This window comes from Pan paniscus, chromosome Y, assembly GCF_029289425.2.
Source record: "Pan paniscus chromosome Y, NHGRI_mPanPan1-v2.0_pri, whole genome shotgun sequence".
Classification (NCBI taxonomy): Eukaryota; Metazoa; Chordata; class Mammalia; order Primates; family Hominidae; genus Pan; species Pan paniscus.
The window spans coordinates 45,495,528-45,747,762 of NC_073273.2; the positions used below are offsets into that span (position 1 = coordinate 45,495,528).

Below are 252,235 nucleotides of genomic sequence, written 5' to 3' on the forward strand. Positions count from 1 at the left end.
GAGATAGATACACAGATAGATAGATAGATGATAAATGGATAAATGATAGATGGATACATACATACATAGATACATAGATAGATACATAGATAAGATAGATGATAGGTAGACAGATACATAGATTGATAGATGATAGATAGATGATAGATACATAGATATATACATAGATATATAGATACATAGATAGATAGATAGATAGATAGATAATAGATAGATGAATGAATGGATGCATGGATGGATGGATGGATGGATGGATAAATGGATGGATAAATGGATGGATGAATAGAAGATGGATGGACAAATGTGCAAGCCTGGGCATTGTGGCTCACACCTGTAATCCCAACACTTTGGGAGGCTGAGGTGGGAGGATTGCCTGAGCTCAGGAGTTGGAAGCCAGCCTGGGCAACATAACAAGACCCCATCTCTAGAAAGAAAAATTAGCTGGGCATGGTAGTGTGTGCCTGTAGTCCCAGCTACTCAGGAGGCTGAGGTGGGAGGATAGCTTTAGCCCAGGAGGTTGAGGCTGCAGTGAGCTAAGACTGCACCACTGCACTCCAGCCTGGGTGACAGAGCAAGGCCCTGTCTCAAAAAAAAAACAAAAAACAAAAAAACAGCTAAAATGGAAAAGATGTTTGATCTAAGGGCAAAAACGAACAAACAAACAAATAAAAAAAACCATGCTCATTCCGACAGAATGAGTAAGCTGAGGAGATCTATGGTACAACACAGTGACTATAATGAATAACATTGAATTGTGTAGTTAAAAATCTCGCAGACCGGGTGTGGTGTCTCACGCCTGTAATCCCAGCACTTTGGGAGGCTGAGGCGGGCAGATCACGAGGTCAGGAGATCGAGACCATCCTGGCTAACACAGTGAAACCCCGTCTCTACTAAAATAAAAATACAAAAAATTAGCCAGGTGTGGTGGCAGGCGCCTGTAGTCCCAGCTACTTGGGAGGCTGAGACAGGAGAATGGGATGAACCTGGGAGGCGGAGGTTGCAGTGAGCCAAGATCGCACCACTGCACTCCAGCCTGGGTGACAGAGCGAGATTCCATCTCAAAAAAAAAAAAAAATCTCGAAGACAGTGGATGTTAAGTGTTCTCACCACAGACACACAAACACATCATGTCTGGCCAGGTGAGGTGGCTCACGCCTGGAATCCTAACACTTTGGGAGGCCGAGGTGGGTGGATCACTTGAGGTCAGGAGTTCGAGACCAGACTGACCAACATGATAAAACCCCATCTCTATTAAAAATACAAAATTAGTTGGGCTTGGTGGTGCACACCTATAATCCCAGCTACTTGGGAGGCTGAGGCAGGAGAATCGCTTGAATCCAGGAGATGGAGGTTGCAGTGAGGTTGTAGCTGGGACTACAGGCATCCGCCACCACGCCCGGCTAATTTTTTGTATTTTTAGTAGAGACAAGGTTTCACCTTAGCCAGGATGGTCTCAATCTCCTGACCGCGTGATCCACCCGCCTTGGCATCCCAAAGTGCTGGGATTACAGGCGTGATGCCTGGCTTATTTTTTAAAAAAAAATCTTGTGGAGATGGGGTCTGGCTATATTGTGCAGGGTGGCCTCAAACTCCTGGGCTCAAACAGTTTTCCTACCTAAACCTTCTAAACTTCTGAGATTACAGATGTAAGCCACCATGCCCGACCATTTTTTTTTCTTTTGGTAAAATTCACAGAACATAAAATTAACCATTTTATTGATTTATTTTATTTTATTTTATTTATTTTATTTTATTTGAGACGGAATCTCGCACTGTTGCCCAGGCTGGAGTGCAGTGGCGCGATCTCGGCTCACTGCAAGCTCCGCCTCCCGGGTTCACGCCATTCTCCTGCCTCAGCCTCCCGAGTAGCTGGGACTACAGGTGTGCCCCACCACGCATGGCTAATTTTTTGTATTTTTAGTAGAGACGGGGTTTCACCATGTTAGTCAGGGTGGTCTTGATCTCCTGATCTCGTGATCTGCCCGCCTTGGCCTCCCTAAGTGCTGGGATGACAGGCGTGAGCCACCGCACCCGGCCAAAATTAACCATTTTGAAGAGTGTGATTCAGTGGCATTTACCACATTCAGAAGATTGCACAACCATCACTGCCAACATCCTCATCACCTAAAAGGACACTCTGTACCCATTAAGCATGAATTCCCAATCCTCACTCCCCAGCCCCTCACAACCACAAATCCACTTTCTATTTGTATGGATCTGCCTGTTCTGGACATTTCATAGAAATGGAATCCTACAAAGTGTGTCCTTCTGTGTCTGGCTTCTCTCACTGAGCATGATGTCCTAAGGTTCATCCATGCGGCAGCCTGCGTCAGAACCTCATTCCTTTTTCAAGGGTGCATAGTATCCCATTTTCATGGCTGCGTACTATTCCATTGCATGGCTGTGTAGTACTCCATTGCATGGATTTATCCTGCATATCCACTCCCGTGTGTGCATGGATATTTGAGTTGTTTCCACCTTTCGGCTATTGTGTGCTGCTATGCATATTCCTCAGTGGTTCTGCCTCTTGATGGATTTAATTTAAAAAGAATAAACAACCATAAAGTGTTTTCCTCCTGAGTTGAAGGTCACAGACATGCTTGCCTGTAATCCAACAAAGTGTGGCCTTCTGTGTCTGGCTTCTCTCACTGAGTGTGATGTCCACAAGGTTCATCCATGCGGCAGCCTGTGTCAGAACCTCATTCCTTTTTCAAGGCTGCATAGTATCCCATTTTCATGGCTGTGTAGTATTCCATTGCATGGATTTATCCTGCGTGCATGGAGTTGTTTCCACCTTTCGGCTATTGTGTGCTGCTATGCATATTCCTCAGTGGTTCTGCCTCTTGATAGATTTAATTTGAAAAGAATAAACAACCATAAAGTGTTTTCCTCCTGAGTTGAAGGTCACAGACATGCTTCCCTTTTTTGACCCCTTCCTGACACTGGAGCATCATGTTCAAATCAAGACCCCAGAACTGAGATTATAAGGAAATGAAATTGGTAGCCTGGGCTTCCTGTAGCCAGTACTTTGGTGTTTTGTTTTGTTTTGTTTTCTTCAAGATTGTAGTGCCAACTTCTGCAGAAAAACAGCACCCCAGATGAGGAGGGTCAGATAGGGTTCGCGATGCAGAAAGTTGGAGGGTGTGGTACTTCCTCTTCCCGTACCACCTTTGCAGTCAACAACAGACCTCCCCAGGGCTGCCAACAGCCAGAGAGACAACTGGGTTACTCAGGAAAGCCTCATGAGAAGTGAAAGGCGGTGGCTACACAGCCCCGGCAGAGTTTCACAGGGTTCCCGTGAAAGCCATCCTGAAGCATGTTTGCCAGGCACTGGGTCCCAGGACGGCCCGAGTGCCTGGGTCTTTACGGCACGGATGAGAAACGGTGGCCGTCTCCATTCCCCCGTACACATTCCCTACGCGTGGCATCTGGCCCTAAACGCCAACTCAAGAGGGCCCTGGTAGCATCAGCTTCAACCCTGACCCTCCCTGGACGTGGATGACTCTTTCCTTTCCCTCATTTGCTGGGGCTGGAACCTTCATACTTCAGGAGAGTGTCTTAGTTTGTATGTGTTGCTATCGTGAAATACCATAGCCTGGGGGCCTTCTCAACAGCAGGCATCTATGTTTCGTGGTTCTGGAGGCCGGAAGTCCAAGGTTAAGGTGTGGCAGATTCAGTGTCTGGTGGTCTGTGAACCAGTGGCTTCCTGATCTATAGACAGCGCCTTCTTGCTGTGTCTCACATGGTGTTGGAAGGGGTGAGGGAGCTCTCTGGGGTCCATTTTATTTTATTTTATTTTATTTTATTTTATTTTATTTTATTTTATTTTATTTTATTTTATTTTATTTTGTTGTTTTTTGTTTTTTGAGATGGAGTCTCACTCTGTCACCGAGGCTGGAGTGCATTGGTGTGATCTCACCTCACTGCAACCTCCGCCTCCCGGGTTCAAGCGATTCTCCTGCCTCAGCCTCCCGAGGAGCTGGGATTGCAGGCACCCACCACCACGCCTGGCCCTGGCTAATTTTTGTATTTTTTTGTAGAGATGGGGTTTCACCATGTTGGCCAGGCTGCTGTGGAACTCCTGACCTCGTGATCCGCCCGCCTCGGCCTCCCAAAGTGCTGGGATGACAGGCGTGAGCCACCGCACCCGGCCTGGGGTCCCTTTTATAAGGGCACAAATCCTACTCATAACACTCCACCTGCATGAGCTCATCACCTCCCAAAGTCCTCACCTCCAAATACCATTGCCTTGGGGACTGAGGATTTCATCATGGCAGTTGTGGGGTTACAAACCTTGAGGAAGTAAACATCTTTCACCCATTCCCTGGGGCTGGAAGTTTCATGTTTCAGGATGATGTCTTAGTCCGTTTGCATTGCTATAGCAGAATACCGTAGCCTGGGTCTGGTATTCTTAGAAACAACAGAAACAACAGACATTTGCCAGGCACGGTGGCTCACGCCTGTCATCCCAGCACTTTGGGAGGTCAAGGCTGGCAGATCACGAGGTCAGGAGATCGAGACCATCCTGGCTAACACGGTGAAACGCCGTCTCTACTAAAAATAAAAAAATAAAAAATAGCCGGGCGTGGTGGCGGGCGCCTGTAGTCCCAGCTACTCAGGAGGCTGAGGCAGGAGAATGGCGTAAACCTGGAAGGTGGAGCTTGCAGTAAGCTGAGATCGCACCACTGCACTGCAGCCTGGGCGACAGAGGAAGACTCTGTCTCAAAAAAAAAAAAAAAAGAAAAGAAAGAAAACAGAAAGAAACAACACAGATTTGTTGCTCACAGCTCTGGAGGCTGGAAGTCCAAGATCAAAGCGTGCCACATTCAGCATCTTACTGAGAACCCGCCTCCTGGTTCCTAGATGGTGCCTTCTCACCGTGTCCTCACGTGGTAGAAGGGGCGAGAGGGTCTCTGGGGTCTGTTGTATGAGATCGCTGATCCCATCCATGATGCTCCATCTCCATGACCTCATCACCTGCCAAAGGTCCCATCTCCTGACACCATCACTTTGGGAGTGAGGATTTCAACATGGAAATTTTAGGAGGACACCAACGTTCACACAGGAGCAGATAGGAAGCAGACCCTGTCTCCACTGGAAAGACCCCAAGTGGGTGAGTCTTAGGATTTCAGATGAGCAAGGCTGTGCTGGTGGCTCTCTGGCCACCCAGTCATGCTGAAGTTGTCTGTGGCAACCAGATCAGCCTACACCATGTGAATAGTGAAGAACCAAATTCTCTGTTCCTGAGACTGGATGTGAAAGGACGTCCCTGGACTCGTGTGAGTTGGGAAAATCAGAGACTCTTTTCTGTCCCAAATCCCTTTTCTCCCATGTCACCCTTTCTCCCACAAACTGTAGGAAGGTACTCATGGAATAAATAATTTTTTGGTTTTCCATTTATAGAATGTCTTCATTTCTCCCACAAACTGTAGGGGAAACCTGATGGAAGAAATGATTTCTTGTGTTCCATACTTTCTCGCGTACAAAACGTCTTCACCCGTCTGCACTCACTTTACCGTGAAAAGGTGTGATGCGTGCCCCGTTTCCAAGATGCACCAGGTTATTGTTCAGCCCGTCAGTCTGAGGAACAGTCCCCGGGGGGAGACTTCTACGCAGTCAGGGCCCTTCCTTCCTTCCTTCTTTTCTTTTCCTCTTGCTTTCTCTTTCTTTCTCTCTCCCTCCTTCCTTCTTGTATTCTTTTCTCTTTCTTTCTTTTCTTTTTCATTCTCTCTCCCCCTTCCTTCCTGCCTTCCTTTTCTTTCTTTTCTCTTTCTCTCTTTCTTTCTTTTCTTTTTCATTCTCTCTCCCCTTCTTTCCTTCCTTCCTGCCTTCCTTCTTTTCTTTCTTTCTCTCTTTCTTTCTCTCTCTTTCCTTCCTTTCTTGCTTCTTGTATTCTTTGCTCTTTCTTTCTCTTTTTCTTTCTTTCTCTCTCTCTTTCTTTCCTTCCTCCTTTCTTGTCTTTTTTTTTTTTTTGAGACAGTCTCACTCTGTCACCCAAGCTGAAGTGCAGTGGTGCAATCTCAATCTCAGCTCTCTACAACTTCCCCCTCCTAGGCTCAAGCGATTCTCCTGCCTCAGCCTCCCAAATAGCTGGGATTACAGGCGCCTGCCACCACACCCAGCCATTTTTTGTATTTTTAGTAGATACGGGATTTCACCATGTTGGCAGGGATAGTCTCAAACTCCTGACCTCAGGTGATCCACCCGCCTTGGCCTCCAAAAGTGCTGGGATGACAGGTGTAAGCCACTGCACCTAGCCGACATGCTCTGTTTCCTGCTTTATTCCCATGCAGTAATGAGTGATGGGGTGTCTCTGGTGTACCAGACACTGTGCTGGTGCATAGGGAGGAGTGGAGAATTATTTTGGCCTCCACCGGCCTGAAGGCTGTGTTTGGGGGTAGAAGAAAGCACATAAGTCACTTATATCAGCCAGGCCTTAGCAGAGGCTATGGTTTGTCTCGGTGTCTCCACCCAAACCTCGCCTCTAATTGTAACTCCCACGTGTTGAGGGAGGGACGTGATTGGATCATGAGGGAGGTTTTCCCCACTGTCTTCTCAGCATACTGAATGAGTTTTCAAGACACCTGCTGGTTTTATAAAAGATGGACAGTTCTGTCTCCACCTGCGCTCTCTTTGCTGCCACCTTCTGAAGCAGGTGCCTGCTGCCCATTCACCTTCCACCATGACTGTAAGTTTCCTGAAGCCTCAGCCATGTGGATATGTGAGTCAATGTAACCGCTTCGCTTTTTTTTTTTTCTTTCTTTTTGAGACGGAGTCCCACTGTGTCGCCGAGGCCGGAGTGCAGTGGTGCGATCTCGGCTCACTGCAGCCTCCACCTTCTGGGTTCCTGCCATTCTCCTGCCTCAGCCTCCCGAGTAGCTGGGACTACAGGCGCCCAACACCACACCCGGCTGATTTTTTGTGTTTTTAGTAGAGATGGGGTTTCACCCTGTTAGCCTCTCTTCTCCTGACCTTGTGATCCGCCCGCCTCGGCCTCCCAAAGTGCTGGGATTACAGGCGTAAGCCACTGTGCCCGGCCCTCTTTTGGGTTTGTTTTGAGACAGTCTCACTCTGTTGCCCAGGCTTAAGTGCAGTGGTGTGATCTCACCTCACTGCAACCTCTGCCTCCTGGGTTCAAGCGAGTCTCCTGCCTCTGCCTCCCGAGTAGCTGGGATCACAGGCACCCGCCACCAGGTCAGGCTAATTTTATGTATTTTTAGTAGAGACGAGGTTTCACAGTGTCAGCCAGGATGATCTTGATCTCCTGACCTCGTGATCCGCCCGCCTCGGCCTCCTAAAGTGCTGGGATTACAGGCGTGAGCCACCGCACCCGGCCTGCTTGTTTTATAACTGTTTGCCAGTTCTCCCTCCGCACGCTTCCTCTTTGCTGCCACCTTGTGAAGAAGGTGCCTGCTGCCCGTTCGCCTTCCAACAGGACTGTAAGTTTCCTGAGGCCTCCTCAGCCATGTGGATCTGTGAGTCAATACGACCTCTTTCCTTTATCAATTACCCAGTCTCAGGCCAATCTTTATAGCAGTGTGACAATGGACTAATACTGCAGGCACAGAACAGAGACCCCCATCCCAGGAAGGAGATACGGAATGCCAGGGTGGGGTTCTGTGGGACATTGCAGTGGGATTTGCCATGAGGAAGGAAATCATGCCATTAGAAACAGACTTTGGGATCCACCAGGGCTTTGGGCCAATGGTGTAACTATTCTGAGTGGTTTTTTTTTTTTTTTTTTTTTTTGAGACAGAGTCTTGCTCTGTCACACAGGCTGGAGTGCAGCAGTGGCGTGATCTCAGCTCACTGCAACCTCTGCCTCCCAGGTTCAAGTGATTATCCTGCCTCAGCCTCCCGAGTAGCTGGGACTACAGGTATGTGCCACCGCACCCGGCTAATTTTTGTATTTTTAGTAGAGACAGGGTTTCATCATGTTGGCCAGGTTGGTCTCGAACTCCTGACCTCAGGTGATCTACCTGCCTCGGCCTCCTAAATTGCTGGGATTACAAGCATGAGCCACTGCGCCCAGCCTTTTTTTTTTTTGAGATGGAGTTGTGCTCTTGTTGCCCAGGCTGGAGTACAGTGGCGCGATCTCGGCTCACTGCAACTTCTACCTCCCGGGTTCAAGACATTCTCTCACCTCAGCTTGTCAAGTAGCTGGGGTTACAGGCGCCCGCCCCAATGCCTGGCTAATTTTTTGTATTTTTAGTAGAGACGGGGTTTCACCATGTTGGTCAGGCTGGTCTCGAACTCCCGACCTTAAGTGATCCGCCTGCCTCGGCCTCCCAAAGTGCTGGGATTACAGGTGTGAGCCGCCGCACGTGGCCCCGAGCGTTCTTGTAACACATATGTTTGATGACAGAAAGTCTGTGCATCCACCTGGCACACAGAGCCCAGTAACTGTCGGTGACCAATACCGCCTCACTCACACCAGGAACGGCCCCAAGGCATCGTACCCCCAAAATACACTCGGCTTGTCACCCCACAAACAGCCACCAGCCTTTCGCTGCAATAGGCTTGGCAGTCAATCATGCAAGATTAAGAGGTTGATGGTGCACACAGATGGGTAAAAATTCATCTCATAAGACAAGGATCCCAGAGGCTCAGTGAGACCTGCGTCCTCCGAACACCCCCAAGGTGATCACAGTCACATCCATCTCCTCTGCTGCCCCAGGTTCAGAGGAAACCAGCTCAGCCCACAATGTCCATCCTTCACTTGTCTGAGAGAGACGGCTCTGAGGCGGGTCCCACAAGATCCCTCAAAGGTCCCAGGACGATGGAGCCTTGGGTGGTTCTTTGGACCCCACCCATGCTGTGTTTTCTTCTCTTTCTCTTTCTCTTTCTTTCCTGTTCCCCATCTCCATCCATGCCCAGAATCTTTTTTTCTTTGTGTGTGTGTGTGTGTGTGTGTGTGTGTGTGTGTGTGTGTGTGTGTGTGTGTGATAGAGTTTCACTCTTGCTGCCCAGGCTAGGGTACAATGGCGCGATCTGGGATCACTGCAACCTCCGCCTCCTGGGTTCAAGGGATTCTCCTGCCTCAGCCTCCCGAATAGCTGGGATGACAGGCACGTGCCACCATGTCTGGTTAATTTTTCTATTTTTAGTAGAGACGGGGTTTCACCATGTTGACCAGGCTGGATGGTCTTGAACTCCTGAGCTCGTGATCCACCTGCCTCGACCTCCCAAAGTGCTGGGATTACAGGCGTGAGCCACCGTACCCGGCCCTTTTTTTTTTCTTTTTGAGACTGAGTTTCGCTCTGTTGCCCAGGCTGGGGTGCAATGGCACGATCTTGGCTCACTGTAACCTCTGCCTCCCGGGTTCAAGCCATTCTCCTGCCTCAGCCTCCTGAGTAGCTGGGATTACAGGTGTGCGCCAGCACGCCCGACTAATTGTTGTATTTCTAGTTGAGACAGGGTTTCGCCATGTTGGTCAGGCTGGTCTCGAACTCCTGAGCTCGTGATCCACCTGCCTCGACCTCCGAAAGTACTGGGATTACAGTGTGAGCCACTGCACCCGGCCTTTTTTTTTTTTTCTTTTTGAGACTAAGTTTCGCTCTGTCACCCAGGCTGGGGTGCAATGGCACGATCTCGGCTCACTGCAACCTCTGCCTCCTGGGTTCAAGCCATTCTCCTGCCTCAGCCTCCTGAGTAGCTGGGATTACAGGTGTGTGCCAGCACGCCTGACTAATTGCTGTATTTTTAGTAGAGACAGGGTTTCACCATGTGGGTCAGGCTGTTCTCGAACTCCTGACCTCAGGTGATCTGCCCGCCTTGGCCTCCCAAAGTGCTGGGATTACAGGCGTGAGCCACCGCACCTGGCCTTTTTTTTTGTTTTCTTTTTGAGACTAAGTTTCACTCTGTTGCCCAGGCTGGAGTGCAATGGCACGATCTCAGCTCACTGCAGACCCCACCTCCTGGGTTCAAGTGATTCTCCTGCCTCCTAAGTAGCTGGGATTACAGGGGCCCACCACCATGCCCGACTAATTGTTGTATTTTTAGTAGAGACAGGGTTTCACCATGTTGGTCAGGCCAGTCTCGAACTCCTGACCTCAAGTGATCTGCCCGCCTTGGCCTCCCAAAGTGCTGGGTTTACAGGTGTGAGCCACCGTGCCTGGCCTATGCCCAGGATTTTGCTTAGGACGTGTTGCAGGAACAACTGAGCCTACAGCCCTCCAGATCCTAATCTTTCTCACATCTACAAAGACCCTACTTGCAAATGAGCTTCGTCTCCCACATTCAGGGGGTGAACCTACAATTATTTTGAAAAAGGGGTATGAGAAGCAGCATTAAACACACTCCCCATCCCTAAACCAATTGCTGCAAATAGACTAACATCTCCACACTTGGCCTGCACGGATATGCTTTGATTTTGGGTCTGGGATTCTATTCCTGGGGCTGTCTAGGCCACCCAGGCCTGGGTGAACACACCCCCCAAAAATTCAGGGCATACTCAGCCCTGAAACCTTGCGTACTCAGCAGAGAAGCTGGCACGATGGCTTGGCCCCCACCGCAGCCCCAGGCCGCCTTGTCTCTCTGTTCCTCGGGTGCGCACATTGGGAGGGCAGCTCCTAACAGCCAGGAACTTACGGGTCAACAGCAGGCTTTACAGGATCCCCTGGAAGCAGGCAGCCTCGTTTCCCAGGGCAGACGTGGGGGCCTGGCCGGGGCTGCTATTTCTGTCCCTCTCTTCCTCCAGGCCCCGTTGGTTTTCCGTTCCTCTCTCAACATCAGGCCCTCAGCTCTCCCGGGACATGAACACATCCTGTTCCTGGTTTCCTTCAGAGAAACAGCCCCAAACAACCTTACGGCGGTCACTAAACCCACTGGGGTTCAGCTGGCATCCTCGGATCAGCTCAGATCGGCTCAGACACCTTCAAACACCATGTCAGAGAGATGAACATATTTTTCCCTGCAACCTGCAACGCGGACTCACAAGATACAACGCATGGCCCCACGAGATGTGGAAATGAACGTGACTTAACCACATCAGTCTGTACCACCCGGCCTGAGGGTCTGCAGCTACCCCATAGAGAGATCAAGCAGGTGGACAGCTACGCACAGCCGTCTCCCCAGAAACTAAGAGGGAATTCCTTCTGCCTGATGGGTTTTCAGCTGTGACACTGGTCTCCCTAGGCCTTCAGACTGGAACTCACACCCTCAGTTATCCTGGGTCTCAGGCCTTCAGGCTCACACTAGAACTCACACCCTCAGCTCTCCTGGGTCTCAGGCCTTCAGATTCAGACAGGAACTCACACCCTCAGTTATCCTGGGTCTCAGGCCTTCAGACTCACACCAGAATTCACACCCTCTGCTCTCCTGGGTCTCAGGCCTTCAGACTCAGACAGGAACTCACCACCTCAGCTCTCCTGGGTCTCAGAAATTCAGACTCACACTAGAACTCACACCCTCAGCTCTCCTGGGTCTCAGGCCTTCAGACTGGAGCTCACACTCTTGGCTCTCCTGGGTCTCAGGCCTTCAGACTCACACTGGAGCTCACACCCTCAGCCCTCCTGGGTCTCAGAAATTCAGACTCACACTAGAACTCACACCCTCAGCTCTCCTGGGTCTCAGGCCTTCAGACTGGAACTCACACCCTCAGCTCTCCTGGGTCTCAGGCCTTCAAACTCAGACAGGAACTCACATCCTCAGTTATCCTGGGTCTCAGGCCTTCAGACTCACACCAGAATTCACACCCTCTGCTCTCCTGGGTCTCAGGCCTTCAGACTCAGACAGGAACTCACCACCTCAGCTCTCCTGGGTCTCAGAAATTCAGACTCACACTAGAACTCACACCCTCAGCTCTCCTGGGTCTCAGGCCTTCAGACTGGAACTCACACCCTCAGCTCTCCTGGGTCTCAGGCCTTCAGACTCACACTGGAGCTCACACCCTCCACCCTCCTGGGTCTCAGGTCTTCAGACTCAGATGGGAAGTCATACCCTCCACTCTCCTAGGTAGAAATTCAGACTCAGACTGGAACTCACACCCTTGGCTCTTTCAGGTCTCCAGCTTTTCACACAGCAGATTGTGGGACAGCTCAATCTCCATAATGCTATGAGTCAGTTTCTTCCAAGAAGTCGCTTATATTGTATAGTTGTTAAAATATATATATGTGTGTATTTATAAATAAGTAAATATGTATAGACTATATAAATATTTATAAATTCTATAAAAGAAATATATATGCATATGTCCTTATCTACCAAAAGATATATGTAATGAAGCACATATATTTACATGTATAAACCTTGCACACCCAGATAAAAATTTATCTCTTATGTACATATAAAAATATATTCTATTGATTCTTTTCCCTGGAGAACACCAATTCATGTAACGATATATCTTTTTTCAGGGTAGTAAACAATTTTATTTTTTAAAATTTTATGTTGTAAAATTATATTATGCACATTAAAAAATAATAAACTTGTCTTTAGGACATTAACCCTCAGAATTTTTCACCTGACTCACATACTTTTTTCTTTTAACTTGCTATTGGGTTAACTGATATTTAGCATTTACTCTGATAAAAGAAAAAACACATCAATCTATTACGAGAGAGTTTACACCTTTTGCTAAGTGTTCTCTTGGCTTGCACGTACTCTTGACCAAACAAAAAACAAACACCCTTGGCTCCATACTCTAAACCATTTTTGTAGCCTACGTTATGAGATAGTGAAAACCAACATGAATCTTTTTTTTTTTTTTTTTTTGAGATGGAGTCTCGCTCTGTCACCGAGGCTGGAGTGCAGTGATGCGATCTCAGCTCACTGCAACCTCCACCTCCCAGGTTCAAGTGATTCTCCTGCCTCAGCCTCCTGAGTAGCTGGGACTACAGGTGCCCACCACCATGCCCGGCTAATTTTTGTATTTTTAGTAGAGATGGGGTTTCACCAGCCAACATGAATTTTTTTTTTTTTTTTTTGAGAGGGAGTCTCGCTCTGTTACCCAGGCTGGAGTGCAGTGGCGTGATCTTGGCTCACTGCAAGCTCTGTCCCCTGGGTTCAAGCAATTCTCCTACCTCAGCCTCCCGAGTAGCTGGGACTACAGGTGCCTGCCCCCACACCCAGCTAATTTTTGTATTTTTAGTAGAGACAGGGTCTCACCAGCTAACATGAATCTTTAAGATTGGAAGGACCCTTCAAACACCATGACGGAGCATTTCATAGTTTATCTTTAGACTTAGAGAAGGAAAAATAATAATAATAATTAGTCCCGTACTGCATTTCACATCTCTGAAAAATACTGTTTTAGCAGCTTCAGGCTTTTTAGTCATATAACCTACTACAGTAATATCTACCTTGAAATATCGCTTATAACCAAATCAAGTATTACACACATACACTGGCGCTTTAGCACAAGGGCAAACTTTAGAAACAAATGATTTTGGACCTTTAAAATTAGACCACAGGGCCGGGTGCAGTGGCTCACACCTGTAATCCCAGCACTTTGGGAGGCCGAGGCAGGCGGATTACCTGAGTTCAGGAGTTCAAGACCAGCCTGGCCAACACGGTGAAACCTCGTCTATACTAAAAATACAAAAATTAGCCAGGCGTGGTGGCGGGCGCCTGTAGTCCCAGCTACTCAGGAGGCTGAGGCAGAGAATCACTCGAACCCAGGAGGCGGAGGTTGCAGTGAGCTAGGATCGTGCCACTGCACTCCAGCCTGGGCAACAGAGCAAGAAAGACTCCATCTCAAAAAAATAAAAATAAAAATGAAAAAAGACTGCCGGATTTTCACTACCTGTTCTCTTGTTTGCTGCCAAGCCCAGGATAATAGCTGTTGCTTTCTGGTGAGTCCTTTCCTTTGTTAATACAGGAGTTTTCACAGGCCAACCTGCTGAGTTCAGCCTAGGAGCTGAGCCCAACATCTGAGTTTCCTCAGCACAAAGTTTCAGAGGTGTCCTAGTGACTTCCAGCTTGGAACGATGGCAGCAGTGGTGTTCTCTGGACTTTGAAGTCTCCTTCCTTTTCTTTTTTTTATTTTTTTTGAGACGGAGTCTCACTCTGTCACCCAGACTGGAGTTCAGTGGTATGATCTCGGCTCACTGCAACCTCCGCCTCCCGGGTTCAAGTGATTCCCCTGCCTCAGCCTCCACAGTACCCGAGATTACATGTGTCTGCCACAACACCTGGCTAATTTTTGTATTTTTAGTAGAGACGGGGTTTCACCATATTGGCCAGGCTGGTCCCGAACTCCTGACCTTGTGATCTGCCCGCATGGCCTCCCAAAGTGCTGGGATTACAGGTGTGAGCCATTGTGCCCGGCTGCCTCCTGCCCTTTCTATGGGGAGAGAAGAGGCATGGATCCCACAAAACCCAGCAGCACCAATGAGCCAGCTGCTGACCACCCCGACATCTGCAACTGGATCTCCTCTTTCTGCCTCTCCCAACACAGTCCAGGGTTACGTATCTTAGAGACAGTGGATCTGGGCCTCGCAGCCCAAGCCCTCCTGGTCATATTCCCCCAGGTCTCACTGCAGCCTGGACCCCAAATGTCCGCCTGCAAGCTTGTAGCCAGAGAGCTCTGCTGGGACCGTCAGCTGCAACCATAACCCAGTCTTGTCTGCTTCTCAATGCACCTCGCTCTTCTGTCTGAATGTCCAGCCCGTGACCACTGCAAGCCATAAGCTTCGTGTCTTTCTGATGGGAGCTGTCCCATCTGTGCACAGCTTTGCAAGGTGAAACTACATAATTCCATTATGTAATTACATGATTTCAAGGTGAAAGGACATTACTTCGTTCTTTTTCACTGCTGCGTACTATTCCATGTATCTATGTACCCCATTTTCTTATTTATTTATTTATTTATTTATTTTTGGACAGAGTTTCACTCTTGTTGCCCAGGCTGGAGTGCGATGACACAATCTCAGCTCACTGCAACCTCCACCTCCCGGATCCAAGTGATTCTCCTGCCTCAGCCTCCCTAGTAGCTCGGATTACAGGCACCCGCCACCACGCCTGTAGTCCCAGCACTTTGGGGGACCAAGGTGGGTGGATAACCTGAGGTCAGGAGTTTGAGACCAGCCTGGCCAACATGGCAAAATCCCGTCTCTACTAAAAATACAAAAAAATTAGCCAGGTGTGGTGGCAGACACCTATCATCCCAGCTACTCAGGAGGCTGAGGCAGGAGAATTGCTTGAACCCAGGAGGCGGGGGTGGCAGTGAGCTGAGATCACACCACTGCACTCCACCCTGGGTGACAGTGTGAGACTCCATCTCAATAATAATAATAATAATAATAGTAATAATACTACTATTAATACATAATAGTATAATAGTACTAATAATAATACATAAGTGCTGGGGTTACAGGCCATCCCCCTACTCCATGGTTCATCCTCACAGCAAGCTGAAGAAGGTGTCCAAATATTCCTACAACCTCCACTTATTTGAGCAACACTTGGGCAGACAGAAGATCACCGCTTTCGCCGTGAAGAGCCCATTTTCAAAGGACTTGCTTCCAAATGCCACGTGACCCTGAGTCTGCCTTGGGACAGGTGTTTCACTTCTGTCTGATTAGCAAAGATAATCAATTCTCATGATTCCATGCATCCAGTGCAGTGGCTCATGTCTGTCATCCCAGAGCTTTGGGAGGCCAAGGCAGGAGGATGGCTTGAGCCCGGGAGGTCAAGACCAGCCAGGACAACACAGAGGATCCCATTTCTACAAAAAAAAAAAATTTTTTTTTTTTTTTTTGAGACAGAGTCTCGCTCTGTCAGCCAGGCTGGAGGTCAGTGGCGTGATCTCAGCTCACTGCAAGCTCCGCCTCCCAGGTTCACACCATTCTCCTGCCTCAGCCTCCCAAGTAGCTGGGACTACAGGTGCCCGCCATCACGCCTGGCTAATTTTTTGTATTTTTTAGTAGAGACAGGGTTTCACTGTGTTAGCCAGGATGGTCTCGATCTCCTGACCTCATGATCCACCCGCCTCGGCCTCCCAAAATGCTGAGATTACAGGCATAAGCCATTACACCCGGACTCTACAAAAAAATTTTTAAAAAAAATTAGCCAGGTGTGGCCGGGCAAGATGGCTCACACCTGTAATCCCAGCACTTTGGGAGGCCGAGGCAGGTGGATCACCTGAGGTCAGGAGTTCAAGACCAGCCTGATCAACATGGTGAAACCCCGTGTCTACTAAAAATTAAAAAAATTAGCTGGGCGTGGTAGCGCATGCCTGTAATCCCATCTACTCCAGAGGCTGAGACAGGAGAATGGCTAGAACCCTGGAGACAGAGGTTGCAGTGAGCCAAGATTGTGCCACTGTACTCCAGCCTGGGCAATAGAGTGAGACTCTGTCTCAAAAAAAAAAAAAAATTAGCCAGGTGTGGCAGAGTATGCTCCCATAGTCCCAGCTACTTAGGAGGCTGAGGAAGGAGGATCGCTTGAGGCCAGGAGTTGGAGGCTACAGTGAATTATGATCACACCACTGCACTCCAGCCTGAGTGAGACAGACTGAATAAAGAAAGAAATGCAAATTATTCTCGACTTCTATATCTGTGAATTCCTCCACACACTAACATTTATTTGGAACCCCAAAACCAAGACTCATGACGCTTTTGCAAACGTTCAAAAACAGATACACAATGGTGAAAAATGGGGGCCTTCCAGGATCATCCTTTTGGGGGTATACTGAGTGCCAGGTATTTTTACATTTTTGTGCATTTTGTTGGCGATTTCTGTTTCAAATGCCCCAGAAGCTGCAAAGCTGCCTAGCATCCCTACGCCCATGAAGACTGCAGTGCGTCTTATGGAGAAAATAGGTGTGTTAGAGACGCTTTGCCCAGGCATGAGTTATAACGCCGTTGCCTGTGAGTTCAACGTGGCTGCGTCCACAATATCGACTCCATACGGCTTTTTAAACAGAAACACACGTAAAATAAGGTTATGTATGGATCAGCTGTGAAAAATTTGGGGACCAGAGGTACAAAAGATACAGGCGTCTAAGTGTGGACTTTTTGCAGGACGGTTTGTATTTGTTAACTCAGCGTTTGCTCCGACTTTATGCAGCACGTCTACCATGAAGAAGGAGGGACCACTGCAATCCTGAAGACAAACACTTCACAAACTGATGAATAGACTCTGCCTTTGATTTTCTTTCCTTTTTCTTTTCTTTTTTTTTTTTTTGTGACAGAGTCTCACTCTGACGCCCAGGCTGGAGTGCAGTGGCATGATCTCGGCTCACTGCAATCTCTGCCTCCCGGGTTCAAGCAATTCTCCTGCCTCAGCGTTCCGAGTAGCTGAGACTACAGGCATATGCCACCACGCCTGGTTAATTTTTGTATTTTTAGTAGAGACTGCAACCTCCACTTCCCGGGTTCAAGCGATTCTCCTTAGCCTCTCGAGTAGCTGAGATTACAGGTGTCTGTGACCATACCCGGCTAATTTTTGTATTTTTAGTAGAGACACGATTTCACCATGTTGGCCAGGCTGGTCTTGAACTCCTGACCTCAGGTGATCCGCTCACCTCGGCCTCCCAAAGTCCTGGGATTATAGGCATGAGCCACCGTGCCCAGCCTTTACTTTATTTTAGATTCCGGGGGTACATGTGCAGGTTTGTTACAAGGGTATCTCGTGTGATGCTGAGATTTTGGGTATGAATGATCTCATGACCTAGCTACTGAGCTTAGCACCCAGTAGGTAGTTTTTCAGCCGTTCATCTGCCTCCCTCCCCACTCTAGGAGTCTGTAACGCCTCTTCTTCCCATCTTTTTTTTTTTTTTGAGACACAGTTTTCACTCTTGTTGCCCAGGCTGGAGTGCAGTGGTGCGATCTTGGCTCACTGCAACCTCCACCTCCAGGGTTCAAGCGATTCTCCTGCCTCAGCCTCCCGAGTAGCTGGGATTACAGGCATGCGTCACCATGCTCGAGTAATTTTTGTACCTTTAGTAGAGACTGCAACCTCCTCTTCCCGGGTTCAAGCGATTCTCCTGCCTCAGCCTCCCGAGTAGCTGAGATTACAGGTGTCTGTGACCATGCCCAGCTAATTTTTGTGTTTTTAGTACAGACAGGGTTTCATCATGTTGGCCAGGCTGGTCTCAAACTCCTCACCTCAGGTGATCCACCCACCTCGGCCTCCCACAGTGCTGGGATTACAGGCATGAGCCACCACGCCTGGCCTGTTGTTCCCATCTTTATGTCCATGAGTACCCTGTGTTTACCTCCTGCTTATAAGTGAGAACATGCGGTATTTGGCTTTCGGTCTCTGCATTAACTTACTTTGGGGAATGGCCTCCGGCTGGATCCAAGTTGCTGCAAAGGACATGATTTCATTCTTTTTCACAGCTTTGTACTATTCCATGGTGTCTATGTACCCCATTTTATTATTTATTTTTATTTGTTTATTTATTTATTTTTTGAGACAGAGTTTCGCTCTTGTTGCCCAGGCTGGAGTGCAGCGGCACGATCTCGGCTCACTGCAACCTCCGCCTCCCGGGTTCAAGAGATCCTCCTGACTCAGTCTCCCAAATAGCTGGGATTACAGGTGTCTGCCACCACGCCAAGATTATTTTTTCTATTTTTAGTAGAGAGGGGGTTTCTCCATGTTGACCAGTCTGGTCTCGAACTCCTGACCTCAGGTGATCCACCTGCCTCGGCCTCCCAGACTGCTGGGATTACAGGCGTGAGCCTCTGCACCCACTGGTCACGTACCCTATTTTCTTTATCCGATGCGTGGTGGATAAGCACCTGGGTTGACTCTGTGTCTTTGCTATCGTGAATAGTGCTGTGATGAACTGTGAGTGTGGGTGTCCTTTTACAGAACGATTTCCTTAATAAGGTGTTTTCAAACAGAAACACACATAATATAAAGCTACTTATTGATCTGTTGAAGAAAACACTGTGACCAGGGGCCTGAAGGATTTTTTTGATTTTTTTTTTTTTTTTTTTTTTGAGACAGGGTCTCTCTCTGTTGCCCAGGCTGGAGTGCAGTGGCATGATCTCGGCTCTCTGCAACCTCTGCCTCTCTGGTTCAAGTCATTCTCTTGCCTCAGCCTCCCCAGTAGCTGGAACTACAGGCCCCCACCATCACACCCAGCTAATTTTTGTATTTTTAGTAGAGACAGGGTTTCGCCATGTTGGCCAGGCTAGTCTCAAACTCCTGACCTCAAGTGATCCACCCGCCTTGGCCTCCCAAAGTGCTGGGATTATAGGCGTGAGCCACCAGGCCTGGCCTTTTTTTTTTTTTTTTTTTTTTTTGAGACAGTCTCACTCTGTCACCCAGGCTGGGGTACAATGGCCCAATCTGGGCTCACTGCCACCTCCACCTCCCAGGTTCACATGCTTCTCCTGCCTCAGCCTCCCCAGTAGCTGGGATTACAGGCGTCCACCACCACGCCTAGCTAATTTTTGTATTTTTAAGGGACAGGTTTCGCTACGTTGGCCAGGCTGGTCTCGAACTCCTGACCTCAAGCGATCTGGCCCACCTTGGCCCCTCAAAGTGCTGGGAATACAGGTGTGAGCCACCAGGCCTCGACTTTTTTTTTTTTTTTTTGAGACAGTCTCACTCTGTCACCCAGGCTGGAGTGCAGTGGCTCGATCTTGACTCACTGCAGCCTCCGCCTGCCGGGTTCAAGCGATTCTCCTGCCTCAGCCTCCCCAGTAGCTAGGATTACAGGCATCCACCACCACACCCAGCTAATTTTTGTATTTTTAGTAGGGACGGGATTTCGCTATGTTGGCCAGCCTGGTCTCGAACTCCTGACCTCAAGTGATCCACCCGCCTTGGCCTCCCAAAGTGCTGGGATTATAGGCGTGAGCCAGCAGGCCTGGCCTTTTTGTTTGTTTGTTTGCTTGTTTGTTTTTTGGGACAGTCTCACTGTCACCCAGACTGGAGTGCAATGGCCTGATCTTCGCTCACTGCAACCTCCACCTCCCAGGTTCAAGCGACTCTCCTGCCTCAGCCTCCCCAGTAGCTGGGATTACAGGTGTCCACCACCACGCCCAGCTAATTTTTGTGTTTTTAGTAGGGACGGGATTTCGCCATGTTGGCCAGGCTGGTCTCGAACTCCTGACCTGAAGTGATCCACCCGCCTCGGCCTCCCAAAGTGCTGGGACGACAGGCGTGAGCCACCACACCCAGCCTGGCTTGAGGGATTGATTCTACCATGTCTTTTCCCTGAGTAGTGGTTCAATATTCACTCATTCTTTCTCAGTGACAGATCCTTCCCTCTCAACCTCCTCCCACGAGTGACAAGAACCAACCGTTGCTCCTCACAAGCAAGGATACCAGAGCTCGGAAACCTGGTTCTCTTTCCTGAAACTGGCCGATCCCCCATGGGATGTTGAGGATATGAGCCTGCAGCGCCCGTGACCCACTGTGAGAGCCGGAATGATCAGTGCCCAAGGTCTGTTCGCTTGTCACAGTCTCTGGCTGTGTACCAAGAGATGTCGCAATGAGCACAGCTTTAGAGTCTAAAAGGAAACGTGTTCTGTTCTTTCTTTGTTTTGTTTTGTTGTTTTAATTTCAGAAGAAACAGGAATCGGTTCTGGAGCATGCCACGAACTGCTGCTTACAAAATTCAGAAAAATCATTGTCCCTCTTTTCCTCACTCTCAGGGTTGTCTTAAGAGTAGGGTCCCCTGCGAGCCAGTGATAGGGAGGTGGGCGGTTAACGGTGCTGCCCAGAGACACAGCGACGTTACTCCAGTGGGCTCAGCCCTGCACATGAGCGTTCAGACAGTTACAGAGGAAATTTCACAACACACTTCCTTTCCACCTAAGCCTGAGTCGCAACCGTGGTTGTGCGCTGGGAGGTGGAGTTTGCAGAATTTGCATTCGGAGACAGTCGTGCCAGCCGGTGGGCCACCCAGCGAAGCGGCCGCCTTTGCAAGGTTGCTGGACAGATGGAACTGGAAGGGCAGCCGTCTGCCACCCACGAACACTTTCTCAAGCACTTTGAGTGGCCACGGCTTGCAAGCTGGTGGCTGGCCCCCTGAGTCCCGGGCTCTGAGGCACGGCCGTCGACTTGAGCGTTGCATCCTGTTACCTGGAGACCCTCTGAGCTCTCACCTGCGACTTCTGCCGCTGCTTCTGCACAGGTGAGCCGCCGAGCTGGACTTTTATTCTTGTCCTGCACTGTCAAGGGAGAAGACAGGGTCGCTGGGAGGGTCCCTGTACGGTGAGAACATGGGGGAAGACGGTGCAAACTCCATGAGGCGTGTTCCCCTCACGCTAGAGCAGACCAGGAGTGCAAATTTCCTGGGAGGAAGACTTTGCACAGCCGCTTCGTCACTGAACTTTGGGAGGCTGAGGCGGGCGGATCACGAGGTCAGGAGTTCGAGACCATCCTGGCTAACGTGGTGAAACCCCGTCTCTACTAAAAATACAAAAAATTAGCTGGGCTTGGTGGTGGGCGCCTGCAGTCCCAGCTACTCGGGAGGCTGAGGCAGGAGAATGGCATGATCCCGGGAGGTGAAGCTTGCAGTGAGCGGAGATCACGCCACTGCACTCCAGCCTGGGCGACACAGCGAGACTCTGTTTAGAAAAAAAAACAAAAAAAAAAACTCATTCCATGAAATGCGCCTCTCTTGAGATTAACCTTAGAGAGGGTAAGCAGCTGCGGCTGCTGCACGTAACCCATTTACGCCTGAGGTTCAGTTTTTTGAATGTTTGCAATGAGACCTTGGGGATGACCTTGAGCCGTGGGATATAAATAACTCCCAAATGCTTAGCGTTCCAATAATGGAAGAGTAGGCATAAATTAAATGGGTTTTAAAGCCCTGTGGGTGCCTGGATGAGCACGGTGGCCCCTCGTCACCCCCTCGGTGCCAGGGAGACCCCAGACCCGGGTCTCACGGCCACCTCAGACCTCATTTGTACAGGTCCGCTTAGAAACCCCAATTCCTTGGGTCTTGTCAGGTCTGTCCCCTAAAAAGCTGAGAAGAGGCAGAGGGAGCTGCTCTGGGAATTTCAGGCCACACACACAAGGCCTGCTGTGGCGCTTTAGGTCCCATTTCTATAAAGGGGAACCATGGTCACGTGGCTCTGTTCCCAAAAAGAAAAGGGTGTGTGTGTGTGTGTGTGTGTGTGTGTGTGTGTGTGTGTGTGTGTGGTTGTTTCTTCCCATGTTGTTATCTTTACGTAACGTGGATGAGAAGTCTGAAGCGCGAGAGCCCTAAGTGAAAACCGCTGAGGAGCTGAAGCCCGTGGGGAAGCAGGTGCACCTGACTGCGCCGTTCAATCCCTCCTTCCCATTCCGTTCCTCCTTGCATAGCCCACTTGACTTTGGCAAGCAGCGCCAGATAGTAGCATATTTTGTGTTTACGGTGGTGACAGACGCCTGTAATCCCAGCACTTTGGGAGGCCGAGGTGGGTGGATCACTTGAGGTCAGGGGTTTGAGACCAGCCTGGCCAATATAGTGAAACCCAGTCTCTACTAAAAATACCAAAATTAGCCGAGTGTGGCGGCGGGCACCTGTCATCCCAGTTACTCGGCACGCTAAGGCAGCAGAATCACTTGAACACAGGAGGCGGAGGTTGCGGTGAGCCAAGATCGTGCCACTGCACTCCAGTTTGGGTGACAGAGTGAGACTCTGTCTCAAAAAAAAAAAAAAAAAAAAAAAGGAATTATCCCACATTGGAAAAACAGTACTTTCATTTAGGCACTGCCAGACAGGTGCCAGCGTCCTACGTGCACCAGGATGCTGCCCCCTTTCCCAAATATTGGCGTCCCCCACCCCCCAGGGGGACAATTAGGTCAGAGGCTGAGAGAGGCGTGCATGGGACGTACGGGACGGTGGGTAACCCTGTGTTTGTAAAAGCACATGCTTTTCAGATGCCTTCTGCCAGGTCCCCGCCTGGCTGCACCATGCAGACTGACCAACCTTGGGGTGGGTGGGAGAGGTGAGGTCCCCTTGGAGAACCACAGAGACGCTCCCTCCCTCCAACCCTACCCACACTGCAGTTCTGAGTTTGTCACTTAAAGCTCCAGGGAAGAAGCGATGGCTTAGGATTAACAACAGCAGAGTAGCTGTTGCCAGTGGTGCATACGCACAGCCCTGGGCTTGGAGAGGCCCTTTCCCGGGCAGATGGCCCCCTCTCGTCTGAGTCTCTCTCCTGCAGCCCTCTCCTTCAGCCCTGCCTCTCCATCAGCACCTCCTCCTTGGCTGTGTCTGGGCATGGTCCCCAACCTCCCTCCCCCAGCCCCTCTTCTGTCCCTAGAGGCAGTGGGGTGGGCGGGGCAGGGTCCAGGGATCCCAGTGTCCACCTGGAACCCTGCTCTTCCTCTCTCGGGTTAGGAGATTCTGCACGGCCCCTGGGAGACACACAACACCCTGCCTACACCTGTTAAAGTACGGAAAGGGCGTGGGCGGGATGGGTGCCTCCAGGATCACCCCCAAGGACCAGACTGAGCTCAGGGGACACCAGGGAGGGTTCTGCGGTTCACAACGTCGCTCCCTAGGGATGCAGTATCTGTGTTCATTTAGGATAAAGCAACAGATACACCTGTGTGTGTGTGTGTATATATATTACATATATAATTATATGAATAATTATATATAAATAATATATAATATATAAATAGTAAGTATATGAATATATAATATATGTAAATATATAATATATTATATATAAATATATAATATATATAATATATTATATATAAATATATAATATATATAATATATTATATATAAATATATAATATATATAATATATTATATATAAATATATAATATATATAATATATTATATATAAATATATAATATATGTAAATATATTATATATAAATATATAATATATGTAAATATATTATATAAATATATAATATATGTAAATATATTATCTATAAATATATATTATATGTAAATATATTATCTATAAATATATATTATATGTAAATATATAATATATGTAAATATATATAAATATATAATATATGTAAATATATTATATATAAATAATATACAAATATATATGTAAATAATAAATAGATAAGTATATAATATATGTAAATATGTAATATAAATAATATATAAATATATAATATATTTAAGTTATAAATATATAACTATGTAATATGTAAATAATAAATAATATATGAATACATAATATATTTAAATAATACATATATAAGTATATAATATATAAATAATAAATAATATATAAATACATAATATATTTAAATAATAAATATAAGTATATAATATATAAATAATATATGAATATATAATATATTTAAATAATGAATATATAACTATATAATATATAAATAATAAATAATACATAAATATATAATATATTTAAATAATAAATATGTAAATAATAATATATAAATATATAATATATTTAAATAATAAATATATAAGTATATAATATATAAATAATAAATAAAATATAAATATACAATACATTTAAATAATAAATATATAAGTATATAAGATATAAAGAATAATATATAAATATACAATATATTTAAATAATAAATATATAAATGTATAATATATAAATAATAAAAAATACATAAATATATGTTTAAATAATAAATATGTAAATATATAATATATGAATATATGTATTATTTTTGGCAATCTCTTTTATTTGCCTCAAGAAAGCACACTCCTCAGAAGATTTTTTCAGAAGCTGATGTGTGTTTTTGTTGGTTTGTTTTACACTTTTTACTTCCATAGGTTTTGGGGAAACAGGTGCCATTTGGTTACACGAGTAAGTTCTTTAGTGGTGATGTGTGAGATTTCAGGGTATCCATCACCCAAGCAGTATCCACTGAACCCAGTTTGTGGCCTTTTATCCCTCATCCTCTCCCCAGTCTTTGCCCTGGAGTTCCCAAAGTCCTTTGTGTCATTCCTTTTTTTTTCTTTTTTCTTTCTTTCTTTTTTTTTTTTTTTTTGAGACGGAGTTTCACTCTGTTGCCCAGGCTGGAGAGCAGTGGCGCGATCTCGGCTCACTGCAAGCTCCTCCTCCCGGATTCAAGCGATTCTCCTGCCTCAGCCTCCTCCTGAGTAACTGGGATTACAAGCATGTGCCACCACACCCGGTTAATTTTTGTATTTTTAGTAGAGACGGGGTTTCACCATATTGGCCAGGCTGGTCTCAAACTCCTGACCTTGTGATCTGCCCACCTCGACCTCCCAAAGTGCTGGGATGACAGGTGTGAGCCACCGCGTCCGGCCATTGTGGCATTCTTATGCCTTTGCATCCTCATAGCTTAGCTCTCACTTATGAGTGAGAACATACGATGTTTGGTTTTCCATTCCTGAGTTACTTCACTTAGAATAATAGTCTCCAATCTCATCCAGGTCACTGCAAATGCTATTCTTTTTCATGACTGAGTAGTATTCCATCATAAGTATATGTATATATGTATATACATCATATACATATATACATATATGTGTATATATACACATCATATACATATATACATATATGTGTATATATACACATCATATACATATGTGTATATATGTGTGTGTGTATATATGGCACACATACATATGACGTGTGTGTGTGTGTGTGTGTCAGTGCCGGCATTTATATATATAAATACACCACAGTTTCTTTATCCACCTGTTGATTGATGGGCATTTGGGTTGGTTCCACATTTTTGCAATTGCAAGTTGTGCTGCTATAAACATGCCTGTGCAAGTATCTTTTTCGTATAATGAGTTACTTTCCTCTAAGTATCTTTTTCATATAATGAGTTACTTTCCTCTACCTAGATACCCAGCAGTGGGATTGCTGGATCAAATGGTAGTTCTACATTTAGCTCTTTAAGGACTCTCCACACTGTCTTCTATAGTGGCTGTACTAGTTTACGTTCCCACCAACAGTGCAGACATGTTCCCTGTTCGCTACATCCACACTAGCATTTGCTATTTCTTGATGTTTTGATTATGGCCATTCTTGCAGGAGTGAGGTGGTGTCGCATTCTCCTTTTGATTTGCATTTCCCTGATCATTCGTGATGTTGAGCGTGTTTTCATGCCGCTGAGCCGGGCTGGGACCTTGAGGGCTGCGTTGATGCTTTTGTGCAGATTGCCCTGCTCCAGGGGAAAGGTGCTGGTGCCCTGAGCAGAGGGACGTTATGGAAGCAGGATGTGTGGTTTTCTAGCCAAGAAGGTCTTCATGGGAGGGAGGAGTCCCATGAGACTCTCCATGGCTGGGCAGGGAGTGGCACAGACAGAAGCAGGTAGCAGGTGCCAGGCTGTGTTCGTTTCGGATGATGAGTTGGTGGAATGGCAATGTGCTGTCCAGGCTCCTCAGGAGTTCATGAGCTGGGGGTGGGCTGAGCATGCTAACCCCTCGGGCTGGGCACAGTCAGGCTGGGAGGGGGCCTGGACATTGTTTACAGGGGGACTCTGTAAGCAGGGGGACCCCTGATGGAGAGGGCATGCAGGAAGTGGGGCAAGGACAGATCTTGGGATAGAACCAATCATGAGACACAAAAGGCACAGGCTGTCTGCTGGAGCACTAGTGACATTTGGGGCGGGGGAATTCCCTGTGGTGGGGCCATCCTGGGGATGGTCGGGTGTAGAGCAGCATCCCTGGGCTCCAGCCACAAGGTGCCAGGAGCACCCACAGTTGTGACAGTCAGAAATGTCTCCAGATATTACTCAATGTCTCCAGGTAGCAAAATCACTTGCTCATCTATCAGTGTCTTAAAGATAGATGGGTGACAAATTAGACAGACAGATAGATAGACAGACAGACAGACAGACAGACAGATAGATAGATAGACAGATAGATAGACAGACAGATAGATAGAATCGATAAATAGATACATAGAGTAGATAGATACATATATACATACATACATAAATTAGATAGGTAGATACATACATACATACATGGATAAATAGATTAGATAGATAGATACATAGATACATGCATAGATTAGATAGATGATAGATTAAAGAGATATATAGATAGATGAAAGATAGATAGAATAGACACATGCATACATAGATATAGATAGATAATGGTGATGATAGATAGATAGATAATAGAGATAGATAGAAAAGATACATACATAAATTAGATAAATAGATATATACAGACATAGATTAGATAGATACATACATACATGGATAAATAGATTAGATAGATAGATAGATGCATAGATTAAATAGATGATAGATTAGAGAGATACATAGATAGATGAGAGATAGATAGGATAGATAGATACACACATACATATAGATAGATAATGGTGATGATAGAGAGATAGATAGATCAATCAGATAGACACATTGATAGAATAGATACATACATACGTACGTACATAAATTAGATACATATATACATACATACATAGATTAGATAGGTAGATACATACATATATACATGGATAAATAGATTAGATAGATAGATACATAGATACATACATAGATGCATTAATAGATTAGAGAGATAGATGATAGATTAGAGAGATACCTAGATAGATGAGCAATAGATAAGATAGATAGATAGATATGTACATACATATAGATAGATGACAGATAGATAGATAGATAGATAGATAGATAGATAGATAGATAATGGTGATGATAGGTAATAGAGATAGACAGATACATACATAGATACATGGATACATAGATAGATAGATAGATAGATAGATAGATAGATAGATAGATAGATAGATAGATCCATACATACATACATACATACACACATAGATGCATAGATACATAGATACATGGATACATAGATGGATGACGGAGAGAGAGAGAGAGGAGAGATTCTCTATACTAAAAGCAGGATCTTTCCACGTCAACACTATAGACATTTGGGGCCGGGTGATTCTCTGTGGTGGGGCCATCCTGTGCAGTGTAAGGTATTGAGAAGCATCCCCAGGATCCACCCACCAGATGCCAGGAGCACCCCCACAGTTGCGACAACCAGAACTGTCCTCAGATATTACCCAGTGTCCCGTGATGAGAAAAATCACCCCTAGTTGAAACCACCGTCAAATGGTAGGCAGATAAATGATAGAGATGAGAGATAAATGCTAGAAAGGTATAGATAGATGACAGACAGAGAAGATTAATAAATAAATAGATACAGGTGCCAGATAGAGAGCTAGATATGATATATAGATAAATTGATAAATGATAAATATGATAGATAGATATATATGGATAGATAGTCACTAACAGAGACTCTCATTCTCAGGCAGGGTGTCAGCCTCAGCACTGCTGCCATGTAGGGCTGGAGGATTCTCTATGTTGAGCCTATCCTGTGCGCTGCAGGGCACTGAGCATCTTCCCAGGCTCCACCCACCACACCCCAGGAGTACCCCCTCCAGTTGTGACACCCCAAACTGCCCAAGATATAGACAAGCATCCCCACTGGAACAGAACCTCCTGCAATTCTGAACCACAGGGTGAGAGGTAGGCAAGATAAGACAAGATGATCCTTCCAGAGACCTGGAAGGAGAAGCAAGATCATGTCCCATCCCCCAGGTTTCAGGGAGAGAATGGGCTGGGTCAAGGGACTCTGGATCACTTCCTTCCATTTCTCCATCTCCCAATGTGCTGTATGCATGCTCTTGTTACTATAATAAAGTAAGTAGAATTGAAGAGACTCTGCCGTTACAAACCACACATGTGTAGATTAAGCAGATATTCCCTGCACAGGTCAGGTCTCAGGGGAAATGGAGGATTTATTCTCCACCTTTCCAAGACCAAGGGCCCCGCTGTGTGTACATGTTATTCTCATCAAACATGCTTACCTGCCCGAGGACTAAATGCTGGCTTCCACATGTGACATTTTTACTTGCAAAACTGGATCAATGGGGAGCGTCATTTATACTGTCCCATGCAACAAAGGGAACTGAAAAAGTGCAGGAATGAGGAGACTCAAATCCACACGCATTCAGAGACTCAAATCCACACTCAAAGAGACTCAAATCCAACTCATTCAAACAGACTCAAGTCCACACTCATTCAAACAGACTCAAATCCACACTCATTCAAAGAGACTCAAACCCACACGCATTCAAAGAGACTCAAATCCATACTCAAACAGACTCAAGTCCACTCATTCAGAGACTCAAACCTACACGAATTCAAAGAGACTCAAATCCACACTCATTCAAAGAGACTCGAGTCCACAATCATTCAAAGAGGCTCAAACCCATACGCATTCAAAGAGACTCAAATCCACACTCATTCAAAGAAACTCAAATCCACACTCATTCAAAGAGACTCAAATCCACACTCAATCCAAAGACCAGAGCCAGCCTCTTGGAAGCACTTGCTCCTCCGGGCTTCCCTGGGACGTTTAAAGTGGTTTTGAAGATGTCGTGTGAGGATGAATGCAAGACTTTGAGTTCACACGGTGCTGACTGGCAGCGCCTGCTGCTCAGAGCTGTGATGGCCTCCTCAAGGGGCAGTTGTGCAGCAGTAGCTCTGATGGAATCTCCAGGAACGCACTCTCCAGCAAGGAGCCCTGTTATATGCATACCTGCATGAGCCTGTCAGCCAGTGGTTGAAATGGGCATGTTGCAGACAGCCTCTCTGTGAGATACAAGAGATGAAACCTGAGGCTCAGTGAAGCTGGAGGCTTCCCAGGCACTAGCTGCTCAGTGAAGGCGCTGTTGTCCATCTACAGTGTCCATATGTCCATCACAAGCTCTTGGCATGAACACAGGAAACTTCTAGGATACTCAGGCTCTTACCCTGGGGTTGGAGGCATTCTGTCTCCAGGTATTTATTTATCACTCATCTGTTCTGGGGGTGGAGGAGAATGAGACTACTCCTGCACTCAGGACAGGGACAGACCAGCAGGTGGCCACACGTGGAATAGAAACAGGAGATACCCCTTCAATCTCAGCCACAGGGAATGAATGAGCAGGGTCCCTGTAGGGGCTGTGACTTTGTAGATGAGAGACCAGAATAGATTACCATGGCCTCAGTACTGTTTGTTGGATGGTTGAATGGATAGTTGCATAAATAGATGGGTGAATGAATAAATGAATGAATGAGTGAATGAGTGGATTAGTACATTAGTGAGTGGATGGATGGATATGTAGAGAGGTGAATGAAGAGTGGAAGAATGGATGAATGGATGGATGGATGAATGGATAGATGAGTAAATGGATAAGGAATGAATGAGTGGATGAATGAATGAATGAAGGGATGATTGGATGGATGAATGAATGAGTAGATGAATGAATAAATGGATGGATGGATGAACAGATGGATAGATAGGTGGATGAATAAGGAATAAATGATTGAATGAATAGATACATGAATGGGTGAATGATAGTGGGTGTATTGATAAATGGGTGGATGACTGAATGGATGGATTGAAGGATGAACGGATGGATGGATGAGTGGATGGATAAGGAATAAATGAATGAATGAATAGATAAATGAACGAATGAATGGATCATGAATAAATGAATGGGCAAATGAATAGTGGATGTATGGATAAGTGGATGGATAAATGGATGGATGGATTGATGGATGGATGGATGGACGGATGGATAGATGAGTGGATGGATAAGGAATGAATAAGTGGATGAATGAATGAATGAAGGGAAGAGTGAATGAATGAATGAATGAGTAGATGAATGAATAAATGGATGGATGGATGAACAGTTGGATAGGTAGGTGGATGGATAAGAAATGAAGGAATAGGCTGGGTGCGGTGGCTCACACCTGTAATCCCAGCACTTTGGGAGTCTGAGGTAGGCGGATCACCTGAGGTCAGGAATTTAAGACCAGCCTGGCCAGCGTGGTGAAACCCCGTCTCTACTAAAAAATACAAAAATTAGCCAGGCGTGGTAGTGGGCGCCTGTAATCCCAGCTACTTGGGAGGCTGAGGCAGGAGAATCCCTTGAACCCGGGAGGCAGATGTTGCAATGAGCCAAGATCAAGCTGTTGCAGTCCAGCCTGGGCAACAGGAGCGAAACTCGGTCTCAAAAAGAAAAGAAAAGAAAATAAATGAATGAATAGATGAATAAATGATTTAGTGAATAAATAGGTGCTGAATGAATGCGTGGGTAAATGAATGAGTGAATTCATCGATGCATGAATAAACACATGGATAAATGAATTAGTGGATGGATGAGTAAGTAAATGGATGAATGAATGAGTAGATGGCTGTATAGATGGATAGATGGATGAATTGGATGGATGGATGAGTGCTGGATAAGTGGATGGATAAGGAATGAATGAGTGGATAAATGAGTGGATGCATAAATGAATTACTGAATAAATGGGTGAATGATTAAATGCATAAATGAATGAATGGATGAATGAGTGAGTTTTGGATGGATGAGTGGTGGATGCACCCATCCATCCATGCATGGATGACTGGATGGATGGATGGATAAATGGATGGATGGATGAGTGGCTGGATAAGGAATAAATGAGTGAATGAATGAATGACTGAATGAATGGATGCATGAATAAATGAATGGGTGACTGAATAGTGGGTGTATTGATAAATGGATGGATGACTGAGTAGATGGATGGATGGATGAATGAATGGATGGGTGGATGAGTGGCTGGATAAGGAATGAATGAATGAGTGAATGAATGGATGCATGAAAGAATGGGTGAATGAATAGTGGATGTATGGATAAATGGATGGATGAATGAACAGATGGATGGATGAGTGGATGGATAAGGAATGAATGAGTGGATGAATGAATGAATAAATGAATGAGTGAACGAGTGGATTCATGAATAAATGAATGGGTGACTGAATAGTGGGTGTATTGATAAATGGATGGATGACTGAGTAGATGGATGGATGGATAAATAGATGGATGGATGAGCGGCTGGATAAGAAATGAATGAATAAATGAATGAGTGAGTGAATGGATGCATGAATAAATGAATGGGTGAGTGAATAGTGGGTGTATTGATAAGTGGATGGATGACTGAATGGATGGATGGATGGATGAATGGAAGGATGGATGAGTGGATGGATAAGGAATAAATGAATGAATGAATAGATGAATGAGTGAATGAATGGATGCATGAATAAATGAATGGGCGAATGAATAGTGGATGTATGGATAAATGGATGGATGGATGGATGGATGGATGGACAGATGGATGGATGAGTGGATGGATAAGGAATGAGTGAGTGGATGAATGAACCGATGGATAAATGAATGAGTGAATGAATGGATGCATGAATACATACATGGATAAATGAATTCATGGGTGGATGGATGGATGAATGGATGAGTGGATGGATGCATGATTGAGTCAATAGGTGAATAGAGGGATGAAACAAGAAAGGAGCTGATTTCCAGTCAATTGCCCCGAATTAATGCATACTGTTTCTGAGGCTTTGGGGAGAATCTTTCCTGCCTCTCTCCAGCTTCTGATCCTCTGCCATCCTTGACGTCCCTGGGCTTGGGAATGCCTCCCTCCAATCTCTGCCTCTGTCTTCACACAGCAATCTTCCCTCTGTGCATGTCTGCGTCCCAGTCTCTTCTTAGAAGGACCCCAGTTCTATAGGATTAAGTCCCCACCCAAATGCAGTATGATGTCATCCTAACTTACACCTTAATCCCATCTGCAAAGATCCTATTTCCAAATAAGGTCCTATATTCACAGGTACCTATGTTGAGGCTTTGAATGTGTCTTTCGAAGGGATGCAATCCAACTCAAAACACTCCCCAAACAAATTCTTCACAAAACACTGAGCTCCTTGGCCTAATCAGAGGAGGAGAGAGGATCTATTGCACCAATAGGGATTTTGGGGGGTCCCCACTCAAACCCTCTGCACTGCTATGGAGCACAACTCCCTGCAAGGTGACAGACCCTGGCTACAGGACTATGAGAGGGTGAAGAAACTGCCCCCACCCTGAGACCACCTTCTTGAGCAGCTGAATGGACACAGACCCTCACTGTAGACAGGTGAATGAATGAGTGGATGGATGGGTGGGTGGATGGACGGACGGATGGATGGATGGATGGATGGATGGATGGATGGATGGATAGATGGATGAATGGATGGATGGATGGATGGATGGATGGATGGATGAATGGATGGATGGATGCATGGATGGATGGATGGATGGATGGATGGATGGATGGATGCATGGATGGATGGATGGATGGATGGATGGATGGATGGATGGATGCATGGATGGATGGATGGATGGATGAATGGATGGATGGGTGGATAGATGGATGGATGGATGGATGGATGGATGGATGGATGGATGGATGGATGGATGCGTGGATGGATGGATGGATGGATGGATGGATGGATGGATGGATGGATGGATAGATGGATGGATGGATGGATGGATGGATGGATGGATGGATGGATGCATGGATGGATGGATGGATGAGTGGATGAATGGATGGATGGATGGATGGATGGATAGATGGATGAATGGATGGATGGATGGATGGATGGATGCATGGATGGATGAGGAATGAATGAGTGGATGAATGAATGAATAAACGGATGAGTGGATCCGCAGAAGAGAGGGGGGTAAGCAGCTGGCAAGTGTGACAAGCCTACTGTGTACAAAGGGACATTCTCAATGCTCCCCCTACACCATCAAACTCTTGAAAGAACCCTGAGTACAAGACCCAATTCTACCCCATCGCTACATTGCAGATGAGAAAATCAAACAGGAACGGGGTTACGGGGAGACATGTAGACACTCCAATGCCAAAAAACTCAGTCACCAAAATGAATACTGCTGTTTTATTTGTTTTAATTTATTGAGGTGAAATTCACATAACAAAATTCACCATCTTTGCCGGGCACAGTGGCTCACGCCTGTAATCCCAGCTCTTTGGGAGGCCAAGGCAGGTGGGTCACTTGAGGTCAGGAGTTCCAGACCAGCCTGGCCAACAGGGTTTTTTAGTGAAATCCTGTCTCTACTAAAAATACAAAATTAGCCGGGTGTGGTGGTGCGGCACCTGTAATCCCAGCTACTGGGGAGGCTGAGGCAGGAGAATCGCTTGAACCCGGGAGGCGGAAGTTGTGGTGAACAGAGATCGTGCCACCGCACTCCAGGCTGGGCGACAGAGGGAGGCTCCGTCTCAAGAAATAAATAATAATAATAATAAATTTACCATCTTCAATACAATGCAGTGGTATTTAGCTCGTTCAGAGTGTTGTACAATCATCACCTCTGTATACTTTCAATACATTTTTATGACGCTCAAAAGGAGACCTGTACCTATTTGCAATGGCTCCCACTTCTCCCTTCCCTCCTCCCTCTGGCAATCCCAAATCTGCAATATTTTTCAGCCTAAATGGGAAGAAAGTATTGATACCGCTACAATATGGATAAACCTCAAACATTCTATGCTAAATGCAAGAATTGTGAAAGTCAGAGAATATTGGGGACCAGGGAGATGATTAGGGACCAAGGAGACGATTAGGTACCAGGGAGAATATTGGGGAACAGGGAAGATTTTAGGGACTAAAGTGACACCCTTTGAGAAAGCTCTGCTGACATCCCCATTTTGCTTAGGGGAAACTGAGGGACACAGAAAGGAAGGCACACCCTCACCTGGCTGGGGCATTACCTCCAACTGCACCAGCCACAAAGGTCACACCCTTAACTGCTACTCCAAACTATTTGCTATATCTTTTTTTTTTATTTTTTTCAATTTTTGTTTTATTTATTTATTTATTTATTTATTTATTTATTTATTTATTTATTTATTTATTTTTGGCAGTGGGGGATGGAGTCTGTCTCTGTCGCCCAGGCTGGAGTGCAGTAGTGCAATCTCGGCTTTCTGCAACCTCTGCCTCCCGGGTTCAAGTGACTCTCCTGCCTCAGCCTCTTGAGTAGCTGGGATTATAGGCATGTGGCACCACGTCCAGCTAATGTTTGTATTTTTAGTAGAGATGGGGTTTCGCCATGTTGGACAGGCTGGTCTCGAACTCTTGACCTCGAGTGATCCGCCTGTCTTAGCCTCCCAAAGTGCTGGGATAACAGGTGTGAGCCACCACACCCGGCCTTAATTTTTATTTTTAGGGGCAGAGTCTTGCTCTGTTGCCCAGGCTGGAGTGCAGTGACATGACCATAGCTCACTGCAGTCTCTAACTCCTGGCCTCAAGCAATCCTTCCACCTCAGCCTCCCAAGTAGCTGGGATTACAGGCACTGACCACGCCCGGCTAATGAAAGGGTCTTGCTATGTTGCCTAGGCTCATCTTGAACTCCTGGCCTGAAGCCACTCTCCTGCCTTGGCCTCCCAAGGTGCTGGGACTAGAGGCATGAGACAACGTGCCTGGCCAGTGCACTATAATTACCGCATCTTGGTTGTTGAATCTCTGTGCGTGCACGACGATTCCGAGCCTTGTCATCTGAGGATTGCATTTAAAGTTACAATAGACACGTGTGTGGGAGGTGAGGAAAATATTCTGAAACTACATCGAGGTATTGGCTGCACAGAGGCATGAATGCAATAAACCCCCCTGAGGTATTCCGTTTACAATGATTGATTTCATTATGTAAACCTCACCTTTTTTTTTTTTAAGCGAGAAAAAGAGGGCGGGGCATGGTGGCTCACGCCTGTCATCCCAGCACTTTGGGAGGTTGAGGCGGTTGGATCACCTGAGGTCAGGGGTTCGAGACTAGCCTGGCTAACATGGTGAAACCCCGTCTCTACTAAAAATACAAAAAATTAGCTGGGCGTGGTGGCGGGCGCCTGTAATCCCAGCTACTCGGGAGGCTGAGGCAGGAGAATCACCTGAACCCGGGAGGCGGAGGTTGCGGTGAGCCGAGATCGCACCATTGCACTCCAGCCTGGGCAGCAAGAGCAAAACTCCATCTCAAAAAAAAAAAAAAAAAAAAAAAAAAAAATAGAGAGCGAGAGAGAAAGAGAAAGACATAAGAAAAAATAACCATGCAATACCCCTTGTCTCACTTCCTCATTCTGGGCTATAAACACTCTTCGCGGGACCCTTTTCGAGCTGCACGGGAATTAGGAGGTTGTCTGTCACGCTCACCGGAAGCAAAGGAAGGGGAGTTTCTGAAACCTCCACCACCAAATACCCAGCTGAGGTGTGGCTGACTGGCTTCCTTCACCCCATGCAACTCACTTCTAAGTAAACACACCTTCATTTGCCGTTTCTAAGCACTCATGCAAATGACTGACGGTCCACATTCCTGCAGGCAGGGTCCAAGTGCATTGACTTCCTGCAGACAAATGCAGAGTGTCCTCCGGCCTGTGACTTTGATGCCAAGGTTCCTGCTGATGCCAGGGTGACAGTGGTTGCAACCCGTGTTCCATGCTGGGTACTCAATGATCTTAGGGTTTGTCCATATTGGGACGGATAAAAGTGGAGCATAAGGATTACACTGTACCATAAGAGAGGGGTGATGGGGGATCAGAGAGAATATTGGGGACCAGAGATATTATTGGGGACAGAGAGAATATTAGAAATCAGAGAGGATAAAGGCCGGGCGTGGTGGCTCACGCCTGTCATCCTAGCACTTCGGGAGGCCAAGGCGGGCGGATGACGAGGTCAGGAGATGGAGACCATCCTGGCCAATATAGTGAAACTCCGTCTCTACTAAAATACAAAAATTAGCTGGACGTGGTGGCGCATGCCTGTAAACCCAGCTCGGTAATCCCAGCTACTCAGGAGGCTAAGGCAGGAGAATCCCTTGAACCAGAGAGTTGGAGGTTGCAGTGAGCTCAGATCGCACCGCTGCAGTCCAGCCTGGCGACAGTGTGAGACTCCGTCTCAAAAAAAAAAAAAAAAAAGAAAAATCAGAGAGGATATTGGGGACCAGGGTGATGATTGGGGGCCAAGGAGATGATTGGGGGCCAAAGAGGTGATTGGGAACCAGGGAGATAATCAGGTACCAAGGAGATGATTGGGGATCAAGGAGATTATTGGGGACAAGGGAAATTATTGGGAACCAGGGACATTTGGGGGTACTATGGAGATTATTGGGGACCAAAGACAATATTAGAAATCAGAGAAAATATTGGGGATGAGGGAGATTATTGCGGATCAGGGAGATTATTGGGAACCAAGAAGATGATTGAGGACCAGAGATAATATTAGAAATCAGACAGAATATTGGAGACCAGGGAGATTATTAGAGAACAAAGAGATGACTGAGGATCAGAGAGAATATTGGGATCAGAGAGATTATTGGGGATCAGGGAGAGGATTGGGGACCAGAGAAATTATTAGGGACCAAGGAGATAATTGAGGATCAGAGATAATATTGGGGATCAGAGAGATTATTGGGGATCAGAGAGATGATTGGGGACCAGAGAGAATATTGGGGATCAGGGAGATTATTAGAGGCTAAGAAGATGATTGGGGACCAGAGAGAATATTGGGGACCAGAGAGATTATTGGGGACCAGAGAGATTATTAGAGACCGAGGAGATGATTGGGGATCAGAGAGAATACTTGGGACCAGAGATAATGTTGGAAACCAGGGACATTATTGGGGTTAAGAAGATGATTGAGGACTAGAGACAATATTAGAGATCAGAGAGAATATTGGAGACCAAGCAGATGACTGGGGACCAGAGAGAATATTGGGATCAGAGAGATTATTGGGGATCAGAAAGATGATTGGGGACCAGAGAGATTATTAGGGACCAAGGACATAATTGAGGGTCACAGAGAATATTGGGGACCACAGAGATTATTGGGGGGTCAGAAAGATGATTAGGGACCAGAGAGATTATTAGGGACCAAGGTGATAATTGGAGATCAGAGAGAATATTGGGGACCAGAGAGATGATTGGGGACCAGAGAGATTATTAGGGACCAAGGTGATAATTGGAGATCAGAGAAAATATTGGGGACCAGAGAGATGATTGGGGACCAGAGAGACTATTGGGAACCAGGGAGATTTTTGGGGACCAGAGAGATTATTAGAGATCAAGAAGATGATGGGGATCAGGGAGATTATTAGGGACCAAGTATATGATTGGGGATCCGAGAAAATATTGGGAACTAGGGAGATTTGGGGGAGATCAGAGACAATATTAGAAATCAGAGAAAATCTTGGGGACCAGGGAGATGATTGGTAACCAGAGAGATGATTAGGGACCAAGGGGATGATTGTGGATCAGAGAGAATATTGGGGAACAGAGATAATATTAGAAACCAGGGAGGTGATTGGGAGCCAAGAAGATAATTGGGGATTAGAGACAATATTAGAAATCGGAGAGAATATTGGTGACCAAGGAGATGACTGGGGACCAGAGAGAATATTGGGACCAGAGAGATTACTGGGAATCAGAAAGATGATTGGGGACCAGAGAGATTATTGGGAACCAGAGAGAATATTGGGATCAGAGATATTATTGGAGATCAGAGAGAATATTGGGGAGCAGGGAGATTATTGGGGACCAGAGAGAATATTGGGGACCAGAGAGAATATTGGAATCTGAAAGATTATTGGAGACCAGAGAGATTATTAGGGACCAAGGAGATAATTGGAGATCGGAGAGAATACTGGGGAGCAGGGAGATTATTAGGGACCAGAGAGATTATTGGGGATGGGAGAACATTGAGACTCAGAGAGAATATTGAGGCTCAGAGAGAATATTGAGATCTCAGAGATTACTGGGGATCAGGGAGGTGATTGGGGACCAGAGAGATTATTAGGGACCAAGGAGATGATTGGGGATCAGAGAGAATATTGGGGAGCCGAAAGATTATTGGGGACCAGAGGAATATTGGGGATCAGAAATATTATTGGGGACCAGAGAGATTAGGGACCAAGGAGATGATTGGGGACCACAGAGAATATTGGGGATCTGAGAAAATACTGAGGACCAGGGAGATTACTGGGGGCAGGAAGATTATTGGGGGCCAAGGAGATGATTGGGGATCAGGAAGATTATTGCAGACCAGATAAAATATTGGGGCTTAATGGAAGTATTGGAAATTAGACAGGCTTTGGGAGTTAGGCAGGATTTGGGGGACTAGAGAGATTTTGGGGAACCAGAAAGAATACTGGAGACTGGAAAGATTATTGTGAACCACAGAGAATATTGAGGATTAGAGAGAATATTGGCGGCCAGGGAGAACCAAACAGATTTGAGGGGACTGGAGAGATTTTAGGGAACCAGAGAGAAGATTGGGGACAAACAAGATGATCAGGGCCCAGCAAGGATATTGAGGATCAGGGAGACCATTGGGCTCAGCAAGAATATTAAAGACCAGAAAGATTTTGGGGAACCAGACAGGTTTTGGGGGACTAGGGAGCTTTTGGGGAATCAGAGAATATTACAGACCAGAGAGATTATTATTATTTTTTATTATATATATTAAATATTTAATATTTTATTATATATATATATTTTTTTTTTTTTTGAGACGGAGTCTCGCTCTGTCACCCAGGCTGGAGTGCAGTGGCACGGTCTCAGCTCACTGCAAGCTCCACCTCCCAGGTTCACGCCATTCTCCTGCCTCAGCCTCCCGAGTAGCTGGGATTACAGGCACCTGCCACCATGCCTGGCTAATTTTTGTATTTTTAGTAGAGACAGGGTTTCACCGTGTTCGCCAGGATGGTCTCGAACTCCTGACCTCAGGTGATCCACCCATCTCAGCCTCCCAAAGTGCTGAGATGACGGGCGTGAGCCACCGCGCCCGGCCAAGATTATTTTTATTTATTTCTTATTTTTTTTGAGATGGAGTTTCGCTGTTGTTGCCCAGGCTGGAGTGCAGTGACGAAATCTCGGCTCACTGCAACCTCCGCCTCCCAGGTTCAAGCAATTCTCCCGCCTCAGCCTCCTAAGTAGCTGGGATTACAGGTGAGCACCACCACGCCCAGCTAATTTTTGTATTTTTAGTAGAGATGGGGTTTCACCATGTTGGCCAGGCTGGTCTCGAACTCCTGACCTCAGGTGGTCTGCCCACCTCAGCCTCTTAAAGTGCTGGAATGACAGGCGTGAGCCACCGCGTGTGGCTGAGAGATTACTAAGAACCAGAAAATATTGAGGACCAGGGAGAATATTGGGGGCCAGATATTACTGGAAACCAGAGACACGTGTGAAGATTGAACTTCCCTTAAATCTTCTGAGACCTCGCTTGGGTCTGAGTGTGCTTCCTGTTAACATTACCTGGCCCCACAGGCTCAGGCAGAAGGACCCTGACACCAGGCTTCTTCTCTGCCCGAGCTCAACAGACTCACTCACTGCAGATCCTCTTTTCCCACTGAAATTAGTTTCCATTTTGCTCAGAGCCCTCAGATGACTTCCTTAATACCTTCCAGTTCATCCTGAGACTCTGGAGGGTGGAACAGCAGTCTGAGGCCACGTACTGGGGGCTGCCCACAAGGCACACAGAGGCGGACAAGGTTGGGGGTGTTTGTGGGATGGGGTGGGGGCCCAAGCTGAAGGCGGCTACCACAAAGGACCATAGACGAGGTGGTTTAAAAGCCAGACCTTGATTCTCCTGGAGGCTGGACATCAGGTGTGGACAGGGCTGGTTCCTCCTGAGGCCTCTCTCCTGGGCTTGTAGATGCTGTCTCCTCCCTGTGTCCTCACAGGGCCATCCCTCTGTGTGTGTCTGTGCCCTCATCTCCTCCTCTTATGAGATGTCTTAGTCCATCTCAGGCTGCTATCACAGAATACCATAGACTGGGTGGCTTAGAAACAAGAGACATTGATTCTCCCACAGTCCTGGAGGCTGGAAATCCAAGATTAAGGTGTGGGCAGGGGTGGTTCCTCCTAAGGCTTGTCTCTTTGGCTTGTAGATGCTGTTTTCTCCCTGTGTCCTCACAGGGCCATCCCTCTGTGTGTGTCTGTGCCCTCATCTCCTCCTCTTATGAGGTGTCTTAGTCCATCTCAGGCTGCTATCACAGAATACCATAGACTGCGTGGCTTATACACAACAGACATTGATTGTCCCACAGCCCTGGAGGCTGGAGGTCTGAGATCAGTGAATGGGCAGGGCTGGTTCCTCCTGAGGACTCTCTCCTTGGCTTGTAGATGATGTCTTCCCCCGTGTCCTCACAGGGTCGCCCCTCTGTGTGTGTCTGTGTCCTCATCTCCTCTTCTTATGAGATGTTCTCATCCATTTCAGGCTGCTATCACAGAATACCATAGACTGGGTGACTTATACACAACAAACGTTGATTCCCCCACAGTCCTGGAGCTGGAGGTCTGAGATCCAGGTGTAGGCAGGGCTGATTCCTCCTGAGGCCTCTCTCCGGGACTTGGAGACGCCGTCTTCTCCCTGTGTCCTCACAGGGTCGCCCCTCTGTGTGTGTCTGTGTCCTCATCTCCTCTTCTTATGAGGTGTCTTAGTCCATTTCAGGCTGCTGTCACAGAATACCATAGACTGGGTGGCTTAGAAACGACAGACATTGATTCTCCCACAGTCCTGGAGGCTGGAAGTCTGAGATCCAGGTGTGGGCAGGGCTGGTTCCTCCTGAGGCCTCTCTCCTGGGCTTGGAGACGCCGTCTTCTCCCTGTGTCCCCACAGGGTTGTTCTCTGTGCTTATATTTGTGGGAGAGGGGTGAAGAAGGGAGGAATGGAGGGAGGGAGAGAAGGAGGGAGTACATGGATGCTCTGCGGTCTCTTCCTGTTTTTTTTGTTGTTGTTGTTTTGTTTTTCTGAGGTGGAGTTTCACTCTTTTTGTCCAGGTTGGAGTGCAGTGGTGCAATCTCCGCTCACTGCAACCTCCGCCTCCCAGGTTCAAGCGATTCTCCTTCCTCAGCCTCCCGAGTAGGTGGGATTACAGGTGCCTGCCACCGCGCCCGGCCAATTTTTAGTACTTTTTTTTTTTTTTAGTAGAGACAGGGTTTCGCCATATTGGCCAGGCTGGTCTCGAACTCCTGACCTCAGGTGATCCACCCCCCTCCCCCGCCACCCCTCGGCCTCCCAAAGTGCTGGGGTTACAGGCGTGAGCCACCATGCCTGGCCCTCTTCCTGTTCTTATAAGGAAATTTGTCTCATCATGGAGCATCTCTGCTGTAAACTCATCTCACCCTAATCTCCCCAAAAGCTCTCACCTCCTGACAGCATCCTGAGGTTTAGGGTTGAAACCTATATATTTTGGGGTGATATAAACCTTCAGACAATAGCAGGGAGTAAGAGCCAGAGGGTATAGGATTTCTTTTTGGGGTGACGAAAATATCCTAAATGGCTGGGTACAGTGGCTCATGCCTGCAATCCCAGCACTTTGGGAGGCCAAGGCGGGTGGATCACGTGAGGTCAGGAGTTCGAGACCAGCCTGGGCAACATGGAAAAATCCCATCTCTTCTAAAAATACAAAATTAGCCGGGTGTGATGGCGGGCACCTGTAGTCCCAGCTACTCGGGAAGCTGAGGCAGGGGAATCGCTTGAACCTGGGAGGCGGAGGTTGCGGTGAGCAGAGATTGTGCCATTGCACTCCAGCCTGGGCAACAAGAGCAAAACTGTCTCAAAAAAAAAAAAAAAGAAAGAAAAAGAAAATATCCTAAAATAGACTGTGGAGGTGTTTGCACAACTTAACGTTCTAAACCCAATGAACTGTAGATGGGTGAATTGCATGCTATAGGAATTCTATCTCTACAAAGTTGTTTTTATCTTTAAAAAATAATAATAATAAAAGAAAAGAAAAAGGCAGGTTGGGCGTGGTGGCTGATGCCTGTAATCCCAGCACTTTGGGAGGCCAAGGTGGGTGGATTGTTTGAGGTTAGGAGTTCGAGACCAGCCTGGGCAACATGGTGAAACCCCATCTCTACTAAAAATACAAAAATTAGCTGAGTGTGGTGGTGGGTGCCTGTCATCCCAGCTACTCTACTCAGGAGGCTGAGGCAGAAGAATTGCTTGAACCAGGGAAGCTGAGGTTACAGTGAGCTGAGGTAGCATCACCACGCTCCAGCCAGGACAACAGAGCAAGTCTCTGTCAAAGGGAAGGGAAGGGGAGGGGAGGGGAAGGGGAGGGGAGAGGAAGAAAGGGGAAGGGGAGGGGGAGGGGGAGGGAAAGGGAAAGGGAGGGAAGGGAAGGAAAGGAAAAGGGAAGGAAAGGGAAAGAGAAGGAAAGGAAAGGAAGGGAAGGAAAAGGAAGGGAGGGCAGGAAAGGAAAGGGAAGGGAAGGAAGGGAAGGAAGGGAAGGAAGGGAAGGGAAGGGAAAGGAGGGGAGGAAAGGGAAGGGAAGGGAAAGGAAAGGAAAAGGAAGGGAAGGGAGGGAAGGGAAGAGAAGGGAAAGGAAGGGAAGGGAAGGGAGGGGAGGAAAGGGAAGAGAAGGGAGGGAAGGGAAAGGAAAAGGAAAGGAAAAGGAGGGGAAGGGAGGGAAGGGAAGGGAAGAGAAGGGAAAGGAAGGGAAGGGAAGGGACGGGAGGAAAGGGAAGGGAAGGGAGGGAAAGGAAAGGAAAAGGAAAAGGAAAAGAAAAGGGAAGGGAAGGAAAGGAAAGAAATGGAAAGGAAAGGAAAAGGAAAAGGAAAGGAAAGGGGCGGGTGTCCATACCAAGCACAGAACCCAGCTATGGTAGGCAGAGAGAAGAGCCAGCCTGAGCAGACATCAGGATTAAACAGAATTGTACTTACCTGTGCAGGTGTTGGATGCGGGAAGATAATCCATCTTGGTTTGCCCTGGATTTATAAGGTATTTTCAGGACACAAGAACCTCAGGGCTAAAAGTGGGACAATTAAAGGAAAATGGGCACAAGTTATTAACGCTATGTGTAGTGGATTCAATGGTGCGTACCTGCAAAAGACAGGACTATGTCCTAACCCCCTGGAACCTGGAAACAGGCCTTTGTTTGCTGAAAAAGTCTTTGAAGATGTGATTTAAGGGTTTGGGATGAGATCATCCTGGATTAGGGTGGGCCCAAAATCCAATGACAGGTTCACTTCTGAGAGACAGAAGAGGAGACACAGACACAGAGGAGGAGGCCATGGGGAGACAGAGGCAGAGACTGGAGTGATGGGGCCACAAGCCCAGGGATGCCTGGAGCCCCCAGGAGCTGGGAGACGCACGAAGGATCCTCCCTTAGAGCCTCCCAGAAGGAACTGGATACAATTGTAGTGGATTGAATAGTGGCCACCAGAAACATTTGTCCATATCCTAATGCTCAGAGTCTGTAAGACCTTATTTGGAAATAGGGTCTTTGCAGATGTGATTAAGTTAAGGACCTTGAGATTGGATCATTCTGGATTAGAGTGGGCCCAAAATCCAATGACAGCTGTCCTTGTAAGAGACAGAAGAGGAGACACAGACACAGAGGAGAAGGCCACGTGGAGACAGAGGCAGACACTGGAGTGATGCGGCCACAAGCCCAGGGATGCCTGGAGCCCCCAGGAGCTTGCAGAGGCAGGAGGGATCCTCCCCTAGAGCCTCCACAGGGAGGATGGTTGATATGGTTTGACTATATCCCCACCCAAATCTCACCTGGAATTGTAATAATCTTCAGGGGTCTATGTTTATTGCAGCACTATTTACAATAGCAAAGACTTGGGACCAATCCAAATGCCCATCAATGATAGACTGGATAAAAAAAAAAAGTGGCACATAGACACCATGGAATACTATGCAGCTGTAAAAAAGGATGAGTTCATATCCTTTGCAGGGACGTGGATAAAGCCAGAAAGTCACTCTCAGCAAACTAACACAAGAACAGAAAATGAAATGCCACATGTTCTCACTCATAAGTGGGAGCTGAACAATGAGAACACACAGACACAGGGAGGGGAACATCACACACCGGGGCCTGTTGGGGGGTGGGGGGGCAAGGGGAGGGAGAGCATTAGGACAAATACCCAATGCATGTGGGGCTTAAAACCTAGACAATGGGTTGACAGGTGCAGCAAACCACCATGGCACACGGATACCTATGCAACAAACCTGCACGTTCTGCACATGTATTTCACAACTTAAAGTAAAATTAAATAATAATAATAATTTCCACATGTGAAGGGCAGGACCAGGCAGAGATAATTGAACCTTATGGGCAGTTTTCTCCCATACTGTTCCTGTGAGAGTAAATAAGTCTCAGGAGATCTGATGGTTTTATAAAAGGGACTTTCCCCTTTTCTCTTGCTTGCCACCATGTAAGACATGACTTTGCTCCTCCTTTGCCTTCCGCCATGATTGCGAGGTCTCCCCAGCCATGTGGAACTGTGAGTCCATTAAACCTCTTTCCTTTATAAATTACCCAGTCTTGGGTATGTCTCTCTTTTTTTTTTTTTTTTTGGAGACGGAGTCTCACTCTGTTGCCCAGGCTGGAGTGCAGTGGCATGATCTCAGCCCACTGCAACCTCCACCTCCCAGGTTCAAGTGATTCTCCTGCCTCAGCCTCCCGAGTAGCTGGGATGACAGGTACCCACCACCACACCTGGCTAATTTTTGTATTTTTAGTAGAGATGGGGTTTCACCATGTTAGCCAGGATGGTCTCAAACGCCTGACCTCAGGTGATCCACCCACCTCGGCCTCCCAGTGCGCTGGGATTACAGGCTTGAGCCACTGCGCCCAGCCAGGTATGTCTTTATTAGCAGCGTGAGAACAGACTAATGCCGTGGGCCAGCCTGCACCTTAATCTCAGACTCTTCACCTCCAGGACTGGGAGATGATGAATTTCTGTTGTTTAAGTACCCCCAGTGTGGGGTCATTGTTTGCTATACCCCCAGGACACTCTTACACAGGAGACCCTGGACAGGAGACCCCCCCCCAGCCTGGGAGCCTCTTCTTTTTGCTTACATATCTGGTGTGATGAGCCCTGGACCAAGGAGCTAGGAAAAAAGGCAGAGGAGCAGGTGGGCCCCCATATCACCGAAGGCAGAACACTTGCTCACCTGGAATTCCAGAAGGACACACCTGGCCATTGTGGGTGTTGTCAGCGAGTGATGTGGGACAGACGAGAGGACTCAGGTGGGGAAAGTTATAAGGCAGGAGGCCATGTGTCAATCAGGAAGAACTCTCAGACAACAGACAGCTAAGCGAATCGTGTCTGGAGCCCCGGAAGGGACCCAGCTGGCCATCCGTAGACATGCCGTTGAAGGCAAGTGCTCAGTGCCATCAAGAGAATGGAAGGTGTCAACTTAAAAGCATGAGATTGGTTGGGCAAGGTGTCTCCTGTCTTTCACCCCAGTGCTTTGGGAGGTTGAAGTAGGAGGACAGTTTGAGCCCAGGAGTTGGAGGCTGCAGTGGGCTGTGATCACACCACCGCATTCCAGCCTGGGTGACAGACCGAGATCTCGTCGCTAAAAGAAAAAAAAAATGACAAGATGTACACATTTGGAGAGGAGAGCTTGATTTGTATAGCCTAACAGGCTGGGAAATGTAGCCTCTGGCAGAGACTAAAAGTAGACATTTCGAAGGAGAAAAGACGGAGATGGGAATTTATGTTGAATGAGATGACCAAGCATACTTGTATTCAACGGGTTACAGGAGGAGCTATGAATTTTAATGAAGGGCATCCTGACACGTGGATACGGGACAAACATGCATGTGGCAGAAGTTCCACATTCACTTGGGGGTAGAGACTTTTAACCTTTCATGTGCCACAATGAGGCTGTCTATATCAAAAGGTGTTTTCTTTTTTTCTTTTCCTTTTCTTTTTGAGACAGAGTCTCACTCTGTCGCCCAGGCTGGAGTGCAGTGGTGCGATCTTGGCTCACTGCAACCTCTGCCTTCCAGCTTCATGCCATTCTCCTGCCTCAGCCTCCTGAGTAGCTGGGACTACAGGCACCTGCCACCACAGCTGGCTAATTTTTTTGTATTTTTTAGTAGAGACGGGGTTTCACTGTGTTAGCCAGGATGGTCTCAATCTCCTGACCCCGTGATCCACCCACCTTGGCCTTCCAAAGTGTTGGGATTACAGGCGGGAGCCACTGCGCCTGGCCTCTTTTCTTTTTCTTTTTGAGACGGAGTCACACTCTGTTGCCCAGGCTGGAGTGCAGTGACGCAATCACGGCTCACTGCAACCTCCGCCTCCCAGGTTCCAGCAATTCTCCTGCCTCAGCCTACTGAGTAGCTTGGATTACAGGTGCACGCCACTGTGCCTGGCTTAATTTTTGTGTTTTTAGTAGAGACAGGGTTTCACTGTGGTCGCCAGGCTGGTCTTGAACTCCTCACGTCAAGTGATCCACCCATCTCAGCCCCCCAAAGTGCTGGTACTACAGGCATGAGCCACTGCGCCCGGCTGTCAAAAGGGGCTTCCAGAACACCGAGGCACTGAGTGTGCAGCCTCTGTCAACCATCCAGAACCAGCCCATTGTCAGAGTCTCTTACCAGGAGAAAGTGGCTGAAATTAATCTCTTGTGCAATCAAAGTTGTAGTTATGGCTGGTGGAGCAGGGGATCTGTGAGTGAGCATCTGTGAGCTGGACGAGCTTCACCAGTTTTCATATTGTTCATCTCCAAGCCAGGGCTTGTTCAGCTGCTAGAGAAAAACAAAAAGCTTGTATTAGTGAGGACACTGGTGGTGTTCCTCACAGCTACTCTCCCAGAGTAGTGAGTCCATCATGATCTAAGCCAGGTGTAGACAGATAGATGAATAGATATAGCTATTCGATGATTGATAGATATTGAGATAGATGGATGAATAGATTAGATGACAGATGATTGATAGCTAGCTATTGAGATAGATAGGTAATACATAGATATAGATGACAGATTGACAGATATTGAGACAGATAGGTGGTAGATGATAGATGTATAAAGATGATAGATGAGATAGATAGATAGATGATAGATAGAGGATAGTTAGATACATGGTAGATACAATGAATGGATAGATACATAGATACATAGATGATAGAATAGATGGATGGATGAATGGATGGATGGATGGATGGATGCATAGATAATATTTACATAGATGGATGGATACATAGATACATAGATGATAGAGAAGATAGATACATACATAGATAGAATGGATAGATACATAGATACATAGATGATAGATAATAGAGATAGATAGATAGATAGATAGATAGATAGATAGATAGATAGATAGATAGAATGGATGGATACATAGATACATAGATGATAGATAGATAGATCGATAGATACATAGATACATAGATACATAGATAGATACATAGAATAAATGGATGGATGGATGGATGGATAGATAAATACATACAGGATGGATGGATGGATGGATAGATAAATACATACAGGATAGACAGATGGATGAATAGATGGATAGATACATACATGATAGATAGATAATAGATACATGATAGATACAATGAATGGATGGATACATAGATACATAGATGATAGAATAGATGGATGGATGGATGGATGGATGGATGAATGGATGGATGGAAGGATGGATGGATGGATACATAGATGATAGACACATACATGGATGGATAGATACATAGATACATAGATGATAGATAGATAATAGAGATAGATAGATAGATAGATAGATAGATAATAGAGATAGATAGATAGAATAGATGGATGGATGGATAGATAAATACATACAGGATAGATAGATGGATGAATAGATGGATAGATACATAGATGATAGATGGATAGATAGATGGCTAGACAGATAGATACATAGATGATAGATAGAGAGATAAATAGATGGATGGCTAGATAGGTAGATACATAGATGGATACATAGATAACCAATATACAGAGTCTCTCATGTGGGGATAACCGATATGTGGAGTTTCTCAGCCTCAGCACTGCTGACATTTTGGGGCTGGATGACACTCTGTGGCAGGGCCGTCCCATGCAGTGTAGTGTGTTGAACGGTGTCCCTGGGCTGCACCCACCAGATGCCAGGAGCTCCTCCACCCCGTCGTGACAGCCAGAGATGTCGCTGCTGCCCAGCGTCCCCTGGGGACCACAGTGGCCCCAGTTGAAAACCTTTGATCAACACTCAGCCTGGTTAATGGCAGCATGAACGCCACCTCCCCAGCTGACTGCCTGCAGCTCTGCCAGCCCCTGGGGCTTTCCATGGTTTTAGAGACACTCAGCAATACTGCCAGAACATCAGAGTCTTTTGTGAGGAATCTTATGTAACCTGCCCTAGGCCATTGCTGGATTTTTCCCCTAAACCCACATGTCGGGGGGACAGGGGCATCGTGATGAGAGGTCATCAGGCACACGCCATACGGGGTGAAAGAGGTGGGGGAGGCGGCAGGGAGGTCTCCTGAGGGATGGCGGTGTGGGTCCCGCCTGGTCCCGCCCGGCTGCAAAGACGTGGGGTGTGTGTTGAGTGCCAGACGGGGCTGGCTTGATTCAGGCATGCCTTTACATGTTATCAGCCGTGGGTCTGACCACGGCCATGCCATGACCTAATAGCTAACCTCAATTTCCTCTTCTGTCAAGTGAGAAAAACCTTTACTTTCCCTCCCGTCACCACAGGGGTGGTGTACCCAGAAGCAGGCTCAAACTCAACATGAAGCTACTCATGAATGTGGCATGGAGACACGGGAAGTCAGGCAGGGGGGCGGAAATCGCGCGTCGCCAACAGGAGGGGCCGGCACGTGGGGACTCCGCCGGGGGCTGTGACCGGGTGCCGTCACGGCCCCGAGCCTCAGTTTAGCAATCCACACAACAGGTATGTCGCCAGTACTGCAGGGACTCATGAGCTACCCCAGCTCCGAACCACCGTCGGCGGTCACCGGGGATATGAGTGACAGCTTTTCTGGCTCAGTGATGATTTTCAGCTAGGAAGGCTTGGGTGGGGTCCTGGCGTGTCTCCTGGGACAACTCATCCAACGAGAGACTCATCCAACGAGAGATGAGGTTGACTTTTTTCCAGGACTCAGGAAGTAGTGGGTGCTGACTGCCAGGTGTTCAAGGACAATGTGGAATGTCAGGTCTCATCTCGTCCGGTGAAATCTAGGGGACTTCATCTTCGACACACACAGAGAGAGCAAGTGAGGACGCCTGCCCTGATCATGCCTCTGAACTTACACCCTCCTTGCTTGGCTCAGAGGCAGCTGGGGGGGTTGCCTGTACGCAAGGGCTTCAGGAGGCTTTTGGAAACAGTAGACCACAGAACTTTTGGGCCCATGAGGACTCTGATTTGAACAAACAGGGACCTGATACCTTGAAACTTGACCAGGTCTGAGTTATTCTTGGTGGCAGGCTCCTAGGACCCCTGAATCCATGTCGCTTCCAACTAAATTGCATCTTAATTTTAGCCATGGGGACTCCTAGGACCCGTCCATTGCCTACAGAAATGAAAATGGCCAGAAAGTGGCCGGGCACGGTGGCTCATGCCTGTCATCCCAGCACTTTGGGAGGCCTAGGTGGGCGGATCACGAGGTCAGGAGATCGAGACCATCCTGGCTAACATGGTGAAACCCCGTCTCTACTAAAAATACAAAAATTAGCCAGGCGTGGTGGCGGGCGCCTGTAGTCCCAGGTACTCGGGAGGCTGAGGCAGAAGAATCACTTCAACTGGGGAGGCAGAGGTTGTAGTGAGCCAAGATTGCGCCACTGCACTTCAGCCTGTGGGCGACAGAGCAAGACTCCATCTCAAAAAAAGAAAGAAAGAAAGAAAGTGGCCAGCAAGTGACAAACGTCCAAAATGTCCAGGGTCCCTCTGAGTCACCGAGCTCATGGTGATGTCGTCAAGATTCTGGTCAACGTGGTAGACACATCTTTACATCCAAACACCTCTCTCTCTCCTCTGCCTTCTTTCTTTCCTGGACTCCTGATACCCCCAGCTCAGGGCTGAAAAGGAAGCGTTTTCTCAATGGAAAGGACCAAGAGGCAGTCTTCTCCCAGAAGAGACATCTCCATCTATAGCCTGGTGGGCCACACCAGTTCTGTCTAGAAGGACACAAACTTCTGTCTTCTTTTGTCTACCCAATTAGCCTCCTGGCTCATCTTAGAAGGGGAAGGGCACAGAGGAGCATGTTTTAAGAAGGAAATTAAGCATCAGGCATGGTGGCTCACACCTGTCATCCCAGCAGTTTGGAAGGCTCAGGCAGGCGGGTCGTCTAAGGTCAGGAGTTCGAGACCAACCTGGCCAACATGGCAAAACCCCGTCTCTACTAAAAATACAAAAATTAGCCAGGTGTGGTGGCGGGTGCCTGGAATCCCAGCTACTAAGGAGGGTGAGGCAGGAGAATCACTTGAACCTGGGAGGCAGAGCTTGCAGTGAGCCAAGACTGTGCCACTGCACTCCAGCCTGGGTGACGGAGTGAGACTCTGTGTCAAAAAAAAAAAAAAAAAAAAAAAAGAACAGGGAAATTAAGATGATTTGTTCAATGTAAAAAAGATATTCTTTTGTTACAAAGTTTAGAAATGGGAAATGATTTTTAAAAATGCAATACTCAAGGAATTTTACACAGGGGTAGAAATGGAAACTCTATTTGCAAGTCCTCGTCCTGGATTTTTTTGTTTTTTGTTTTTTGTGTTTTATTGTTTGTTTGTTTTTGAGACACAGTCTTGCTCTGTCGCCCAAGCTGGAGTGCAATGGCGCCATGTCGGCTCACTGCAACCTCCGCCTCCCTGGTTCAAGCAATTCTCCTGCCTCAGCCCCCCGAGTAGCTGGGATGACAGGCGCCTGCCACCACACCCAGCTAAGTTTTGTATTTTGAGTAGAGATGGAGTTTCACCATGTTGGCCAGGCTGGTCTCCAACTCCTGACCTCAGGTGATCGACCCGCCTCGCCCTCCCAGAAGGCTTTTTGTATCTTCCTAAGCTAGTGGATAATATTCTGAAATTGTTGATGAGACACCTAGCTTCATCTTCAGTTGTCTGCAGACACTCATCCAGTGCCTCCGTGTGGAGTGGTTCCATTTTTCAGCCCTGTCCTTGCTGGCCACGAGGAAACTCAGTCCATGGACACTATCTGTGGTCATTAAGACGCCAAGGCCAACGGAAAGGCCGGTGACGAGTCCCTCTGTTGCTTCCTTCTCAGAAAGATAAAGATCTGCTTTCCACAGTCTCATCCGTTTTTGTGATGGGCAAGTGGCCAGAGTACCACGTCAGTCACAGAAACCCAGCTCAGGCCCTCTGAGACGCCCTGATTCACGTTTCCAATTTGAGGTTGAGCATGAGATTTTCTTCCTTTTTTTTTTTTTTGAGACGGAGTCTCTCTCTGTCACCCAGGCTGGAGTGCAGTGGTGCGATCTCGGCTCACTGCAACCTCTGCCTCCCGGGTTCACGCCATTCTCCTGCCTCAGCCTCCCGAGTAGCTGGGACTACAGGCGCCCGCCACCACGCCCGGCTAATTTATTTTTGTATTTTTTTTAGTAGAGACAGGGTTTCACTGTGTTAGCCAGGATGGTCTTGATCTCCTGACCTCGTGATCCACCCGCCTCGGCTTCCCAAAGTGCTGGGATTACAGGCGTGAGCCACCACGCCTGGCCAATGCCCGGCTAATTTTTGTATTATTAGTAGAGACAGGGTTTCAGCATGTTGGCCAGGCTGGCCTCGAACTCCTGACCTCAGGTGATCCGCCCGCATCAGCCTCCCAAAGTGCTGGGATTACAGGCATGAGCCACAGCACCCGGCCTAATTTTGTATTTTTAGTAGAGATGGGATTTCACCATGTTGGCCAGGCTGGTCTCAAACTCCTGACCTCAAGTGATCCACCTGCCTCACTCAGACTCCCAAAATGCTGGGATGACAGGCCTGAGCCACTGCACCCAGCCTGATCAGTTTTGACCCCAGAGAACATTTCAACAGAGGAAAGTTTCCAGCATGTGGGATCCTTATGGTAGCAGGAAGTGAAACCTGTGTTTAAATTTCAACACATGAACTGTTTTGCTGTCATGAGGTGGACAGGGTCACCACTACAAGGCTTTCAAATCCAGGTCTACATCACATCAGGAGGCAATAAGATTGAAACAGAAGCTTCAAGGAGGGCAAAGAAGCATGTGGAATTCCCACATCTTTTTTTTTTTTGAGACAGAGTCTTGGTCTGTTGCCCAGGCTGGAGTGCAGTGGCGCCATCTTGGCTCACCGCAACCTCCGCCTCCCGGGTTCCAGCGACTCTCCTGCCTCAGCCTCCCAAGTAGCTGGGACTACAGGCGCCTGCCACCACACCCGGCTAATTTTTGTATTTTTAGTAGAGACGGGGTTTCATCATATTGGCCAGGCTGGTCTCGAACTCCTGACCTCATGATCCGCCCGCCTCGGCCTCCCAATAAGTACTGGGATTACAGGCGTGAGCCACCACGCCCAGCAGAATTCCCAAATCTTTAAAGACAGTTCCTTTACAGGTTATTTAAATGGATAATTGCCTGTAAAACACCAACATGATTAGAGTCTATTCGGTTCCTCCAGAACAGTAACAAAGCAGCTGTGTTTTGTTTTTCTTGTTTTTTGTTTTGTTTGAGACTAAGTCTCACCCAGGCTGGAGTACAGTGGCATGATCTCAGCTCACTGCAACCTCTGCCTCCAGGGTTCAAGTGATTCTCCTGCCTCAGCCTCCTGAGTAGCTGGGACTACAGGCGCCCGCCACCACGTCCAGCTAATTTTTGTATTTTTAGCAGAGACGGGGTTTCGCCACATTGGCCAGGCTGTTCTCGAACTCCTGACCTCAGATGATCCACCCGCCTCGGCCTCCCAAAGTGCTGGGATTACAGGTGTGAGCCACCACACCTGGCTAATTTTTGTATTTTTAGTAGAGACGGGGTTTACCATGTTGGCCAGGCTGGTCTTGAACCCCTGACCTCAGGTGATCTGCCCGCCCTGGCCTCCCGAAGTGCTGGGATGACAGGTGTGAACCACTACGCCCGGCTGGCAGTTGTATTTTAAGTAACAAAGCTCGTGGCATGTCAGAAAGTGCCTGCATCTTTCAAACTTGTTCGGTAGCAACGTTAAAATTATTTTAGGGGTGCAGAGACAAAGCCATTTCTGTGAGTCCCCTGAGGCTGACACAAAAAATGCCGCAAACTGGGGACTTCGACAACAGGAATTTACTTTCTTACAGTTCCGGGGGCCAGAAGTCTGAAATCAAAATGTCTCAGGTCCGTGCTCCCTCAAGGAGCTCTAGGGGAGGGTCCTTCCTGTCTCTCCCAGCTCCTGGGGGCTCCAGGCATCCCTGGGCTTGTGGCCGCGTCATTCCAGGCTCTGTCTCCGTCTCCACGTGGCCTTCTCCTCTGTGTCTGTGTCTCCTCTTCTGTCTCTTACAAGGGCACCTGTCATTGGATTTAGGGGACACCCTACTCCAGGATCATCTCACCTCAAGGTCCTTCACCTAATTACATCTGCAGAGAACCTATTTCCAAATCCGGTCTCATTCCAGGTCCTGGGCTTTAGGATGTGGACAGATGTTTCTGGGGGCCACTGTTCCATCCAGTATAATTATATTCAGTTCCTTCCAGGGTTCTAGGGGAGGGTCCTTCCCACCTCTCCCAGCTCCTGGGGGCTGCAGGCATCCCTGGGCTTGTGGCCGCATCACTCCAGTCTCTGCCTGCATCTCCATGTGGCCTTCTCCTTTGTGTCTCCTCCTCTGTCTCTTACAAGGGCACCTGTCATTAGATTTAGGGGACACCCTACTCCAGGATCATCTCACCTCAAGGTCCTTCACCTAATTACATCTGCAGAGAACCTATTTCCAAATCCGGTCTCATTCCAGGTCCTGGGCTTTAGGATGTGGACAGATCTTTCTGGGGGCCACTGTTCCATCCAGTATAATTATATTCAGTTCCTTCCAGGGTTCTAGGGGAGGGTCCTTCCTGTCTCTCCCAGCTCCTGGGGGCTCCAGGCATCCCTGGGCTTGTGGCCGCGTCATTCCAGGCTCTGTCTCCGTCTCCACGTGGCCTTCTCCTCTGTGTCTGTGTCTCCTCTTCTGTCTCTTAGAAGGACACCTGTCATTGCATTTAAGGCCCACCCAGACAATGCAGGATTATTTTCTCTCAAGATCCACAACGGAATGAATCTGCAAAGACCCTCTTTTCCAAATGAAACCCCTTCCCCAAATAGCAGGGCTCAGGACACGGACATATCTCTGGGGGCCACCATCCAACCCAGCATGGGAGGCCCCCGATGTGGGTTTGCAGGTGGGGAAGGCTGCTGAGAGTAGGGACAGGGGCGGCTCACGTGGCAGCCAGCACAGACGCTCTTCGGCAAAGCGTGTTGCAGGGAGGCAAACAGGGTCCCCAGAGAGTCAGTAGAAAGAGGAACCTGGCTCGCAGTGGGGTCCTGTCCCTGGCTGAGTGTCACCAACACTCACTCTGTGTTCGAAGTGGGGGAGGGAGGGGAGGAGGTTTCCCACCCCCACCCCTGCCCCCGGGGAGGACATGACCAAAACAGAGATAAGCAAATCCATGTTCTTGCTCGTGTATCTTCAGTGATGTGGTCCCACTCCTCAGAAACCTAGACAGGACTTTACTTCCAAATAGAAAGATGAGGCCAGGCGTGGTGGCTCACGTCTGTCATCCCAGCACTTTGAGAGGCCGAGGCGGGCGGATCACCTGAGGTCAGGAGTTCAAGACCAGCCTGGCCACCACGGTAAAACCCTGTGTCTACTAATAATACAAAAATGAGCTGGGTGTGGTGGCACATGCCTGTAGTTCCAGATATTCAAGAGGCCGAGGCAGGAGAATCATTTGAACCCGGGAGGCGGAGGTTGCAGTGAGGCAAGATCACAGCGCTGCACTCCAACCTGGGTGACAGAGCAAGATTTCATCTCAAAAAAAAAAGTAATAATCAAAATGAAAACTCGCCGGGTGTGGTGGCTCATGCCTGTAATCCCAGCACTTTGGGAGGCCGAGACAGGCAGATCACAAGGTCCAGATATCGAGACCATCCTGGCTAACACAGTGAAACCCCATCTCTACTAAAAATACAAAAAATTAGCTGGGCGTGGTGGCAAATGCCTGTAATCCCAGCTACTCGGGAGGCTGAGGCAGGAGAATCACTTGATCCCGGGAGATGGAGGTTGCAGTGAGCCAAGATCGCACCACTGCACTCCAGCCTGGGCAACAGAGTGAAACTTTGTCTCAAATAATAATAATAATAATAAATAAAAATGAAAACTAAGACGGGGCAATATAGTGAGACCCCTATGTCTACAAAAATAAATAATTAGCCAGCCATGGTGGTGTGCACCTGTGGTCCCAGCTGCTCAGGAGGCTGAGGTGGGAGGATCGGTTCAGGCCAGGAAGTTGAGGTTGCAGTGAGCTATATAATGTCACCATGGCACTCCAGCCTGGGGCAACAGAGCAAGACCTTATGTCTCCATAAATAAATACAGAAAAATGAAAGTGAAAATGAAAACGCATCAGAAAGTCAAACACAGGCCAAAAGTCTGCAAAGCACCATCACAGGGATGCACAGAGTGCTTCCAGGGGTCTGATATTTACGTCCCTTGAAGTCGGACCGAAAAGATTCAGATGTAAGCCTGGACATGGTATCTGAGAAGACACAGCCACCTCCTTCCAAGACGTAGTTCACAAGAGGGCCCTGGGACTCCCCGGCCAGCTCTGTGAGCTTTGGAAGATGGGCGTAGAGTCTGTCACAGGAAGGAAGGCTGGATAGCAGCCCTGTGGTAAAGTTAAAAGGTCAGGCTTAAAAATCCCCACCTCTCCCAGGACAGAACCGAGAGATTCAGGCCACCCTGGGCCAGACAGGCGGCCCCAGCTGCTTGGCCTGGAAAACCACCCAGGGGATTGTAATGGGTCATTTCCCTCTGGCGGGGAGGTTGTGTCTTTCACACCCTGTCTCCCAGAGCCTCGGAGCCTGGGTGCTGCGGGGGCTTTCCTGGTTTTAGCACCCAAAATCCTACGTCCACGGCAGCCCATTGGTCGTCACAAACAGGGCCGGGGGTGGCGGCGGCTCAGAGCAATGGGCCTCTGTTGACTTCTAAAGAATTAACGTGGCCGGGCGCAGGGCCTCCCGCCTGTAATCCCAAGACTTTGGGAGGGCAAGGTGGGAGGATCACCTGAGGTCAGGAGTTCGAGACCAGCCTGGCCAACATTTAGTAGAAACCCCGTCTCTATCAAAAATACAAAAATTAGCTGGGTGTGGTGGCGTGTACCTGGAATCCCAGCTACTCGGGAGGCTGAGGCAGGAGAATCACTTGAACTCGGGAGGCAGAGGTTGCAGTGAGCTGAGATCACACCACTGCACTCCAGCCTAGATGACAGAGTGAGGCTCCGTCTCAAAAAACAAAAAAAAAATTAGCTGGGCATGGTGGTGCACGCCTGTAGTCCCAGCTACTTGGGAAGCTGAGGTGGGAGGATCACTAGAACCCAGGAGTTCAAGGCTGCTGTGAGCCATGATTGTGCCAATGCACTCCAGCCTGGGCAAGAGAGTGAGACCCTACCTCAAAATAAGTACATAAATAAGAGAATAAGAAAACAATTACATTAACAATAACACCAAAAAGAATAAAACACTTAGAAATTAATCGTGAAAGTAGATTTGTACACCGAAAACTAAAAAAAAACATTAAAAAACAAAAACAGGCTGGGCGCGGTGGCTCACGCCTGTCATCCCAGCACTTTGGGAGGCCGAGGTGGGCGGATCATGAGGTCAGGAGATCGAGACCATCCTGGCTAACACGGTGAAACCCCGTCTCTACTAAAAATACAAAAACTTAGCCGGGCGTGGTGGCGGGCGCCTGTGGTCCCAGCTACTCGGGAGGCTGAGGCAGGAGAATGGCGTGAACCCGGGAGGCGGAGCTTGCAGTGAGCTGAGATCACACCACTGCACTCCACCCTGGGCCACAGAGCGAGACTCTGTCTCAAAAAGAAAAACAAAACAAAACAAAACAAAAAAACAGACTCAAAAAATTAGAGATATAAATAAATAGAAAGACATCCCAGGTTGCCTCTTGTCTTGTTCCCAAGTTACTTACGGCTCTGTTTTGGGGAAATCATTTAGAGAGTTTTGGTCAGGTTGTTTGAATGTAGTATTTTTAATTATAGGGTTTTTTTGTTTTGTTTTGTTTTTATTTCTTTTTTTTCTTATTAATACGTTTCACCTAATGACACATTTCCCATAAGTTATAGTTTTAATATACGCAGTAAATACATAGTACGAACTCGGCTCACTGCAAACTCTGCCTCCCAGGTTCACGCCATTCTCCGGCCTCAGCCTCCCGAGTAGCTGGGACTACAGGCGCCTGCCACCACACCCGGCTAATTTTTTGTGTTTTCAGTAGAGACGGGGTTTCACCATGTTAGCCAGGATGGTCTCGATCTCCTGACCTCGCGATCTGCCCGCCTCGGCCTCCCAAAGTGCTGGTATTACAGGCATGAGCCACCGCGCATGGCCTCGTGAACAGTTTTCTAACACTGTGGGTACTGTTTGAAGTTCAGGAGCAGCTTGAGTCTCCAGGGCAAACCAGGAATCAGCTCTCAGGGAGCAGCTGGTCTTTTATTTTTATCCTTCATGCTCTCCGTGTCTGCTGGCTGGCATCCGGCGGGAGTGGACTGCTCATCCCTCTCTGCTTCTTACCTCCTCAGTCCTGCTTCCTGGGTTCAGCTGCCCCAAACCAAATACTCACAGCTTCCTGGACGGCAAGAACCCGCTAGGCTGCAGGTCTGACACCCACAGGCCTCCAAGCCGGTCCCAACAAGCCCCTCGCCGCCCCACTGCCCCCCAAACCAACCATGTCTCACCAGCCTGGATGCTACTCCACACCTCAGCAAGTCCGGTACCTTCTTGGAGATGCCAGGCGTAATAACAAACAGAAAAGGCCATATTTGCTTGTCAGCATACTATTTATTTATTTATTTATTTTGAGACAGAGTTTACTCTTGTCACCCAGGCTGGAGTGCTGTGGCACGATCTCAGCTCACCGCAACCTCCGCCTCCCGGGTTCAAGCGATTCTCCTGCCTCAGCCTCCTGAGTAGCTGGGATTACAGGCACCCGCCACCATGCCCGGCTAATTTGTGTATTTTTAGTAGACACAGGGTTTCACCGTCTTGGCCAGGCTGGTCTCAAACTCCCAACCTCAGGCGATCTGCCCACCTCAGCCTCCCAAAATGCTGGGATTACAGGTGTGAGCCACCGTGCCCGGCCTACACTCCAGCTTGGGCCACAGAGTGAGACCTTGTCTTGAAAAAAAAAAAAGAGAAAACCCTAATTAACATGCTAGTTAAAAAAAAAAAAAAACATTGATCTCTCTCTGTGATGTTTGAGTTTCTTTTTTTTCTTTTTTTTTTTTTTTTGAGACGGAGTCCCACTCTGTCCCCCAGGCTGGAGTGCAGTGGTGCGATCTCAGCTCACTGCAACCTCCACCTCCCGGGATCAAGTGATTCTCCTGCCTCAGTCTCCTGAATAGCTGGGATTACAGGCACCCACCACCACGCCTGGCTAATTTTTGTATTTGAAGTAGAGACGGGGTTTCACCATGTTGATCAGACTGGTCTCGAACTCCTGACCTCAAGTGATCCACCCGCCTCGGCCTTCCAAAGTGCTGGGATTACAGGCGGGAGTCACCACGCCCGGCCTGATGTTTGCATTTCTATCCATACTGGTTTACTAGTGGAGTGACTGAGTTTCTAAAATACTAATATTAAAAATACTTGGCCAGTTGCGGTGGCTCACACCTGTAATCTCAGCACTTTGGGAGGCCGAGGCGGGTGGATCACGAGGTTAAGAGATCGACACCAGCCTGAGCAACATGGTGAAACCCCGTCTCTACTAAAAATACAAAAATTAGCCGGGCGTGGTGGTGGGTGCCTGTCATCCCAGCTACTCGGGAGACTGAGGCAGGAGAATTGCTTGAACCAGGGAGGCGGAGGTTGCAGGGAGCCGACATCGCACTACTGCACTCCAACGTGGGAGACAGAGTGAGACTCCGTCTCATAAAAAAGAAAGAAAGAAAAAATACTCATGGGAAGCAGTGTTGAATATGATCCCATGTCCTAGTTATCTACAAATGACTGCTCCATCTGAAGCCGCGGCTGACTGAATGTTTTAAGGGGACAGCACCCTCCTTCCCAGCCTGTTCCCTCCAGGAAAATAGTAGAGGACAGAGGCTCCAAGAAGTAGATTTGGGAACTGCAGACAAGTTGCTTCCTGCGAACTGAGCGGAGAGAGAGAGAAACCCTCTGAGAGGGCAGAGGGCGGGATCCCGGGGAGTCGCACCCGGGAGGGCTGTGGCTGTGAGCATTCTCATGTGGCTCCCCAACACCAAGGCAGGCAGCCACTGAACAACTGTGAATAACCATTTCCCACCCCGTAACGTGCTGTCTCTACTGAGAAGCCGGCTGGGGAGCATGACTCCAGATGGCCTCGAGATGGTCTTTGGGATTCAACAGCAGGGAGAAGCCAGTGGTACCCAAGTTCACGTCCATTCAGCCTAGGTCTCGGCAGCATCCCAAGTTCACGTCCATTCAGCCTAGGTTTCGGCAGCATCTCTGACGTCTGCCTTCTCCCGACTGCTTCAGAGTGAATGGGTAGTTAGCTCGGCCGCCGTAATAAAACACTGCAAACTGGGTGGACTGTAAACCACAGACATTGATTCTCCCACAGTCCTGGAGGCTGGAGGTCTGAGATCCAGGTGTGGGCAGGGCTGGTTCCTCCTGAGGCCTCTCTCCTGGGCTTGGAGACCCCGTCTTCTCCCTGTGTCCCACAGGGTTGTCCCTTGGTGTGTGTCTGTGTCCTCATGTCCTCTTCTTATGAGATGACTTAGTCCATCTCAGGCTGCTGTCACAGAATACCAGAGGCTGGGCAGCTTAGAAACAAAACACATTGATTCTCCCACAGCCCTGGAGGCTGGAGGTCTGAGATCCAGGTATGGGCAGGGCTGGTTCCCCCTGAGGCCCCTCTCCTGGGCTTGGAGACGCCGTCTTCTACCTGTGTCCTCACAGGGTTGTCCCTCTGTGTGTGTCTGTGTCCTCATCTCTTCTTATGAGATGTCTTAGTCCATCTCAGGCTGCTGTCACAGAATACCAGAGGCTGGGCGGCTTAGAAACAAAACACATTGATTCTCCCACGGTCGTGGAGGCTGGAAGTCTGAGATCCAGGTGTGGGCAGGGCTGGTTCCTCCTGAGGCCTCTCTCCTGGGCTTGGAGACGCCGTCTTCTCCCTGTGTGCTCACAGGGTCGTCCCTCTGTATCTGTGTCCTCATCTCCTCTTCTTATGAGATGCTTTAGTCCATCTCAGGCTGCTATCACAGAATACCGTAGACTGGGTGTCTTAGAAACAACAGACATTGATTCTCCCACAGTCCTGGAGGCTGGAGGTCTGAGATCCAGGTGTGGGCAGGGCTGGTTCCTCCTGAGGCCTCTCTTGTGGACTTGGAGACGCCGTCTTCTCCCTGTGTCCTCACAGGGTCATCCCTCTGTGTGTGTCTGTGTCCTCACCTCCTCTTCTTATGAGATGTCTTAGTCCATCTCAGGCTGCTATCACAGAATACCGTAGACTGGGTGTCTTAGAAACAACAGACATTGATTCTCCCACAGTCCTGGAGGCTGGAGGTCTGAGATCCAGGTGTGGGCAGGGCTGGTTCCTCCTGAGGCCCCTCTCCTGGGCTTGGAGACGCCGTCTTCTACCTGTGTCCTCACAGAGTCGTCCCTCTGTGTGTGTCTGTGTCCTCATCTCCTCTTCTTATGAGGACACCGGTCCTATTGGATCAGGGCCCACTCCTGGTGACCTCATTTTACTGTAGTTAACTCTTTAAAGAGGTAACCTCCAAATACAGCCACATTGTGTGGTCCCAGGGCTTAGGACTTTAACGTATGAATTTGGGAGGGTACAATTCAGCCTGTAACAGATACAAAACTCAGAAAATATATACTGAGCTCGCTGTTTGTAATAAAGGGCCCTCCCTTTAATTTTTAAGACAGGGTCCTGCTCTGTCACCCAGGCTGGAGTGCAGTGGTGTGAGTTCAATTCAGTTCCGAACAGTGAGTACAGTGCAGTACAGCTCACTGCAGCCTCAAGCTTCCAAATAAAAAACTGTCTTAGCATCACCCAATGAGTACTGACTGCTTTTAAATAGTGAATATGCAGCCGGGCACGGTGGCTCATGCCCGTAATCCCAGCACTTTGGGAGGCTGAGGCGGGTGGATCACCTAAGGTCAGGAGTTCAAGACCAGCCTGATCAACATGATGAAACCCTGTCTCTACTAAAAAAAATACAAAAAAAAAAAAAAAGTTAGCCAGGTGTGGTGATGTATGCCTGTCTTCCCAGCTACTTGGGAGGCTGAGGCAGAATCATTTGAACCTGGGAGGAGAAAGTTACAGTGAGCGGAGACGGTGCCATTGCACTCCAGGTTGGGAGGCAGAGCGAGACTCAGTCTCAAAAGAAAACAAATAGTGACTATGGACATACATATTTTTAAAAATTAGTATTTTCACATAAAGCATAAAGTAACATCCAATATATGCAAGAGAAGCTGTCCTTAAGTTTAACCCATTTTCTAATCCTAAACTAACCCTTCTGAGGCAATGGTCCCGCATACATGGAGGCCAAACTCATTTTTTTTTTTAAAGCCAAATTGAAAAATACCGCATTAGGAGAAAAACACATAAAATCCCCCTCTGATTACCTGACCTCGCTCCCTGGGGCCCAGGGCCAAAAAGAGGAAGCTTTTCCATCTATTGTTGGTCTGGCCAGTTTCATAACCACCATGCACCAAGCTCAGTCTGCAGATGACAGATCGCAGCTAAGAGCAGCTTGCTGGGTCTCCGGAGGCTGCTGGTGTCTGTCTCAGGGTGCGGTGCAGGCACAGCCAGTGGGATTTTTTTCCCAGCAGAGCAGAGACCTGGCCCTCCACTCCTGCTTCTGTGCGGAGCTCACTCCCATAGGGCAGCCGCCTCTGGACCAGGAGGAGGGTCCCCCAGGACCCCCTGCCTAGCTTGACGGCTGCTCAGACAAGCACCACCAGACCAGCATCACCCAGGACGTCTGCCCTCCCTGCAGCCACCGTTGTAAGTCACGGGGACCTGGGAGTGTTAGGGTAGGAGAGGCTGCTCTGCAGAAATACCCCAGCTAGCAGGGCATATCCGGGCCAGAGACGCTGCTGAATGGCAGAGAAAGCCCTCAGCTCAGCCTCCCTTTGGGGTGTGTGATTTTTAACCCGGACTCACCAGAGTCCTGCAAAAGGACACACAGCCTCCAGACAGGAGCTGTGCCATTTGCACAAGCTCTCGACGGTCGCAGAGAGGGCTGAGGTTGGCCTGAAACATACCCCCTTCTTGCACATCTTCAGACGTTGCCGCAAGAAAAGAGCAAAATCATCTTGTCCGTTTTAACGGAGATTCCCAGTTTGCAAGACAACTGTTCCTTTGACGAGGGGTACAGGCCGGCCCACGCCCAGATGCTGGCTTGGGTGGCTCTCGGGATGAAGAAAGTCCACCTTCTTTAAAATGCGCTCTCCCCGAAATCTTCTTAACACCTGTCTTTGGCTTTTATTTTGCTTTTGTTTTGTGGGGAGGAGAGGTTGTTCTTGGTTTTTCGCTAATAAAAATGGTTGACGTCGATTGAGTGAGGAGGAAGCAGCAGCCACTTTTACAAGGGCTTTATCTCTGCCATCTTTCCTTCCCTCCCTCCCTCCTTCCTCCTTCCTCCTTCCTCCTTCCCTCCCTCCCTCCTTCCTCCTTCCTCCTCCTCCTTCCTCCTTCCTCCTTCCCTCCCTCCCTCCTTCCTCCTTCCTCCTCCTCCTTCCTCCTTCCTCCTTCCTCTTTCCTCCCTCCTCCTTCCTCCTTCCTCCTCCTTCCTCCTCCTTCCTCCTCCCTCCCTCCTTCCTCCTTCCTCCTCCTTCCTTCTTCCTCCTCCTTCCTCCTCCTTCCTCCTTCCTCCTCCTTCCTCCTCCTTCCTCCTTCCTCCTCCTTCCTCCTCCTTCCTCCTTCCTCCTCCTTCCTCCTTCCTCCTCCTTCCTCCTCCTTCCTCCTTCCTCCTCCTTCCTCCTCCTTCCTCCTTCCTCCTCCTTCCTCCTTCCTCCTCCTTCCTCCTCCCTCCCTCCTTCCTCCTTCCTCCTTCCTCCTCCTTCCTCCTTCCTCTTTCCTCCTCCTTCCTCCTTCCTCCTCCTTCCTCCTTCCTCTTTCCTCTTTCCTCCTTCCTCCTTCCTCCTCCTTCCTCCTTCCTCCTTCCTCTTTCCTCCTTCCTCCTTCCTCCTCCTTCCTCCTTCCTCCTTCCTCTTTCCTCCTTCCTCCTTCCTCCTTCCTCCTCCTTCCTCCTTCCTCCTTCCCTCCCTCCCTCCTCCCTCCTTCCTCCCTCTTTCCTCCTTCCTCCTCCTTCCTCCTTCCTCCTCCTTCCTCCTCCTTCCTCCTTCCTCCTCCTTCCTCCTTCCTCCTCCTTCCTCCTCCTTCCTCCTTCCTCCTCCTTCCTCCTCCTTCCTCCTCCTTCCTCCTCCTTCCTCCTTCCTCCTCCTTCCTCCTTCCTCCTCCTTCTTCCTTCCTCCTCCTTCCTCCTCCTTCCTCCTTCCTCCTCCTTCCTCCTTCCTCCTCCTTCCTCCTTCCTCCTTCCTCCTTCCTCCCTCTTTCCTCCTCCCTCCTCCCTCCTTCCTCCCTCTTTCCTCCTTCCTCCTTCCTCCTCCTTCCTCCTTCCTCCCTCTTTCCTCCTTCCTTCTTCCTCCCTCCCCCTGCCCTCCCCTTCCCTCCCTTCATCTCCCCTCCCCTCCTCTCCTCTCCTCTCTTCTCCTCTCCTTTCTTTCCTTTCTTGTCTTGCACTGTTGCCCAGGCTGGAGTGCAATGGCGCGACCTCTGCTCACTGCAACCTCCGCCTCCCGGGTTCAAGTGATTCTCCTGCCTCAGCCTCCCAGGTAGCTGGGATTACAGGCTCCCACCCCCACGCCTGGCTAATTTTTTGTATTTTTTAGTAGAGATGGGGTCTCACTATGTTAGCCAGGCTGATCTCGAACTCCCGACCTCGTGATCCACCCGCCTCAGCCTCCCAAAGTGCACCTGGCCTGATCTCTGGGATTTTGGAAACTTCATGAGACAGGTGCTGTTACGATCATCCCTGTTTTACCAGTAACGGAAACTGAGGCAGACATGGAGGCAGGGGTGTGTTCAAGACCTACAACCAGAAAGAGGCAGATGTGGGCGCTGAGTGCGGCTCGTTAGCCTTGAACCACTACACTGCGGAATTAGTGATGAATGATATGTGACTGCCTTTGAAACAACCATGTCTCAGCCCAGGGCAGGTGGCCTGGGCTCCGTGGGCCCTCTCTCTGGAACTAGGACAATTCTGTCCCTCAACTGGGAGCCCAACCTGCCTACCCCTAGTGCTTGAGGCATAACTGTCTTCTATGGCCAGCAATAGAAACTTGAGTCGAGCTAGCTGAAGTCAAGGCGGAAATGGTCAAATTGGATAATTAGGATTTCTATGGGGGCTTCAGGCATGGCTGGATCCAGGAGCTTACATGGTTGTCAGTTTCTCCTCTTTCTCTTTCTCTCTTCCCACGTTTCAGCCCCACCTTTTTCTGCCTCCCTCAGCTGCAGGGTGTGGAATCACTGGAGGAAGACCACTTTCTCTATAGGGATGGAAAGAGGGTCTCTGGTAGCCTGGGGTCCCCATCTTTTCAGAGCAGAATCAAATGGGAAAAGAGACACCCTCTCTCTCCTGGCACCCACAAGTCACACCTCCTGAAGGGTTCTGACCAGCCATGTCAGAAACAAATGACCACTGCTTGAGATAATTTTTATGAACAGGGTGAGGGGGGCCCCCTAACTGGCCAGGCTTGGGCCACACCCCTCTCTTGGGTGATTGACAGGCTTGGGCCACCCACCCCCACCTTCAGTGATTGACAGGCTTGGACCACACCCCTCTCCTCATTGATTGGCAGTCCTGGAGAACCACACAGCCCAGACAGGGAGTGACCCCAGGGGCGAGGGGTGCTAGGTGCAGTTTCCATGGATGCAGCAGAGAGGTCAGGGCCAGTAGCAAGCTGGACCAAAGTGGACCAGAGGGAGGTGGTGGGGCTAACGGCCACACTGCCCCGCCGCCTTCTGTCCATTCCATCACTCATTCACTCTGCATTCTCAGAGTGGCATTCATTCATGCATTCATTCATTTACTCATTTGCTCCACACATTCCGTCACTCATTGGCTGTGCATTCTCAGAGTGGCATTCATTCATTCACTCATTTACTCATTTGCTCCACACATTCCGTCACTCATTGGCTGTGCATTCTCAGAGTGGCATTCATTCATTCATTCATTTACTCGTTTGCTCCACACATTCCATCACTCATTCGCTCTGTATTCTCAGAGTGGCATTCATTCATTCATTCATTCATTTACTCATTTGCTCCACACATTCCGTCACTCATTGGCTGTGCATTCTCAGAGTGGCATTCATTCATTCACTCATTTACTCATTTGCTCCACACTTGTCAGGAACTAGTGGGCATCATGCATTCACTCTTTCATTTATTCACTCCACTTTTAGGGAGAAAACCCTACACGTCATTGATTTATGTATTCACCCATTCGTTTATCAAGCAAGTCCTGTGTGCTACTCATTCCTTCATTCCCTCCACATTTGCAGGAATGAATCTCTGTGTGTCATTCATTAATTCCCTTCACATTTGTGGGGAATCCCTGGATGTCATTCATTCATTCCCCCCACATTTGCAGGGAATATCTGGGTATCATTCATTCATTCTCTCTACATTTGCAGAAGTGAATCTGGGGTATCATTCATTCATTCCCTCCACATTTGTGGGGAATCCCTGGATGTCATTCATTCATTCCCCCCACATTTGCAGGGAATATCTGGGTATCATTCATTCATTCTCTCTACATTTGCAGAAGTGAATCTGGGGTATCATTCATTCATTCCCTCCACATTTGCAGGGAATCCCTGGATGTCATTCATTCGTTCCCTCCACATTTGTGGGGAATATCTGGGTGTCATTAATTCATTCTCTCTACATTTATGGAAGTGAATCCTGGGTGTCAGTCATTCATTCCCTCCACATTTGTGAGGAATCCTTAGGTGTCATTCATTCATTCATTCTCTCCACTGTTGCAGGAGTAAATCTCTGAGTGATATTCATTCTCTCTACATTTGTAGGGAATCCTTAGGTGTCAGTCATTCATTCCCTCCACATTTGTGGGGAATCTCTGGGTATCATTTATTCATTCTCTCTACATTTGCCAAAGTGAATCCTGGGTGTCATTCATTCATTCCCTCCACTTTTGTGAGGAATCCCTGGATATCATTCATTCATTCCCTCCACATTTGTGGGGAAGCCCTGGGCATCATTCATTACTTTTCTCTACATTTGCAGAAGAGAATCTTGGGTGTCATTCATTCTTTCCCTGCACATTTGTGGGAATGAATCTCTGGGTGTCATTCATTCTTTCCCTCCACATTTGTGGGGAATTCCTGGGTATCATTCATTCATTCCCTCCACATTTATGGGAGTGAATCCTAGGTATCATCCATTCATTCCCTCCACATTTGCAGGAGTGTACCCTGGATGCCATTCATTCATTCATTCCCTCCACATTTGTGGGAGTGAACCCTGGGTATCATTCATTCATTCCCTCCACATTTGCGTGACTGAATCCTGGATGTCATTCATTCATTCTCTCCACATTTGTGTGGAGGCTGTGAGTGTTATTCATACATGCACCCATTCATTCCCTCCACAGTCATTGGGAATGTCCTGTATCACACACACACACACACACACACACACACACACACACACACACACACCCTGCATTTACCAAGACCATCCTGGGTGCACAGCTCTAAGCTAAGGACAGCAGACCCAAAGGAGTTTGCAGCAGGTACCTGGTGGGGAGGAGAGGGTCTTCATGGAGGCAGGAGCTGGCACCCATGGGCTGGAATGAAATGCAGATTTCCAAGAGGCTCTGGCAGGTCCATGGTGGGCTGATGCCCCAAGAAGGAGGGTTGAAGGTGTCAGTCAAGACTGTGCTGGGTGCAGACAGGCATAAGGAGCTGCATGGGCCAGAGGAATCACAGGAGCTAGGGCAAGGAGATATCTGTGAGTTGGTCCCACCGCTGTGGGGACACAGCCTTCTGCAGGGCCAGGTAGACCACTGTACCAAGGAAACTGGCATAAGCACATCATCTGTGCCTGACAGCAAGCAGGGGAAACACCACCCCAGCCCTTGAGTAGTAGTCACTTGGTAGGTTTGCATTCACCCCTTCCCAGGAGGGTGGTTTAGAGCAGAACCAGGCAGTGAGATTCCTCAGCTCGTTCTGCCTCTCCAGGAATAACTCAGGCAGGCTGAGGGGCTCCTGGAGGCTCAGCTGTTAGTGATACACTGGGGACCCTGTTGAGACCCACTTCTCTTCTTTTTTTTTTTTTTTTTTTAGACAGAGTTTTGCTCTTGTTGCCCAGGCTGGAGTGCAGTGGCGTGATCTTGGCTCACCGCAACCTCCACCTCCCAGGTTCAAGCGATTCTCCTGCCTCAGCCTCCCGAGTAGCTGGGATTACAGGCGCCCACCACCACGCCTGGCTAATTTTTTATATTTTTAGTAGAGACGGGGTTTCACCGTGTTAGCCAGGATGGTCTCGATCTCCTGACCTCGTGATCCACCCACCTCGGCCTCCCAAAGTGCTGGGATTACAGGCATGAGCCACCGCGCCTGGCCCAGCCTCCTCTTTTTTACCTGTATTCTGACTTGTCCCCAACCCCTGCAAAGAGCAGGTGCAAATGCACCTGCCCAGCAGGCCAGGACTATGCTCCAGCCTCAAGGAGCACCAGGATGATACACTTCAGGTCTCTTCTCCTTGGGGAGCTCTCAGTATGCAGTATGGTCCCTGAAATCCCCTTGGGAGGGCAGGGAGGATGAAACAGGCAGCCGGAGACAGGTGCAGAGTTCAGGCTCAGAGGCGCAGGTGTGTTTCCACTCAGATGCGTGTATTTGGAGATTATTGCAAAGCAGAGTGTGGCATCTTCTACATGCCCAGAAAACCTACAGTCTGGGTCCCAAGCACCATGCCCCTTGTCACTCATGGCCCAGGTTCCTTATGCCCTCTGCACCTCAGTGTCCCCATATGTAAAGCAAAGATGATAAGCGCATCTTCCTAGGATGGGTGCACAAAAAAAGTTTGCAAACATTCAATGTGACGTCTGCTCTAGGAACAGGCGATGTCACCTGAGGACTCAAGTACACTTGACCTTCTCCTTCCCTGTCATCTCCAGGTAGCTAGGAAGGAAGCTCTGTGTGGCCGGGAAAGACAAGGAGGAAATTGAAACAATGCTGGACTTGAGAACTTGGATGCCTTTCACTGTGGCTTCCTGAGGGACACCGTGAGGTCACTAGTTCACACAGTGGTGGCCACTGCTTCCCCTCCACTCACGCCCAGCCAAGGTCAAATCAGCCATAGTGACCACAGACAGGGAAGGCTTGCGCAGCCGGCCCCAGACACCCCGGTAGGGACCGGAGGGATGAGGAGGCCAGGCTGGCTACAGCCCCAGTGACCGCTGCATCCCCCAAAAGCGGAAGCTCGGCCCTGGGGCTGCCCTGTCCTGGGGACAAAGGGTCACCCTGGCCGCGGCCGGGGCTCTCTGAGGGACAGGAAGACCCAAGCAACAAGGAGGGGAGCACTGAGACTGCAGGAGCATTCAGGAGTCAGCGTGGGCAGGGAGTCAGCCAGGAGGGTGTAGGGGAAGGGCCAGCTCAGACGCAGGAAGTAAAACAGAAACCTGAGGAATGTCCTTCCTGCTTCAAGAGACAATTGTTTCTTGTTGAGATTATGCTTGACATGAACTCACCGTTTTAAAGCGAATAACTGGGGGACATTTAGGACCTTCACAGTGCTGGGCAACAGCCGCCTCTGTCTATTTCCACCACTTTGTCATTCCTGCAAAAGGAAACACCCCCTTTAGGGGGAAAGTCACTCCCCATTTCCCCATCCCCAGCCCCAGCCGTGGTCATCTGCTTTCTCTCTATATGGATCAGCATGTTCTGGGCATTTTATTGAAATGGCGTCCTACACCATGTGGCCTTCTGTGTCTGGCTTCTCTCCCTGAGCATGATGTCTTCAAGGTTCATCCACAGTGTAGCCTCGGTCACAGCCTTCTTCCTTTTCATGGCTGTATACTATTCCACTGTGTGCATGGCGGGGCCACGTTGTGTTTATCTGTCTGTCTGTTGACGGACACTTGGGCTGTTTCCACCTTGTGGCTGTTGTGAAGAGTGCTGCAGCGAACGTTCATATGCAAGTTTTTATGGGTGCAACCATTTTTTGTTGTTGTTGAGACAGAGTTTCACTCTTTTCACACAGCCTGGAGTGCAATGGCATGATCTCCGCTCACTGCAACCTCCGCCTCCCGGGTTCAAGCGATTCTCCTGCCTCAGCCTCCCAAGTAGCTGGGATGACAGGTGCCTGCCACCATGCCCAGATAATTTTGTATTTTTAGTAAAGACAGGGTTTCACCATGTTGGCCAGGCTGGTCTTGAACTCCTGGCCTCAGGTGATCCACCCGTCTTAGCCTCCCAAAGTGCTGTGATTATAGGTGTGAGCCACCACACCTAGCCCCTTTTTATATGAGATATTTTCTAATGCTACCTTCACTTACCAAAATGACATGCAGAAATAATGTATTATACATATAATATATACACATAAGGTGATCTATAAAATATGTTGTATATAATTTTATATATGCTATGTTCAATATGTTACATATAATACACAAATTATATATAACATATAAGTGATACTATACAATATATTGTATATAATTATTAAATATCCATACTATATAATATGTTTAATTTATTATAAAATAAGTTGTAAATAAATTATTATATAACAATAATATATAAATAATATATGTAATATTATATAATAATAATTTATACATTATTTCACTTTATATGATTATGTATATTATTTACATATTAAATTTACATATCCATATAGCCTTAATTACAATATAAAAGAGAAATAAAAGTAAATAAAATGTTAATAAGGTAATATTTAATTTAATGTGTATGCATTTAGCCATAATTTGCAGTAAGGCATCATTAAGGGGCTGGGCACAGTGGCTCACGCCTGTAATCCTAGCATTTTGGGTGGCCAAGGCAAGTGGATTGCCTGACCTCAGGAATTTGAGACCAGCCTGGACAACATGGTAAAACGCCCATCTTTGCTAAAATACAAAAATGTAGCTGGGCGTGGTGGCGCACAGCTGTAGTTCCAGCTACTCGGGAGGCTGAGGCACGAGAACTGCTTGAACCCCAGAGGTGAAGGTTGCAGTGAGCCGCCATGAAGCCACTGCACTCCAGCCTGGACGACCGAGTGAGAATCTGCCTTCAAAAGAAGAAAAAAGACATTACTAAGGGCTGGGTGCAGTGGCTCAGACCTGTAATCTCAACACTTTTGGAGGCTGAGGCAGGAGGATTTCTTGAGTCTAGGACTTGGAGACCAGCCTGAGCAACAAACTGCAATCCTGTCTCTAAAAAAAAAAAAAGACATTATTACATCATTAAGGAATCAGATGTTTGCTTAACAAATTCTCCACCTGTCTTTATTTGTCTCCAGCTTTTACCCAGGAGGAGAATTGGTGCATGACATGGTTAACTATTTGAGGACACACCAGGTGATTTTTGGAGTCAATTTGCAAACACGCAGGACTTGAATGGGACACAGAGGATTCTAGTTTTTGCTCAGGAAGGTTCCCCAGCTGCCGCTTCTTCTTTTTCTTCTTCTTCTTCTTCTTTTTTTTTTTTTTTTTTTTTTTTTACAGGGTTTTGCTCTGTCACGCAGGCTGGAGTGCAGTGGTGTGATCTCAGCTCACTGCAACCTCCGCCTCCCGGGTTCCAGCAATTCTCCCGTCTCAGCCTCCCGAGTAGCTGGAATGACAGGCACCTGCCACGACACCCGGCTAATGTTTTTTTGTATTTTTAGTACAGACGAGGTTTTGCCTTGTTGATCAGGCTGGTCTCGAACTTCCGACCTCGTGATCCGCCCGCCTCAGCCTCCCAAAGCGCTGGGATGACTGGCGTGAGCCACCGCGCCCGGCCTGTAATGTTAATTTCTTGTGCTGAGGGGTAGCCTAGGATGGGTACTGCTTTGAAATCTTTTAAAATATCCTTTTCTGTGGGCCTGAGAACCTCCCTTAGGTCACAAAGAGAACAAAGAAATGAGTCTCTGTCTATGATCACTGCTACCTTGGGACCCTTTCACCTTTCAGAGGAGAGAGATTGAAACTGGCTCACACGTGGGGAAATACGTATACTGGAGGCTTGTCACAGCTGAGGGTTCCCGTCATTGGGGGTTTGGGTCCAGGGAGCAAGAGAAAAACACACTCCTTTGTGTTCAAAGATGAAAATCTTTCCTGAGTTTAGGGGAGCCCAGCTTTCGGTGGAAGGGAGCCCAGCTTTGGGTTTAGGGGAACCCAGCTTTTTAGGTATATGAGGGCCCAGCTTTGGGTTTACGGGAGTCCAGCTTTGGGTTTAAAGGAGCTCAGCTTTCAGTTTTAGGAGCCCAGTTTTGGGTTTAATGGAGCTCAGCTTTGGGATTACTGGACCCCAGCTTTGAGTTTAAGAGGAGCCCAGCTTTGGGTTTAGGGGAACCCAGCTTTTTAGGTCTATGAGAGCCCAGCTTTGGGTTTAGGAGAGCCCAGCTTTGGGTCTAAGGGAGCCCAGCTTTGAGTTTTAGGGGAGCCCAGCTTTGGGTTTAAAGGAGCCCAGCTTTGAGTTTAAGGGGAGCCCAGCTTTGGGTTTAGGGGAACCCAGCTTTTTAGGTCTATGAGGGCCCAGCTTTGGGTCTAAGGGAGCCCAGCTTTGGGTTTAAGGGAGCTCAGCTTTGAGTTTTAGGGGAGTCCAGCTTTGGGTTTAGTGGAGCTCAGCTTTGGGTTTAAGGAACCCCAGCTTTGAGTTTAAGGGGAGCCCAGCTTTGGGTCGAAGGGAGCCCAGCTTTGGGTTTAGGGGAACCCAGCTTTTTAGGTCTATGAGGGCCCAGCTTTGGGTTTAGGGGAGTCCAGATTTGGGTCTAAGGGAGCCCAGCTTTGAGTTGAGGGGAGCCCAGCTTTGGGTTTAGGGGAACCCAGCTTTGGGTTTAGGGGATCCCAGCTTTGAGTTTTAGGGAAACCCAGCTTTGGGTTTAAGGGAGCTCAGGTTTGGGTTTAGGAGAGCCCAGCTTTTGGTCTAAGGCAGCCCAGCTTCAGGTTTAAAGCAGGTCAGCATTGGGTTTAGGAGACCCAGCTCTGTGGTTAAGGGAGCTCAGCTTTGGGTTTAGGGGAGTCCAACTTTGGGTTTTGGGGAGCTCAGCTCTGGGTCTAAGGGAGCCCCTCTTTGGGTTTTAAGGAAGCCTGTTTTTGAGTCTAAGGGAGGGTAGCTTTGGGTTTTAACGGAGCTCCTGTTTGGGTTGTTTCTTTTTTTTTTTTTTCTCTTTAGACAAAGTTTTGTTCTTGTTGCCCAGGCTGGAGTGCAGTGGCGCAATGTCGGCTCACCGCGACCTCTGCCTCCCGGGTTCAAGCAATTCTCCTGCCTCAGCCTCCTGAGTAGCTGGGATTACAGGCATGCGCCTCCACGCCCGGCTTATTTTGTATTTTTAGTAGAGATGGGGTTTCTCCATGTTGGTCAGGCTGGTCTCGAACTCCCAGCCTCAGGTGATCCACCCACCTCAGCCTCCCAAAGTGCTGGGATTACAGGCATGAGCCACCACGCCTGGCTCCTGTTTGGGTTTTAAGGAAACCCGGCTTTGGATCTAAGGGAGCCCAGCTTTGACTTCAGGCAGGAACAAGGTAGTTGAGACTGTCTCGGTTTCTTCTCCAGGGATCTTTCTCTTTGACGGCTTTGCTGAGCACAGGGCTGGAAACAGGATGAGCAGAATCCACCAGATCACAATTAAAGTATCCTAAGGCAAGTCCGCGTCAACTCACCCTGAGCAACGATCTTTATTTATTTATTTATTTAAATTAAAATAATTGATTTTATCTTTTTTTTATTATACTTTAAGTTTTAGGGTACCTGTGCACAACGTGCAGGTTTGTTACATATGTATACATGTGCCATGTTGGTGTGCTGCACCTATTAACTCATCATTTAGCATTACGTATATCTCCTAATGCTGTCCCTCCCCCGTCCCCCTACCCCACAACAGTCCCTGGTGTGTGATGTTCCCCACCCTGTGTCCATGTGTTCTCATGGTTCAATTCCCACCTATGAGTGAGAACATGCGGTGTTTGGTTTTTTGTCCTTGCGATAGTTTGCTGAGAATGATGGTTTCCAGCTTCATCCATGTCCCTACAAAGGACATGAACTCATCATTTTTGATGGCTGCATAGTATTCCATGGTGTATATGTACCACATTTTCATAAATGGTGCTGGGAAAACTGGTAAGCCATATGTAGAAAGCTGAAACTGGATCCCTTCCTTACACCTTATACTAAAATTAATTCAAGATGGATTAAAGACTTAAATTTAGACCTAAAACCATAAAATCCCTAGAAGAAAACCTAGGCACTACCATTCAGGACATAGGCATGTGCAAGGACTTCATGTCTAGAGCAATGATCTTTAAACAGAGAGCAGCTGTTAGGAAGTCAAGCCTGCAAACCTTCCTGCCACCTCTCTCTCGTCTGTTAAATGAATCTGTCTGCCATAACCTGCTAAAACCGTTGGCACTGTGGCTCAGTAACGGCAGAAGTGCTTAAATTTCAGCATACGTGCTATTTCCACACTCTTCTATTGCAGCAGGGCAGGACCCACACACTCAACCACTTTGGGTTTTATTATTTTTTCACCAAATGGCATTTCATGTTAATTAGCTTAATTCCACGTACAGTGGCTTCCTGCCTTCCAGAGTGAGGCCGATTTTGCAGCTGCTGTTGAGACATCCTCACCCATACACACACACACACACACACACACACAAATTAATTTTGTTTCAAAAAGGGGCTTCTTATGTTTCTCAGAATCTGCTCTCTGGCCAGCGATGAAGCCCCGTGCTATATACTCTGAGAATGAGATACAGAAATCAGAGAAACGCGGCCGCTGCCTTTGCAGAAGACGCAGATCAAAATCTCCACGGGGCGTCTGCGGAGGACAGCATGCAAATCTCGCTGGGCAAACGGTCTGCTTGGTTGGGTGATGCAATACAGGAAAATCAACTCACAGCGACAGAGCTCAGAGCATTTCCTACGCGTTTTTGTGCTTAGCTAGGAGGATTCTTGCCTTGTGATCTGAGGCCGACGCCAGCAGGTCCTCTATCCCCTGACGCCTGCCAGCTGCCAGTTCACTGGGGCTGGTGGGTCACTTTGAAGTCAGTAGAACACAGAGTTCGTTCAGAGGCAGGTGTTATCGCAGAAACAGGGGTCACTGGGTCTACAAAGATGGGGAACTTTGAGGGTGCGAGGGTTGGAAGCTGAGCTCCACTAAACCCAAAGCTGGACTCTCCTAATCCCAAAGCTGGACTCTCCTAAACCCAAAGCTGGGCTCCTTAAACCCAAAGCTGGGATCCCTTAAGCCCAAAGCTGGGATCCCTTAAACCCAAAGCTTGAAGAAAATGTGACTACCTGGCCGGGCACGGTGGCTCACGCCTGTAATCCCAGCACTTTGGGAGGTCGAGGCAGGTGGATCACCTGAGGTCGGGAGTTCGAGACCAGCCCGGCTAACATAGTGAAATCCCATCTCTGCTAAAAACACAAAACTTAGCCAGGCGTGGTGGCAGGTGCCTGTCAGCTACTCTGGAGGCTGAGGCAGGAGAATGGCTTGAACCCGGGAGGCGGAGGTTGCAGTGAGCCGACGTTGTGCCATTGCACTCCAGCCTGGACCACAGAGCAAGACTCAGTCTCAAGAAAAAAAAAAAATGTATTGCGTGCTGCAGAGTGACCTAAAGGTCAGAGGGTGCAGGGACCGTCTTCTTGTGACCAGCATTCAATGAGAGTTCCGGTACTTCATCTGTTGGTATCTCTAGATCTTAGTCACCCTGAGACCTGTCGGCTGGCATGTCTCGGCAGTATTAATTTGCAATTCCCTGATGAGCTACGACATGGAGTGATTTTTCGTAGGTGAATTTGCCACCTGCAAAGCATCTTTGGTGAGGTGGCCCATGTTTAAATGGGTTTTTTTTTTTCCAGTGGTTGAATCTTAAGAGTTTTTTTTGGCACATTTTGCATACTGGTTCTTTGTTTTAAAAAAAGTTCTTTTATTTTCTTTTTATTTTACTTTAAGTTCTGGGGTACATGTGCAGAACATGCAGGTTGGTTACATAGGTATACACGTGCCATGGTGGTTTGCTGCACCCATCAACCCGTCATCTACATTAGGTATTTGTCCTAATGCTCTCCCTCCCCTATCCCCCCACCCCCCGACAGGCCCTTGTGTGTGACATTCCCCTCCCTGTGTCCATGTGTTCTCATTGTTCAACTCCAACTTATGAGTGACAACATGCAGTGTTTGGTTTTCTGTTCCTCTGTTAGTTTCTCAGAATGATGGCTTCCAGCTTCATCCATGTCCCAGCTACACAGGAGGCTGAGACAGAAGGATCTCTTGAGGCCAGGAGTTCGAGGCTGCAGTGAGCGGTCATTGCACCACTGCCCCCAGCTTGGTTGACAGAGCAAGGCCCTGTCTCAAAAAAAAAAACCCGGGAAGCGCAAGCTGCAGTGAGCCAAGGTCGTGCCACTGCAGTCCAGCTCAGGAGACAGAGGGAAACTCTGACTCAGCCAATAAAAAAAAGAAAGAAAGAAAAGAAAGAAACATGTCAACCTCTGTTGCTGTGATGAAAATATGAGTTGAAACCTCTCACCCTTCAGGCTAGTTGCTGTCACCCTTGTTGATGAGGGTATGAGAATGAGTGTTGCCCTTGTCTATTAGCTGTAAGCACATATTGGTGAAATTTATTGGGTGGATATTTGGTGATATTCCCTGTGTTTCTATCTTCTGGAAGGAATGGTAGAGAATCAATATAATTTCTTCCTTAAATGTTGGGGAAAATTCATCAGTAAACCCATCTGGGCCTGGAGCCTTTTGTTTGGGAAGGTTATTAAATTATCGATTCAATTTCTTTAAGAGATATAGGCTCACTCAGATTGGCTGTTTCTTCTTGTGTGAGTTGTCAGATTTTATCCTTTTGTTCTTTTCATCTAGGTGATCAATTTTATGGGCACAGAATTGTTTATAATATTTCTTTATGATCTTTTTAATGTCCATGGGATCTGTAGTGATGTCCCTCTTTCATTTACAGTATTAGTAACTTGTGTCCTCATTCTTTGTTGTTGTTGTTAGCCTGGCTAGAAGCTTATTACTCTCATTGATTGTTATTTCAAAGAACAAGCCTATGGTTTTGATTTTTGTCTATTGACTTGCTGTTTTCAATTGCACTGATTTCTGTCCTCTATGGATTTCCTATTTTCAAATCCACTGATTTCTCCTCTAATCTAATATTTATGATTTATTTCTTTCTTCTTCCATTAGATTTAATTTGCTCTTCTTTTTCTAGTTTCTTGAGGTGGAAACTTAAATTATTGATTTTAGATCTTACTTCCTTTCTAATACATGCATTCCATTTAAAATATGCACACCCTTCAAATCAGCAGATCTTCTCCTAGAAATCGATCCTAGAAAATGTTCTCACAGGTATGCACAAAAATACTTACAGAGGAGTGTGTGTAAGCACACAGGCTGAAGCAGAGTTGATCCATCCAAATCCCCTCACTGTGGGGCATATGGTTAGAGACACCACAAGACATTCACAAAGGTGGTGATGGGTGTATGTCCTACTATGCAAAATAAAACTTACCTGTGTCTGAAAGGAGGCTCCAGAGGAAACGAACTCCCAGAGGTTACTTCTGAAGGGAAGTGGGACCTGGAGGGGAAAGATCCAAAGACAAACACGAATACAGAGCTCTCTATTTCTCTGTATTCTTTTACTCATAACAAGTGTGTGTGTGTGTTCTGTAATTGGAAGGTCTAAAAATTAAACCAAAGTTGAAAACTCAATGGTGTCTGGAAGTTCAGAAGAGGTTGCATCTGCTTCTGTGGCTGAGGGGACTTGGAATGTGGGAACCTGGAAGTGGTGGTATCAACCCTGGTTTTATTAGGATAAGTTGCAGTTCAGTGGGGAGGGACCACCAGAAAGGCAGACAGCAGGGGGCAGGAGGCTTCTGGTATGTTCCATGATAGTCTTTGCACCATGAGCCCACCACCTAGCCTCTCTGTTTTCCCAGCCCCTGCTATCTATGGTCACATAAAAAGATACCTGTGCCGGGCGCAGTGGCTCACACCTGCAATCCCAGCACTTTGGGAGGCTGAGGTGGGTGGATCATAAGGTCAGGAGTTCGAGACCAGCCTGGTCAACATGCTGAAACCCCCGTCTCTACTAAAAATACAAAAATTAGCCGGGCATGGTGGCAGGCACCTGTAGTCCCAGATACTCAGGAGGCTGAGGCAAGAGAATCGCTTGAACCCGGGAGGCGGAGGTTGCAGTGAGCCGAGATCGTGCCACTTCACTCCAGCCTGGACAACAGAGCGAGACTCTGTCTCAAAATAAATAAATAAATAAATAAAAGATACCTGTGCCACTTCAGCTTCCCATACTGAAAACCACCAACTCTCTTCCTACTTCTCCCTCCCAAAAGGACCTGTCTGTCACCCTACAACCTCTCTGCAATCTCTTACCTACAGTCTGCCTTCTGCAATCTCTCTAGTTTATTTGATCCCTGTTTGCAAAAGATATGTTGGTAATAATTTCTGCTTCCCTGCTGTACACACACACACACACACACACACACATACACACGCCTGCCAGCACCATTTTTCATTTTAAAAGCATTGGTGTCCATCATACAGAGAAATGCTTAGGATTGGAAACAGGAGATACCAATGGAAAGTTCCACATGAGTCAAGAACTTCTCCTTGTCATTGCTTCTGGCCACAGCTCTGATGTCTGACCCCACCCCAGCTCAGTGGCCCAAGAGATGCTTTAGCTCATGTTCCATCTGTGTTCCTGAAGACCAGGTCTCCTCCTCTGTGATGGGGTGGGAGGTCCGTGACGGCAAGGCAATGAGGGGCACGTGCAGGCATTTTAAGGAATCGCTCTTCATCCACAGCTGGTCACTAACCATGATGAGACCACTGTCCCTTTCCACGACACCAGCTTCTTGCTAGGAACATCTGCCTGGGGTCTTTTCTCTCCCCGAAAGCCTCTTGCAGACATTCTTTGGAAAGTACTCCTGAGCTCTGTGTGTTTGTTGAAGGCTGCTCTTGTCACACAGTTGCTTGAGGGCAGGTTTCTCAGCCTTAGCACTGCTGACATTTCAGCCCAGATGATCCTCTGTGGTGGGGCCATCCTGTGTACTGTAGGGTGTTGAGGAGTGTCCCTGGGATCTACCCACCAGATGCCAGACGCATCTTCCCCATTATGATACCTGAATCATTCACATTTGCAAACTATTGAATGGATAAATAATTGATGCATAGATAAATAATTGAGAGATGATTGATGAACACGTATATGTGATTGTTAGATAACTGATTCACAGATGGTAGACGTAATTAATAGATAACTGATTGGTAGGTAATTGATATGAATAGATGACAGATCCATAGAAAGATGATTGATTCATAATTGATAGATATGATTGCTAGATAGATAAGTAATTGATAGAGAGAAGATTGATAGGTAGATAGATGATCGATTGATAGATAATTGATATAGATAGATGATAGATCAAGGGTTGCAAGACGATTGTCTGATTGATAGATGATTGATATAGATAGATGATAGATGATGGATGGATGACAGGGGTTAGATCAACAAATGGATTCATGGATAGACAGATGGTGAATTTCTTCTTCTTCTTCTTCTTCTTCTTTTTTTTTTTTGAGATGCAGTCTTGCTCTGTTGCCCAGGCTGGGGTGCAATGGCACAATCTCAGCTCACTGCAACCTCTGCCTCCCAGGTTCAAGTGCTTCTTCTGCCTCAGCCTCCCAAGTAGCTGGGATTAGAGGCACCTGCCACCACACCTGGCTAGTTTTTGTATTTTGAGTAGAGACGGGGCTTCACCGTGTTGGCCAAGCTGGTCTCAAACTCCTGACCTCAGGTGATCCACCCACCTCGGCCTCCCAAAGTGCTGAGATTACAGGTGTGAGCCACTGCTCCAGGCTGACGGTGAAGTTCTTATGCTCATGCCAGGTTGTCAACCTCAGCACTGTAGATATTTGAGGCTGGATGCTTCTCTGTGGTGGGGACCCTCCTGTGCATGGTAGGGTGTTGAGCGCCATCCCTGGGCTCCACCCACCAGATCCCAGTAGCATCCTTCCTTAAGTTGTGACAACCAGGGATGTTTCCTACATTTCCAACTATTCTTGAGGGTAGGGGAAGCCTTCTAGGTGACCCTTGTTCTTCTAGACCTGGCATCAGCCACCCTTGGCTACCTCTCAAACTTCTACATGACCCATTATATTTCTTTTTTTTTTTTCTTTTTGAGACAGAGTCTCACTTTGTCACCCGGGCTGGAGTGCAGTGGTGCCATCTAGGCTTCCTGCAAGCTCTGCCTCCCGGGTTCATGCCATAATCCTGCCTCAGCCTCCCGAGTAGCTGGGACTACAGGCACCTGCCACCACGCCCGGCTAATTTTTTTTTTCTTTTTTGTATTTTTAGTAGAGAAGGGGTTTCACCGTGTTAGCCAGGATAGTCTCCATCTCCTGACCTCATGATCTGCCCACCTCAGCCTCCCAAAGTGCTGGGATTACAGACATGAGCCACCGTGCCCAGCCGACCCATTATATTTCTAAATCGATATCAAGGACTCTTGCTCAAACAGGTCTGGGTGCACTAACAGTGACCCTGAGACCACATTGTAAAATCGTGAACAACTTGGTCATAGGAGGTGTCCCAAAGCTGGATTCTTCCTGTGACCCTTGTGGCTCAGCACCAGGTGTGTACCTGTACCTCCTCCCTCCTGGAGCTGGAAGGGGTCTGATGCCTGGGTCATGGACAGCTCTGGACAGCCCCTGTGCCATAGATCCACATGTCAAAGGTCAAGAAGATGTCTTGGCCCCTGCAGGGAGATGCTTGAGCAGGGAGCTCTGAGCCTTGCTTCCTTCCCTACCCTAGTGGTTCAATGCAACCATGGCAGGTGAGGAGAGGGTCCTATGCAGCCATTCCTCCTGGGCTTTGGCAAATCACATCATAATCTATATGCTCCACTCTGCTAGTGTTGGACATTTCTCAACAGTAAGTCAACCAAAGAAAGGGGAACTGCATGAATACATGTTGTTGTTGTTATTGCTTTGCAGTGCCGTCTTTATATCTTCAAGTCTTGAGATCCTTGTCTTCCATTGAGTTTCTGAGGCCCATTGGCTTGTTCCTCATTTCTTTCTCTTATCCTATAATCTTGTGCTTTTCATGCTTTATCTTTCTTTTAAGGTTCTTCTTCTCTTTTATTTGGTATGATGACGCTTTCTCTAATTTCTCTGAAGTCTGTTGGTTAAAACTTTTCCTCTCTTTTCTCGGTGTATTGGTTTGCGACAGCTGCCATAACTAATTACCACTGATGTGGTGGCTTAAATAACAGCAATGCATTCTCTCCCCATCCTGGAGACCAGAAGTCTGAGATGAAGGTATTGGCAGGGTTGGTTCCTCATTAGAGCTCTGAGGGAAAATCTGTTCCAAGCTTTGCTGCAGCTTCTAGTGATTTTCTGGAAACAATTGGCATTTCATGGTGGCTAGAAGCATCCATCCATGCATCATCTATTCATCCATCCACCCATCTACCCACCCACCCATCTACCCACTCATCCATCCATCCACCCATCCATCCACCTACCCATCCACCCACTCATCCATCCATCCACCCATCCATACATCTGCCCATCCATCTACCCATCAACCCAGCCATTCATCCACCCACACATCCAGCCACCTAAACACTGATCCATCCATCCACCCACCCACTTATCCATCCATCCATCCATCCATCCACACATGCATACACCTATTCATCTATCCATCCACCTGTCTATCCATCTACCCATCCATCTACCCATCCTCATCCATTCCTCATACACCCATTCACCCATCCTCCCACCCATCTATCCATTCACTCATCCATCTACCCATCCTCATCCATTCCTCATACAACCATTCACCCATCCTCCCACTCATCCATCTGTCCACCCATCCATCCACCCACACGTCCAACCACCTAAACACTGATCCATCCATCCACCCACCCACTTATCCATCCATCCATCCATCCATCATCCATCCATCCATCCACACACCCATACACCTATTCATCTATCCAGCCACCCATTTACACACCCATACACCTATTCATCTATCCAGCCACCCATCTATCCATCCACCCATCCATCTACCCATCCTCATCCATTCATCATACACCCATTCACCCATCCTCCCACTCATCCATCTATCCACCCATCCATCTACCCACCCATCCACCTACTCATCTATTCATCCACCCATCCATACATCCACCCATCCATCTACCCATCAACCCATCCATTCATCCACCCACACATCCACCTATCTAAACACTGATCCATACGTCCACCCATTCACCCACCTACCCACCCATTCACAAACCCGCCTACCATTCATCCACCCATCCACCCTCCCATCCATCCACTCATACATGCATCCATCTATCCACCCACTCATCCATCTATCCACACATCCATCCACCCACCAATCCACCTACTCATCTATTCATCCACTCATCCATCTACCCATCAACCATCAATGCATCCACCCACATATCCACCTATCTAAACACTGATCCATCCATCCACACATCCACCCACCCACCCACTCACTCATTCACAAACCCACCCACCATTCATCCACCCACCCATCCAGCTACCCATCCCCATCCATTCATCATCCATCCACCCACACATCCACCCACTCATCCATCTACTCACCCATCCATCTACCCACCCATCTACCTACTCATCTATACATCCACCCACCCAGACATCCACCCATCCATCTACCCATCAACCCATCAATTCATCCACCCACATATCCACCTATCTAAACACTGATCCATACATCCACCCATTCACCCACCTACCCACCCATTCACAAACCCGCCTACCATTCATCCACCCATCCACCCTCCCATCCACCCACCCATCCATCCACTCATCCATGCATCCATCCATCCACCCACTCATCCACCTATCTAAACACTGATCCATCCATCCACCCATTCACCCACCTACCCACCCATTCACAAACCCGCCTACCATTCATCCACCCACCCCCCCATCCATCAACCCATCCATGCATCCATCCATTCACCCAGTCATCCACCTACTCATCCATACATCCACCCATCCATCTACCCATCAATCCATCCATTCGTCCACCCACACATCCACCTATCTAAACACTGATCCATCCACCCACCCACCCACTCACCCATTCACAAACCCATCCACCATTCATCCACCCACCCCTCCAGCTACCCATCCCCATCCATTCATCATCCATCCAACCCCCCATCCACCCACTCATCCATCTACTCACCCATCCATCCACGCACCCATCTACCTACTCATCTATCCATCTACCTACTCATCTATCCATCCACCCACCCATCCACCCACCCATCAACCCATCAATTCATCCACCCACAGTTCCACCTATCTAAACACTGATTCATCCATCCACCCATTCGCCCACCTACCCACCCATTCACAAACCCACCTACAGTTCATCCATCCATCCACCCTCCCATCCACCCACCCATCCATCCACCCATCCATGCATCCATCCATCCACCCACTCATCCATCTATCCACCCATCCATCCACCCACCCATCCACCTACTCATCTATACATCCACCCATCCATCTACCCATCAACCATCAATGCATCCGCCCACACATCCACCTATCTAAACACTGATCCATGCATCCACCCATCCACCCATCCACCCACTCACCCACTCACCCATTCACAAACCCACCCACCATTCACCCACCCACCCATCCATCTACCCATCAACCCATCCATTCGTCCACCCACACATCCATCTATCTAAACACCGATCCATCCACCCACCCATCCACCCACCCACCCACTCACCCATTCAGAAACCCATCCACCATTCATCCATCCACCCATCCATCTACCCATCCCCATCCATTCATCATCCATCCAACCCCCCATTCCACCCACTCATCCATCTACTCACCCATCCATCCACGCACCCATCTACCTACTCATCTATACATCCACCCACCCAGACATCCACCCATCCATCTACCCATCAACCCATCAATTCATCCACCCACACTTCCACTTATCTAAACACTAATCCATCCATCCACCCATCCACCCACCCACCCATTCACAAACCCACCTACCATTCATCCACCCACCCTCCCACCCATCCACCCATCCATCTACCCATCAACCCATCAATTCATCCACCCACACATCTATCCACCTAAACACTGATCTATCCATCCACACATCCACCCACCCACCCACCATTCGTCCACACATCCACCCTCCCACCCACCCACCCATCCACCCATCCATGCATTCATCCATACACCCACCCATCCATCTACCCATCAACCCATCCATTCATCCACCCACACATCCTATCTAAACACTGATCCAGCCATCCACCCACTCACCCACCTACCCACCCATTCACAAACCCACCTACCATTCATCCACACACCCACCCACCCACCCATCCACCCACCCATCTGCCCACCCATGCACTCATCCACTCACCCACCCATCCATCCATCCACCCACCCATGTACCCATCATCCACCCATCTATGCATCTACCCATCCATCCACCCACCCATCCATCCATTTATTCACCCATCTACCCATCCATCCACTCTCGTCTCTGTCTTCATCTTCCCATGCCTTCTCTCTGTTTCTGTGCCTAAATTTCTCTTTCTCCTAAGGACACCAGTGAATTTTATTAGGGCCTCTCCCTACTCTATTATGACCACATTTTGACTTCACTAATGACATAGACGCAGACCCTATTTCTAAGTAAGAAATGGCCATAATAAAGAGAGTATCAGCCACGGTGTGGCCCACGACAACTTCCTTCTACGTAATCAAAGTAGGTAATTGAAGCCAGCGTCTGTTTTGTCTTCCAAATCCACAGCTCCAACAGAGTGCCATTTGCTGTCTTTGGGGTTGAGGGCCTCCTGAGGCAGCCCTATCAAAAGAACCACAAACTGGGTGGTGCAAACACCCCCAGAAAACAGAAAGGAGAGCAGACGACAAGCACAGGGCTGGCTTGTGGTTCCTTAGGGCTGGTGCCTCTCACTCCCCTGTGTGTTCAACAGCTGGGACAGCCCCCAGCACTCAGGAAAGAGGGGTGGTTATAGCCAGAAGACAATAGCTGGCAAAAAAGGGTCTGTCACCGGCATGCAATCCCTGCTGCCCATGAGGAGATGCCTTTTGTCTATTTCTCATCCCAACCCTGTAAGGTCCACCTGGAACAAGACTGCAGTGATCACTGCACTCAGCATCTGAACCCTTTAGAAAGGGGTTCCCAGGGCTGGGAATGAGGGGAGAGCAGCTTTATGCACAATAGCCAAGAATCAGGAACACGCCAGGCGCGGTGGCTCACACCTGTCATCCCAGCACTTTGGGAGGCCGAGGCGGGCAGATCATGGGAGGTCAGGAGTTTGAAACCAGCCTGGCCAACATGATGAAATCTTGTCGCTACTAAAATTATTAAAAAAAAAAAAAATGGGCTGGGTGTGATGGCTCATGTCTGTAATCCCAGCACTTTGGGAGGCCGAGGAGGGTGGATCATTCATCGGAGGTCAGGAGTTTGAGACCAGCCTGGCCAACATGATGAAACCCCGTCGTTACTAAAATTACAAAAAAAAAAAAAAATGGGCTGGGCGCGGTGGCTCACGTCTGTAGTCCCAGCACTTTGGGAGGCTGAGGAGGGTGGATCACCTGAGGTCAGCAGTTCACAACCAGCCTGGCCAACATGGTGAAACCCCGTCTCTAGTAAAAATACAAAAATTAGCTGGGTGCGGTGGTGCATGCCTGTAGTCCCAGCTACTCCAGAGGCTGAGGCAGGAAAATTGCTTGAACCGGGGAAGCGCAGGTTGCCGAGAGCCGAGCTCACACCATTGCACTCCAGCCTGGGCAAAAAGAGCGAAACTCCCTCTCAAAAAAAAAAAAAATTACAAAAAAATTAGCCAGGTGCGGGGGCAGGTTCTTGTAGCCCCAGCTACTTGGGAGGCTGAGGCAGGAGAATTGCTTGAACCCAGGAGGCGGAGGTTGCACTGAGCCAAGATCGCACCACTACACTCCAGCCTGGGCAACAGAGCAAGACTCCATCTCAAAAAAAAAAAAAAAAAAATCAGAAAGAAAGAAAATGTCCATCCACAGGAGAATGAATAAACAGAATGTGGTCTGTCCACACAGCGGACTATTATGCACCCACTGAAAGGACTCAAGCTCTGACCCAGGCCGCAGCGTGGATGAAATTTGAAGACCCCTGGCTCAGTGACAGAAGCTAGACACAAAAGACCACATATTGTAGAATTTTATTCTTATAAAACATCTAGAATAGGCAAATCCACAGAGACAGGAAGCAGATTTGAGGTTCACAGGGGCTGGGGACAGGAACGAAGAGGATTAGCAGTTGTGGGGTTCTGAAGGGTTTTTGTTTTGTTTTGAGATGGAGTTTTGCTTTTGTTGCCCAGGCTGGAGTGCAATGGCGTGATCTCGGCTCACTGCAACCTCTGTCCCCGACCCAGGTTCAAGCGATTCTCCTGCCTTAGCCTCTGGAGTAGCTGGGATTACAGGCATGTGCCACAACACCTGGTTAATTTTTTTTGTATTTTTAGTAGAGACAGGGTTTCACCATGTTGGGCAGGCTGGTCTCGAACTCCTGACCTCAGGTGATCCACCTGCCTCGGCCTCCCAAAGTGATGGGATTACAGACGTGAGTCACCGCGCCTGGCCCATTTGTTTTTGTTTGTTTGTTTGTTTGTTTTAATTTTAGTAACGACAGGATTTCACCATGTTGGCCAGGCTGGTCTCGAACTCCTGACCTCAGGTGATCCACCCGCCTCGGCCTCCCAAAGTGCTGGAATTACAGGTGTGAGCCATGATGCCCGGCCAGGTCCTGAGTTTTGTTTAGGGAGAAAAATGGTTCTGGAATTGCATTATGGTGTTGTTTGCACATCTGTGAATATATTAAAAACCATTGAACTGTATGAATGAGTGAAAGCTTATGGTATGTAACTCACGTCTTGGTAAAGCTGTTTTTTTGTTTGTTGGTTTTGTTTTGTTTTGAGACAGAGTCTCGCTCTGTTGCCCAGGCTGGATGGAGTACAGTGGTGCGATCTCGGCTCACTGCAAGCTCCGCCTCCCGGGTTCACACCATTCTCCTGCCTCAGCCTCCCGAGTAGCTGGGACTTGCCACCATGCCACCACGCCCGGCTAATTTTTTTGTTTTTTTGTTTTTTTTAGTAGAGATGGGGTTTCGCCGTGTTAGCCAGGATGGTCTTGATCTCCTGACCTCGTGATCTGCCCACCTCGGCCTTCCAAAGTGCTGGGATTACAGGTGTGAGCCACCGTGCCCGGCTGGCAAAGCTGTTTTAAGAAGAAATAAGTGAGAGGGCTGGAGGAGATACACACAGACCCTCAAGAGGAGAGAAACATTGCTGGATGCATTGCTGCCAGACAGGTGTGCATTTTCCTGCAAAGCATAAGAAAAAGGGTCCAACCTGGCCAGGTGCAGTGGCTCACGCCTGTCATCCCAGCACTTTAGGAGGCCGGGGCTGGTGGCTCACCTGAGGTCAGGAATTCAAGACCAGCCTGGTTAACATGGTGAAACTCTTTTTGGGGCTACAAAAAATAAAAAATCAGCCGGGCATGGTGGTGCATGCCTGTAATCCCAGCTACTCGGGAGGCTGAGGCAGGAGAATCGCTTGAAGCAGGGAGGCAGAGGTTGCAGTGAGCCGAGATCACGCCATTGCATTCCAGCCTGTATGACAGACTTCGAAAAGAAAAGAGGGGAGAGGGGAGAGGGGAGAGGGAAGGAGAGGAGAGAGGGAAGGAGAGGAGAGAGGGAAGGAGAGGAGAGAGGGAAGGAGAGGAGAGAGGGAAGGAGAGGGGAGAGGGAAGGAGAGGAGAGAGGGGAGGAGAGAGGGAAGGAGAGCAGAGAGGGAAGGGGAGGGGAGAGGGAAGGAGAGGAGAGAGGGAAGGAGAGGAGAGAGGGAAGGAGAGCAGGGAGGGGAGAGGGAAGGGGGGAGAGGGGAGAGGGAAGGGGGGAGAGGGGAGAGGGAAGGGGAGGGGAGAGGAGAGAGGGAAGGAGAGGGGAGAGAGGAGAGAGGAGAGAGGGAAGGAGAGGAGAGAGGGAAGGGGAGGGGAGAGGAGAGGAGAGAGGGGAGGGGAGAGGAGAGGAGAGAGGGAAGGGGAGGGGAGAGGAGAGAGGGAAGGAGAGGGGAGAGAGGAGAGAGAGGAGAGAGGAGAGAGAGGAGAGAGAGGAGAGGAGGGTCCCACCTACAGCCCCTGAGCGCCCACCTGTGGTCTGTCCGTTGCTTCAGACAATTCAGTGCCCAGAAATTTCTGGACAGCCACCTCTGCAGGCCAGACACCGCCAAGAACAACCGTTGTGCTGATTTTCTAAACTTTCCATCCTGCCCCCTGAGCCCCGGTGGGGCCCAAACCGCAAGCCAGTGCCTCCTGTGTCAGGGCAGCTGGCGTCAGTTAGAGGTAATTTCTTGATTAGTCATGCGCGTTCCTCAGCAGTCCTGGCTGTCTGTCTTCCCCGGGGGCTGTCCGGTGGTGGCCACAGGGGACAGACTCGAAATGGCAACAGATCTGGCTGCCAAGAGGCTGCTTGCTGGATCCCCAGACCACACAGGTACAGACATGAGGGTGGCCGGGTGAGGCCGCCATCGTAGGACTTTCAACAGCACGTGGTGTTTAAATGTGTGCGAGGCACTGCTGCCTACGTGGAGAGTTAAAGCAACAAATTCCAGCCCAGGTGTGTTGCTCACACCTGTAATCCCAATGCTTTAGGAGGCCAAGGCAGGAGGATTGCTTGAGGCCAGGAGTTTGAGACCAGCCTGGGCAACATAGCCAAACCCCATGTCCACAAAAAATAAAAATATTAGCTGGGCAGGGTGGCATGCACCTGCAGTCCCAGCTACTCAGGAGGATTGCTTGAGGCCAGGAGTTTGAGACCAGCCTGGGAAACATAGCAAAACTCTGTATCTATAAAAAATAAAAATGTGAGCTGGGCATGGAGGTACTGTCACCTGTAGTCCCAGCTACTCAGGAGGCTGAGGCAGGAGGATTGCTTGAGGCCAGGAGTTTGAGACCAGCCTGGGAAACATAGCAAAACTCTGTATCTACAAAAAATAAGAATATTAGCTGGGCGTGGTTGTACTCTCACCTGTAGTCCCAACTCCTCAGGAGGCTGAGGCAGGAGGATTGCTTGAGGCCAGGCATTGGAGGCTGCAGTGAGTTACGTTTGCACTACTGTCCTCCAGCCTGGGCAACAAGGCAAGACCCCATCTCTATAAAACAAACAAAAGAACAATTCCAGGGCACCCCTGTTTCCAGCTCTGTCCACTTTACATTCTCAAAATAAAAATAGTGTCCCTTTGACAGACACTTTTTCATCAGCAGCTCATGGATAAAGCGTCTCTCCTTCCAGACGTCCCCCACGGCCACACCAAGCGGAACCCAAAGAAGGAAGGGTCTGCTTTTCCTCCTGAAGCCATAGGTGGCTGGAGGTGCCCAGCTGGCCGTGGGGGGCGGTGCTGACTCGTGCATAACTGTAGGTTTCACACCTGGGCACGGACCGGCGGGGCAGAAAACTTCTCCCTGAAACTGAAACGAAAACTCCGGGCCACTTTAAAACCAGCTTGAGGAAGCTGTTTGTAGAGCAGTTGGTAAGGAGTCGCAGGTCTCCTCTGGAGGAAGAAAGAGCAGGGAGGAGCCGTGGGTTGACGTGGGTGATAAAAGCTGGAAAGACTTTGGAGACTGCGGGTTGGTCTCCTGGCACTTGGATTGTGTGTTTTCTGCTGATAGACGCTTTCTGGGTGGATGTCCCTGAGATGAGAGGACTAATACCCAGAGTAATGTTCCTGGGCTGATGGGGTGTCAAGAATTCCCATTAAGACCACCCTGGGGGCTGACGGTGGCTTTGTGGTTTCCATCCACGGGGGACACTGAGTGAGTCTTGAGGTTTGTATGACAGTGCATTCAACCTGCCCAGGGGAGCCACAAGCCCCACTGTGGATCTTCCAAGAGTCTCAGCCTCTGACATGGGCCGAGGTCTCCAATGACCTCCCTGATGCAAGGAAGGAGGGGAGGGAGGGAGGGAAGGAAGGAAGGAAGGAAGGAAGGAAGGAAGGAAAGGAGGGAGGGAGGAAGGGAGGGAGGAAGGGAGGAAAGAGAGAAGGAGGGAAGGAAGGAATGAAGGAGGGAGGGAGGGAAGAGAAGGAAGGATGGCAGGAAGGAAGGAAGGAAAGGATGGAGGGAGGGAGGGAAGGAGGGAGGGACGGAGGAAAGAAGGAAGGAAGGGAGGAAGAGAGGAAAGAGAGAGGGAGGGAGGGAAGGAACGAAGGAGGGAGGGAGGGAAGAGAAGGAAGGATGGGAGGGAAGGAGGAAAGAAAGGAGGGAGGGAAGGAAGGAGAGAGGAGAAACAGGAAAGACAGAAGGAAGGTAGGAAGGAAGGGAGAAAGGGAGGAAGGGAGGGAAAGGAGGAAGGGAGGGAAGGAAGAAAGGGAAGGAAGGAGGAAAGGGAAGGAAGGAAGAAGGAAGAGAAGGAAGGGAGGGAGGGAAGGATGGGAAGAAGGGAGGGAGGAGAAAAGAAAGGAAGGGAAGGAGGGAGGGAAGGAAGGAGGGAAGAAGAGAAGGAAGGACAGAGGAGTAAGGAAGAAGAAGGGAGAAGACAGGAAAGAAGAAAAGAATGACAGAGGGTGAAGAAAGGAAGCAGAGAGGGAGGGAAGGAAGGAGGGAAGAAGAGAAGGAAGGACAGAGGAGTAAGGAAGAAGAAGGGAGAAGACAGGAAAGAAGAAAAGAATGACAGAGGGTGAAGAAAGGAAGCAGAGAGGGAGGGAAGGAAGGAGGAGAGGGAAGGAGGAACTCAGGGAGGGAGGGATGGAGGAGACAGGAGGTCCTGCTAAAGCATTTCCCCCGCCTTGGTCCCCGGGGAGCGGCGCTCAGGAGCCCTCCCGGCAGCCACCTCTTTACCTGCGCCCCTGACCGGTGCACCCCTTCTCTCCTTCCCTTGCAGAGCCCGGGCGAGGACCCCTCCAGGATGCAGGTCCCGAACAGCACCGGCCCGGACAACGCGACGCTGCAGATGCTGCGGAACCCGGCGATCGCGGTGGCCCTGCCCGTGGTGTACTCGCTGGTGGCGGCGGTCAGCATCCCGGGCAACCTCTTCTCTCTGTGGGTCCTGTGCCGGCGCATCGGGCCCAGATCCCCGTCGGTCATCTTCATGATCAACCTGAGCGTCACGGACCTGATGCTGGCCAGCGTGTTGCCTTTCCAAATCTACTACCATTGCAACCGCCACCACTGGGTATTCGGGGTGCTGCTTTGCAACGTGGTGACCGTGGCCTTTTACGCAAATATGTATTCCAGCATCCTCACCATGACCTGTATCAGCGTGGAGCGCTTCCTGGGGGTCCTGTACCCGCTCAGCTCCAAGCGCTGGCGCCGCCGTCGTTACGCGGTGGCCGCGTGTGCAGGGACCTGGCTGCTGCTCCTGACCGCCCTGTCCCCGCTGGCGCGCACCGATCTCACCTACCCGGTGCACGCCCTGGGTATCATCACCTGCTTCGACGTCCTCAAGTGGACGATGCTCCCCAGCGTGGCCATGTGGGCCGTGTTCCTCTTCACCATCTTCATCCTGCTGTTCCTCATCCCGTTCGTGATCACCGTGGCCTGTTACACGGCCACCATCCTCAAGCTGTTGCGCACGGAGGAGGCGCACGGCCGGGAGCAGCGGAGGCGCGCGGTGGGCCTGGCCGCGGTGGTCTTGCTGGCCTTTGTCACCTGCTTCGCCCCCAACAACTTCGTGCTCCTGGCGCACATCGTGAGCCGGCTGTTCTACGGCAAGAGCTACTACCACGTGTACAAGCTCACGCTGTGTCTCAGCTGCCTCAACAACTGTCTGGACCCGTTTGTTTATTACTTTGCGTCCCGGGAATTCCAGCTGCGCCTGCGGGAATATTTGGGCTGCCGCCGGGTGCCCAGAGACCCCCTGGACACGCGCCGCGAGAGCCTCTTCTCCGCCAGGACCACGTCCGTGCGCTCCGAGGCCGGTGCGCACCCTGAAGGGATGGAGGGAGCCCCCAGGCCCGGCCTCCAGAGGCAGGAGAGTTTGTTCTGAGTCCCGGGGGCGCAGCTTGGAGAGCCGGGGGCGCAGCTTGGAGATCCAGGGGCGCATGGAGAGGCCACGGTGCCAGAGGTTCAGGGAGAACAGCTGCGTTGCTCCCAGGCACTGCAGAGGGCCGGTGGGGAAGGGTCTCCAGGCTTTATTCCTCCCAGGCTCTGCAGAGGCACCGGTGAGGAAGGGTCTCCAGGCTTCACTCAGGGTAGAGAAACAAGCAAAGCCCAGCAGCGCACAGGGCGCTTTGTTATCCTGCAGAGGGTGCCTCTGCCTCTCTGTGTCAGGGGACAGCTTGTGCCACCATGCCCGGCTAATTTTTGTATTTTTTTTTAGTAGAGCCGGGCTGTCACCCCCGAGCTCCTCAGACACTCCTTCTCACACCTGTCCACACCCGAGGGTGGATATTCAACCAGCCCCACCGCCTCCCCAACTCGGTTTCTGGATATCCTCCCTGGGCGACCTGCGAGCCCCATTCCCAGCTCTTCTCCCTGCTGCCATCGTGCCTTAGTTGTGGTTCTGGCCTTCTCCATTCTCCTCCAGGGGTTCTGGTCTCCGTAGCCTGGTGCACGCCGAAATTTCTGTTTATTTCACTCAGGGGCACTGTGGTTGCTGTGGTTGGAATTCTTCTTTCAGAGGAGCGCCTGGGGCCCCTGCAAGTCAGCTACTCTCCGTCCCCACTTCCCCCCTCCACACACCCCACCCTGTTGCTGACCAAGGTGATTTTTGGCACATTTGTTCTGACCTGGCTTGGTGGGACCCCACCCCTATTCTGCTTCTGTGAGTCGCTGATAGAGAAGGAGTTCCCATCAGGCCCCTGGAACACACTCAGGCTTCCCTGACTCAGGACAAGGACCACGGGAGGCCCAGGTGCGGAAAGGAGGCTCCGTGAGATGGGGCCCAGCCCATCCCAACCCAAGGGTGCAGCTTGATTCAGGAGTTCCCCACCTCCTGCCCATTCTCTGCGTCCTTTTACCCCATGGAGAGCCTCAGCCATGGCAAGTCCATCTGGAGTCCAGGGAGCAGGCAACTGGCCTGACCCATGAGACCGTTTGGAGACCAAGCAGCAGACGCAGGCATGGACCCCAGGAACCTACAGGGGTGTCAGCCGCTGAGCCCCCTCCCTGCTGTGTGGGTGGTGAGCAGGCTGGGTCTTTGTCTGTCTTCTTCTACACGGGATGTGCCTGCACCAGCCCCAACACCTGGGCTGGTTTAGTGCAAAGAAGAGCTCTGGCTCTCCAGGGGTGCTGGGACATCATGTGGAGTTGGATCCCAGGCTCTCTTGGGCGAGAAAGACCATTCTGGAGGTGGGAGTGGGAGAGCTGCCTGTCTGCCCAGGGGCTCTGCATCTCCACAGTGGGTGGCCTTGGATGCCCGGCCCCTCCCTTTCTGTGCACTGGGGACGCTGATGGAGGCTGAAGCTGCTGTTCGGAGGCCCTCTATTGGTGCCTCTCTCCTGCCGTCATCACTATGGCAGGAAAACAGACATGGTTCAGTAATGAATTATCATTCCCAAAACCCATGTCCACCTGGAACATCAGGATGGGACCATGTTTGAAAATCGGGTCTTTCCAAATGTAATTAAGTAAGGCGAGGCCATCCTGCATTTACAATGGGCCCAATCCAGTGTCCCTATGAGAGACGGAAGAGGAGACACAGACACAAAGGAGGAGGCCACATAAAGACAGAGGCAGAGACTGCAGTGATGCTGCCACAAGCCCAGGGATGCCTGGAGTCCCCAGGAGCTGGGAGAGGCAGGAAGGATCCTCCCCTAGAGTCTCTGGAGGGAACTGGATACAATTGCAGAGTGCACTAAACAGTTGCCCCAGAAAGACATGTCTTGTTTTAAAGCCCAGAACCTGAAATTATTATAGATTTTATTTGGTAATAAGGAATTTTGCATATGTAATTACTTAAGGATATGAAGATGAGATTGTGCTGGATTATTAAGCACCCTAAATGCCGTGACAGGTGTCCTTCTAAGAGACAGAAGAGGAGACACAGACACAGAGCAGGAGGACACGTGGAGACAGAGGCAGACTGGAGTGAGGCGGCCACAAACCCAGGGACACCTGGAGCCCCCAGGAGGTGGGAGAGGCAGGAAGGATCCTCCCCTAGAGCCTCCCAGAAGGAACTGGATACAATTGTAGTGGATTGAATAGTGGCCTCCAGAAACATTTGTCCATATCCTAATGCTCAGAGTCTGTGAGTAAGACCTTATTTGGAAATAGGGTCTTTGCAGATGTGATTAAGTTTAGGACCTTGAGATTGGATCATTCTGGATTAAGGCGGGCCCTAAATGCAATGACAGGTGTCCTTCTAAGAGACAGAAGAGGAGACACAGACACAGAGGAGAAGGCCACATGGAAATGGAGGCAGAGACTGGAGTGATGCAGCCACAAACCCAGGGACACCTGGAGCCCTCAGGAGCTGGGAGAGGCAGGAAGGACCCTCCCCTAGAGCCTCCAGGAGGAACTGGAGGATGCGTAAGAGACCCAGAACTTCCACAGAAGGAGGAAAATTAACCTCCTGCTTCTCTAGACTGTTCCAAAGCTGAACCCTAGAAAGCAAAGCTGATACAGAAGCATCCAGGCCGCAGGAGTACAGGCCGCAAGTGCTGAGCGTGGGCCTTGGGTGTGTCTCATGGGGGAAAAAAAAACTGTGAAAAACCTCAGAGTAGCATCTTCACAGTAACGCACAGACGATCCCTAAACTGCCTTGTAAACAAAAATGAGAGCTTGAGTCAGAGGAAGCCGAGACAATATCCTTCCTCGACAACGTGCAAGAACCCTGACGTCCCCCAGCAAAGGAAGACGTTGCAAGCAGGCAAAATGCGTCAATTTTTTTTTTTTTTTTTGGTCAGTATGATGATTTTTGCAGCCACTTGGCTATGGAGAGCAGCCGACACCCCCTCTTACAGCCGTGGATGTTTCCTGGAAGCTGACTCAGTCTGTTCACTGGCTGAGCTTTGAGTGAAAAGATAACACAGGTCTATTGACTCACACACATGTTTTAAGATGGAAAACTTTACTTCTGTTCTTGGCAGGACATGGAGAGAGGGAGGGATTCCAAAAAGTCTCAGCCTCCGTCAAGGCGTGGCGGCTTATGCCGGTAATCCCAGCACTTTGGGAGGCTCAGGCGGGAGGACTGATTGAGTCCGGGTGTTCAAGGGCCAACCTAGGCAACACAGTGAGAACTCATCTCTGTAAAAAATAAAAATAAAACATTAAAAAAAACATGAGCTTTGAAGCTGCTTCTATTTTTTCCCAGTGCAGAGGGCAAATGTGTTTCTGTCTCTGATTTCTGCAGGGCTTGCATTTTCAACACAGATCCCATTTTATGCTGGATCCAATGTCTTATGCTCTTCATAGGCTCCTTGTCTTGGTCCGTTTATCCTGCTGGAAACAAACAAAAAACCAAACAAACAAAACACCATTGCATTACTCAGAGATCTCTAGAGGGACAGAACTAATAGGATAGATATATAAATAGATAGATAGATAGATACATAGATAGATAGATAGATAGATACATAGATAGAAGATAGATTCGGTAGATGATAGATAGTAGATAGATAAACAGATAGATAGTAGATAGATTAGATAGATAGATAGTAGATAGATTAGATAGATAGTAGATAGATTATATAGAGAGTAGATAGATTAGATAGATAGATAGACAGATAGATGGATAGATAGTAGATAGATTAGATAGAGAGTAGATAGATTAGATAGATAGATAATAGATAGATTAGGTAGATAGATAGTAGATAGATTAGATAGATACATAGTAGATTGATTAGATAGATGATAGATTAGGTAGATAGATTAGATAGATAGTAGATAGATTAGATAGATAGTAGAGAGATAGATAGATAATAGATAGATTAGGTAGATAGATAGTAGATAGATTAGATAGATGGTAGATAGATTAGATAGAGAGATAGATAGATAGATAGATAATAGATAGGTTAGGTAGATAGATAGTAGATAGATTAGATAGATAGTAGATAGATTAGATAGATAGTAGATAGATTAGATAGATAGTAGATAGATGGTAGATAGATTAGATAGATAGAGAGTAGGTAGATTAGATAGATAGATAGATAGTAGATAGATTCGATAGATACATAGTAGATAGATTAGATAGATAGATAGATAATAGATAGATTAGGTAGATAGATAGATAGTAGATAGATTAGATAGATATATAGATAGATAGATAGATAGATAGATAGATAGATAGATAGATAGATAATAGATTAGGTAGATAGATAGCAGACAGATTAGATAGATAGATAGTAGATAGATTAGAAAGATAGATAGATAGAGAGAGAGAGAGAGAGAGAGAGAGAGAGAGAGAGAGAGGAGTTTCAGGCCGGGCGCAGTGGCTCACACCTGTCATCCCAGCACTTTGGGAGGCCGAGGCAGGCGGATCACCTGAGGTCAGGAGTTCAAGACCAGCCTGACCAACATGGTGAAACCCCATCTCTACTAAAAATATAAAAATTGGCTGGGCGTGGTGGTGTGCACCTGTAATCCCAGCTACCTGGGAGGCTGAGGCAGGAGAATTGCTGGAACCTGGGAGGTGGAAGTTGCAGTGAGCCGAGATCGCGCCACTGCACTCCAGCCTGGGTGACAGAGTGAATCTCAAAAATAAATAAATAAATAAAGGGAAGTTTATTCAGTATTAACTCACATGATCAGAAGGTCCCACAATAGGCCATCTGCAGGCTGAGGAGCAAGGAGAGCCCGTCCCAGTCCCAAAACTGAAGAACTTGGAGTCAGATGTTCAAGGGCAGGAAGCATCCAGCACTGGAGAAAGATGGAGGCTGGGAGGCGAGGCCCATCTCTCCTTTTCACATTTTTCTCCCTGCTTATATTCTAGCCTCATTGGCAGCTGATTAGATGGTGCTCACCCAGATTAAGGGTGGGTCTGCCTTCCCCAGCCCACTGACTCAAATGTTCATCTCCTTTGGCAACACCCTCACAGACACACCCAGGATCAATACTTTGTATCCTTCAATCCAATCACGTTGACTCTTGGTATTAACCATCGCAACCATCATCTGGGTGGCTTACAAACAATAGACGTTGCTTGCTCACAGTTCTAGAGGCTGGGGCCAGGTGTGGTGGCTCAAGCCTGTAATCCCAGCACTTTGGGAGGCCAAGGCAGGTGGATCACAAGGTCGGGAGTTCAAGACCAGCCTGGCCAACATGGTGAAACCCCGTCTCTACTAAAACCACAAAAATTAGCCGGGCATGGTGGTGGGCACCTGTAATCCCAGCTACTAGGGAGGCTGAGGCAGGAGGATTGCTTGAACCCGGGAGGCAGAGGTTGCAGTGAGCTGAGATCGCGCCACTGCACTCTAGTCTGGGTGACAGAGTGAGACTCTGTCTCAAAAAAAAAAAAAAAAAAAAGACAAATGGATACATGATAGATGGATAGATAGGTACATACACGGGTAGATAGATGATAGATTGATAAATGGGTGATAGATAGATAGATAGATAGATAGATAGATAGATAGATAGATGAATGATAGGTAGATGATAGATGGATAGATGATAGATGAATATATAGATGATGGATAGATGGATAGATAGATGGATAACAGATTGATGATGGAAAGATAGACAGATGGATAGAAGATAGATAGATAATAGATTGATGATGGAAAGATAGAAAGTTGGGTAGATGGATAGAAGATGATAGATAGATAGATGATAGACAGATGATAGATGGATAGTTATACAGATGATAGATAGATGGATACATAGATAAACAGAATGGATGGATAGATAACAGATGATAGCTAGATAGATGATAGGTAGATAATGGATACACAGATGGATAATAGATACATAAACAACATAAGGGGGGGATAAATGATAGATGAGATAGGTAGGTAGATACAATAGATAGATGATAGGTAGGTAGAATAGATAGAAAGATAGATGATAGATGGGTAGATTGATAGATGATATATCTAATGATAGATGATAGATACATAGATGATAGATTGATAAATGATAGATAGATGAATGATAGACAAATGATAATACATAGATACATAGATGGATAGATTGATAGATGATAGATAAATGATAGATACATAGATACATAGATGGATAGATGATAGACAGATACATACATACATAGAGGGATAGATACATAGATAGATGATAGATTGACAGATACATACATACATAGACAGATGGATAGATACATAGATAGATGATAGATGCATACATACATACATACATAGAGGGATAGATACATAGATAGATGATAGATTGGCAGATACATACATACATAGACAGATGGATAGATACATAGATTGATAGATGATAGATACATACATACAAAGATGGATAGATACATAGATGATAGATACATACATACATACATACCTACATAGATGGGTAGATAGATACATACATACACACATAGATGGATGGATAGAGAGATACATAGATATTATGGCTAAATAGATGGAAGAGTGATAGATACATAGACAAGACAGATGGACACATGATAGATGAATAGCTGGATAAATGATGGATGACATGGATACATAGATAGATGATAGACAAACCCTCTCATGCTAACTCAGGGTTCCTCCCCCTCAGCACAGCTGACATTTGGGGCTGGAGGACTCTCTGTGGTGGGGACATCCTGGGCACTGTATGGTGCTGAGCAGAGACCCTGGGCTCCACCCACCAGATGGGAGCAGCACCCCCGCACTGCACGCACACCCCCAGAAGTGATGGCCAAAAATATCTTCAGACATTGCCCGGTGTCTCCTGGACGGTAGGATCTCCTCAGTTGGTGGCAACTGAATTACACAAAACCCACACACTTGCACACATTTGAGAATCTTTGAACCTCCAACCATGCAATGCTGGTTCAATGCAAAACAGAACATTAAGAAGGGAAGCCCGGCCTGGTGGGACGGGGTGTATGAGTTTGCTGGGGTTGCCATAGCAAAGTCCTGTACGCTGTACAGCTTAGACAACAGACGTTGATTCTTCCACAGTCCTGGAGGCTGGAGGTCTGAGGTCAAGGAGTGGGCAGGGCTGGTTCCTCCTGAGGCCTCTCTCCTGGGCTTGGAGACGCCGTCTTCTCCCTGTGTCCTCACAGGGTCGTCCCTCCATGTGTGTATCTGTGTCCTCATCTCCTCTTCTTATGAGATGTCTTAGTCCATTGCAGGCTGCTATCACAGAATACCATAGACTGGGTTGCTTATTAACAACAGGCATTGGTCGGGCACGGTGGCTCATGCCTGTAATCCCAGTACTTTGGGAGGCCGAGGTGGGTAGATCATGAGGTCAGGAGATCGAGACCATCCTGGCTAACATGGTGAAACCCAGTCTCTACTAAAAAATAGAAAAATAAATTAGCCGGGCGTGGTGGCGGGTGCCTGTAGTCCCAGCTACTCGGGAGGCTGAGGCAGGAGAATGGCATGAACCCAGGAGGCAGAGCTTGCAGTGAGCCCAGATCGTGCCTCTGCACTACAGCCTGGGTGACACAGCGAGACTCCGTCTCAAAAACAAACAAAACAAAACAAAACAAACAAACAAACAAAAAACAGGCATTGGCTGGGCACAGTGGCTCATGCCTGTAATTCCAGCATTTTGGGAGGCTGAAGTGGGCGGATCACCTGAGGTCAGGAGTTCAAGACCAGCCTGGCAAACATGGAGAAACCCCATCTCTACTAAAAAATACAAAAAATTAGCCAGGTGTGGTGGCGGTCCCAGATACTTGGGAGGCTGAGGCAGGAGAGTCACTTGAACCTGAGAGGTGGAGGTTGCAGTGAGCCGAGATTGTGCCACTTACTCCAGTCTGGGTGACAGAGCAAGAGTCAGTCTAAAAAAAAAAAAAAAAAAGCAAAGAAAAATCTGAAAGTCACGGAAGGGCACATTGAGAGCAGGAGGAGGCTGCAGCAGTCAGGGCTTCAGAGCAGTTAAACCTCTGCCTGCTGGGGTTTCAATGATGTGGCCGCAATGGAGAACTTATAGGGATAAATACAGGCATGTTAAAGGCTGCTGGACCCCATCTCTGGTTAGCACTCCTTCTGGAATGCTGGTATGGGGGACTGAGTTGATTCCTGCCTCCCCATAGATACGTCCACCTGGTGAATGGCACCTTATTTGGAAATAGGGTCCTCACATGTGCAATTAGTTCATGATTTCAAGATATCATGCTGGATTAAGGTGGACCCTAAGTCCAATGACAGGTGTCCTTGTAAGAGACAGAAGAGGAGACACAGACACAGAGGAGAAGGCCACGTGGAGATGGATGCAGAGACTGCAGTGATGCGGCCACAAGCTCAGGGATGCCTGGAGCCCCCAGGAGCTGGAAGAGGCAGAAAGGACCCTCCCCTAGAGCCTCAAGAAGGAAGCAAACACAATTGCAATGGTTTAGATGGTGAGCTCCAAACCATATGTCCATGTCCTAAGCCCCAGAACCTGGGAATGGGACCTTATTTGGAAGAAGGATCTTTGCAGATGTGATTAACAATCTGGAGATGAGATCATCCTGGAGAAGGATGGGCCCTAAACACAATGACAGGTGTCCTTCTAAGAGACAGAAGAGGAGACACAGACACAGAGAAACCCACGTAGAGATGGAGGCAGAGACTAGAGTGATGTGGCCACAAGCCCAGGGATGCCTGGAGCCCCCAGGAGCGGGAGAGGCAGGAAGGACCCTCCCCTAGAGCCTTCGGAGGGAGCGTGGCCCTGCCTATTCCTTGATTTCAGATGTCTGGGCTCCAGAGCTGTAATACAATTAAGTTTTGCTGTTTTAAGCCCCAGGGTTTTGAGTGACAGTTACCAGCAACCCCCACTCTAGGTCACTAAACCCTCCACCTTTGCCTGTACCCGTGTAGGAAGAGGCAGCCTTCACTTCATCTTCTATAGAGAATTACTGTAATTTCCTTTGCTATTTTTCTTTAAGTTTAATATCTCACCCGCAGCTGGGCCCGGTGGCTCACACCTGTAATCCCAGCACTTTGGGAGGCTGAGTCGGGTGGATCACCTGAGGTCAGGACTTCGAGACCAGCCTGGCCAACACAGCGAAACCCCATCTCTACTAAAAGTACAAAAATTAGCTCGATGTGATGGCAGGTGCCTGTAATCCCAGCTACTCAGGAGGCTGAGGCAGGAGAATCGCTTGAACCTGGGAGGCAGAGGTTGCAGTGAGCCGAGATTGCACCATTGCACTCCAGCCTGGGCGATACAGTGAGACTCGGTCTCAAAAAACAAAGAAAGAAACAAACAAACAAAAAACAAACAAACAAAAACCTTCACCTGCATGGAGTTTATGTTATATGCAGTACAGTTTATAAACTTATGATTCCTTCTATCGCTTCAAAACGAAGAAAGTTACTTCTCCAAAATTCAGAAATGTGAATCTATGTGCTTTTTAAAATTTTTTTTCAAAAACTCACAATATTGAAAATCAGACATCACATGGTTTAGACGCTTTTTTCCTCTCTTTTATTTGGCTCTTCTGTGACTTCTCTGACTACAGTTTTTCGTTTTCTCCGTAATGTGTTGGACACCCTCGGATGTCATTCCACAGTTAACAAAATTAACTGTGGGATTCCATTTTCTGCATCTACACATCACTGGCATAGGCTCTGGGTATATTATTATTTTTGACATTTTATTTCAAAATCTTTTGAGTCACAAAAGCTGGGGAAACAGTGCCCGGAGTCTCCACGCCTCGCTGGGTTTATGTGGAGCAGGTGCGGCTGGGCTCTGGGGGTTTAAGAAAAATCCTCGCACGGCTCACGCGCGCCCCCTGCAGCCTGCGGCGCGCAAGGGACCCGCTGCCCTGGAGGTGGAGTCCATTTAGGGAGGGAAGGCACAGCCGGGCGTCCCCCACCTCACAGCGCCCGCTCTGGTCCCATCCCTGCGCCCCCAGCACCGCGCCCCCAGGGGGTCCCCACGCCGCGCCCATCACCACGCCCGCGCGGATCCCCAGTGTCCACGCCCCTCCCACAAGGACCCCCACCTTCTCCACGCCCCTCCCACCAGGCACGCGGGGACCCCCCCCATCTCCCCGCCCTTCCCACCCGGCCCGCGGGGACCCCCATATCCATACCCCTCCGAGCATTCTCGCGGGGACCCTCATCTCCAAAACCCTCCCACCATCCCCGCGGGGATCCCCATCTCCACGCCCCTCCCACCAGGCCCGTGGACACCCCCATCTCCACGCCCCTCCCACCAGGCCCGTGGACACCCCCATCTCCACGCCCCTCCCACCAGGCCCGTGGACACCCCCATTTCCACGCCCCTCCCACCAGGCCCGTGGACACCCCCATCTCCACGCCCCTCCCACCAGGCCCGTGGACACCCCCATCTCCACGCCCCTCCCACCAGGCCCGTGGACACCCCCATTTCCACGCCCCTCCCACCAGGCCCGTGGACACCCCCATCTCCACGCCCCTCCCACCAGGCCCGTGGACACCCCCATTTCCACGCCCCTCCCACCAGGCACGAGGACATCCCCATCTCCACGCCCCTCCCACCAGGCACGAGGACATCCCCATCTCCACGCCACTCGCACCGGGTCCGCGGGGAACCCCCTATCTCTACCTTCCCCGACGCGGCTCCCACAAGACCCCCATCTCTGAGCCGGGCCCCTCCACGTGCGGGTAAGAGCCCCCCACCCCCACAACTGCCCACAACCGCAGCTGCGGGAACCCAGCATTTCCACTCCCCACGCCGCGCCTGCAAGGAACCCCAAGTATCCACACCAGCCTTTCCTCCCCGGGACCCCGCAGCTGCCTGCGCCATTGCAGGTCTTGGCGCCGCAGGCGGGGCGGGGAGGGGCGGGGCGAGCGCCGGGGGCGGGGACGGGGCCCGGGAGGCGGAGCTGGGGGCGGTGCTTCACCAAGCGGCCGGGGCGGTGCCCGGGGGGAAGGCGGGCGGGGGTGTGGCCTGGGCGTGGCCTCACGGGGAGTTCAATGGCGGCGTGACATGCGCGTGGCCTGGCGGAGAGAGCAATGGAGGTGTGGCCTGGGCGTGGCCTGGCGGAGCGGTCAATGGAGGCGTGGCCTGGGCGTGGCCTCAGGGGAGATCAAAGGGACGTGACATGGGCGTGGCCTGGTGGAGAGGGCAATGGAGGTGTGGCCTGGGCGAGGCCTGACGGAGTGTTCAATGGAAGCGTGGCCTGGGCGCGGCCTCGCGGGGAGGCCAATGAAGGCGCGGACTGGGCGTGGCCTCGCGGAGGCGGGCGGGGGCGTGGCCTCGCGGAGGCGGGACTCTGGCCGCCTGTTTTTTTTTTGCAGCCGCGCTGCGCGCACCGCGGGCTCCGGGCTCAGAAGTGCGGACGCCCGGCTCCTGGCGTGGACGCCATGGTGCTGTGCCCGGTGATTGGGAAGCTGCTGCACAAGCGCGTGGTGCTGGCCAGCGCCTCCCCACGCCGTCAGGAGATCCTCAGCAACGCGGTGCGGCCTGGGCCTGGGCGGGGCAGGGGACCGGGGACGGAGGGGCTGAACCCCGGAGGGCCCAGCGACTCAGGAACCCCAGGGATAGGGATGGGAGAGTGACCCGAGACCCTTAGGGATGGAGGAGGGGAGAGTGTCCCGGGACCTCCAGGGATAGGGTTGAGGAGAGTGACCCGGAACCTCTAGGGATGGGGGAGGGGAGAGTAACCCGGAACCCCCTAGGCATGGGGGTGGGGAGTGACCTGGGTCCCCATAGGGATGGGAGAGGGGAGCGTAACCCGGGACCCGTAGGAATGGGGAGGGTAGAGTGACCCAGGACCGCTAGGGATGGGGACAGCAGAGTGACCCCGGAGCCCCATGGATGGGGATGGGGAGAGTAACCCGGGACCCCCAGGCATGGGGATGGGGAGAGTAACCCGGGACCTCCAGGGTTGGGGATGGGGAGAGTAAGCCGAGACCCCCCTAGGGATGGGGGTGGGGAGAGTAAGCCGGGACCCCTAGGAATGGGGAGGTCAAGTGACCCTGGACCCCCCCTAGGGGTGGGGGGTGGGGAGAGTAACCCGGGACCCCTAGGGATGGGGGAGGGGAGAGTGACCCGAAACCCCTAAGCATGGGGTTGTGGGGAGTGACCCAGAACCCCCTAGGAATGGGGAGGGCAGAGTAACCCAGGACCCCCCTAGGGATGGGGGAGGGGAGAGTAACTTGGGACCCCCTAGGGATGGGGGAGGGGAGAATAAGCCGGGATCCCCCTAGGGATGGGGGTAGGGAGAGTAACCCGGGACCCAAAAGGATGGGGGAGGGGAGAGTGACTCGGAACCCCTAGGCATGGGGTTGGGGAGAGTGACCCAGGACCCCCTAGGGATGGGGGAGGGGAGAGTAACCCAGGACCCCCCTAGGGGTGGGGGAGGGGAGAGTAACCCAGGACCCCCCTAGGGGTGGGGGAGGGGAGAGCAACCTGGGACCCCCCCTAGGGATGGGGGTGGGGAGAGTAACCCAGGACGCCCTAGGCATGGGGTTGGGGAGAGTGACCCGGGACCCCCTAGGGATGGGGAGGGAGGAGTGACCTATGACCGCTAGGGATGGGGACAGCAGAGTGACCCCGGAGCCCCATGGATGGGGATGGGGAGAGTAACCCGGGACCCCCAGGCATGGGGATGGGGAGAGTAACCCGGGACCTCCAGGGTTGGGGATGGGGAGAGTAAGCCGAGACCCCCCTAGGGATGGGTGTGGGGAGAGTAACCCGGGACCCCTAGGGATGGGGGAGAGGAGAGTAACCCGGGACCCCTAGGAATGAGGAGGTCAAGTGACCCGGGACCCTCCTAGGGATGGGGGTGGGGAGAGTGACCCGAAACCCCTAGGCATGGGGTTGCGGGGAGTGACCCAGAACCCCCTAGGAATGGGGAGGGGAGAATAACCCGGGACCCCCTAGGGATGGGGGAGGGGAGAGTAAGCCGGGATCCCCCTAGGGATGGGGGTAGGGAGAGTAACCTGGGACCCAAAAGGATGGGGGAGGGGAGAGTGACCTGGAACCCCTAGGCATGGAGAGGGGAGAGTGACCCAGGACCCCCTAGGGATGGGGGAGGGAAGAGTGACCCAGGACCCCTAGGGATGGGGGAGGGGAGAGTGAGCCAGCACCCCCTAGGAATGGGGAGGGCAGAGTGACCCGGGACCCATAGGGACGGGGGAGGCGAGAGTGACCCGGAACCCCCCTAGGGATGGGGGAGGGGAGAGTGATCCAGGACCCCCTAGGGATGTGGGTGGGGAAAGTAACCCGGGACCCCTAGGAATGGGGAGGGGAGAGTAACCCAGGACCCCTAGGGATGGGGGAGGGGAGAGTAACCCGGAACCCCTAGGGATGGGGTTGGGGAGTGTGACCTGGAACCCCCTAGGGATGGGGGAGGGGAGAGTGACCCAGAACCCCTAGGGATTGGGGAGGGGAGAGTGACCCAGGACGCCCTAGTGATGGGGGAGGGGAGTGTGATCCAGGACCTCCTAGGGATAGGGGAGGGGAGAGTAACCTGGGACCCCCTAGGGGTGGGGGAGGGGAGTGACCTGGGACCCCCTAGGGATTGGGGAGGTGAGTGACTTAGGACTTCTAGGGATGGAGTGGGCCCTGTGACTGAAGGTTGGACTTTGTAGCTGGGGTATGGGAAGTGTTTCCTGGTGCCCCCATGAGGATCTTATTGCGGGTGGCAGGACGCCTAGGCAGTGGGTGTCTGCCTCTCTCTGGAGCCCTAATCACATGGAGGAGAGGGTCTAGTGATGAAGGGATAGTTACTTGTGATGGGGGGTAGTTACTGGTGACAGGCAGATAGTTATAGGTGATGTGGGATAGTTACTGGTAATGGGGTGATAGTTACTGGTGATGGGATAGTTACTGGTGATGGGGGATAGTTACTGGTGATGGGGGATAGTTACTGGTGATGATGGGGCATAGTTACTGGTGATGGGGGGTAGTTACTGGGTTTGATGATGGGGCATAGTTACTGGTGATGGGGGGTAGTTACTGGTGATGTGAGGTAGTTACTGGTGATGGCAGAGAAGTTACTGGTGATGGTAGGGTAGTTACTGGTTGCCTATGGATAGTGCAGTGGGGCAGGAGTCTACTCTTGGGGACTACGGACTGGAGGTCTGGTACTGTGGGAGGGGGGACACCACATGCCTGGTCCTAGTGACGGGGATGAGAGTGGTCGGGGTGCCTTACAGAAGGCATGGGTCTCCATGATTGGGGGTGACAGGGCATAGGGCAGGGGTCTATATGATCTGGGGTTGAGATCTGCAGGGCAGGTCCAGGGCTTGCTGACTGGTGCCCTGAAGACCAGGATGGGCGTCAGGGCCAGGATCTGGGGGCACCTTCAAGAGGTGAGGAGCGCTGAGGAGGGTAGAAGAGTGGAAGAAAGACGAAAGAAGAAAAGCAGCTTCACAGTCAAAGACGGGTTTATTTTGGAGAACAAGCCTGAGCAGGGCTTCTGGCTGAGTTAGGTCAGGAGTGTTCTCTCCTACAGACTAAGGGTATTTAAGGGTTTAGGAAGGGGAATCTTATCGCAGGCTCGGAATGTTTCCCTGTGAGGCAAAGTTGACTGAGGTGTTGGAATGTCTCTGGTCTGAAGGAGGTTATCTTGGGCTTGGGATGTTTCTGGTCAGAGGCGGTTTATTTCAGGCTTTCACTGTTTCTGGTCATGCTGACATTAGCCATTACGCTGATGTTTGGGGGCTGGTTTTAGGCAGTTTTTAATGAAGGGAACTTAAAATGGCAGTGCTTGTCCAAGATGGCAGTGTGTGTCCAAGATGGTGGTGCTTATCCAAGATGGCGGTGTGTGTCCAAGATGGTGGTGCTTATCCAAGATGGTGGTGTGTGTCCCAGATGGTGTGTGTCCCAGATGGTGTGTGTCCAAGATGGCGGTGCTTCTCCAAGATGGCTGTGTGTGTCCACGATGGCCATGCATGTCCAAGATGGCAGTGCTTGTCTAAGATGGTGTGTGTCCAAGATGGTGGTGCTTATCCAAGATGGCAGTGTGTGTCCAAGATGGTGGTGCTTATCCAAGATGGTGGTGTGTGTCCAAGATGGTGTCTGTCCAAGATGGTGGTGCTTATCCAAGATGGTGGTGTGTGTCCAAGATGGTGGTGTGTGTCAAAGATGGCCATGCATGTCCAAGATGGCAGTGCTTGTCTAAGATGGTGTGTGTCCAAGATGGTGGTGCTTATCCAAGATGGCGGTGTGTGTCCAAGATGGTGGTGCTTATCCAAGATGGTCGTGTGTGTCCAAGATGGTGTGTGTCCAAGATGGTGGTGCTTATCCAAGATGGCGGTGTGTGTCCAAGATGTTGTGCGGCCAAGATGGTGGTGCTTATCCAAGATGGTGGTGTGTGTCCAAGATGTTGTGTGGCCAAGATGGTGGTGCTTTTCCAAGATGGTGGTGTGTATCCAAGATGGCGGCATGTCCAAGATGGCGGTGTGTCCAAGATGGTGGTGCTTGTCCAAGATGGTGTTATGGGTCCAAGATGGCAGTGTGTGTCCCAAATGGTGTGTGTCCAAGATGGTGGTGCTTATCCAAGATGGCCGTGTGTGTCCAAGATGGTGGTGCTTATCCAAGATGGTGGTGTGTGTCCAAGATGGTGGTGTGTGTCAAAGATGTCCATGCATGTCCAAGATGGTGTGTGTCCAAGATGGTGGTGCTTATCCAAGATGGCCGTGTGTGTCCAAGATGGTGTGTGTCCAAGATGCTGGTGCTTATCCAAGATGGCCGTGTGTGTCCAAGATGGTGGTGCTTATCCAAGATGGCAGTGTGTGTCCAAGATGGTGGTGCTTATCCAAGATGGTGGTGTGTGTCCAAGATGGTGGTGTGTGTCAAAGATGGCCATGCATGTCCAAGATGGTGTGTGTCCAAGATGGTGGTGCTTATCCAAGATGGCCGTGTGTGTCCAAGATGCTGTGTGTCCAAGATGGTGGTGCTTATCCAAGATGGCTGTGTGTGTCCAAGATGGTGTGTGTCCAAGATGGTGGTGCTTATCCAAGATGGCCGTGTGTGTCCAAGATGCTGTGTGTCCAAGATGGTGGTGCTTATCCAAGATGGCTGTGTGTGTCCAAGATGGTGTGTGTCCAAGATGGTGGTGCTTATCCAAGATGGCCGTGTGTGTCCAAGATGGTGTGTGTCCAAGATGGTGGTGCTTATCCAAAATGGCAGTGTGTGTCCAAGATGGTGGTGCTTATCCAAGATGGCGGTGTGTGTCCAAGATGGTGGTGCTTATTCAAGATGGTGGTGTGTGTCCCAGATGGTGTGTGTCCAAGATGGCGGTGCTTCTCCAAGATGGCAGTGTGTCCAAGATGGTGTGTCTCCAAGATGGTGGTGCTTATCCAAGATGGCGGTGTGTGTCCAAGATGGTGGTGCTTATCCAAGATGGCAGTGTGTGTCCAAGATGATGGTGCTTATCCAAGATGGTGGTGTGTGTCCAAGATGGTGTCTGTCCAAGATGGTGGTGCTTATCCAAGATGGCCGTGTGTGTCCAAGATGGTGTGTGTCCAAGATGGTGGTGCTTATCCAAGATGGCGGTGTGTGTCCAAGATGGTGTGTGTCCAAGATGGTGGTGCTTATCCAAGATGGCAGTGTGTGTCCCAAATGGTGTGTGTCCAAGATGGTGGTGCTTATCCAAGATGGCCGTGTGTGTCCAAGATGGTGGTGCTTATCCAAGATGGTGGTGTGTGTCCAAGATGGTGGTGTGTGTCAAAGATGTCCATGCATGTCCAAGATGGTGTGTGTCCAAGATGCTGGTGCTTATCCAAGATGGCCGTGTGTGTCCAAGATGGTGGTGCTTATCCAAGATGGCAGTGTGTGTCCAAGATGGTGGTGCTTATCCAAGATGGTGGTGTGTGTCCAAGATGGTGGTGCTTATCCAAGATGGCCGTGTGTGTCCAAGATGGTGTGTGTCCAAGATGGTGGTGCTTATCCAAGATGGCCGTGTGTGTCCAAGATGGTGTGTGTCCAAGATGGTGGTGCTTATCCAAGATGGTGGTGTGTGTCCAAGATGGTGGTGCTTATCCAAGATGGCCGTGTGTGTCCAAGATGATGTGTCTCCAAGATGATGGTGCTTATCCAAGATGGCAGTGTGTGTCCAAGATGGTGGTGCTTATCCAAGATGGCGGTGTCTGTGCAAGATGTTGTGTGTCCAAGATGGTGGTGCTTTTCCAAGATGGTGGTGTGTATCCAAGATGGTGGCGTGTCCAAGATGGCGGTGGGTCCAAAATGGTGATGCTTGTCCAAGATGGTGTTATGGGTCCAAGATGGCAGTGTGTGTCCCAGATGGTGTGTGTCCAAGATGGTGGTGCTTATCCAAGATGGCGGTGTGTGTCCCAGATGGTGGTGCTTGTCCAAGATGGTGGTGCTTATCCAAGATGGTGGTTTGTGTCCAAGATGGTGTGTGTTCAAGATGGTGGTGCTTATCCAAGATGGCGGTGTGTGTCCAAGATGGCGGCGTGTGTCCAAGAGGGTGGTGCTTATCCAAGATGGCAGTGTGTGTCCAAGATGGTGTGTGTCCAAGATGGTGGTGCTTATCCAAGATGGCGATGTGTGTCCAAGATGTTGTGTGGCCAAGATGGTGGTGCTTTTCCAAGATGGTGGTGTGTATCCAAGATGGCGACGTGTCCAAGATGGCGGTGTGTCCAAGATGGTGATGCTTGTCCAAGATGGTGTTATGGGTCCAAGATGGCAGTGTGTGTCCCAGATGGTTTGTGTCCAAGATGGGGGTGCTTATCCAAGATGGCCGTGTGTGTGCAAGATGATGTGTCTCCAAGATGATGGTGCTTATCCAAGATGGCCGTGTGTGTCCAAGATGGTGGTGCTTATCCAAGATGGCGGTGTGTGTCCAAGATGGCGGCGTGTGTCCAAGATGGTGGTGCTTATCGAAGATGGCCGTGTGTGTCCCAGATGGTGTGTGTCCAAGATGGCGGTGCTTCTTCAAGATGGCTGTGTGTGTCCAAGATGGTGTGTCTCCAAGATGGCGGTGCTTATCCAAGATGGCCGTGTGTGTGCAAGATGATGTGTCTCCAAGATGATGGTGCTTATCCAAGATGGCCGTGTGTGTCCAAGATGGTGGTGCTTATCCAAGATGGTGGTGTGTGTCCAAGATGGTGGTGTGTGTCAAAGATGGCCATGCATGTCCAAGATGGTGTGTGTCCAAGATGGTGGTGCTTATCCAAGATGGCCGTGTGTGTCCAAGATGATGTGTCTCCAAGATGATGGTGCTTATCCAAGATGGCCGTGTGTGTCCAAGATGGTGGTGCTTATCCAAGATGGCGGTATGTGTCCAAGATGGCGGCGTGTGTCCAAGATGGTGGTGCTTATCCAAGATGGCAGTGTGTGTCCAAGATGGTGGTGCTTATCCAAGATGGCGGTGTCTGTGCAAGATGTTGTGTGTCCAAGATGGTGGTGCTTTTCCAAGATGGTGGTGTGTATCCAAGATGGTGGCGTGTCCAAGATGGCGGTGTGTCCAAAATGGTGATGCTTGTCCAAGATGGTGTTATGGGTCCAAGATGGCAGTGTGTGTCCCAGATGGTGTGTGTCCAAGATGGTGGTGCTTATCCAAGATGGTGGTGTGTGTCCAAGATGGTGGTGTGTGTCAAAGATGGCCATGCATGTCCAAGATGGTGTGTGTCCAAGATGGTGGTGCTTATCCAAGATGGCCGTGTGTGTCCAAGATGATGTGTCTCCAAGATGATGGTGCTTATCCAAGATGGCCGTGTGTGTCCAAGATGGTGGTGCTTATCCAAGATGGCGGTATGTGTCCAAGATGGCGGCGTGTGTCCAAGATGGTGGTGCTTATCCAAGATGGCAGTGTGTGTCCAAGATGGTGGTGCTTATCCAAGATGGCGGTGTCTGTGCAAGATGTTGTGTGTCCAAGATGGTGGTGCTTTTCCAAGATGGTGGTGTGTATCCAAGATGGTGGCGTGTCCAAGATGGCGGTGTGTCCAAAATGGTGATGCTTGTCCAAGATGGTGTTATGGGTCCAAGATGGCAGTGTGTGTCCCAGATGGTGTGTGTCCAAGATGGTGGTGCTTATCCAAGATGGCGGTGTGTGTCCCAGATGGTGGTGCTTGTCCAAGATGGTGGTGCTTATCCAAGATGGTGGTTTGTGTCCAAGATGGTGTGTGTTCAAGATGGTGGTGCTTATCCAAGATGGCGGTGTGTGTCCAAGATGGCGGCGTGTGTCCAAGATGGTGGTGCTTATCCAAGATGGCAGTGTGTGTCCAAGATGGTGTGTGTCCAAGATGGTGGTGCTTATCCAAGATGGCGATGTGTGTCCAAGATGTTGTGTGGCCAAGATGGTGGTGCTTTTCCAAGATGGTGGTGTGTATCCAAGATGGCGACGTGTCCAAGATGGCGGTGTGTCCAAGATGGTGATGCTTGTCCAAGATGGTGTTATGGGTCCAAGATGGCAGTGTGTGTCCCAGATGGTTTGTGTCCAAGATGGGGGTGCTTATCCAAGATGGCCGTGTGTGTGCAAGATGATGTGTCTCCAAGATGATGGTGCTTATCCAAGATGGCCGTGTGTGTCCAAGATGGTGGTGCTTATCCAAGATGGCGGTGTGTGTCCAAGATGGCGGCGTGTGTCCAAGATGGTGGTGCTTATCCAAGATGGCCGTGTGTGTCCCAGATGGTGTGTGTCCAAGATGGCGGTGCTTCTTCAAGATGGCTGTGTGTGTCCAAGATGGTGTGTCTCCAAGATGGCGGTGCTTATCCAAGATGGCCGTGTGTGTGCAAGATGATGTGTCTCCAAGATGATGGTGCTTATCCAAGATGGCGGTGTGTGTCCAAGATGGCGGCGTGTGTCCAAGATGGTGGTGCTTATCCAAGATGGCCGTGTGTGTCCAAGATGATGTGTCTCCAAGATGATGGTGCTTATCCAAGATGGCCGTGTGTGTCCAAGATGGTGGTGCTTATCCAAGATGGCGGTGTGTGTCCAAGATGGCGGCGTGTGTCCAAGATGGTGGTGCTTATCCAAGATGGCAGTGTGTGTCCAAGATGGTGTGTGTCCAAGATGGTGGTGCTTATCCATGATGGCGGTGTCTGTGCAAGATGTTGTGTGTCCAAGATGGTGGTGCTTTTCCAAGATGGTGGTGTGTATCCAAGATGGCGGCGTGTCCAAGATGGCGGTGTGTCCAAAATGGTGATGCTTGTCCAAGATGGTGTTATGGGTCCAAGATGGCAGTGTGTGTCCCAGATGGTGTGTGTCCAAGATGGTGGTGCTTATCCAAGATGGCGGTGTGTGTCCCAGATGGTGGTGCTTGTCCAAGATGGTGGTGCTTATCCAAGATGGTGGTTTGTGTCCAAGATGGTGTGTGTCCAAGATGGTGGTGCTTATCCAAGATGGCGGTGTGTGTCCAAGATGGCGGCGTGTGTCCAAGATGGTGGTGCTTATCCAAGATGGCAGTGTGTGTCCAAGATGGTGTGTGTCCAAGATGGTGGTGCTTATCCAAGATGGCAGTGTGTGTCCAAGATGGTGTGTGTCCAAGATGGTGGTGCTTATCCAAGATGGCGATGTGTGTCCAAGATGTTGTGTGGCCAAGATGGTGGTGCTTATCCAAGATGGTGGTGTGTGTCAAAGATGGCCATGCATGTCCAAGATGGTGTGTGTCCAAGATGGTGGTGCTTATCCAAGATGGTGGTGTGTGTCCCAGATGGTGTGTGTCCAAGATGGTGGTGCTTATCCAAGATGGCTGTATGTGTCCAAGATGGTGGTGCTTATCCAAGGTGGCGGTGTGTGTCCAAGATGTTGTGTGTCCAAGGTGGTGGTGCTTTTTCAAGATGGTGGTGTGTATCCAAGCTGGCGGTGTGTCCAAGATGGCGGTGCTTGTCCAAGATGGTTTTATGGGTCCAAGATGGCAGTGTGTGTCCCAGATGGTGTGTGTCCAAGATGGTGGTGCTTATCCAAGATGGCTGTGTGTGTCCAAGATGGTGGTGCTTATCCAAGGTGGCGGTGTGTTTCCAAGATTGTGGTGTGTGTCAAAGATGGCCATGCATGTCCAAGATGGCAGTGCTTGTCCAAGATGGTGTGTGTCCAAGATGGTGGTGCTTATCCAAGATGGCGGTGTGTGTCCAATATGGCGGCGTGTGTCCAAGATGGTGGTGCTTATCCAAGATGTCCGTGTGTGTCCAAGACGGTGTGTGTCCAAGATGGTGGTGCTTATCCAAGATGGCGGTGTGTGTCCAAGATGTTGTGTGTCCAAGGTGGTGGTGCTTTTTCAAGATGGTGGTGTGTATCCAAGCTGGCGGTGTGTCCAAGATGGCGGTGCTTGTCCAAGATGGTTTTATGGGTCCAAGATGGCAGTGTGTGTCCCAGATGGTGTGTGTCCAAGATGGTGGTGCTTATCCAAGATGGCTGTGTGTGTCCAAGATGGTGGTGCTTATCCAAGGTGGCGGTGTGTTTCCAAGATTGTGGTGTGTGTCAAAGATGGCCATGCATGTCCAAGATGGCAGTGCTTGTCCAAGATGGTGTGTGTCCAAGATGGTGGTGCTTATCCAAGATGGCGGTGTGTGTCCAATATGGCGGCGTGTGTCCAAGATGGTGGTGCTTATCCAAGATGTCCGTGTGTGTCCAAGACGGTGTGTGTCCAAGATGGTGGTGCTTCTCCAAGATGGCTGTGTGTGTCCAAGACGGTGTGTGTCCAAGATGGTGGTGCTTCTCCAAGATGGCTGTGTGTGTCCAAGACAGTGTGTGTCCAAGATGGTGGTGCTTCTCCAAGATGTCCGTGTGTGTCCAAGACGGTGTGTGTCCAAGATGGTGGTGCTTCTCCAAGATGGCTGTGTGTGTCCAAGACAGTGTGTGTCCAAGATGGTGGTGCTTCTCCAAGATGGCCGTGTGTGTCCAAGATGGTGTAATGGGTCCAAGATGGCGGTGTGTGTCGAAGATGGCAATGCTCCTGCTCTGTGAATCCAGACCCTCTAGTTATAACAGGACGAGGGGTGGTACGTTCTTTCTGGCCACTTCCTGCTGAGGGAGGTGGTTATTACGGGTCACCAAACACAGCCCTGGAGGGGAAGAGGTTGATTTGTTCCTGGTAGCACTCTTTAGGGGCCTTCCACGCAGCACCTGTTGAAACATGTAGGTTTCAGTTCACAGGGCTTTAAGAAAGCAGAACTTGGGGTTTCAGATGTTTTCAGTTAGGAAAAATTGGAGAAAAAGAAAAAGGAAAAGAATGCAAAACATTATCTTGGAGACATGTAGCCAGAAAAATTAGAATTTAATTCAAACCGTAGAAAAGAATAAAAACTGAAAACCATTAGGCAAGACTAGAATTTCACCACAGGGGTAAGTATCGTTTTTCAAACACGATTTTTCTTTTTCCAGTTTTCCCACTTTTATTAAAAGACAGATTATGGGCTGGGTGTGGTGGCTCACGCCTATAATCCCAGCACTTTGGGAGGCCGAGGTTGGCGGATCACGAGGTCAGGAGATCGAGACCATCCTGGCTAACATGGTGAAACCCCGTCTCTACTAAAATTACAAGAAATTAGCCGGGCGTGGTGGCGGGCGCCTGCAGTCCCAGATACTCGGGAAGCTGAGGCAGGACAATGGCGTGAACCCGGGAGATGGAGCTTGCAGTGAGCTGAGATCGCACCACTGCACTCCAGCCTGGGCGACAGAGGGAGACTCCGTGTCAAAAAGAAAAAAAAAAAGACAAATTATGGTAGGACTGGTTTGCTTTATTATACTTGGCCTAATTATATGTATACAGTGCAGCAAGAGTAATTATTATTTTTACTTTTATTTATTTCCTTATTGACTTATTTATTTTGAGATGGAGTCTCGCTCTGTCGCCCAGGCTGGAGTGCAGTGGCGCGATCTCAGTTCACTGCAGTCTCCGCCCTGCCGGGTTCAGGCGATTCTCCTCGTCAGGGGTTAATATTATTATTATTTTAACCACCAGGGCTGGGTGGTGGTGCCAAGGTCATCTGGCTATTTATCTTCCTTCTGTTTCTTTTCCAACTTTCTGCTTTCTCCCTTTTGTCCTGTCTTATAAAGTAGGGAAAAGGGGAGGCTGGGGAGAAGCTGGGAAGGACAACAGGAGAAGTAGTGGTCTCATTTCATAAAACCAGGCACATGAGTCCCTGGTCCCTGGTAAGACAACGAATCTCAGATGGGACTTTTTTTAAGCTGAGCCCAGTCATGGGTTTGTACCATTAAATACCTATGAGTTGGGCAGATTCCTTTCCTCTTGAGGTTCCAAGAAAACTTGGGGTTCTGGGCCTGTCAGAAACTGACATTCTTTTCTTATCACATGTCAGAAACCCTGTACAGGGACTGTGTACACAAAATAGGCCAGTTTTCCTTTAAAGGAAAGCACACCATTCCAGTCAAAGCTTTGGTAAAATGACCAGTTTTTCCAATTGTGTCCCCTTATTAAAGAAAACAGATTTTTATCACACTTATGCACATATTTATATTGCCATAAATTAAGAAGACTCAAGGCTGGGCGCGGTGGCTCACGCCTGTAATCCCAGCATTTTGGGAGGCCGAGGCGGGTGGATCACGAGGTCAGGAGTTCGAGACCATCCTAGCTAACATGGTGAAACCCCATCTCTACTAAAAATACAAAAAATTAGCTGGGTGTGGTGGCGGGCGCCTGTAGTCCCAGCTACTTGGGAGGCTGAGGCAGGAGAATCGCTTGAACCCGGGAGGCAGAGGTTGCAGTGAACCGAGATGGCACCACTGCACTCCAGCCTGGGCAACAGAGCAAGACTCCATCTCAAAAAAAAAAAAAAAATGTCATGAGATGTGGGGACCAGCCCCACAGGGTCGGTGGGTCTCTCCCTGTGTGCGGAGGCAAGAGAGTGTAGAAATAGACACAAGACAAAGAGATAAAAGAAAAGGCAGCTGGGCCCGGGGGACCACTACCACCAAGACGCGGAGACTGGTAGTGGCCCCGAATGCCAGGCTTTGCTGATATTTATTGGATACAAGACAAAGGAGCAGGGTAAGGAGTGTGAGCCATCTCCAATGACAGGTAAGGTCACGTGGGTCACGTGTCCACTGGACAGGGGGCCCTTCCCTGCCTGGCAGCCGAGGCAGAGAGAGAGAGGAGGAGGAGAGAGACAGCTTACGCTATTATTTCTGCTTATCAGAGACTTTTAGTACTTTCACTAATTTGCTACTGCTATCTAAAAGGCAGAGCCAGGTGTACAAGATGGAACATGAAGGCAGACTAGGAGCATGACCACTGAAGCACAGCATCACAGGGAGACGGTTAGGCCTCTGGATAACTGCGGGCGAGACTGACTGATGTCAGGTCCTCCACAGGAGGTGGAGGAGCAGAGTCTTCTCTAAACCCCCCCAGGGAAAGGGAGACTCCCTTTCCCGGTCTGCTAAGTAGCGGGTGTTGTTCCTTGACACTGACGCTACTGCTAGACCATGGTCCGCCTGGCAACGGGCGTCTTCCCAGACGCTGGCGTTACCGCTAGACCAAGGAGCCCTCTGGTGACCCTGTCCGGGCATAACAGAAGGCTCGCACTCGTCTTCTGGTCACTCCTCACTATGTCCCCTCAGCTCCTATCTCTGTACGGCCTGGCTTTTCCTACATTATGATCCTAGAGCAAGGATTATTATAATATTGGTATAAAGAGTAATTACTACCAACTAATGATTAATGATATTCATATATAACCATATCTAAGATCTATATCTGGTACAACTTTCTCGTTTTATATTTTATTATATACTGGAAGAGCTCGTGTCCTCGGTCTCTTGCCTCGGCACCTGGGTGGCTTGCCGCCCACAATGAAGGTGCAACTTGACATAGGGAGGGTAGAAGATAGCCTGAGTATAGGGAACCTCTTGCCATTTCCTGGTGATAAAGTTGTCAAGGTCCCTGAGAATTTGCAAGTTAAAGGTGCCATGTTCGGGCCATCTGCTGTCATTATGTAGTTTGTATTGGTGCCAGACTATTGCAATAAAAAATTCAACACTCTGGCTTTAGGTTCCTCTGTAAGCCAAGTTTGGCCAGGTTGGAAAGGAGACATCCCAGAGGGGACGACATAGGAATGTCGGGTTGTTTGGCACCCACGTGGGCTGGTAAAAGGAAGCCGAGAGTGTCTGTTTGTGTTTTAGGCAACCCCAGACAAAAGACAGAGACCCAGAATCCTCTTTATAAGGAGGACGGTCAAGCTGAGAAGATACTGGGCATCCCTCAAGATCGCTTGTAGCTTAGGGCCGCTGGTCCTCCGAGGACCGGGATGGCCGACCTGACTTTAACTGGGAACCAAAAGTCAGAGGAGGGCAGATCTTACCAGCCGGCTGGATTTGTGTCTGATGTTGGATGTTCCTGTTGGAATTGGCAAAGGGGCTCCCAAACTGGAGCCGCGCAGGGAAAACAGAGAGAGAGAGAAGAGGGAAGAAGACAGAGGAAGAGAGAGGAAGACGAAGCAAGGGTTAGGGAGTGAAATACCTGTTGCAGGGGGTCAGAGGTGTATTTCTGAGACCTGAGGGTTTTGAGAACCCTCCAGCTTGAGCCTCCAAGTCCCCTTTGCATGAGTTGTCTTCCTCACAGAAATTGCTTGGAAGGTGAATGGAGAGAAAAGATGGGAGGGGTGGCCAGCGACCCTCACGATCCAGGAGTTAGCCCAGGATGAGCTGCTGCTGCCCACAGCTTCCTGGGTTGCAGGAGAACCTCCACTCCCAACACTCAAAGAGGGAGAGAGAGAGAGGACAGGGTCAGGGGGCCAGAGGCTCTAAAGGATCCAGGAGTTAGCCAGGGACGGGCTGCCCCTGCCCACTGCATCCTGGGTTGCAAAAGGGCCTCTGTCCCTAACACCTGTCCTGGGTTTCGGCACCAAATGTATGAGTTTAAGAAGGAGGAAACAAATACAGAAAGTGAGGCTGGGTGCGGAGGCTCACGTCTGTAATCCCAGCACTTTGGGAGGCTGAGGCGGGCGGATCACCTGAGGTCAGGAGTTCGAGACCAGCCTGGCCAACATGGTGAAACCCCATCTCTATTAAAAATACAAAAATTAGCCAGGCATGGTGGCGGGCGCCTGCAATCCCAGCTACTTGGGAGACTGACGCAGGAGAATCGCTCGATCCTGGGAGTCAGAGCTTGCAGTGAGCCGAGATGGCGTCACTGCCCCTCCAGCCTGGGCGACACAGCGAGACTCCGTTTCAAAAAAAAAAAAAATACAAAAAGTGGCTCAGCAAAGGGTTTTGGAAAAGGGGGCTTCTCGCAGGCTTGGAATGTTTCTGTGTGAGGGAAAATTGATTGCGGAGTTGGACTGTCTCTGGTCGGAGGGGAGGTTTCTGGTCACAGAGGGGTTTATCCCACGGCTGGAATGTTTCTGGTCATGCTGACATTAGCCATTAGGCTGATGTTTGGGGGCTGGATTTAGGCAGTTTTTAATCAAGGGAACTTAAAATGGAAGTGTGTGTCCAACATGGCAGTGTCTGTCCAAGACGGGGGTGTCTGTCCAAGATGGCGGTGTGTGTCCACGATGGGGGTGTCTGTCCACGATGTGGGTGTCTGTCCATGATGGCGGTGTGTGTCCTCGATGGCCAAGATGGCAGTGTGTGTCCACGATGGCGGTGTCTGTCCACGATGGGGGTGTGTGTCCACGACGACGGTGTGTGTCCACAGTGGTGGTGTCTGTCCAAGATGGTGGCACGTGTTCATGATGGCAGCGTGTGTCCAAGATGGCGGTGTGTGTCCAAGATGGTGGTGTGTGTCCAAGATGGCAGTGTGTGTCCACGATGGCGGTGTCTGTCCACGATGGGGGTGTGTGTCCACGACGACGGTGTGTGTCCACAGTGGTGGTGTCTGTCCAAGATGGTGGCACGTGTTCATGATGGCAGCGTGTGTCCAAGATGGCGGTGTGTGTCCAAGATGGTGGTGTGTGTCCAAGATGGCAGTGTGTGTCCAAGATGGTGGTGTCTGTCCAAGATGGCAGTGTGTGTCCACGATGGCGGTGTGTGTCCAAGATGGAGGTGTCTGTCCAAGATGGCGGTGTGTCTCCACAATGATACTGTGTCCATGATGGCCAAGATGGTGGCGTGTGTCCACGATGGTGGTGTGTGTCCAAGATGGTGGTGTCTGTCCAAGATGGCGGTGTGTGTCCATGATGGCGGTGTGTGTCCACGATGGCCAAGATAGCAATGTGTGTCCACGATGGCAGTGTGTGTCCATGATGGCGGTGTGTGTCCAAGACGGGGGTGTCTGTCCAAGATGGCGGTGTGTGTCCACGATGGGGGTGTCTGTCCACGATGTGGGTGTCTGTCCATGATGGCGGTGTGTGTCCTCGATGGCCAAGATGGCAGTGTGTGTCCACGATGGCGGTGTCTGTCCACGATGGGGGTGTGTGTCCACGACGACGGTGTGTGTCCACAATGGTGGTGTCTGTCCAAGATGGTGGCACGTGTTCATGATGGCAGCGTGTGTCCAAGATGGCGGTGTGTGTCCAAGATGGCGGTGTGTGTCCATGATGGCGGTGTGTGTCCACGATGGCCAAGATAGCAATGTGTGTCCACGATGGCAGTGTGTGTCCATGATGGCGGTGTGTGTCCAAGATGGAGGTGTCTGTCCAAGATGGCGGTGTGTCTCCACAATGATACTGTGTCCATGATGGCCAAGATGGTGGCGTGTGTCCACGATGGTGGTGTGTGTCCAAGATGGTGGTGTCTGTCCAAGATGGCAGTGTGTGTCCATGATGGCGGTGTGTGTCCACGATGGCCAAGATAGCAGTGTGTGTCCACGATGGCAGTGTGTGTCCAGGATGGCGGTGTGTGTCCAAGATGGAGGTATCTGTCCAAGATGGCGGTGTGTGTCCACGATGGCCAAGATAGCAGTGTGTGTCCACGATGGCAGTGTGTGTCCAGGATGGCGGTGTGTGTCCAAGATGGAGGTATCTGTCCAAGATAGCAGTGTGTGTCCACGATGGCAGTGTCTGTCCACGATGGGGGTGTCTGTCCACGATGGCGGTGTGTGTCCACGATGGGGGTGTCTGTCCACGATGGGGGTGTCTGTCCACGATGGCGGTGTGTGTCCATGATGGGGGTGTCTGTCCACGATGGGGGTGTCTGTCCAAGATGGCGGTGTGTCTCCACAATGACACTGTGTCCATGATGTCCACGATGGTGGTATGTGTCCAAGATGGCGGTGTGTGTCCCAGATGGTGGTGTGTGTCCACGATGGCCAAGATAGCAGTGTGTGTCCACGATGGCGGTGTGTGTCCATGATGGTGGTGTGTGTCCACGATGGAGGTATCTGTCCAAGATGGCGGTGTGTGTCCACGATGGGGGTGTCTGTCCACGATGGGGGTGTCTGTCCACGATGGCGGTGTGTGTCCATGATGGGGGTGTCTGTCCACGATGGGGGTGTCTGTCCAAGATGGCGGTGTGTCTCCACAATGACACTGTGTCCATGATGTCCACGATGGTGGTATGTGTCCAAGATGGCGGTGTGTGTCCCAGATGGTGGTGTGTGTCCACGATGGCCAAGATAGCAGTGTGTGTCCACGATGGCAGTGTGTGTCCATGATGGCGGTGTGTGTCCAAGATGGAGGTATCTGTCCAAGATGGCGGTGTGTGTCCACGATGGGGGTGTCTGTCCACGATGGGGGTGTCTGTCCACGATGGCGGTGTGTGTCCATGATGGGGGTGTCTTTCCACGATGGCGGTGTGTGTCCACGATGGTGGTGTCTGTCAACGATGGCAGTGTGTGTCCACGATGGCGGTGTCTGTCCACGATGGCGGTGTCTGTCCAAGATGGTGGCGTGTGTCCACGATGACGGCGTGTGTCCAAGATGGACGTGTCTGTCCAAGATGGTGGTGTGTGTCCACAATGACACTGTGTCCACGATGGCCAAGATGGCAGTGTGTGTCCAAGACGGCGGTGTCTGTCCACGAAGGCAGTGTGTGTCCAAGATGGTGATGCTTCTGCTCTGTCAGAGGGGAGATGCGGAGTTCCCTGCACCCTGGCAGCGTGTGGCAGCCAGGGGCACCCCCACTGGGGGCATTTACCACCATCATTCCTGACCCCACAGTCTCTGCGGGGGTCACTACCTCTAGGCCAGGCCTCCCCAGGGACGGTGTTGTCTCTTCCTGGGTACCAGGGATTGACGTAGAGCCATCATTGCCTCCCTTCCCACAGCCATCATTGCTGGCCTTTTTCCTGAATTTCCTGTGGGCAGGATGGGTTTTGTACTCTGCCCCAGCCTTCAGGTCTCTGGGAACCCTCGGACACTGTTGGCTCGTGGGTTCAGGGCCCGAGTCAATACCTCCCTGCTGGCCTCTTTGTTCCTGCCAATCTCTTCCCTCGAGAGCCAAGAAGGCCCCTGGTCAGTCCCTGAAGGCCCCTGGTCGGTCCCCGGCCCACTAACCACACTTAGGGGAAGCCCTGGTCGGTCCCCGGCTCCCCAGCCACACTTAGGGAAAGCTTGGCAGATGGATGAGCTCACCTGGGACAGGGTCGGGGAGTGTAGCAAACGCTACGTGCGTCCTGCAAATCTTGCATGTCCCATTCACCTTTCTTAGGGTCTTTCTTCGACCCCCCTGACCCCTTTCTCCTGTTGCAGGGTCTCAGGTTTGAGGTGGTCCCCTCCAAGTTTAAAGAGAAGCTGGACAAAGCCTCCTTCGCTACTCCGTATGGGTACGCCATGGAGACCGCCAAGCAGAAGGCCCTGGAGGTGGCCAACCGGATGCACCAGGCAAGGGGCCCCTGCTCTTTGGCCCTTATGAAAATTCCTTTGCTGTGATGAGGGGATTTGCAGGCAGTAAATATACATGATACAAATAAACATCATTCAGAAGATGCAGTTGGTGGCACAGCTTAGCTATTGCTATGTTATAATGTAATGCACTATTGCGGTAACCTAATAATACCATTAATGATACAGAATTAATGTAGCTTATCTGTTACTACGTGTTATAATATTCTCTTGCAATTGATACAGTATCATTGATGATATAGAATTAATGTAGCTTATCTATTACTATGTGTTATAATATTCTCTTGCAATTGATTTCATAGTATCATTCATGATATAGAATTAATGTAGCTTATCTGTTACTATGTTATAATATTCTCACAATTGATACAGTATCATTGATGATACAGAATTAATGTAGTTATCTATTACTATGCATTGTAATATTCTCTTGCAATTGATACAGTATCATTGATGATATACAATTAATGTAGCTTATCTGTTACTATGTGTTATAATATTCTCACAATTGATATCATAGTATCGATGATATAGAATTAATGTAGTTATCTATTACTATGTGTTATAATATTCTCTTGCAATTGATATAGTATCATTGATGATATACAATTAATGTAGCTTATCTGTTACTATGTGTTATAATATTCTCACAATTGATATCACAGTATCATTGATGATATAGAATTAATGTAGCTTATCTATTACTATGTGTTATAATATTCTCTTGCAATTGATAGCATAGTATCATTTATGATATAGAATTAATGTAGCTTATCTGTTACTATGTGTTATAATCTCTTGCAGTTGATATCATAGTATCATTGATGATATAAAATTAATGTAGCTTATCTATGTGTTATAATCTCTTGCAATTGATATCATAGTATCATTTATGATATAGAATTAATGTAGATTATTACTGTTATAATATTCCCTTGCAATTGATACAGTATCATTGATGATATAGAATTAATGTAGCTTATCTATTACTATGTGTTATAATATTCTCTTGCAATTGATATAGTATCATTCATGATAGAGAATTAATGTAGCTTATCTGTTACTATGTGTTATAATATTCTCTTGCAATTGATACAGTATCATTTATGATATACAATTAATGTAGTTATCTATTACTATGTGTTATAATATTCTCTTGCAATTGATTTCATAGTATCATTTATGATATAGAATTAATGTAGCTTATCTATTACTATGTATTATAATCTCTTGTGGCCGGTCGCGGTGGCTCATACCTATAATCCTAGCGCTTTGGGAGGCCAACGCGGGCAGATCACCTGAGGTCAGGAATTCGAGACTAGCCTGACCAACAGGGTGAAACCCCGTCTCTACTAACAATACAAAAATTAGCTGGGTGTGGTGGCGGGTGCCTGTAATCCTAGCTACTCAGGAGGCTGAGGCAGGAGAATTGCGTGAACCTGGGAGACGGAAGTTGCAGTGAGCCGAGATCATCCCACTGCACTCCAGCTTAGGCAACAGAGCAAGACTTCGTCTCCAAAAAATAAAAAATTAAAACAAAAATTATCTTGCAATCAATATAATAGTCTCGTTGATTATACACAATTAATGTAGCTTATCTGTTACTGTGTGTTATAATATTCTCTTGCAATTAATATAATAGTATCATTTATGGTATAGAATTAATGTACTGTATCTATTACTACGTGTTGTAATATTCTACAATTAATATAATAGTATCATTTATGATATAGAATTATGTAGCTTATTACCATGCCACTAAGTAATATTGGATTTTAATTAAAATAATATCATTTATAATATAGAATTATGCAGTTTATCTGTTGCTGTATGCTACAATGCAGTATACAATTATAATATACTACTATCATTTAAGATTCATGTAGCTCGTTACTATGTTTGAATATAATATTGCAATTAATATAGTAATATCAGTTACGATATAGAATTAACATCTATTACTATGTGTTGTGATACATAGAATTAATGTTACTGTGTGATACTATGTAATATACTATGACAATTAATATAATTGTATCATAATGTAGAATTATGTCATTTATCTGTTACTATATGCTCCTATGTAATACATATTATTTTAGTAGAGATGGGGCTTCACCATGTTGGCCAGGCTGGTCTCCAACTCCTGACCTCAGGTGATCCACCTGCCTCGGCCTCCCGGAGTGTTGGGATTACAGGCGTGAGCCACCGTGCCCCACCGTAATACACTATTATAATTAATACACTACTGTCATTTAGGATGTAGAATTAATGTAGCTTATCAGTTACTATATGTTATATATGATTCTAACATAATATCAGTCACAGTATATAAAATTAACATAGCTATTACTGTGTGTTTTAACTTGCTGTTACAATGAATATAATACTATCATTTAGGATGTAGAGTTAACGTAGCTTCCCTGCTGCTGTGTGTTAGCACACAGTATACCATTGCTGTAATATAAGAAATACATTCGAGGACCGGGCGCGGTGGCTCACGCCTGTCATCCCAGCACTGTGGGAGGCTGAGGCGGGCAGATCACGAGGTCAGGAGTTCAAGACCATCCTGGCTCACACGGTGAAACCCCGTCTGTACTAAAAACACACACAAAAAAATTGGCTGGGCGTGGTGGCGGGCGCCTGTAGTCCCAGCTACTCCAGAGGCTGAGGCGGGAGAATGGCGTGAACCCGGGAGGCGGAGCTTGCAGTGAGCCGAGGTCGCGCCACTGCCCTCCAGCCTGGGCAACAGAGCGAGACTCCGTCTCAAAAAAAAAAAAAAAGAAAGAAAGAAATACATTAGAGGTAAGGCTGTTGTGAGTAGTGCTATGAAGACAGGAGTATTGATTGTGGGTTTTGGCAGTGCACAGCTTAGGGAGACCAGTGCTGGCGTGAGCACAGATGTCCTGTGACTGCCTGTTGCTCTGAGGCTGAATTTTCAACCTGGATTTGTTTTATCGTCCTAAGTACCTTTTTCTTTTTCTTTCTTTTCCTTGCTTTTTTTTTTCTTTTTTTTGGAGACTGAGTCTCTCTCTGTCACCCAGGCTGGAGTGCAGGGGCGCAACCTTGGCTCACTGCAACCTCCGCCTCCTGGGTTCAAGCGATTCTGCTGCCTCAGCCTCCTGAGTAGCTGAGATTACAGGTGCCCGACTGATATTTTGTATTTTTAGTAGAGACGGGGTTTCACCATGTTGGCCAGGCTGGTCTCGAACTCCTGACCTCAGGTGATCCACCCGCCTCGGCCTCCCAGAGTGCTGGGATGACAGGCGTGAGCCACTGCACCCAGCCCTAAGTAGCTTTTTCTGAAATTACATTGAACGGATCAAAAACCTTTTGGCCTTAATTCTGGGTAACTCAGGGAGGTTTGGGGCCCCTGAATCAAACCTTACCTGCCCCCCCGGAAGAACAAAAGCTTACGGAACAGGCATTGCCTTTCCCGTAGTGCCCGTGAGATGCTCCGTGAGTGCCTGACCCCTGATCACACAGCGCCCGTGGGCCCCGGCCTCACCCACGTTCCAGCCCCTGCAGGGTGACCACCGGGGGGACCCACTTGTGTCCTTGCTCATGACCTTGAGCACCCCCAGCCTTCACTTCCGAAGTCGGCCTGGCTTCGCCCCTGCGGTGCTGTTTCACGCGCGTACCAACGGGAAGACTTCTCTGTGAGGCCCACGGCAGGTCACCCCTAAACCGGAATCTGGTTTTCTTACAGAAAGACCTGCGAGCCCCCGACGTGGTCATTGGAGCGGACACGATCGTGGTGAGTGCGGCCAGGGTGCCTCGTTTCTAACGTCCGATGTGGTTTTCCTGTGCTTGGTGATTCTGCCTCTTGTGGATGTTGTACATTCCCCTTAAGACAGCAGTGCACTTGCTTCCAGAAACTCCCATCACAAACTCCCAGCAGATGAGGGGCCTAAAGGCACGGGAAGGGGCCAGGCGCCGTGGCTCACCCCTGTCATCCCAGCATTTTGGGAGGCCGAGGTGGGCGGATCACCTTAGGTCATGGGTTCGAGATCAGCCCGACCAACATGGTAAAACCCCATCTCTACTAAAAATACAAAAATTAGCCAGACGTGGTGGCTAATTGATAGTATCATAAGTGATACTATATGATATCAATTGCAAGAGAATATTATAACACGTAGTAACAGATAAGCCACATTAATTCTGTATCATCAGTGATACAGAATACATACAGACTCCGCCTGTAATCCCAGCTACTCGGGAGGCTGAGGCAGGGGAATCGCTTGAACCCAGGAGGCGGAGGTTGCACTGAGCCGAGATCGCGCCATTGCACTCCAGCCTGGGTGACAAGAGCGAGATTCCGTCTCAAAAGGCACAGGAAGGTACGCAGTTCTAGAGGCCAGCAGCCACAAATCACGGTGTCTGTAGGGTTTCTTCCTTCCAGAGGTACTGAGGAGAAGTTGGTCTTGGTGTTTCTCCAGCTCCTGGAGGCTGTTGGCAACCCATTGTCTCCTTTGGCTCATGGCCCTGTGGTTCCTATCTGTGCCTCCATCTCCATGTGGCCTTCTCCCCTCTGGGTGTCTGTGGCCAAATTTCCCTCTTCTTTTTTTTTTTTGAGACGGAGTCTCACTGTGTTGCCCAGGCTGGATTACAGTGGCACGATCTCAGCTCACCGGGACCTCCACCTCCCTGGTTCAAGCGATTCTCCTGCCTCCTGAGTAGCTGGGATTACAGGCACCTGCCACCACGCCCGGCTAATTTTTGTATTTTTAGTAGAGACGGGGTTTCTCCATGTTGGCCAGGCTGGTCTCAAACTCCCGACCTCAAGTGATCCGCCCGCCTTAGCCTCCCATAGTGCTGGGATGACAGGCGTGAGCCACCGTGCCTGGCTGAACTTTTCCCCTTCTTTTAACAACACCATTCATAAAATGCACCCTAATTCTGTCCAACTGCATCTTAATTACCTAGGCAAAGACCCATTTCTCCTTTTTTTTTTTTTGAGATGGAGTCTCACTCTGTCGCCAGGCTGGAGCATAGTGGTACGATCTCAGCTCATTGCAACCTCCGCCTCCCGGGTTTCAATGATTCTCCTGCCTCAGCCTCCCAAGTAGCGGGGACTACAGGTGCGCGTAACCACATGTGGCTAACTTTTTGTATTTTTAGTAGATATGGGGTTTCACCATGTTGGACAGGATGGTCTCACACTGTTGACCTTGTGATCCGCCCGCCTCGGCGTCCCAAAGTGCTAGGATTACAGGCGTGAGCCACCACGCCCGGCCCATGTCTGTTGTTTATAAGCCACCCAGTCTATGGTATTCTGTGATAGCAGCCTGAAATGGGCTAAGACACCTCATAAGAAGAGGAGATAACGACACAGACACACACAGAGGGACGACCCTGTGAGGACACAGGGAGAAGATGGCATCTCCAAGCCCAGGAGAGAGGCCTCATGAGGAACCAGCCCTGCCCACACCTGGATCTCAGATTTCCAGCCTCCAGGACTGTGGGACAATCAATGCCTGTTGTTTATAAGTCACCCACCCCATGGTATTCTGTGACAGCAGCCTGAGATGGACTAAAGCATCTCGTAAGAAGAGGAGATGAGGACAGAGATACAGAGGGACAACTCTGTGAGGACACAGGGAGAAGACGGTGTCTCCAAGCCCAGGAGAGAGGCTTCAAGAGGAACCAGCCCTGCCCACACCTGGATCTCGCCCTTCCAGTCTCCACGACCGTGGGAGAATCAATATCTGTAGTTTAAGCCACCTGGGTTGTAGGACTTTGCTATGGTGGCCTAGTCAGACTAATACATCTCCTCTTGTATGTACCCAAAAGGATTCAAAACAGGTGTTCCCCCAAAACCTTCTACATGAATGTTCACAGCAGCACTATTCACAACAGCTAAAAGGCAGAAACAGCTCAAGTGTCTGTCAGTGGATAAATGGGTAATTACAACATGGTCCATCCACACACAGTGGAATACTATGCAGCCATGAACAGGAACGAGGCTGGCCGGGTGCGGTGGCTCACCCCTGTCATCTGAGCACTTTGGGAGGCCGAGGCTGGTGGATCACAAGGTCAGGAGATCGAGACCATCCTGGCTACCATGGTGAAACCCCGTCTCTACTAAAAATACAAAAAATTAGTCGGGCATGGTGGTGGGCGCCTGTAGTCCCAGATACTCGGGAGGCTGAGGCAGGAGAATGGCGTGAACCCGGGAGGTGGAGCTTGCAGTGAGCCGAGATCACACCACTGCACTCCAGCCTGGGCGACAGAGTGAGACTCCGTCTCAAGAAAAGAAAAGGAATGAGGCTGTGAAACAGGCTGCAACATGGATGAATGTTGAGGACATCACGGTCAGTGACAGAAACCAGCCCCGGAGGACCACACGTTGCAGGATTCCATGACTACACCACGTCCGCAAGAGGCAAACGCACGGTGAAAGAAAGAGGATGGGCGGTTACCAGGATCTGGGGAGGCGCACTGGGGAGGGACAGCTGCGGGGAGGCGCACTGGGGAGGGACAGCTGCGTGGGGACAGGGTCTCCTTCTGGAGTGAAGAGAACATTCTGGAACCAGGCAGGTAGTGGTGGTACAACATGGCAACGCCGGTTAGTTGTTTGAAATGGCGACTCTCAGGACGTGTCAGCTTCATTTCCATAAAACAAGTGACTTCTGCGAATGGGACTGTGGGGCTTGCACAGGCCTGACTCAGCCGGCGGGAACCAACTCCCTCTGTTCCCTTCCTCTCGCAGACGGTCGGGGGGCTGATTCTGGAGAAGCCGGTGGACAAGCAGGACGCCTACAGGATGCTGTCCCGGTAAGCACCGTGTTGGCCTCAGAGCCCTCTCGGGTTCTGAGTCACAGAGTAGCTGTGGTATCTGGCCGGGTGTCCTGGGGAGCGGGGTGGATCTCTCTCAGCTCTGCCGTCTCAGCTGTGCTGCGTGAGCTGTGCTGTCTGAGCTGTGCTGCGTGAGCTGTGCTGTCTGAGCTATGCAGGGAGGCAGGCACTATCCCTCCATGCTCATCCTTGTCTAGGATTCTGCAGCACTGATCCCAGAATGTCTCATGCCCACTGCAGACTGTTGGGGTCATGAGAAGTTGGCAGTGTCCTGTCCTTCCCACTGGGCGTCCTGGACCTGAGCCCGTAGCCTGGGACGTCATCCCCATCCCAGGACATGGAAGAGACGCACCCCCCGCCCGCCATAGGCCCAGCTGAGAGCTGCCTGGCCTGGCACCTCCCGTCAGGGCCACTGCTGGTGGGATTTGTGACCCCGTCCCCGGCCTCTCCGTAAAGGTTTCCCTGGAGACCCCACGGCGGGACGATCGGGGAGAGGAGGCTGGGGACGGAGCCAGCATTAAGGACGCCTCGCTGCCTCCCCTGGTTTTGAGAAACTCGCTTTGTAGCTCCCACGGGTCACAGCATGGTCACGTGGTCACCCGTTGTTGTCTTGCAGGTTGAGTGGGAGAGAACACAGCGTGTTCACAGGTGTCGCAATCGTCCACTGCTCCAGCAAAGGTAACCGCGGCCCGGGTTTCGGGGTACCCCCAGAGGCCGAGACAAGAACCTGGGACATTCTCGGGACTCTTGGCTTGAGGGAGGAGGACGGTTGCTCCCCCCACCTGCAGAGGGGTTTGTGCCTATGTCCTGCTTGGGAAAGTTGTCCGCCGATTTGGAAGTCTGCAGGACAAAGGAAAACGTGTGGTTTTATCTTTTTGTTTTTCTTTCTTTTTTTTTTTTGAGATGGAGTCTCGCTCTCTTACCCAGGCTGGAGTGCAGTGGCGTGATCTCTGCTCACTGCAACCTCCGCCTCCCAAGTTCAAGTGATCCTTCTGCCTCAGTAGCTGGGATTACAGGCATCCGCCACCACGGCCGGCTAATTTTTGTATTTTTAGTAGAGATGGGGTTTCACCATGTTGGCCAGGCTGGTCTCGAACTCCTGACCTCAGGTGATCCACCCGCCTCAGCCTCCCAAAGTGCTGGGATTACAGGTGTGAGCTACTGCACCCGGCCTTTCTCTTTCTTTCTTTCTTTTTTTTTTTTTTGAGACAGGGTCTCCCTCTGTCACCCAGGCTGGAGTGCAGTGGTGTGATCATAGCTCACTGCAGCCTCGACCTCCTGGGCTCCAGCGATCCTCCCGCCTCAGCCCCTACAGTCACAGAAACTACAGGCACACGCCACCACACCTGGCTCATTTTTGTATTTTTTATAGAGGTGGGGTCTTGCTATGTTGCCCAGACTGGTCTCGAACTCCTGGGCTGGAGAAATCGTCCCATCTCAGCCTCCCAAAGTGCGGGGACTGCAGGCCCCCGGCCCAGGCAGTTGTATCACCATATTGCCGGGACTGCAGGTGTGCACCATGGTGCCCGGCCCAGGCACTTGTATCACCATATTGCTGGGTTCTTCCTGCACCAACCCATTCCCAGCTTGTTGGCGGACACCAGGAGGCATCGTAGAACTCAGTCAGTTCTGACACTAGCCGTCGGAGTTAGCGCGGATCCCACAGGTGAAGGGCCGGGTCCCATGGGACCTCCACGCACAATCCCAGCCCCATGTCCCTGGGCACACCTGTAGTTTTCTCACCCACCTGCCGCTCACTGCTGGCTCCTGCAAGCACCTGCTCAGGTTGGGTCATTTGCTCGAGGGGCTCACAGAACTCGGGACAGCACTTTCCTTCCCAGCTTGCGGGTTTGTTATGAAGGAGCAGGTCAGGAAGTGCCAGACAGAAGCCAGCCACAGCGCAGGGTGCTGGGGGCAGGATGTATGGAGCCTCCATGCCCGCCGTGGCACAGCTCCCCCAACACCCTGATGTGTTCACCCACCAGAAGCTCCCTGAACCCTGTCCTTCTAGGTCTGTTTTTTTTTTTTTTTTTCTGAGGCAGAGTCTCGCTTTATCGCCCAGGCTACAGTGCACTGGTGCCATCTCGGCTCACTGCAAGCTCCACCTCCCGGGTTCACGCCCTTCTCCTGCCTCAGCCTCCCGAGTAGCTGGGACTACAGGTGCCCGCCAACACGCCCGGCTAATTTTTTCTATTTTTTTTTTTTTTTTTTTTAGTAGAGATGGGGTTTCTGGTCTTGATCTCCTGACCTTGTGATCCGCCCGCCTCGGCCTCCCAAAGTGCTGGGATAACAGGCGTGAGCCACCGTGCCCGGCCCCTTCTGGGTCTCTTAAAAGGCCAGGATTAATGACATCATCCGCCACTGGGGAGCAAACTCCATCTCCAGCCCCTCTCCCTGTTCCCATAACAACCAAAGCCTGCCCTTTCCAAAAGGCCCCTCATTAACATAAGCTCCCCTGCGGATGAAAGGGCCTTGTCACCACATAGCAAAACGCCTGCTTTCGCTCCTGTCACTCAACAGATTCCCCGGGATTCAGGGGCTCTGTGTCCGGACCCTGAGGCAGAGACCAAACATCTGTTTCTTTTATTTTTTATTTATTTATTTAGAGACAGAGTCTAGCTCTGTCGCCCAGGCTGCAGTACAGTGGCGTGATCTCGGCTCACTGCAAGCTCTGCCTCCCGGGTTCAAGCAATTCTCCTGCCTCAGCCTCCTCCCGAGTAGCTGGGATGACAGGCACCTGCCACCACGCCCAGCTAATTTTTGTATTTTTAGTGGAGATGGGGTTTCGCCATGTTGGCCAGGCTGGTCTCGAACCCCTGGGGCCTCTAGTGATTCACCCACCTCGGCCTCCCAAAGTGCTGTTTCTTTTGTTTTTTTTAGAGACGGAGTCTCGCTCTGTTGCCCAGACTGGAGTGCAGTGGCGTGATCTCGGCTCACTGCAACCTCCACCTCCCGGGTTCACACCGTTATCCTGCCTCAGCCTCCCGAGTAGCTGGGACTACAGGCGCCCGCCACCACGCTTGGTTAATTTTTTGTATTTTTAGTAGAGACGAGGTTTCACCGTGTTAGCCAGGATGGTCTCGATCTCCTGACCTCGTGATCCGCCCACCTCGGCCTCCCAAGGTGTTGGGATGACAGGCGTGAGCCACCGTGCCTGGCCCCTTTCTCCCTTTTCTTGTCTGAAATGAACCTTATTCTCCCACGAACCATCCATATCTGAACTGTGCGCTACGCTCGAGTCCACACCTCCACAGCACAGCCATGCAGCTGTCAGGGCACGGAGGTGACAAGCCGGCGTCCACGCTCACCCCCAGGGCTGTGTCCTTGCAGACCATCAGCTGCACACCAGGGTCTCGGAATTCTACGAGGAAACGAAGGTGAAGTTCTCGGAGCTGTCCGAGGAGCTGCTCTGGGAATACGTCCACAGCGGGGAGCCCATGTGAGTCTCGTGGGCGGTGGGGGGACGGGGGACACGTGTGGAAGCCCGGCCACCCTCACACATGGGGTGTCCCACCCAGCCTTTGGGAAAGAAGGAGGCCCTGCTCCGGGGGCCCGTGTGGCACAGGGAGAGCCGCCCGGCTCAGAAGCACAAACCCTTCACGACCACCCTGACCCATGGAGGCTCAAAGAGCCACACTCCCAGGACAGAGAGGGGCAGGTGGGAGCCCACGCTGGGCTGCGGTGGGGACTGGGGAGGCGCGGGGCAGGGGTAGAGAAGCTCACCTGTTGGGAGGAGGAGACCCCAGAGGTCTGTGCCCAGGACGCTGGCTGCAATTAACACGAATAAACTGTGTGATCCAAAGTCACCCTAAGAGGTGATTCTACCTGTCGTCCCGTCCAAAGATTGGTGAGCACGGGAAGTATGCATGCACCAATCAGCTTCACTTCATCACCCGCCATTTGCATTTATATGTATTATATTTATCTACATCATATATCATATAATGTTTACATAATTATACATTATATAACGTAACATGATATATTTACAATTATATGTAATTTATGTATTCCACATTATATATTCTATTAATTATATATAATATACATTATACAAATTATATATTATAAATTCATAATGTATTATATACTATAATAGATTATACTGTAATGTATAACTATATTACATATAGATTATAAGATAGATTATATATTAATCAACAATTTTGATTTTTAATGGTTAATTTTTAATGATTAATTTTAAGTAATGATTAATATTAATGTAATATGATTATATACTATTATAATACTGTTATAACATTATATGATAGGTTATATAACTGTTAAAATAGATTATATAATAGGTACTGTTATAATAGATTATATATAATCGATTATATATTATAATTTTATTTATAATTATATAATTATATAAATTACATATAAAAATGTATATAATTATATTATAATTATATTATAATTATTTAATATAATTACATTATAATTATATTAAATAATTATAATATAATTATAATATAATTACTTATATTATATTATAATTATAATTATATTATAAGTAATTATATTATATATTATATGTAATTATATTATAATTATATTATATTATATGTAATTATATTGTAATTATATTATATTATGGTTATATTGTAATTATATTATAAATTATATATTATTATAATTATATATAAATTTATATATAAATATATATTATAATTATATATATAAATTTATATATAAATACATAATATATTATAATTATAAGTATAATTATAATATAATTATATTATTATATTATAATACATATTCTTATATAATATATTATAATATATAATTATATATAATATATAATCGATTATATATAATTACATATAAAATAATCGGTTATATATTATAATAAAATATAATTATATATTTATATAATATAGAATTCTATATGAATATGATACGGATAATATATATGTATTAAATATGATTAATATGTGTAACTATGCATATTAATACATATTACATAATAATTAGTATAAATTATGTGTGATTATATGTAAATTATATATTAAATATATAGTTATACATATTAATTATATATAATATATAATGTATTATGTGTTATATAAATATATAATTATATAAAATGTATTTTTATATTATATTAGAAAAGTATATAAAATATTTATATAAATATATGTATATAAATATATTTATACAAAATATGTTTATTTTATATATTTATATAAATAATTTTTTTTTTGAGACAGGGTCTCACTCTGTCACGCGGGCTGGAGTGCAGTGGTACAGTCATAGCTCACTGCAGTGTCAACCTCTCAAGTCAAAATGATCCTCTCACCTCAGCCCCCCTAGTGGCTGGGTCTGCAGACGCATACCACCACGCCTGGCTAATTTTTTCTATTTTTTGTAGCAATGGGGTCTCACTATGTTGCCCAGGCTGGTCTTGAACTCCTGGGCTCAGGTGAGCCTCCCACCAAAGCCTCCTGAGTAGGTGGGACCACAGGACACACACCAACACACGCGGCCGATTTTATTGTTAGTTTTAGTAGAGATGGAGTCTGCGTAATATATATGTATATTAACCTAGAGGATTTTACATCAATTGAAATAAGCCCGGCAGAAGAAGACACATACCACAGGATCTCACTTATATGGAATATAAAACAGTTGCACTTGGTCAAAGGATACAAGATTTAAATCAGGGCCAGGCACGGTGGCTCACGCCTGTCATCCCAACACTTTGGGAGGCCGAGGCAGGCGGATCACCTGAGGTCAGAAGTTCAAGTCCAGCCTGGATATGGCAAAACCCAATCTCTACTAAAAATACAAAAGTTAGCCCGGTGTGGTGGCGGGTGCCTGTAATCCCAGCTACCCAGGAGAGGCTGAGACAGGAGAATCGCTTGAACCCAGGAGGTGGAGGTTGCCGTGAGCCGAGATCGCGCCACTGCACTCCAGACTGGGCAACAGAGCGAGACTCCATCTTTAAAAAAAAAAAAATTAAGTGAGATGGGAGAAGTTCAAGGCTCTTTACAGCCTGTGACTGTGTTTTACAGGAACAGTGTCTTACTGGAAAATTGCCAGCACGCTACATCTGAAGTCTTCTCCCCACACACACAGAATAAGTACATGAGGTGCTGGATGGGATAATTGGCTTGATTTAATGATGACGCATGTATACATATATCAAAACATCCCATTTAACACATGAAATTTTTTTTGAGACGGAGTCTGCTTCCGTCACCCAGGCTGGAGTGTAGTGGCGCAATCTTGGCTCACTGCAACCTCCACCTTCCAGTTTCAAACGATTCTCCTGCCTCAGCCTCCCAAGTAGCTGGGACTACAGGCACCCACCGCCATGCCTGGCGAATTTTTTATTTTTAGTAGAGAAGGTGTTTTGCCATGTTGGCCAGGCTGGTCTCGAACTCCTGACCTCAGGTGATCTGCCTGCCTCAGCCTCCCGAAGTGCTGGGAGCCACCGTGCCCAGCCCAACACCTGAACTTTCATACATACTTTAAATGTTTACATACATTTAAAGAAAGACAGTCTGGGCACAGTAGCTCAAGCCAAGACGGGAGGATCACTTCAGCCCAGGAGTTCGAGACCAGCCTGGGCAACACAGTGAAACCCCATCTTTATAAAAAATGATAAAACTAGCTGAGTGTGTCCCTGCTACGTGGGAGGCTGAGGTTAGAGCATCATTTGAGCCCAGAATTTTGAGGGAGCAGAGAACCAAGAATGTACCACTGCACTTCAGCCTGAGCAACCGAGTGAGACCCTGTCTTGAAAAAAAAAAAAAAAAGATAAAATAAGAAAGAGAAAAGAGGGCCAGACGTGGTGGTTCACACCTGTAATCCCAGCACTTTGGGAGGCCGAGGCAGGCGGATCACCTGAGGTCAGGAGTTTGAGACCAGCCTGACCAACATGGTGAAACCCCATCTCTACTAAATACAAAAATTAGCCGGGTGTGGTGGTGGGTGCCTGTCATCCCAGCTACCCAGGAGGCTGAGACAGGAGAATCGCTGGAACCCAGGAGGCAGAGGTTGCAGTGAGCCGAGATCGCGCCACTGCACTCCAGCCTGGGCGACAGAGCGAGACTCTGTCTTTAAAAAATAAAAATAAAAAATAAAAAATTAAGTGAGACAGGAGGAAGAAGTCCAAGGCTCTTTACAGCCTGTGACTGTGGTTTACAGGAACGGTGTCTTACTGGTAAATTGCCAGCACACTACATCTGAAGTCTTCTCCCCCCACACACAAAATTCGTAGATGAGATGCTGGATGGGATAATTGGCTTGATTTAATGATGACGCACGTATACATATGTCAAAACATCCCATTTAACACATGAAATTTTATTTATTTATTTATTTTTTTGAGATGGAGTCTTCCTCTGCCGCCCAGGCTGGAGTGCAATGGCGTGATATCAGCTCACTGCAACCTCTACCTCCCAGGTTCAAGGATTCTCCTGCCTCAGCCTCCTGGGTAGCTGGGATTACAGGCACCTGCCACCACACCCGGCTAATTTTTGTATTTTTAGTAGAGATGGGGTTTCACCGTGTTGGCCAGGCTGGTCTTGAACTCCTGACCTCAAGTAATCCACCCGTCTCGGCCTCCCAAAGTGCTGGGATTACAGCCGTGAGTCATTGTGCCCAGCCTTGTTGTGACATTATTATTTTTTTTGAGATGCCACAGGCACCTGCCCCCACGCCTGGCTAATTGTTTGTATTTTTTTTAGTAGAGACAGGGTTTCACTGTGTTAGCCAGGATGGCCTCGATCTCCCGACCTCGTGATCCACCCACCTCGGCCTCCCAGCCGTGAAATGTTCAGACCCAGGAACTTTTCTCCTCCTTGTCACCTCTTACCTTCCCCTGCCCACCCAGGGACAAAGCTGGCGGCTACGGGATCCAGGCCCTGGGCGGCATGCTGGTGGAGTCTGTACACGGGGACTTTCTGAACGTGGTGGGATTCCCGCTGAACCACTTCTGCAAGCAGCTGGTGAAGCTCTACTACCCGCCCCGCCCGGAGGACCTGCGGCGGCGTGTCAAGCACGACTCCATCCCGGCCGCGGACACCTTCGAAGACCTCAGTGACGTGGAGGGCGGCGGCCCGGAGCCCGCTCAGAGGGACGCGGGCAGCCGCGATGAGAAGGCCGAGGCGGGAGAGGCGGGACAGGCCGCGGCAGAGGCTGAGTGTCACAGGACTCGGGAGACCCTGCCTCCGTTCCCGACACGCCTCCTGGAGCTGATTGAGGGCTTTATGCTGTCCAAGGTACCTGTGTCTGTCTCCTCAGGCCGCATTTCACAAATGAGCCTACACACTCGGCTTAAATCAAAGGGAATTTACTTCTCACTGTCCTGGAGGCTGGCAGTCTGAGGTCAGGTTGTCTCAGGGCCACGCTTTCTCCGAAGGTTCTAGGAGAGGGTCCTTCCTGCCTCTCCCAGCTCCTGACAGCTCCAGGCATCCCTGGGCTTGTGGCCGCATCACTCCAGTCTCTGCCACGTCCTCCACGTGGCCTCATCCACTGTGTCTGTGTCTCCTCCTCTGTCTCTTAGAAGGACACCTGTCATTGGACTTGGAGTCCACCCTTCTTCGTGATGATCTCCTCTTGAGATTCTTAATTACATCTGCCAAGACTCCTTTTTAAAACAAGGTCCCATTCACAGATTCTGGGGATCAGGATATGGACAGATCTTTCAGGAGGACCACAGTTCAGTCCACTACAGATGTATCCGGTTCCTTCTGGAGGCCCCAGGGGAGGGTCCTTCCTGCCTCTCCCAGCTCCTCGGGGCTCCACGCATCCCTGGGCTTGTGGCCGTATCACTCCAGTCTCTGCCTTTGTCTCCACGTGGCCTTCTCCTCTGTGTCTGTGTCTCTTCTGTCTCTTAGAAGGACACCTGTCATTGGATTTTGAGGTCTCCCTAATCCACTGACTCCAACTCATCTGAAGTCCCCTAGCTTACTTTCGTCTGCAAAGACCCTTTTTTCTTTTTCTTTTTTTTTGTTTTTGAGACAGAGTCTGGCTCTGTCATCCAGGCTGGAGTGCAGTGGCATGATTTCGCCTCACTGCAACCTGCGCTTCCCGGGTTCAAGCGATTCTCCTGCCTCAGCCTCCTAACTGTGGTCCTCCTGAAAGATCTGTCCATATCCTGATTCCCAGAATCTGTGAATGGGACCTTGTTTTAAAAAGGGGTCTTGGCAGATGTAATCAAGAATCTCAAGAGGAGATCCTGAGTAGCCTCAGGAGTAGCCTCCTGATTACAGGCGCCCATCACCAAGCCCGGCTAATTTTTGTACTTTTAGTAGAGACAGGGTTTCGCTATGTTGGCCAGGCTAGTCTCGAACTCCTGACCTCAGCTGATCCACCCACCTCGGCCTCCTAAAGTGCTGGGATTACAGGCGTGAGCCACCGCGCCCGGCCTGAGGCCCCATCTTTCAGCTGTTCTGTTCAGGGGCTCCTCACGGTGGCAGCCTAGAAGGGATGCAGCCCTCCCAACACAAGGGGTCCCTCACAGGGCGTCCTCCGGGAAGCAGAGGTGGGGATGTCAGGTGCAGGAGGGACGCAGGCTTTGGGAGACAGGGAGACGGGCTGATGACACCTCCTGCCATTCATCATCAGGAGAGAGAACATGCAGTGAATAAGGAATAAAGGTGGTTACAGCACATTCCATCTGTGCCTCTAATTTACCAAGTGGTGATTATTAAATCACCACCAGGTGGCTTATAAACAACAGACATTGATTCTCCCACAGTCCTGGAGGCTGGAGGTCCGAGATCAACGTGTGGGCAGGGCTGGTTCCTCCTGAGGCCTCTCTCCTGGGCTTGGAGACGCCGTCTTCTCCCTATGCCCTCACAGGGTCGTCCCTCTGTGTGTGTCTGTGTCCTCATCTCCTTTTCTTATAGGGACCCCAGTCCTATTGGATTAGGGTCCACCCAAATGACCTCATTTTACCTGAATCACTTCTTTAAAACCCTGCCTACAAATACAGTCACATCCTGAGGGACTGGGGGGATTAGGAGTTCAACATATGGGTTTTGAACTCAGCCCATATCTGCAGCATGTTGATTTTTCTCCCATGGGCTAGTTTTTCTGCATGATATTCGTTGATGTGCTTTTACCTTGTGTACACGTTGTTTTATAGCTGGGGACTTGGTCCTATAAATCCCCACCGTTCTCTGTGAAAGAAGGCTCAGTGGCCAAGTTGTATGCTTTCAACAACGTTGGCCTCCATCTTTTGAGTCTGTGGGAGTAAAAAGTACTCGACAAGTGACTTAATGAGTCTCTCTGCACTTGTTTTTAACAGGCCCTGTTCACCGCTTGCAAACTGAAGGTGTTTGATTTGTTAAAAGATGAAGCACCCCAGAAGGCTATGGATATTGCCAGCAAAGTGGACGCCTCTGCGTATGGAACGGAGAGGCTTCTGGACATCTGTGCTGCCATGGGGCTCCTGGAGAAGACAGAGCAAGGTGACAGGACCCAGCGGGTTTTGCTCTGAGGATCTTTGCAGGTGGAAGTCACTGAGGGAAGGTGACCTGGAGCCTGGGCAGAGCGAGGAAGGAGGGCCACACCTTCTGTCCCTCTGCCCTCAGGAATGCTGCTTTTCCCGAAAGGGTGAGAAGCAGAGGGTGAATGACAGAGAGGGAACAGTGGCAGCTGTGAGCACATAGAAGCGTGACCTCCTTATGGGCTCTAGTCTCAAAGGGGCTGTATCAGTCCATGTTCTCCTGAGAAACGACCCAATAGGGTGTACATAGACATTGATTTACTTGCTTATTTATTTTTATAGACAGATAATGTGGATGGATGGGTAGACAGATACATAGATAGATGATAAATGCATAGATACATTGATACAGATTAACGATACAGAGATGATAGATACATAGGTGATGGGTAGAGTTGATAGATATATAAATGGATGGATGGATAGATGGATGGATGGATGGTAGGTGGATGGATGGGAGGAAGGATGGATGGATGGATGGATGGACAGATGGATCGATCAATGGATGGATAGATGCATGGATGGGAAGGTGGATGGATTGGTGGAGAGGTGGATGGATAAATGAAAGGGTGGGTAGATGGGTGGGTAAGTGGATGGATGGGTGGATGGATGAGTGGGTGAGTGGATAGATGGATGGATGTGTGGATGGAAGGATGTGTGGATGGATGGGTGGATGACTGGATGGGTAGGTGGGTGAATGGATGTGTGGATGGATGGATGAGTGGGTGTGTGGATGGATGGGTGGATGGATGGATGGATGGATAAATGAAAAGTGGGTAGATTGTTGGATGGATCGATGAATTGGTGGATGAGTGCGTAGATGGGTGGTTAAGTGGATGGATGGGTGGATGGATAAGTGGGTGAGTGGATGGATGGATGGACGGATGGACAGATGGATGTGTGGATGGATGGGTGAGTGGATAGATGTGTGGATGGATGGATGAGTGGGTGTGTGGATGGGTGGGTGTGTGAATGGATGGATGAGTGGATAGATGGGTGCATGGCTGGGTGGATGACTAGGAGTGTGGGTGAATAGATGGATGGGTGGGTGGACAGATGGATGGGAGGATGGATGAATAGATGTATCAGTGGATCGGTGGTTGGGTAGCTGGGTGGGGGAATGGATGGATGAATGGGTAGATGGGTGGATGGATGGGTGGATGGATGAGTGGGCATGTGGCTGAGTGCATGAATGGATGGATGGGTGCATGGCTGGGTGGATGATGGGGAGGGTGGGTGAACAGATGGGTGGGTGGATGGATGGATGGATAGGTGATTGGATGGGTGGGGGAATGAATGGATAAATGGATGTGGATGGATGGATGCATGCATGGGTGGATGGATCAGTGGATCCATCAGTGGATGGGTGAATAGATGGATGGGTAGGTGGGGGGGTGGATGGATGGATGGATGGATGAGTGACTGGATGGGTGGGGGAATGAATGGATAAATGGATGTGGATGGATGGATGCATGCATGGGTGGATGGATCAGTGGATCCATCCGTGGATGGGTGAATAGATGGATGGGTAGATGGATGGGTGGATGAGTGGGCATGTGGATGGGTGGGCATGTGAATGGATGGATGAGTGGATGGATGGGTGCATGGCTGGGTGGATGATTGGGAGGGTGGGTGAATAGATGGATGGGTGGGTGGACGGATGGATGGGAGGATGGATGGATAGATGTATCAGTGGATTGCTGGATGGGTAGCTGGGTGGGGGAATGGATGGATGAGCGGGTAGATGGGTGGATCGGTGGATTGGATGGGTGGGGGAATGCATACATGAGTGATGAATGGGTGGATCAGCAGATGGGTGGGTGGATGATTAGATGGGTGGGTGAGTGGATAACTGGATGGGTGGGTGAATGGGTGGATGGACGGATGGATGACAATGTCTTTTCTGAATTGAACAGAACTCTTCAGCATGGTGCTAGAACAGAGAGCACATGGCCAAGTCCTTGAGTAGCCTGGGAAGGGCAGGACAACAGATGACACCTGGGCAGAGGTGGCTGTGCTTCTGTGATTAGGAGACAAAGCATGCCCTGGTTGAGGCTCCAAAGGCTGTGCCCTTACCACAGAGACATGTGACTATATCCTTAGAGGCTGGAACATAGAAGCCAGAACATCTTCCCCAGCCAGAGCAGTTCAGGACCATTCTCCCGTATTGAAAATAATGATGAATAGGCCACGCCTGTAATCCCAGCACTTGGGGAGGCCAAGGCAGGCAGATCACGAGTTCAGGAGATCAAGACCATCCTGGCTAACACGGTGAAACCCCGTCTCTACTAAAAATACAAAAAATTAGCCGGGCACGGTAGCGGGTGCCTGTAGTCCCAGCTACTCGGGAGGCTGAGGGAGGACAATGGCATGAACCCAGGAGACGGAGCTTGCAGTGAGCTGAGATCGTGCCACTGCACTCCAGCCTGGGGGACAGAGTGAGACTCCATCTCAAAAAAAATTAAAAAATTAAAAGAAAGAAAATAATGATATGGAGAAAGGCTTTTCATCACCGGCACCATGCAAGCTTGTTCCAACTCCTTTTGACAATGCTTTGTGCAGTTGAGTCCTAGGGGCAGTTCCACGTCTGCAGAGGCTGCTCCTGCTTCACCAGAGGTCTCATCATTTATTCATGATGAAAATAAATGTCATCTATCTGACTATAGCAAACTGTACACTCAGGGTCAGCTCGGTGGGAAAACAGTTAACATTTCATCATTAACATGAACACAGGGCTGTTTCTTACATAGGAGGACTGGAGTGGTGCGAGGCCATCTGTTTCCATATACGGGTCTCCACCAACAACTTCTCCACCTTCCAGCCTCCCATTCTGTGGGTGGGGGCATCCTGGAAGGGAGCTTGGGGACTGGGTCTATGGACAGCTGACCTGGGCATGAAGTGGGTGGAGGATGAAGTTCCCTGTATCATTTGGGGCTCTGCAGGGTAACAGAACCCCTAGGATATAACCTAGGAGATTTATCTTAAGGACTTACGTGATTGCGTGGGCTGGCAAGTCCAAAATCCACAGGGCCAGCCAGCAGGTTGGAAGCTCAGGCAGGAGCTGCTGCTGCCATCCAGGAAAGCCTAATGTTTGCTTCTGGGGTTTTCAATGAGCTGGATGAGGCCAGCGCACATTTTGGGGGGTTAATCTCCTTAAAGTCAAACTGATGGTAGATGCAAACGCCAGCTACAGTGCACCTCCACAGCCACATCTAGACGGGTGTTTGCCTGCATAACTAGGAACTTGAGCGTGGCCACGATCGTGAAGAAAGGATCAGCCTCAGTGGGTAACAGTTACAGCAGTTGACAGCTGGGGCGTGGTGGCTGCTGTTTTCCTGCCTAGCTGACCCTCAGTGTATGGTTTGCTATAGTCAGATGGATGATGTTTATTTTAACATCTCAATGATGCATCCCCTATAGTCAGGTTTCCTTGAGTGTATGGTTTGCTATAGTCAGATGGGTGATGTTTATTTTAACATCTCAATGATACATCCCCTACAGTCAGGTTTCCTTGGATTTTCTCGTTAGGATGTCACAGGACTGTCCCTGTTTCTTCAGGTTACAGTAACACAGAGACAGCGAATGTCTACCTGGCATCGGATGGCGAATACTCTCTGCATGGCTTCATCATGCACAATAATGACCTCACGTGGAACCTCTTTACATACCTGGAGTTTGCCATCCAAGAGGGAACAAACCAGCACCACAGGGCGTTGGGGAAGAAGGTGGAAGATCTGTTCCAGGTAGCATAACACCCCCGCGGACACCTTTCCATCTAGCGTGCATTTTGCTAAAACACTTTGACACACAGATCAGTAGGCACCTTGATCAGTCTGTCTCCAGTCTGACAGATCCCAAAAGCTTGGCTCGTTCTGCCTGGAGAACTTAGTGCTGTGGCTCTTGCATCACTCAGCCCTGGAACAGGTGCAAGGTAGACTTCCTCCACTGTTATCCAGCAGCTGATGAAAATAGAATTTCCTCCTAGAAACAGGTTTGAAGGCCATGCTCAGGGGCTCACACCTGTCACTCCCAGCACTTTGGGAGGCCAAGTTGGGAGGATGATTTGAGCCCAGGAGTTTGAGACCAGCCTGGGCAACATAGTGAGACCCCATCTCTACAAAAAATTAACAGTTAGGCTGGGCATGGTGGCATGAGCCTGTAATCCCAGCTAGCTTGGGAGGCCAAGGTGGGCTGATCACCTGAGGTCAGGAGTGCAAGACCAGCCTGGCCAACATGCTGAAACCCCATCTCTACTAAAAATACAAAAAAAAAATTAGCTGGGCATGGTGGCGCATGCCTGTAGTCCCAGCTACTCAAGAGGCTGAGGCAGGAGAATTGCTTGAACCGGGGATGTGGTGGTTGCAGTGAGCTGACATCACGCCACTGCCCTCCAGCCTGGGCGACAGAGCGAAACTCCATCTCAAAAAAAAAAAAAAAAAAAAAAAAAAATTAACGATTAGCCAGTATGATTAGCCAGCTACTTTGGGAGGCCCATGTGGGTGGGAAGATCACTTGAGCCTGGGAGGTCAAGGCTGCAGTGTGAACCGTGATAGTGCTGCTGCACTCCAGCCCAGGTGACACAACAAGACTCTGTCTGAAAAATAGAAATAGGAAGGAGTTGGACAGTCTGCCTTAAATGAATGCCCTGTTTCTTTGCTTCAATGGAACTGACACTTGCTTATCTGAGGCCGCTGTTTGCAAAGCGCTCCCTGCATCCTCTCGCCCCTCCTTCCCCTTTCCCCGCCCAGAACCTTCCTGAGGTGGACGTGTGAGATGTGATGGGGTCCGTGGGGCCTGTGCAGATGGGTGGGTCTCGGTCTGCAGGGCTGTGCCAGCCAGGCGTGGGGAGTCTGCTGTGGGCTCAGCTGGCCATGGCCTCATTCCTCCTTGGCAGCGCTGGCCGAGCTCCTGTGGCAGTGAGCACTGAGTCAGGGTGTGTGTGTGTGATGCAGAGATGAGTCCCAGGGAGCCGGGGGCTTCCTGCAGATGTTGGGGAGAGACAGACAGACAGAGGGAGACACAGAGAGAGAGAGATAGGCAGACAGAAAGATAGAGGGAGACAGACAGACAGAGATGGAGGCAGACAGAGACAGGGAGATAGAGGGAGACAGAGGGAGACAAACAGGGAGACAGAAAGACAGAGACAGAGATAGAGTGAGACAGACACGGAGATGGGAGACAGAGACAGTGAGATAGGGAGAGATGGAGAGACAGGGAGACTTGAGAGACAGGAGGCAGAGACAGGGAGACAGAGATAGGGAGACAGAAACAAAGATGGAGACAGAGACAGAGACAGAGGGAGATGGGAGACAGAAAGAGACAATGAGGTACGGAGACAGAGACAGGGAGGCTTGGAGAGACAGAGATAGAGGCAGATAGAGACAAACAGGAGACAGACATAGAGATAGAGACAGAGACAGAGGGAGATAGAAACAGAGACAGAAGGAGACAGAAAGAGAGAGAAAGAGGAAGACAGACACACACAGAGGGAGACAAACAGAGACAGACAGACAGAGACCAAGGGAGAAAGAGTCAGAGAGAGAGAGAAGCCAGTGGTGGAGAAGCCGAGAGGCATGGACAGGGGCCCTGAGCTGGAGTGAGCAGCCAGCCTGGGCATCGCAGAGGACAGATCCCTGAGCCCCATGATTGCCACCCACGCAGGGGAGGGCCGGGGAGCCCCCGCGGGATTTAGGGAGCCAGGATGGAGACCGGCTGTCCTGCTGGGAGCGGGGCTCAGAAGCATCCTCAGCTGGGCTTGCTTGCCCTGCAGGGACGGGATGTCCAGGCGAACCCTGGACGCAGCACTGAGCCAGGACGAGCCTGGGCTCCTCTGGGACCCGGGGTAGGTGCCACTGGGGGGACTTGGAGAAGCACACCAGAATTCTCGGAGGAGCCCCCTCTGCACACCGCACCATTGTGGTGAAGGCTGAGCCGGGGCACCTGCAGAGACATTGTGGCTTCTCTCCCGGTTTTCTCCAGTGAGGTGTTTGTGGGCCACCCGGAGCCTCCAGGGTGAAAAGCTTTATTGTGAAAAGCCTACTGCGAAACTCAGACGCTTGGAGTTCAGGCTGTGGTGTGGACCAAGTGATTCCAAGGAGATCGTCCACCACTTTGGGGTCCTCTGTCCCCAGCCAGCCCAGCCCCCACACAGACAGGGGTACCCCACACAGCTGTGGCATGAAGCCCGCTCTGCAGCCCAGGCACGGCTGAGCCCCCACGCTCTGGAGCCCTGCACTTCTCCCCCCATCCCCCGGGGAGAGGCTGGGCGAGCCCTCGGCCGGTGTTCTCTGGTGCCCCTAAGCACCCGCTGTGTTCCAGGACGCGTACTACCAGAGCCCGGAGACGCGGCTGAGGTTCATGCGGGCCATGCACAGCATGATGAAGCTGACTGCGTGCCAGGTGGCCACAGCCTTCAACCTGTCCCACTTCTCCTCCGCCTGCGACGTGGGAGGTGGGTGGCCCCCCCGCCAGGGCTCTCCTTACTTTCGTTTATTAAGCCACAGGTATCTTCTTCCCTGCTCAGGACACCTGCAAACTGCCTTTTTCCATTGACAAACCTGATAACGACCTGAACCGGGCCAGGCTGAGTCCCAGATCATGGGTGGATATTCCCAAGTTCCAGGAGGACCCCGGGGATGCCTAAATGCCCCCCTAGAAACTCTGGGGCCCTCTGTTTTGGCTGCGGAGCTGAGGCAGAGCACCTTGGAACCCCTGGATTCCCCTCAGCAAGTCTGATTATATCCTGACTCACCCTCCACCCCACCCCAGCCCTGGACAGTGGGTGCAGCAGTAGACACATTCCCAAGGGCCGCTGGGGGATCAGGGGCCTGGTACGATTCTCACACCATCAGCTTACATTTCCCCAACCTCTGAATGCCTCTCCTCCTTGTGGTCCAGAGTGGCTGCTGTAGCACCAGCCATCCTGTCTGCATCCCCATGGCAGGAAGGAGAAGGGAGGAATACAGCCCCCACCCCTGGGCAGAAAGGATTTCCCTGTAGGTCTGTGCCCTCTACACATGGCCCAGAGTGGCTGCTGTAGCACCGGCCATTGTGTCTACATCCCCATGGCAGGAAGAAGGGAGTACAGCCCTCCACCCCTGGGCTGGAAGGATTTCCCTGCAGGTCTGTGCCTCCACACTCACCTGCTTGTACAGTCTTGTCTGGGATACCAGCGAGCTCCCCACCACTGGCTTTCCCTTCCAGCATGGGTCTCAATGCCATGCACTTGAACATTACTTATGCCCTGGTTGAGCTTTGGAGAGTCGTCAGAGTTCCACAGACGACCCAGCCACAGAGCATGCATTTGCTTCCCCACAGGCTGCACGGGTGCACTGGCCCGAGAGCTGGCCCGTGAGTACCCTCGTATGCAGGTGACTGTGTTTGACCTCCCGGACATCATCGAGCTGGCCGCCCACTTCCAACCCCCCGGACCGCAGGCAGTGCAGATCCACTTTGCAGCAGGTGAGCCCTCCTCGTGTTCACCCTGCTAACCTTTTCCAGACTCCAGCATCTCTTTCTAGACAGAGTGCATGGCTGTGTGTGCACCTGTGTTTCTGCCTGGGCGTTTCCATGGTGGGTATGTGTGTGCAAATGGGACTGTCTATGGTGCTTGTGTGTGTGTCTGTGTGCATGTGTGTGGTATGCCCTGGAGTGTGTGTGTGCGTGAGAATGTCTGTGTGTGTCTGCATCCGCATGTGTGTGCACGTCTCTGGTGTGTGGTTGCATATGTTTCTGTGAGAGTATGTGTGTGTCTGTGTGGGTATATTTGTGCATGTCTGTGTGTGTGTGTCTGCATCTGTGTGCATGCTGTGAGGCAGTGGGTGTCTGTGTGCATATATGACTGTCGTGCTTGTGTATGTGTGCATGTGTGTCTGTGTGTGCATGTCTATATCTGTGTGCATGGTGTGTGTCTTCCGTGCATATGTAACTGCTGTGTCTGTGTGCACGTGTGTGTAGTATGTCCTTGTGTGTGTGTCTGTGTCCACGTGTGTCTGCAAGTCTCTGTGGTGTGTGGTTGCATATGTTTCTGTGAGGGGATGTGTGCGCGTCCGTGTCGATATGTGTGTGCATGTCTGTGTATGTGCGTCTCTGTGTGCCCGTCTGTGTCTGCATTTGTGTGTATGCTGTGTGCCGGTAGGTGTCTGTGTGTGTATGTGACTGCTGTGGTTGTGTGTGTCCCTGTGTGCATGTGTCTGTGTGTACATGTCTGCATCTGTGTGCATGCTGTCTATGTGTATGTTGTGTGCATATGTGACTGCTGTGCTTGTGTGTCTGTCTCTGTGTGTGCAAATGTCTGTGTGTAGTATGTCCTTGTGTGTGTGTCTCTGCGTGAAACTGTCTCTGGGTGTCTGTGTGCGTGTGTGAACGTCTCTGTGGTGTGTGGTTGCATATGTTTCTGTGAGGGTATATGTCTGTGTGTGTGCATCTCTGTGTGCCTGTGTCTGCATCTGTGTGTATGCTGTGTGCCAGTGGTTGTGTGCATATGTGACTGCTGTGGTTGTGTGTCTGTGTGCATGTGTCTGCATCTATGTGCATGGTGTGTGTCTGTGTGGATATGTGATCGTCTGCTGTGCTTGTGTGTCTGTGTCTCTGTGTGTTTCTGAGTCTGTGTGCGCACGTGTCTGTGTGGTATGTCCTTGCATGCGTGTCTGTACGTCAGAATGTCTCCATGTGTCTGAGTCTGTGTGTGTGTGTGCACCTCTGTGGTGTGTATGTGTCTGAGGGTAGTATGTGTGTCTGAGGGTAGTATGTGTGTCTGTGTGGATATATGTGTACATGTCTGTGTGTGTGCATCTGTGTCTGTGTGCATGGTGTGTGTGCATGTCACTGTGCTTGTGTGTGCGTCTGTGTGTGCATGTGTGTGTGCATGACTGTGTGGTATGTCCTTGTGTGTCTGTGCGTAAGAATGTGTGTGTCTGCATCTGCATTTGTGTGTGTGCAACTCTGTGGTGTGTGCTTGCATATGTGTCTGTGAGGGTATGTGTGTTTCTGTGCGTCTATGTGGGTATATGTGTGTGTGTATGTGTGTCTGCGTCTGTGCCTGTCTGTTGGTGTATCTCTGTGTGTCCGTGCGTGTGTGTGCCCATCTGTGCATGTCTGCGTCTGTGTGCGTGTGCCTGTTGGTGAATCTGTGTCCATGTGTGTGTGTGCCCATCTGTGCATGTCTGCATCTGTGTGTGTGCCTGTCTGTTGGTGTATCTATGTCCGTGTGTGTGTGTGCCCATCTGTGCATGTCTGCGTCTGTGTGTGCCTGTTGGTGTATCACTGTGTGTCCGTGCGTGAGTGTGCCCATCTGTGCATGTCTGTGTCTCTGTGCGCACGTGTGCCTGTCACTGTATCTCTGTGTCCGTGTGTCTCTGTGTGCCTGTCTTGTTGGTGTATCTCTGTGTGTCCATGTGTGTACCTGTCAGTGTATCTGTGTGTCCGTGCATGTGTCCGTGTGTGCATGTCTTGTGGTGTGTGCTTGCAATGTGTGCCTTTGTGTCTGCATGTCTGTGCATCTGGATGGTTATGTGTGTGTGTGTGCCTGTGTGTCTGTGTCTGCGTCCGTGGGTCTGCCTGTGCGTGTCTCTCTGCGGGTCCACACAGACACGAGGGCATCTCCAAACAGGTGGACAAGGCTGGGCACAATAGCTCACGCCTGTAATCCCAGCACTTTGGGAGGCTGAGGCTGGCGGATCACCTGAGGTCAGGAGTTTGATACCAGCCTGGCCAACACAGCGAAACCCCATCTCTACTAAAAATACAAAAATGAGCCAGGCGTGGTGGTGGGCACCTGTAATCCCAGCTACTCAGGAGGCTGAGGCAGGAAAATCGCTTGAACCTGGGAGGCAGAGGTTGCAGTGAGCTGAGATCTCACCATTGCACTCCAGCCTGGGGGAAAAGAGCGAAACTCCATCTCAAAAAAAAAAAAGACAATGATAATAATAATGATAAATTAAAATAAACAGGGGGACGGCTGTGTGAAGTTATCATCGGTGCAAGTAGCCGAGACGGGAGGGGAGTGGAGATGGGGAACAGCCGAGATCAGCATTCATGGGCATCCACGGTGCTGAGGTCACGGAAGGAACTGACCCGAGAGCCGTCACAGGGCGGCCTTAGGTTAGACTTGAAGGAGAACTTCCAGGTGGTAGCTGCTGAGGCCAGGACGGATTGACAGGAGACGCCTGGGCCACGTGCCCAGGCTCACGCCTGGAATCCCAGCCCTCTGGGAGGCTGAGGCGGGCGGATCATGAGGTCAGGAGTTTGAGACCAGCCTGAGTAACATGGTGAAACCCCATCTCTACTAAAATTACAGAAATTAGCCGGGCATGGTGGCGGGTGCCTGTAATCCCACCTATTCGGAGGCTGAGGCAGGAGAATCGCTTAAACCCGGGAGGCGGAGCTTGCCGTGAGCCAAGATCGCGCCACTGCACTCCAGCCTGGGCAACACAGCAAAACTCCATCTCAAAAAAAATAAAAATAAAAAAAGAGACACCTGACGTGCTGTAACTCAGCACCATCCGACAGCGGCCAGGCCTGTGGGCGCAGGTGCTGGGGACCTCCACACCCCTCCCCTGGAGGTTCCCGGATGCTTTTCTAGTTTTTAAAAAAACAAAACATAACCACCCTACAGCTCCTCCTGCAGGACATCATGATAGCTGTGCTTCTGATTTGCCAGATCTGCAGAGACAGAAATGCTAAAGTTTATTTATTTTTGAACGGTGTCTCGCTCTGTCAGTCACCCAGGCTGGAGTGCAGTGGCGTGATCTTAGCTCACTGCAACCTCCACTTCCTGGGTTCAAGGGATCCTCCCACCTCAGCCTCCCGAGTAGCTGGGGTGACAAGTGCCCGCCACCATGCCTGGCTAATTTTTGTATTTTTAGTACAGATGGGGTTTCACCATGTTGGCCAGGCTGGTCTCGAACTCCTCACCTCAGGTCATCCACCTGCCTCGGCCTCCCAAAGTGCTGAGATTACACCCTGCCCGGCCGGAAATGCTAGTTTAAAATCATGAGCCCTGAAAGAGCACCTTCTCCTCGCAGCTGGGGGAAAACAGCTCTGGAGACTTCCCACTGCACACTCTCCCACCCCTTCTTTCCCTTCATGCAACTCACAGCTTGCTATTTATCCTCTCCCTGTCCTGCAGACCGGAAGTCTGAGATCAAGGCATCTCAGGGCTGTGTTCCCTCTGGGGGCTCTAGGGGAGGATCCTTCCCGCCTCTCCCAGCTCCTGGGGGCTCCAGGCGTCCCTGGGCTTCTGACCACATCACTCCAGTCTCCGCCTCCGTCTCCACGTGGCCTCCTCCTCTGTGTCTGTGTCTCCCCTTCTGTCTCTTAGAAGGACACCTGTCATTGCATTTAGGGTCCATCCTACTCCAGGATGATCCCATCTCCAGATCCTTAATCACATCTGCAAAGAAACTTTATCCAAAGAGGTCCCATTCCCAGGTTCTGGGGCTTAGGACATGGACAGATCTTTTGGACGTCACCATCCAACCCACTGCAGTTGTGTCTGGTTCCTTCTTGAGACTCTAGGGGAGGATCCTTCCTGCCTCTCCCAGCTCCTGGGGGCTCCAGGCATCCCTGGGCTTGTGGCCGCATCACTCCAGTCTCTGCCTCCGTCTCCATGTGGCCTTCTCCTCTGTGTCTGTCTCCTCTTCTGTCTCTTAGAAGGACATCTGTCATTGCATTTAGGGTCCATCCTACTCCAGGATGATCCCATCTTGTAGTTCTTTACTCAATGACACCCATAGAGACCCTATTTCCAGATAAGTCCCATTCCCAGTGACTGAGGGTCAGCACCTGAATGTATCTTTTAAGGGGACACCATTCACTGCACTACAGAAGACCATCTTTTTATTTCAGCAATTACAGAGTGCCGTGCAGCTACGCACACACACTCCCCCCACCGCCCCCAACAGGCAACCCTCCTGGGGCGCCTGAATCAGGGGATCACCAGAGAAGGCCCTGCCATTGCCCACTCACCGGCAGTGCGGCCCCGACTCTCCCTGGCAGACGGAGACGCCCATTTGCACTGACTCTGCCTGCCTCGCCCAGGTGGTGCCCCTGAAATTCCTGCTTTTTTCCTCCCTTGCCTTCTTCTTGTCAGCCAGGCTGGAGTGCGACGGTGCGATCTCAGCTCACTGCAACCTCCACCTCCCAGGTTCAAGCAATTCTCCTGCCTCAGCCTCCCGAGTAGCTGGAATTACAGGCACCCGCCACCCCGTCCAGCTAATTTGTATTTTTAGTAGAGACGGGGTTTCGCCATGTTGCCCAGGCTGGTCTCGAACTCCTGAGCTCAGACAATCTGCCCACCTCAGGCTCCCAAAATGCTGAGATTACAGGTGTGAGCCACTGTCCCCAGCGTTTTCTCAGCCGCAGTCAAACCGCACGGGCGTGACATCACTAACCAGCTCCTCATGGAGCTGTGTTCAAGTCCCCATGGGGATATACTTCAGGAACACCCATTCCCGCCCACACCCCTCTCTTCTCTGTCCCTGATTTAGGATGCGGGTGGCCGTCCCAGGATCTGTCCGGGGAGGACTGCTTCTTCCATACCTGACGGACCTGTCTCCTTTTGTCTTTAAACCAGGTGACTTTTTCAGGGACCCCCTCCCCAGCGCTCAGCTGTACGTCCTGTGCCGGATCCTGCATGACTGGCCAGACGACAAAGTCCACAAGTTACTCAGCAGGGTCGCCGAGAGCTGCAAGCCAGGTGAGAGCCCATCGTCAGATTCGCTGTTTTTGTTAAGACGTAGTGTTTTGGGTTCAAGTTTTACAAGGAGGCCGGGCGCGGTGGCTCACGCCTGTCATCCCAGCGCTTTGGGAGGCCTAGGCGGGCGGATCACCTGAGGTCAGGAGTTTCAGACCAGCCTGGCCAACGTGGTGAAACCCCATCGCTACTAAAAATACAAAAATTAGCCAGGTGTGGTAGTGCCCACCTGTAATCCCAGGTACTTCAGAGGCTGAGGCAGGAGAATCACTTGAACCCGGGAGGTGGAGATTGCAGTGAGCCGAGATCGCGCCACTGCACTCCAGCCTGGGCGACGGAGTGAGATTCGGTGTCAAAAAAAGAACAACCACAACGAAAAAAGAATTGGCTTATGTGACTTTGGAGGTTGGCAGGTCCAGCGTCTAGGTGAGAGGCCCGCTAAATTGTGGAGGGTAAATCTGCTGTATTTAAAGTTGCCCAGTGTGGCCAGGTGCGGTGGCTCACACCTATCATCCCCGCACTTCGGGAGGCCGAGGCGGGCGGATCACTTGAGGTCGGGGGTTTGAGACCAGCCTGGCCAACATGGTGAAACCCCATCTCTATTAAAAACAAACACAAAAAATAAGCCGGGCTTGATAGCGGGTGCCTGTAATCCCAGCTACTCAGGAGGCTGAGGCAGGAGAATCGCTTGAACCTGGAGACGGAGGTTGCAGTGAGCTGAGACTGTGCCACCGCACTCCAGCCTGGGTAACAGAGCGAGACTCCATCTCAAAAAAAAAAAGAAAAGAAAATCCTAAAGAGAAAATATATTTACTATTCGTGAAGTTGAAGTGGCTCATGATAAAGGTCTTCATTCTTGAGGAGGTCTTCACACTGAGGAGGCTGCAGAGGAGGAAGCCGTGGGCTGGTGTTGCTGTCCCAGGGGCGGCCGAGGCAGAGGGAAATCCACACATGAGTGGACTCTGCAGTTTACAGCCGTGTTGCTGAAGTGTCAGCTGGATCTAATCTGTGTGTTTCTACGGAGACACACGTGCACACACACACAGCACGCACTGTCTCGGCTCAAAGCCTTCACATCAGGTTTTTTCCCCCGTCCACCCAGGCTGCTCCTGGAGCCCAGTGGGGCTCCTGGAACCCTGGCTCCAGGGGTTCAGGCCAGGGCTGCATATTGGGTTTCCAGTTGAAGGAGCTGGCCCTGAGGGAATCTGACAGGCGCTCAGCCTCCCTCAAGAGTTCAGTGTTCTTGCTCCAGTGAGAATTCCTGGAATATTTGCAGACAATGCTTAATTATCTTCACAGAGCCAGGGCCTGGCACCTGCGCGTTGAAACAGGACTCCCCATAGGCTCAAATGGTCAAGAGACTTCCATCCTTGTCTCTCTCCCTCTCTCTCTCCTTCTTTCTGTCTTTCTCTGTGTATCTATCTCTTTTTTTTTTGAAACGGAGTCTCGCTCTGTCGCCCAGGCTAGAGTGCAGTGGCACGATCTCGGCTCTCCGTAACCTCCACCCCCAGGGTTCAAGTGAATTCTCCTGCCTCAGCCTCCCGAGTAGGTGGATTACGGGCACACACCATCATGCCCGGCTAATTTTGTATTTTTAATAGAGACGGGGTTTCACCATGTTGGTCAGGCTGGTCTCGAACTCCCGACCTCAGGTGATCCACCCAGCTGGGACTCCCAAAGTGTTGGGATTACAGGCGTGAGCCACCTCGCCCGGCTCTCTTTATATTATATTTTTTGAGACGAGGTCTCACTCTGCTGCCCAGGCTGGTGTGCAGTGGCGCAGTCACAGCTCATTGCAGCCTTGACCTCCTAGGCTCAAGCTGTCCTCCCACCTCAGCCTCCCGAGTAGCTGGAAGTACAGGCATGCATCACCATGCCCAGCTAATTTTTTAAGAAGTTTTTTCTGAGACCGGGCACGGTGGCTCACACCTGTAATCCCAGCACTTTGGGAGGCCGAAGCGGGCAGATCTCGAGATCAGGAGTTCGAGACCAGCCTAAGCCACGTGGTGAAACCCCGCCTCTACTAAAAATACAAAAATTAGCCTGGCGTAGTGGTGCACGCCTCTAATTCTAGCTACTCAGGAGGCTGAGAGAGGACATCACTTGAACCTGGGAGGCGAAGGTTGCAGTGAGCAGAGATCGCGCCACTGCACTCCAGCCTGGGCGACACAACAAGACTCCGTCTCAAAAAAAAAAACAGTTTTTTGTGGTGATGGGAGTCTCCCTCTGTCACCCAGGCTGGAGTGCAGTGCTGTCATCATAGTTCACTGCAGCCTTGACCTCCTGCGCTCAAGCAATCCTCCTGCCTCAGCCTCCCGAGTATTTGGGAGTACAAGCATTTGTCATCATGCCCTGTTAGGTTTTTTTAAATTTTTGTAGAGATGAGATCTTGCTATGTTGCCCAGGTTACCCTCAAACTCCTGGGCTCAAGTGATCCTCCTGCCTCAGCCTCCCAAAATGCTGGGGTTAAAGACATGAGCCACTGCACCCGGCCTCTGTCTCTCTTTCTCTCTGTCTCCTCCTCTCTGTGTCTTTTTAGGTATCTCATCTATCATCATCAATCTCTGTTTCTCTTCTCTCCTCCTTCCTCCTTTCCTTCCTTATCTTCTCTGTCTCTTCCTCCCTCTCTCCACCCTGTCTCTGTCTCTCTTTACACATCTATCATCCTTTTTTAAAAAAAATAAAATAGAGACAGGGTCTCACTATGTTGCTCAGGTTGGTTTCAAACTCCTGGGCTCAAACCATCCTCCCACCTCTGCCTCCCAAAGTGCTGCGATTACAGGTGTGAGCCACTGCGTCTGGCCTTCTAACAATGCTCCGTCACCTGTCATCTGTCTATCATTTATTACCTATCCATCCATCCATCATCTACCTACCCATCATCTACCATATATTCACCCATCCATCCATCTCATCCATGCATCCATCTATTCATCTATTTACCTATCATCTACCATCTATTCACCCATCCATCCATCTCATGAATGCATCCATCTATATCCATCCATTCATCTACCTACCTTCCTATCACCTACCATCAATACACCCATCCATCCATCTCATCCATGCATCCATCTATCCATCCATTCATCTATCTACCTGCCCATCATATACCATCTATTCACCCATCCATCCATGCATCCATCTATCCATCCATTCATCTACCTATGTACCCATCATCTACCATCTATTCACCCATCCATCCATCTGTTCCATGCATCCATCTATCCATCCATTCATCTATCTACCTACCCATCATCTATTATCTATTCACCCATCCATCCATCTCATGCATGCATCCATCTATCCATCCATCTACCTTCCCATCATCTACCATCTATTCACCCGTCCATCCATCTCATGAATGCATCCATCTATATCCATCCATTCATCTACCTACCTGCCTATCACCTACCATCAATACACCCATCCAACTCATCCCTGCATCCATCCATCTACCTACCTACCCATCATCTACCATCTATTCACCCAGCCATCCATCCATCCATCTCATCCATGCATCCATCTACCTACCCATCATCTACCATCAGTTCACCCATCCATCCATCTCATCCATGCATCCATCTATCCATCCATCCATCTACCTACCCATCATCTACCATCTATTCACCCAGCCATCCATCCATCCATGCATCCATCTACCTACCCATCATCTACCATCAATTCACCCATCCATCCATCTATCTGCCCATCATCTACCATCAGTTCACCCATCCATCCATCTCATCCATGCATCCATCTATCCATCCATCCATTCATCTACCTACCCATCATCTACCATCTATTCACCCATCCATCTAATCCATGCATCCATCTATCCATCCATTCATCTACCTATGTACCCATCATCTACCATCTATTCACCCATCCATCCATCTGTTCCATGCATCCATCTATCCATCCATTCATCTATCTACCTACCCATCATCTATTATCTATTCACCCATCCATCCATCTCATGCATGCATCCATCTATCTATCCATTGATCTACCTACCTACCCATCATCTACCATCTATTCACTCATCCATCCATCTCATGCATGCATCCATCTATCCATCCATTCATCTACCTACTTAACCATCATCTACTATCTATTCACCCATCCATCCATCACATCCATGCATCCATCTATACATCCATCTATCTACCTACCTACCCGTCTATTCACCCATCCATCCATCTCATCCATGCCTCCATCTATCCATCCATCCATCCACCTACCTACCCATCATCTACCATCTATTCACCCATCCATCACATCCATACATCCATCTATCCATCCACTCATCTATGTCCCCATCATCTACCATCTATTCACCCATCCATCCATCCATTCATCTATCTACGTACCCATCATCTACCATCTATTCATCCATTCATCCATCTCATCCATGCATCCATCTATCCACCCATCCATCTACCTACCATCTATTCACCTATCCATCCATCTCATCCATGCACCCATCTATGCATCTTCCTACCTACCCATCATCTACCATCTATTCACCCATCCATCCATCTCATCCATGCGTCCATCTATCCATCCATTCATCTACCTTCCCATCATCTACCATCTATTCACCCATCCATCGATCTCATGCATGCATCCATCTATCCATCCATTCATCTACCTACCTACGCATAATCTGCCATCTATTCACTCATCCATCCATCACATCCATGCATCCATCTATCCATTCATCTACCTACCTAACCATCATCTACTATCTATTCACCCATCCATCCATCACATCCATGCATCCATCTATCCATCCATTTACCTACCTACCCATCTATTCACCCATCCATCCATCTCATCCATGCCTCCATCTATCCATCCACCTACCTACCCATCGTCTACCATCTATTCACCCATCCATCACATCCATACATCCATCTATCCATCCATTCATGTATCTACGTACCCATTATCTACCATCTATTCACCCATCCATCTCATCCATGTATCCATCCATTCATCTATCTACGTACCCATCGTCTACCATCTATTCATCCATTCATCCATCTCATCCATGCATCCATCTATCCATCTACCTACCCACCCATCATCTACCATCTATTCACCTATCCATCCATCTCATCCATGCATCCATCAATCTCATCCATGCATCCATCCATCCACCTATGTACCCATCATCTACCATCTATTCACCCATCCATCCATCTCATCCATGCATCCATCTATCCATCCATTCATCTATCTACCTGCCCATCATGTACCATCTATTCACCCATCCATCCATCCATTCATCTATCTACCCATCATCTACCATCTATTCACCCATCCATCCATCTCATCCATGCGTCCATCTATCCATCCACCTTCCCATCATCTACCATCTATTCACCCATCCATCCCTCTCATGCGTGCATCCATCTATCCATCCATTCATCTACCTACCTACGCATAATCTACCGTCTATTCACTCATCCATCCATCTCATCCATGCATCAATCTATCCATCCATTCATCTATCTACGTACCCATCATCTACCATCTATTCATCCATTCATCCATCTATCCATCCATTCATCTACCTACCCATCATCTACCATCTATTCACCCATCCATCCATCTCATCCATGCATCCATCTATCCATCTACCTACGTACCCATCAGCTACCATCTGTTCACCCAACCATCCATTTCATCCATGCATCCATCCATTCATCTTCCTACCTACCCATCATCTACCATCTATTCACCCATCCATCCATCTCATCCATACATCCATATATCCATCCATTCATCTATCTACCTGCCCATCATGTACCATCTATTCACCCATCCATCCATCTCATCCATGCATCTATCCATCCATTCATCTACCTACCTACCCATCATGTACCATCTATTCACCCATCCATCCATCTCATCCATGCATCCATCTATCCATCCATTCATCTATCTACCTACCCATCATCTACCATCTATTCACCCATCCATCCATCTCATGCATGCATCCATCTATCCATCCATTCATCTGTCTACCTGCCCATCATGTACCATCTATTCACCCATCCATCCATGTCATCCATTTATCCATCCACTCATCTACCTACCTAACCATCATCTACTATCTATTCACCCATCCCTCCATCTATACATCCATCTACCTACCTACCCATCTATTCACCCATGCATCCATCTCATCCATGCCTCCATCTATCCATCCACCTACCCATCATCTACCATCTATTCACCCATCCATCTCATCCATGCATCCATCTATCCATCCATTTCTCTATCTACGTACCCATCATCTACCATCAGTTCACCCATCCATCCATCTCATCCATCCATCCATCTACCCATCATCTACCATCAGTTCACCCATCCATCCATCTCATCCATGCATCCATCTATCCATCCATCCATTCATCTACCTACCCATCATCTACCATCTATTCACCTATCCATCCATCTCATCCATGCATCCATCCATCCATCTACCTATGTACCCATCATCTACCATCTATTCACCCAACCATCCATCTCATCCATGCACCCATCTATTCATCTTCCTACCTACCCATCATCTACCATCTATTCACCCATCCATCCATCTCATCCATGCATCCATCTATCCATCCATTCATCTGTCTACCTGCCCATCATGTACCATCTATTCACCCATCCATCCATCTCATCCATCTATCCATCCACTCATCTACCTACCTACCCATCATCTACCATCTATTCACCCATCCATCCATCTCATACATGCATCCATCTATCCATCCATCCACCTACCTACCCATCACTTACCATCTGTTCATGCATCCATCCTTCTCATCCATGCGTCCACCTATCCATACATCTTTCTACCTACCTACCCACCCATCATCTACCATCTGTTCATCCATGCATCCAGGAGAACCGGAAAAGGTCCAGGTGATGCATCCATCTATCCATCCATCTTTCTATCAAATCTCCTTCTCCCTGTCTGTCTGCCCTGCATCAAGTCTCTGTCTCTCTCCCCTCCCCTACCTGTGTGGGCCCCTTGGGCAAGGGTTCTCGGCAGCCTCTGCTCACCGTTCTGAGCTCCTGTTGCCTGCTGTGTCTCCTGTGTCTGGCTGAAGGATCCCCGCCTGGCTGGCCAGGACTCCAGCTCTCTGCTGTCTCCCTCAGGGGCTGGCCTGCTGCTGGTGGAGACGCTCCTGGATGAGGAGAAGAGGGTGGCACAGCACGCCCTGATGCAGTCACTGAACATGCTGGTGCAGACTGAAGGCAAGGAGCGGAGCCTGGGCGAGTATCAGTGCTTGCTGGAGCTGCACGGCTTCCACCAGGTGCAGGTGGTGCACTTGGGGGGTGTCCTGGATGCCATCTTGGCCACCAAAGTGGCCCCCTGAAGCCCAGGCATCATGTTCATTATAGGGATGTCCTCCCCCAGGCTGCAGGTGGACCGCCCGGTCCCCAAGTACCATAGGACAGTCACATAGGAGCGTATAGTCCTGACTGAATAAAGAAAGCAAAAGCCTGTCTCTGCCTCCTCCGTAGGGGTTTTGATGAGGGAGAAGGCTGCATTTAGGGAGGAGACAGAGGCTGCATTTGGGGAGGAGGGGAAGGAGGCTGCATTTGGGAAGGAGGAGACAGAGGCTGCATTTGGGGAGGGGGGGAAGGAGGTGGCATTTGGGGAGGGGGGACAGAGGCTGCATTTGGGGAGGGGGGACAGAGGCTGCATTTGGGGAGGAGAAGATGGAGGCTGCATTTGGGGAGGAGAAGATGGAGGCTGCATTCGGGGAGGAGGGAGGAGATGAAGGCTGCATTCGGGGAGGAGGGGAAGGAGGCTGCATTCGGGGAAGAGGGAAAGGAGGCTGCATTCGGGGAGGAGGGGAAGGAGGCTGCATTCGGGGAAGAGGGAAAGGAGGCTGCATTCGGGGAGGAGGGGAAGCAGGCTGCATTTGGGGAGGAGGGGAACAGAGGCTGCATTTGGGGGGAGGGGAAGGAGGCTGCATTTAGGGAGTGGGAACAGAGGCTGCATTTTGGGACGGGGAAGGAGGCTGCATTTGGGGAGAAGGAGAAGGAGGCTGCATTTGGGGAGGAGGAGAAGGAGGCTGCATTCGGGAAGGAGGCGATGGAGGCTGCATTGGAGGAAGAGAGGAAGGAGGCTGAATTGGGGAGGAGGGAAGAGGTGGAGGCTGAATTGGGAAGGAGGGAAGAGGTGGAGGCTACATTTGGGGAGGAGGGGAAGGAAGCTGCATTGGGGAGGAGGGAGGAGATGGAGGCTGCATTTGGGGAGAAGGGAGGCGATGGAGGCTGCATTTGGGGAGGAGGGAGATGGAGGCTGCATTTGGGGACGAGGGGAAGGAGGCGGCATTTGGGGAGGGGGGACAGAGGCTGCATTTGGGGAGGGGAGGAGGAGGCTGCATTTGGGGAGTGGGGACAGAGGGTGCATTTTGGGAGGGTGAAGGAGGCTGCATTGGGGAGGAGCGAGGAGATAGAGGCTGCATTGGGGAGGAGCGAGGAGATAGAGGCTGCATTTGGGGAGTGGGGACAGAAGCTGCATTTGGGGAGGAGGAGGAAAAGGAGGCTGCATTTGGGAAGGAGGGAAAGGAGGCTGCATTCGGGGAGGAGGGGAAGCAGGCTGCATTTGGGGAGGAGGAGAACAGAGGCTGCATTTGGGGGGAGGGGAAGGAGGCTGCATTTAGGGAGTGGGAACAGAGGCTGCATTTTGGGACGGGGAAGGAGGCTGCATTTGGGGAGAAGGAGAAGGAGGCTGCATTTGGGGAGGAGGAGAAGGAGGCTGCATTTGGGAAGGAGGCGATGGAGGCTGCATTGGAGGAAGAGAGGAAGGAGGCTGAATTGGGGAGGAGGGAAGAGGTGGAGGCTGAATTGGGGAGGAGGGAAGAGGTGGAGGCTACATTTGGGGAGGAGGGGAAGGAAGCTGCATTGGGGAGGAGGGAGGAGATGGAGGCTGCATTTGGGGAGAAGGGAGGCGATGGAGGCTGCATTTGGGGAGGAGGGAGATGGAGGCTGCATTTGGGGACGAGGGGAAGGAGGCGGCATTTGGGGAGGGGGGGACAGAGGCTGCATTTGGGGAGGGGAGGAGGAGGCTGCATTTGGGGAGTGGGGACAGAGGGTGCATTTTGGGAGGGTGAAGGAGGCTGCATTGGGGAGGAGCGAGGAGATAGAGGCTGCATTGGGGAGGAGCGAGGAGATAGAGGCTGCATTTGGGGAGTGGGGACAGAAGCTGCATTTGGGGAGGAGGAGGAAAAGGAGGCTGCATTCAGGGAGGAGGGGACAGAGGCTGAATTGGGGGAGGAGGGAATGGAGGCTGCATTTTTAGTGGAGGAGATGGAGGCTGCATTCGGGGAGGAGGGGATGGAGGGACAGCCAGGGATAACTGTTCAGCCCACGGATGTTCTGGGAACCATCAGCCTTCCAGAGTAGCCAGTGGGGACTCCCGGGGAGGGCGGTGGAGACAGGGCTTTCTCCTACCTCCTAGCAGACAGACGGCTGCTGTGACGGTGCCATCTACCAGGCAGGGTCTCAGTCCTTCTCCGCACTCCAGCCTCCATCTTCCCATCTTCTGCACGATTTCCAGTGTGTTTCCTCCATGGGACACCATCGCTGCCACTCACCCCTGGATGCCCACAGGCTACGGAGTGGCAGTTCTCTGGGCGGCTTCCATCCTCCTGCCTTGGTGCAGAGACTGTCACAAGCGGGACCTCCCCAGCCCCTGCTGCGGGGCTGAAATGCGTCTGTAAACACCCCCCACCCCGAGCCCAGGCAGGCCAGACTCACACCCACCCCATGAGGCCCTCCTGGGCACACACTCACTGCGGTTGTAGGGAGCTCAGCGCATCCACGTTTCCCCCGTGCTCCGCTCCCAGTTGCTTTTCCCGGGCTGTGTCCCGACCCTCAGACCTCAGTTCGCCCTCTGGTGCCCACACAGCCCCCTTTCCTCCCTGGCCCCCCAACCAGGGAGTGGCTGGGCCAACCTGGGGCTGGGCTGGGGTGGAGCCCTTTAACTCACAGCCTTGACCTCAGGAGGCACTGAGGTTCAGGAGGCATCTGCAAAGCGAGGAGAACCGGAGCAGGCCTAGGTGCTGTTTTCACGTCGCGAGCACCCAGCTTACCTGCTCCTGGGCTGGGCGTCAGTCTGCTGTATTTCAGCTGTTTTCCTTTTTCCGAGACGGACTCTGGAGTTTAGCTCTTCTTGCCCAGACTGGAGTACAATAATGCAATCTCGGCTCACTGCAACCTCGGCCTCCCGGGCGGCCTATTACAAGGTGCAAGCTCCACCTCCCGGGCAGCCTATTTCAAGGTGCAAGCCCCGCCTTCTACGCCTATTTCAAGGTGCAAGCCCCGCCTTCTACGCCTATTTCAAGGCGCAAGCCCCGCCTCCCGGGCGGCCTATTACAAGGTGCAAGCTCCACCTCCCGGGCAGCCTATTTCAAGGTGCAAGCTCCGCCTCCCAGGCGGCCTGTTTCAAGGTGCAAACTCCGCCTCCTAGGCCTATTTAAAGGCGCAAGCCCCGCCTCCCGGGCGGCCTATATCAAGGTGCAAGCTCTGCCTCCCAGGCAGCCTATTTCAAGGTGCAAGCCCCGCCTCCTAGCCCTATTTCAAGGCGCAAGCCCCGCCTCCTGGGTGGCCTATTTCAAGGTGCAAACTCCGCCTCCTAGGCCTATTTAAAGGCGCAAGCCCTGCCTCCCGGGCGGCCTATATCAAGGTGCAAGCTCTGCCTCCCAGGCAGCTTATTTCAAGGTGCAAGCTCTGCCTCCCGGGCGGCCTATTTCAAGGTGCAAGCCCCGCCTCCTAGCCCTATTTCAAGGTGCAAGCCCCGCCTCCCAGGCAGCTTATTTCAAGGTGCAAGCTCCGCCTCCCGGGCGGCCTATTTCAAGGTGCAAGCCCCGCCTCCTGGGTGGCCTGTTTCAAGGTGCAAACTCCGCCTCCTAGGCCTATTTAAAGGCGCAAGCCCTGCCTCCCGGGCGGCCTATATCAAGGTGCAAGCTCTGCCTCCCAGGCAGCTTATTTCAAGGTGCAAGCTCTGCCTCCCGGGCGGCCTATTTCAAGGTGCAAGCCCCGCCTCCTAGCCCTATTTCAAGGTGCAAGCCCCGCCTCCCAGGCAGCTTATTTCAAGGTGCAAGCTCCGCCTCCCGGGCGGCCTATTTCAAGGTGCAAGCTCCGCCTCCCAGGCGGCCTGTTTCAAGGTGCAAACTCCGCCTCCTAGGCCTATTTAAAGGCGCAAGCCCTGCCTCCCGGGCGGCCTATATCAAGGTGCAAGCTCTGCCTCCCAGGCAGCTTATTTCAAGGTGCAAGCTCTGCCTCCCGGGCGGCCTATTTCAAGGTGCAAGCTCCGCCTCCCAGGCGGCCTGTTTCAAGGTGCAAACTCCGCCTCCTAGGCCTATTTAAAGGCGCAAGCCCTGCCTCCCGGGCGGCCTATATCAAGGTGCAAGCTCTGCCTCCCAGGCAGCTTATTTCAAGGTGCAAGCCCCGCCTCCTAGCCCTATTTCAAGGCGCAAGCCCCGCCTCCTGGGTGGCCTATTTCAAGGTGCAAACTCCGCCTCCTAGGCCTATTTAAAGGCGCAAGCCCCGCCTCCCGGGCGGCCTATTTCAAGGTGCAAGCCCCGCCTCCTAGCCCTATTTCAAGGTGCAAGCCCCGCCTCCCAGGCAGCTTATTTCAAGGTGCAAGCTCCGCCTCCCGGGCGGCCTATTTCAAGGTGCAAGCTCCGCCTCCCAGGCGGCCTGTTTCAAGGTGCAAACTCCGCCTCCTAGGCCTATTTAAAGGCGCAAGCCCTGCCTCCCGGGCGGCCTATATCAAGGTGCAAGCTCTGCCTCCCAGGCAGCTTATTTCAAGGTGCAAGCTCTGCCTCCCGGGCGGCCTATTTCAAGGTGCAAGCCCCGCCTCCCGGGCGGCCTATATCAAGGCACAAGCCCCGCCTCCTGGACCGCCTATTTAAAGGCGCAAGCCCCGCCTCCCAGGCAGCCTATTTCAAGGTGCAAGCCCCGCCTCCTGGACGGCCTATTTCAAGGCGCAAGCCCCGCCGCCCGGGCGGCCTATTTCAGGGCGCAAGCTCCGCCTCCTAGCCCTATTTCAAGGTGCACCCTCTGCCTCCTGGGCGGCCTATTTCAAGGTGCAAGCTCCTCCTCCTAGCCCTATTTCAAGGTGCACCCTCTGCCTCCTGGGCGGCCTATTTCAAGGTGCACCCTCTGCCTCCTGGGCGGCCTATTTCAAGGTGCACCCTCTGCCTCCTGGGCGGCCTATTTCAAGGTGCTCGCTGCACAGATGGGAGTGGTTTTCTGCAGTGGTCACGGATGAACTCAATAACACCCAAGTCACACGCTGCTCCACCCTTACAGTGGCCTCGTATCACAAAAGAACGTGTAGGTTGCTTTGTGCTTTAAGAGAACAGCTGAAATAGGCTGGGTGCAGTGGCTCACGCCTGTCATCCCAGCACTTTGGAAGGCTGAGGTGGGTGGATCACCTGAGGTCAGGAATTCGAAACCAGCCTGGCCAACATGGTGAAACCCTGACTCTACAGAAAATACAAAAATAGCCAGGTGTGGTGGTGGGTGCCTATAATCCCAGCTACTGGGGGGAGGCTGAGGCAGGAGAATCGCTTTAACCTGGGAAGCAGAGGTTGTGGTGAGCCAAGATCATGCCATTGTACTCCAGCCTGGGCAACAAGAGTGAAACTCTATCTCAAATAAAGAAAGAAAAAAGAAAACAGCTGAAATAGGCTGGGTGCAGTGGCTCACGTCTGTCATCCCAGCACTTTGGGAGGCTGAGGTGGGCGGATCACCTGTGGTCAGGAATTCGAGACCAGCCTGGCCAACACAGTGAAATCCTGTCTCTACACAAAATACAAACACTAGCCGGGCGTAGTGGCAGGAGCCTGTAATCCCAGCTACAGGGGGGAGGCTGAGACAGGAGGATGGCTTGAACCCAGTAGGTGGAGGTTGCAGTGAGCCGAGATTGTGCCACTGCACTCCAGCCTGGGCGACAGAGTGAGACTCCGTCTAAATAAATAAATAAGAGAAAACAAAACTGACCTCTATATATTTTATATAATATAAATTATGTGTTCCATAAATTCTGTAAATGATGTGTTCTATCCATGTACAGGCACATGTGTAGAGATGTGTGTATTCAGGTGTGTATACATACATACACATACACACCCATCTGTGCACACACACACACACAGTCACGTGTGTCACTGAATGACAGGGACCTGTTTCGGGAAATGCATCCTTAGGCGATTCTCTTTGTGTGCCCATCACGCGGTGCACTCACACATACCGCCGCGGCACATACACCCTGCTACTCACCTGGGCTGTGTGGCAGGGCCCCCAGCTCCCGGCCTGCTACTCACCTGGGCTGCATGGCAGGGCCCCAGGCTCCCGGGCTACAAACCTGGACAGCAGGTGAGTGTGCTGAGTGCTGCAGGCTGCTGTAATACAATGGTAGGGATTTGTGTGTCTACAAATAAAGGCACAGGAAAACTACGGTATTACCATCTCCTGGGACCTCCGCTGTCTAGGAAGGCCGTTGTTGACTGAAGGGTTGTTACCTGGCACGGGTGACTGTGTATAATTCTGGACAGACTCCGTTTTTTTTTGGTCTGTTTTTTTCTTTTTTGAGACAGAATCTCACTCTGTTGCCCAGGCTGGAGTGCAATGGCATGATCTCGGCTCACTGCAACCTCCACCTCCCGGGATCAAGTAATTATCCTGTCTCAGCCTCCCGAGTAGCTGGGATTACAGGCACCCGCCACCATGCCCGGCTAATTTTTGTATTTTTAGTAGAGATGGTGTTTCACCATGTTGGCTAGGCTGGTCTGGAACTCCCAACCTCAGGTAATCCGCCTACCTTGGCCTCCCAAAGTGCTGGGATTACAGGCACGCGCCACCAAACCCAGCTAATGTTTGTATTTTTAGTAGAGATGGGGTTTCCCCATGTTGGCCAGGGTGGTCTAGAACTCCTGACCTCAGGTGATCCGCCCACCTCGGCCTCCCACAGTGCAGGGATTACGGGCATGCGCCACCACACACGGCTAATTTTTGTATTTTTAGTAGAGACGGGGTTTCACCATGTTGGCCAGGCTGGTCTCGAACTCCTGACCTCAGGTGATCTGCCCGCCTCGGCCTCCTAAAGTGCTGGCATTGCAGGCGTGAGCCACCGTGCCCAGCCTGACTCATTTTTTTTTTTTCAATCACACATGGTGTCTCCATGGGAGGCCTAGATGAAGCAAGAAGAAAATTTGGCTTTGATGATGAAAGGGGGAGTCCAGTGCGGTGGCGCATGCCTGTGGCCCTCACCACGTGGCAACCAAGAAGGAGGAGGCTTCCAGGCCCCTCCATCACACTGGCCTCAGCGTGGGGCCAGGCAGGACCTGATAGCCACCAGGAGATGCCACGGAGCCCGGCCCTGGAGAGCAGCCAGGCCTCTGTCCCTCCTACCTCCCTCCTCCCTCCCTTCCCACGTCAGCCTGGCCCGTAACTGTCCCTCCTTCCTCCCTTCCCACATCAGCCTGGCCCAGAGCTGGGGCGACAGCATCCCAGTCACCTCGGGCTGCCCCAGCCAAACTCCTCTGTCCTGTTCTGGGAAAGCAGGCAAAGTCCCTGCCTACAGGGTTCCCCACGTACCTGCAGGACGCCATCTGTCTTAAGGCACGAAGCCCGGGGCCTCCGTAGGGCTCACAAGCGGCTTCTAGAGAAGATGCCCGCCACAGCTGCTCTCTGCTCCATCTCAGGTGACCACTGGCCATCTTGGAAGAAACCTGCTTTGATGGTTTTCAAGCCTGAAGCTCCTTCCTCTCCAGCCCCTGCCACCCGGGGCGGGGAATGGGGACGGGATGGAGACAGAGGTGGGCCCAAGCCCTCCAGGAGTTCTAGGGGCTAGGGACAGGTTCCCACCACTTGGATGCCCAGGGAAGGCCCCACCTCGGATTGAAACGTTCATGGGTCCGAGAAGGTTCTGGGAGTCACCCCAGGAAGAGGCCGGCATGGGGGGGGCCTCTCGGTGGAGAGAACCAGAGGCGCCTGCCCTAGGGGGAACCCAAGCCCCCCTTCGTCTTGGCTGCTGGGAGTGGGCTGGGGGGCCGCATGGTTGCAGCAGGGACCTCCAGCATGGCCTCCCTGTGTTCTGGTGCCCTCGCCATTTGCCCTTAAACCAAGGGCCCGTGGAGGGAGTCCCCCAGGTGGAAAGAAGCCGGATAAAGGGTCCCTGGGGCTTGTTCCTCTCCCTCTCCCTTCTGTGTCTGCTGGAACTTTTTTTTTTTTTTTTTTTTGAGACATTCTCACTCTGTGGCCCAGGCTGGAGTGCAGTGGTGTGATCTCGGCTCACTGCAACCTCCGCCTCCCGGGTTCAAGCGATTCTCCTGCCTTAGCCTCCGCAGTAGCTAAAATTACAGGCGCCCACCACCATGCCCAGCTAATTTTTTTGTATTTTCAGTAGAGACGAGGTTTCACCATGTTGGCCAGGCTGGTCTTCAGCTCCTGACTTCAGGCAATCCACCCCCCCTCGGCCTCCCAAAGTGCTCGGATGACAGGCGTGAGCCACCGCGCCCAGCCCGTCTTTTTATTCACTGGAGTAACTGCAAAAACAGGACCTCTGGACTGTAAGAGTCTGTGTGTGGCATGCACAGAACATCCCGAGGATTGTGATGATTTAAAAACCAGTGGGGTGGCAAGGCTGGAATTCTGTGCAGGGCAGCCTGGCGGGCCAGGTTCACCCACTCCCTCCTGCTCCACTCAGCAAGCACTGCACTATGAGTGTCTGGTGCATACCAGGAGTGTCCGTCTGGCTCTAAAACAGCCTCTGGATTCATCTGGGGGCCGGGGCAGGGGAAGCGGGAGGACAACAGATCCTAAGGATGATGTTGAGTACACAGCTCCTCCCCACCTGCCCAGCTCGAAGGCCCACGTCCAGGGAAGCTTTGCAGAGAGCCCTTTTCCAGGGTAAAAGTCTTAGGGGGCTCTTCTAGGGGGAGAGGTCTTGGGGAGCCCTCTTCCAGGGGGCAGGTCTTGGGGGGCACCTTCAGGGGGGAAGTCTTTGAGGCAGCCCTCTTCACGGGGGAAGTCTTGGGGGGCCTCCTTCAGAGGGCAGGTCTTCGGGGGACCCCTTTGGGGGGGCCTTTTGAGGGGCCCTTTTCAGGGGGGTGACCCTGGGAGTCCCTTTTCAGGGATGAGGTCTTGGGGAGCCCTCTTCAGGGGCAATGCCTTTTGGGGGCCCTCTTCTGGGGAAAGGGGTCTGTCAAGCCCTCTCATCCTGCAGCCTCATCAGCCCTCCCCAGACCACACTTCGTACAGGCAGAGCCTCGGCAATGATTAATTACAAAAGATGCGCTGCTGCCCCCACCTGACACAGAGCCTGGCACCCCACCCCACCCTGCACAAAGCCAACCTCACCCCGGCTCTGATTCCTTCCCGGCCATCCGATGAAGCCTGAAGTCTTCCCGTTAAAACACCTCTGCTTCTGGGTGGGGCGCGGTGGCTCACAGCTGTCATCCCGGCACTTTGGGAGGCCGAGGTGGGCGGACCACTTGAGGTCAGGAGTTGGAGACCAGCCTGCTTGGGCCTGGCACCCAGGATGTGCTTGGCAAATGCTTCTGGAATGGATGGATGGAACCCCATCTCTACTAAAAATACAAAAATCAGGCGTGGTGGTGCACACTTGCTATCCCAGCTACTTGGGAGGCTGAGGCAGAAGACATGCTTGAACTTGGGAGGCAGGGATTGCAGTGAGCCGAGATCACGCCACTGCACTCCAGCCTGGGCGACAGAGCAAGACTCCGTCTCAATAAACACACAAACAAAAAAACCCACGTCTACTTCTATTATTAACCCACCTACTTTTCTGAGCCCCAAGGGGCTTTCTGGACACAGATTCCAGGAGAGCGGCTGCTGGTCAGGCAGCAGTGATCTCTAAAGCCACGCAGGTAATTTTATCAGATGCTGACAGAGAAGGGGTTCTCATGGATGGGTACCTGGCAGGCGGATCGGGGCTCATTCCTTTCTTCTCGGTCCTTGGAGGGGCAGGGCGGTGAGAGACACAGCTCTACCCCCACTATCCAGCAGCTGTTGTCTCTCCCACTTCCAATTCCCGGGTGTGAGGCCCACCTGATCCTCCTTTCCCAGGGAGGCTGTGTGGCCCCAAAGGCCTCCCAGGTCATGCCCTAGTCAGGCATAGCGACTGTGTTGTTCCCTCCCAGATACGAGGGGCAAAGGAGTTAGTGTCCAAGGCTAAGTCCCACGTGCAGCACTCTGTGTGGAAAAACAGCCCCAATTAGCAATTCATTCATCCATCCATCCATCCATCCATCCATCCATCATCCATTCATTCCAGAAGCATTTGCTGAGTGAGCACATCCATCTATCCATTATCCATCCACCCACCCATTACCCATCCAATTATCCATCCATTCCAGAAGCATTTGCCGATCGAGCACATCCATCCATCCACCCACCCATTCATTATCCATCCATCCATCATCCATCCATCCATCCATCCATCATCCATCCATCTATCCATTATCCATCCATCCATTATCCATCCATCCGTTATCCATTCACCCATCCATCCATCCATCCATCCCAGAAGCCATTTGCCAAGCACATGCTGGGTGCCAAGCCCAAGCAGGCGGGCATCCTCCTGGCTCTGAGAGGAGCTTGAGCAGAGCCCACAGACAGTACCACCCTGCTGGCGGGTCACCAAGCCACCAAGCCAGTGCAGGCTGAGGGCTGAGCACACAGAGCACCGTCTCAGTGTCTGGACATGGTTAGCCGTCCCCACCCGCGTGGAAGGAAACTTTTTCTCTCCCCTAAGACAGGCTTTGCAGACTTGGAAAGGGAACGCTGTGTTCCAGGGCTCAGACCTGGAGCCCCGGCCAGAGCAGATACGAGCCAGCCTCATCTGGAAATAGCAGCTCTGGTCCCGGCCTCGCTGAGGCACTGAAAACCAGCACCAGGGCCCCGTCCAGCTCGGCCTCACTGAGGCTGGGAAACAAACACAGGTCTGTAAGGCGCAGCTCCCCCAGCAAACTCCCCAACCCTGCCCAGCACCCACAGCGCTCCCGGCCTCTGTCCTCTATTCCAGGACCCCTGTAGCGAGCCTGGCTTGGTCCTGGGTCCTCAGGGGACACTGTCCACCCCCGCTGCCCTGGCAGAGCCTCAGGAATGTGCTTGGTCTCCACAGCCCTCCCCACAGCAATGTCCCAAGGTTAGACCTACCCATGCCTCAGTGACTTCTGAGGCACCTGTCCCGCCGCCCAGCAGCCACTCCAGCCTCCAGAGCTGGCCCCAACCTCCAGCCCCAGGCTGAGCTGCCCTCCCCAGAGGTCAGGAAAAGCCTCAGGCAGGGCTCACAGCTGCACCCAGGAGTCACCCAGGGTGACCCCGCTCTCCGGGGCGGGTCACTCCTGCCCACCCACAGCCAAGGACTGTCACTTTCTCAGTACACAAGGGAGAGAAAGGAAAAACAAGAGCGAGAAAGACACAAGGAGAGAAAAGGAAGGGAGAAGCAAAGAAAAAAGAAAGACACAGGGAAAGAAGAGGAAGGAAAAGAAGGGAGGAAAGGGAGGAAGGAGGGAGAGCGGGAGGAGAGGGAAAGAAAGGGAGAGACAGGGAAAAGCAGGAAAGAAAGGGAGAGACGGGGAAAGGCAGGAAAGAAAGGGAGAGACAGGGAAAGGCAGGAAACGAAAGGAAGCGGTGGGAAGGGAAAGAAGTGAAAAGGAAGGCGGGGAGGGAGGGACGGGAGAAAGGGAGGAAAAGAGCAAAGGAGACAGGGAGACAGGAAAGAAAAAGGGGAGGGAGGCAAAGGGGGAAAGGGAGAAAAAGAAAGGAAGAGAGAGGGAATGATGGAGAAAAACAGGAGGGAGGGAGGAGAGAAGAAAAAGGAAAAGGAGGGAGGAGAGAGGAAAGAGGCAGGGAGGTAGGATAGAAAAAGACGGAGGAGAGAAGAAAAAAGAAAAGGGGGCGGGGTGCAGTGGTGCACGGCTGTAATCCAGCACTTTGGGAGGCCGAAGTGGGCGGATCACCTGAGGTCAGGAGTTCAAGACCAGCCTGGCCAACATGGTGAAACCCCATCTGTCCTTAAAAAAAAAAAAAAAAAAAAAATAGCCGGGTGGGGTGGCTGGCACCTGTAATCCCAGCTACTTGGGAAGTTGAGGCAGAAGAATCTCTAGAACCTGAGAGGCAGAGGTTGCAGTGAGCTGAGATCACGCCACTGCACTCCAGCCTCGGTGATAGAACAAGTCTCCATCTCAAAAAAAAAAAAAAAGGAAAACGGGGAGAAAGGGAGAAACAGGAAGGAAAGAGCAAGACAGGAAAGAATAAAAGGAAGAAGAAAAAGAGAGGCAAAGGGAGAGAGGAAAAATGAAAAAAAAAAAAAAACGGAAAAGAGACAGCTAGGCGTGGTGGCTCACATACCTGTCATCCCAGCACTTTGGGAAGCCGAAGTGGGCGGATCCCCTGAAGTCGGGAGTTCGAGACCAGCCTGTCCAACATGGTGAAACCCCGTCTCTACTAAAAATATAAAATTAGCTGGGCGTGGTGGCGCCTGCCTGTCATTCCAGCTACTCTGGAGGCTGAGGCAGGAGAATCGCTTGAACCCGGGAGGCGGAGCTTGCACTCCAGCTTGGGCAACAAGAGCGAAACTCTGTCTCAAAAGAAAAAAAAAAACGGAAAAGAGAGAGGGGAGAAAGGGATGAGAGGAAGGAAGACAGGAAATAAAGAGGAAAAGGAAAAGAGAGGGAAGGAGGGAAAAGCAGAAAAGGGAGGAAGGGAAGGAAAGAGGAAAAGGGAAGGAGAGACGGAAAGAGGGAGAAAAAAGAGGGAGGAAGCAAAGAAAAAACAGAGGAAGGGCGGAGGGAGAAAAGCAGAAAAAGGGAGGAAAAAAATGAAAAAGAGGGAAGAAAGGTAGCAAGAAAGGAAGGAGAAAGGGAGAGAGAAATGAAAGAAAAAGGAAGGGAGGGAAACGAAGGGAGACACGGAAAGAGGGAGAAAAAGGAGGGAGGCGGGAAAGCAGCAAAAAGCAAAGGCAAGCAGGGAAGGAAGAGACGGGAGAAAAGGGCGGGCGGGAGAGAGCCGGGAAGGGAGAGGAGGAGGGAGGACGGAGGAGGGAGGCGGGAGGGAGGACGGGGGAGGGAGGCGGGAGGGAGGAAGGGCGGAGTGGGAGGTCGGGAAGCAGGACTCCGGCCGCAGCCCCCGCCGGGCAGACACGGGGACAGACACGGGGAACTAGGGGAGCCCGGGCAGGTGGGCGCGGCCCACGGAACCCCCAGCCCCGGCGCGGAGGGCACCGCGGGGTCAAAGAACGGAGACCCAGAGATCCCCCCCCAACCAACCTAGGCCGGGCGCGGAGGGCGGCGCGGAGTCACGGATCGGCAGCGGGACTGAGCCGCGCCCACGTGGAAGCCGCCGCAGGCTTCGCGCGGGGCTCCCCGGGTGCACGCGGGCAGGGGCCGGGGTCTCCCGACGCACGACCCCGGAGAGTGTTGAAAGGGTCGGAGCTGCCTGGAGGTCAAGGGTCAAGGGTCGGGGGTCGGGGCACCACATGTCGCACATCCCGGCGGGGTCGCCGCGGCCTCCGGGAGAAAGCGGACGGCGCACTCGGAGCGAACGGGGCATCAGGGTGGGCTTCTGACTCCGCAGCCGCCCTCCCGCCCGCTCGGGTACTGGCAGCGGCGTGACCTTCACAAGGTCAAGGTTGCCGCGGAACCCCCAGCGGCTCCTACGGCGCATGGGCGGGGCCTGGCTCCCGGCATACCTAGGCATGCGGGGCGGGGCGTCTCCGGGGAGCGCAGCCAATGGGCGCGGTTCGCTGGACTGCGGGGCGGGACGCAGCGGGATTCCCGGCAGCCCTCAGAGGCGAGGCACGCAGGCTGGGGCGGGGCGGGGCCGGGCGGCGCAACCAATGGGAGCGGCGCGAGGAGGTGCGGGGGCGGAGAGTGGGCGTGGCGTCGGCGTCTTAGCGGCTGCGCGGTGGCTGCTCCGTCCTTTCGGTCCCGGCGGCGGCAGGGCTGAGCCAGCGACGCCCTCCATTCACTCTCCGCGCCCGTTCTCCGGCTGTCCTCCCGTTCCGCTGCCCGCCCTGCCACCATGACGGAACAGGCCATCTCCTTCGCCAAGGACTTCTTGGCCGGAGGCATCGCCGCCGCCATCTCCAAGACGGCCGTGGCTCCGATCGAGCGGGTCAAGCTGCTGCTGCAGGTGGGGACGCGGGCGCGGCCGCTCCGGGGAATAGGGGACGGGAACCGAGTGGCCGGGTCGGGCGGGGACGTGGGCAGCACAGCCTTGCAGGCGGGCGCCGGAAGTGGAAGGCCGCGATCGCTTTGTCCACGAGCCGCCGGCTTCCGGGGGCCGCATCACGTGACCGCTGCTGCAGGGCGTGGCAACGTCCACGCGTGCGCACTGGGCCCGGCGGGCGGGGGGAATGCGGCACGGATTGGAGGGCGCATGCGCGCTGAGCAGGTCCCATGGACGGACCCTGCGGCTGGCGGGCCTTGACCTTGAGCTCAATCCTGCGGGTCCCCCGGGCTGGGACCAACCCTTCCGGCGGATGCCTGGCCGGCGTCTGCTCTTGCTCCCTCCACCGTGAAGGGTAATTGTAAGGCCAATAGGGCAACGAGCCTGCCCGCAGGTGTCCTGGAATAACCAGGATATGGTTATTGGTGGTTCTTACCCCCCTTCTTAGCTGATTTGTGCAATTCTGATCCACAGCAATGCATTTTTTGTCTTTTGGGAGAGGCTTATAGAAAGTAGCATGATGCCTAGGAACATTGCCGCCAGGACGTCCTTGCTAACGTTGTACTCCCAGTGACAGCTCGGTGATGGGAATGAATAGGCTTGGGTGCAAGGACCGGTCACGCCCGGGATCCCAGCGCTTTTGAGAGGCCCGGGGAGGATCGCTTGAGGCCAGGAGTTTGAGAGCAGCCGGGGCCACACAGCAAGACCTCACCTCAAAAAAAAATTATTTTAACTAAGCAGAACGTCCCAGTGCATTGAGAGGCCCGGAGAGGATCACGTGAGCTCAGGAGTTTGAGACCAGCCTGGGCAACAGAGCAAGACCGCATCTCTAAGATAATTTTTTAAACCTAGTACAGGGTGGCGTGTCCCGGGAGTTTGAGACCAACCAGAACAACATAGCAAGACCCCATCTCTAAGAAAATTTTTAAAACTTAGCAGGCGGGGTGTCCCCGCACTTGGAGAGGCCCAGGGAGGATCGCCTGAGCTCAGGAGTTTGAGACCAGCCAGGGCAACATAGCAAGACCCCATCTCTAAGAAAATTTTTTAAACTTAGCAGGACGGGGTGTCCCAGCACTTGGAGAGGCCCAGGGAGGATCGTTTGAGCCCAGGAGTTTGAGACCAGCCAGGGCAACATAGCAAGACCCCATCTCTAAGAAAATTTTTTAAACTTAGCAGGCGGGGTGTCCCATTACTTGGAGAGGCCCAGGGAGGATCGTTTGAGCCCAGGAGTTTGTGACCAGCCAGAGTAACATAGCAAGACCCCACATCTTAAAAAAAACTTTTTTTTTTTTTTTTTGAGACGGAGTCTCTCCCTGTCGCCCAGGCTGGAGTGCAGTGGCACGATCTCGGCTCACTGTAGCCTCCACCTCCTGGGTTCACGCCATTCTGCCTCAGCCTCCCTAGCCGGCGCCCACCACCACACCCTGCTAATGTTCTGTATTTTTAGTAGAGACAGGGTTTCACCAAGTTAGGATGCTCTTGATCTCTTGATCTCCTGACCTCGTGATCCGCCCACTCAGCCTCCCAAAGTGCTGAGATTACAGGCATGAGCCACTACGCCCGGCTTAAAAAATTTTTTTAAACTTATCAGGGCGGGATGTCCCAGCGCTTCGAGAGGCCCAGGGAGGATCACGTGAGCTCAGGAGTTTGAGAGCAGCTTGGTCATCGTAGCAAGACTCCATCTCTAAAAGTAACTTTTCAACTTAGTGGAGCTTGATGGTTGTGCATCTGTAGACCCGGGTACTCGGGAGACTGAGGCGGGAGGATGGCTTAATCCATGAGCTGGAGGCTGCAGTGAGGTGAGATCGCACCACTACACTCAAACCCGGGTAACAGCATGAGACCTTGTCTTTTTAAAAAAAGAAAGAGCCGGGTGCGGTGGCTCACAAGTTCAGCAGATCAAGACCATCCTGACTAACATGGTGGAACGCTCGTCTCTACTAAATAAGCAAAAAAATTAGCCGGGCGTGGTGGTGGGCGCCTGTAGTCCCAGCTACTCGGGAGGCTGAGGCAGGAGAATCACTTGATCACCCCATTGCACTCCAGCTTGGGCAACAAGAGTGACTTGTGTCAAAAAAGGATGCACTCTGGAGCTGGGATGTTTCTGGGTGGTGGGCCCCGGGTGCTGTCTGAACACCCTCTGCGTCCCCCAGGTCCAGCACGCCAGCAAGCAGATCGCTGCCGACAAGCAGTACAAGGGCATCGTGGACTGCATTGTCCGCATCCCCAAGGAGCAGGGCGTGCTGTCCTTCTGGAGGGGCAACCTTGCCAACGTCATCCGCTACTTCCCCACTCAAGCCCTCAACTTCGCCTTCAAGGATAAGTACAAGCAGATCTTCCTGGGGGGCGTGGACAAGCACACGCAGTTCTGGAGGTACTTTGCGGGCAACCTGGCCTCCGGCGGTGCGGCCGGCGCGACCTCCCTCTGCTTTGTGTACCCGCTGGATTTCGCCAGAACCCGCCTGGCAGCGGACGTGGGAAAGTCAGGCACAGAGCGCGAGTTCCGAGGCCTGGGAGACTGCCTGGTGAAGATCACCAAGTCTGACGGCATCCGGGGCCTGTACCAGGGCTTCAGCGTCTCCGTGCAGGGCATCATCATCTACCGGGCGGCCTACTTCGGCGTGTATGATACGGCCAAGGGTACGTGTGGCTGCCATCGTGAAGTCCCAGAGACGGGCTCAACACACAGACGTTCCCCCAGGGTCCCGTGGGCTGAAGGTCTGAGATAAGGTGTGGGCAGGGCTGGTTCCTCCTGCGGCCTCTCTGCTGGACTTGGAGACGCCGTCTTCTCCCTGTGCCCTCGCAGCATCATCCCTCTTTGTGTGTCTGGGTCCTCATCCCCTCTTCTTTTGGGATGTCTTAGTCCATTTCAGGCTGCTATCACAGAATACCATAGACTGGGTGACTTATAAACAACAGACATTGATTCTCCTACAGTCCTGGAGGCTGGAGGTCTGAGATCCAGGTGTGGGCAGGGCTGGTTCCTCCTGAGGCCTCTCTCCTAGCCTTGTAGATGCCGTCTTCTCCCTATGCCCTCACAGGGTCGTCCCTCTGTGTGTGTCTGTGTCCTCATCTCCTCTTGTTATGAGATGTCTTAATCCATTTCAGGCTGCTATCACAGAATACCATAGACTGGGTGGATTGTAAACAGCAGACATTGATTCTCCCACAGTCCTGCAGGCTGAAGGTCTGAGACCAAGGCATGGGCAGGGCTGGTTCCTCCTGAGGCCTCTCTCCTGGGCTTGGAGATGCCGTCTTCTCAGGCTTTTTCCTCTGTGTGTGTCTGTGTCCTCATCTATTGTTATGAGATGTCTTAGTCCATATCAGGCTGCTATCACAGAATACCATAGACTGGGTGGCTTACAAACAACAGACATTGATTCTCCCACACTCCTGGAGGCTGGAAGTCTGAGATCCAGGTGTGGGCAGGGCTGGTTCCTCCTGAGGCCTCTCTCCTGGGCTTGGAGACGCCGTCTTCCCCGTGTCCTCACAGGGTCGTCCCTCTGTGTGTGTCTGTGTCCTCGTGTCCTCTTCTGATGAGATGTCTTAGTCCATTTGAGGCTGCTATCACAGAATACCATAGAGTGGGTGGACTGTAAACAACAGACATTGATTCTGCCATAATCCTGGAGTCTGGAAGTCTGAGATCAAGGTGTGGGGCAGGGCTGGTTCCTCCTGAGGCCTCTCTCCTGGGCTTGTAGACACCGTCTTTTCCCTGTGTCCTCACAAGGTCGTCCCTCTGTGTGTGTCTGTGTCCTTATCTGCTCTTCTTATGAGGTGTCTTAGTCCATTTCAGGCTGCTAAAACAGTACTATAGACTGGGTGGCTTATAAACAGCAGACATTGATTCTCCCGGAGTCCTGGAGGCTGGAAATCTGACATCAAGGAGTGGGCAGGGCTGGTTCCTTCTGAGGCCTCTTTTTTTGGCTTGTAGACACCGTCTTCTCCCTGTGTCCTCACAGGGTCATCACTCCGTGTGTCTGTGTCCTCATCTCTTTTTAGAAGGACACTAGGGTCGTAGGATCAGGGCCCACCCTACTGGCCTCCTTTAGTCTTACCTCTTTAAAGACCTTATATCTAAGTACAGTTGCATTCTGAGGTCCTGGGGTGGGGGTGGGACTTCAGCATGTGGATTTTGAGGACAGAGTGTAACTCCCATAATAATGGTGACCCTTCAGAAGGTCAGGGCCGTATTCTCTTCCCCAAACAGGCCTAACCCCGGCCTCTGGGACTGTCTTGCTGGGCTCCGGTAGGTGGTAGGCGGCCTTTTCCCCTCCTGGCCCTGCCCCGACCTCTCGTGTTGTAAACATCAGCTGGCACTGAGCAGCCACGTGGAGGGGGCACTGGTGGTCTTGGAAGAGCTCGGCACCACCTCAGGTGGCCGTGAGCACACACTGGGGGCAGACCCTGGTCTCGGGTGGCCGTGCAGGCGCTGGAGAAGGTGACGTGCCGTTCCCCCACAGGCATGCTCCCCGACCCCAAGAACACGCACATCGTGGTGAGCTGGATGATTGCGCAGACCGTGACGGCCGTGGCCGGCGTGGTGTCCTACCCCTTCGACACGGTGCGGCGGCGGATGATGATGCAGTCCGGGCGCAAAGGAGGTACCCGCGTGGGCTCGAGGGGGTGGGGGACCCTTGCTGCCGGGAAGGGGAACCAAGCTCCTGGCCCTGGGCCCGTGGGAGGTCAGGAACCATCAAAGGAGGCACTTCCAGGGCGTGTGAGACAGCAAGTGTGTCCGAAAGTAACCTGGCTGTGTGGAAGGATTTTCCTGAACAATGGGCTTCTGATCTTTTTGGGGTTTCATGGTCCGGGCGGCAGTTTCTAAATCCCCGCCTCCTAGAACCTCTGGTTGCACCCACACCCTCGATCCTGCCTTCTCTGCATGGACCCCGGGGTGGAGATGGGGGACACCCAGGGCGGGGCCTGAAGTCCTGTGTCCATCCCTCCCTGAGACAGTGGCTTAGGAGGAGGGCTTGAGCTGGGGGAGCCTCAGGTATCACTCCTGTAATCAGAACTGTGGCTCAGGCGTCTGGGGTGTTATTTCTGTGAAATGTCTCTGTGGGCGCAGGTGGTGTCCGTGTCTTGAAGAGCTTGGCGGCGAGGCCCTCACTGTCTCCCTGTCGTTGCAGCTGACATCATGTACACGGGCACCGTCGACTGTTGGAGGAAGATCTTCAGAGACGAGGGGGGCAAGGCCTTCTTCAAGGGTGCGTGGTCCAACGTCCTGCGGGGCATGGGGGGCGCCTTCGTGCTGGTCCTGTACGACGAGCTCAAGAAGGTGATCTAAGGGCCGTGGCCGCCTCCTCCACACACACACACACACACCAGGGGAACCAAGAGAACCACGTAGAATCCTCAACCGTGCGGACCATCGAGCTTCGAGAAATTCCAGTTGTCTTTTTCCCAGCCGCATCCTGCCTGTAGACGGCCGGGGAAGGCTCTAGAAAAGGGGCGCATTGCGATCCAACCATCGGCAGCCGATTCCATGTCTTGATCACGGGGTGGGAGGGAACCGTGGCGTCCCTGCGTGGGGCCCATGGGTGAGACACTCCAATACTGAGACCTAGAGTCCAGATGCTTGTGGGACCCAAGTCGTGTTTTAAGTATTTATTTAAAACAAAAGAATCATGTTTTCCCACTTGTACTTCAGCGCTAGCCCCTGTTTTGCACAGCCGAGTGCTGGCGAGTATGTTCTATGTTGGGCCACCTGCTGCAAAACAATAAACAGAGGACGCAGCGGTCCTCCTGCCTGGCCGCGCACCTCTCCACAGGGCGGCCTGGGGTCTGGAGATGGGCGCTGGGCCCACGGGACGCAGATGGGGCCACGCTCTGCCCGTGGCTGGCCCACGTTCCCGGTCTGCGGTGCTGCCTCCTCCCCAGCACCCCCGGGGCACAGAGGGCAGGGTCACAGCTGGGAAGAGGCGGGGGGTAGAAACCAAGGCTGGCAGAAGTGTAGCCGGGCTCCCTGGTAAATGCTGGAGGACCCCAGGGCACCTGCACTTACTGTACCTTCTCTGAGAGCATTTGTATGATCACATGTCTCAGCTCTGGAGGCTGGAGGTCCCAGAAAACCAAGGTATGGTAGATTCAGTCTCTGGTGAGTACCCAGTTCCTGGCTTCTAGATGGCGCCTTCTCCCTGTGTGTCCTCAGATGATGGATGAGGCCAGGGTGCTCTCTGGAGTCCCTTCTGTAAGGGCACTGATCCCATCCATGAGGCCTCATGACTGCCAAAGACCCCCACTTCCCAACGCCATCACTTGGGAGAGGGGCGTTTTCAGCGTGAATCTTGGGGAAACTGAAACAGGCGTGACACCCTGCATTCCTCTCCACCTCCTGTAGCTCCTGAGGGCCACTCCAGCCCCCATTCCAGCATGAACAGTGGAGTCGATCGGGGTCCCCAGAGCGGCAGCTGTGTGTCCGTGGGGTCACCCGTGAGAATCCACCACAAGGGGTACCCACCGCGAGGCACGACAGCTTCCTTCGAGCTCTTTCTGCTCAAACATTCATTGCGGGGCAAGAAAAGCCGTGTTGAATCTCTACCGGGCCGAACCTTGGGCCTTGGTGTCAGCGCACGGCAGGGCCACAGGGACTACAGCCCTGGGGTTCCAGAGCCGGCTCTCCCGTGCTCTCCAAAAATCCCAGCCGTAGTAAAAAGAATCTTTCTGTTTTTTGAGATGGAGTCTCCCTCTCGCCCAGGCTGGAGTACAGTGGTGCAATCTCGGCTCACAGCAACCTCTGCCTCCCAGGTTCAAGCAATTCTCCCGCCTCAGCCTCCCAAGTAGCTGGGGCTACAGGCATGCGCCACCACACCCGGCTGATTTTAGTATTTTTAGTGGAGATGGGGTTTCACCATGTTTACCTACCCGGCTGCTCTCGAGCTCCTGGCCTCAAATGATCCACCCGCCTCAGCCTCCGAACATGGTGGGATGACAGGTGTGAGCCACCACTCCTGGCCCGAAAGGCAGACTCTACATCTCTGCACTTGGCCAGGTAGAAACCCTCATTTGTGTCCCGATGATATCAGAGATCAGGAAAGCTCCGTGAGAGCTCGTCTTGGTCACGTGACTCGGCCCAGAGGCAAGTGGCAAAGCAGGACCTTCCACCATCAGCCCTGTGGGTCCTGCACACCCTCCACAAAACACTCGCAACCCACGGGGACCTGGGCTCCGAGTTCCTGCCTGGAGCTGTGGTCACTGCTTCATTCACTCTTGGATGTATTTTCACTCCTGATACTTAATAGTTTTTTATTTTTATTTTATTTATTTATTTTTTTGAGACGGAGTCTTGCTCTGTCCCCCACGCTGGAGTGCAGTGGCGCAATCTCAGCTCACTGCAGCCTCAGCCTCCCAAGTAGCTGGGATTACAGGCAGCTGCCACCATGCCCGGCTAATTTTTATATTTTTAGTAGAGATGGGGTTTCACCGTGTTGGTCAGGCTGGTCTTGAACTCCTGATCTCAGGTGATCCACCCTCAGCCTCCCAAAGTGCTGGGATTACAGGCGTGAGCCACCGTGCCCGGCACTTAATAGATTTTAACCTAGTAATTGGGGCATGGTTTCCTCAGTGGATCAGATGAAATCCTACGTGGTACACTGGACTTTGGGGAATTCGGTAGTGGCGGGGAGGTTCTCCAAAGTTACAATTCAAAGACCAACAAGTTTACTCCTTGATTTTTTTTTTTCTTTGAGATGGAGTCTCTTGTCACCCAGGCAGGACTGCAATGGTGTGATAACGGCTCAACGCAACTTCCATCTCCGAGGTTCAAGCCATTCTGCCTCAGCTTCCCACGTAGCTGGGATTACAGGTGCCCACCACCGTGCCCGGCTAATTTTGTTTTTTTGTTTTTGAGACGGAGTCTCACTCTGTCACCCAGGCTGGAGTGCTGTGGCACAATCTCAGCTCACTGCAAGCTCCACCTCCCGGGTTCAGGCCATTCTCCTGCCTCAGCCTCCTGAGTAGCTGGGACTACGGCGCCCGCCACCACAGCCCGGCTAATTTTTTGTGTGTATTTAGTAGACACAAGGGTTTCACCATGTTAGCCAGGATGGTCTCGATCTCCTGACCTCGTGATCCGCCCGCCTCGGCCTCCCAAAGTGCTGGGATGACAGGCATGAGCCACTGTGCCTGGCCAGTCCTGCACAATCTTGAAATGCTGAGGCTCTCAGCAAGCTGAGTGTTGGAGATAACTTCATAGACAATAATACATGGTGGCATAGCTGTTTTTAAGAGAATCCTGCCTTGTGGGTACTATCAAAATCACAGTTCCGGTTGGGCTCAGTGGTTTACCTCTGTAATCCCAGCACTTTGGGATGGTGAGGCAGGTGAATCACCTGAGGTTGGGAGTTCAGGACCAGCCTGACCAACATGGAGAAGCCCTGTCTCTACTAAAAATAAATGTTAGCCAGGCATGATGGTGCATACCTCTAATCCCAGCTACTCGAGAGGCTGAGGCAGGAGAGTTGCTTGAACCCAGGAGGCAGAGGTTGCTGTGAGGTGAGATTGTGCCACTGCACTCCAGCCTGAGTGACAGAGCCAGACTTTGTCTCAAAAAAACAAACGGGGGTGGTGGGGGGCCAGACTCGGTGACTCACGTCTGTAATCCCAACATTTTGGGAGGCCGAGATGGGCGGATCACATGAGGTCAAGAGTTCCAGACCAGCCTGGCCAACATGGTGAAACCCCATCTCTACTGAAAACACAAAGCTAGCCGGGCGTGGTGGCACATGCCTGTAGTCTCAGCTATTCGAGAGGCTGAGGCAGGAGAATCGCTTAAACCCAGAAGGCAGAGGTTGCTGTGAGCTGAGATGGTGCCAGTGCACTCCAGCCTGGGTGACAGAGCAAGACTGTCTCCAAAAAAAGAAAAAAAAAAAGGGCCAGGCCTGGTGACTCACACCTGAAATCCCAGCACTTTGGGAGGCCAAGGCGGGCGGATCACCTGAGGTCGGGAGTTTGAGACCAGCCTGACCAACATGGAGAAACCCCATCTCTACTAAAAATACAAAAAACTAGCTGGGCATGGTGGTACACACCTGTAATCCCAGCTACTGGGGAGGCTGAGGCAGGAGAATCACTTGAACCTGGGTGGTGGAGGTTGCTGTGAGCTGAGATCACGCCACTGCACTCCAGCCTGGCGACAGAGCGAGACTCTGTCTTAAAAAAAAAAAAAAAAATCATAGTTCCTTCCTGTGGATTTACAGTGGGGCATCCAGGGCTCCGTGTTTTAGGTTCAACCCGCAGACGATGGGACCATTCCCAGGGGCCGCAGGTGGGCTGGTGGGCTCCCTCCTTGCCAGCCTACCTGCTTCCTGGATTCCTTCTCCCTGCTTTTCTGCGCCAGGCTGCCCGGCTTCCCCCGCCACACACAGGCGACGCTGATACCTCCTTTCATCTCCTTTCCTGCAGCTCCAGGTACCCGTTTTCGGTTTGGCCCTCACACCCAGCAGAGGCCTAGTCGGGAAGACCCCAACGGGGAGACAGGGCCTGGGGAGGGGGTCAGAAGTCAAGCCAGCATCCATCCAGCTCTGGGGAATGAGGGTGGGGACACAGAGGTCAGGCCAGGGTGGGGAGAAAAGAGCCCAGGCTGGCCTCGGGGTGTGAGCATGACTGACCCTGCCAGGGCAGATCCCAGAGCCCCCGCTGGATGTGGGCAGCTCCTCACGTCTGTGGGTAAAAAGGTGCGTGGACACAGCATGTTTAGGGACATCAGAGTCTACCTGGCTACACAAGCCCTGTAAGGTGGCTTAGAAAGAGACGGGCAGCCAGGCCTGGCGCGGTGGCTCATGCCTGTAATCCCAGCACTTTGGGAGGCCGAGGCAGGCAGATCACGAGGTTAAGAGATCGAGACCAGCCTGGCTAACGTGATGAAACCCCATCTCTACTAAAAATACAAAAATTAGCCAGGCGTGGTGGCAGGTGCCTGTAGTCCCAGCTACCCAGGAGGCTAAGGCAGGAGAATTGCTTGAACCCTGGAGGTGGAGGTTGCAGTGAGCTGAGATGGCTCCATTTCACTCCACCCTGGGTGACAGTGAGACTCCGTGTCAAAAAAAAAAAAAAGAAAATCCATGCAGACAGGCCAGGCCGGACATCTGGCACCCTCGGAAAGCAGCAAAGGTGATGTGTTTCTCAGAAGTCCTGGAGGAGCTAGTTATAAAACACTGGAAGCTGGGCACGGTCACTCATGCCTGTAATCCCAGCACTTTTGAGAGGACAAGGCAGGTGGATCACTTGTGGTTAGGAGTTCAAGACCAGCCTGACCAACATGGTGAAACCCCATCTCTACTAAAAATACAAAAATTGGCCAGGTGTGGTGGCAGGTGCCTGTAATCCCAGCTACTCAGGAAGCTGAGGCAGGACACGTTTGAACCCCGGAGGTGGGGGTTGCAGTGAGCCGAGATCGCGTCACTGCACTCCAGCCTGGGCGACAGACTGAGACTCGGTCTCAAAAAAGAAAAAAGGCCAGGTGTGGTGGCTCATGCCTGTAATCCCAGCACTTTGGGAGGCAGAGGCGGGCAGATCACAAGGTCAGGAGTTCGAGACCGGCTCATATAAAAATTAGCCGGGGGTGGTGGCAGGTGCCTGTAATCCCAGCTACTCAGGAGGCTGAGGCAGGAGAACTGCTTGAGCCCAGGAGGCAGCGGTTGCAGTGAGCTGAGATTGCATCACTGCACTCCAACCTGGGAGACAGATCGTGCCTCCATCTCCAAAAAAACAACAGTGGAAACAGTCTCTCTAGTAGTGTTGGAGGAATGGGGCTGAATCCAGAGACAGGGACCAGTGAGTGGGTTAAAAAAAAAAAAATCACTTTATCATGAAATAAACACACAAAGTTCTGTTCTTCTTCCTGGCAGCTTCGGACTAAATTACACAGGCATCTCCCATGCCCACCGCCCGTTAGGAATGTCCATTCCTGGGCTGCGTGCGCAGGTCCAGCAGCCAGTCTGTGCAGGCACCTGGCCCGGCCAGGGAGATTGAGGCAGACCCCCACAGGCCCTGAACCCCAGTCTCAAGTTTTCTGCACGACCTGTACTTCAGTCACCAGACACTCCTCCAGGCCGGCTTTGCCCGCCTCCCAGACCACCTGCAGAGATGAGAGGAGGAGGAGGCAGGGTGAGTCGGCCACCCCCCAGATAACAGAGCCCACGTCCTGATCTGCGGGGGCCTGTCCCATCTCAGATCTGCTCTGTGGGCCAGGCACGGTGGCTCACGCCTGTCATCCCGGCACTTTGGGCCAGGTGCGGTGGGTCATGCCTGTCATCCCGGCACTTTGGGCTGGGCACGGTGGGTCACACCTGTAATCCCAGCACTTTGGGAGGCCGAGGCGAGCGGACCACGAGGTCAGGAGATCCAGACCATCCTGGCCAACATGGTGAAACCCCTTCTCTACTAAAAATACAAAATTAGCTGGGTGTGTTGGTGCATGCCTGTAGTCCCAGCTACTCGGGAGGCTGAGGCAGGAGAATCGCTTGAACCTTGAACCGGGAAGGTGGAGGTTGCGGTGAGCCAAGATGGCACCATTGCACTCTAGCCTGGGCAACAAGAGCAAAACTCCATCTAAAAAAAAAAAAAAAAAAATCTGCTCTGCTCTGGTGTGCAGGGTGCGGAGACGGCCCGTGATCACGGTGGGCTGGGAGCCCAGTGTCCCCCAACTCCCTTCATCCTGCAGCTTTTCCCAGCCGCCCACCAGCACCAGCAGACAGGTGTCCAGCCTCCTAGTCCAGGCCATCTCACTCTTGTCGCCCAGATGGAATGCAGTGGCTCGATCTTAGTTCACTGCAGCCTCCACCTCCCCGGTTCAAGTGATCCTCCTCCCTCAGCCTCCCGAGTAGCTGGGATTACAGGCGCCCGCCACCACACCTGGCTAATTTTGTATTTTTAGTAGACACGGAGTTTCTCCATGTTGGCCAGGCTGGTCTCCAGTTCCTGGCCTCAATGGTCCGCCCGCCTGGGCCCCCCAAAGTGGCCACCACGCCTGCAGACCCGTCCCAAGGCAGAAAAAACAACATACCAGCTTGTCGTTTTGGAAGCTGTCACCGATGGGGTCTTTCATGTGAGGGATGCGGGGAAAGAGTCTCTGTATCAGCAGATACCTCGGAGGAAAGAGAAATGGCCCAGCTCTGAACCCAGCACCGACCAGCTCATCATCTGGGACACGGCGTGTCCAGGACAGGCAGTGCCAGGACGGAGCAAAAGACTCAAGTCATCTACTCGAGGGGTCTCTATTTTCCCGGCCCCCGAGGCCCTGACACGCCCCCGACAATCATCATAGGCAGGCGCTGGTGTCTAATTAAAGGAGTAGGGCGCTGGTACCGGAGCCACCCAGGGGTGCAGCTGCGAAGACAGACCCCTGGTGCCTCAGGTCAGTGAGTTTACGACCTGAGACAGCTTGCAGCAAGGGCCTCGTTCCCCTTTTCCTCCCCCCTCCACCCCTTCCCCCCCACCCCTCCCTCTCCCCCCTCCCCTCCCCCTCCTTCCCCCTCCCCACTCATCGTCCCCTCTCCTCTTCCCCCTTCCCCCTCCCCTTCCCCCTCCCCCACCCTCCCCCTCGCCTCTCCTCCCCCTCCTCCTTCTCCCCTTCCCCCCTCCTCCCCCTTCTCCCCTTCCCCCCTCCTCCCCCTCCTCCCCTCCCCCTCCCCTTTTCCCCCTTCCCCCGGGAGACAGAAGTCACCATGGCACCCATTTGACAGATTGTGAAGCTCTGATGCCCAGCAGGAAGGAAACAGGGCCTGGCTGGTCATGGTGGCTCAGGCCTGTAATCCCAGCACTTTGGGAGGCCCAGGCGGGCAGATCAACTGAGGTCAGGAGTTCAAGACAGCCTGACCAACACGGAGAAACTCCGTCTCTACTGAAAATACAAAATTATCCGGGCATGCTGGCTCACGCCTGTCATCCCAACACTTTGGAAGGCCGAGGCGGGTGGATCACATGAGGTCAGGAGTTCAAGACCAGCCTGACCAACACGGAGAAACTCCGTCTCTACTAAAAATACAAAATTAGCCAGGCGTGGTGGCTCATGCCTGTAATCCCAGCTACTCAGGAGGCTGAGGCAGGAGAATCGCTTGAACCCAGGAGGCAGAGGTTGCAGTGAACCGAGATGGCGCCATTGCACTCCAGGCTGGGCAACAAAAGCAAAACTCCTTCTCTAAAAAAAAGGAGATAGGGCCTGGGGTGACCCAGCTGGTGACCGAAAACCTAGAGTTGGTCTGCATGACGGATCCTGGCCCATCCAAGTGGACAGCTTTGACGTTAGCCCAGGCCCCTTCCCGACCAGAAAGCCTGGCCTTTCGCCCTCTGACTGTGTCAGGCCCGCTGGGCAGGGCAGGGGAGGACCGGCCCTGTCTCCTCCACCCTGGGGACACCCTTGGTCCCACCAGAGCCCTCAGCTTTGGCTCTACAGACCTCCTGGCAGGGGGCAGCTAGCAGAGAGGACCTGGCCCCTGGTCTTTTGTGAATAATTCTCAAGGGGCCAGGTGCGGTGGCTCACGCCTGTAATCCCAGCACTTTGGGAGGCCGAGGCTGGGGGATCACTTGAGGCCAGGAGTTCAAGACCAGTGTGGGCAACATGGTGAAACCCCGTCTCCACTAAAAATACAAGAATTAGCTGGGCGCAGTGTTGCACACCTGTAATCCCAGCTAATCGGGAGGCTGAGGCAGGAGAATCACTTCAACCTGGGAGGTGCAGGCTGCGGTGAGCCGAGATCGTGCCACTGCACTGCAGCCTGGGTGACAGAGCAAGACTCAAAAAATAATAATAATCATAACAATAATAATAATATGGGCCAGGCGAGGTGGCTTACGCCTGGAATCCCAGCACTTTAGGAGGCTGAGGCAGGTGGATCACCTGAGTCCAGGAATTCGAGACCAGCCTGGCCAACATGTCAAAACACCGTCTCTACTAAAAATACAAAAATTAGCTGGGTGTGTTGCTGGGTGCCTGTAATCCCAGCTACTTGGGAGGCTGAGGCAGGAGGATCGCCTGAACCCGGGAGGCAGAGGCTGCAGTGATCCCAGATCGCGCCACTGCACTCCAGCCTGGGCGACAAGAGCGAGACTCCGTCGCAAAAATAATAATGATAATTCTCAGGATGGTTCTGTGAATAACTTTCAGGGTCACACTGGAAACAAGCGACGCCCGCGGACGCCCTCGAGGGCTCACCTTCTGCAGATCAGGAAGAGACAGACCAGGGCCAGCAGCGTCCCCAGCGCGATCAGCAGCGACGTCCGCCAGGCACGTGTGTTTGCACCCTCCCCCTGGTCGCACTCTAGGGGGAAAGGGCGAGAGGGTCACAGACCGGGGGCCGTCCTGCGGGGACCAGGGACTGTAAGCTCTCCCCGGGGCCCTGGGAAGCAGAGAGGTGCCTGCCACATGGGGTGGCGTCCAGGGGGTACACCCCAGTAGTGCCACCTGCACAGGGACCGTGACCACCTGCGGGCCACCTGAGTACCAGGACCGGGAGTGACTTCCGGACCTCCCAGCCCCAGTCTGGAACCCTAAGGGAGCTGAAAGACCACCAGGGATCCCTGTCTGCCTGGTGCTCGCGACACGGGGAGCGCCAGGGACTTCCACTGTGCCCAGCAGGCCGGCAGGTGCTTTGGGTGTGGGCAGCATGGAGGGGCAGCAGAGGCAGCACTGGCGTGCGTGCTTTGAACTTGATTTTGTGTTTATCACGGAATTTGTGTATGTGTGTTAATTTTTTCTTTTTCTTTTTTTTTTTTTTTTTTGAGATGGAGTCGCGTTTTGTCGCCCAGGCTGGAGTGCAGTGGCACGATCTCAGCTCACAACCTCCACCTCCCAGGTTCAAGCGATTCTCCTGCCCCTGCCTCCCGAGTAGCTGGGACTACAGGCGCCCGCCACCACGCCCGGGTAATTTTTATATTTCTCATAGAGACGGGGTTTCACCATCTTCGTCAGGCTGGTCTTGAACTCCTGACCTCAAGTGATCCGCCCGCCTCGGCCTCCCAAAGTGCTGGGATTACAGGCGTCAGCCACGCACCCGGCCTATTTTTTTTCTTTTTTCTTTTTTTTTTTTTGAGACAGAGTCTCGCTCTGCAGTGCTGTGGTGCGATCTCAGCTCACTGCAACCTCTGCCTCCCGGATTCAAACGATTCTCCTCTCTTAGCCTCCCGAGAAGATTGCTTGAGCCCAGGAGGTCGAGGCTGCAGTGAGCCGTGATCGCGCCACTGCCCTCCAGCCTGGGCAATAGAGAGAGACTCTCTCTCCAAAAAAAAAAAAAAAAAAAGAAACATACATCTACGACCTCACCCCCAGAACCTATGACGATAACCTTATTTGGAACGAGGGTGGATCTGTCTGCTAGGACTGCCATAAAAAAGTCCCACAGCTTGGTGGCTTCAGGAAAAAGGAATTTGGCCGGGCGCGATGGCTCACGCCTGTAATTCCAGCACTTTGGGAGGCCAAGGCGGGCGGATCACCTGAGGTCGGGAGTATGAGACCAGCCTGGCCAACATGGCCAGAAAGCCCGTCTCTAATAAAAATACAAACATTAGCCGGGTGTGGTGGCGGGCGCCTGTCATCCCAGCTACTCAGGAGGCTGAGGCAGGAGAATGGCCTGAACCTGGGAGGCGGAGGTTGCAGTGAGCCAAGATCACGCCACTGCACTCCAGCCTGGCGACAGAGTGAGACTCCATCTCAGAAAAAGAGGAAAAAAAAAAAAAAGAAAAAGAAAAAAGGAATTGATTCTCCCACAGTCCTGGAAGCTGCAGGTCCAAGATCAAGAGATGGGCATGGGCAGGGCTGGTTCCTCCTGAGGCCTCTCTCCTGGGCTTGGAGACCCCGTCTTCTCCCTGTGTGCTCACAGGGTCATCCCTCTGTGTGTGTCTGTGTCCTCATCTCCTCTTTTTATGAGATGTCTTAGTCCATTTCAGGCTGCTATCACAGAATACCACAGACTAGGCAGCTTATAAACAAAACACACTGATTCTCCCACAGTCCTGGAGGCTGGAAGTCTGAGATCCAGGTGTGGGCAGGGCTGGTTCCTCCTGAGGCCTCTCTCCTGGGCTTGGAGACGCCGTCTTCTCCCTGTGTCCCACAGGGTTGTCCCTTGGTGTGTGTGTCTGTGTCCTCATCTCTTCTTATGACGACCCCAGTCCTATTAGATTAGGGCCCACCCTAATGACCTCATTTTACCTTAATCGCCTCTTTAAACACCCCAACTCCAAACACAGTGACATTCTGAGTTCCTGGGGGATCAAAGCTTCAACACACGAATTTTGAGGGAACACAATTCAAGCGATTCTCCTGCCTCAGCCTCCCTGGTAGCTGGGGTTACAGGCTTAAGCCACAGCACCCGACCTAATTTTTGTATTTTTAGTAGAGACAGGGTTTTTCCATGTTGGTCAGGCTGATCTTGAACTGCTGACCTCAGGTGATCTACCCACCTCAGCCTCCCAAAGTGCTGGGATGGCAGGTGTGAGCCACCGTGCCCGGCCAGAAGTTCTACTCTGAGGCGATCCTTTTGTCTTGTTGTTGAGATGGAGTCTCGCTCTGTCGCCCAGGCTGGAGTGCAGTGGTGCGATCTCGGCTCACTGCAAGCTCCGCCTCCCGGGTTCACGCCATTCTCCTGCCTCAGCCTCTCGAGTAGCTGGAACTACAGGCGCCCACCACCACGCCCGGCTAATTTTTTGTATTTTTAGTAGAGACGGGGTTTCACCGTGTTACCCAGGACGGTCTCGATCTCCTGACCTTGTGATCCGCCCGCCTCGGTCTTTATTACAAGGCCCAGGGGGTGTCTGTCAGTGGGACGACCTTGTTTCTCTTCCACGTCTCCTCTCGTGAGTAAGAGCAAGGTGTGAGTTCACCGTCGGGTTCAGGGTCCTTTTTGGGGTCACAGAAACTGGGGGAGTGAATCTCCTCTCCTTTGCAGGAGAGGAGTGTTTCCGTGACACAGGATGGCGCACCCCGCTCACCCCGCGCACCCCGCTCACCCGGCACACCCCGCGCACCCCGCTCACCCAGCGCACCCCGCGCGCCCCGCGCACCCCGCTCACCCCGCGTACCCCGCGCACCCCACTCACCCCGCGCACCCCACGCACCCCGCGCACCCCACTCACCCCGCGCACCCCACTCACCCCGCACACCTCGCTCACCCCGCGCACCCCGCTCACCCCGCGCACCCCACTCACCCCGCACAGCCCACTCACCGAAGCGCTGGGGGGTGCTCCAGGCGCTCAAGAATTCATACACTCTTTCCCGGGCTCTTATTTGTACTGTGTACGTTCCAGGATTGAGTAGCTGGAAGGAGGTTCTGTCTCTGACCTGTGGTTTGAAAGAAAATAAAGAAGAGGGGCCAGGTATGGTGGCTCATGACTCTCACCTGGGCACTTAGGGAGGCCGAGGCAGGTGGATCACCTGAGGTCAGGAGTTCGAGACCAGCCTGGCCAACATGGCGAAACCCTGTCTCTACTAAAAATACAAAAATTAGCCTGGCATGGTGGCAGGCACCTGTAATCCCAGCACTTTGGGAGGCTGAGGCGGGTGGATCACGAGGTCAGGAGATTGAGACCATCCTGGCTAACACAGTGAAGCCCCGTCTCTACTAAAAATACAAAAAATTAGCCGAGCGTGGTGGTGGACGCCTGTAATCCCAGCACTTTGGGAGGCCAAGGTGGGTGGATCACGAGGTCAGGAAATCGAGACCAACCTGGCTAACACAGTGAAACCCCGTCTCTACTAAAAATACAAAAATTATCCAGGCGTGGTGGTGCACACCTGTAATCCCAGCTACTCAGGAGGCTGAGGCAGGAGAATTGCTTAAACCTGAGAGGTGGAGGTTGCAGTGAGGCGAGATCGCACCACTGCACTGCAGCCTGGGCAACAGAGTGAGACTCTGTCTCTAAATAAATAAATAAATAAATAAATAAATAAAATAATAAAAGAAGAAAAGAGGGGCTGGGCACTACGGTTCATGCCTCTCACCACAGCACTTTTGGAGGCTGAGGTGGGAGAATTGCTTAAGCCCAGGAGTTTGACACCAGCCTGGGCAACGTAGCAAGACCCCATCTTTACCAAAAAAAAAAAACCTGTAAAAATTACCAGACGTGGTGACACACGTCTTTGGTCCCAGCTACTAGGGAGGCTGAGGTGGGGGGATACCTTGAGCTTAGGAGTTTGAGACCAGCCTGGGCAACATAGCAAGACCCCATCTCTAGAAGAAAATTTGTTTTGTTTTGTTTTGTTTTGAGACAGAGTTTCACTCTTGTTGCCCAGGCTGGAGTGCAGTGCCACCAGCTCGGCTCACCGCAACCTCCGCCTCCCAGATTCAAGCGATTCTCCTGCCTCAGCCTCCCGAGTAGCTGGGATTACAGGCGCCCACCACCACGCTCGGCTAATTTTGTATTTTTAGTAGAGACGGGGTTTCTCCATGTTGGTCAGGCTGGTCTCGAACTCCCAACCTCAGGTGATCCACCCCCCTCAGCCTCCCAAAGTGCTGGGATTACCAGTGTGAGCCACCACGTCCAGCCAAAAAAAAATTTTTTTTTTTTTTTGAGATGGAGTCTCACTCTGTCACCCAGGCTGGAGTGCAGCGGCGTGATCTCGGCTCACTGCAAGCTCCGCTTCCCGGGTTCATGCCATTCTCCTGCCTCAGCCTCCCGAGTAGCTGGGACTACAGGCACCCGCTTCCATGCCCGGCTAATTTTTTGTATTTTTTTTTAGTAGAGACGGGGTTTCACCGTGTTAGCCAGGATGGTCTCGATTTCCTGACCTCATGATCCACCCGCCTCGGCCTCCCAAAGTGCTGGGATTACCAGCGTGAGCCACCGCGCCCAGCCAAATTTTTTTTTAAATGAGCTGACATGGTGGCAAACGCCTGTAGTTTCAGCTACTTGGGGGGCTGAGGCAGGAGGATCCCTTGAGCCCAGGAGGCAGAGATTGCAGTGAGCCGTGACTGTGCCACTGCACTCCAGCGTGGGTGACAGAGTGAGAGCCTGTCTGAAATTAAAAACCAAACAAAAAAGTAAAAGAAAAGACCATTCATATTTGATAGGTACAAAAGAATGAGTCTGCATTGTGATCCCCCAAAATTCATATGTTGCAGTCTTAGCCCCCAGCTCCTTACAGTGGGGCCTTATGATGAAATAGCTCGGCCAGGCGCGGTGGCTCACGCCTGTAATCCCAGCACTTTGGAGGGCCGAGGCGGGCAGATCACAAGGTCAGGAGATCGAGACCACAGTGAAATCCCGTCTCTACTAAAAATACAAAAAATTAGCTGGGCCCGGTGGCGGGCGCCTGAGGTCCCAGCTACTCGGGAGGCTGAGGCAGGAGAATGGTGTGAACCCGGGAGGCGGAGCTTGCAGTAAGCCGAGATTGCGCCACTGCACTCCAGCCTGGGTGACAGAGCGAGACTCCATCTCAAAAAAAAAAAAAAAGGAAGAAAAGACCATTCATATTTGATGGGTACAAAAGAATGAGGCTGCATTGTGATCCCCCAAAATTCATATGTTGCAGTCTTAGCCCCCAGCACCTTACAATGGGGCCTTATGATGAAATACCTGTTCATGGCAGATGTCATTAAGATGTAGATTGAGATGATGTCATTTTGGATCAGGGTGGGCCCTAAATGCAATGACCAATATCCTTATAAGAAGAGGAGACGTGGCCGGGCGCGGTGGCTGACACCTGTAATCCCAGCACTTTGGGAGGCTGAGGCGGGTAGATCACCTGAGGTCAGGAGTTCGAGGTCAACCTGAGCAACAAGGTAAAATCCCATCTTTACTAATAATACAAAAATTAGCCAGGCGTGGTGGTGTGCACCTGTAGTCCCAGCTACTCGGGAGGCTGAGGCAGGAGAATCACTTGAACCTGGGAGGCGGAGGTTGCAATGAGCCGAGATCGCACCACTGCACTCCAGCCTGGGTGACAGAGCAAGACTCTGTCTCCAAATAAATAAATAAATAAATAAAAAGGAGACACGGATGCAGAGGAGAAGGCCATGTGGAGACGGAGGCAGAGAGTGGAGTGATATGGCCACAAGCCCAGGGACCCCAGATTCCCCAGGAGCTGGGAGAGGCGGGAAGGATCCTCATTAGTCCGTGAAAATGGACTAATACAGGAGGACGGAGATAGAAACAGACAGGGAGAGACAGAGAGAGAGACAGAGATACAAAGAGACACAGAGAGGGGAGACAGAGGGAGAGAGAAAAACAGAGACAGAAAAACAGACATAGACAGAGATAGTGGGTGATGGACAGAGAGAGACAGATAGAAACAGACAGAGATACAAAGAGACACAGAGGGGAGACAGAGGGAAAGAGAAAGACAGAGAGAAAAACAGAAACAGAGAGACAGAGAGAGACAAAGAGACAGAGTAGGTGATGGACAGAGAGAGACAGAGATAGAAACAGACAGGGAGAGACAGAGATACAAAGAGACACAGAGAAGGGAGACAGAGGGAAAGAGAAAAAGAGACAGAAAAACAGAGAGACATAGAGAGACAAAGAGACAGAGAGTGGGTGATGGACAGAGAGAGAGACAAACAGGGAGAGACAGAGAGAAAGACATAGATACAAAGAGAGAGGGGAGACAGGGAAAGAGAAAAACAGAAACAGAGAGAGACAAAGAGACAGAGTGGGTGATGGACAGAGAGAGACAGAGATACAAAGAGACAGAGAGAGGGGAGACAGAGAGAGGGGAGACAGAGGGGAGACAGAGAGAGGGAAAGAAAAACGGAGACAGAGAGGAAAACAGAAACAGAGAGACAGAGAGAGTGGGTGATGTAGTTTGGCTGTGTCCCCACCCAAATCTCATCTTGAATTGTAGCCCTTATAACTCCCACGTGTTGTGAGAGGGACTGGGTAGGACATAACTGAATCATGGAGGCAGTTTCCCCCCACACTGTTCTCGGGGTAGTGAATAAGTCTCACGAGATCTAATGGTTTAATAAGGGAAACCTTTCTCTCGGCTCTCTTTTTTTTTTTTTTTTCTCGAGACGGAGTCTCACTCTGTCACTCAGGCTGGAGTGCAGTGGCGCGATCTCAACTCACTGCAACCTCTGCCTCCCGGGTTCAAGCAATTCTCCTGCCTCAGCCTCCCGAGTAGCTGGGACTACAGGCGCCCACCACCACCACGTCTGGGTAATTTTTTTTATTTTTAGTAGAGCTAGGTTTCACCATGTTGGCCAGGCTGGTCTTGAACTCCTGACCTCATGGTCCACCCACCTCGTCCTCCCAAGGTGCTGTGATTACAGGCATGAGTCACTGCGCCCGGCGACTGTCTCATTCTGTCTTGCCTGCTGACGTGTAAGACATGTCTTTGCTCCTCCTTCACCTTCTGCTGTGATCGTGAGGCCTCCCCAGCCACATGGAACTGTGAGTCCAGGAACCCTCTTTTGTTTATAAATTACCCAGTCTTGGGTATATGTTTATCAGCAGTGTGACAATGGACTAATACAGGGGGACAGACAGACAGAGGCAGAGAAAGAAAGGGACAATCACAGAGAAATAATGGGAGAGAGAAAGGCAGAGACATAGAGACAGGGGAATGGAGAGAGAGAGGGGAAGGGAGAGAGAGACAGAGAAGGAAAGGGAGAGAGAGACAGAGAGGGGAAGGGAGAGAGAGACAGAGAGGGGAAGGGAGAGAGAGACAGAGAGGGGAAGGGAGAGAGAGAGACAGAGGGGAAGGGAGAGAGAGACAGAGAGGGGAAGGGAGAGAGAGACAGGGAGAGAGATAGAAAGATAAAGAGAGGGGCCGGGCACGGTGGCTCACACCTGTAATTCCAGCACTTTGAGAGGATGAGGCAGGTGGATCGCCTGAGGTCAGGAGTTCGAGACCAGCCTGGCCCACTAGTGAAACCCTGTCTCTACTAAAAATACAAAAAAAAAAAAAGTTAGTTGGGCATGGTGGCGAGTGCCTGTAATCCCAGCTACTTGGGAGGCTGAGGGAGTAGATTCGCTTGAACCTGGGAGGTGGAGGTTGCAGTGAGCCGAGATCGTGCCATTGCACTCCAGCGTGGGCCACAAGAGCGAAACTCCGTTTCAAAATGAAAGATGAAGAGAGGGAAGGAGAAAGGGAGAGAGATACAGAGATACAGAGAGACTGGGAGAGGGGGAGATACAGACAAGGAGAGAGATAGAGAAAGAGAGGGAGAATGAAAGAGGGAGAGACAGAGACACAGATTTGGACAGTGGGAGATAGAGGCAGAGAGAGAGAGATAAAGAGAGGGAGGGAGAAAGGGAGAGAGATACAGAGACAGACACAGAGAGAGAGACAGGGAGAGGGGGAGATAGAGACCAGGAGAGAGAGAGAAAGATGGAGGGAGAAAGGGTGAGAGATACAGAGACAGACACAGAGAAAGAGATGGGGAGGGAAGAGATAGAGACCGGGAGAGAGACAGAAAGATGGAGGGAGAAAGGGAGAGAGATACAGAGACAGACACGGAGAAAGAGACGGGGAGAGGGGGAGATAGAGACCGGGAGAGAGAGAGAAAGATGGAGGGAGAAAGGGAGAGATATACAGAGACAGACAGAGAGAGAGAGATGGGGAGAAGGGGAGATAGAGACCGGGAGAGAGAGAGAAAGATGGGGGGAGAAAGGGAGAGAGATACAGAGACAGACACGGAGAAACAGACAGGGACAGTGGGAGATAGAGACAGGGAGAGAGAGAGAGATGTAGGGAGAAATGGAGAAGGATACAGAGAGACACAGAGAAAGAGATGGGGACGGGGGAGATAGAGACCAGGAGAGAGAGATAAAGAGAGGGAGGGAGAATAAAAGAGGGAGGGAGAATGAGAGAGGGAGAGACAGAGACACAGAGAGAGAGATGGGAACGGGGAGAGAGAGACAGGGAGAGAGAGATGGAGGGAAAAAGGGAGAAAGATACAGACACAGACAGACACAGAGCAGGAGATAGAGACAGAGAGAGAGAAAGATAGAGAGAGGGAAGGAGAATGAGAGAGGGAGGGAAAGAGACACAGAGAGAGATGGGGACAGGGGGAGATAGACACAGGGAGAGAGCCAGAAAGATAGAGGGAGGGAAAAAGGGAGGGAGATACAGAGAGGGGGAGGGAGATGGAGACGAGAGAGAGAGAAAGAGAGGGAGGGAGAAAGGGAGAGAGATTCAGAGACAGAGAAAGAGATACGGGGAAAGAGATGGACAGAGAGAGAGGGGACAGAGAATGCTGTGGTCCGGCTGTCTGTTCCTCCAGATCCCAGGCAGGGGCTGGGGGAGGGTCGTCTGTGTGGGATGCTTTTCTGAGGTCTGGGCCACCTGTCTGAATGCTTGTCTCTGCTGGGTGGAGCTATGGTTTGGTAGCTTGTTCCTGCTGGACTGGGGCTGCCTGGCCCAGGGTAAGGAATCTGGGGCAAATGGGTGGACCTCGTTTGGACAGCACCTGGCCAGCCATAGCATCTGGCTCTCACACCTTGGGAGGTGTCATCCCTGACTCTTCCTTTTCCCATCCCTCAATTTGGGGATGTGAAATATCCCAATTTTGCAAGATCGCAGTAAGGGTGACACTCAGAGTCTGTCCAATGAAAGTCACTGAACATTGAATAATAACATTATTAATAATATTTTCATTATTTTATTAATAAGAATTATTAATATTTTTATCATTTTATTCTTAATAAAACTCACCCTTTGCAATGTCAAGTACAGCGGCTGGGGGTAGGGAACACTCACCTGCTCTGTGATTACAGGCTGCATTCTCTGCAACACAAAAGCAAACAAACTTTTGAGTGTCTGGACCGTCCCTGACAGCCTCCTCCTCCCAAACTCAAATTTCTCCCTCCAGGAAAACCAGCAAAACAGTGAGGGGTCTGGGAAGGCCTTTGGGCAGCAGTGGGGGCAAAATAATGAGCTTAGGAGTAAATAGCACCTGACCAAAAGGTTTGTTTGTTTATTTATTTATGAGACGGAGTCTCACTCCGTCACCCAGGCTGGAATGCAGTGGCGTGATCTTGGCTCACTGCAACCTCCGCCTCCCGGATTCAAGCGATTCTCTTGCCTCAGCCTCCCGAGTAGCTGGGACTACAGGTGCGTGCCACCACGCCTGGCTAATTTTTTGTATTTTTAGTGGAAACAAAGTTTCACCATGTTGGCCAGGATGGTCTTGATCTCGACCTCATGATCTGCCCACCTCAGCCTCCCAAAGTGCTGGGATTACAGGCATAAGCCATTGCGCCCGGCCCAAAAGGTTTCTTATGGGCCACTGTGGCAAGACCTTGGTGGGAGGGGGCTTTGTGAGGCCTGTGGACAAACAAGACCCACTGTCCTCCCAGACTGCATCCAGATGCACTCAGGGGTAGCCACAGACAGCCTATGCCAGGCCAGCGAACTAGCGGGGGTGCAACACCAGACTAGCTATGACTCTGCCTGTGGCTGCAGCTACGCCTGCTCCCTCAAATCAGTGAAAGAAAGAAGTCTGTGCTGTATTTATTTTCTTTTTTTTTCTCCTGAGACGGAGTCTCACTCTGTTGCCCAGGCTGGAGTGCAGTGGAACAATCTTGGCTCACTGCAAGCTCCGCCTTCCGGGTTCACGCCATTCTCCTGCCTCAGCCTCCCAAGTAGCTGGGACTACAGGCGCCTGCCAGCATGCCCAGCTAATTTTTTTTGTATTTTTAGTAGAGACGGGGTTTCACCATGTTAGCCAGGATGGTCTCTATCTCCTGACCTCGTGATCATCCCGCCTCGGCCTCCCAAAGTGCTGGGATTACAGGCGTAAGCTACTGCACCCGGCCATTTATTTTCTTAAAAAAAAAAAAAAAACCCAAACAGATTGGCTAAAAAACACTTGGTAATATAAAAGAAATGAATAGACCTAACGTTTTTGAGCAGATTTAGACTTACAGAAAAATTGCATATGAAATAATTAGTATTTGAGCATAAATAATAAATATATGGCCGGGCACAGTGCCTCACACCTGTAATCCCAGCACTTTGGGAAGCTGAGGTGGGTGGATCACGAGGTCAGGAGTTCAAGACCAGCCGGGACAAGATGGTGAAACCCCGTCTCTACTAAAAATACAAAAAAAAATTAGCCAAGCGTGGTGGCAGGTGCCTGTAATCCCAGCTACTCAGGAGACTGAAGCTGAGAATTGGTTGAACCCAAGAGGCGGAGGTTACAGTGAGCTGAGATCATGCCACTGCACCCCAGCCTGGGCAACAGAGCAGGACTCCGTCTCAAAAATAAATAAATAAATAAATAAATAAATAAATAAATAAATAAAATAAAAACTAAATATAACATATAGGCTGCGCACGGAGGCTCACACCTGTAATCCCAGCACTTTGGAAGGCCGAGGCGTGTGGATCACCTGAGGTCAGGAGTTTGAGACCAGCCTGGCCAACATGGTGAAACTCTGTTCCTACTAAAAATATGAAAACTTAGCTGGGTGTGGTGGTGGGTGCCCATAATCCCAGCTACTCCGGAGGCTGAGGCAGGAGAATCACTTGAACCCGGGAGGCAGAGGTTGCAGTGAGTCAAGATTTAAGCCACTGCACTCCAACCTGGGCTACAGAGCCAGAGTGGCTCAATAAATAAATCAATATTTATGTTCAACTGATCCAACAAACTGTGGATCAAAAATATCTGGGAAACTTGCATTGAATCTGTAGATCACTACAAAAGAAAAAAGGAAGTTCAAGAAAAAATAAAAATAACCACATAACAATAGAAATAATAAAAATAAAAAACAACAGACCGCATACAGTCTCAAACTTTTTTTTTTGTTTTTTGTTTTTTGTTTTTTTTTTTGAGACGGAGTCTCGCTCTGTCGCCCAGGCTGGAGTGCAGTGGCGCGATCTTGGCTCCCTGCGACCTCCACCTCCTGGATTCAAGCAATTCTCCTGCCTCAGCCTCCCCAATAGCTGGAATTACAGGACCGTGCCACCACGCCCAGCTAATTTTTTTTCATATTTTTAGTAGAGACGGGGTTTCACCGCGTTAGCCAGGATGGTCTCGATCTCCTGACCTTGTGATCCACCTGCCTCAGCCTCCCAAAGTGCTGGGATGACAGGCGTGAGCCACCGCGCCCGGCCTTTTGTTTTTGTTTTTGTTTTTTAATGATCCATGCCTTCTGTGGCGTTATCAGAGGAGATTGTTGCCCGTTTCAAGGCCCCAGAGTGCGACTTACCAAAAATAAGGGATGTCCACGGGGGTGGGGGGGCTGGGGGCGGGGTGAAAGTTTACCTTTTGTATCTGAAGCTCATAGCGAAATTTGCGATTGAAATGACTTCTCATTTTCCAGTGCATAAAGGAATGTGTCTTATTACACTTTGCAGTCATGTTGGGTGGAGTTAATATCTCTAGCAACGAGAAAAACACTTTTAGGAGTACAAGAAATCATTTCTTTTTCTTTTTATCTTTTTTTTTCTGGAGATACTTCAAATTACTTCTCCTATGCATTTGGAGAGCGGGAGAGAAAAACACCAGGAAGGAAGAGGGAACAAAGAAACTCTACAGGCAGAGACACAGGACTGAGCCGTGTTGGGGGCACTGGGAGGAGTGAGCCTTGGGTTTGCACCCCCGGAGCCCCACTGTCCTGGGAGCAGCCTTCAGAACCACCCTTTTGTTCTCTGAAGTACCAGGCGTTCAGCTTTCCCAAGGACTGGCGGCTGCACGTCTTTGTCCCTGCCCCCTCCATCTCTAGGCTCAGCCCCGCTGGGCAGCCTGGCCCACTCCCCACCCCTGCCCAGGGCCAACCCCTACTTCCCATGCCCCCTCTGCCCACCTGCAGCGCACTGGAGCCTTGGAGGCCCTCTCTGCATCATTCAAGATGGGCCCCCCCGGAGACTCCTACACTTTGACCTGCACACATCCTCCTGAAGCTTCCACTTCCTGGCCCCTGCCTGGCTTCTCACCTTCCCCACCTCAGCCCCCCAGGGGATGTGCCGCCTCTCCCAGTGGCCCAGGACATCCTCCACTTCCCGGGAACCCCAGGCACTTCCACATCCTCAGGTGTGACCCGACTACCAGCCCAGCCCTGTGTGTCCGGCTGCCTGGCTGGGTCTCCCCTGGGCCCCTGGAAGGAAGTCCAGCCCTGGCCCCCTCCTCCTCCTCCCCCTCCTCCTACCCTCCTGGTCTTTCTCCCCTCCCCTCCCCTCCTCCTCCTCCGCTCCTACTCTTCCTCTCTCTCCTTTTTCTACCCCTCCTCTCTCCTCCCCATTCTCCTTGTCACCCTCCTCCTCCACTCTCCTTTCTCCTCCTCCCCTGCCCATTCTCCTCCTCCTCTCCTCCTGCCCCTCCTCCTTTTTCCTCCCCCTGCTGCTCCCCTTCCTCCATCCTCTCCCCTCCTTCTCCCTCCTCTCTTCCTCCCCCTCCACCCTCCTCCCCCTCCACCCTCCTCCCCCCCACCCTCCTCCCCCTCCTTCCTCCCCTCCTTCCTCTTCCCCCTCCTTTTCTTCCCTCTCCTCCTCCCTGCCCATTCTCCTCCTCTTCTCCTCCTGCTGCTCCTTCCTCCTGCCCCTCCTCCTTTTTCCTCCCCCTCCTGCTCCCCTTCCTCCATCCTCTCCCCTCCTTCTCCCTCCTCTCTCCTCCTTCCCCCTCCACCTCCTTTTCCTCCCTCTCCTCCTCCTCCTCTCCTCCTGCTCCTTCTTCCTCCTGCCCCTCCTCCTTTTTCCTCCCCCTCCTGCTCCCCTTCCTCCATCCTCTCCCCTCCTTCTCCCTCCTCTCTCCTCCTTCCCCCTCCACCTCCTTTTCCTCCCTCTCCTCCTCCTCCTCTCCTCCTGCTCCTTCTTCCTTCTGCCCCTCCTCCTTTTTCCTCCCCCTCCTGCTCCCCTTCCTCCATCCTCTCCCCTCCTTCTCCCTCCTCTCTCCTCCTCTTTCCTCCCCCTCCACCCTCCTCTGCCTCCTTTTCCTCCCTCTCCTCCTCCTCCCCTGCCCATTCTCCTCCTCCTTCTCCTTTCTCCTCCTCTCCTCCCACTCCTTCTTCCTTCTGCCCCTCCTCCTCTCCTCCCTCCTCCTGCTCTCCTTCCTCCACCCTTCTCCCCTCCTTCTCCCCTCCCCTCCTCCACCTTCCTGCCCCCTCCTCCCAGTCCTCCTCTCTCCTCCTCCCTCCCCACCTCACCACCCTTCTACCCCACCTTCTCTATCCTCCCCTTCCTCCTCCTCACCTCCTTCTCTTCCCTCCCCCGCCTCCTCCTCTCCATTCTCCTCCCTCTCTCCTTCACCCTCTTCCTCCTCCACCCTCTCCTCCTCCTTCTTTCTTCCTCTTCTTTCTTCTCCTCCTCCTGCTCCTTCTCTCCCCATCTCCACCTCCTCCCCCTCCTTTCCCTCCATTTTCTTCTCTTCCTCCCCCTCCTGTTTTCTTCTCTTCCTCCTCTTCCTCCCCTCCCCATCTCCACCTCCTCCCCCTCCTCTTTCTCCATTTTCTCTTCCTCGTCCTCCTCCCCCTCCTCTTTCTCCGTTTTCTTCTCTTCCTCCTCTTCCTTCCCTCTCCATCTCTACCTCCTCCCCCTCCTTTTCCTCTGTTTCTTCTTTTCCTCCTCCTCCTCCTCCTCCCCCTGCTCATGTTCTTCCTCTCCTCCCTTCTCTTCTCCTTGTCCTCCTCCTCTTCCTCGTTTCCCCCTCCTCTTCTGAAGCATCCGAGTACCCTGCCCGTGGGGTCAGGGCATGTCAGCTCTGGGCATATTGACATTCTCACCACCGGGGAGGTTCCCCGGAGCTCGGCTATCATGGACTGAAAGTGTGTGTCCTTCTGTCCCAAATTCCTCCACTGAAGCTCTAACCCCTGGTTGGGTGGTATTAGAAGGTGGGGTCTTTGGGAGGTGACTGGCGTGGGCTGAAGTTATGAGGGTGGACCCCCATGATGGGGGCTCCCGTGACCCATGATGGGACCCATGACCCATGATGAGGGATTCCATGACTCATGATGGGACCCATGACCCATGATGAGGGATTCCATGACTCATGATGGGGGCTCCCATGACCCATGATGGGACCCATGACCCATGATGAGATCCATGATGAGGGATTCCATGACTCATGATGGGGGCTCCCATGACCCATGATGGGACCCATGACCCATGATGAGACCCATGATGAGGGATTCCATGACTCACAATGGGGGCTCCCATGACCCATGATGGGGGGTTCCCATGACCCATGCTGGGACCCATGATGAGGGATCCCATGACTCATGGTGGAATCCATGATAGGGGGATCCAGTGATGCATGACAGGACCCATGATGGGGCATTCTTTGACCCATGATGGGGGATTCTGTGACCCATGGTGGGGGGGGGGGTCCCATGATCCATGATGGGACGCATGATGAGGGATCCTATGACCCATGATGGGACTCATGATGAGGGATCCCATGACTCATGGTGGAACCCATGATGAGGGATCCCATGACTCATGGTGGAACCCATGATGGGGGGGGTCCCATGACCCATGATGGAACCCATGATGAGGGATCCCATGATCCATGATGGGACTCATGATGAGGGATCCCATGACTCATAGTGGAACCCATGATGAGGGATCCCATGACTCACGGTGGAACCCATGATGGGGGGGGTCCCATGACCCATGATGGAACCCATGATGAGGGATCCCATGACTCACGGTGGAACCCATGATGGGGGGGGTCCCATGACCCATGATGGAACCCATGATAGGGGATCCTGTGACCCATGATGAAACCCATGATGGGGGTTCCCATGACCCATGATGGAACCCATGATGGGGGGTCCCATGACCCGTGATGGAACCCATGATGGGGGGGGGTCCCATGACCCATGATGGAACCCATGATGGGGGATCCTATGACCCATGATGGAACCAATGATGAGGGATCCCATGTGGAACCCATGATAGGGGGTCCCACGACTCATGGTGGAACCCATGATGGGGGATTCTATGACCCATGATGGAACCAGTGATGAGGGATCCCATGTGGAACCCATGATGGGGGGTCCCATGACCCATGATGGAACCCACAATGAGGGATCCCATGACTCATGGTGGAACCCATGATGGGGGGTGTCCCATGACCCATGATGGAACCCATGATAGGGGGTCCTATGACCGATGATGGGACCCATGATGGGGGTTCCCATGACCCATGATGGAATCCATGATAGGGGGTCCCATGACCCATGATGGAACCCATGATAGGGGGTCCTATGACCGATGATGGGACCCATGATGGAGGTTCCCATGACCCATGATGGAATCCATGATAGGGGGTTCTGACTCATGATGGAACCCATGATCGGGGATCCTATGAACCATGATGGGACCCATGATGGAACCCATGACGGGGGGTCCCATGACCCATGATGAGGGATCCTATGACCCATGATGGGACCCATGATGGTGTTAGTGCCCTTCTAACAAGAGACCCCAGAACTTCATCTGTCTCTCTCTCTGTCCACCACATGAAGACGCAGTGAGAAGATGACCCTCTCTCCAAGCCAGGAAGAGACCTCCCGAGGAGCCCAGCCAGCCAGCACCCTGACCTCCAACGTCCAGCCTCTGGAAATGTGAGAGGCCAACGTCTGCGTTGGGAGCCACGTGGTCCCGTGGGATCTGGCCTAACGCTAAAGCCGTGGTATCACAGAACTGAGGGTGGGAGGGAGTGTCCTGGTCTACTCACCAATCTGTGAAAAGACGACAAACTTATCTGTGCAGGGGATACCGAAGGCTGCGCTCCTGCCCCGCACCAGGATGTGGGAACTTTGAGAACCGCTGGAGAGTCGAGAGATGTCATCGAAACGACACCCGATACGTGTTCCCTGAGCATCCGTTTTGTAGTGAAGACACTCGTACTGTTGACGCCTGCTGCGGTAAGCGGTAAGGTTGGGGGACGACCCCACGCCGATGGCACCCGCACCAGGGACTGCCCGGCCTCTGCCCAAGGGCACACCTACTTGGCAACGTTCAAGTACAGGTCGTACTGGACGTCCGCGGGGGCCGCCGGGCCTACCGCCCAGCTGCAGCTCAAGAAATCCACGTCGTGAATCCAGCAGGTCAGATTCTCCGCACCTGCCCGAGGCTTCCCACCTGGGTTCACAAACATGAAAGAGAACTCGAATCGGGGCCGGGCACGGTGGCTCACGCCTGTCACCCCAGCATTTTGGGAGGCCGAGGCGGGTGGATCACATGAGGTCAGGAGTTCGAGACCAGCCTGGCCAACATGGAGAAACCCCGTCTCTACTAAAAATACAAAAATTAGCCATGTGTGGTGGCTCACGCCTGTGATCCCAGCACTTTGGGAGGCCAAGGCAGGTGGATCGCCTGAGGTCCGGAGTTCGAGACCAGCCTGGCCAACATGGTGAAACCCCATCGCTACTGAAAATAGAAAAAATTAGCCAGGTGTGATGTCGGGCCGCTCTAATCCCAGCTACTCGGGAGGCTGAGGCAGAAGAATTTCTTAAACCCAGGAGGCAGAGGTTGCATGGAGCTGAGATCATGCCACTGCACTCCAGCCTGAGCAACAGAGTGAGACTTCATCTCAAAAAATAAATAAATAAATAAAAGCCGGGCATGGTGGCTCATGCCTGTAATCCCAGCACTTTGGGAGGCCGAGGCAGGAGGATCACCTGAGGTCCGGAGTTCGAGACCGGCCTGGCTAACATGGTGAAACCCCGCCTCTACTAAAAATACAAAAATTAGCCGGGCATGATGTCGGGCTGCTGTAATCCCAGCTAATAGGGAGGCTGAGGCAGGAGAATTTCTTGAACCCAGGAGGCAGAGGTTGCAGTGAGCCAAGACCATGCCACTGCACTCCAGCCTGTGTGACAAGAGCGAGACTCCGTCTCAAAAATAAAATAAAACTCTGATTGCTTTTTAGAGTGCCTTTTGTATTTTGAGACCATGGTGGATACACAAGCCGTTGTAAAAAATAATAATAATACGGAGAGATCCTGCATATTCTTTTAATGATTTATTTATTCATTTTTACAGAGTCTCGCTCCGTCGCCCAGGCTGGAGTACAATGGCGCCATCTCGGCTCACTGCAACCTCCGCCTCCCGGGTTCAAGCAATTCTCCTGCCTCAGCCTCCCAAGTATCTGGGACAACAGGCGCCCACTACCACACCCAGCTAATTTTTGTATTTTTAGTAGAGATGGGGTTTCACCATGTTGCCCAGACTGGTCGCGAACTCCTGACCTCAAGTGATCCACCCGCCTCAGCCTCCCAAACTGCTGGGATTACAGATGTTTTTCTTTCACTGTTTGTGTGTGTGTGCGTGTGTGTGCATCTGTGTGTGTGTTTAAGACAGAGTTTCACTCTTGTTGCCCAGGCTGGAGCTCAATGGCTCACAACCTCCGCCTCCCAGGTTCAAGTGATTCTCCTGCCTCAGCCTCCCGAGTAGCTGGGATTACAGGCACCCGCCAACACGCCTGGCTAATTTTTGTGTTTTTAGTAGAGATGGGGTTTCACCATGTTGGCCAGGATGGTCTGGAACTCCTGACCTCAGGTGATCCACGGGCCTTGGTCTCCCAAAGTGCTGGGATGACAGGCGTGAGCCACCGTGCCTGGCCAATCTAGATTTTTTTCTTTCATGGTTTTTCTTGTTTGTTTTTGAGACAAGGCCTTGGTCTGTCCCCCAGGCTGGAGTGCAGTGGTGCAATCTCAGGTCACTGTAGCCTCGAGCTCCTGGGCCCAAGTGATCCTCCAACCTCAGCCTGCAGAATAGCTGAGATTACAGGCAAGTACCCTTATGCCATGCTAATTTCTTTTTTTTTTTTTGAGACGGAGTCTTGCTCTGTGGTCCAGGCTGGAGTGCAGTGGCGCAATCTCCGATCACTGCAAGCTCCACCTCCCGGGTTCACGCCATTCTCCTGCCTCAGCCTTCCAAGTAGCTGGGACTACAGGTGCCCGCCACCACGCCCAGCTAATTTTTTTGTATTTTTAATAGAGACGGAGTTTCACCGTGTTAGCCGGGATGGTCTCGATCTCCTGACCTCGTGATCCACCCGCCTCGGCCTCCCAAAGTGCTGGGATTACAGGTGTGAGCCACTGGGCCCGGCCACTAATTTCTTTTTAATTTTTTTTTTTTTTTTTTTTTTTTTAGATGGAATTTCACTCTTGTTGCCCAGGCTGGAGAGCAATGGCACGATCTCAGCTCACCGCAATCTCCGCCTCCCGGGTTCAAGTGATTCTCCTGCCTCAGCCTCCTGAGTAGCTGGGACTACAGGCATGTGCCACCACCCCTGGCTAATTTTGTATTTTTAGTAGAGATGGGGTTTCACCATGTTGGCCAGGCTGGTCTCGAATTCCTGACCTCGTGATCCACCCGCCTCGGCCTCCCAAAGTGCTGGGATTACAGGCGTGAGCCACCGTGCCTGGCTAATTTTTGTGTTTTTAGTAGAGACGGGGTTTCACCATGTTGGCCAGGCTGGTCTCGAACTCCTGAACTCAGGTGATCTGCCTGCCTCGGCCTCCCAAAGTGCTGGGATTACAGGCGTGAGCCACTGCGCCCGGCCTCCCCAAGGAGCACTTTTACAGCCAAACCCACCTCTCTCAGCTCTCACTCCTGCTTATATCCCTGCAAACCAGGAGACTGTTTTCTATTTGTAAAATTTTGCCATTTCAAGACAGTTGTATTAATGAAATCACTGTCTGTGTCACGCTCTGGAGTCGTCTTTTTTTTCCGACTCGGCATAACTCCCTGGAAATCCATTAAACTTAAAAATAATTAAATTGAGGCCCAGCACGGTGGCTCCCGCCTGTCATCCCAGCACTTTGGGAGGCTGAGGCGGGTGGATCACAAGGTCAGGAGTTCGAGACCAACATGGTGAAGCCCCATCTCTACTAAAAATACAAAATTTAGCTGGGCGTGGTGGCGGGTGCCTGTAATCCCAGCTACTTGTGAGGCTGAGGCAGGAGAATCGCTTGAACCCGGGAGGCGGAGTTTGCGGTAAGCGGAAATCGCACCACTGCACTCCAGCCTGGGCGACAAGAACAAGACTCCATCACAGAAAAACAAACAAAACAAAACAAAAAAATAAACCATGGACTTCTAATTAATTAAAAAACAAAGAAGAGGCCAGGCGTGGTGGCTGATGCTTATAATCCCTGCACTTTGGGAGGCTGAGGCGGGAGGATCACTTGAGCCTAGGAGTTTGAGAGCAGCTCAGGTAACACAGCGACACCCCATCTCTACAAAAAGTATTTAAGGCCGGGCGCGGTGGCTCACCCCTGTACTCCCAGCACTTTGGGAGTCCGAGGCGGGCAGATCACGAAGTCAGGAGTTTGAGACCAGCCTGACCAACATGGTGAAACCCCGTCTCTACTAAAAATACAAGAATTAGCTGGGCGTGGCGGTGGGCGCCTATAATCCCAGCTACTCGGGATGCTGAGGCAGGAGAATCGCTTGAACCCGGGAGCCGGAGGTTGCGGTAAGCCGAGATCATGCCAGTGCACTCCAGCCTGGCGGACAGAGTGAGATTCTGTCTAAAAAAAAGAAAAAGTGTTTAAAAAATTAGGTGGGCGTGGTGGTACATGGGTGTAGTTCCACCTACGTGGGAGGCTGAGGCAGAAGGATTGTTTGAGCTCAGGAGGTGAAGCCTGCAGTAAGCTGTGATTGCACCACTGCACTCCAGCCTGGGCAACAGAGCAAGACGGTGTCAGGAAAGGAGAGGGGAGAGGAGGGGAGGGGAGGGGAGGGGGAGGGAAGGGGAGGGGGAAAGAGACAGAGAGAGAGGAAGGGAGGGAGGGAGGAAGGAAGGAAGAAAGGAAGGAAGGGAGAAAGGAAGGATGGAGGGAAGGAAGGAAAAGAAGAGGGAGAGAACAAAGGAAGGGAGTGAGGCAGGGAGGAAAAGAAAGAAAAGAAAGGGAAGGAAGGAGAGAGAAAGAAAGGAAGTAGGGTGGGAAGGAGGAGGGAGGAAAAGAAGAGAAGGAGGGAGGGAAGGAAGGAAGGAGTGAAGAGAAGGAAGGAAGGGAGGGAAAGAGAAAGAAAGAAAGAAGAGGAAGAAAGGGAGGGAGGTAGGGAAAGAGAAAAAGAGAGAGACACAGGAAAAGGAAAGAAAGAAAGAGAAAGAAAAACAAAAAAAAGATACAGCGAAGGAGAGAGGGAAGGAGACAAGGAGGGAGAGAGGGAGGGAGAGAGGGAGGGAGGCAGGGAGGGAGGGAGGGAGAGGGAAAGAGGGAGGGAAGGAGAGGGAGGGAGGGAGGGAGAAAAGGAAGGAGGGAGGGAATAGAGAATAAACAAACAATGAACATTTTTCTCACTGTTCTCAGGGAAGAGGATCCACGTGGAGAATGGTGGGTTGACCACTTGGACGGTGTAGTTGGTCACTTCACATAAGGAAATTGCTCCAAACTGGCAATAGCTATTGTTCACTGCCTAAGAGAGACATAGGACTATGATGGCTGCTGAGAGACCATGCTTAATTTGATGCTAATCATGTTCAGATTTTTTCTGAGGCAGAGTTTCGCTCTCGTCGTCCAGGCTGGAGGGCAGTGGCGCGATCTCGGCTCACTGTAGCCTCTCCCTCCCGGGTTCAAGCCATTCTCCTGCTTCAACCTCCCGAGTACCTGGGATTACAGGTGCCCGCCACCACGCCCAGCTAATTTTTAAAGTATTTTTCTGGGTAGAGACAGGGTTTCACCATGTTGGTCAGGCTGGTCTCGAACTCCTGACCTCATGTGATCCGCCTGCCTCAGCCTCCCAAAGTGCTGAGATTACAGGCGTGAGCCACCACGCCCAGCCAAGACTTTTTTCTGTTTTTTTTTTTTTTGAGACAGAGTCTCGCTCTGTCACCCAGGCTGGAGTGCAGGGGCGCGATCTCAGCTCACTGCAAGCTCCACCTCCTGGGTTCACGCCAGTCTCCTGCCTCATCCTCCCGAGTAGCTGGGACTACAGGCGCCCGCCACCACGCCCGGCTAATTTTTTATATTTTTAGTAGAGACGGGGTTTCACCGTGTTAGCCAGGATGGTCTCGATCTCCTGACGTCGTGATCCACCCGCCTCGGCCTCCCAAAGTGCTGGGATGACAGGCATGAGGCACCCCGCCCGGCCACAATTTTTTTCTAAAGATACAAAAGCTTGAATAAAAATAATCCCACTTAGCAGTAAATATTAGGGAAATATTTTTCTGTTTGTTTTGCTTTTTTTTCTTGTTTGTTTGTTTTTTGTTTCTTTGTTTTTTTGTTAAGACAGGGCCTCACTCCGCTTGCCCAGGCTAGAGTTCAGTGGTGCGATCTCAGCTCACTGCAACCTCCATGTCTCGGGTTCAAGCAATTCTCCTGCCTCACCACCACACCCGGCCACATTTCATTAATCTACTTGTGTATTCTTCGTTTTGTTTGCTTTTGTTTTTGTTTATTTTGAGACAGAGTCTCGCTCTGTCGCCCAGGCTGGAGTGCAGGGGCGCGATCTCGGCTCACTGCAAGCTTCTGCCTCCCAGGTTCAAGCCATTCCCCTGCCTCAGCCTCCCGAGTAGCTGGGACTACAGGCACCAGCCACCACGCCCGGCTAATTTTTTATATTTTTAGTAGTGACGGGGTTTCACCGTGTTAGCCGGGATGGTCTCGATCTCCTGACCTCGTGATCCGCCCGCCTCGGCCTCCCAAAGTGCTGGGATGACAGCCGTGAGCCACTGCGCCCGGCCTACTTGTGTATTCTTATAGCAATCCGCACGTTGGGTATGAACTTTTCAGTGCCTTTTGATATAGGTAAGGCAGGTTCTCCTTCATTCACCTTCTTTTTCAAAATTTCCTTAGTTTTTTTTTCAGCATTTGTGTTTCTAAAGTTGAGAGTCAGTTTGCCATGGTATGGTAAAATCGCTCTGGGATTCTAGACTGTTTTATCTCTACTCTCCAAAATCACATATCGAAGCCCTAAAGTTCAATGGGACTGTATTTGGAGCTGGGGTCTTTAAAGACGTGATTCAGGTCAAATTAGGTCACTAGGGAGAGTCCGGATCCAATAGGACTGGTGCCCTTATAAGAAGAGGAGACGAGGACACAGACACAGACAGAGGGTTGACCCTGTGAGGACACAGGGAGAAGACAGCGTCTCCAAGCCCGAGAGAGAGGCCTCAGGAGGAACCAGCCCTGCCCACACCTGGATCTCAGACCTCCAGCCTCCAGGACTGTGGGAGAATCAATGTCTGTGGTTTAGGCCTCCTGGGCTGTGGGATTTTATAATGGTGGCCCGAGCAGATGCATGAAGGGCCGTGATTTGAATTGTATTGAACGGACATAGCTCTTGGAGGGGACCAAATAGGTTCTCAGGGAAACGTGCTCCTTTCCCATAAGACACTGACTTGTAAATAGCTCACAGTCTCACCTGGGCCACCCCATGAGGTCTGGCGCTGTTCTCAAACCCTGAGAACGCAGGTGATGACAAGATGGGGGATTTGGAAGGATTTCGTGATGAGGACCTTGTTTCCTGAGCACACACTTTTGTTTTGTTTTTGCTTTTCTTTTTGCTTTTGTTTTGAGATGGAGTTTCACTCTGTCTCCCAGGCTGGAGTGCAATGGCACAATCTCGGCTCAGTGCAACCTCGGCCTCCCAGGTTCAAGCAATTCTCCAGCCTCAGCCTCCTGAATAGCTGGTATTACAGGCATGTGCCACCACATCTGGCTAATTTTTCTTTTTATTTTTTGAGATGAAGTCTTGCTCTTGTCCCCCAGGCTGGAGTGCAGTGGCACAGTCTCGGCTCAATGCAACCTCCGCCTCCCAGATTCAAGCAATTCTCCTGCCTCAGCCTCCCAAGTAACTGGGATTACAGGTGCCCACCACCATGCCCGGCTAATTTTTATATTTTTAGTGGAGGCGGGGTTTCACCATGTTGCCCAGACTAGTCTCGAACTCCTGGCCCCAGGTGATCCATCCGCCTCAGCCTCTCAAAGTGCTGGGATTACAGGTGTGAGCCACTGTGCCCGGCTAACTTTCGTATTTTTAGCAGAGACAGCGTTTCACCGTGTTGGCCAGGCTGGTCTCGAACTCCTGACCTCTGGTGATCCACCCGCCTCAGCCTCCCAAAGTGCTGGGATTACAGACGTGAGCTACCATGCCCAGCGTGGGGTTGGGTTTCGCACCAGTCATAGCTTAGCCTCATTTCACTTTCACATCCACCCTGTCCAGTGTGTGCCATCTTAGATATCCCGCGGACGGGGAACCAGACCCTCCAAAGTCACTTCAAATCCCACAGCTGACTTCGGGGCAGAAACCAGGTAGTCATGACACCAGCGATGGGAGCAGTATTGGTTCTGAGATTCCTGCAGAAGACGGAAACGTCTTGTTCGTCAACATTAGAGAGTCTGGGCCATGCGCGGTGGCTCACGCCTGTAATCCCAGCACTTTGGGAGGCCGAGGCGGGCAGATCACGAGGTCAGGAGATCGAGACCCTCCTGGCTAACACAGTGAAACCCCATCTCTACTAAAAATACAAAAAAATTAGCCGGGCGTGGTGGCGGGCGCCTGTAGTCCCAGCTACTCGGGAGGTTGAGGCAGGAGAATGGCATGGACCTGGGAGGTGGAGGTTGCAGAGAGCGGAGATCGGGTCACCGCAGTCCAGCCTGGGCGACAGAGCAAGACTCCGTCTCAATAAATAAATAAATAAATAAATAAATAAATAAATAAATAAATAAGTAAATAAATAAAATAAAAATAAAAAACAATAGAGAGTATGATTTACCGGCATAGAATAGTCGGCGTCTTTAACACACTCGATATCGGTCACATTTCTGTTAAGGTCCCAGGTCAACTGCTGAGCCTTTGCTTTCATCCTTAGGTTCGTGATTGGTGGGTTTGGATCTAAAACGGTGACAGGTTGGAGTTAGAAGAGATACGTAAGAATCTTAAAACGGCATTGTAAGGGGTATGGTTTTTTTTTTGCCCGTGGAGTTAGCCAATACCTTTGGGAGGTGAAGTTCTTTTATTTTATTTTTTTTAATTTTTTGAGATGGAGTTTCACTCTTGTCGCCCTGGCTGGACTACAGTGGCACGATCTCGGCTCACTGCAAGCTCTGCCTCCCGGTTCAAGCTGTTCTCCTGCCTCAGCCTCCCGAGTAGCTGGGACTACAGGCGCCCGCCACCAAGCCCGGCTAATTTTTTTTTTTTTTTTTTTGTATTTTTAGTAGAGATGGCGTTTCCCCGTGTTAGCCAGGATGGTCTCGATCTCCTGACCTCGTGATTCGTCCGCCTCAGCCTCCCAAAGTGCTGGGATTACAGGCATGAGCCACCGCGCCAGGTCAAGAATCTTAAAACAGCATTGTAATGGGTATGGTTTTTTTGCCCGTGGAGTTAGCCAATACCTTTGGGAGGTCCATTTCTTTATTTTTTTTAATTTTTTATTTTTTTCAGACAGAGTTTTGCTCTTGTCACCCAGGCTGGAGTGCAATGGCGTGATCTCAGCTCACCGCAACCTCTACCTCCCGGGTTCAAGCGATTCTCCTGCCTCAGCCTCCCGAGTAGCTGGGATTACAGGAGCCCACCACCATGCCCGGCTAATTTTTGTATTTTTACTAGAGATGGGGTTTCACCATGTTGGCCAGGATGGTCTCGATCTCCTGACCTCGTGATCTGTCCGCCTCGGCCTCTCAAAGTGCTGGGATTACAAGCATGAGCCACCATGCCCAGTTGATATACAACAATCTTAAAACAACATTGTAATGGGTATTTTTGTTTGCTTGTTTGTTTTGAGACGGAGTCTCACTCTGTCGCCCAGGCTGGAACTCAGTGGCGCGATCTCGGCTCACTACAACCTCCGCCTCCCAGGTTCAAGCGATTATCCTGTGTCAGCCTCCTGTGCAGCTGGGATAACAGGTGCCTGCCACCACACTCGGCTAATTTTTGTATTTTTACTAGAGATGGGGTTTCACCATGTTGGCCAGGCTGGTCTCGAACTCCCGACCTCACATGATCTGCCTGCCTCAGCCTCCCAAAGTGCTGGGATCACAGATGTGAGTTACTGAGCCTGGCTGGGAAGTGGAGTTCTATGTAGACAGGAGACTTCTGTGAGCTGGTAGAAGTCATAAAGCAAACGGGCGCGGTGGCTCACGCCCGTCATCCCAGCACTTTGGGAGGCCAAGGCGGGCGGATCACAAGGTCAAGCGATCAAGACCATCCTGGCTAACACGGTGAAACCCCGTCACGACTAAAAATACAAAAATTAGCCGGGCGTGGTGGCGGGTGCCTGTAGTCCCAGCTACTCGGGAGGCTGAGGCAGGAGAATCGCTTGAACCCAGAGGGGGAGGTTGCAGTGAGCCGAGGTTGCACCACTGCACTCCAGCCTGTGCAACAGAGTGAGACTCCGTCTCAAAAAAAAAAAAAAAGAAAAGAAATCATAAGCCAATAATGCCATATTGATCTAATCAGCCTTCCTTATAAGCTTGATTTTGTCACATCCCCAAAGGTGTGGGATGTGGGGAGAGGGGAAACTCAACCAAACAGACCAATTATGCTGGTCCTGTGGTTGTAAAGTATACCTTTTATAACCAGGTATGTCATGCGTGTTATTTTCAAGAACTGAGAACAAATTGTGGTTTAGGAATGTCACACAAAGGCCGGGTGCGGTGGCTCATGCCTGTAATCCCAGCACTTTGGGAGGCCGACGGGCACAGATCACTTAAAGTCAAGAGCTGGAGACCGGCCTGACCAACATGGACAAACCCCATCTCTGCAAAAATACAAAACTCAACCAGGCGTGGTGGCGGGCACCTGTAATCCCAGCTACTTGGGAGGCTGAGGCAGAAGAATCACTTGAACCCTGGATGTAGAGGTTGTAGTGAGCTGAGATGACGCCACTCCACTCCTGCCTGGGTGACAGAGCAAGACGCTGTCTCAAATTTAAAAAAAAAAGGAAATTTCACACAGTCTCCTATATACACTGTGATTTTTGAAATGGCAGTTTGCAAATTGCAAAAGAATATATTTTTCTTTTCCTTCCTTTTTTTTTTTTTGAGACGGAGTTTCGCTCCTATTGCCCAGGTTGGGGTGCAATGGTGCAATCTTGGCTCACTGCAGTCTCCGCCTCCTGGGTTCAAGCGATTCTCCTGCCTTGGCCTCCTGAGTAGCTGGGACTACAGGCATGCGCCACCACACCCAGCTAGTTTTGTATTTTTAGTAGAGACAGGGTTTCACCCTGTTGGTCAGGCTGGTCTCGAACTCCTGACCTCAGATGATCCACCCGCCTCGGCCTCCCAAAGTGCTGGGATTACAGGCGTGAGCCACTGCACCCGGCCAAGCATGTATTTTTCAATATGAGGCATGATTATTATACTGTGGTATCCATTTTCTTACCTAGCTCCCAAACTGAGCAATTCTGGTATTGATGGAAGATCAGAGTACATACATTCCAATACACATTGAAGCATAATCAAATAGTAACATATTAACACCACAGTGTCAGAGTAGAAGGCGGTCTCTTTAGGCCGGGAACCGTGGCTCACGCCTGTAATCCCAGAAGTTTGGGAGGCCGAGGTGGGCAGATCACGAGGTCAGGAGTTCGAGACCAGCCTGGCCAACATGGTGAAACCCCGTCTCTACTAAAAATACAAAAATTAGTCGGGCGTGGTGGCGCATGCCTGTAATCCCAGCTAATCAGGAAGCTGAGGCAGGAGAATCACTGGAACTCGGGAGGCGGAGGTTGCAGTGAGCTGAGATGGCGCCACTGCACTCCAGCCTGGGTAACAGAGCGAGACTCCGTCTCAAAAAAAAAAAAAGAAAGAAAGAAAAAGAAGGTCTCTCTTAGCCATCACAGAGCTCAAGATATTTCATAAATGACCTGTACAAAGATGTTAAAGGCAATATTCTTTTTTTTTTTTTTTTTTTTTTTTTGAGATGGAGTCTCGCTCTGTCACCCAGGTTGGAGTGCAATGGCGTGATCTTGGCTCACGGCAACCTCCGCCTCCTGGGTTCAAGTGATTCTCCTGCCTCAGCCCCCTGAGTAGCAGGGATTACAGGTGCACACTACCACGCCCAGCTAAATTTTTGTATTTTTAGTAGAGACGGGGTTTCACCATGATGGCCAAGCTGGTTTTGAACTCCTGACCTCAAGTGATCCACCCGCCTCAGCCTCCCAAAGTGCTGGGATTACAGACGTGAGCCGTTGCACCCGGCCAGTAAAAGGCAATATTCTATCACATTTTGCTGGTCACCCAAAGCTAGAAACATACATCAACTATTTCTCTAGGGTTTATCTCTGATCGGCCACTTAGAAAACTTGAGGAAATGACTTTATAAACTGTAAGGATCTTGAGTGGTTATCAAGGTCAGCAACCTTGGTTTGATAAGCAGGACCAAAGCATAAGAATGTCTAGACTTCTGGCATTATTTTCTTCTAACTTAGAAGGATAATTTATCCCTTAAAACAAACTGTCTGGGGAAAAAAATTCTTACAAGAAATTCATTCATTCACTCATTCATTCATTCATTTTGAGACGGAGTCTCACTCTGTCGCCCAGGCTGGAGTGCAATGGCGTGATCTCGGCTCACTGCAACCTCCTCCTCCCGGGTTCAAGCGACTCTCTTGCCTCAGCCTCCCGAGTAACTGGGATTACAGGCGCCTGCCACCACGCCCAGCTGATTTTTGTATTTTTAGTAGAGACGGGGTTTCACCGTGTTAGTCAGGCTGGTCACGAACTCCTGACCTTGTGATCGTCCACCTGCCTTGGCCTCCCAAAGTGTGTAATCCCAACCCCGAGGCAGGCGGATCATGAGGTCAGGAGATCGAGACCATCCTGGCTAACACGGTGAAACCCCGTCTCTACTAAAAATACGAAAAATTAGCCCGGCTTGGTGGCGGGCACCTGTAGTCCCAGCTACTTGGGAGGCTGAGGCAGGAGAATGGCGTGAACCCGGGAGGTGGAGCTTGCAGTGAGCAGACATCATGCCACTGCACTCCAGCCTGGGCGACAGAGCAAGACTCCATCTCAACAACAAAACAAAAGGATCGCCTCAGAGTAGAACTTCTGGCCGGGCACGGTGGCTCACACCTGTAATCCCAGCACTTTGGGAGGCCGAGGAAGGCAGATCACCTGAGGTCAGGGGTTTGAGACCAGGCTGGTTAACATGGTGAAACCCCGTCTCTAGTAAAAACAGAAAAATTAGCTGGGCTTGGTGGCGGACACCTGTAATCCCAGGTGCTTGGGAGGCTGAGACAGGAGAATCAATTGAACCCAGCAGGTAGAGGTTGCAGTGAGCCATGGTCACGCTATTACACTCCAGCCTGGGCAACAACAATGAAACTCTGTGTCAAAAAAAAAGAAGTTAAAGAATGAAAAGCAAATTAAAGTTAAAAGAAATTCAAGGTAAAGTGAAACCCTGCAGTAATAGACCGTAAAAACCAATAAAAAAAAAGGCCGGGCGCTGTGGCTCACACCTGTAATCCCAGCACTTTGGGAGGCCAAGGCAGACGGATCCCTTGTGGTCAGCAGTTCTAGACCAGCCTGACCGACATAGTGAAATCCCGTCTCTATCAAAAATACAGAAATTAGCCAGGCATGGTGGTGCGCGACTGTAATCTCAGCTCCTCGGGAGGCTGAGGCAGGAGAATCGCTTGAATCCGGGAGGCAGAGGTTGCAGTGAGCCGAGATCACACTATTGCACTCCAGCCTGGGCAAGAGAGTAAGACCCTGTCTCCAAAATAAAAATAATAAGAAAATGAAAAAGTAAGATAAACAATGAAGGAAACTGGAAATTGTTATTGGTGCTGTTGATCCCAGCATGTGAGTTTCATCAAAACACCTCACATGGCATCTGTGTCATGATCAGGTCCCTGCCTCTGAGGTCCTATTACCATTTTGCAAGATGCTGCATTACAGGGAACTTGGTGATGGGTACAGGGAAGTGTCTGAGTCATTCCCGACCGCTGCATGAGACTCTGCCATGAGCTCAGCATGAAAAGTTTCCCTGAAGGACTGCACGCTGACATTGTGTGTCTGTCTACCCCCACCGCTCCCCAGGTGGCACGTGCATTTTTTCTCCAGTTCTTACCTTCCTTCGTTTGCAGGAGACAGGGCATGGCGATCAGGAGCAGCGTGAGCCAAAGGAGGACCATCGGGAACGCAGCTCCGGAACGCAGGACAGAGGTGCCTGCTGGAGGAGAAACGAGAGTCAGGCAGCGGGGACTGGCTGTGAAACTGGGTTGCGGGTAATGAAGGACGCTTGCCCCTTCCAGAGCCTGGTGCTCACAGCAGAAGGAGCTGCTTCTGGAGGGAAAGTGGTGGTGAGTGTGCATATGTGTCTGTGTGCAAATGCGCCTTTGCACACGCATGCACGTCAGAGTGTGCTTGTACATGTGTGCACTGTGTGCACGAATATTTGTGTGTGTGTACATGGGTCTATATGTCTGCATGCCTGTGTGTAGCCATGTCTGTTTGCACATTTGCAGGACTGCATGCATGCCTGTGCACACACGGGTACTGTGTACATGTGTCTTTGTGTGTGTGTGCTTGCACATGTATGTACATTTTTGTGCCCGTGCGTATCTGTGTGCACACATAAGTGTTTGTGTGTTTTCTTTTTTTTTCCTGATGGAGACTCGCCCTTGTTGTCCAGAGTGGAGTGCAGTGGCACGATCTCGGCTCATTGCAACCTCTGCCTCCCAGGTTCAAGCAACTCTCCTGCCTCAGCCTCCTGAGTAGCTGGGATTACAGGCACACGCCACCATGCCTGGCTAATTTTTGTATTATTTATTTATTTATTTATTTATTTATTTATTTATTGAGACAGAGTTTTGCTCTTGTTGCCCAGGCTGGAGTGCAATGGCGTGATCTGGGCTCACTGCAACCTCCGCCTCCCAGGTTCAACCGATTGTCCTGCCTCAGCCTCCCGAGTAGCTGGGATTATAGGCACACACCACCACATCCGGCTAATTTTTGTATTTTTAGCAGAGACGACGTTTCACCGTGTTGGCCAGGCTGGTCTCAAACTCCTGACCTCAGGTGATCCACCCACCTCAGCCTCCCAAAGTGCTGGGATGACAGGCGTCAGCCACCGCTTCCAGCCCACTTTTTGTATTTTTTAGTGGAGATTTGACCATGTTGGCCAGGCTGGTCTCGGACTCCTGCCTCAGGTGATCCGCCCGCCTTTTCCTCGCCAAGTGCTGAGATTACAGGTGTGAGCCACCGTGCCCGGCTGTGTTTGTGTGTTTTCATGCATGCAGGTACACACAGTCTTTGTGTTTGAATGCATATGTATCTGTGCATGCATTCCACGTGTACACACATGTGCATAAATATATGTGCATACACAAATATACATGCATGAGAGTCTGTATGTGTGCGTGCATGTGCCTAGAAGTGCATATTTATGTGCATGCATGTGTGAATGTATGTGTACAAATGTGTTTGCATCAGTGTGTATGTGTGCATGTATGTGCATGCATCTGTGTGTGTGTCAGGCTTTCCCTTTTGAAAGAAGCCCTGCCGGCTGGTTGCAGTGGCTCATGCCAGTAATCCCAGCACTTTGGGAAGCAGAGGTGGGCAGATTGCCCGAGGTCAGGAGTTCAAGACCAGCCTGGCTAACATGGTGAAACCCTATCTCTACTAAAAATACAAAAATTAGCCAGGCGTGGTGGAGTGTGCCTATAATCCCAGCTACTCGGGAGGCTGAGGCAGGACAATCAGTTGAACCCGGGAGGTGGAGCTTGCAGTGAGCCGAGATGGCGCCACTGCACTCCAGCCTGGACGACAGAGCGAGACTCCATCTCAAAAAAAAAAAAAAAAAAAAGAAAGAGTTGCTGCCCTGGGGGTTTAGCCCGTTCTTGGCTCGAGCTGTATCCACAAACCAGGAAAACACATCCTCTGCGGCACACCAGGAAGCTCAGATGACAAAGCAGTGGAAGGAAGTATAATCACAATGATGAAATCAACACACAGAAATTCCTAAGTGGCTGAAGTTACCGTAACAAGGGGGTACAGGACCTCAGCCTCCTGCGCTGGAACTTTCTGCTGCATCCCAGAAAGGCTGGCTCTCCTACACTGTGCTCTGGGGTGGCAGCTGTCTTTTCTGGTTTTTTGTTTTGTTTTGTTTTGTTTTTTCTGAAATGGAGTCTCACTCTTGTTGCCCAGGCTGGAGTGCAGTGGCGTGATCTTGGCTCCCTGCAACCTCCACCTCCTACGTTCAAGTGATTCTCCTGCCTCAGCCTCCCCAGTAGCTGGGATTACAGGCGCCTGCCACCACACCCAGCTAATTTTTGTATTTTTAGTAGAGATGGTGTTTCACCATGTTGGTCAGGCTGGTCTCGAACTCCTGACCTCATGATCCACCCGCCTTGGCCTCCCAAAGTGCTGGGATGACAGGCGTGAGCCACCGCGCCCGGCCTAACATCTTTTAAAGAACCAAATGGCGTTAGCGTCAGTGGACCTTGCTTGTCTCCAAATTATAAATGGAAGGGGTGAGCCTGGAAAAAGCTGAGCCCCTTGAGGCTGGGGACGGGACTGAGGGCAGCAGGGAAAAGGTGAAATGAGGTTCCAGAGGCCTCGGAGCCCCTTCCTGCCTGGGCAGAGGGACCGCAGCCCACCTCCAAGGCAACAGGCAATCTCTAGAGTCGCCTTTCGGACAGAGCCTGTGTTCAGCTCAGCCAAGAGACCAGGGGGTGAGTGCTCATAATGGCCTCGCTGTCCAAAACGTGCTGGGCACACCACACACAGTTACACTTGCCTGTAGGGGCCGTGGTCCAGGAAGATGCCTGAGTGAGAACGTTGGGAAATCTGTGCTCTTAACATTTATTGATTAATATTTTCATTGGCCAGGCGCGGTGGCTCACGCCTGTAATCCCAGCACTTTGGGAGGCTGAGGGGGGTGGATTGCTTGAGGTCAGGAGTTCGAGACCAGCCTGACCAACATACAAAACATACTAAACATACAAAATCTCTACTACTCTACTAAACATACAGAGTCTCTACTAAACATACAAAAATTAGCCAGGTGTACTTGCGGGTGCCTGTAGTCCCAGCTACTCAGGAGGCTGAGGCAGGAGAATTGCTTGAACCCGGGAGGTGGAGGTTGCAGTGAGCTGAGATCGTGCTACTGCACTCCAGCCTGGGCGACAGAGCGAGACTCTGTCTCAAAAAAAACCACCACTTCTATCTTCTAGAACATTGTCACGACCCCAAAAGGAGACCCCAGACCCATTAAAGACCCGTCCTTCCTCTTCCCCAGCCTGTGGCAACCACTCATCCACTTTCTGTCTCTGTGGATTTGCCTGTATCTGGACATAGGGAATAAATGGAATCATACAGACACTATGTATCTTTTTGTATCTGGCCTCTCTCAGGAAGCATGATGTCCTCAGCGTTCACTCACATTGCCACCTGTGGCAGAGCCTTGTTCCTTTTCATGGCTGTGTAATATTCCACTGTGTGGCTGGACCACATTATATTTCTCCATTCATCTATAGATGGGGTATGAGGGCTCTCTCCACCTCTTGGCTAGTGTGAATAAAGCTGCTTATTCCTTTTCATGGCTGTGTAATATTCCACCGTGTGGCTGGACCACATTATATTTCTCCATTCATCTATAGATGGGTATGAGGGCTCTCTCCACCTCTTGGCTAGTGTGAATAAAGCTGCTTATTCCTTTTCATGGCTGTGTAATATTCCACCGTGTGGCTGGACCACATTATATTTCTCCATTCATCTATAGATGGGGTATGAGGGCTGTCTCCACCTCTTGGCTATTGTGAATAAAGCTGCTTGTTCCTTTTCATGGCTGCGTAATATTCCACTGTGTGGCTGGACCACATTATATTTCTCCATTCATCTATAGATGGGTACAAGGGCTGTCTCCACCTCTTGGCTATTGTGAATAAAGCTGCTTGTTCCTTTTCATGGCTGCGTAATATTCCACTGTGTGGATGGACATTATATTTCTCCATTCATCTATAGATGGGGGTATGAGGGCTGTCTCCACCTCTTGGCTATTGTGAATAAAGCTGCTTGTTCCTTTTCATGGCTGCATAATATTCGACTGTGTGGCTGGACCACATTATATTTCTCCATTCGTCTATAGATGGGTATGAGCGCTGTCTCCACCTCTTGGCTACTGTGAATAAAGCTGCTAGGAGGGACCTGAGGTTTCACCAGCCGTCTGGAACATTCTGAGTCCCGCCGGCCTTTGAAAACCACTGAGAAACACTACAAGCAGGCTGGGGTCCCAGCCCCAAAAGCGGCTCCCCGGCTGGCAGTCAGCCCGCCCTGGGCGTGAGCTCATTGACTAACTGAACCAGCGCTTTCTAATAAACAGAGAACTCTAGCCATGTGTAGGTGTGTTCATTTTCTAGCAAGCACACCGAAAAAGCAGAAAGCACCGTCAAATTACCCCTGATGCTATCACCTTTATAAACCCAAGGCATCTAACATGCTATGATGGCTTCAGCGTCCGATCCACTTACAAAGGGTGAATGAGATCACAAACATACTTCTCTGGTACCGGGTGATTCTATGTGCGGTGTGGTGCCCACACGGACAGCAGGTCTCAGCAGAAACCTGTTACATGCCAATGCCCCGTGTCTGCCAGCTTGGATTTGGGAACCCACGGTCCACCGCCTCCCCTGCCTGCCCTCTTTTTCCCTCATCCCACCCTGGAGAGGGGACCTTACCTTAAATGGAGATCAAAGTGCTGTGTGGAAGAAACAGCCTTCGTGGTTCCAGTTGAGAAGATCTGGGGTGTCCTGATCCTAGGATGTTTCTGATGTCTTCCCTTGTGCGCTGAAAGCAGCTTTCCCCGAAGAGAAACCGAAGGTTCTACTCCCCGATTGAGCTGTTTTATAACCTCCAGCTGGGGCCCCACCCCTGAAACTCAGACCCAATAAGGATCTGGCAGTGGGGAGGGGTGGGGGCTGTCAGAGACCCCCTTCTCTCCCACGGGCTGGGATCCTGGGGTCAGCAGCTTCGTAACCATGAACCTGACTTTCCTTGAAAGAAAGACTCTTTCTTTGAAAATTGTCATGTTCCCGTTCTCATTTTTTTTTTTTTTTTCTGCAAGTGTTTCTGTTTGCTATAATTAGAATTCTTGCTGGCTATACAGGCAGGGTTGGGCAACTTCCTGACATAGTAAATTCAGCCTTGGAGGCGTGAATGCTGGTGTCCAGGGGCTCCTGCCTGTGTTTCCTCCCTGTTTCGTGGGAAACAGCACCCAGACAGGGAGGTGGCCCCCGGTCTCAGATGACAGATCTTATTAAAGATATGTTAGTGGCCGGGTGCGGTGGCTCACGCCTGTCATCCCAGCACTTTGGGAGGCCGAGGCGGGCGGATCACTTGAGGTCAAGAGATTGAGACCAGCCTGGCCAACATGGTGAAACCCCGTCTCTATTAAAAATACAAAAATTAGCCCAGCGTGGTGGTGAGCACCTGTAATCATCCCAGCTACTCGGGAGGCTGAGACAGGAGAATCGCTTGAACCCGGGAGGCGGAGGAGGTTACAGTGAGCCGAGATCGCGCCACTGCACTCCAGCCTGGGCGACCGAGCAAGACTCGGTCCCAAAAAAAAAAAAAAAAAAAAAGATATCTTAGTGGTCAGGGGTGGTGGCTCACACCTGTCATCCCAGCACTTTGGAAAGCCGACGAGGGTGGATCACCTGAGGTCAGGAGTTTGAGACCATCTGGCCAACATGGTGGAAGCCCGTCTCTAGTAAAAATTTAAAAATTAGTCAGGCGTGGTGGCAGGTGCCTGTAATCCCAGCTTCTCTGGAGGCTGAGGCAGGAGAATAGTTTGAACCTGGGAGAGAGGTTACAGTGAGCCAGGATGGCACCAGTGCCCTCCAGCCTGGGTGATAGAGCAAGACTCCATCTCAAAAAAAAAAAAAAAAAAAGATATCTTAGTGGTCAGGCATGGTGGTTCACACCTGTCATCCCAGCACTTTGGGAGGCCGAGGAGGGTGGATCACCCTGAGGTCAGGAGTTCGAGACCATTCTGACCAACATGGTGAAACCCCGTCTCTAATAAAAATAAAAAAGTTAGCCAGGCGTGGTGGTGGGTGCCTATAATCCCAGCTTCTCCGGAGGCTGAGGCAGGAGAATCATTTGAACCTGGGAGGCGGAGGTTACAGTGAGCCAGGATGGTGTCACTGCACTCCAGCCTGGGAAATAGAACGAGACTCCGTCTCAAAAAAAAAAAAAAAAAAAAATCTTAGTGGTCAGGCGCGGTGGCTCACACCTGTCATCCCAGCACTTTGGGAGGCCGAGGTGGGTGGATCACCTGAGGGCAGGAGTTCGAGACCAGTCCGGCCAATATGGTGAAACCCCGTCTCTAGTAAAAATTTAAAAATTAGCCAGGCGTGGTGGCAGGTGCCTGTAATCCCAACTTCTCCCAAGGCTGAGGCAGGAGAATCACTTAAACCCGGCAGGCGGAGGTTACAGTGAGCCGAGATCGCACCACTGCACTCCAGCCTGGTGACAAGAGCAAACTCTGTCTCAACAAAAAACAAACAAACAAAAACCCTTAGTAAAGTCCAGCCCTGAATGGGGCACCCGAGCAAACTCTGTCTCAAGAAAAAACAAACAAACAAAAACCCTTAGTAAAGTCCAGCCCTGAATGGGGCACTCACCAACCTGTCTCGGGCTTCTCTTTCCAACGCTGAAATCTGTTATTTGTGTTTACTCAGCACGCGCACTCCCAGACAGCCCTTCCCTTCCCTCTGAATGTATCAACTCTTCTCTGGTTCTTGGCACCCTTCCCGAATTCCACCCCAACCTCAGCCCTTCCCCAGAGCCTCCACCTTGCAGCCTGGCTCCTGTTTTTTTTTTTTTTTCTTTGAGACAGAGTCTCGCTTTGCTTGCTCTGTCATCCAGGCTGGAGTGCAATGGTGCGATCTCGGCTCCCTGCAACCTCTGCCCCAGGTTCAAGCGATTCTCCTGCCTCGGCCTCCCAAGTAGCTGGGATTACAGGCACCTGCCACCACGCCCGGCTAATTTTTAAATTTTTACTAGAGACGGGGATTCACCATGTTGGCCAGATGGTCTCGAACTCCTGACCTCAGGTGATCCACCCTCGTTGGCCTCCCAAAGTGGTGGGATGACAGGCGTGAGCCACCGCACCTGACCACTAAGATATATATATATATATATATATATATTTTTTTTTTTTTCTGAGACAGAGTCTTGCTCCATCACCCAGGCTGGAGTGTAGTGGTGTGATCTCGGCTCTCTGCAACCTCTGCCCCAGGTTCAAGCGATTCTCCTGTCTCAGCCTGCCGAGTAGCTGAGACTACAGGTGCCCGCCACCACGCACAGCTAATTTTTTGTATTTTTAGTAGAGACGGGGTTTCACCATGTTGGCCAGGCTGGTCTCGAGCTCCTGACCTCAAGTGATCCACCCGCTTCGACCTCCCAAACTGCTGGGATGACAGGCGTGAGCCACGGCGCCTGGCCCTGCCCCTGCTCCTTTTATCTCTCCTGCTGCTCCAGGGTGAGCTGCCTCTCTCCCCACTGCCCCCCAAATTTATGCCCACCTGGAGTCTCAGAACATGACCTTATTTGAGAAGAGGGTTGTTGCTGATACAATTAACTCAAATGAGATTTTCTGGGAGCAGTATGGACTCTAAAGCCAATGACAGGTGTCCTTCTAAGAGAGAAGAGGAGACACAGACACAGAGGAGGAGGCCACGTGGAGATGGAGGCAGAGACTGCAGTGATGCGGCCACAAGCCCAGGGATGCCTGGAGCCCCCAGGAGCTGGGAGAGGCAGGAAGGACCCTCCCCTAGAGCCTCCAGAGGGAACTGGATACACCTGGAGTGGATTAAACTGTGGCCCCAGAAAGATCTGTCCATGTCTTAGTGCCCAGACCTGCAATAAGGCCTTATTCAGCAATAGGGTGTTTGCAGATGTGATTAAGTGACGGAGCATGAGATGAGATCATCCTGCTTGAGGGTGGGTCTTAAATGCAATGACAGGTGTCCTTGTAAGAGACAGAAGAGGAGACACAGACACAGAGGACGAGGCCACGTGGAGATGAAGGCAGAGACTGGAGTGATGGGGCCACAAGCCCAGGGATGCCTGGAGCCCCCAGGAGCTGGGAGAGGCAGGAAGAACCCTCCCCTAGAGCCTCCGGAGGGAGCGTGGCCCTGAAGAACTTGAATCTCAGACTTCTGGTCTCCACAGCTCTCCTCTCCTACTTCCTCCTCCAGGCTCAGAATTCACATCTTTTTTTTTTTGGAGACGGAGTCTCTCTCTGTCACCAGGCTGGAGTGCAGTGGCGCGATCTCAGCTCACTGCAAGCTCCACCTCCCGGGTTCACACCATTCTGCTGCCTCAGCCTCTGGAGTAGCTGGGACTACAGGTGCCCGCCACCACACCCGGCTAATTTTTTGTATTTTTAGTAGAGATGGGGTTTCACCGTGTTGGCCAGGATGGTCTCGATCTCTTGACCTCGTGATCCGCCCGCCTCAGTCTCCCAAAGTGCTGGGATTACAGGCGTGAGCCAATGTGCCTGGCTGGAGCTGGAGCTTTTTGACCCTTCTGAGCTTTTGGAGCAGGTGCCTCTGTGGATGTAACCATCTTCTCACTCTACGTGGCAGGTGTTTCTTCTATTTTAGGAGCTGGAGTTTTTGAGTCCTCTGAACTTTTGGAGCAGGCGTTTCTGAAATGAGCGGCGTTGGACGCACAAGGCCCATTCCCAGTGCAGACGGCTCAGTCTGGGGTGCCTCTGGGTCTGGGACCCTGCTCTAGGCATACAGGGGTGATGGCTGGGCTCACAGAAGAAGAGAGTACATCAAAGTCCTACGGCCTTCAGCCACGAGACCCCAAGGGCCTGCAGTTGAGCACAGGGCTGGGTACGGGTGGGGAGGCTCCTGTATTAGATGCCACCGTGCACTTGGTGATCTGGACAGGGACCCAGCTCAGAGGCTGACTCTGATGCTGCAACCTGGGTGGGGCATTTGCCACCAGCTCTGTGGAAACAAGAGCCTGGGAAGGACAGGGTTGAGACGGGCACAGGAGGGGACCCAGGGCGACTTCAAATGCAGGAGGAGGTGCCAGGCAGGTCCTGGGCAGAAGCGTGGGGATGACAAGGGGATGACGAGGCAAAGTTACCCCACACTTTGACCTCAGAACAGCTTCCGTTACAACACACACAGGCGCTGTCGTTATGCATTATGAGTCAAAGTGTGCTTTGGGGCAATGACCGTGAGTTTCGTCTGTCCTTATAATGCCCCAAAATCAAAGAAAAAGGTTTCAGGCTTTCCTCCCTCCTTCTCGCCCAGCCTCTTCTCCTTCCTTCCTTTCTTCCATCCTTCCTTTCTTTCCTTCTTTTTTTCTTTCTTCCTATTCTTTCTTTCCTTTCATTTTCCTTCTTTTCTACCCCCCTTTCTCTCTTTCCTCCCTCCCTCCCTTCCTTCCTTCCTCTCTCTCTTTCTCCTCTTTTTTTCTTTCTACTCTCTCTCTTTCTCTTTCTCTCTTTCTTTCTTTTTGACAGAGTCTCACTCTGTCGCCCAGGCTGGAGTGCAGTGGCACCATCTCAGCTCACTGCAACCTCCGCCTCTCGGGTTCAAGCGATTCTCCATCCTCAGTCTCCCGAGTAGCTGGGATGACAGGCATGTGCCACCACGCCCGGCTGATTTTTGAATTTTTAGTACAGACAGGGTTTTGCCATGTTCGCCAGGCTGGTCTCAAACTCCTGACCTCAGGTGATCCACCTCCGTTGGCCTCCCAAAGTGCTGGGATTACAGGCGTGAGCCACTACGCCCGGTCTCTTCCTTCCTTCCTTCCTTCTCTCTCTCTTTCTTTTCTCTTTTCCTTCCTTCCTTTCTTTTCCTTTTTGTTTCCCTTTCTTTGCTTTCCTTTCTCTTCCCTCCCCTCCTCCCTCCCCCCTTCCTTCCTTATTTCTCTCTCTCTTTCCTTTCTCTTTTCCTTCCTTCCTTTCTTTTCCTTTTTGTTTCCCTTTGTTTCCTTTCATTTGTGTTCCCTCCCCTCCTCCCTACCCCCCTTCTTCCTTCCTTCCTTCTCTCTCTCTCTTTCTTTTCTCTTTTCCTTCCTTCCTTTCTTTTCCTTTTTGTTTCCCTTATTTTGCTTTCCTTTCTCTTCCTTCCCCTCCTCCCTCCCCACCTTCCTTCCTTATTTCTCTCTCTCTCTTTCCTTTCTCTTTTCCTTCCTTTCTTTTCCTTTTTGTTTCCCTTTGTTTGCTTTCCTTTCTCTTCCCTCCCCTCCTCCCTCCCCCTCTTCCTTCCTCCCTTCTTTCCTTCCTTCCTTCCTTCCTGCTTCCCTCCCTCCCTCCTTCCCTCCTTTCTTTCTCTCTCTCAGGATCAGCAGTCACTACAGCCCCCATCACAGCCCTCCTTGGAGACACACAAGATAGAAAGAAGTAAATTAAACACCAGGAGTGGCGGGTGTAAGTGTGGCGGTGGGTGGGGAGTGCTCTGGGGCGGGCACAGACACATATTTCATTTCATGAAGACGTCAGAGCTGCCGGGACCGAGTACAGGAACCCCGTGCTCACAGGGGGGTATTCTAATTTTAAAATTAATTTTTTTTTCAGAGATGGGGTCTCGCTATGTTGGCCCGGCTGGTCTCGAATGCCGCAGCTCAAGTGATCCACCCGCCTCAGCCTCCCAAAGCGCTGGGATCACACGCGTGAGCCACCGTACCTGGCAAAGGCAAGGCATTGTAGATGCGGAAAACAGCAATTGCCAATGTTCCGGGGCCTCGACGTCTGTATTGGGCTTTGTGGATAAGTAAGGGGGCTGTGTCTAGACAGGGGAGGACGCTGAGGAGGTGGGATGTGGCTGGGGACCAGGTCCCGCAGGGCCTCATTGTGTCTACAGAGGGGAGGATGGTGGCCAGGAGCAGTGGCTCACACCTGTCATCCCAGCACTTTGGGAGGCCGAAGCGGGCGGATCACGAGGTCAGGAGTTCGAGACCAGCCTGACCAACATGAATGAAACCCCATCTCTACTAAAAATACAAAAATTAGCCAGGCATGGTAGCAGGCGCCTGTAATCCCAGCTACTCGGGAGGCTGAGGCAAGAGAATCCCTTCAACCTGGGAGGCGGAGGTTGCCGTGAGCCCAGATGGCGCCACTGCAGTCTAGCCTGGGTGACAGAGCAAGATTCCATCTCAAAAAACAGAACAAACAAACAAACAAAACAACAAGAAAAGAAAAAGAGAAAAAAGAAGGGAAGGGAGGGAGGGAGGAAGGAGACAGAGAGAGATGGAGGAAGGAGACAGGGACAGAGGGAGGAAGAGAGAGGAAAGGAGGAAGGAAGGAAGAAAGGGAGGGAGGGAGGGAAGGAGGGAGGGAGATAAGGAGGGAGGGAGGGAAGGAGGGAGGGAGGGAAGGAGGGAGGGAGGGAGGGAGGGAAGGAGGGAGAGAGGGAAGGAGGGAGAGAGGGAAGGAGGGAGGGAAGGAGGGAGGGAGGGAAGGAGGGAGGGAGGGAAGGAGGGAGGGAAGGAGGGAGGGAGGGAAGGAGGGAAGGAGATAGGGAGAGAGGGAAGGAGGGAGGGAGGGAAGGAGGGAGGGAGATAGGGAGAGAGGGAAGGAGGGAGGGAGGGAAGGAGGGAGGGAGGGAAGGAGGGAGGGAAGGAGGGAGGGAGGGAAGGAGGGAGGGAGATAGGGAGAGAGGGAAGGAGGGAGGGAAGGAGGGAGGGAGGGAAGGAGGGAGAGAGGGAAGGAGGGAGGAAGGAGACAGGGAGGGAGGGAAGGAGGGAGGGAGATAAGGAGTGAGAGAGGGAAGGAGGGAGAGAGGGAAGGAGGGAGGGAGATAAGGAGGGAGGGAGGGAAGGAGGGAGGGAGGGAAGGAGGGAGAGAGGGAAGGGGAGAGAGAGGGAAGGGGGGAGGGAGGGAAGGAGGGAGGGAGGGAAGGAGGGAGGGAGGGAAGGAGGGAGGGAAGGAGGGAGGGAAGGAGGGAGGGAGGGAAGGGGGGAGGGAGGGAGGGAGGGAAGGGGGGAGGGAGGGAGGGAGGGAGGGAGGGAAGGAGGGAGGGAGGGAAGGAGGGAGAGAGGGAAGGAGGGAGAGAGGGAAAGAAGGAAGGAAGGAAAAAAGAAGGAAATCAAGGAAGGAAACGAGACAGGGAGAGAGAGGAAAGGAAGGAAGGAGGAAGGGAGGGAAGAAAAAAGAAGGGAAGGAAGGGAGGGAGGGAGGAGACAGGGAGGGAGGAAGGAGAGAGGGAGAGAGGGAGGAAGAGAGAGGAAGAAAGGAAGGAAGGAAGGAGAGAGGAAGAGAGGGAGGGAAGGAGGCAGGGAGGGAAGAAACGTGAGCAAAGTTTCCAGAAAGCGGGCAGCCTGAACCAGGTTGTGGTCTTGCTGTTGGAAGTCTCAGCCCGCTGGGGTCTCTTTTATCGTGAGGCCTTCCCAGGTGGCAAGGGGAGAGGACCAAGGCTTTCGGGGCCCCTCCCAGGGTGCCCTCTACCCTGCTGTAACTTCCCACACCTGCTGTGGCCCCTGTGAGTCGGGGTTGAGGGGGCCCTTACCCCACCCGGAGGGAGTGTGAGGTCCTGGCCCCACTTTGCAGTTCTCTATGTTAAACCAGGGCCATCCGCCTGGCCTGGTGCTGCCGCAGGGATTCAGGAGGCAACGGTGGCCTCAGGGACGGGTGGCTTGCGGACGTGGCCTCAGGGACGGGTGGCTTGCGGACGTGGCCTCAGGGACGGGTGGCTTGCGGACGTGGCCTCAGGGACAAGTGGCTTGCGGACGTGCCCCTGGCTGTGGATTGGGTGGGGAGGGCTCTGCCATATTTTAATGTGACGTTTCCCTCCAGAAAAAAACAGCAGGAAGTGAGACTCACCGCCCTAAGTCCCCACAGAGGACAAGAGCCTTCAAAGCTTTTCCTCTCTCCTGGAGGATCTGCTCAACCCACAGCACCCCTAGGCTGCCCACTGCTCCCCCCGGCATCCTTTCTGCCTCATTCTGTGAATCACAGGGTCAAGGTCACCCCTATGCTGGTGACTCTTAGCAACCAGAAGACGGTAGCCGCCTCTGAGACCGTCTGCTCTGTAGCGGAATCCTGAGTCATTAGTATGCCTGGGCTTCAACTACACGGGCAATTGCATGTCTTTTTTTCCTTTCTCTTTTGCTTCCAACAACCCTTTAACTGTGTTTGGGGGCCGGGATATCTCCCCGTCCCCTGGTCAGCCCACCCTGGACACCCAAGGATCAACTGTCTATAGACACACTGAAACCTTTACTGCAGCCCAGGAGGCTAAGATGCACCCAGGCCCCCCAAATACACATGAGTCTCCTACGCAGGTTTTGTTTTGTGTTTTTGAGATGGCGTCTCGCTCTTGTCGCCCAGGCTGGAGTGCAATGGCGCGATCTCAGCTCTCCGCAACCTGAGCCTCCCGGGTTCAAGTGATTCTCCTGCCTCAGCCTCCTGAGTAGCTGGGATGACAGGTGCCCGTCATCACACCCAGAAAAGGAAGTTTGAAATGATGGGGTTGTAAACTTGATGTCAACTCATGGCTAACCGCTTCCTTATTTTTTTTTTTAATTGGATATATTTAACATACAAACAAGATGTTTTGTTACAGAATTAACTCTTAAGCAATGTGGAGGTTACAGACACGGCCACCTTGTGCACTCAAAAGTCCAAATACAGGGCGGGGCCCAGTGGCTCACGCCTGTAATCCCAGCTCTGTGGGAGGCCAAGGTGGGTGCGTCATCTGAGGTCAGGGGTTCGAGACCAGCCTGGCCAACATGGTGAAGCTCCATGTCTACTAAAAATACAAAAATGACCCAGGCATGGTGGTACACGCCTGTCATCCCAGCTACTCAGGAGGCTGAGGCAGGAGAATCGCTTGAACCCAGGAGGTGGAGGTTGCAGTGAGCTGAAATCACGCCACTGCACTCCAGCCTGGGCAACAGAGTGAGACTCCATCTAAAAAAAAAAAAAAAAATCCAAGTGTAAATTTTAACTCCCCCAAACTGTAACAACTAACAGCCTAGTGTTAACCAGAAGCCTTACTGATAACATAAACAGTTGATTCATACATATTTGTTATGCTCATTAAGAAAACCATGGCGGCAGGCTGGGTGCAGTGGCTTACACCTGTCATCCCAGCACTTTGGGAGGCCAAGGCGGGCAGATCACAATGTCAGGAGTTCAAGACCAACATGCTGAAACCCTGTCTCTACTAAAAATACAAAATTATTTGTATACAAATACAAATACAAAATACAAAACCCTGTCTCTACTAAAAATACAAAAATTAGCTGGTTGTGGTGGTACGTGCCTGTAATCCCAGCTACTCGGGAGGCTGAGGCAGGAGAATCGCTTGAACCCAGGAGGCGGAGGTTGCAGTGAGCCGAGATCGCGCCACTGCACTCCAACCTGGGCAACAGAGCAAGAATCTGTCTCAAAAAAAAAAAAATACAAAAAGTAGCTGGGCATGGTGGCAGGCACCTGTAATACCAGCTACTGAGGAGAATAAGGCAAGAGAATTGCTTGAACCTGGGAGGCGGAGGTTGCAGTGAGCTGAGATTGTGCCACTGCACTCCAGCCTGGACGACAGAACAAGACTCCATCTCAAAAAAAAAAAAAAAAAATTTAATACAAACACCCTGGCATGCTTGGGTCAGTTTTTTTTCTTTGGTAACATCTTACAAAATGAGGGTTGCAATGTTGCAACCTGGAGATTGATACAATCTTACTTAGGTGTTCCCAGTATTACTAAGCATTCAGTTCTAAGTAATTTTATCACATGTATGGCTCAAGCCTGTAATCCCAGCACTTTGGGAGGCCGAGGCGGGCGTATCACGAGGTCAGAAGATCGAGACCATCCTGGCTAACACGGTGAAACCCTGTCTCTACTAAAAATACAAAAAAACAAAAAAAATTAGCTGGGTGTGCTGGTGGGCGCCTGTAGTCCCAGCCAGTCGGGAGGCTGGGCCAGGAGAATTTGGCTTGAACCAAGGAGGCGGAGGTTACAGTGAGCCAAGATCATGCCACTGCACTCCAGCCTGGTGACAGAGGAAGACTCTGTCTCAAAAAAAAAAAAGAAAGAAAGAAAGAAAGAAAGAAAGAAAGAAAGAAAGAAAGAAAATAGCCCTTTAGATGATCAGTCATTCTCCTATAAAGACACACGCACACGTATGTTTTTGCAGCACTGTTCACAATAGCCAAGACTTGGAACCAACCCAAATGCCCCTCAATGATAGACTGGATGAAGAAAATGTGGCACATAGACACCATGGAATACTATGCAGCCATCAAAATGGATAAGTTCATGTCCTTTGCAGGGACATGGATGAAGCTGGAAACCATCATTCTCAGCAAACTAACACAAGAACAGAAAACCAAAGACCACATGTTCTCACTCATAAGTGGGAGTTGAACGATGAGAACACATGGACACAGGGAGGGGAACATCACACACCAGGGCCTGTCGGGGCTTGGGGGACAAGGGGAGTGAGAGCATTAGGACAAATACCTAATGTAGATGACGAGTTGATGGGTGCAGCAAACCACCCTGGCACATGTATACCTATGTAACAAACCTGCACGTTCTGCACATGTATCCCAGAACTTAAAATAAAATAAAAATAGAAATAAAAAACAAAGAAAACAGCCCTTTAAAAACCAACACCTCCCCTCCACCTTGAGTGTGGGATGATGGGGTCATTTTATTTTATTTTTATTTTTATTTTATTTTTTTAGATGGAGTCTCTCTCTGTCGCCCAGGCTGGAGTGCAGTGGTGTGATCTCTGCTCACTGCAACCTCTGCCTCCCGGGTTCAAGAGATTCTCCTGCTTCAGTCTCCCGAGTAGCTGGGATTACAGGCGCCCGCCACCACGCCTGGCTAATTTTTGTATTTTTAGTAGAGACCGGGTTTTGCCATGTTGGCCAGGCTGGTCTCGAACTTCTGACCTCAGGCAATCTGCCAGCCTCCCAAAGTGCTGGGATTACAGGCGTGAGCCACCATGCCTGGTGGGGACCATTTCATTTCATTTATTTATTTATTTATTTTTGAGACAGAGTCTTGCTCTGTCGCCCAGGCTGGAGTGCAGTGGCGCGATCTCGGCTCACTGCAACCTCTGCCTCCCAGGGTTCAAGCGATTCTCCTGCCTCGGCCTCCCGAGTAGCTGGGATTACAGGCACCTGCCATCATGTCCAACTAATTTTTTTTTTTTTTTTTGAGACGGAGTCTCGCTCTGTCGCCCAGGCTGGAGTGCAGTGGCAAGATCTCGGCTCACTGCAAACTCCGCCTCCCAGATTCAAGCGATTTTCCTGCCTCAGCTTCCGGAGTAGCTGGGACTACAGCCGCCTGCCACCACGCCGGGCTAATTTTTGTATTTTTAGTAGAGACAGGGTTTCAGCTTCTTGGTCAGGCTGGTCTCGAACTCCTGACCTCAGGCAATCTGCCAGCCTCCCAAAGTGCTGGGATGACAGGCGTGAGCCACCATGCCTGGTGGGGGCCATTTTATTTATTTATTTACTTACTTATTTACTTATTTATTTATTTTTGAGACAGAGTCTTGCTCTGTTGCCCAGGCTGGAGTGCAGTGGCGCGATCTCGGCTCACTGCAACCTCTGCCTCCCAGGGTTCAAGTGATTCTCCTTCCTCAGCCTCCCGAGTATGGGATTACAGGCAGCTGCCATCATATCCAACTAATTTTTTTTTTTTTTTTTTTTTTTTTTTTTTTTTGAGATGGAGTCTTCCTCTGTCACCCAGGCTGGAGTGCAGTGGCAAGATCTCAGCTCACCACAACCTCCGCCTCCCAGGTTCAAGCGATTTTCCTGCCTCAGCCTCCAGAGTAGCTGGGACTACAGGCTCCCGCCACCATGCCCGGCTAATTTTTGTATTTTTAGTAGAGAAGGGGTTTCAGCTTCTTGGTCTGGCTGGTCTTGAACTCCTGACCTCAGGTGATCCATCTGCCTCTGCCTCCCAAAGGGCTGGGATGACAGGCGTGAGCCACGCACCCAGCAGGGGTCATTCTGAAAAACTCCTTGGGCTGGTGGCAGAGGAGGGAGGCAATTGGGAATAGCTTCAGAAGCTTGCAGGAGGGGTGGCGGCCTTGGCAGGACTTGGGCAGGAGGAACAGAAACAAGGAAATGAGAAGGGATGGTGGGTGAGTCTGGGAGATAACACAGATGGGAGACACCCGAAATAGAACCTCCTTAACGCAGCAAGGCGTGCACCTGTGTGTGCAGACCCTCGTATGTGTGCCACCCACGCCAGGAGCACAGCTGACTTTTTCTTTGTTCTTTGAGACGGAGTCTCGCTCTGTCGTCCAGGCTGGAGTGCAGTGGCATAATCTAGGCTCGCTGCAACCTCCGCCTCCCGGGTTCAAGCAATTCTCCTGCCTCAGCTTCCCTAGTAGCTGGGATGACAGGCACCTGCCATCAGGTTCAGCTCATTTTTTTTTTTTTTTGAGATGGAGTCTTGCTCTGTCGCCCAGGCTGGAGTGCAGTGGCGAGATCTCGGCTCACTGCTACCTCTGCCTCCCAGCTACTGGGGAGGCTGAGGCAGGGGAATCACTTGAACCCCGGGAGGTGGAGGTAGCAGTGAGCTGAGATCGTGCCACTGCACTCCAGCCTGGGCAACACAGCAAGACTCCATCTCAAAAAGAAAAAGAAAAAAATGAGCTGGACATGATGGCAGGTGCCTGTCATCCCAAGTACACGGGAGGCTGAGGCAGGAGAATCGCTTGAACCCAGGAGGCGGGGCTTGCAGTGAGCTGAGATCGTGCCACTGCACTCCAGCCTGGGCGACACAGCAAGAATCCGTCTCAAAAAGAAAAAGAAAAAAATGAGCTGGACATGATGGCAGGTGCCTGTAATCCCAGCTACTGCGGAGGCTGAGGCAGGAGAATCACTTGAACCCCGGGAGGCGGAGGTAGCAGTGAGCTGAGATGGTGCCACTGCACTCCAGCCTGGGTGACACAGCAAGACTCTGTCTCAAAAAGAAAAAGAAAAAAATGAGCTGGACATGATGGCAGGTGCCTGTCATCCCAGCTACGCAGGAGGCTGAGGCATCCCTTGTGAGGATGTTGAGGGATGCACAGTGGCCAGGTAAGTGGGATGGGACCTGGCTTCGGTTAACCTTCCTCTGGGTTTCTGTCCGCTGCTTTTTCGCAGTCTGGGCGATGGCTGGAGACCTCAGGTCTCCCTCCGGTGACGCAGCCCTCCTGTGTGCCTGCTGGAGCAATCTCGGGCCTTGCCAATCTCCATGCCAGAAGCCGCACCTTGATCACAACATCCTATCCCCCAGTCCTGGAGGTCAGGAGTCTGAGATCAAGATGTCTCAGGGTCGGGCCAGGCGTGATGGCTCACTCCTGTAATCCCAGCACTTTGGGAGGCTGAGGCGGACGGATCATGAGATCAGGAGTTCGAGACCAGACTGGCCAACATGGTGAAACCCCGTGTCTGTTAAAAAATACAAAAATTGTCCAGGCGTGGTGGCAGGTGCCTGTCATCCCAGCTACTGGGGAGGCTGAGGCAGGAGAATGGCTTGAACCCGGGAGGCGGAGCTTGCAGTGAGCTGAGATGGCGCCACCGCACTCCAGCCTGTGTGACAGAGCAAGACTCCGTCTCAAAAAACAAACAAACAAACAAACAAAAAAACAAAAAAGGTGTCTCAGGGTTGAGCTCCCTCTGGCGGCTCTAGGGGAGGGTCCTTCCTGCCTCTCCCAGCTCCTGGGGGCTCCAGGCGTCCCTGGGCTTGTGGCCACATCACTCCAGTCTCTGCCTCCGTCTCCACGTGGCCTTCTCCTCTGTGTCTGTGTCTCCTCTTCTGTCTCTTAGAAGGACACCTGTCATTGCATTTAGGGCCACCCCCCTCCAGAACAATCTCATCTCAAGATCCTTTACTTAACAACATCTACAAAGACCTCTTTGCCATGAAAGAGGGGTCCCAGCATATCCAGCCTGCATTTGCCTGGGATGAATTAAACTGGGAGTAGTCAGTCGGGCACGGAGGCTCAGGCCTGTTATCCCAGCACTTTGGGAGGCTGAGGCAGGTGGATTGCCTGAGCTCAGGAGTTCAAGACCAGCCTGGGCAACATGGTGAAACCCTGTCTCTACTAAAATACAAAAAATGAGCCAGGCATGGTGGGGCACGCCTCTGATCCCAGCTACTCAGGAAGCTGAGACAGGAGAATCGCTTGAACCCGGGAGGCGGAGGTTGCAGTGAGCCGAGATCGCGCCACTGCACTCCAGCCTGGGTGACAAAGTGAGACTCCATCTCAAAAAAAAAAAATAGAAATCTCAGAGACTCAGCCCCACTCTGGGTGACAGAGTGACACTCCATCTCAAAAAAAAAAAAAAAAAAGTCTCAGAGACTCAACTCCACTCTGGGTGACACAGTGAGACTCCATCTCAAAAAAAAAAAAAAAAAAAGAAATCTCAGAGACTCAGCCCCACTCTGGGTGACACAGCAACACTCCATCTCAAAAAATAAAAAAATTAGAAATCTCAGAGACTCAGCCCCACTCTGGGTGACAGAGCGAGACTCCATCTCAAAAAAAAAAAAAAAAAAATAGAAATCTCAGAGACTCAGCCCCACTCTGGGTGACAGACTGACACTCCATCTCAAAAAAAAAAAAAAAGTCTCAGAGACTCAACTCCACTCTGGGTGACAGAGTGAGACTCCATCTCAAAAAAAAAAAAAAAAGAAATCTCAGAGACTCAGCCCCACTCTGGGTGACACAGCAACACTCCATCTCAAAAAATAAAAAGAAATCTCAGAGACTCAGCCCCACTCTGGGTGACAGAGCGAGACTCCATCTCAAAAAAAAAAAAGAAATCTCAGAGACTCAGCCCCACTACTCTGGGTGACAGAACGACACTCCATCTCAAAAAAAAAAAAAAAAATAGAAATCTCAGAGACTCAGCCCCACTCTGGGTGACAGAGCGACACTCCATCTCAAAAAAATAAAAAATAAAAAAATAGAAACCTCAGAGACTCAGCCCCACTCTGGGTGACAGAGCGAGACTCCGTCTCAAAAAAAAAAAAAAATAAGTCTCAGAGACTCAGCTCCACTCTGGGTGACACAGTGAGACTCCATCTCAAAAAAAAAAAAAAAAAAAAGAAATCTCAGAGACTCAGCCCCACTCTGGGTGACACAGCAACACTCCATCTCAAAAAAAAAGTAGAAATCTCAGAGACTCAGCCCCACTCTGGGTAACATAGCGAGACTCCATCTCAAAAAAAAAAAAAACAAAAAACAAATCTCAGAGACTCAGCCCCACTCTGGGTGACACAGTGAGACTCCACCTCAAAAAAAAAAAAAAAAAAAAGAAATCTCAGAAACTCAGCCCCCCTTCCCCAGGGATCCCAGGAGTGAGGGGGCTGCAAACCTGCGACCGGATGTGTTTTCGCTGGGAAAGTTCGCCAGGAAAGCCCCTCGTCTCAGGGGAATTCCACGGGCAATACTGGGGTCATGGAAACCACTCCTGCCTGGGTTGGACGGTAAAGGCTGCCTGGAGCCAGGAACTAGCCCCACAGGTGCCTGCAAGACCCTCCTGGGGATGGTGTTGCTGAGACTTTCCGTGACCAGCGGGTCTCTGAGACCACGTGCCCACTCTTTGCTCTTGCCCTGGCTTCTAAGAGGGTGGACGTGCAGGTCTGTCCCCGGGGAAATGAGGGATCCTCCAGCCCCCCACCCTCCACCCACCGTGAGGCTGACTCCTGGTTCCCGGCTTCTGCAATGTGGCTGGTTCTGCTACTGCTCAGAGCCCCCCCAGGGCAGGGGCCACGGTCTCCGGCAGTTGCAAGACCGACCCACTTCTGTCTGAACTTGAGATACCATCCCCTGGGTTACTGTTAAAAGGGGTCGTGGGGATGAGGGGCTCCAACTGTGCTCAGTTTTATTTATTTATTTATTTTTTGAGATGGAGCCTCACTCTGTCACCCAGGCTGGAGGGCAGTGGCGTGATCTTGGCTCACTGCAAGCTCTGCCTCCCGGGTTCAAGCGATTCTCCTGCCTCAGCCTCCCGAGTAGCTGGGATGACAGGTGCACGCCACCACGCCCGGCTAATTTTTGTATTTTTAGTAGAGACGGGGTTTCACCATGTTGGTCAGGCTGGTCTCGAACTCCTGAACTTGTGATCCGCCTGCCTCGGCCTCCCTAAGTGGTGGGATTACAGGCATGAGCCACTGCGCCCAGCCATGCATTGTACCATAGATCTCTTGAATCTATCTATCCTGCAAAACCACCTCCCGGGTTCAAACGATTCTCCTGCCTCGGCCTCCTGAGTAGCTGGGATGACAGGTGCCCACCACCATGCCCGGCTAATTTTTGTATTTTTAGTAGAGACGGGGTTTCACCATGTTGGTCAGGCTGGTCTCGAACTCCTGATCTCAGGGGATCCGCCCACCTCGGCCTCACAAAGTGCTGGGATTTCAGGCGTGAGCCGCCGTGCCTCGCTTGATATTTTTGTTATTTATTTATTTATTTATTTTTATTTATGTTTTTTTGAGATGGAGTTTTGCTCTTGTTGCCCAGGCTGGAGTGCAGCGGCTCTATGTAGGCTCACCTCAACCTCCACCTTCCTGGTTCAAGCGATTCTCCTGCCTCAGCCTCCTGATTAGCTGGGATTACAGGCACACACCACCACGCCCGGCTAACCATTGTATTTTTAGTAGAGATGAGATGTCACCCTATTGGCCAGGCTGGTCTCGAACTCCTGACCTCGTGATCCGCCTACCTCTGCGTCCCTAAGTGCTGGGATTACAGGCATGAGCCACCGCACCCGGCCATGTGTTGTACCATAGATCTCTTGAATCTATGTATCCTGCAAAACTGCCTCTCGGGTTCAAGCGATTCTCCTGCCTCAGCCTCCTGAGTAGCTGGGACTATAGGCGTGCACCACCACGCCCGGCTAATATTTGTGTTTTTAGTAGAGACGGGGTTTCACCACGTTGGTCAGGCTGGTCTCAAACTCCTGACCCCGTGATCTGCCCGCCTCGGCCCCATGTTTTGACATTCTTAAGGATTTTTCTCGCCTTTTCCAGGTACACAGATCTCCTTCTGCAGATCTCAGCTGCTTGCCAGGGAGGAGGCGTTGGCTTGTGTCCATATTAACAGCCTGTTTCGGGAACTTGTGAATCTTTCCTGCAATTTTCTCCTCCTGGAGTAAAATATAGCTTTTTGATAACCGTACTGGGTTGGATGGTGTCCACCCTGCCGCCAAAATTCACATCCACCTGGAGCCTGTGAATAGGATCTTAATTGGAAATAGGGTCTTTGCAGATGTCATTAAGTTAAGGGATCTTGAGATGAGATCATTCTGGAGTAAGGTAGGCCCTAAGTCTGATGACAGCTGTCCTTCCAAGAGACAGAAGAGGAGACACAGACACAGAGGAGAAGGCCACGTGGAGACGGAGGCAGAGACTGGAGTGATGTAGCCACAAGCCCAGGGATGCCTGGAGCCCCCAGGAGCTGGGAGAGGCAGGAAGGATCCTCCCCTACAGCCTCTGGAGGAAGCGTGGCCCTGAGACACCTGGACCTCACACTCCTGCTCTCCAGGATGGAGGGAGGATGAATCTCCGCGGTTTCCTTTCTCTACCTTGTCATCATTCATTACAGCAACCCCAGCAAAACTTCTACAATAACCACCTTCTTCCTTTCCTTCTCCTCACACTCCCTTCAGACCCCTCATTCCGGCCTTCGGGAACCTGTCCTGGGTCCCGGGAGGCAGGGACTTGGCCACTTCGAGGCGTTCGCAATCTCCTCTTGCACACACTCTGATCTCTGCCTTCTCAGAACCCGCTGGCCACAGAAACGGTCTCAAACTGACTTCCCAGGCTTTGATAGTTTTATTATTTATTTATTTTTAAATTTTATGTATGTATGTATGTATGTATTATTTATGTATTTATTTATTTATTTTGAGATGGACTTTTGCTCTTGTCGCCCAGGCTGGAGTGCAGTGGCCCTATGTAGGTTAACCTCAACCTGTGCCTCCCTGGTTGAAGTGATTCTCCTGCCTCAGCCTCCCGAGTACCTGGGATGACAGGCACCTGCCACCACGCCTGGCTAATTTTTGTATTTTTAGTAGAGATGGGCTTTCACCATGTTGGCCAGGCTGGTTTCGAACTCCTGACCTCAGGGGATCCGATCCGCCTGCCTCGGCCTCACAAAGTGCTGGGATGACAGGTGTGAGCCACCACGCCTGGCCTGATATCTTTATTTTTTTTATTATTTTATTTTATTTATTTTTATTTTTATTTTTTTGAGATGGAGTTTTGCTCTTGTCGCCAGGCTGGAGTGCAATGGTGCGATCTTGGCTCACTGCAAGCTCCACCTCCCGGGTTCAAGCGATTCTCCTGCCTCAGCCTCCTGAGTAGCTGGGATGACAGGCACATGCCACCACGCCTGGCTAATTGTTGTATTTTTAGTAGAGATGGGATTTCACCCTGTTGGCCAGGCTGGTCTCGAACTCCTGATCTCAGGGGATCCGCCTGCCTGGGCCTCACGAAGTGCTGGGATTACAGGTGTGAGCCACCGCGCCTGGCCTGATATCTTTATTTTTTATTTTTTTATTATTTTATTTTACTTTATTCTTTTTGAGATGGAGTTTCACTCTTGTCGCCCAGGATGGAGTGTAGTGGCGCGATCTCGGCTCACCTCAACCTCCGCCTCCCGGGTTCAAGCGATTCTCCTGCCTCAGCCTCCCGAGTTGCTGGGATGACAGGTGTGCGCCAACACACCCGGCTAATTTTTGTATTTTTAGTAGAGATGGGGTTTCACCCAGTTGGCCAGGCTGGTCTCGAACTCCTGACCTCAGGTGATCCGCCTGCCTCGGCCTCCCAAAGTGCTGGGATGACAGGTGTGAGCCACTGTGCCCAGTCTGATATCTTTTTTTAAAAAATTTAATTTAATTTAATTTAATTTTATTATTTTTGAGATGGAGTTTCACTCTTGTCACCCAGGCTGGAGTGCAATGGCACGATCTCAGCTCACCTCAACCTCCGCCTCCCAGGTTCAAGCGATTCTCCTGCCTCAGCCTCCCAAGTAGCTGGGATTGCAGGCCACCATGCCCAACCAATTTTTATTATTATTATTCTTTTTAGTAGAGACGGGGTTTCGCCATGTTGGCCAGGCTGGTCTCGAACTCCTGACCTCAGGTGATCCGCCCGCCTCGGCCTCCCAAAGGGCTGGGATGACAGGCATGAGCCACCGCGCCCGGCCTGATATTTTTTCTATAGCTCCGTCCTGCTAACCCAGAAGTTTCTCCACAGCTGAGCTCATCCGTCGAGCCACAGCCAGGGTGTCCCAGAGAAACCTTATGTTTTGTGATCAGAGGTTCTGAAAACCAAAGCTACCGTCACCGACGGTAATGTGGGCACCGCCTGAGTCACTCAGGGGCTATCGCAGGTGGCACCTTGACTGGTTGGCTGGGGGCACGGGGCTTATCTTGGTCACCGGCTCCTGGGGAGCAGGTGGCCACAGAGATAGCAAATCATCTCTCTTCCACTGGGCAAGCGTCAACTCAGTTTGTCAACACAAAGGAAATCTTTCGAAAGATGCTGGCTGTTACAGCACCTGTTCATCGCTCCCCCTGCCTGAACCCAAAGACGTGGATGAAGTTTTGAAATTAAAATCTGTCCGATCAGGAGCCACTGCCTCTTAGGACATGTGTTATTTCTTCATTGTTTGGACCCAAGGTTGGGGTCAGGGTGTTTCTAATTCCCGCAGGAATCTCCTGGCTGGTGTCTGTCTTCAGCACCCACCACAGGCATTTTTACTTTTCCTTCATAGCACATTTGAGGCATGTGGCCTGGGGAAATTCCCCTGCCTCGCCTTCCCCTCCGCTCCCCTTCCCTCTCCTCCCCACCTCCCTCTCTCTCCTCCCCTCCTCCCCTCCCCTTCCCTCCTCCCCTCCCCTCCTCTTGCCTCCCCTCCCCTCCCCTCATCCCCTCCTCCCCTACCCTCCGCTCCCTCTTCTCCCCTTCCCTCCCCTTCCCCGACTCCTCCCCTCCCGTCCCCTCCCCTCCCCTCCCGTCCCCTCCCCTCCCCTCCTCTCCTCTCGCCTCCCCTCCCCTCCCCTCATCCCCTCCTCCCCTCCCCTCCGCTCCCTCTTCTCCCCTTCCCTCCCCTTCCCCGACTCCTCCCCTCCCCTCCCCCTCCCCCTCCCCTCTGTCATCCCTCCCCCTCCTCTCCTCTCCTCCCCTCCCTCCCCCTCCCCTCCCCCTCCTCTCCTCCCCTCCCCTCCCCCTCCTCTCCTCCCTCCCCTCTTCCCCTCTGCTCCCCTCCCCTCCCCCCTCCACTCCCCCTCCCCTCCCCCTCCACTCCCCCCTCCCCTCACCTGCGCTCCCCACTCCCCTTCCCCTCCACTCCCCCCTCCCCTTCTCCTCCCCTCCCGTCCCCCCTTCCCCTCTGCTCCCCTCCCCTCCCCCTCCCCTCCGCTCCCCCCTCCCCTTCCCCTCCGCTACCCTCCCCTCCGCTACCCTCCCCTCCCCTCCTTGCCCTCCTCTCCCCTCCTTGCCCTCCTCTCCCCTCCCCTCCCCTCCTTCCCCTCCTCTCCCCTCCCCTCCCCTCCTTCCCCCCTCCCCTCCACCTCCTTCCCGCCTCCCCTCCCCTCTCCTCCTTCCTCCCTCCCCTCCCCTCTCCTTTCCTTTCCTTTCCTTTTTTTATTTTGAGACAGAGTCCGCAGGCTGGAGTGCAGTGGTATGATCTCGGCTCACTGCAACCTCCATCTCCTGGGTTCAAGCAATCCTCCTGCCTCAGCCTCCCCAGTAGCTGGGACTACAGGTGCCCGCCACCACGCCCGGCTAATTTTTTTGTGTATTTTAGTAGAGATGGGGGTTTCAACACGTTGGCCAGGCTGGTCTCGATCTCCCGACCTCTTGATCCACCCGTCTCGGCCTCCCAAAGTGCTGGGATGACAGGCGTGAGCCACGGCGCAAAGTATGTTCTGTTTTCAACTCAGGACTGGGCACCAGGTACACCTCTCTGGAAACCCTTTAAAAGAAGAGAGAACCTGGTGTCGGTGGCCAGTTTGGGGCACAGACGGCTGAGCTGTGACCTGAGGGAGGAGGCGGAGAAACCCAACCGTCCTGTGATCGCTGAGTACCCAGTTCTTGGACACAGGGCTCTGACAAGGAGGTCAGACTTTCCTGCCTTTCTTCCCCTCAGGGGTCCTCAGAGTCTGCACCTCCGGGTGAGGACAGCAAAGGGCTTTATGGGTGTAAGCTGCTGACAGCTTTCCCTGCGTGCGTCCATATCTTGCGTGGTCCCGACTCACACAGGCCTTTGTTAGGTGGCAACGAGAGTGCTTCTTGGTCATGCCCAAGCGGCCCTGCTGGGCAAAAGCAACCTCTCCATCCACAGTGGGGCCAAAGCACTTATGTCCTTTTCCTTTTTTCTTTCTTTCCTTTCTTGCTTTTCTTTCTTTCTCTTTCTCTTTCTTTCTTTCCTTCCTTCCTTCCTTCTTTTCTTTCCTTTCTTTCCCTTACTCCTTCCCTCCCTCCTTTCTTTCCCTTCCTCCCTCCCTCCCTTCCTTCCTTTCCTCCTCCTTCCCTCCCCTCCCTCCCTGCTTGCTTGCTTGCTCTTTGTCTTTCTTTTTCTTTCTTTTTTCTCTCTCTCTTCTTTCTTTCTCTTTCTTTCCTTTCTCTTTTTCCTTCCTTCCTTCCTTCCTTTTTCTTAGAGACAGGATCTTGCCATGTGGCCCAGGCTGGCCTCTAACTCCTGACCTCAAGTGATCCTCCAGCCTCTACCTCCCAAAGTGCTGGGATTACAGGCGTGAATCACCCCTCCTGGCCTCTGTTTTGTTTTTGTTTTTAAAGGCAGAGTTACACTCTGTCGCCCAGGCTGGAGTGCAGCGGCGTGATCTTAGCTTACCGCAGCCTACACCTCCCAGACTCATGTGATCCTCCCACCTCAGCCTCCCCAGTAGCTAGGGCAACAGGAACACGCTACCATGTCCAGCTAAGTTTTTGCATTTTTTTCTTTTTGAGACGGAGTCTCACACCATTGTCCAGGCTGGAATGCAGTGGGGTGATCTTGGCTCACAACAACCTCGGCCTCTTGGGTTCACGCCATTCTCCTGCCTCAGCCTCCCGAGTAGCTGGCACTACAGGCGCCCACCACCACGCCTGGCTAATTTTTTGTATTTTTATTACAGACGGGGTTTCACCGTGTTGGCCAGGATGGTCTTGATCTCCTGACCTCGTGATCCACCCACCTCGGCCTCCCAAAGTGCTGGGATTACAGGCATGAGCCACTGCGCCCAGCCTGCATTTTTTTTTAAGAGATGGGGTCTCACTATGTTGCCCAGGCTAGCCTCAAACTGCTGGATTCAAGAGATCCTGCTGCCTCAGCCTCCCAAAGTGCTGGGATTGTAGGTGTGAGCCACCACACCCAGCCCAGACAGCTTCTAAAGCTCTTCCCCCTTCTCGAGGTGTGGTCCATGGAAGCATCACTAGCACCACCTGAGAGCTGCTGGGAGGTCCTTGTGGCCACCACCCAGATGTGAGAATCCGGTTGCCTGAAGGTGGGGGACATTGCTGCCCTCTAGTGACTGACGACATGCTCCTCTCTGCAGCCATCCCTGCCAGTCCCGACTAGTAACTAGGGACGTTTAATAACAGGAATTGGGTCCAGGTGCGGTGGTTCACCCTGAGACGGGGTTTCACCATGTTGGCCAGGCCGGTCTTGAACTCCCGACCTCAGGTGATCCGCCCGCCTCGGCCTCCCAAAGTGCTGAAATTACAGGCGTGAGCCACCGCTCCCAGTTCATCTTCAGATTCTTTACTTCATTACATCTGCAAAGACTATTTTATATTTTATTTTATTTTATTTTATTTTAATTGTATTGTATTTTTTTTGAGATGGAATCTCGCTCTGTCACCCAGGCTGGAGTGCGGTGGCGCGATCTCAGCTCACTGCAAGCTCCACCTCCCGGGTTCACACCATTCTCCTGCCTCAGCCTCCTGAGTAGCCTGGACCACAGGCACCTGCCACTACGCCCGGCTAATTTTTTGTATTTTTAGTAGAGACGGGGTTTCACCATGTTAGCCAGGATGGTCTCGATCTCCTGACCTGGTGATCCGCCCGCCTTGGCCTCTCAAAGTGCTGGGATTACAGGCGTGAGCCACACCGCGCCCGGCCAATCTTCAGATTCTTTACTTCATTACATCTGCAAAGACCTTATTTTGAAATAATGTCCCATTCTGAGGTTAACGTGGACATAAATGTTAAGGGTCACTGTTCAACGCACTACAATTTTTGACCTGAAAATCTCTCAGTGGGCAGCTTTGGAGGAAGGACGTCGCTCTGTCCACTGTGTGGTTGTTGAGTAGCTGAGCCAGGGGCGTTCAGGAGAACCGTGGCTCCTCCGAGAGCTGCCGCGTGACCACAAAGGGCCCCACAGCTAAACAGTTCCATGAAATGAGCACTGAACTTGGAGGTGACTCATGGCCCAATCACAGGATGTCATTGAGAAAGAAAAAGATACTTACAGGGTCTTTCTCTGGAGAGCTACCTTTCAAAAAAAAAAAACAAACAAACAAACACACACAGTTAAGATGGTAAGTGGGCCAGGTGTGCTGACTGATGCCTGTAATCCCAGCACTTTGGGAGGCTGAGGTGGACGGATCACGAGGTCAGGAGATCGAGACCATCCTGGCTAACACGGTGAAAGTCCGTCTCTACTAAAAATACAAAAAAAAAAAAAAAAATAGCCAGGTGACGTGGCGGGCGCCTGTCATCCCAGCTACTCGGGAGGCTGAGACAGGAGAATCACTTGAACCTGGGAGGTGGAGGTTGCGTTGACCAGAGATTCTGCCATTGCACTCCAGCCTGGGCAACAGAGTGAGACACTGTCTCAAAAATAAATACATAAATAAATAAATAATAGGGTGTTATTATATTGCCCAGGCTGGTCCTGAAATCCTGGGATCAAGCAATGCTCCTGCCTCAGCCTCCAAAAGTTCTGGGATTACAGGCATGAGCCACCATGCCGGGGTAATTTTGTATTTTTAGTGGAAAAGGGGTTTCGCCACGTTGGTCGGGCTGGTCTCGAACTCCCGACCTCATGATGCGATCCACACACACCTCGGCCTCCCAAAGTGATGCAATTTACAGGCATGAGCCACCGCACCCGGCTGATACTTGGGGCAAGTTTGTGGCCATTCAGAGGCACCATAAACAGTGTGGCAAAAAAATCTGAGTTGCCCGATGTGGACGTTCTCAGCTACGCTGAAGAAGCGGGGTTCTGCCTTTTTGTGACAGTGCCTAGAATACACAATGATCTTCTTCTTGCAGTCCGTTTAGCTCCACGTTGCTCGCATTTTAAGATTTCGCTTGGTGATGGTCACTGTTGAAGTTAACCCCCAAGCATGTACTGAAATGCTGTCTGCGTTTCTTCTTTTTTTTTTTTGAGATGGAGTCTCGCTCTGTCCCCCAGGCTGGAGTGCAGTGGCACGACCTCAGCCAACCGCAACCTCTGCCTCCTGGGTTTTTATTTTATTAATTAATTTATTTATTTACTTATTTATTTTATTTTTGAGATGGAGTCTCACTCTGTCGCCCAGGCTGGAGTGCAGTGGCACGATCTCGGCTCACTGCAAGCTCCGCCTCCCGGGTTCACGCCATTCACCTGCCTCAGCCTCCCGAGTAGCTGGGACTACAGGAGCCCGCCACCAGGCCCGGCTAATTTTTTGTATTTTTAGTGGAGAAAGGGTTTCATTGTGTTAGCCAGGATGGTCTCAATCTCCTGACCTCGTGATCCACCCGCCTCGGCCTCCCAAAGTGTTGGGATGACAGGCGTCAGCCACCGCGCCCGGCCGCTGTCTGCACTTCTTAAAAGGGACTAGAATGGGTCAATCCAAAATATGCCAAGTTGGGGCTGAGCCTATAATCTCAGCACTTTGGGAGGCCGAGGAGGGTGGGTCACCTGTGGTCAGGAGTTCAAGACCAGCCTGACTGACATGGCGAAACCCCATGTCTGCTAAGAAAAATTACAAAAATTAGCTGGACGTGGTGGCGTCTGCCTGTAATCCCAGCTCCTTGGGAGGCTGAGGCACGAGAGTCACTTGAAGCTGGGAGGCGGAGGTTGCAGTGAGCTGAGATCGCGCCACTCTACTCGAACTTGGGTGACAGAGTGAGACTCTGTCTCAAAACAAACAAACAAACAAAAACCAGAGATCATAAGGTTGACAAAACAGGCTGGGTGCAGTGGCTCATGCCTGTAATCCCAGCACTTTGGGAGGCTGAGGTAGGCGGATCACAAGGTCAGGGGATCGAGACCATCCTGGCCAACATGGCGAAACCCCGTCTCTACTAAAATACAAAAAAAAAAAAAAATTAGCTGGGCATGATGGTGGGCGCCTGTAGTCCCAGCTACTGAGGAGGCTGAGGCAGGGGAATCGCTTGAACCCTGGAGGCAGAGGTTGCAGTGAGCCAAGACCACGCCATGGCACTCCGGCCTGGGTGACAGAGTAACACTCCGTCTCGGAAAAAAAAAAAAATAGCCACATGCATATAAATTCTTCTGAACTGAGGCATTTGAGAATCAACAGATCTAGAAAGAAACTTCTTGGAGCTTCCCTTTTCTGACTAAAAGCAAAAACCTCTGAAAAATGATGAGTGTTGTAAATTCTCTCTCTGGGGAAGTTTTATGACCACAAAGAAGACAGCATTAGCCGGGTGCGGTGGCTCACGCCTGTCATTCCAGCATTTTGGGAGGCCGAGGCAGGTGGATCACCTGAGGTCAGGAGTTCGAGACCAGCCTGACCAACATGCTGAAACTCCATCTCTGATAAAAATACAAACAGGCCGGGCTCAGTGGCTCATGCCTGTAATCCCAGCACTTTGGGAGGCCGAGGCAGGTGGATCACGAGGTCAGGAGATCGAGACCATCCTGGCTAACATGGTGAAACCCCGTCTGTACTAAAAATGCAAAAAATTAGCCAGGCGTGGTGGCGGGCGCCTGTAGTCCCAGCTACTCGGAAGGCTGAGGCAAGAGAATGGCGTGAACCCAGGAGGCAGAGCTTGCAGTGAGCCGAGATCGTGCCACTGCACTCCGGCCTGGGGGACAGAGCGAGACTCCGTCTCAAAACAAACAAACAAACAAACAAGCCGGGCGTGGTGGCACGTGCCTGTAATCCCAGCTACTCGGGAGGGTGAGGCAGGAGAATCACTTGAACCTGGGAGGCAGAGGTTGCAATGAGCCAAGATTGTGCCACTGCACTCCAGCCTGGGCGACAGAGTGAGACTCTGTCTAAAAAAAAACAAAACAAAACAGCAAAGGCGTAAAGAATGGCTGTAATTCCAGAACTTTGGGAGGCTGAGGCAGGAGGATCACTGGAGCCTAGGAGTCAAGACCAGTCTGGGTAACATAGTGAGATTCCATCTCTACAAAAAACTTGGGCTAGGCATGGTGGCTCATGCCTGTAAACCCATCACTTTGGGAGGCCGAGGAGGGTGGATCGCTTGAGGCCAGAAGTTGGAGACCAGCCTGGGCAACATAGTGAGACCCCGTCTGTACTAAAAATACAAAAATTAGCCGGGTGTGGTGACGTTCAGCTGTGGTCCCAGCTACTTCAGGAGACTGAGAGAGGAGGATCACTAAGCCGGGGAGTCTGAGGCTACAGTGAGCCACGATCGTGCACTCCAGCCTGGGCAAAGGAGCAAGATGCTGTCTCAAAAATTTAAAAAGGAGGCCGGGCATGGTGGCTCATGTCTACAATCCCAGCACTTTGGGAGGCCGAGCCGGGTGGATCACCTGAGGCCAGGAGTTCAACACCAGCCTGGCCAACATGGTGAAACCCTGTCCTTACTAAAAATACAAAAATTAGCTGGGCACGGTGGTGGGCACCTGTAATCCCAGCTACTAGGGAGGCTGAGGCAGGAGAATCGCTTGAACCCAGGAGGCGGAGGCAGCAGTGAGCCGAGATCACGCCACTGCACTCCAGCCTGGGTGACAGACAGAGACTCCGTCTCAAATAAATAAAATAAAATAAAATAAAATAAAATAAAATAAAATAAAAAGTCTGGGCATGGTGGCTCACGCCTGTAATCCCAGCACTTTGGCAGGAGAATTGCTTGAACCCAGCAGGCGGAGGTTGCAGTGAGCCAAGACCACGCCACTGCACTCCAGCCTGGGTGACAGAGCAAAACTCTGTCTCAAAAAAATAAAATAAAATAAAAATAAGCCGAGCATGGTGGTGGGCGTCTGTAATTCCAGCTGCTTGGAAGGCTGAGGCAGGAGAATCGCTTGAACCCGGGAGGCGGAGGTTGTAGTGAGCCGAGATCATGCCACTGTACTCCAGCCTGGCGACAGACCAAGACTCAGTCTCAAAAAATAAATAAAATAAAATAAAATAAAATAAAATAAAATAAAGGATCACCGTCACCAGAGGGCGAAAGGAAGCTTTGCAATTCTCTTTCTTTTTTTTTTTTGAGATGGAGTCTCGCTCTGTAACCCAGGCTGGAGTGCAGTGGCACAATCTCGGCTCACTGCAAGCTTGCCTCCCGGGTTCACACCATTCTCCTGCCTCAGCCTCCCGAGTAGCTAGGACTACAGGTGCCCGCCACCATGCCAGGCTCATTTTTTGTATTTTTAGTAGAGATGGGGTTTCACCGTGTTAGCCAGGAGGGTCTCGATCTCCTGACCTTGTGATCTGCCCGCCTCGGCCTCCCAAAGTGTTGGGATTACAGGCGTGAGCCACTGCGCCCGGTCAGCTTTGCAATTGTCTTCCCAGACATCTGCAAACCTCTCCAAAGTCTTTTCTATCCTTTCTCTCAGGAGGGGCTGTTGGTGGCGCAGGGGGAGTGGGGCAAAGTCCAACGGCCTGGGGGGACAGGAGAAGGTGCAACCACCCTTTGGCCAGTGGAGACAAAAGTTCAGCTTCGGCCTGGTGCAGTGGCTCACGCCTGTAATCCCAGCACTTTGGCAGGCCGAGGTGGGTGGATCACGTGAGGTAGAGAGTTCAAGACCAGCCTGGCCAACATGGTGAAACCCCGTCTCTATTAAAAATACAAAATTAGCTGGGCGTGGTGGTGCATGCCTGTAATCCCAGCTACTCGGGAGGCTGAGGCAGGAGAATCACTTGCACCCGGGAAGCAGAGGTTGCAGTGAGCCAAGATCACGCCATTGCACTCCAACCTGGGCAACAAGAGTGAAACTCTGTGTCAAAAAAAAAGTAAAAAAAAAAAAAAAAAAATTAGCCGGGCGTGGTGGCAGGTGCCTGTAGTCCCAGCTACTGGGGAGGCTGAGACAGGAGAATCGCTTGAACCCGGGAAGTGGAGGTTGCAGTGAGCCGAGATCGCTCCACTGCACTCCAGCCTGGGTGACACAGTGAGACTCTGTCTCACAAAAAAAAAAAGAAAAAAAAAAGAAAAGAAAAAAATTAGCCAGCCATGGTGGTGCATGCCTGTCATCCAAGCTACTAAGGAGGCCGAGGTGGGAGGATTGTTTAAGCCTGGGATGTTGAGGCTGCCGTGAGCCAAGAGTCGCCCCTGCACTCCAGCCTGGGCAAAGGATCTTCCTAGCAATCTCTTACTTTCCCTCAATAGAATTCCTCTTTTCCCACTCCAGGAGAGAAGATCGAAGCCCCATTAGCATTTCTCTTCTTCCTCTTCTTCCACTCCAAAAGCTTGTACCTCCCTGGGAGCGTGGGTCTTCATTCTGAAGGCTTCTGTGCGTGCACGTTACAGAAATTTGCACGTTACAGAAATGATGACCTGAGATGATACCATTGCACTCCAGCCTGGGTGACAAGAGCAAGACTCCGTCTCAAAAAAAAAAATAAAATAAAAATAAAAAAAGCTGGGCGCGGTGGCTCACGCCTGCAACCCCAGGACTTTGGGAGGCCGAGGCAGGCAGATCATAAGGTCAGGAGTTCGAAACCATCCTGGCTAACACGGTGAAACCCCGTGTCTACTAAAAATGCAAAAAAAAATTAGCCGGGCATGGTGGCGGGCACCTGTAGTCCCAGCTACTTGGGAGGCTGAGGCAGGAGAATGGCGTGAACCCGGGAAGTGGAGCTTGCAGTGAGCCGAGATCGCGCCACTGCACTCCAGCCTGGGCGACAGAGCAAGAGTCCGTCTCAAAAAAAAAAAAGAAAGAAAGAAAATATGCATGTCTTGTTTCTTAGTAATCTATCTGGTTCATTGTTAGTGATTATTCAGCAAACCGTTAGGGGGGCAAGCGTGTTGGCCCCACGCCCTCAACGCCTCTTTGTCTGGGGCGTCGGCTGCTGGTTTTGTGTCCACACAGGAAGACAGAATTAGGGAACTTGCTCCCCACGGCATGACTCAACAGGATGAGAGACGCAGGCACGGACGTAGGAGGTGGTGGTGCTGTTGATCTCATTCAGGAGAGCCCAGGCGCTGGGGAGCCCCATGACGCCGGTGTTCCCTCCCGTGTCAATGGGCAGGGGCTGAACGTGAGTCTCCATGGCTCTTCTCGGGCCAAGCCCATCTCCAGGACATACCTTTCTCCTGTCGCTTGTTAGACGCTGTGCAGTGAAGACCTAGCCTTACCCAAAGGGGAGTCTCGCCTTGGGTCTTGGCTGGAGGGTGGTGATATCTCAGGTCCTGGAATGGCCCCTGGTAGTATCTTTGCTGGCCTGGGGGCTTTGGATGGTTCACAGTCTAACAATGTGATTTAAGGTGAGGGTCTTGGAGCAAGTGAGATCAGTTCCAACTTCCAGGAGGGAGCCTGAGAAATAGTAGATAGATCCCAACTACCTGTCTGTCTGTCTGTCTATCTGTCTGTCTGTCTATCTATCTATCTATCTATCATCTATCTAATCTATCATCTGTCATCTATCATCCATCTATCTATCTATGTATCTATGTATCTTTTTTCCGTCTATGTGTCTATCTATCCATCTATCTCTTCTATGTATCTATCATCTATCTAATCTATCTATCATCTATCTATGTATCTATGTGTCTATCTATCCATTTATCTATTCTATCTATCTATCTATCTATCTATTGATCTATCTATCTGTCTATTGGTCTATGTATCTATGTATCTATCTATATATCTGTCTATCTCTCTATCCATCTATCATCTATTTTCTATCAATCATCTATCTATCATCTATCATTTATTATCTATCATCCATCTATCATCGATCTATCCATCATCTATTATCCATCTAGAGTCTATCTATCTATCTGTCATCTATCCATTCATCCACCTATCTATCCATCTATTTATCCATTCATCTATCTAATCTATCTATCTATCTATCTATCTATCTATCTATCATCTATCATCTATCTAATCTATCATCTGTCATCTATCATCTACCTATGTATCTATCTATGTATCCGTCTATGTGTCTATCTATCCATCTATCTGTCTGTCTCTTCTATCTATCATCTATCTATCTATCTATCTATCTATCATCTATGTATCTGTCTATGTATCTTGTATCTATGTGTCTATCTATCCATTTATCTATTCTATCTATCTATCTATCTATCTATTGATCTATCTATCTATCTATCTATTGGTCTATCTATGTATCTATGTATCTGTCTATATATCTATCTATCTATCTATCCATCTATCATCTATTTTCTATCAATCATCTATCTATCATTTCTCATTTATTATCTATCATCCATCTATCATCGATCTATCCATCGTCTATTATCCATCTAGAGTCTATCTATCTA

At 50.9% G+C, this 252,235-nt stretch overlaps 5 protein-coding genes across 28 annotated transcripts; 3 read left to right on the top strand and 2 right to left on the bottom strand.

The window, feature by feature from the left end:
• Positions 1-20,594: 20,594 nt before the first annotated feature.
• P2RY8 (P2Y receptor family member 8) lies at positions 20,595-92,024 on the top strand. The gene is made up of 2 exons (XM_055107119.3): positions 20,595-21,037; positions 90,904-92,024. Exon 2 carries the CDS (start codon positions 90,928-90,930, stop codon positions 92,005-92,007), a length of 1,080 nt encoding a protein of 359 aa, XP_054963094.1. The 5' UTR covers positions 20,595-21,037; positions 90,904-90,927; the 3' UTR covers positions 92,008-92,024.
• Positions 92,025-102,537: 10,513 nt separating this feature from the next.
• Positions 102,538-159,149, top strand: ASMTL (acetylserotonin O-methyltransferase like). 3 transcript variants are annotated; one of them, XM_055107111.2, is made up of 13 exons: positions 102,538-102,667; positions 121,509-121,640; positions 125,371-125,418; positions 128,377-128,441; positions 129,079-129,140; positions 131,793-131,901; positions 136,309-136,696; positions 138,730-138,892; positions 142,489-142,673; positions 145,249-145,381; positions 146,248-146,391; positions 151,505-151,627; positions 158,801-159,149. In XM_055107111.2, exons 2-13 carry the CDS (start codon positions 121,590-121,592, stop codon positions 159,019-159,021), a joined length of 1,692 nt encoding a protein of 563 aa, XP_054963086.1. In that variant the 5' UTR covers positions 102,538-102,667; positions 121,509-121,589; the 3' UTR covers positions 159,022-159,149. The 3 variants fall into 3 exon arrangements, with proteins under 3 accessions (XP_054963086.1, XP_054963084.1, XP_054963085.1); XM_055107109.2 differs by lacking the exon at positions 102,538-102,667 and adding an exon at positions 103,257-103,462; XM_055107110.2 differs by lacking the exon at positions 102,538-102,667 and adding an exon at positions 112,421-114,643.
• On the bottom strand, positions 146,403-172,625 carry LOC129395719 (putative uncharacterized protein FLJ46204). 19 transcript variants are annotated; one of them, XM_063602056.1, is made up of 10 exons: positions 171,964-172,625; positions 171,047-171,142; positions 168,029-169,615; positions 166,265-166,398; positions 164,992-165,069; positions 161,111-161,840; positions 158,705-158,829; positions 151,471-151,616; positions 150,898-151,111; positions 149,608-150,590 (listed from the first exon to the last, which is right to left on the bottom strand). In XM_063602056.1, exons 1-3 carry the CDS (start codon positions 172,391-172,393, stop codon positions 168,993-168,995), a joined length of 1,149 nt encoding a protein of 382 aa, XP_063458126.1. In that variant the 5' UTR covers positions 172,394-172,625; the 3' UTR covers positions 149,608-150,590; positions 150,898-151,111; positions 151,471-151,616; positions 158,705-158,829; positions 161,111-161,840; positions 164,992-165,069; positions 166,265-166,398; positions 168,029-168,992. The 19 variants fall into 19 exon arrangements, with proteins under 19 accessions (XP_063458129.1, XP_063458126.1, XP_063458125.1 ...); XM_063602055.1 differs by having other exon boundaries at positions 149,608-150,577; positions 164,948-165,069; XM_063602057.1 differs by having other exon boundaries at positions 149,608-150,614; positions 164,948-165,069.
• On the top strand, positions 172,551-178,511 carry LOC129395394 (ADP/ATP translocase 3). Its single transcript, XM_055107118.2, has 4 exons — positions 172,551-172,828; positions 175,018-175,504; positions 177,328-177,468; positions 177,997-178,511. The coding sequence occupies exons 1-4, from the start codon at positions 172,718-172,720 to the stop codon at positions 178,152-178,154; spliced, it is 897 nt and encodes a 298-aa protein (XP_054963093.1). The 5' UTR covers positions 172,551-172,717; the 3' UTR covers positions 178,155-178,511.
• A 5,071-nt stretch (positions 178,512-183,582) lies between these two features.
• Positions 183,583-224,525, bottom strand: LOC129395392 (interleukin-3 receptor subunit alpha). Of its 4 annotated transcripts, XM_055107113.2 has the most exons (12): positions 221,326-224,520; positions 216,717-216,818; positions 211,417-211,535; positions 208,001-208,115; positions 203,693-203,825; positions 203,419-203,603; positions 199,009-199,124; positions 196,500-196,526; positions 190,025-190,139; positions 187,020-187,125; positions 184,872-184,953; positions 183,583-183,944 (listed from the first exon to the last, which is right to left on the bottom strand). In XM_055107113.2, the coding sequence occupies exons 2-12, from the start codon at positions 216,778-216,780 to the stop codon at positions 183,870-183,872; spliced, it is 1,137 nt and encodes a 378-aa protein (XP_054963088.1). In that variant the 5' UTR covers positions 216,781-216,818; positions 221,326-224,520; the 3' UTR covers positions 183,583-183,869. The 4 variants fall into 4 exon arrangements, with proteins under 4 accessions (XP_054963088.1, XP_063458110.1, XP_054963087.1 ...); XM_063602040.1 differs by having other exon boundaries at positions 183,583-184,953; positions 221,326-224,522; XM_055107112.2 differs by lacking the exons at positions 183,583-183,944; positions 184,872-184,953 and having other exon boundaries at positions 186,985-190,139; positions 203,419-203,600; positions 221,326-224,525.
• Between the last annotated feature and the right edge of the window lie 27,710 nt (positions 224,526-252,235).

Coding starts and splice junctions, on each gene's coding strand:
- ASMTL (XM_055107109.2), top strand. CDS start 103,370: ATGGTGCTGTGCCCGGTGATTGGGAAGCTGCTGCACAAGCGCGTGGTG. Junction 121,641..125,370: donor TGGCCAACCGGATGCACCAG/GCAAGGGGCCCC, acceptor GTTTTCTTACAG/AAAGACCTGCGAGCCCCCGA. Junction 129,141..131,792: donor CGTCCACTGCTCCAGCAAAG/GTAACCGCGGCC, acceptor GTGTCCTTGCAG/ACCATCAGCTGCACACCAGG.
- LOC129395394 (XM_055107118.2), top strand. CDS start 172,718: ATGACGGAACAGGCCATCTCCTTCGCCAAGGACTTCTTGGCCGGAGGC. Junction 175,505..177,327: donor CGTGTATGATACGGCCAAGG/GTACGTGTGGCT, acceptor GTTCCCCCACAG/GCATGCTCCCCGACCCCAAG. Junction 177,469..177,996: donor GCAGTCCGGGCGCAAAGGAG/GTACCCGCGTGG, acceptor CTGTCGTTGCAG/CTGACATCATGTACACGGGC.
- LOC129395392 (XM_063602039.1), bottom strand. CDS start 216,780: ATGGTCCTCCTTTGGCTCACGCTGCTCCTGATCGCCATGCCCTGTCTC. Junction 211,536..216,716: donor TCTCCTGCAAACGAAGGAAG/GTAAGAACTGGA, acceptor TCACCGTTTTAG/ATCCAAACCCACCAATCACG. Junction 203,604..203,692: donor CTGTACTTGAACGTTGCCAA/GTAGGTGTGCCC, acceptor CGCTTACCGCAG/CAGGCGTCAACAGTACGAGT.
- LOC129395719 (XM_063602056.1), bottom strand. CDS start 172,393: ATGCCTAGGTATGCCGGGAGCCAGGCCCCGCCCATGCGCCGTAGGAGC. Junction 171,143..171,963: donor GCCCTCCGCGCCCGGCCTAG/GTTGGTTGGGGG, acceptor TTATATTTTTAG/TAGAGACGGGGTTTCACCAT. Junction 169,616..171,046: donor CCAAAGTGCTGGGATGACAG/GTATGTGAGCCA, acceptor TTTGTTTCCCAG/CCTCAGTGAGGCCGAGCTGG.
- P2RY8 (XM_055107119.3), top strand. CDS start 90,928: ATGCAGGTCCCGAACAGCACCGGCCCGGACAACGCGACGCTGCAGATG.